This window comes from Siniperca chuatsi, linkage group LG2 (assembly GCF_020085105.1).
Source record: "Siniperca chuatsi isolate FFG_IHB_CAS linkage group LG2, ASM2008510v1, whole genome shotgun sequence".
Classification (NCBI taxonomy): domain Eukaryota; kingdom Metazoa; phylum Chordata; class Actinopteri; order Centrarchiformes; family Sinipercidae; genus Siniperca; species Siniperca chuatsi.
Genome location: NC_058043.1, coordinates 19036357 through 19319666, shown reverse-complemented (window position 1 = coordinate 19319666; position 283310 = coordinate 19036357). Strand labels below are relative to the sequence as shown.

Here is a 283310-nt window from a genome sequence, read left to right as displayed (position 1 = left end):
TTCACAAGCTTCTTACTCTCTGGCGAAAGAGAAAGCTAATCCATGAGTGTCTCTCACAAGTGGACTCAAAATAGGGGAACTTTTTCCTCACAAAATGCCTAAGTTGCAGATAATGAAAAAAAATAAGAGTGAGGTAGATTGTACTTTAAGCTTAATTGACCAAAAGACACAAACTTGTTTTCTAAATAAAAGTCCTTTATACACATACCTGGCCAGGGTGTCATTGTAAATGAGAATTGGGTCTTAATTGACTTATCTGGTTAAATAAAAAGGTTAAATTAAAAGGGACAGTTCACCCCAAAATCAAAAATACATATTTTTCCTTCTTACATGTAGTGCTATTTATCCATCTAGATTGTTTTGGTGTGAGTGGAGATATCGGGACAGTTTCATGTAGGAACTATTTTTTTCTACAGATAGTTCCTACATGAAACTACTCACAAGGTCTATGGATTATCTTAAATAACCAGGTCATGATTTATGGAAAGACATTGCTGTTGAAGTTTTCAAATGTATTTTTTGGCGCTTTGAACACCACAAGCCGAGTGCCATATAGTCCTGTTATATTCAAAAAAGGCAGACATCTCTACTACAATTTTTCAGGTTTTCTCCCCAACTCTTCGCATAAATGAGACGGTGTAGTCCCTCATTCGTCCAGGAGTGTTCTATCGTAGAAAAGGTTTCAGTCGTAGTCATCTGGACACTGTTTTCAGAATCAAGACGTTTCGGCTCCCATCCGGAAGTCATTCTCAATTGTGAAAAAATTGGAGAGCCAAAAAACAGGACAAAAGTGTAACTGAACCAAGAAGGAACGGTGTCTCCATTCCTTATGTATCTGGACTGTCTGAAAAACTACAAAGGATCTTTAGACAGCACGATGTTCCTGTCTTCTTTAAACCAGGCAACACTTTAAGACAGAAACTCGTTCACCCTAAGGACAAGTTACCCACACAAAAACAGAGCAATGTAGTCTACTCCATTCAGTGCAGTGAGGAAAACTGCAAAGAACGGGACATAGGCGAAACCAAACAGCCACTTCACAAAAGACTTTATCAGCACAGACGACACGCTAACTCAGGATTACAGAGCGCCGTGCATTTGCATTTAAAAGCTACAAACCACACATTTGAAGACAGCGAGGTGAAGATTCTTAGTAGAGAGAAGAGTTGGTTTGAACGGGGTGTCAAGGAAGCCATTTTTGTGAAGAAAGAGAACCCCTCTTTGAACAGAAATGGTGGTCTGAGATTTAATCTGCCCAAAGTCTATCAGAGTGTATTATCACCTTGGTCACATGCTAATCAGGCACTTAACAGTGATGAAGTAGATGCAGCCAGAGAACAATAGGCCTGATTACTGATCACTGGGCCATCTTGAAACTATTAGGTCAGTTTCAGGTGAAACTAGCTATTAACAGATACTCAGGCAGATTCCCTCCCGAGGGCAGGGCTTATGTAACTCAGAGTAGCTTAAATTTCCAGTTCCCGTCCAATTTTTTCACAATTGAGAATGACTTCCGGATGGGAGCCGAAACGTCTTGATTCTGAAAACAGTGTCCAGATGACTACGACTGAAACCTTTTCTACGATCTTCGCATAAATGTGACTAATTACAAAGTCATTTGCACAACGCAGACACTGACTGTATGAACACATTTATTCAAAAATTGTTGTTAAATCAACACATTAAAAAAGCATTTAAACACTTAAAAAATAGCGAGATATTTAAAATCATTCACACTATAGTAACATTGGTTTAAAATTGGAAGCATTGGTTTAAAAAAAAAAGAAGAAAAAAAAAAAAAAGAAATACAGTACTTTAATCTTGCCAAAGCAAGGATAAAACTTAAAGTTAAAATCACATCCTCCAGCTTGTGTGCTGAACAACAACACTTAGATACTGCATAGATTGTTTACATCCTCTTTTTAGAAGAGCTTTGGCTTATCAACCCACCTACTGCAGGTGGACTGGTAAGCCATAGACCACAGGGGCAGCTCCTATGAGGTGTTTCAGGTGTGTGGCCTGGCGTGATGGGCCCATATAATCCAGGAGGGGAGCTCCAGACCCAGCAGATAACCAGGACTCCAACAAGGCTTTAGTGAAGCGATCAATATCCCGATCTGTCACATCCCACAGGTTTCCCAAAACAAAGGGGCTAAGGAGGAAAAAAAAAACAATAGTTATGACACAGACACCACAGGAGAGTGACTAAATGACGTATGGAGTGTTCAATTAAAATTATGACTATTTCATATAACAATCCATTAATATTCTTTGTACGGTTATAATGGTTTCCACAGAAAGAAAGATTGGTAGCAGCAGTCTTATTTTCCACAAACCGGTCAAATATATTGATTTGTATGATCTGTCACAAAACTGAGAAGACAATATCCTTAGATGTGGCTCCTTTTCAGAGTACTTGACATGATCTACTATATAATGTTTAGTGGTGTTGTTGAGATGAGATTCATCAAGTTGCTGAAACCTGGCCAAAGTACATCTTCACTGGAACAAAATAAATAATTCAGCTTTGTGGCTCTGCCACATAAAGATATGTATTGACATGACAATATTAACTGATCCTTACTGCAAGTAAAGACAGATATCTCACCATCCTGCAATGAGGTAGTTGAGGATGATGCCTTGTCCTTCCTGATCCCCGCGCACTGCCAGAGCGGCACTACTGCAACCAAAGAGCAGAGAGGCTGCTCTCATCTGTCGTTTCAGCACCGCCTGGCTGTCTAGGAACCGTGCGCCTGCACCGTGACCCACGTAACTAAAGCACCCCAGGGTGAGACAGACATGGACAGAGAGGATTTAAAGTAAAACAGGTTATCAAAACAAAGAGCTTAATATAGAACAAACCTTGTATTAAACAATAAAAATATGAAATAATTGAATTAAAAAAACAACAACACACACACAAAAATAGTGTTTGTTAAATGTTATCCCCCTTCAGAATACTTTACAATATGTATTTGAAGACTGTTTCTGTGTGACTTGTGTGTCAGAGGTTGGACAGACAAGGATCTGTTATAGAGCTGCAGCTAACGATTAATTTCATTAGATTAATCTACTAACTATTTTCTCAATTAAACATTTAAATCGTTCAGTCTATAAAATGTCAGGAAATAGTGAAAAATGTTCATCACAAGTTTCTGGAGTCTTCAAGTTGTTTGTTTAAACAGTAGAACCCATAGACATTCAATTTACTATCATAGAAGACTACAAAAAAAAGAAGAAAATATTCCCATTTTAACCAATGAACCAATACATTTTTGGCATTTCTGCTTAAAATAAATAAAAAATATCAGTTATCAAAATTGTTGCTTTAATAATTCACTGATTGTTTCAGCTCTAATCTGCAAAATATTTTTCTCTCTCTATAGTACTGGCTTTTGAATGAACTTATTTTGACTTCTTATTTTCAACATGTAGCATTGATGTGAATTGTAACTATTTTCTCTATCGGGATACTTAAGATCATCACAAACTCACATGTATAGATCCTTGGTGGCAACAGCTTCTTCCAGCTGACCAGAGTCAGGAGCAACTCCACACACGCCCTCCCAATCCAGTTTACTTTAATGAAAATGGTAATGTAGTAAATGGGAAGAAAGACAAATCAAATGGTTCACTTTTAATGGTCATGAGTCAGGTCTCACCTGCTAAACCATTCCTTGAATCTGTCTTGAGAGTTTCCTAAATTGGCATCAGGGTCCAGCACATAAAACACCTGCCTTGTATCCACACCTTGCTTCAGGACGGACTGAGACTCAGTCTAAAAGGGGAGATTTAAATAACAATATCCATAACCACCACTGAACTTAACTGCCAGGAAGTAAATTACATCTGCACCACAGGGCATACTGGAACAGTGATTGGAGCTTGATCTCACCTCTTTCTGAATGCTCAGTCCAATTAGTGAGTGCAGAGAAGGCATCCGGCTGACAGAGCGAGATCTTAAGATGGAGATGCTTTCCCACGGCAACTTCTGAAGGTACTGCAAAGGAAAACAGGACAGAAGTCAATACTTCTCCAAAGCACTGTTGCAATATGCCCTTTGTGTGGTAGGATAATGCTAAAATGTAAGTCTTTCCTCTCTCAAAAAGCCCCTTTATGTACAAATCAGACTATAGGAAAATTCAGTATTTAATAGAGATGATGAAACCAACCTTGTCCAGGATGAGAACCACGTGACGGTGGGGCTCGTCTCTGTCAGCGAGCCGGGACACAGCTCTATGGAGAAGCTGGTCACACTCCACATCCCACTGTGGCGAAACTCCCAGAGCAAATCTTTTAAGGTCTTCTTGGGAGAGCACAGGAGAGGCAGACAGCACAGCCTGAAATACAAGTCAGAAGTGTTGGTCTCAAAAGCAGCTGGAAAAGGAACAGCAAAGCAACAACCACCAAGACAGAACGCAAGGTCAGATGCTAAAGGAGCGAAAAATCAACAGCAACACACACCTTCAACATCTCCTCACTGACTGTCACTCCCCGTGCAGACAAGGACTTGCAAAGGTGCTGGGCCTGTTTGGTGAGCTCGGGATCCGATGTAAGGGGAAGAAGAAAGCTCCTCCAGCATCCCAGCAAGCCCTCCATCTCTGTCAACAGTCGCTGAAAGAAAGATGGGAGGTTTTAAGAACTTATAAGTGACATTTCGTAGACAAAACTTGACTAAGAAGGTTGTTTCTGTGTCCTGTTTTCTTGGTCTACATGTCTGAGTGGAAGTGTGTAACATTGAGTGAAACCAAGTGAATAATACATGCATTGTGAAGCCCTCTGACTCCCCAGCAGTACCCTCGTTCTACACCACCTACCTCAACTCGAGAGTCGAGCGCCCTGCGGCCTTCCCACCACTTGGCTTTCTCAGACACACAGCTCACGACCTTCTGTTCCACCTGAATACTATCTATCTCCTGCACCAGCCAACTAATGGGGTGCTGCATAACACAGAGACAAAGACAGAATTATAATCTGGGATGTTAATGATAAAACCTGAACCACACGGAAATTACAAAAATCAAACTTCTGTGACTATGGCTTAAAATATTTCTTCCACATTTTTCTCTCCCACTGTCGAATTTACAGAGTGTGACATAATTACTCATTGACGCAAAGAAAGCTGTTGCTGTATAGCATTTTGGATGGATGTGGGGTAGGACTATCCTATAATTTAAACCCCTTATTTCGATAAATGTCTTTAACTGAATTCAATTCAACTACAGCTGCAGTGGATATTTTCTCTGTCAGCTAGGCTACTTGATAATGCTGGTAAAAGATGGGAGTGTGAGTCACTAGTGTCTCCATATTGCTAAAGCCATACGCATTTACACTATAACTGTCTGGTTTCAGATTGTGGACACCATTTTATATAATTCACCGTCTTCACCTGCTGTTTAGAGGTGGGGATGTGAACGGTGACAGGGGCAGATCCCTTCTCAAGACGTGACAGTATGATGCTGTCACCCATCTTACCAGGTTTCACTCCAAGCACAGACATCACACACACTGTCACCCCTGTAAAGGAACAGGAAGAGGGATGCACAGACAGAAAGGATATATTACATAAGATTATCAGGCACAAAAGCATCAAGTTATCTGAATGAAATCAGGATATGGACAAGACAAAAAACTTCACACTCACTGATTTAGGCCCCATTAAGTATAGTTGCAGTAGCAAAAGGAATGGCAAAACTGAACTACCAGTTTAAAAAAAAACTTTGCTATTACCTCTCATGATGCATTACTTGCGTGCAAACCACATTTCGATGGAATCAAACATGAAAATGTACACATTTTGCTACTGAGATCGAGACAGTATTGAACATTTTACCCGGGGGAAGGTGTTGAATTTGTTGGATAAACTCTTGACAGTGGCTCTTGGGGAAAGTACAGGAGTCAGCAGTTGGGAAGGAGAAGATGTTCTCCAACTGCGACAACCTCTGTTCGGTACAGTTCTTGGACTCATCTAGACTCAGAGCATCCATCTTGTCTGCTAGCTCACTGGACGCCTTTCTCAGCTTTCTGTTAGAATGGCACATCAAAGCAACGGGAATGTTCAACAATGTTTGAACACAATTTATAAAAGATGTTGAGCTATCAGATGTCAAAAGATTCAAATGTATTTTAATTGAGTTTGAGATATTTTGTTTTTAAGATATCTTGATATATAGAGGGAAATCATGATTTGACACTATACGTATAACAAATATGCTTACTTGAGACAACTGGCTAAATGCCTGATCGTGCGATGACGACTTGTGAGGCCCAAGGACTGGGCATGCAGCATTGCTGTGGTTATAGGGTCCTGCTGTCCCATGGTCAAGGCCAGAAGAGCACAGAGGGTGGTGTAGATGGTGGGGGAGGGGAAGTGCTGAAGGGCCAACCAGGATGAGCGGAGCAATGACTGAACATCCTCCAGAGAAAGATTATCTGGGGAAAAAAAGAAGAGAAATTACAGATGCTAAATGACTGAAGTTAAAGAGCTGCTGTTTAAGACTTTAAGGGTGTTTACGTCTATATTTGGTTAACAGTTTAGGTATCATAGCCCTTATTATACATTATAAAAAGGAACATCCCTACTTCACAATGCTGTTTATGATCGATTCCAGCTTTAAAAAATTAGGTGGCATGTTTATCTTCTTCAGTATTGTAGATCTTGCAGACTATTTCAGAAATGCCTCTTTTGTATTACCATTGTTGTTATCACTACATATTATTGGATTGTGAGTTACACTCCTATGAAAGAACACATTATACCATATAGATACGGTATCATTGCAGACCAGCTGTGAGCACAGCAGTGTAAAGCCTTACCTGGCCTGGTGTCTGAATGAGAGAGGTGGGTTTGTGGAGCGTCTCTCAGATGACCTCTGCTCCTCAGTTCAGACAAGTCGTCTCTCTCCAAATCACGACACATATCCCTCCGCAACACCTCAAAATCTTTGTCTAGAGAGAGTAAAGAAAGAGATTAGAGCTCTGGCTTTTATCCAATTTTTGTTAGATACTGTGATGACTACTATCGCAATTATTTTTCTTGCTCTTTCCTGGCATTCTGCACATCTTACATACTTTTGTTTTAGTGCCGAATAGCACACTGCACGCCAAATTTTCTTCAAGCTCATTGTTGATATTCTGAAACTTAACTATGAACTGTGTAGAGTTTCAAAACAAAAACATTGAGCTGGGAAAAAATTTGGGGTTTCAGGGGCACCATCACTTAATGAAATGTTTCAATATGTAATAAAAAGGTGTGATTGATGGTATAAATTAAACTTAGAATTGTATTTTGGTACATGTCAATTTTGTGCAAATGCCAAGTACGTACAAGGTTATATTTCCTAATTAAAGGGAAGTTTCACCATGGGTACAGAATACACACCAATACCTTGGCTTGAAGCAGGATTCTCTTCATTCTCAGTGTCTGATGTCCTAAGCTGCTCAATGCTTATGTCCAGAACTTCAGGATTTTCCTCCTCAATGGTCCTCATTTTGTCTGGCTCCCCCACTGAATCTGCCTCTGCCCTGGACAGCTCCCTTCTGGTTCTTCCTCTTCTTGTTGAGGCAGGCTGACAGACCGAAGTCTCGTCATCCTCAGAGGAGGTGGAACGAAGCACTGCAGTGCTCTTCTTACCCTTGGCCTGCCTCTTGGGTGCGACCTTCTCCGCAGGTGGATCTGGGGCTGTTTTACTGTGGGCAGCTCTTCTTGTGGTGGTTCGCTTTTTAGGGACATCTGCTTTTTCTTTGGGTTCTGTCTGGCTATTGGCTTCTGTGTCACTCTCATCGCTAAACTCCACCTGTATTGGCATATTAAAAAGGAAGATATTTTTCATAAAAACACATAAAAAAACATAAAAAAGCAGTATATTTTTTGTAACAATAAAACCTCTACTCTGATTAGATGCCTACCTTGAAACGTGATTTCTTTGTGCGTCTGGGAGCAGCAGGCACAGGTTGGGCTTTGCCTTGAACTGGAGACACTTCTTCATACACATGGAACTGTATCTTAGGGGCTGGGGTTTTCATCTTTTGAACAGGAGTAAAGGCCAAAGTAGGTACCACTGTGTTAAAGTCAAAAGAGCCAAGCTCCCTAACAGAGGCCTTCGACTTAACCATCACTGGTGTCATGGGAACCAGGTCCTTTCCTTTGGTTGAGGAGCTTGTCACTTGAATCGTGGGCTTGACAACCTTGACCTTCTTTGCCTCCTTTGTTTTGTTGGGCATATCTGGGTTTTTAATGGACTCTTTAGGTTTCTTAAGCAAGGATGAGGGAGGCACTGTTTTCTGTTCTGATTTCAGCTCTTTATCCACTTTTGGTGCATTCCAAGTCCAAACATTTGAGAAGAGCTCCTCTGGGGTACAGCCCTTTTTGGCAGCCAAGGTAACCAATGACACTATGGCTTTGGTTGCCATTAGGCCTGCTCTCACAGGTCTTAACACAGGAGAGGGTGTGGAATCAACAAATGCTAAGCCAGCCTCCAGTACTTTCCATATGCCACAGACCTTGTTGAGCCCTGGTTCCAGTACAGACAGGGCCATGCGAAGGTACACACGACCCACCACGTCATGCATCAGGGAGGGTTTGAAAAAGCCTTTGGCAGGGCCACAGGGAGGGAAGAGTTTAGTCAATTTTACCCCAAGTTTGGCAGAGACACTCTTACAGCGGGCTATTGTTGCCCATTGAAGTTTCAAACTGACTCTGGCTTCACTGGGATCCAGCTGGAGAACTAGATCAGCCTGTGTAGCTGCCCAGCGAGCAGTGGCACGGCCCAGACAGGGCTCAGAGCAGCAGGGGCACTGGCACTCAGACTCATGGGCCAGAGAGGAGAGCCAGCGGCGAGGCTGGGCTTTGAGAGGTGGGGAGCTGGCCAGATCCCTCACTACAGGTTCTTTGGCAGTCCACCTAGTGCTCAGGATGCCCTTAAAATCATCCTCTATGGTAGGAAGGGGAGACTGAGATTTCTGAGCTGGACGACCTTTCCTGGGTTTGATTTTCACTTCTGCCTTCTTCACCTGATCAGAAAAATCTGAGGAAAAAAGTAAATTTAGTAGATCAAAGAAACTGACACACTGTTTAATGTAATGTATTACATTAGAGTATCCATAGAGCATTTAAGTACAATGTCATTGTTTTTAATTGAATTATCATCATCATCACCATTTTTAAATACAATAACACAATGTGAACAAATCCTCACAATGCATTACTAAAAGTCAAACAATAATATTGAATCAATGTCTGGCTCTATTTGAACTGGTGGTGCTGTGCATTTAACAGACCTGTGCAAAGCTCCAGAAGGTTTCTGACTTTGTCTAAATCAATTCCACTTTCCTCTCTCTCCCCCTGCATCAGCTCCAACTCAGCTTTCATCACCAGCAGCTCAGCACATCTAAAACAAAAAACAAACGAGTAAAGAGTTAATTCATCAAAAAAGCGTGTAATGTGACCACATTAGCTCTGACTATACAGTACGTTGATCTTATATATTGTGGTGCATATCTATATTGTGCTGTGTTCCAGGCCTATTATACGTACGGTATATAGAACAAATTAATACGGTAATCATACCAGTTTTAATTAGGTACACATGTACAATCTAACACTGAAATTAACAGATTTAGGGTAAAATATTAAAAACATCTTTAAATATAAAGCAGTCCAGCAACACCACCACAAACTACAGCCTTGGAAGTTAGAGTTGAATTAGCACCTCTATGACACAGTCTATTATAAAATGTATAATAAGCTTCATATAATTAGAATTTATTGGATGTTGTATTAGATTGCGGTAGACTGTACAGGTTAGGTATAGTATGAACTATAACTCTGTTTCACTGGTTCAAAGTGGCCCAAGTAAAATCTTCTGGTCCAATAAATATGCTTCAACACTATATCAAGCTTAACAGCACACAAAACATAAAAAAGGACCGGCTGTGACCTGCCGGCAAGTTTAGCATTGTGCACTGCAGAAAACAGTATTTAAAAATGACCAGTATAAAGGTGATAATATCAGTGCACAAGCACATGTACATACTGGCTAAGTGCTTGCAGCTTGTTGGCCAGTTTGAGAGCTTCTAGGCATTGAAGCCGGGCGTCATTTATGGCCCCACAGCTGCTCCTCACAGCCACCATCTTCATAGAACAGTTTAATAGCTCTGAGAGCAGCTGCCACTTCAGCATCAGGTTATCTCCTGTTCATAGACCAAGGGAGACAGGGAGAGAATCAACATGGCAGACAGCACTAAAAACAAACATCAATGAGGTATTAACAGCCTTTCCATGTATGGTCAAGTCCATGTGTAGGACAAACGTACCTTGGTCGACGAAGCGCACTTCTGAGCTGCTGCAGTTAGTCCCATATAAGCCCTTCCCTACTAAAGTGACCAGCAGGCTGCAGAGAAGCTTCAGACTTTCATACAGGGCAGTGTCTGGGCTATTTATACCTGAGACAGAAAAACAATCCTAAGCTCCACATTCTCACAATGCAAAATTAAAACAGAAAACCATTTGGTTATATTTAGTGTAGCAAATGCTTTAGCTAACCATGCTGTGTGATATGGCCCCGCTGGGCTTGTGGCAGTGCAGCTGTGTCCAAACTCAGATAGGAGCTGCAGGTCTGGAGCGTCCGAGCACGCAGCAGGTACCAGCTCTTTGACTGTCTCTGCTCATTCACTTCTTTAAGCACCTCACACAGATAAGGCACACCAAGATCCACCTGACATATGGTCAAACAGGAAAGGGGCAACTTGATAAAAATCACCCATTGCAGCGAAAAAACAATAACAATGCAATAATATGAGAAATACTGGTAGCAGACATGTTACCTACCTGTCCTGTGCTGTAACAGTACTGAGCTTTCAACAGAATGGCCAGCATAGAGAGCGAAGAAGGTCCATCAGCTGTGGAATCTGAGGTCAGAAACCTTTCTGCTTGCTCGAGCTGGGCCTAAAAAAGTAACATAAAATAAACAAAGTGAGATATAGTACATGACGTGAGATGCAGAATGTTTGCTATGAATAATTATTGCAAAACTGCATTACCAAAACCAGTTCAGGGGTGCCCATATCCAGAAGGATACTGGCTGATTGACAGAGGGAGCTGGCACATCCATGGGCATCAGCAAGTTGACGTGAAAGTCCAATCGCAAGTTGGTATGCTTCCAAAGCCTTTAGAGGCTACATAAGAGAATGAGGAGATTTGATAAATACACAGATACTGGTATTACCAATCATGTTGATAACACTAGTTATTCTAACAACCTCACCCCAGGATACACCATAAAATACCCCTTACACACCAAGTCTTTCTTACAGTACAACCAACAAGTATTTGCTTTTTAAAGTTCTTAAACCAATTTCATATTAAACATTGTTTTTTTAAATTGTTGTACCCACATCTAGGAAAAACTCAGGAGAATTTGGTCAATTTAACTTTAAAAATCTCTTTACAAACTCAGACAAACTTACAATGCACATCTCTAATTCATATAATACTTGAATGTGAATTGTGTGAGATGTGTTTCTTATTTGATAGAAGCTCAGAATCCATTTGGCGCTGAAGAGAGAAACTAAAAACAACCTAAAGAGACCCTGCAGAATGATTTTGACCACATACTGTGCTGTTACCTTTCCCATGAGTTTGAAGAGAGCTGCAGTCACAGCAATGGAGCTGCAGGTCTGTTTGGGGTTTCTGACAGAAGGCAGGACTTTACTCTGCAGAAGAGCGGACCACTCATCCAGTGCTCTTTCCAAAGGCTTGCACAACTCTTAAAAGGAAACAAAAAAATATTGTCAATGAATCTCTCACAGAGACAGCAAGTGATGAACAATTACCTATTTGTGATTAGAACCACCACTAGTACTTGGCGGAGGTGCGTTCTGAAGCAGGACAACAGATTATGGTATAATATATAGCTATCATATCACACCATACAGATGTCTACAGTAGACTGATGATATGATTAAAAAGGGGTTCCTACTGTTCTCTGCAGCCAGGTTGAAATGCAGGCCTTCATAGACCAGGATGCTGTCTTGTGTCTTCTGCTTATCTTCATAATCAAAATCATTGGTTCCTATGGGATTGGCCACACACCTTGTCTGCTCACGCAACTCTCGCTGTTTATTGTCACTTTCAATGGCCTGGCCAAAACACACACGCATCATTTAGTAAATCACAAGACACTTGGTAATCAACTATCTGGAAGTAAGTCTTGGTTTAATACACTGACCAATCATACAGTCTAATATCAATTCTTACCGTAGTTCTATGTAAGAATAATCCTGAAACCATGAATACTACAATGCTGTTACTTATTTCAGTTTCACTCACTCATTTTGTGACAGAAAATGAAATTCTAATCACTGACACTTTCATTAAAATAATCTTAATTAAACAAAATAAACGAAAATATGCACATGATATCCTGATGGATCTAATAGAGCTCACCTCCTGAAGATTCTTCTCAAGCGTGCAGATATAGAGCCACAGTAAAGCATGGGCCTTGTCATCCTTGAGTCTGTCGGCATTCTCTGGAATCTCTGGTTCTTCTTCAAGTAACCGTAAAGCTTCATGGGTAAAATCAACTGCTGTGCTGTGTAGTTACAAATGAACATAATGAACATTGAGACGGTAGTCTGCTGCCCATGTTGGCCCAACGGGGCTCCAGACTAACAACTTTTTCAAGCACACAATTTGGTGGCACACAAAACTGTTTATTTGCATCTATCAAGGAACTCTGCTTATTAGAAATGATGTAAATAAAAGCTCCTACCAGTCAGTCTGTTCACTGAAATCCTGGTAACACACAACTTGGGCCATTTCACAAAGGTAGACGGCACGTAGATGGGTGTGGGAGCTCTCCTCATGGCAGATGTCCAACAGATCACAGAGAGTGTTGTAACGCTCCTGGGCCGTGTCCCCTGCCACCTCCTTATAGGCATGCAGCTCTTCCTCCAAAAGGCAAAGCATTACTCGTTCATCAGGGACGTCAGGACCAAAACCATCATGCAATGTCCTGTTCCAGGATGGAAGCCAACAGTTGTAAGTTTCTTTTCCATTGATAATCCATGAATTACATTCTCTGATAACTTAAAGGTTGTCACAAACAACAATAGAAAAGTCCCTTCATTAGAAGTTGTCTGTACCTGAGACGGATGTCCTCCTCAGAGTTACGGGCTGCGTCAGTCTTTGTTTTCACCCATAGAGAGACCGGTTCGGCCATATGAGTAGTGATTTTGTCGCCCAGAGCCTTCAGCCACAGGATCACCCAGTCCAGCGCTCGTTCCAGATGTCCAGCCCGCCGAGACGTCTGCACAGCCAGCATGAAGGGTCGGCTCAACTAGGTAGTCAAAAGATGTGATAATAATACAGATCACTGCAAAAAACGAATATATATTTACAAAATTCCCCCAGGATCATTTAGGTTTGCTCCTAACACAACCTATTTAAAATCAGGAGGTAATCTTATGAATGCTGACCCCCAAGCCCATTCTAGACAAAGACAAGATATATAATGTGTATTTATTAAGACTGAGCCAATGTGATGCAGGATCAAACAAAACACACTTAAAAAGGAGCTTACCCTATCGACAGAGAGCGAGACAGGACAGTTCTTGCATAGATCCCTGCAGAGGATCTCAACTAGCGTGAAGGCCTGGTCATAGAGACGCCGGTTGTACAATCCACAAGCTAAGTTGCTCACAGCAATCACTGCGAGGCACATTGTAATCACAAAATGTAACAATAATAATAATAAAATTGTCTATATATTGCTATTTAAGTTAGCATTCAAGTGACCTGACAACATCAATAACCTCCACTGTAATCACCTGCTTTGATGAGAAGGTTTTCACTAGACAGTTTACGCAGTTCAGTCATCATCAGTCCAGCTGTGGCTTGACAGTACAGCAGCACTCTGTCCAGTGTGTCACTGTTCTCCAGCTAAGAACAACAAATCACAATCAGTACTAAAACCTATATCAGAGTACATTTAGAACTGTGGCAACATGTTGTAACTGCGTGATTCTTCTGTTTTATTTTCAGTTTTGTCATTTCTATCATGATCATGAAATTGGACGTTACAGAGGCAGCCTCACCTGTGATGCGAGCATGCTCTCATAAGCAAATACAAAGCCTTGGTAAATACTGAAGCAAAGGGCCTGTTGCAGTCTGCTGCCCTCAGCCTGGCATGTTGAACTCTGTAAACCAAGCAAACCACAGGTCAGCAATCTGTATAAACTCTTCTCAAGAAAATTAATTTAACCTTTAAATGCCTTTTTGATGGTAAATGAGAAAAATCCAACAGTACTTTTAATTTTCCAGAATGATTTTCCTGCTCTTTTTTCTAGTACACACAAACAAACAGATAACTCTTTTTCCTGGGCAGTAACTGCACTCACCTTCTTCAGCATCTTTAATATCTGTTCTTGGTGCTCCTCAAGAAAAGAAAACCAAGCCAGGAGCACAGGTCCGCTTAATCCCTTGCTGTGGCCACTTTCAACAGCCCACACCACTAATCCGCAACCTTCCAGAACAGCATGTGCTTCTTGGCCCCCCAAGTCAGCTGAAATAGACCTCAAGGCCCTGGCACACTCCGTCAAAGCCTGGCCACTCTCCCCACCAGCCGTCATTGTAGAATGAATTTTTACTGCCCATTTGCCGAGCACCACAGCTGTACACTGACAGTCAGCACCGTCTCTGATCTTGCTCTCAATTTCATTCATGAAGGTGGAGGCCAGATCATAGTGGCCGGCCTTACAAAGCACCTTCACTATAATCAGCCCCATTTCGGAAAGCACATATAAACTTGATGTCTCGGTAGACTGCTTGGACCAGTCCCCCTCACAGTCTCGACCACCAGTCCGGCATCTGTTGAAAAGTGTGTGCATTTCCTGGAGAAGAAAAGAAGCATCGTCCTTGGTTATCGCTCCACAGCTACTCTCAAAATCAGTGATGGCATCCTCTGTGTATATGGGAGCTTTGGAGATAGAGAGAGTTGCACTTTCTGTGTCCAACAACAGGAGGAAGCTCAGAGCTTGCATCTGGCAGTGGAGTTTGTCGCAGGGATTGAGGATTTTCCTGTCTTTGGTGGCAGATAATCCGCTCCAGAGCACTGAGAAGCAGCTGCGCACAAGAACACAGTAGTCCTCAGCCTATGGACCACACAACAGAGTAATTATGTTAATGCTGACACTGAAAAAGCAATCATGCAGTATAGATGTGGGATATACCACACATGTATGAAAAAACAAAACAAAACAAGTGATACATACCTGTTGGGCTGGGGTAAGCCTGCTGTAAAGCAACCCAGCTACATGGCTGCATAGACTATGAGCTCCTAGGGAGCTTAGCTTCTTGACAATATGGAAAATGATCTTTTCCATGTACAGTGGACTGCTCTGAGCAACAAGTGCTGCAGAAATATCATAGCCATGAAGGGAAAGCTCCACCAGCTGTACCAACTGACTGACATGGTCAAACTCAGGCGATCCGACTCCAAGTTGATGGTTACAGGCTCGGATGACCCTGTCACACAGTGTGCGACCCTGAAGGCCTGGTTGACTCTTCACATAACTCTGCAATGTAAAAACAAAATAGTGGAATTTATAGTTAACTGTAATGGGTTCTGTTATTTATACGCAAAACATGTCTATTTCTAATACAGCAAATGGAAATGAGCTAATTTGGAGGCAGTTAATCATAGGTTAATGTTATTATTAAGTCAGTACTGTAATCAGATTCTCTTAAAGTAGGTTATCGAGTAAGATAATATCAACTTGTAACGTTACTACGAATATGGAGTGGTTCTTCAGCTCAAACTCGTGTGTTTACGCTAACCTCTAGTTCTTTAAGTAAAAGCTCCGTCTCTTTCACAGAAGCAGTCCGCTTGATGTATTCGTCCACCTTCAAACACTTCATGTCGACAGCTGTAAAAAAAAAAAACACACGTTAGTTGAGAGAAAGTCATGTTAATTTTAAACTTTGACAAAGTGAGGAGCTTAACGTTAGCTAGCGTTAACAACAACGTTGACGCTGTTCAACTAACGTTAACGTTTACTAACTTAACCACGACAGTGGACTGTGACTTACTTCAAGCGGGAGACCTTTGTAGCAGCACTTTTATTCACAGCAGATAAAAAGCAGACTTGCTGTGGATAATAACATAATTAAGCAGCGGCACGATTGCTGCTAAACTTGTGTAAGTTAAAAGATTCAAATTCAAACCCTCAACAATCATGGAAACTGCACCCCGCGACCTGTTTTTGAAAGGTTTTTGCTAACCAATCCGAGAGCACATCCGCTTTTACCCGGAAATTAAAGCACTTATGGGTATTGTAGTTTTATTATCATGCCCAAACCACTGACGTGCAGATAAAAACCATAGGTTTAAAATAGATGAAAACCAGAAGAAGCGTAACATTCACTAAACCATTAAATAAATAAATACATGTATAAATAAATAAATGGCATTAATGTGCATTTGTATTTGATCAAACGTGGCTACACAAAATATCTCCCAGAAACAAGTGACATTACTTCCCATACCATAAAAAGTAAACCAATTCAAATTAAATAGTTACCTGTCCATCCAGATCCAGGTGAGGTAGACATTAAATGTTTTTGGTGTTTTTGAGATGGACCAAAATGGCTTGGACAGTATTATTTCAGTGGTAGTAAATAGTAATTCTAGTTTCCACTCTACTCTCCCTGCCATACTTAATCATTATAATCATACCAAAGCACACCTACCATTGACAATTACCACTTACACACTGGTACTTCAAACCACACTAAAATCAGCTTGATTCTCTGATCGCATAATGAGTCAGCCAGATCTGAGCACTATATGTTATAGTTACACCAGATATTTAAAATTGTATGTTTAATAACAATTTAGGTATAGGCCAAGAGTCAGCACAATAAGTTGGGAAAGGGTTCTTTTTTCCAGCAAGGCATCAGTCCCAAATGTGAAGCCAAAACAACAATGTTAATGTCCTGATGTTGATGGGTCAAAGTGCAGACATCAATGTAAATCAAACATTTGTGGCAGGATTTGAAAATTGCTGTTCGACTCATAGTCCCCATGAAATGTGACAGAGCTTGCACGGTTTTGCAAAGAGGAATTGGGGAAATTGTGTCCAAAGGTGTCAAGATGCGCACAGCACAGCAGAATCAAGGTTCTAATTACTGCTCTGTACCAGTAATTAGAGCCTTGATTCCATGTCGTGCATGTGATCATTAGTTTGTGTTTTATAATAGCATATTTGTAAAGATTTGTTCTCCCATTTAGATTTTTTGTTGATCAGTAAAAAACAGTTACATCCACTCTGATTATAAAACAATAAAACATGAAAAGGTCTATGGGGCGAATGCTTTTAATGGTCACTGTAAATCCCAAATAGCCTGATCCCATTGCTGGCATGGGTTTGTATATTATTATATTGGGTTGTTAGATAAAGATAAAGAAGATAAAAACATCTCCACTAGAGGGCACAGGTTCACACTTCCTCACTTGGCCCACTGCAGATCACCTGTGCTTAAACAATCAAATTGAAACTTCCCATCCTAAAGTGGAAGGGGCGGCAGGTTCAAAGAATCTTGTTATTATCAATAGCCACATAACAGGCTTTTACAGATTTCCACTTTGGTGAAATCCTCACTGGCAATCTCAAGGGTTGATACTTTACTCTAAAAACTCAAGAGGACTTCAAGGGGCTGATGAAGTGAGTAACACAAACTGTACGAAGTGTGAACAAACAATAATTAATAATTAATAGACTTAATATAATCTATCTGTAATATTTTGTTCATTACTTTTTTTAGTACTTTTAATCAGTAGCATTTACTAGGCCTGTGGATGATAAAAGTACAGGGAGCAGTTCAACAAAAAGAAAGAGGAGCGGGCAAAGGGAGATAGACAAAACCGAAAAGAGCTGTGCCATGTGCTTTAATCAGTGAGTCAATGAAGAGTTAATGAAATTAAGCAAAAAAAATGTTGTTTTGTAAAAAAAATCCCCAGCAATCAAATCATTCTAATTCACTTATTCGCATATAAAGAATAGGGTCCAGGTTTATATCTGTTTGCAATGATTACTAATGCCAGTGCCTAAGAGGATGTAAATTTGGACCCAGGCCGATTTCCTTGCAATGCAATTCTGATAATATGATCTACAATCCAACATATAGGCACTTTGGGACACACTGCTTGATGAGAACCCTGATGTCTCTTTAAAAGTGTTATAGTTGACAGGAAATGGAAACGGAAAAAAGCTGGGATTGGAAATGACTGAATAAGAATTTAGATTTTAGAAAAAAAATAGAGGGACAGAAAGTAGAGTTGGGGTGCACAAGATAGACCAAAACCAAAAATTTTAAGTGGTGTACAACAGCTGCAGTGGAAAAAAAGCTGCTTGTGAATGGAGCAGCTCTAAAATAGACTACATCACAGAAATACCTTCAGTTTTTACCTCATAGCAGAGCGTAAATGTTTTCTGTAAAAACAATCACCTGTGTTAATTGTGAGTTAATTGTGAGCTGTGTGTTTTGGTGATATAATTATCATCTTTATTTGTATTGCACTTGCAACAAGTGCTTTAAACAGAAGACAGTCAGGTTATGTCAGGTCCAAGAATAATCACACAGAAAGGCTACTGAGGAACTAAGCCTCTCTTCTTGATGACATGTTCCATTGAAGCCTTTTCAGTGGTGTCCAGATTGATCTTGTACTTGGCCAGGATTTTCAGGATGGGCCTCAGCTTTAGCCACCACTGTGTCTTTGGAAGACGGTGTCTGTGTAGGACAACATTTGTCAGTGCAAAGAGGAAAGTGAAAACAACAAGAACAAAATTCTCAAAGCCTAGGTAGTCAAATAGTTTATGTAAGATATTTTAATTAAAGCTGGTTTAAGTCATTTCCAACCACTAGGGGGCAAAGTAAACTCACAACAAGGGGCTTTAAGCTTTATAGATAACATGTTAGCAAACAACTGCCTATGTACACATGTGGTACAACCACAGCAACATCAGCATATTACTGGACTCCTGCTCCTCACTAGCTGTCAACTCTAAGTACAATATTTACTGATATTTTAACCCTGTTTTGACCCACTAACTCTGTCTGTGCAATGTGAGTGAATACAAAACAATGCAGAAGAGAATAAGTGACAAGAAAATAGATTGACAAGATAGAAATGAAGTCTTACTCAAAGTCGGTGTCTTCTTTAAGTTCTGCCAGAGGCTGGAAGACCAAAGATCTCTTCCTCATGCCAAGCACACAGGCTGAATCTGGAGAGTTGGCAAAGATACGACCTGGGGGTTTTGAGGCACACACATTAGCACAGGTAGCACAGGAGGTTATCGCACCATAATTGTATGCAGCATGTCCTCACCATGTCTGTAGCATTCCTTCAGCTTGTCAGTCAACCATAACACAGACTTCATCCCCATCTTGGTGCCAAAATTCCTGTCGAAGGGACTTGGTGTTCCACCCTGATAACAAAGGATAGGTTTTCTTATGTTTATGAAATTGAATCGGGTGGCAAATATAATGAGTCTGTGCACAACAAAGAGAAGATCTGCATCTAGTGGCCCACCTGCTGCATGTGTCCAAGTACATTCTTCCTGCAGTCAAACACACCCTTGCCCTCCTCTGTGTACAGGTTGAAGATAAAGTCTGTGGTGTAGTTGGCATTGCTTTTCTCATTTCTGAAACAAAAGTAGAATATTGGGTGAGATATGAAGCCACAGTGAGCTGCAAAGTGTGAAGTTGATTCTACTCAACGAATTGAATCGCTAATTTCCACAAACCTCAGAATCAGTCCTCTCTTCACTGTGGTCTTCATCTTCTCCACCAGATGTTCCACATTTACCTACAAGCAAATCAACTATAAGACCACTGAGTTCTAAAAATATCCATCCATCCTTCACTGATACATGTCATCACTTAGCTTTCTCTCTTTTGTACATTCATACAGACAGACCTCTAGGTCATGAATGTTGAAAGGCTCCTCATAAATGTAAGCTGCGTCAGCTCCAGATGCCAAGCCAGCCATGGTTGCCAGGTAGCCGCAGTATCCTCCCATAGTCTCAACAATGAACACTCTTCTCTTGGTGCCAGCAGCAGATTGTTTGATCCTGTCGCATGTCTGAAAAGGTGAAAAAGAAAGAGAGAGAGAAAGAATATAGTGAGTATGATATAGTTTTTGGATTGTCTGGTGTTTGTTTTGTGTTCTATAAGAATTTTACCATGGTTATAGTGTTAAGTGCAGTATCAGTGCCAACACTGAAGTCAGATCCAGGAACATTGTTGGAGACAGTAGCAGGAACAACAACAAGGGGAATACAAAGTTCCTCATACTTCTCTCTAGCCTGCACCATCTCCAGACCCCCAACAAATGCCTAGTGAAGACAGGAAGGAAGGAGGAAATCAGTAAAATGAGTGACTTTCACTATCATTTACATGCTGGATTTTAGTGTAAGGGCTGTGCTCAGGTACGCTCACCTCAAAGCCTCCAATAATGACTATAGCATGAATATTGAACTTAGTGATGCTCAGACTGATCTCCTCCATGAACTCATGTGGCAGGGATCTTTATAAAAGGGGAAAACACAGAATCATAGTAGACTACACCGCCTCAATGTTAAGTTAAAAGGATAAAATGTACACTTAAAAACACTGAAGCATGCATTGTTGCTGTACCAATCGACAGAGTGGTTTGTTGAAATATCTCACCTCTTTGTGCCCAGCAAGGAGCCCCCCTTTCCAGTCCATCCTGCCACTCCAGACCAACCAATAGGCTCAATCTGTGCAGGGACAGAGTGCGTGCTCCATCATGCTCCTTCATATGTGTAGGCTATTCATTAACATGGTAAAGCTGATTAACTGGCATGACAGTAAAAGGCTTCTTGTTTGTTTATGCGTGTGTAACTAGAATTTACCATTCCATGAGCCAAGCCATCAAAGCCATCGTGCACTGCCAGCATCTGGTGGCCCTGGAGGAGCCCGATCCTGACAGCTGAACGAACTGCAGCGTTCATTCCAGCACACGGAGCTCCAACATTCAATATGGCAATGTTGATGTTACTCTGGCACAGGCACATTCACAGAGACGTTTGTCAGAATAAATGTATTTATTGACTGTAAGACAGTTAATGTACATTAAGACTGTAGTTCCCAACCTTTGTATCTGGGGGGTGCACATGAGCCAGCATTTTGTAAGTGTTCCAGTTGTTCTCAAAGCTCCTATTGTGAAAAAAAATTAGCAGAAATGTACAGACATTTGAAACTCAACACAATACTTGGGAATTTCAAATGGGTAACACAAAAGTGCATGCCTCACTTTCCCCTGAGCTTCACCGCATCTTCAAACCTCCCTTCAGCCATGGCTGTGGTGACATCTTTGGTCTGATGTGACAGAAGATGAAAAGACAAAAAGGAAACTTGACAGATGAATCAGAATATTATGCAAAATATCAAACATATAGCTTGTTGGCGCTCATCTAGGTCATTAGGAGAGCTAAAAAAACCTCTCGCTGCTGAAGTCATGGTCATTCTTTTGTTCATTCGATTTGTTTTGCAGTTGGAAGAAATTTGACTCACCACTTGCACACACTCCATGAGAGGCAGCCTGACAGCCATGTTTCCAGACAAGCTGACCACACATGCAGGAGTGTCTGGTGTGGCCTCCAGCAGAGCCATCACAGCTTCCACACCCATCCTGCTGGCCTGAATCATGACAATCAAAAAGCAGACCCTAAGAGGAGCAGTTACACTTGTGTTTATTAACATTGATTAAGATTAATTGGTGAATATTTAAAAAGGTTTATATATGGGGCAGTGGTCATATTACCAGGATTCTGTCAAAGGCAGAAGGAGTTCCTCCTCTCTGTACATGGCCCAAGATGGTGGTGCGAGTATCAAAGCCTAGCTTTTTTGATATCAGCTGGACAGAGAGATTATGATTTCATGAGCAGCCTGTCTTAGATGAAAAGCCGATATGTACTGGTACTGGAGTTCTGCCATTACAGACCTGTTTGACGAGGTCACATGTAATAGGTTTACTGTTGCGGTCCATCGCTCCCTCTGCAACAATTATAATGTTCAAACGAGAGCCACGGCATCTTTGCTGAAAGTGACAGAGAAAACCATTAAGATAAACAAGCAGATTCAAATTATTCATTGAAGACGTTGCAGGACAAGGCATTTACATCTGTCAGTCTTCTGTAGAGATGCTCCTCCCATCCTTCGTCTGGGGGCATCTCTGGGATGAACACCCAGTCAGCACCACAGGCCAGAGCTGTCACCAAAGCCAGGTAACTGTAGGTATACAGTCATAAGCAAGGGTTCAAGTGTCTTTTGCAAAACTGTGTTGATAAGTGATAACTTTTTAAAGTAAGTATGTTGATGCTTCATATCATAAAATTGACTTTTGTCATAAAATGAATTCTCAGTACGATGGAAAAGCCTCTGAAAAGACATTTAGACAACAAGACAATAACATAGTAAATATTTCATCAAACAAACTGCATCATATCATGATTTGCATCATATTAGAGGTGGATATCACCTTGCCAAAACAGAAGGCCAGTTAATCCAATAAGCTGCCAAACCCACTGTTGCACCCCTCAGCATAAACTGTAAAAACTTTGGTCCCTTCACGTTTCCTCTTTGGTTGATGATACCAAAACTAAAACCTCCAAAACTAATTACATTTTCATCAGCCTCAGGGGTACTTTGTGGTAAGTGCCAATTAGCCAATGTTAGCATGCTAACATGCCAAACTAAGATGGTGAACATGGTAATCATTATACCTATCAGCATGATAGCGTTGTCATTGTGAGCATGTTAGCATTCTGATATTAGCATTTAGCTCATAAGGCCTTACAGCCTTTTACTTGAGATTTCAGTGTAGTACAACCGCCCAGTTACAGTACCATATTTTGTGTCTCCACATAGATAAATGGACCCCCATACCACTCTTGCTCACAACACACACACACACACACACACACACACACACACACACACACAGGCTGTACTCACCCACAGTGCCTGCCCATTACCTCCAGGATGAAGGTCCTCTGGTGACTGCAGAACGACACATTTCATGTCAAGCATCTTTAAATGACATGGCAGGTCTGTCCATCAAATAAATGTATGAATGGTTACATGCATACCTCTGTGCTGTGGTGGTGATAGCATCCACTATCTCTATGATACGATGCAGTGCAGAGTCCGTGCCGATGGTCATGTCAGTGCCACAGAAGTCATTGTCAATGGAGCCCACCATGCCAACAATATTGAGATGGGAGGAACCCTTGGCCTCATTTGATGTGATCTTACCTGAGCACAGATTAAAATTAAAAAAACACACTCAGATACTGTTAATTTATATAAGGTTTATATTAGAAACAGGCCTTTATTTCTAAGTTCCCCAGTTAAAGCAAACTCAAAACCTCCGGCATGTTTACCTTTTCTTTTGACACATTCAGTATAATGTCCATTTCCACAGCCCTAATTCCATCAGTACAGCAAGAGAAACTCAGAGCAGCAGAGTGGTGAGTATGACCCAACTGATGGAATTAGTGTTGTGGAAATGTACACTATACAAAATTTTACTAAATATTTAACTACCAATCAGCCTTTATTTGTTTGTGCTGGCCTCAGCTATTATCTGAGACTTTGAATCCTTGCTTTTATATGAGAATTTACAGTACATCATGTCACAGTAAATTACCAACATGCCTAAACCAACAGCAACTTGTACCATAGAAGGTATAGAAGGGCAGATGTGTGATAGAGACATTTCATTTGATGTTGTGTTGCTTAGAACAGTGCATTTTGGGCTCATGCCTCTCACCAGCTTTGACTAGGTCTGCCAGGAGCTCGCTCCACTCTGTTCTGAACTGGTTGGCACCCGTCAGACTGCCATCACCTCCAATCACACACAGGTTGGTGATGCCCAGCTTGACTAAGTTGCAGGCGGCCTTGGTCCGTCCCTCCTTGGTACGGAAGTCTTGACAGCGGGCACTACCAATCACAGTCCCACCCTGATGTCAGGCAAGGAGGAAGGGTTTCAGTACCAAAGAGAAATCACAAGGAGACAGATAAGGAGAAGGGGGAGGATTTCCTGAAACCTAAGCGCTCATGTCTAAGGTCCATTAAGGCTTGCTATTTAATGAACCTTGGCATTTAAATGACCATTTGACCTACAGAACTGCACTGTAGAGGCTAAAGCGTTGCTAGAGTTACACAGATCATCCATCCCACTTACTGTGATGATCACAAGTTAAAAACAGAGTGGAAATAATAAACGTGCAATTAAATATGCTTTTGCATCCTCGTGCTTGTTCTCACCAGCTGTAGCATCATTGACACACTCTCCCAAGTTGCAGGGCGGATATGATCTCCTCCATCCACCAGACCCTGGTAACCCTGTCAACAAACAGAAACACAGCACATTGTTACCTTCAGGAGGAGTCATTGCAGGGAAGAAGCTTCAGACTTAATGATAGAGGCATTTTTTAACTTTTAAATAGCATGGGCAGCTATTTTAGTCCAACAAGTGTTTTGTTTATTATATTGAGATTTGATGATTATTTATAGGTAAGGTTGGTCTTGTGTGTTAGGCCATGGAATAGTGCTGAAAAAATTAGTTGATCAAAAGCAAATCTTGTAATCGCTCATTTCTCAAGCAAAAATGGCAACCATTCGCTGGTTCCAGCTTCTTAGTTGTGAGTGTTTGTTGCTTTTCTGTTTATATTATTGTTAATTGAATTACCTTTGCAAATTGAAGATAGCTTGAGCTCTGGGGACTTAATGGTGGGCATTGTTCCCAAACGGTTTATATTTATTTTGACATTGTACAGATTAAACAATTAATTGATTAATCAAAAGAAAACATGAAAAAGCAGTATTTACCTCATGGACAAAATACACCTTGGCTCCAGTGTAAAGTCCCACTCGCACTGTGGCCCTCACAGCTGCATTCATACCTGTAGGCACAGTGTGTGTGTGCATTAGCCAGTTAATATTGTTACTGTGTTTTAGTAGTTTGTGTTCATATTTCTTCAATTGTATATATATTTATAAATGTGTGTAAAGATAATATATAAAATTATTATAAAAGTTTTAAATGAGCAACTTTTACTTGGGTGGATTTTGGGAAACAAGTTAGCATGGAATATTTTGATAGTCCTTCCAAACCTCCAATTTGCTTGATGCTATGGTGCATGGATGTTGCACAACTCATACTTTGAATAATATTAGCATTTCTTTTTTCAGTCTTTACAGTAACCTGCTGCTGCAGCAGCTGAACACCACACAGGTGCAACAACAACACAAGCTTAAGATAAAGACATGTGATAAAACAATACTATAATACCATAATACTATAATACCAGTTTATTTAACAGTTATTTCATTGTTGATAACTGTGAAATTGTCAGTGATCGTGGCAAGCTTGTACTGCAGGAAAGGCAACTGGGCCTCTGCCTGCACGCTCAACACTCAGCAGGTTGCTTAAAGGACAAGATGTGGATAGATTAGCTTTAAGAGTGCCAAGAGCATCTCCACTTACAGTGTAAAGGAGGAGGGGAGAGAAAGGGAGAGAAGGACGGCCCTTTCACTCCACCTCACCGCTTTACAAACACATGACAGAAAGGTCATGCCTCTAAAATTAGCCCTCATAACAGATACAGTGTTTTAGAGAGAGAGAAGGAAGGAACAGAGGAAGAAACTGGGACATATCTATCTTGGATGTCAGGATGACTAAAAAGGTAAGGTTGTAATGAGGATTATGTATTTCAGAGAGTGAAAAAGAAGAAGAGTGAGAGTTAGCAAGCTGTGCAGTTTTGCATTTACACACTTGTCCTAAAGTTCAGAGAGGCAGAAAAACAGACAGATGGATAGCTCACTGTCTCACACGCTCACACCACGTGGTTGTGTGGGGTCACTGACACACATCCCAAAGGTCACAGTGGAGATAATCCTCATCAAGTTAAAGGTCAGGGGAGTGTCTGCCTCACTCTGTGGTCCTAGCAGCTTTACGAGAAGGAATTGATGCTGCCCTTTTTACATAAGTTAGCTCTATGAGATAGATAGCTATGATGGCTCTGTTGCAATAGAGAAGTCATTAAAGTTATTATCAGTAATAAAAAAGATTATGAGTAGTTAAATTTGATATAAAAGGGAGCTGCAATCATGATTGAATATGACAGTAAAGAAGGGGTTACACTTCTTTGTTTTTCAAAAAGCAGTGTTGTTTCTAGTGCTATTGCTACCTAATACTTAAAACAGGGTTTAAACTGTTAATAACGTCAAAAAGCAAACGATACACCTATACTATGGAGATCTATGTAGTCTACAGTAATTGTCTAAGACAACCAATGACTATTCAAGACGCATCAAAATTTGGATAGATTTATAGGTTTCTGACTCACTTTACGTCTCAAATACTTCTTTATTTGTCATTAATTCCTGCTGTTGCATTACTAAGTAGTGACTTCCCACACATCGGATCAACCACCTGCTGAGGCAAACAAACAACAGACATGCCCTGTCTTGGCACTCCACACTCTCATACCATCCTGGAAACCCTCCACTTACCCTGGGCATCGCCTCCCGAGGTCAGCACGGCGATTGCCCGACCCTTTCCCATCTTGGTGGGGTCAGTGAGAGCCGGTTGGGCCATGGTCCTGGAGCTGAAGCTGGCTGAGGGAAAGAAGCCTTGAGTGTGAAAATCCCGGCCACCCTGCTGTACTGTGTGGAGTACAAGGAGTCTCTCACCTCTAATTTAGCCTGCCTGTTATGGAAAGTAATAGCAGTTGCAAAAGTGCACGGCTTAACTATCCTCTTGGCAGACATTGAGGCCCACATAGTTGTACAAACGCATTTAGATGCACACACACACATACACACACACACATACACAGTGCCTATTAAAAGTATTCAACCCCCCTCATCTTCCACCGCTTTTGTAATTTTTCATATTTTACTGTTTTACAATATTGAATCACAGCAGATATAATTAGGCTTTTTTCACACTTATCTTCTTTAATATCAATGTGATTCCTCACAAACAAAATATGTGGAATTGATCTAAATTAAATTAAAATATGATACACTAAATAATAGATTGTATCAGCTTTGCTCATGTGGATCGTTTCTTCCCATTTCAAGATGCATGGGACTGTGAGTGAACAGCAGTTTTCAAGTCCTGTCACAGATTCTGGATTGGATTTAAATGTGGACACTGAACATATTGTTTTTCAATTAAATTTTTTAAAGATTTTACAATGATAGATATTAAGTGCCATTGAAATGTTGTATATTTCCTCTGACTGACCTTTTTGGTAACCTTATCTCAGGTTTGTTTGAAATGTTTCTTTGTCTTCATTATGCAGTCTTTGCCAGAAATAAGTAGCTGTTAGCCGTTGAACCTTTTAGATGCAGTTGTTAAAACACTTGTCATCACACTTGATTGCACACAGGTGACCTCCATTCAGGGACACCAAATGGTGGTGGTGTGTGTGTGTGTGTGTACTGTACGTGTGTGTATGTGTCGGGACCCTTGTCTCCATTCTATGTTTTAAAAACAACAGATCACACCAGTTTTTTTTACGTGTCATAGTGAAGGGGGCGAATGCTTATGCAATTCATTGTATGTGTTATACCTGCACTTAATTTAGTTTTATTTTTAACATGAAAGTATGTTTTTTGTTCGGCAAAAAATTCTATTAACATCCACTGTGATTCAGTGTTGCAGCATCATCATATCCATATTTACTGTATATTACTATATCTGCAGGGACAAATCAAGTCTGTACAGCAGCAAATATAAATGGGCTTTTTGGCACCATTATTAATTACATTATGATAAGGGTAGGTAACGATGGTATGGTGATCTCTCAAACTGAGTTTTAGGTCTTCATTTAGTCTTTAATTGCAGTCTAGCTTACCGGCATCCCCTGCTGGATCACAGCTCGAGTACGTCTTGCTTTCACATTCAGATGATGAGAGGTCATCGCCACCTGAGGAGGAAGAACCATAACACATTACCCAGAATGTGAACCAGCCTCAACTTTACTGTGTTTATGACTGCACTGTACAGTTGATTCATCAGTACACGGCATGTTAGTTTACTCCCACTGGCCTTATCATGTCTTTCACTATGAGCTGCAGCTGGGAGGAGGAATGCATACTGGAGAAACAGCACATATATATATTTTGCTTCCTTTATTAAAAAAACCCAAAACAAATAGTCTCCTGTGCATTCAGCATATCAGATTTGTCCAGTTCAATAAAGATTGATGTAATTCTCGCAAGCAGATGAAATTGGTTGCACATAAACAAGACCTCTGGGTATTACAAATGGCTCCCACTTACAAAGCCAATAATTAACACAACAATTTGTACTTGTTTGTAATTTCTTTGTGTGAATAATTTCTGTATGGAGGAAAAATCTACAGCCAAAGCCCCCATGACACAACTGTCAGTTACATTCCCATTTCAATTGACTCCTCTTCCACAAGCAGACACATTATATCTTGTTAGTCTGCTATTCATGTCTAGAATTATGAATCAGATGAGTAATTGGATACAGCACAGTTCTACCTCTTCCTAGATGTGGGTACGGGCTTGTGTGTATGTCTGGAGGGTTTTGTGACTATTAAGCTATTTGTTCACTCACTGCCAATGAAGCTGATTTCATTTAAATACCAACAATCCAGAAATAATGACTTTCATTTCTCTTTCTATATAATGTAATGTTAAAATGAACCAAGTATATCACCATATATTAAATGAGAAATACAACAAAAGGCATGTGAACCATAAAGCACAATGTGGAAGATTATCAGTTATTGATAGCAATGCCTGTATAAGCTGATAAAAGATGAAAAACAAAAGAATCAATGTGACAACAGTGAGAATGGGAGGCTCGTCTTTTGCAAGCAGCTTGCTGGAGTCGTCTTTAAATAGATACAGAATGTCTGTAGGCAGACACAGTACTGCTATCTATAAAACACACAGGAACCACTCCCCCTTTTTGCTGCCATTACTGTGAAACTGCACAGTCATTCCTATAACTGAACATGTCAAAACATGTCATGCTTGTGTATTTATGACCTGGTAAATATATATAACAATTTACCAAATAAAATGTCAAAAGTTTCCACAAGTGACGCTCAGGCAAAGGCAATTTCTGGACTAGGCCTCTATTACAGTAACACTCAAATACAATATGTGCACAGACTGAAATGACAGAAAAGGCCCGTCGCAAACACACAAAGACACAGATATCCACAGACCGTATGCATACCTTGACCTTTCTTTCTGAGCCAGAACAGCAGACAGGCCAGCAGTGTGACAAAGAGGAGCCACTGGGCTGAGAGGACGCCTGGGTACCACATCCTCGCAGGACCTCCTCTAGGGAAACCATTATGCATCTGATCTGTATTAATAGCTTTGATATCACTACTTCATTGTGGAGTAATGACCTTCATCGCTAAAGCTTGGCGGGTAATCAGATACAATCCACCACTGTTGGTAATAATCAGGCAGTACTGCTGGTGGATGTTCAAACATCTACTAGTTGTGCATGAATCAACACAATACACTTTGGTGTAATATTACAGTATAACAAGGGGCGTGCTGACAAAAGAACAGGAACATCTTTAAATATAGAAGATTTTGGTTTAATGTGGCACATTTTACAAAAACAAACCTGCACCTTGTCCTCAATTATATATCACCAGTATTATTATTACTATGGGAGTAGTAGAATCAGAAGTAGTTACATATCTAACACTATTTTATTTTACATTATTTTACTTACATCACTATATAACAATAATATATTACTGCTATATTGCTATTATTGTGTTATATTATATCATAGTTAAATATTGTTACTGTTTAGTGTGTGTGCACTATACATATACTGCACATACATTGTATACAACATTACATATTTTGTACAGTGTATACTATGTATGTAGTTCACACATCATGCTGGAGTTGCACTACTGGACTATTGTCTAAGACATTGTAATGTATATAGCTTCTTTTTTTTAAATCACCTCTCTAATTTCTTTATTCTCTTCTCATATGTCCTATTTATTAGTTGTTTATCTGTTTTCTCACCTCTCAGCATGGCTCTCTGTTGGTGTAACAAGTGAATTTCCCCTTGGGGATGAATAAAGTCTTATCTTATTATAACTACCTACTCTAAAAATCCCAAACAGTTGAATCAAAACTTAAAAACTTATTATTAGCTAGCATAATGGTTGTATTTGTGTAAGGACAAGTTGTGTTACATTTAATAAGTGTTGCTTTTAGTTTGTCCTCAATACAAATATAGAAATATAGATATATTGCAGATTATTATTCCCATATACACAACAGTGTGTTATATTAAGACGTCCTGTGAAAATTAATTAATTTATGATGTCCTTTATTACAGGTATGCCTCGCAGGACTTTATGGAGACAGCAAAGTTATATTAAATTTTTCATCAAAACACATTTTGTTGAAAACTTTGGTGAACTCAATTACTGTATGTCTCCAGGTACACTATACGTGACAGTAGAGCTGTGGTGTGAGATAATATGGGTCAGTGTTTTTAAAATCACTTCTGATTGATGTTGCAATAATATGCGAGTGGTTTTCTCACTCACCAGATCTAAAATTCAAATTAGATCTAAAATTCAAATTAGAAGTACAAGAGCACACACACACACACACACACACACACACAAACACACACACATACACACACACTCACACAAACAAGCACACACATCATGATTAGATAGTTAAAAAGGCTTTAAATGAAATGATTTGCTATTGATGTGACTCATCAGCTCATGTCATCTGTGATGGTCATGACGCCACAGCTCCCTCCTTTAACACAACACTTTCCCACCAGCAAAATGACCTCCACAGCAGATACATCACCGTGGACAAAAGGCAGCCTGTCGTAAACACACGTCTCAGGTGGTGTTTGTTTTGCTGACTCTTTGTGCAGCATCTCTCCAACACTGTGCACCCCTGGTGGGTTGAGCGATGTGTAGCCCTCTCCTGAGGCAAACCCCAAATCAATAGCACCATTTCCAGGTAATCCCCGCCTCCTGTCGTCCTGGACAGTATCAACACTCGCACAGCTTGTAATAAACCATATGGATCAATACAACACCAGTTCAGCACAAAACACTTCCACCTCAGCTAATGCAGTGAAATGTGTACTGGATATACAGTCTGAGCCCTCACCGTTTTCAATTATGTGAAATATACAGTATGTAATTAGATCATGCTGTGTAACAGAGAATGGGATTGTTAGATAATGACATGTACGTTAACACAGTTCTCAATGACTGCAAATTGTTTCCAAACTGGTACATGTGATTAAAATTTACATGAACTGCTCTGACATTTAGAAATATGAAGCTGCATATTTAACATTACATTACAAAACCTTATTCTAATGCCTTCTACACATCTTTCTGTCTTTCCCACACTCTCTTTTCTCTTTCAACCTATGTAACTATCTGTTGCAACTGTTATCTATGAATAAAGTTAATTAAGTGTTGCTTAATTCACCATTTAGGTTTTATTCCACACTGCAACTTGCAAGTATCTTGGTCACTTTAACAAGCAGTAAGACAGAATGTTCATACTGAGGCTTCTTTGTGTTAGAGCTGAATTAGTAGATTAATCAATTAGTCAGCAAAAAATGAAAAGGTCATAATTTAGATTATTAATTAATCGTCACAACAAACAAAAAATGGCTAGTTATGAATATTTACTGGATTTATTGACAGTAAAGTAAAGTAAAGTGAATAATTTCAAAAAGTTTGAATATGTCAGCTTGGTCTTTAGAGACCAAACGATTAATCCATTATTCGGGAGAATAATTGGCAGAGTAATCGATAATGAAAATAACAGTTAGTTGTTAGTTCTATCTATGGTGAACTACACAACAAAGAAAGAATGTAAGAAAAATAATTTTCAAACAATTACTAATATTAACACTGTAAACTCGATAAAATTGTACCACCGGGGGGAAAAAAGGACAAAAATTGAAATATTGTTTGAAAACAGGTCTGTACTAACTTGGCATTGCTTGCATTGGATTTAAACTAATGTGTTAAAAAGTAATCAGAATAAAAAACAGAAAGTGCAACAAAGAGTCAATACTTTGCTCTATTTCAGTCTAGATTCTGTTGAAAAACCTCACTGAACTCCCTCCAGCTCACAGTCAGCCAACAGGTGGCAGCAGCATCTGATCTTTCCCCTCTCTGTGTTTGTCGGGGTTGGAAAAGCACTTGCAAGCCTGGGCCTAATAAATCATGCACTGAAAGTGTCAGTGCAAATTTTGTTAGATTTTATTGCAGTTTAATCATCTCAATGAATGTTTTAATAGGCTGATATTTCAGAGAGAGAATGGCAATGCAGTGATAAATTGTGTGGGGTGAACCAGCCCCACACCTTAACTTTCCCCATCTCTCGCCTTTTCGCTACAGAGAATCACTAATGTAGACCTGCACGGCTATTTGTCCACTTATTGGTGCAGGGGAGTCTTGTGTTATATACATTATCCATATTCATTTTAGAACAAACAGACTAATCTGTAATTGGCCCGCAAGGCAATAAGTGCTGCTGGTGGGGCTTTTTCTCACTGATAATGCTCAAACTTATTAAACCCTTATTTTTTTCTTTCCTCCTGTTTCTTCTAAAGGCCTTTTATGAATTCATCAGGTTGGACCACCGGGCTCCACCTTTCTCTCAGGCCTCCCACACCATTTAACATGTCTTTACCCCTCCTCCTCTCTCTGAGGATTGCTCCATTTCTCCATTTGTCATCCCCTATCCCCCTTTCCCATTATGTACATATCTTAATCGGTCCATTTTCCCCCTCTCCTCCATTTCGTCCATTCCCTGTTTTATTTTTTTTCTGGTTCTTTCCTTTGACCTTCAGTTGCCTGGCTTCATTACTCTCCCCAATTTCTGTATTTCTTCCCTGTTTTCCTCAACATAAGGTGGTAATGGAATGCAAAATCAACATGGCCGTGACATTTTGGGCACCAGACCTCCCCCTCAGGCTCTGTCTCATATATACTGTTGTCCTCTGTCAGCATGGATGTATGATGTGTGGTATGACTCTTCTAATAAGGACATGGATGAGCGAATGGAGGAGGCTGGGGGCTGCAATTAAAGACCGAAGGGTCTCTGTGAATAAGTAGGGAGGGAGGGGAGGTAAAGCGGTGGCTATCTGCTGCTGGAACAATAAATCAACCTGCTCCTTTAGCCGCCCTCAACACGATATCACCATACAGCATTCAGCCCCCCTCTTTGCAAAAGCAATTCCGTCATGTCTTGTTAGCTCATTCGTCTTCATCAGCACCAGTGGGCGGTTCAGACCCCCCCTTACCTCCCACCTCACCTACAACCCCCCCGCACACACACACACACACACACACACACTCCCACCCCCCCATGCCAGGCACCCTTGATCAAAGCAGAACCAGCCTGTGTATCAGCATGGGCATGGGTGTCATATCATTCTCAGACACACTTAACACATACGCACACACATCGGATAACCCACACACATACACACGCACACACAGTGCCATGCAACAGCTGAAATGGCAACAGCAGTTAAACTAATCTTAGCTGGGACATGCAGATCCGGGTCGCACAGTAATGTTATTAATGAACGCATGGTTAACACACACACAGTGCGCTGATGGCATTCAGGGCCAATTAAGGGATGACTAATTAAGAGACATTTCCTATAAGGCTTATTGATATGTTAATTTGCATTCATATAAATCACAGTCTTAATTGTACTGCCTTCAGATAATAAGATTTTCATTACATATAATGATGAATTGTTATGCCAGCTGAACCAAGAAATATTGTTTTATGAACAGTATGTTTCTGCTGCTGGGTTTTGGTGTTTTGGTTCAAGTGCACCTCCACAGTAGCTGTCAAGAGATGGGAGGGCACCATTTTTCCATTACATGTTTGCGTCTTTAACCTCAACAGCTGCCCTAAAGCTACAGGTTTGATATGAGGATTGCGTGGACAATAGCTTGAGGGTGACAGCCGTGTGTCAGTAATGCATGCATCAAAAATGCATACTCCTGATACAAACAACATTGCATCTTAGATCATCCTTACACCCTTACAAGATTTAATTAATTAGAAAACAATTTCTACATTGTTTCACTGTTCTCTGCTATGTGGCATTACTATAACAACTGATAAAGTCAGATTTAATATAGTTTGCTATATAAGTAGCTTAGAGCTCATTGAAACATAAGAATTTAGGTCTTTAGATCTTTCTGCAAAGTTCTTTTAGATAAATAATTTAGGATAAAGGCATGAAAAGGGCATTTACCAGTGGTGGGATGTAACTAAGCACATTTCCATTTTATGATACTTTATATTTCTACTTCACTACAGTTCAGAGGGAAATATTGTACTTTTTACTCCATAACATTAATTTCACAGTTATCGGTATAAATTACTTTTCAGATCAAGATTTTACATGGAAAGCATATAATCAGTTTAGAAAAGTGTGCATATATAAAAGCTATAATATATATATATATATATAATTAGCTTAATCTTGACAACTCTAAAATTCTGCTTACATGTTAATGAATCAGTAATAATATTCTAAAAATATATTTATGATAAATATAACACTCTGAAAGGGGCCATTTTGCATTACTTTTACTTTTGATACTTTGAGCACATTTTGCTCATAATACTTGTTATGGGGTATTTTAACAAGGTGGTATTGATTTTTAAAATATTTTTTAAGTAAATGGTCTCAATACCGCTGCATTTTCCCTTAGGTCAATGGTATCTTTTACACTGGTGTAATTGAAACATATTGTTCATGTTGAGTGTAGTTTTAACGAGAAAGTTAAATACAAGCTACATTTTTTAAAGCTGTGATACTCTAGTGAGGAAATATTGTAATAAGGTTGTTCACAGGGTCACACAGTTCAGCCATTATGTCGTCCACACAGTTGCAGAATATTGCTTGAGTTCCAACCTGGTTGCCATAAATAGAGGGGTTTGATCTGAATGCCATGTCATTAGTGGTTTGGTGGCGATGGAGAATAATAATACAGATAAACAATGGATGTGTTTGCTCCCACACAACAAAGAGAGCCAAGCTTAAAATCCTCACTGCTTTGTTCTTTTGCCACCGGCTACAAAACATTCAAGCGTCAGGAAATGTTTTTCTTACTCAATAACACAACACAGAAGGCATGCTTAAATGAACGGCGCTACTGATCTGAATCTCACCTGACTGTCTTTAATGACTGTTCAGTAATTAGGATGTAATTCAGCTGAGTAGATCTTTTACATGAGATTAATATGTAAGCAATGGAAAAAATGAAAAATTCGTATTTTTACAGAGGCTTTTTAAAGAGGCTGAAACCCTACAAGCCCCAATAATGAGCCCTAGTATTATTGCTTTTATCAACTACAAATTTCAGTTTGAATGGCTCTGATATTAAAGAATGCTAAGCATATTGTTGACGAGTGTAAACACACACACACACACACAAACATAGCAACTGTCTATCAATGCTTCCCCCTGTCACAATGCAGTCCAGACACTTGATTGACAGCTGTCAATTCAGCTGATGAGAGCTGACTGAGGGCGTCAGTCATGGTACTAGGCGGCCGCCTGTGTTGTCACAGAGGAACGGGGTGAGAGGAGGATGGAAATAGACGAGGTCTGCCGTGGTCCACTGGGCTCTCCTCTGCCACCACCCTAGAGGGACAGGCTAGTCAGTGGGCGAGAGAGATAGAGAAACACACAGAGAGAGAGAGAGAGAGAGAGAGAGAGAGAGAGAGAGAAGCCCCCTGGGTTACTACATGTAAGCTGTTTGACAAGAGACCACCTTGTTTTACTCAGTGACAGCAGACAGTCACAGCTACAGAGACGCATGAATGTAGACACAGGCTATATGCACTTGACTCAGGAGCAAGGCATAAGAAAATTCAGACTTAAATGCCTCTAAAATATCTGTCTGTCCATTAGTCTGATGGACAGAAGATGGGGACAGGGGAAGAAGATGATAGGAAGAGACAAATACATTAAGTAATAAGTTAGGACGAGAATGCACCTCACGTCCATGCTCTTGCCTGCTGGATACAAATGAGTAAAAGAAAGGGAGAGGAATGAAAGGAGACATGAGACGAAAGAAAAGCTAAATGGCTGGAGGGAAGCATACAAGAGTGCTTTTTTAAAATAAGACTGTATAGTTTGGTCACCGTCTCTGCGGAGGTGAGAGGGAAGAGAGACAAGAGAGGAGAGAGGGTTTATAAAGCAGCGGGAGAAAGTGTCAAAAACAGACAGCTACATAGACAAAAGCAGGATGCTGGAAGTATTCACCTTTTAAAGGTAAGGGGTGGGGGTGGGGGTAGGGGATAGACAGTCAGAGAAAAGACAGCTGGTGTTGACAGAGGCTATTAACAGTCGGATGATACACTGAAAGACTAAAATGAGAAATGGAAGATCAGGTTGTTTTCACAATGAAGATGGAGAGCGACAAAGAGGAGCTGGAGTGCAAAGAGAAATTGTAATAGAGGAGAGGTAGCCAAGCTGTCAGTGGTCTTTACTCCTTTGGTCCATGCTAACCAAACCTTCCAACATGGCTGCTGGCCACACACACACACGCACACACACATGCACACACAAATTCATTCCTCTTGCAGACTGTCTGATCCTCTCTCCTCAGGGAGGTGTTAGTCTGGAGAAATCTAAGGGGCTTCGTTTGGACACCAAAGTGAGGGGAGTAATAATTCCGTCTCTCTCTCTCTCTCTCTCTCTCTCTCCCAGCCCAGCACCCAACACACACACCAAGCCACCCACAGGCAGAGGTGACTGTTACATTCAATACAGCACAGGTGAGTGTGTAACAATGAGTGTTGTTATCACGGTGGTCAGCTATCATATGAGATCCAGCCCAAATCCCTCTGCTCTTCACAGTAACCCAGAGTTAACAAACAACACTGCCATGAGGAGGAAGGCTGCTAAAAAAGGACACAATTAGAGGTCAGTTACAAATTGCAAAAAAAGGCACTTAAGTATTGATTTTAAAGGAAAGGTTGGTACATGACAGATAGTAGACAAGAGTAAGACTAATAGTCTACAGCCATGCTAGCAGCACTGTGAGGCTGTACTTAAGCACAGCTGTGGTTTGAGCTATAGGCTAACTTCAGCATGCTAACAGTCACAATGACAATGCTAAAGTCAAAGAATTATCATGGGTTTGCATTCTTGAATCCAGGTTTTTCAAAAGCTGAAAAAAAGTAGAAGAGGCTCTTAAGATACAAAACGAATGTGAAAAGGTGACACAATGTCAAAAAATATGACAAAAAAAATGTCACAACAAAACAAATATTGAATGTTTCAGTCAGAACCGTTGTCAGCACAACTTACAGACCATGTCATTCTAGAGGCACAAATAGGCCGTCAGACTAACAGCAATGACCAATCAGGTGAAGGGAGGTAATAAGGCAACAGGTGATTTACGTGAACTCATCAACTAGGGGGCGGTCACACGACATATAAGGAACCCAGAATGAATACAAGCCTAGGGAGGGGGGGTGATTTTCACATTAGTGATAGTGATTTCTGAAGAGAATATGTGGGTAATTTTTCACCCCCACCCCAGTAATAATTACAACCACTATTAGCTACTGTTTTTTGGCAAAGTCTTTGGTTCCCTTGTAATTTAAATCTCCTAAAGTGGATCTCTGAGGCCACACTAATATGTTTTCATTTTAAAATGATCTCCGTAAACACGAGTGTTTTAGCACCGTTTCCGAAATAATATCCTTCCATACTAACACACCTAAAAATGCATATCACATGACCATTCACGAACGCTGGGCATGCGCGTGCCGGTGTAAACTGGAAGCAGACTGTCTACTCTGTGTTTGTTTGCTCATTTGCAGAAAATACTACTAACGAAGAACAGCAATGACGAAAAGTCAGACCAGAGATTGCTTTGCTTGGACAGACGACAAGGTGGAACTGTTACTGAAAGTAACACATGAGTATAAGTCTCATGTGTATAAGATGGAGTTTCTGAATGGCCGAAGAAGAACAAAATGAAGACTTTGGATTGGCCTAGTGGAGATAAGTTGAGAAAACTGAATGCGAATGTTGTATGTAGCCGAACCTTATATGGATTCAGATGTGAATTTGATACAGCATTCTAGTGAGGCTGACAGACTTTGGAGTGGCCTAGTCAAAGTCCTGACCTGAATCCTATTGAGATGCTGTGGCATGACCTTAAAAAGGCAGTTCATGCTCGAAAACCCTCCAATGTGGCTGAATTACAACAATTCTGCAAAGATGAGTGGGTCAAAATTCCTCCACAGCGCTGTAAAAGACTCATTGCAAGTTATCGCAAACGCTTGATTGCAGTTGTTGCTGCTAAGGGTGGCCCAACCAGTTATTAGGTTTAGAGGGCAATCAGTTTTTCACACAGGGCCATGTAGGTTTGGATTTTGTTTTCCCTCAATAGCAACAACCTTCATTTAAAAACTGCATTTTGTGTTTACTTGTGTTATTTGTGACTAATATTTAAATTTGTTTGATGATCTGAAACATTTAAGTGTGACAAACATGCAAAAAAATAAGAAATCAGGAAAGGGGCAAACACTTTTGCGCACCACTGTACATGTACAGTATGCATATGCATATATCCATGCATCCCCATAGACACAGTGACAATGCTAACATGCTGATGTTCAGCAGGTATAATGTTTATCCTGTCTATCCATTATCCTTTGTTTAGCGTGTTAGCACGCTAAAATTTGACAAGAAACACAAAGTAGGCTACAACTGTGGCTGATGGATGTCTTTAGTTTTGCAGCCTCATGGTGGCACTAGAGGAAAGGTCAGGGGATCATCAAAGTCAGTAGGGTTCATGCTAAGGGGCCATAAATTTCTGTACAAAATAGTTTTTGAGACTCATGCTACTAGCAAATCTAAAAAATAAATCAAGTAATAAAACTAAGTAGCAACATACAGAGATGAGAGACCCAGTCAACAATGAAATTAAATGAAAAGAAAACCTCCTTCCTAGCTATGATTGAAATCTATACAGCCACTCTGTCAGTCTTTATATATGTCCAAAAAAGGTCCCATGAGGAAATCCCATCTTCTAAACTACCTTTTGATCAACTGAACATAGACTCATAGGATGCTTTCTCTACAGCTGCATACACTAAAACTTTCAAATCTGGATCTTTAGCTATTTTCCATTGCCTCAAACTAATGCAGGAGGTTGGAATCACACCCACCATACTAACTGAAAAGGACATTTTGATATACATACAAAATATACACAATTCAGGAGTCAAAGGGACTGCCACCCAGGACTTCCACTAAAACGGGTAAAAGTTCAAGAATATTTGCAACATATTGTTCTTTAAAAAAGGACCTTTTTGAAAAGTAAGTCAATAAAAACGTAAATCAGACCACAGTTGACATGGACAGATAAAAAAGCTACAAGGTTGAAGGAGATACTGACAAAAGTGCATGTGTGTGGCCAGATCAATATCAAACAGTGCTGTGATACCATATTCAGCCCGGAGGCCTATTAGAGATAATGTCAACATTTCTCTGGTGAGATGACCCCACCAACCATCTCTACCACACACACACACACACACACACACACACACACAAATTGCATCACCTTTTTCCCAATTCATTATTAACAAGCTCGCCGGGCCTCATTAGCAGCAGGCCACACAATGATGCTTCCACAAACAAAACAAAACGCTCCACAACAGTAATTGCCTTCTTCCTCCATATCTCCGCCTCCAAGCCTCCTCCTTCAGCTGACACCTGCTCTGGAGAAGTTTAACAGGAAACAATTCGACACACACATACACTGACTAGAGATGCCTCTCCAGAACCACTATTTCTTTCTTTCTTTACAATGTTGTCCTTTTGTTCTTAAGTTAGTCTGATTGTAACTTTAAAACAATAAAAACCAAATCAATAATGGTCATAGATAATAGTTTTTCAATATTTTTTAGAGGAGAGGGGGTGGTAAACACACCCACTCTATACTTTCATTCTCCTGGAATCTACCACATCCGTCACCACTTGTTCTTATAAGGAAACTTGTAGACTACATCTTCATTTCCACCTCCTCCCATTTGCTTCTCTACCTATCTCTATATACTTTACATTGACTGAAGGTCTTCCTCTGTTTAAAGAGATATAATAAAACATAAAATAAGAAAAACATAAAGGAGAAAACAGGAAAAGAGGGATGAGCGAGAGACAGCAGGAGGAACAACAAAAATAGGTAAAATAGACAGAAGGGATGCTCCACTGCTTGGCTGACACACATGGGGTCTCTGCAGACTGAGAGGATGCTAGGAGAGGAAGGGAAAGAGAGAAAGAGAGCTGTGTGGTGTGGTGAGCAGCATCCAACCCCCTCCTCCCTCACTTCAAGCCTCCACCTCCCTCCACCCCCACAGTGGAAATGTATGCTTGGCTTCTCCTGGTTTCTTTAGCATTCCTACCCATCCACTTCCAAAGCCTGGGAGAGGACGGAAGCAGACAGCAGGGCTTGTCATAGTCACAGGCCTACGTCCAAGTAGTGTATTTGTGTGTGTGTAGTAGGTGCATATGAATCCTTACTGTATGTGAATGTGTTTGGACATTTGTATGTGTACTTAATTTGTACGAGCATGTGTAAAGTGCTAATTTGTTAAGGCAGATCTCACTGGCATTCCATAATTATTTGTATGGATAGGAATGTCAAATATTTCGGGTGGACACAAGCAGTGTTTTTGTTTCATAATTGACCAAACTAACTGACCAAAGCCTCACTGTACCTTAACCAATATAATTCACCTTAACCTAAACCAATCCTTACCAAACTTACCAAAAACAAACAAGATATAGAGCTACAACTTAATCAAACAGATGTCACTGCAATTTATTATTTGACAAATATACAGGTATACAATCACCTGTATGTTTACATTCGATATGACATGAAACGTTAAACAATGTACGAATATGTAAGTGTGTGTGTGACTAATTATAGATGAATGTGTATGTATGAAACAACCCTGTCTCCTAGAAATTTCGTTCATATAATACTAATATGCAACAGCCAATACATTTAGAGATAGATATCATGCCATTATCAACATAACGAGGAAATGTTTTTGATGAACCTATCTGGCAAGTCGCAAAATGTTCATACAGAAGGTATCTGCTGCATGTTCACTCATTTGTATTTTCCTGTAATATTCACTCCTGCAATACAACATCCACCTGTAGCAACTAAAGCATGATTAATGTTTTATGGTAAAGCACTTGGTTAAAAGACGGGAAAGATCGAGCTCTTGGTTAAAGATTGAAAAAGTCTTAAAGTGACTTAAAGCACAAAACAGGTAGTGCTTGCTTTGGTAATATGTAACATAAACCACAATCCACAAAAAGTAGCACTTTCTTCATTGAAAACATAATTCAGGCAGCAATTACGTTTTCTTCTCTCTCAAAAGTAAGTAAGTAAGTTTATTTATATAGCACCTTTCAAGAGCAGACGTCACAAAGTGCTTCACAATAAAAGACAGAGCAACAGACATGAAATGCAGACATCAAGCTAAAACATACAAAGAATAAGGTTAAATAAGACACTAAAAACTAAACCAAAAAAAAGTCTAAACCAATGGGTCTTGAGCTGCTTTTATAAGTGTCCATAGTGTCCACAGAGTGTCCTTAAGTGATCCAAAAGGTATTTAGAAAAACTAATTAATAGTATATAAATGTAATTTCTATAGGAAACAGGTTTGGTATAAAAATGTAAATGAGTGTATGTGCTTGTGTGTTCATTCCATGTGTACATATACATGTATGTTTATGCCTCAGTGTGTGTGCTATTATGTATACACTATGTGTGTGTGTGTGTGTTCATTCACACTGACAGGAGATTTTAGCTGGCGGACAGTATTTGCAGAAAGACCCCCGTGACTTGTGGAAGCTTAAAAACTCACACCAGGGACTTTGGCTGGACGCACACATCCTCTGCCAAGTATCTCCTCTCCTATATCTATAAATTATTCACCAAGCCTCGACCAATGGGACAGAGATCCTAATGAGAAAAATGTTGCAGGAAGAAGCTCAGCCATGTCAGTGCGTGCATGTGAGTGTGTGTAAAGTGTAAATAGGTGCCATGTCATTACATATGTAGAGGGCATGTCCATGTACTCCTTCGAATGTACGCATCAGTGTGCGTGGGGTGTGTACAGAGAAACTAATTAGTATCAGTGCCGCTGGACATGAGGAATGATTAAGTCTCTCTGTGTAATTAAGTCATGGTGGAATAGGAGAAATTGACTCAAATCTTTAACACAGGGTAGATCACACTAATGCATAAGAGTAGGCAAACACACTTTCTCTTTCTTTTGTTTTTATATATGCAAATTTTGACTAATGTTTTCACACAAACACTTTCCAAGAATGAGATGAGAAGTTTGATATTAATCTCATGTCTGTGCACTAAGTGCGGAGCTGGAGTCAGGACGTGTTTAGCCTAGCAAGCATAAAGCTAGACTGAAAGCAGGGGGAAACAGCTAGCATGGCTCTCTCCAAAGTTCAAAAATACACCTTCCAGCAACTGCAAAGCTCAGTAATTTACACGTTGAATCTTGTTTGCTTAACCAGTGCAAAAATGTGTGGTTTAAGTGGTGAAACTATTTTTTGGCTAACGACAGCTGGGCATTGAGACTGTGCATACTGAAGTCTTGTTGTCACAGAGAGGTTGCGAGGTTTGGTATCATTAAGCCTGTACAGAGACCTATTCCAAAATCTGTGCTCACCAAATGGTTCTCCTAACTTCAACCTGCGCTATAACAGGAGATGCTACAATGAGGTACTGGCCTAAACACGTGCAGCTAGAGAGAGGCGGAATTGTCAATCAAGCACATTTTGTGCACGCCACCCTCTGTCCTAAAAAAAAGGTCACCTGTGCAGGAGGACCATGGTGTGTGTAGGAACTTTAATTTACAGATAAAAGTTGTTGTTTAGCATACTTTTTAATTTTTTAGCTGCCTCCAGTTTTTATGCTAAGCTAGGCTACACACATCCGGACTCCAGCTGCATACTTAAAAGATAGGTTTGGATTTTTCCAGTCTGTCTTTAGAATGGGTCTTTTCACTGTAATCCTTCCTCCTGTCCATACTAGCCTTAAAGTAATCTTCCTCTAATGTGAGTACACTGTGAGTATTGTATTAAGTCAGCCTTTAAAAAAAGTCCAAATCTATGTGTTTCATCTCACTCTCAGAGAGAAAGCAAATAAGCGTGTTTTCTAAAACTTTTTTAACACAACCTCTTGGCTGGACACGGCAAAGCAAACAGACAGAAGAGCAGATGACACAAATTCGTTGAAGTTTCTATCTCCCCTACCTGTCGACTTTCTCCTTCTCCTCTCCCAACAACCCTGCACACCTCTCGCTGTCTCTCTCTCTGTTACCTTGGAGCCTGGCCGTCATGCTCCTGTGGCTCCACTCTAAAGGTTACGCTGTGTACCCACCGTCACTGCCTGTCACCCCCCACACACACACACACACACCCACACACACACATGCTCCATCAGTCCCAGGCCCTGTCAACGATATACTGTCCATAGAATCACCAACCTACCTACCGTTTGCCTTTGCAAAGAGGACGTTGTGGTGAATAGAGTTAGAAAGCCTGGACAGGTTACAGGTTAACAGCTCTGGTGATGGAGTAGGTGGAGTGTTTGTTAGTGTATTAAGAGTGTAAGATAGACACACTGTACAGAGAGACGGAAGGGATGTGCATATAAAAACACGAGAGTGTGCTTGTCTGTTCATGTCCATCTGCAGTCTGCTGGCCTTGGCATATGGAATTGAAATGCCGCTCACTTGACAGAAATCAACTGGGTCCACAGAGGCCTCATCTCCTTCCTGCCTCCCTCATCCGACATTACTCCCGCCTTTCTTTCTCAAAGATGAATCCTCTGCAAAATGAGCAGAAGGGGTAAGAGAAGAGGAGGAACATCATATTAAAACAGTCAGATGGAATAAAATTTACTGCAATTTGTTACACGCTTGTTTCAAATGTAAGACTGATGAAAAGACACATTTTAACAGTATGTTGAGATGCCATTACAGTATTGTAAATGAAGAAATTGTTAACATTGTTTGAGGCACTCTTGATCATGCCCCATTGGCTTGTATCCTGAAGATTCTTCCACAGCTCATCCTCAGTTCCTGTGAGCTTCACCTTTTTATTCACTGCTAGGCATTATATGGTTGACTGCTGCATTCACGCAATGTGGGCAGAATGGTAAGGACAAGAAAACCTTCCATTATATGTTCACAGATTATTTCAAGATGGTTACTTCCACTGCTAGCTGTGTAGTGACAACATTTATATACCAGATACAAACAGTTGGCTAATTTAACTCATTTTAAATTAGCCAAACAAACTTCATTAGTGTTTATATTGGATTTTATTTAGATGAAACTGCCATTGATGGTAGCTTTGCAGCCATTTGCCAACGGTTTGTTAACACTTTATAGTTATTTTTGCGTGGGAGATTTTACCGCTGTCAGAAATTCCTATATATGTCTCAGACTTGGTCCACCGCTGTGGTTCAGACTGAAATATCTCTACACCTAGTAGATGGATTGCCATGAAATTTTGTACAGACTGTCTTGGTCCCCAGAGGATGAACCTGACTAGTGATGCTCTGACTTTCCCTTCGTTAGGTCAAAATTAGATTTTGTCAAATACTGGTTTATTTTTATAAGAGTTTCCCTACGGGGATCAATAAAGTATTTCTGATTCTGATTATGACTACCCGCAAAAATAATGAAATTCCCACCAGCCTCAACTGTACTTTTATTAGTTTATTGCTATTTAGCAAATGTTAGCATGTTAACATGCTAAACTAAGATAGTGAACATGGTTAACATTACACCTGCTTAACATCATTATAGCATTGTCATTGTGAGCATGTTAACATGCTGATGTTAGCATTTAGTTCAAAACATTGCAGTGCCAAAGTACAGCCTCACAAAGCCACTAGCATGGCTGTAGACTTAGTCTTGTTACAAAATATGGGAGCATCTCGTCACAATCCCGCCTTCACTGGTTCATTTCAACTAGGGAATATTAAATATTCAGAAACTGAGGGAGAAATCAGAATGAATCAGAATACAGATTCCTATCTGCACACATATTGCACAAATACACACACTGACACACACAGTTTATATATCCTATGTATAATTTAAAAAAAAATGTTTTGTAATGAACAAGTGAATGACATTTTGAACTGGGTGTAATGACATTAATCTGACCTCAGTCCTTACACACACACACACACACACACACACACACACACACACACACACACACACACACACACAACCTCTTAGATAAATGCCTCACTGTCATCAAAAATTGTAAAACCCAAATCACATATATAGTATCACAGCTGCTCCCACTGATATTTCTGTGAAGTTCTCTGCTGTTTAAACAATAAACATTGTTTATTCATTTATCTGTCTCTCCTCTTTCCTCTCATCCCTCTACCCCCTTCTGTCTCTCTTTCATTCCTCCTCTCTGTGGGCCATCCGTGGAGCGTTCAAGCACTCTGACGACATGCACCGCTGAGTTCTCAACATCTTGTCTCGTCACGGCAATTACACACACACTCATACACACACACACACATACACACATTTAACATTTGATATACTCAGTACACTCAAAACGTGTTCCAAAGTGTCTTTTAGATTGAAAAAAAACCCAGTATACCCTTTGAAGTCATATCACTTATACAAAAATGACCTTTTTCTTGGTGATTCAGAATGGGAAAACTCCTTGTATCTCTTGGATCAACCTTTCCTATCCAAGAAAACACAAACAATCACACACTGCCTCACACTCCAGCAAGACAGATAGTTGAATTGAGGAGTGAGAGACTAAGGGAGTGAGCAGGTGGTCTGAGAGGTCAGGGCAGCGACCAGTCACTGACCCCCTCCATATTACGGTGAAAGGATAAGGGTTAATTAACATCAGACTTTAATCGCCTCTGATGAATGATTCATAGCTTCCTGGTCTATACCCAGTATTTAAAACACATGGATGGAGCCAGAGTGGGCATGAATTATTCAGGTCCTATGGTACCCAGCGCCACATTTCACTCACACTGAGCGAAGACAGAGCTGAATTTCAGCCTGTGAGCATCTTGCCAGCCTGTTGATAAAGAGGAAACAATTAATGTTTTGCAATGCTGCAATGGATAGCAAAATCTGACAAATGCAATGAGAAGGGTTAAAGAGATAATTACTATGGCAATTTCCTGAAATGAAGCAATCGTGATGCACAGTCATTATTTGGAAAAAGAGAAGAAGACAAAGAGAGACATGAGAGGCAAAGAAAAATGTTGGAAGACTGCCTCTGAAAAAGATAGATGAACAGAAAAAGAGAGAGGGAGTAAGTTTAGTCAGCTGAGATTTACTGTCTTGGCTGTGAATGCTGCAAATAATAAGTCACCAGCTAAGCAGCTTCGATATATTCTTAAAATCCTTGGCCGTCTTGTCTCTGCTTTTTCAAAACATCATTCAACCCCCTGTTCACTCCTTAGATAAACTGCGCTTCAGCCCACAAAAAGGCATGATAAGGCACAACAGTGACCAAGAAATCAGGGGGTGGGGAATTAAAAATACATATAGTACAATGATGCAGAATAAAGAGTCACTTAATTTAACAGACAATACCGCAGACCCAACAAACAGCCTTTTACCACACAGTACATAAAAAAGAGGAAGTAACGTCAGCTGTTAACAATAAAATAGCAATAACGAGCCTGTCTATAGTTATAGTACAGATTTCTGATCAGAATACATTGGAGAAAGTAAGTTGTGGGATATTTCTTTTAACTGCTGCACCACTTCACTATTTTTAGGGGTAATGATGTACCTTTTCTCTCTGAAAGTTGAGCTCCCAGCATGATATCCCCATCAGGAAGTCCCTGGACTGACCACTCTTTTTAAGTAATGTAGAGGCAAACAGCAATGAGTAGTAAAAAAAATTAAAAACTCAAAAAATTAAAAAATCTTAGTTCAGAGAGATACAGGTTCGCAGATAAGAGGAAACTGACAGGGGAATGTCTGGAAAGCTGAGGCAAAATAGCAAAGTAGAGTAGATAATCTGGAAGAAAGCTAATGCTGCCTCGGTACTACAGGTACATGTATATATGCAAGAGCTAATGACTTATAGGGGGCAGAAGTACAAGCAGGTTACTGTTCAGGTGATGGGCCGGTGCAGAAAACTCAAGGAAGGTGATTAGTGGAGAAATGAGGGAGTCCGATGCTTAAGAGGGAAGATAGAGATAATACAGGCACCACGACCAACGCCTTTCTTGGACATTGTACGTTGGATTTAGAGTTAAGGTTGGACTAGAAGAGTCCTGTCCAGACATGCCATGATAATGGTGACCGGCCTGCTGTGGTTCATCTCTTGTTTTCCTGTACCCCCACATCCTGATTTTCCAGGACGGCAGAGTCTTCAGGTGGGTTTCCTTTCTCATAGGCCCAGTGGGAATTTAAGGATGAAGAACTGACATCTGTTTGACGAGCTTTGTGTGCATCAATCAGTCCATTGAACAAGGCTCAGCAAAGAATTATTCACAGTAAATTGCACCATTAGATAGTTAATAAAAATGTCTGATGAACAGTTGGCGTTATCCACTGATCATCTGAAAAGATCAATAACCAGTCATGAACTCGCAAGAGCCATTCATCCCTAAAGTTCCAACATGAAGAAGCACAATTAAACTGAGAGTATAGAAAAGAACAATTCCTCTTTGCAAGAAAATCTGAATAACTAAAGCTCCAGCTATGATCATTTCCTGCACAATTGTGGCCCAGGTTTACCAACCCACCCAAGCACAGGCTAAATGAAACGTTGTTAACCACAAGACAAAAACAAATGAGGCCACTGCACTTGTGGTTTGTGGAGAGAGCAAGGGCAAGAGAGTGAGAGCTGGAGGTAAAGATTGAAAAGAGGGAGAATGGGTGAGACTGTGTGGGAGGAAAATAGAAATAGCACGGGGATTTGTTACTGTAATTGTGTCTAGAGCAGTTGTCTACCCAGCAGCGAAGACAGAAGACAGGTAGAGGCTTCAGGTTAAGGACACAGATGGATAGATCAGTGTGAGAGAGACAGATAGCTTTTCACAGTTAGATTGCACATTTAAGCCAAATGGGTGAAGACGGATGGCTAGTTTGCCTCAGTATATAATGTGGATTCTTATCTGTAGACAAAAAACACACATTGCGCTTGAGAGTGTGTCTACAGAGTGTGTCTGATTTTTGGTCCCTTTCTGACTTTTCAATGTTTCCAGCTGACTCGCAGGCAAAAAGTCTGCGTCTTGACCAATTGGTAGTTCATATAGAAATAAAGAAACAGCATTGTTCTTGTATTGCAGGGCAGAGCTGTAGTCCTTGTATTATAGTACTATATGTCATGTATATATGCGCATGTATATATATGCCCAGCAGCATGCCTGCAGGTGTATTTGTTGAAGTGTAAGTGTTGAAAATGTAGAGGCTGATTAAAGCAAGATAAGTCAATGTGTGTATCATAGTTTAGGGAATCTCAATGCCATATGTTGCACCATACATGAACCTGTTCTAACGAGGCAAGTCAAATTAGGAATACATGAAAATCTGATGTTTTACTGTAGATATAATCACACAAAGGAAAATTATGTGTGAGTGAATGTGTGTGTGGTTGTATTAGAGAGCATTGTCCAGTATATCAGACTGCCCCTGTCATGTTCATGTCGCAGCAGCAGGGTATAGGAGGTGTTCTTGTCTCTGAGTGATGCGATGGCATGAACAGCATGGTTTAAGAGCTAAAAGAAGGTCATCGATGTCTCGCTTCACTATCTCTCCCTCCTTTTCTCTCCTCTCTCTGTTGCCCCTGTCATCCCTACTGGATGATCCCTCGCTCTCTCTTCCACCCCGGCTGTCTTTCTGTCCTTCGTCACGGGTTGCTGTGTTCCATTTCTTTTTCTTTTTTTTTCTCCTGCATCCTGCTCCGTGTTGAACTCCACTCCTCTGGACTGATTTTATTTGTGCTAGATTAACGGTCCACGGAAAGAAGTATTTGTAAACTGTAAAAGACAGAACTGTGAGATATCTACAGTACAGAGAAAGACAAGGGTCCCAGACCAGCCCAGGTTTGTCACTCAGTCCCAGGGAATAAGACATGCTTGGAGCCACCGGACAGAGTTGTCAGATCCATCTCCTGTCATCATTTATAGAGGCTGTGACCTCTGAGCAGCGAGAGGATCACCACTGCTAAATTATTCAAAACTTTTTTTTGTGGGAATGAGAGGGTGTGGGTAGGTTTCCGGGCAATTTGGTGAGTTTAAATGAACTGTTTTCACAGCAGCTATCTTTGATGACAGAAGGCTGCATCTCCTGGCAGGCCATCGCAAATGAATATCAGATTAAATTCCACCATATCATCTCAGGACATCGTATTATAAATATCTACATCTACCATAGCTGGGTGTGATGCAGTGCAAGGTTGGGTGTGCATTTGGCTTATCTGAAATGACGTAGCGAGTCAATGTTCTGTACCCTGTAAATGTTTGTTGCTGAGTCTTCAGCCAAGCTAGCGACACTGTGAGGCTAAACTCAGGCACATTGGTGCTTTGAGCTAAATGCTAATGCTAGCATGGAAACATGCTCATAATGACAATGCTAACATGCTGATGTTTAGCAGATGTTATGTTTACCATGTTCTCAATCTTATTTTAACATGTTAGCATGCATAACACTTGCTAATTAGCACTAAACACAAAGTACAGCTGAGGCTTTCATTAGGATTCATCTTCTTAGCACCATGAATGTCTGTAACAAACTTCATGGCAATCTGCCCAATAGTTGTTGATGTTTCATTCTGGACCAAAGCGGTGGACCAACTGACAGACCAACAATGCCATCCATATTTGCAGTAAAAGTGCTTGTCTCATTGTTTCCTTTTCTCAGTCTTTTTTTTTTTAAGTTTCCGCAAGATCCATTTAATTTTAATTTTGGTACCTACTGTCGGGTTGGTTTTGCACATCATCAGTTGAAATGACAACCAGTACTTGGGTGTAATTTTTCAGCGATCTCCATCTTCACTTGCTGATGAAGCTTAAGTGTCTGTTGGTATTAGCAATGCAAAAAACTAAATCCTTACTCAAATATAAATATGAACACTTAATGCACTCGCATCATACATTATGTGTCTTGCCATCGGGCTGTAATGTTTTCAGCTATTTGCGATCAGAAAACCCTTTGACTAAATTTGCACTACAGCCCTTTACAACTCATAGTCTCCCAACAGTGCCTAAACAGCCTGTTGAAGCATACATTGCACACACGTATCAAACACACCTCCAGTAACACTCTCTTTCTAATTTAATCCGCCTAATCAACAGCATTAGTACTTTTCTGAGTAACAATTACTGTCACAACTTGTTGTGCAATTATGCTTACAATACAACAATGATTTTCACAATTATTCAAGCAGGTATTATTTAATCATCTTATCTTTTTTTTAAACTAATTTAGGCACTATCTCAAAGACAGAAATGTACAAATAATACTTATAATCAAAGAGACTCAATGTCTGGATCAAACATTTTCATGGCATTTATTTATGCATCTCTTGCATAAATACATTTTTATTTTTATGATTTTTCAGAAATTGTAGAGAATTGAGATCATCAGATCTACATCAAGGTTTTAACTGACGTAACTGCATGTTTGAATGTAATGCTCTTCAGCAGCAACTCAGAAGTCCTGGATGTTTTCTTAACAGAAAATTAAAACTCTAATCTCCTTCCTGTGGACCGGAGGACTTACCAAACATGACTGGGTTATTTAAGTTGTCATCAGAAAGCACAAAACATTTGTTTGTATAAAAAATGTCACAGTATCACTTTCAATACATGACGTTTACAATATTGCTTCACATCTGTTCCAGACTTGTGTGTGTGACTCGTTCACCCGGTGCGGTCTCGCTCAGCGTTTCCCATGTTGGAGAAATTCAGAACACAGATTTCCTGTCAGGAGCAGCAGGTTGTTGGGACAGACAAGAGCTTTAATTAATGTTCAGTGTGGGGTGGAGGATTTCTCACACAGTTGCTCAGTAGGGATTCAGTTGCTACTTTTGATCCACGAGTAATGAACTGTACATGTTACTCTTATTCTGCCTCTCTTTCTGTCCACACAGAATTTAATTCAACATCCTAACATGTCACTGTAACTGTACTGCAACTGCTAGTTTTCACACACTGTTAGTCATGCTTTCAAATCTAGTACCATCAAAACTGCAAACTTTTGACAGCTTATACAGTCACAAACATAACTGAGGCATCTGAAGAAGAGGGAGAGGAGGGAAGTGAAGAGGTGACTTTTGAATAAGCTGTTCAGTATTTTTTAATTTTGTCAAACAGCCACATGTCTACGGCAAAATATCTAATTACAGAGTACCAATAGGGATATGAATTGGAGTGATAAATCATTATTTACCGATGTGAGAGGGCTTACTTAACCTTGGAGTGCTGGCAGAATTAAAATGTGGATTTCAGGGGGAAAACCCACTCAGTATGCTTGACCATGCCGTGGAAGAAGAGCAAGACACAAGTGCAAGGAGGGATGGGGGTGGGGGTGCAAGAGTTGAAGATGGAGATGCAAGTAAAAACGTCAGGAAAGGGAACAGGTGCAAAGCACAGACCAACACAGAAAGACAGCAAATTGAGAGACGAGTGTTGTTCGGAGAATCTATGGAGAAGTAAGTCAGGAGGAGCTGGGAGGAAAGGGACAGGTAGAGGAAGGATAGTGTGGTTTGGAGGGGAGGGGGGGGAGGGTGGGTTTGGAGAGCACAAGACAGATGACAAATTGTGATTAATAGATGGGGTCCGGGGCATCAGTGTGGAGCGCAACTCATTAATAGAGAGAATTAGAGAGGCTGCGCAACTCAATCTGCACACTGTCACTCGCAATCAAGGACTATAATCAGATCTGCACACAGACAGAGAGTAGATGTACGAGAGGAGGGGTATTCATGCACATACACACTTTGTTCCCCAATACTTGTCCACAGCAGCATTCAATCCCTGGCCTTAAACTAACCTGAACCCTTAACCCTGACAAAAAACCCAACCACAATTCTGGTCTTAAACTTAAACTGAACTCCTAACACTAAACTGGCACTTTGAACATCTACAATAAAAAATTTATTTTGGCCCGAGAGTGATTTATAAACTAGCAGCAGCACTTTAAAATCTATTCAATAAGTAACTGAAAGCCAGTGTAAAGATGTAAGTAAATCAGAGTGTCGTCCACGTAGCTGTGTTAAGCAACGTTATTGTCATGTATGATTTGACCTAGCGGGAGCATGTATAGATTGAATAATAGCGGCCCAAGAATCGAACCCTGGGGGACTCCAAATGTCATGGTGCTCTACTCAGTTTTCACATATCTGGACCATATCTGGTCCAGATATGTGTAATCCCACCCACTTTTCTGCCTGCTACAATGAAAAAGTGATTCAGTGGTGGGTCAGGAAGTTTAGTGTTCACCTGCTGTGGATAAAGTTCATTATTGTTCCCTCTTTCATATGTCCCTTGCCTCCAAGATTACAGATACAAACAAAAACAAACTGATGCTTGGGACAAAGTCACATAAATTGTTGGAGAATGCCATAGTTAACTTATTTACACTGATTTGCTGATTAACAAGCAGCAGTGGGTCTTCACCAGAAGAGGTTTTGCAGTGTTATAACAATGTCACTTTACTTCTGCTTTTTTCCTGACACATAGGAGTTATAATTTGCACAGTTTCGCCACCCCATGCAGAAAAAATAAATTACACTTTCAATGTACACAAACACTAAACAATATTATGTTACAGTATACAATGCCAAGGTGACGCTATGACCCCTTCATTTCCATTACCCTCGGTGGCACTGCCTCTCCGTTCTCCTCTTCTTCTCGCTCACTCTCTGACCTGTGAGATTGCAGGTCAGGTTAAGCCCTTTCCACAGCCACTTACTTGGCTTGTATTTGTGACTCGCTGTGCTGATAGCACCTCCACCTTGAATGAGCTGGTTAATACCATGGTAACCTCTCTGATCACATGCTGACTCTCCGCTCATGCCCTGATTGGTTTTACTGATTGTTTTAAACAGAGAAAGTGACTGTCCTGCTGGTAAATCACCTCTGTCCAGCTTTATCTATCTTGTCGTGCTGCTGTCTGGAAAACCAGAGTGTATCAGCTGGAATGACTCATTCCAACACATAGAACCTGTTTTTAATGACCATAAATCCAGTGTAACACAGTAGCCTACTGGCCTGCAGAGACCTGAGTTCAAACTGTCATGTTGGGAAGCTCCAGGTGTGTTGCTATGTCAAGACAGTTTCACCTAAGAGGATGTAAAGGGCATAATTTTTAGGATTAATATTTAGTTGATTTTTACCTGAAGCACAAACAAGCAGATGAAAGAAAATAATATATAATTATGCATTATTATTTTTACAATAATGGGTAACTGTGATAATTAACCATCATTTAATGATCACAATCATACACCCATTTACTCACAAAAAACATCCTCCATTACAAGCTGCTATTGTGTGCTCCAGCATTTGCCTCCAGTTTTTCTCTTGCTCTGGCTAATTGACAGGGTTGGGTCAGCGGACCTTTGTGTAAAGAACAACAGCTATGTCCTACCTGAGACTTAACCCTGTATCCCTCTGGTCTTCAGATCTTCCAGTCTGTTGTTGCTGTAAAGCCTTTATATCAATCATATCTCCACAGCTCAGAGACCTGAAGGTCAGAGAAGAGAAGGACGGATATCAGAGTCATGGACAAGAGAGATGCAAGTAACCAATTATGAAGTCATATTTTGTCAGATAAAATTCAGTAATGTACAAAGCAAACAAAAAGATCAAACCGTTTCTTCCTGTAAACCTTAGATTTAATTAAAAACAGGAGAAAATGATATTGTACAGAACAAGAACATAATATCATATATCATGAGGAAACAGAGTCAGAGACAGATATTATTGCTTCACAGCTTATTAATTCATCGGCTTAGTTAATATTTTATAAGGCTTTAAAAACCTCATTCTCTCTAAATTGGCAATAATAATTTAAATGCAGGGAACCTCTGAGTGTGTCACCAGTGTGTCAGAGCCCACATGTAAATTATATGTGTATGTGTGCACATATGTATGCATGTAGGCACTCACACTCATGCCATAAAGGCAAATAAAGAAACACGGCCAGGCATGCACACGTAGAAGAAGTGGATATAAGCAGAGAGTATACTGTAAAAGCACATTTATTCACAAATGCAGACAATTCTTTAGCCTCTATATTTTTGATTTGACAATTTTGTAAAAATGTAGAGACCACACAGTTTCCCACTTCCTGACAAGCAGTAGTTATTTTCTATCTCCAAATGCAAATGTGACTAGAGGCATGGTATCTGCCTGAGGGCTCAGTCGGCTGACAGTGTGCATTCTGGGGAGTGATCTATTGATCCATATTCAATATCTGCTACACTCTCCTGCTCAGTAAAGTTGGGAGATGAATAAATAAGGAGCAGAACTGACAGTGCACACAAGTATACTTGTGCCTTGGAGGACTGGGGGCTGCCGAAATGGTTTCTTGTGTAAATACCCGCAGACCAACATTTCTTGATAACATGTAAGCAAATTTAATAATGATAGACATGCTGCATTTCAGGACAGATGTGTTTCTAATGTCAGGTGTGTGTTTCTGATGCAACTTGAGTGTGATGTGACAGAAAGAAACAAAAAAAAACCCTGCTCAGTAACAGGCATTAGCACTCCTATAAATAATGACATAAAAACTGAGAATTAATTAATTTATGAATGCTATAAATGTAAAGTCAGGGAGGGAGAAATGAAAAGAAAGAGACCAGGAGGAGATGGGTGGGGGTGGGGGTGGGGGGGTGTCAGCATCGATACATCTTTCATCTCTAACGAGGTCTGAAAGCTACAGAAACACAGACATTGACAACAACCCTGAGAACACCACTCTCCTCCTTTCACCTTATCCTTTTCACTTCGCCATCCTGCTTGATGTGTGTCAGTCTCACATCTGTAGCCCACACTTTGCACTCACACTTCAGTCTCTTCACACCTGCTGTTCTCCCAAACACAGCTCCACAAGTAGTTACTCATACTTGAAAATCTTTATTTGGCCAAGCAAGGCTACAATACAGTTCTACATACTGTATGATCTGCTGTCTGGAGCAAGGCCCTCATGAAGAATTTCTAAGGCATTCCCAGCATATACAATTTACAAGAAAACTATAAAACATATCACAGGAAAAAAAGATAAGTAAGTAATTGACACGTGTAATGTCAAATAAGGATGCTGTAAATCCACCAACGAGCCCACAGTCCCACTATAAATATTATCATATCATTTTTTTGGTTGTATGTCTAATTGTGGTGCAAGTAAATCTTCAATATTTGAACTCGAAAGGACAACCTTTGATTAAACTATTAAACAGATGTATTCATTTGATTTGTGAAAAGGTCACATGCAGGATAGAACGGTGAATCTCAGTGTGTGTGTGTGTGTGTGTGTGTGTGTGTGTGTGTGTGTGTGTGTTACGGAGGGAGGGCGGGGGAGCAGTAGTAGGCAGATGCTGAGGAGAAAGAAGCAGGACGGAAAATACAACAAGTGAGTGAACTGTTGCTCTGCAAATAAAGTCGCTGCAGCGGGATTTCTGCATGGCGAAAGTCTGTAAAAGTAACTCGTCAGAATATGTAATTTTATTTTAAGGGGCGCAACGCGACTTTGAATTACATTACTATTTCTTTTTTTTATTCCCTCCGTGTCTGCTCGGACCGCCTGTGAGCGCTGCCTTGAGCATTTTGGACGGTGCGGTCCGGCCACCATGCAGGAGTCCTGGATGAGATGCTGCAAGTTTAAATATTAGTGTGAATTTGAGTTTGCACCGCATGCGACAGTGAAAACGCTTAGTCTCAGTCTTGTGAAGGATTTCACTCTGGTCCTGGATCAGTTTTCCTGCGTCGTTTCCATCTGAACCCGCAGCATGAAAGAACACTGAGAAGCAAAAGCAAGAAAAGAAAAAAACAGGTAAGATGATCTGTTTTTATTTAATTTATTTTTCTGCGGAGTTTCTCAAAAGTTTGCTCGTGAAATCATTATTTCCTCTTGCTCTGATGAAATGAGTATTTAACATTTAAGTGACCATTTTAATTAAAAGGGAATTAGTAGCCTGTTAGTATTAGAATGAGAGTATTTTTGCTGTTTAAAGAAACTGGCCGAGTTTGTAGACGATAATGAATGTAGGCCTGTAATAATATCAACATGTAGCTGTGAACCCAGTTCGTTTGGTTAATAAATTACTGAGGTTTCCCATGTCTTCACTTTTATGTAAAGATGTTTACATAGGCTGTAGTAAGGCAGAATAATCTATCTGTAGCCTATCACAGGTTTTCATTATTTTAAATTGCTGAATACAAATTTAGATATTTATTAATTGGAAAATGAAATGCTTTATTTGATAAATCTCTTCTACATTTTAAGCTAAAAGGTAATATGTGTTATAGCAAAATGATTTGGTTTTGTTAGTCCATGACTGCTTATTTAATTATATGTGTGTGTGTGTGTGTGTGTGTCTTCTTTTCCTTTTAGATTGCAAGAGATTCAGTGATTTGCTGTGATGCTGTGATAAAATGTTCATCCAAGCTGCCTTTAAAACAAGAGTTTCCACATTCAATGCAATTTGGCCCGCCCTTTCCTCAGAATTAGCCTTCTTATGACCTGTAACAAATCTGCACTTTGAATCCAGGCTCCTAAACAACATATATATCGAGAGAGGTGTGAGCCCATCAACAAAAACACAAGCAGGAAGGAAGGAAGAAAAGAGCAGAGATTTAGCAGTTCTCTCATTCTTCTATTCTCTTTCCTGGACAGACAAGTAAAGCGCCCTTCCTCGTATGTGGTGGGTGAGATGAACTCCAGTGGGAATACTGTAGACCCCACCTGACAGCTCTCTGCCTGAGCAACTGAACGCTTTTCACTGGAGCCTCCACAACCATAGAGCTGGATAAAAAAAAAAAAGCAGTTGCCCAAAATCCAACATCTCAATGGTGATACAAATTTTTGACAAAGACGTATAAAATAAATGGTTAAATAGGTTGACGAGGAAACTAAAAAATAAAAGGATACAAAACAAATGTACTAAACACCAAGAAATGGAAAAACCTATTTGTCATTCTCCCCCAAACTTCTGTTTTTTTTCTATCTGAGACTTGTCGGTCCCGCTCCTAGAAGCCCCCCTATTTCTTTTCTCTACCCCACAAAATAACATATTTTCCTCCTCCACCTTCTCGATCCAGTAGTTACTTTCTACCTAGAGTTCAGCCTGGCCGGCACAACCATTCCAGCTAAGGGGGAGGAGGACTTCCTCACACTGGCCGCCTCCCGGCTCAGTCGCAAGAAACGTGTCATCGGGGCTGGAGTCGGCGTGGCCATGGTCCTGGTCCTGCTGGTGGCCATTCCCCTATTGGTCCACACCACCAAGGGGGGAGGATCCGGAGGAGGGGGCACACATTACGAGATGCTTGGGAGCTGCAAGATGGTGTGTGACACTTTCACCCCCCCACAGGGAGAGCTGACAGCCGTCTCCCCTCAGCCCCCAGACTTCCCAAACCGCAGGGGCAAACAGGGGTTCAGAGGGACCCCTGGACTTCCTGGTCCTCCAGGTCCTAAAGGGCCCCCCGGAGAGCCCGGCAAGCCCGGTCCACCTGGTCCACCGGGTCCAGGCCCCGGTGGATATGGCCCATCCTTCTACAGTCCCAAAATTGCCTTCTACGCAGGCCTCCGGAAGCAACATGAAGGGAGTGAAATACTGAAGTTTGATGACGTGGTGACCAACGTAGGGAACTACTACGAGCCGAGTACCGGCAAGTTCACCTGCCCTCTACCTGGCATCTACTACTTTACCTACCATGTCCTGATGAGAGGAGGTGATGGGACAAGCATGTGGGCTGACCTGAAGAAGAACGGACAGGTGAGTGTGTCTGTGGAGGTGTTAGGTGGGTGTGAATATCCCTCTGATATTGTGATCTGAAAGTTCTGCCTTTTGAATCAAATTTTCAGTCTGCAAATACTAACCAGTGTGGTGAAAATCTTTTGTACAGTCATGTACAGAATTTGATTCGGTATCACTCTTTGCCACCAACAGCAGTGGACACGATAACAGGAACACTCTTATAATGCAAACAAGTGAAAAATAAATTAACAAGTCAAATTAAACGACAAAAATAACAGTTTGTAACTGCCCTCCAGAATGACATAAAAATGTTTTCTAAACTGAAAATCCAAAATGCTTAATAGACACAAAAATTGAAAAAATAAAATAATTTTTTAATCTGACACCACAATAAATAAGATTTGGTTAGGTTTAGGCACACAAATGACTGGAGAAGGATCCTAATTTGGGTTAAAAAAAACTGTTCGTTGTCATGGTTACAAGGTCATGTAACCAAGTTAACGTCATGGTTAGAAACCAACTTTACGTTGTCGATAGGTAACGCGAAGCAAACAGCAGTCTCCCATGTCAAAGTCCTGTGTTGACCCATCCATCCACCTCGACCTCCTCCCTCTGCAGACTTTGTGTCTCTAAAACATCGTCACACAACTCCCCCCTTTTCTCCCGTCAGACAAGATAACTCCTACAGACACTAGAGGGCTTTGTCACTTGAACATAAACGTATGTCGCTTTTGGGCATTTGCTGGAATGAGTGATGCTGGTAAGACAAAATTAATGGACATCCTAAATTCATAAGTAACACCTCTCTGACAAAGGGTCAACAAAAATTAAATAGTAATAATTAAAAGCATTATTGCAGGGATACTGCATTGTATTGCACAGGTGTTTCTGGTATTGTGTATGTCTTTTGTTTCTTAACAATAGAGCATTGAGAGCATCATGATGAAGTTTTTGACAAAGAAAAGTCTAAAGCAAAGGTTCCACAAAAGAGGAGAGGAACTATCAATCCTCTGTTTAATAATACATTTTAATCAGAAAATGTTCAAATGTGTTCAAAAAGTTATTGATTTACTTTGGAGGACACAGAGGAAGAAATGAAGGCAGGATAAAAGTAGAAACAGAAGTGAGATTAAAACTCTAATTAATTGTACAACTTGCAAAAATGCAAACAAAGGGAGAGAGCGAGAGCGAGAGAGTGACAGCCAAGCGATCAGGAGGATAACAATCCTCCGTGTCTCGGTGGAACAAAGCCAAAACGCAACAGCTGGCTACTGTCCTCTGAGGAACTCTGGCTTTAACTTTAATAAATAAACAAGTGAAAATGCCTGGAAAAAGCCTTGAATGCTTCCATCTGGAGATCCGTGACAAGCTTGAAGTACTAAGCCCTCACTCTGTTGAGGAGCCCTGATTCTGACATGTGTGCTGCAGAACAGAGGAATGACGTCCTGGGGATTACAAGAGAAGCAGAAAAAACATTCATTTGCATTGTTACGAGTGTTTTATGGTACAACAGTGGTTTCTCTACACATAATTTACACGGTACATGAACTGACAGCAATATGCTACTGAGCAGACCATCAACCTGCTGGGCTGCTGTTCACTGATATACTTTACTGAATCTACATCTTAAAAGACTTAAAATACAGTAAGTGGGCCAATAAGAATTCAACAGGGTACAGCTCAATAGTTTCCACTGAAACCTTCTCCACTAATCCTATGCAAAAAATGCCTCATTACGAGAACATGCATTGGCATTTTTGATTTTATTTGATAGTTGACAGAGTAGAGATAGACAGGAAACCTATGACATGCAACAAAAGACTGCAGCTTGAATCGAACACTGGACATTGCGGTTAGGTGGTATAAGTCTTCAACTATCAGGCTACCAGAAAGCCCTGGTCCCTTTTTTGTGTGGAATCTTTTTAGGTTTTCTTCAATTTTTTGATGCCTATTTTCCTGCAGTCCTTATCACTTGCTCCTGCCATCTCTGTTGTTGCTGTATGGAAAGCTGCAGCCGGACACATGGTGTTGCCTGCCTGTGATGAACTTTACAGGGAGATTCATGCTACACCCCGGAGCCGCTAGTGCAGCAACAATGACATGCAGCTGGTCTTGTTGACTTTCCCACCATTTGTCGCAATTCGCTACCTGTGACGTCACCAGCAACAACATCACTGGAGCTTTACCCCTGCACCACCCATGCACCTCTGGTTCCATTTGTTTGTTAGTTAGCAGGATATATTTAAAAAAAACTTATTAACAGATTTCAGTGAAATTTGGTCAAAATGAGGGCATGGGCCAAGAAATAACCTGTTAACTTTTGGTGTCAAACCCAGGAACATTTATTAATATTGTAAGATTGCAGGGGCATGTTTTTATTTATTTATTTATTACATTTTGCCTACTTGTATGAACCATAACTGGCACATGTGTCTCATGATTGTCTATCACAGTGGGTATTTTGTGAAAATTTGGATCCAGATGGAGATGATGCATTTATCGCTGCTAACAGTTATTTTCCTTTTTGATTAATCTTTGAGTCTGTCAGATATTTAAAAAAAGAAAAATGGCCATCACAATCTCCCACAGCCTAAGGTGACATCTTCTAATTGCTTGTTTTGCCTGACCAACAGTCCAAACCCCAAAGATGTTAAATTCACAACGATACAATTTAGAGCAAAATAGCAAATCCTTATATTTGAGAAGCTGGAAACAGAGAATATTTGGCATGTTGGCCTGAAAAATTAAAGCACACCTCTACCAAGGCTGCACAATCCACCAAATTATTGATAAAAATATTTAATCTGCATCTGGATTTGCATCAAATTACATACGATGTGCCAGATTTTTAAATTGAAATGAGTGCAATAGTTCATGAGAAAACTGTTCACAATTCAATGTTATAAATTTCTTTTTAAGTTCCTGTATCTGCACCAAAAACTAATAGCTTGTTCCTTAACTCATGGTCTCACTTACAACAAATTTAACTGGAATAGTTTTGAGATATTCTGCAAACTACCATATGAGCTAACTATGGTTAAATTAAATTAATTTCATACTGGTTTGGTTTTATAGACTTCCCAAATACACACACCATTAGATCTTGTGACTGATCAAGTCCATAAAAATAGTTATTCCCTATTTCATTGATTTGACAGGATGTGCACAAAGTAGAGAGTAAAGAGGACAGACAGTTAAATGCCAGATATACTGTAATTGGGGGACTTGGTTTGTTGCGCGCCTTCACAGACATTGTCATTCCTGTCTTCTCCTGCTGTTAAATCTTTCATAGCCTTTAGATGAGATCTTCTCCCCTCCACCTGTGCCCCTCCTTTACACACACACACACACTTTTATCATCCACATTGGCTATTGACTCCTTTCCCATTAATTATCTTTTCCATCAACTAAATTATTTAACCCAATTCAGTGCTGATCTTACCCTCACAGTTTCATTGCATCCCGCTGTTTTTTTTCTTTTAACAGACAAGTGCTCTTGCAGCAGAGTGAACCAGCTAGGTCATTGAGAAAAACCTTGAGGATAACACTCTAAAAGTTTGTCAATTTAGGGACTCGTAAAGACATTCAGTAGCGCATTACTTTATTATTATTACTGCAGCAATCTTTCTGAATAGGTATTTTGTTCATGCAGGTTTGATATTCCATTATGAGACGACAATCTCCCACTGTGAGAATTAGATAATGAGTGAGAACATGCACTGAAGGAATAGTTTGACATTTTGGAAAATACACTTTTTTGCCAAAAGTTAGATGAGAAGATTGATACCACTCTTATGTGTGTACAATGAAATATGTAGCAGGAGCCGGTAAGCATAGCTTAGCATAGGCACATTTCGCGCCCGTTTTTTGGTGTTGGCTAACCGCCTCCTGCACCAAGCTAACACGTTCTGCCGCAGTCTCCCCACAGTGCAAAGAGACAAACTGTCTTGTTCACTGTTCAGACAGAGCAGAGCCCCCAAAATGCCTAAGTTAGTTACTGGGTTAAGCAACTCTAATATAATTACTGAATTTCTACTTACACTATTTGTTACTGAAAAAATGTTATTCCATGACTGTAACACGCTTTTTGTGTTACTGCCCAACACTGCTCATTAACATGTTATATCTTGTTTGTTTAATTCTTACAAAAACCAAAGTGTAAAGATGACAATTGGTAGGCTTTTTTTTAATATGCTAAGCTAACAAGGTGCTGGGGCGTGAGAGCGGCATTGAAAGCGAATACGCATATTTCCCAAAATGTCGAACTATTCCTTTAAAGTCTGTTATGCCTGACTATAGTGTGTTTGGCAGCATGGGTGGATGTGTGTGTGTGTGTGTGTGTGTGTGTGTGTGTGTGTGTGTGTGTTTACAACAATTGTCAGACTGATATGCATGGTGTTGATCAATGTCTTGTCAAAAGGGAGCCGAGAATAAGACACATCCTGAGGAGGGATCACTGCAGAGACAGGCAGGACACAGACAAGTGGGCTGACAGAGAGAGAGAGATGGATGGATATTCACAGGAGAATGGACAGAGGAGGATAAGAGAAAAGGCAACATGAGAGCATCCTCTGTCCTCTGGTGAAAGTAGGTGTTGAGGAGAGGGGATGAAGCTATGTAACCACACAGATGACTGAAATATATGAAACAAATAAGACTCATATTGCCAGCTGATGGTCTTAACTGTTGGCAAATGAAATGTGTAGCTCATGTGCAAGTTTACACCAAGTTTGAAGAGCTGGCTCAATGCGAGGGATCCTCTTCACTCCTTGTGTCCCATAACTCATCAAAAGATTGGTGTTGAGGTAGATGACCTTTTCAATGGATATATAATTCACCACCAATATGTACTTTGCCCTTTACAGTGATGAGCATGGAGTGGGAGTATGAATATTTATAGCTGGTACCCCAATATGGGTTGGTCAGTTGGTGGGTCTGTGCCCACACACACACTCACAACTATAGTTTTGATGACATCACTGTGGTGGTAGCGTTTCAGCAGCTCATCTGCTGTTGACACATGGTAACCTCATTATGTGGCAGCGGCAGTAGGTTGGATCTGACCTACTGGAGCTTGAGACTGATGGAAAAACCTGTGCCTTATTAAAGCCCAACAAAATGCTCTGACTTGTCGCTCAGGTTTTACAATGTAAGGTGTAAAGGTTGGAAGTTCTGATAAAAGTGCCCATGTTGGTTTTTATTATAGTGAAGGGGTTAATGTCTTATTAAAGGTGTGAGGTTATGAATAAGGGTTTGGATCAAGCAGACAAGTGGCATCTTTTAGGATGACTCTAATTAATTGCTATAATTTTCATTGTGATCCCCATAAACACGCCACATATAACTATTTTTTTATGTACCTTTAAGTAAAACCCAAGATTTATGCATGCACATGAAAAACTAATAAGTAATAAGTAATAAGATCTATGACCTTATTAGATAATTACCACTTAAAAGTTGTGGTGATGAGGTTTAGACTCAGTTAGAAGAAAGAAACAGCTCGCCTCCAGTAGGTAGATGTGATGTAGCTACCGTGAGAAGTGGAAGCTGTTAATTGCAGTATGTCAGACAAGGTGTCAATATAGGCCTCATGCGGTACTTCATTAGACAGTTTCAAATTTCTCTTATTTTGGCACTTGGGAGCCGTGTTTTCCCCCCAGCAGTTGTGTGTGTTGGTAGAATAATTCTTAATCAAGACTCATTTTCTGTGTGGTGCATTGCTTTAGTGTCAGACACAATGGCCTAACATTATAATAGGGAACATTTTGTGATAAAGGATAAAAGTCCACCCTTTCAGACAGCATTTTTTGTAGAGCAACAGAAAGAATGCAGCTTGCCCTTGTTTTCTCTTCTTGTCTTTTTCTCTGAGAACACACACATTTATGCGCATGTTCATGCACACAGCCATTATTTGACTGTATGTTTCTGTTATAATGGCTGAGGCCATTATATGCTACGACTCAGCTGGTTGTTACTGTGTTTTGTTATGCCTTTGTTGTGCTTTGCTTTTACCTCCCCATTATATCATTATTTCTCCTTATCAAGGAAGCAGGATTTTGTCTCTCTCATAAACAGCAGTGTTTCACAGTGTTTGATAGTGGCAGAGCTAGCACGAATGATGGTAAAATGTACATTGGCTTATAAGAATTTATAAAAGAGTAGGTATATTAGAATTAGAGGGATGTTAACACCAGGTTTTATATGAGGAATGAATATTGCTGTTTGTGTCCCTGCATGCTGTGTGTCTTCACTCTATATGTGAGTACAGGTGTGCACATACGTTTGTAAAACACACACAGAGTTAATATGAGACAGTAAACAATATGTCTTAAAGGAATAGTATAATTTAACGTCAGAGCTGAGGCTTTGCTCTAGCTGATGCTCTTCAGGTAGACTGTCCACAGAACCCATTTATATCCAATTAGGGCATCTCCTCTACCCTCAAAGGTTTCAGTCTAGAGCCAATTAGAGACTTTCTAATCAACATCTTGACACCTTGGGTCTTGAGTGTCATGGCAAAATATTAACATTTTAGTCTGCCAATTAGTGTGTGAGTCTGAAGAGCAGGAAAAGGGTTACATGTCGACCTGCATAATAGAAACAGGATACCTCAGGCTGGTACACATGGGTGGAGGCAGAGAGAACACAGCAGCTTTTACAAAAAGTACCATTTCAATTGCCCTTCTTCTCTCTCCCTGTTCACCCTTAGAGGTCCCTCAGGTAAGTTTAAGAGACCCCGTCTCAATCGCCTCGCTCCGCTCTGAGAGGTCTGTACATCACAGTGAATGAATCCTGTCAGTTTTATTACCAGAGGATCAAGGCACCACTGCGAAACAAAACAAAACTGAATAAAAACACACTACACAGGCAGCCCACCTTCCCAACCTCATTTATACCCCCAGCCCCTCCTGCCTCTGTTGCAGGCATGCTTGATCAGTTTGTTATCCAACAGGCTCCCTCCCCATCACTCAAAGCCGCTCTCAACTTTGGCTTCCTTTACCCAAATCCTGTGCTTAGACTGTTAAAAGTGGATGCAGCTGCTCACCCGTCTGTGTGTCCTAATCAAAATTTCTGCTTTCTCACCCTCTTTTTCACAACGTAGCCTTCTTTTCTCCTAACCCCACGCCCTCCTGCCATCATTTTTGTCTGAACACACACTTTGATATTGGGTCGATATACATAAAAATGATGAAGATCTTTGGCTAAATAAATTTGAATTGAAGTATGTCAGCGCTTAAATATGTCACACAAATCAGTGGCACACAGCTGAAAATGTAGATTTTATTGAGCATTTAGCACTGTCAGTGAATTATTTCTATGCTGTCAATTTCCTCTCTCTCTCGCTCTCCCTCTCCCACCATCCTCTGTCTCTCTCTCCCCATTTAATGTTGCCCCTCTAATATAACGTGGAGGCAGTGTAATCTTCTCTGTTGTCCCACGGGTCTCTCTTCTCCCCAACAGCAGCAGATCAAGTCAGAACAGCGTTGGGCCAACAGACAGAAATTCACTCCCCTGTCGCTATCAATCTCTGTTGACAATAATCCTGATTTGCCTTACCCTCTTGTTTTCACTCCCAAAGCCCCAGCGCCTCCTGCCCACTTTAAGGAAACAAGGTTTCACTGTGATTGTTACTGACAGCTGAACCTCCAAATTCATCTGTGCTGGTTTCAGTGTCACAAAGCTCTGCAATGTCACCAGCTCCAAGAAATTATAATATATTCCACAGTAGTGGAGGAAGTATTCAGATCCTTAAATGAAGGAAAAGTACCAATACAACAAAAAGAATGATCAGTTACAAGTAAACGTCCTTCACTCTAAATTATACTTAAGTAAAAGCACAGATGTGTTATCAGCACACTTAGAAAGAACAAGTATGAACTTAGAAAATTGAGTAAATGCAGTTATATTTTGAGTAAACTTAAAAAGTGGGTATGTATAAATTAAGATAATAGTTAAATTTACTTCTTAATCTTAATTTGAAAAAGCTGTCAGATAAATGTAGTGGAGTAAAAAGTACAATATTTCCCTTTGACATGTAGTGGAGTATAAAGTATAGCATAAAGTAGCCTAAAATCAAAATACTCAAGCACAGTATGTACCTCAAAATTTTACTTAAGCACAGTACTTGAGTAAACTGACTTTCTTCCACTGATCATCCATTTTACAACACTCAGACAATATACTCTGCACACATATTTAAATGTTTCATCTGAAGTCAAGACAGTTAAAAATATTAAATATAAACAAATGGTTTAACCTAGAGATCTTTCTCTGTTCATGTTTGTTTTTCTGAATACATCTAAGATGACTATTAATTCATGATAAACTCATATTCCACTGTGGCAATAATATTGAGGATGACTGTGATAATATTCTAAATGCCACACAAAATATATGCATATGTATATAAAATAGCTAACTTGTCCACTGGGTTACTGTATATACAGGAGGAGAATGCAACCATGAATTAATCATTAACATAAAACATTAAATGTCAGCATCTCCACTGTCTGAGTCGAGGCTAAGTAAGTAAACCTACGTGTCTCATAAGGAAGTCAACCATAAAAAGCCATAAATAACATTATGTCCTTTTGACTGGCAAATATAATTAGCTAATGTTCATTTTTAAAAGGCCAATTCAATGAGGTGGTGTGAATATCACTGCTGCAGCTTTTGTTATGACCCTTAAATGTAGCTGATACAGGTATGCAGAAGCCTTTTTTAAAAATGCTGCATGCAGTTAATCACGTTTTAATAGGAGGGATTGTAATAAGTTGTCCATGCACATGTAGAGAACTAAACCAGTTTTAATTGTAATCTTATACTGTATCCGTAGCAAGTTACAGCAGCCTGTCAGCCTCTAACTCAGCTGAAAATACTATCAGGGGAATCCTGCCGTTCAACCATGTAGACAGATGTTGGATGCACAAGATGTCAGAATCTCTTTACTGTTATATATTTCCTAAAACCTATCAGGTCTCCTCAGGGAAGCTGTTCAGTCCCTTTAGAGCAAAGCAGTCTAACAGTATAAAATAACAAAATGTCTCATATGCTGCGTGGTTTTTCTCAGGTGTTCACTTGAGATTCATAAAAAACAAAAAGGGAAAAAGAGCTGCTCTTATCGAGAGCAGGATGGAGAGCGTGTGTGTGTGTGTGGGATCTCATCCTGACCTCCTGCTAGTATTTCATGGGCCCATTTGACCACTGTAGCCTATCCTGTGCCCCCATTTATTGTGATTGTATAGAGTTATTGAGGAGTTGGACCTATTAGGCGGGGAGCTGCCATGGCTGTCCGACTACCAATTACCGTAGCCTGCAGCCGTGTATAGCCTGCCCTGACGCAACTGGAGGTAGGGAGGGGTGAGGGATGCTGCGAGGGGGGGCAGAGGGGTTGTGTGTGTGTGGTGGGGTCCTCAGGAGACCTGCCACAACAGCACACCGTTAATCAATCCGATTTAGACTGGACAGGGACACACTTAGTTGCTGCTCCCGCCAACACCACCATGGCGGGGGAGAGAAAATGTGTGCGTGACCTGCATCTCATTGGAATGTAAGAACACAAAAAGATGGATAGATGGGTCCAGAATGAAGAGATAGTGATGGGGTAACGAATGGGAGAGGGATGATGGAAGGGGCGTGAGGTGTGGAGGGAGAGACAACAATTAATGGAGTGATGTGAGTTGAATTAAAACAAAGGAAATGTATCGATTCATTTCTGTCTTAAGGAGGGGAATAAAAATGTTCACCTTCTCTACATGGAAGAAATTCTTGCATGGAGAAATATATTGAGTTGAATTGATGAAATGGGTGAAAAAGAAAACCCATTATTGGATGGAGGATGAGGAGAAATGGGTAGTTTAGCCTTATTTGATTTGTCTTAGCGATCACAAGAGAGTCAGGGAAGCTTGATGACTGGTGGAGATGATGGACCACATCCTTAGTCAGACCCAGACCCAGAGCCGGAGACAAGGATGGAGTGAGGGTATTATATTTACATTCATTAATATGTATGCACTTGTGTACTTTATTTCCCACTATTAAATGGATGGTCTGCTTGAATAGTTGGTTACTTACCCAATGATAGTGCAATTTATTATAAGCAGATTCGCTTACTAGGTACAAAAACAACTTACTTGGACTTGGACAAAATAACAGAAAGACCTACATAATGAATAAGGCTGCCCTATTCACCATCAAAACAGCTCTTTACCCACCTTGAAATGTTGTTGGTTGAATCCTGACCTGTGCCAAGTGGGACATTGGATTGTTCTTCTCCAGAAGAAAAGCCAATTCTTTGAGGAAGGAAAGAACATGACATTATATTTAGCAACTGTGTGGGCTACCGCAGGTGTTTGACCTCATCCAGGTCATAATGAAACCTCTCCTTAATAGCAACATTAAAAACACATTAGATCTGTGTTCAGTGGTATTATATTTGTGTTAACTGTTATGTAAACGTGTAAGTAATCGTCAGATGTAACAACTTCCTCTTACATGGCTGGTCATAACATTACAAAGCCAGGAACATGTTTAATCAGAGAGGATGACATCCTCTGGGTTTCTCCTCACATAAACCTGTCCAGATGTAGATTAAAGAGTGAAGAATGACTTATCAGACCATATTGATTTTTAAAATTGTGTCAGGCTCCATGTTCTGTGGTCTTCACACCAGATACTTTCAAATTGCGTGCAGTCAATACACCGAAGTCCAATTTTGCATGCAGGTGATACACCAATCCTTCCCATTAACTTCTGTGGAGAGCAGATGTGTCCAAATACCATGCATCACCTTGAACGGTCATGACGTCACCAGCGAGGTTCAGTTTGGTTAGGTTTAGGCACCAAAATAACTTGGTGAGGTTTAGGAAAAGGATCGCGTTAAATACATTACGTAACTTACATAATGTGTAACGTGAGTTAAAATAAGTCAGAAGACTTTGCGTTTCACATGGGGCACAAACAAAGGTCTGCTGGGTGAAAGTCCTTTGTTTGTTTGACCCATCCGTCCATCCTGTCTGCAAAATTGGACTTTGGTGCTTTGTTTGTTCATTTTGGGGCTATGGTGTTGTTTACATGTCCTTGCCTATGCATGTTGTCCATGTTTAGCATTTAATATATTAGGATATTTTCACACCATTTAAAAAAATATCTCAGTTTGCTTGATTGATACTCCTGCAGTTTCTGAAAACTCAAATATAAAGGTATAAAGGTTGTCAAACCTGTTTTAAAGTGCTACTCAGAATTCAGCTTAACATGAGATGCTGACTCACTCACTGTAAATGTTATTTAGTTTCTTCAAATTTAAAGCTGCTATAATAAATATTTTATAATAACTGATCAAATTACTCTATGTAATGTGAAAGGGGTCGCTAGTAGTGATGAACCCACAGAGAATCATCACCCGGCTGCAGTTCCCCTCATCAGCAAAGCATTTTAGTATCTTTCAGCTTATTGTTTTGGTTTTAGTATACAACTTTTTGTTTTTGTTCACTCTCTCCACTCTCATCAGCATTGTTTTCAGCTGCAGCAGGCAGAGAAAAAGCTGGTGAATATAGTGGAGCGTTTAGCAGCTAAAAAGCCGGATATTTTTCTTAGGTGTTGGTGGAGAGTAAAACAGAGCTAAAAGGAGAGGGAATATTGGACTTACATTTGTCAGGTGGGCACAAACATGAACACGTATCTGCTGGATGTGTAAATAGGCAACTGTTTGCTAACAAGTTTGCTATATCACCTTAAAAGGTGAAAATATGCCAGACTTGTGTTCACAACTTTTCTTGTGATTTAACTAACAGTCTTTATCCCTTGTATGCATATATATATGCGAGTGTAACACGGACCACTTATGCAGCTTTGCAAAGCTGAATACCTGTGAAATAATAACCAAAAATTGCCAGAAACTGTTAGTAGCTAATGGTATTGATGAACAATTGTTGTAGTTTAGCTGCAACAAACAAATGTTCATATATCATTACGTGTATGTCTGCACGTTCATTGTGTTTGCTGTAATTGCTTCACAAATGAACTGTTGTCCTCCCTGATGCCATCCTTGCAATCCCTATCAGACTCGTCTCTGCAAGTGGATCAGGTGTGAGCGTAACAATCCTCTGGAAAAATTGATGGTGGCTAAGAAAGGTTGAGCACTCAGATGGAGGTTTGAGGCCAAAGATCACTGCACATCTAATCTATCTACCCAGTGGACAGGAAGGAATCTGTACTGATGACATTACACCAAGATCACAGAATGAAACAGGAAATAAAATGGCACAGCTTACATCCAGATAAAGTGAAAAGACTGGTTGTGGGTTGGATGCTGTGATAAGATGAAATAGATAAACCTATTAAAATCGTGAGCGTCTAATAATAAAACACTGGATTTGAAAGAACTGATCAGAAATATACTTATTTATCATTCTGGTAATATTTGCGATTCTCCCACTTATGTGTTGCATTAGATCACGGGATTTCATAATACTTGCTTTCTTCATGTTGAACACACAGAAATCCATATTTCTGCCGTGTCTGTTTCCTCAACCCGGTAATTAACATTTAGATGGCTATGGTGAACACGCCTCCATTGCAGGTGATGATTAGTGTTTTGGGACTTCAAGAGAGGACCAGCGAAGAGCAGAGAGGATTCTGGGAGCAAAGGCTTGTAGAGACACATGGATGAGACTAATAAATCAGTTTCCTCTAATGAAATATTGGAAGCATCCATGATCACAGATAAATGAAAGCAATAATAATTTTAAAAAAAATATATTGTATTTATGTATTTAATTGTAGTTTTTTTTTCAATTAAGTGATCATTATTGACATAGAAGTTCTAAAACAATGCCAAAGTAAAGTAGTAGTAGAATCTACATAAAATATCAATATGTCTTATAGAGTGTAGATATTAGCAGGAGTTTTGGCTGCAACAGTATTTAAATAGATAGGCTGTGTTATCCTGCCTCAAAGAGTCATTCTAAACAAAAACACCTCTTTTTAGTTGAGTTGAGTGAAATGGTTCAGTGTCATTTAGTAATGAAGTTAATAAAATGCTGGTCATACTATCAACGCCTGGAACACAAATGTGCCATATTTATGTCAGTAATCTGCAATGAGAGTGGCAGGTGTTCAGTTTGAGTTGCAGCCATGTTTGTGGATGTTTCCTAAAGTACATTGTTTGATAAAATCATGTCACCAACCTCCTTCTCTGTCTCATATTTTTGTAAAATATGCAGAGGTTCCAACTGGATGCAAAATTGCTCTTCAAAAAGCTGCTAAGCCTAAAACAATTACATAATGACAATGGAGAGTTTTCCAATCAGGCTCTGCACTGCTGAAAAAGTCTTTCACCCCATCAAGACTAGAAGCATCAAGTCCTTGTCATATATGGTATGAAAATAGTCATATTTAATATCAGCACAAAATATCTCTCTCTCCTTCATCGCTTCACTGTCTGTAATAAAGGCTTAAAATGCCCAAGAAAAAATATAGCAAAACATACTGACAATCAGCAGCATCAACACAGACCACAAAACTCTGTAAAATAACCTCATGACATCAATTATCTACTTTTTCAGTGGTATTTCCTTGTTTCTTTCCATCTTTTCAGCCCCTCAACATCCTTCTTTGTCTGTATCTCAGGTGAGGGCAAGTGCAATCGCTCAAGATGCAGATCAGAACTACGACTACGCCTCCAACAGTGTCATCCTGCACCTGGATGTGGGGGACGAAGTGTGTGTGCAGCTGGATGGGGGCAAAGTTCACGGCGGAAACACCAACAAATACAGCACCTTCTCTGGCTTCCTCATCTACCCTGACTGACAGTATACTCACATTTATATACTCTCGCTCTGTAATCAAGCAAAAAAAGTTTCCTCTCCTTTCTGCATCTAACACACCATGTTTCCATAATGTAATTTTCTCATTTCAATGCTGTCCAGTACACAAAACATGTAATAACATGATCACAGTTAACAAATAGTTTGAAGAGAATCTGTGTAAAAATGAATATACTATTGTATATATTACCGGTTAACATTCACTTCTGATAAACACACTTGTGTAATCATTATTCTGTGCCATGTACAGTATGTGAAAGCATCGCTAAAACACATGATCTGTTTCACATGCACTCATTCGCTTGTACACGTACACAAACACACAGGCGTGCACAAATGAATTGAACTTCTCCTATCAGTTGTTACACTGAGACAAGATGACCATTTCAGCCACCGGTCTGAAATCGACTGAAATGATCTCTGAATGTAGACTTTAAATCGAAGTGTGCGCCTTCACTGTGAGATGGATTTCCAAACGAGAAAAGTCATGAATATATTGATCGCAGCTGATAATACAGCCAACACCATGAACATAATCCAGTGTGTTGTATGTCTGTGTGCAAGCATATGTGAGTGTTTACCCTTCAGTTTGTGTTGAGGCGTAAGCATCACGTTAGTTTGACTTGCACTGCCACCGAGTCCTGTTAAGGGAGGGGGTGTCAAGTTGTCAGTAACAGCCCCTTAACACACACAGTACATCGATACTGAGATTTAGCTTTGAGATTTTCCCTGAGACAGAGCTTATGACAGAGCCTCATCATGTCCTGCTAATGAGCTGAGGCATCCTCATCCTCATCTGTGCAGTCGCACTCTGGCATCCATTAGTTTGCTGTATGACTTTACTGAAATAGTTCTGACATTTTGGGAAATACGCTTATTGCTTACTTGCTGAGAGTTAGATGAAAAGGTTGATATCACTCTCATATTTGTTCGTTCATTATAACGCTACGGCAAGCAGCCGGTTAGCTTAGCGTAGCATAAGGGCTGGGTTATACTAGAAAAGAAACGGTTCGTACGAAGTGTTGTCCGAACACACTGGAAATCAAAAGTATTTATTTCAGTTCAGAACAGCCACACTGTTAGGTGCAGTGAAAAGCCAGCTGTCATAGAGAGAGGGCGAGTACACAATATCATTTAAAAACAGGGATAACAGCACACATTTTCAGACAGTCTCTCCTGGAAGACTTTCACAGTGTTGCACTCGCTTGTTCACATGAAAAGTGACAGAAATTGTTGTGTAACAAGTGAAAAAAGACAGCTAGAGAGAGAAGTTCAAATCCAGCACAGGTGGCCAATCAGGGCGATTGTGGGTATCAATGTCGGATTGGAAAGTTACACAAATAGTTGGACACAGCCCCCCATAATGTGATGTCAGAAAGGTGTTGGCGGAGGGGTTTACAAAGCTGTTCGACCGTCCAACAAGCACTTTTGAAGACGCATAATGCTAACACAGCATTGGAAAAAGGCGAGAACAGCTAGCCTGGCTCTGTCAAAAGCAAATAAAATCCACCTACCAGAACATAAAGCTCACTAAATAACATGTTATATCTCATTTGTTTAATCCGTACAAAAACCTAAGTGTAAATTTGTGGTTTTCCTGGCATATTGTGGACAGAACCAGGCTAGCTGTTTCCCCCTGTTTTCAGTCTTTGTGCCAAGCTAAGCTAACTGACTGCTGGCTGTAGCTTCATATTTACCGTACAGATATACGAGTGCTATCAATCTTCTCATCTAACTTTCTGCAAGAAAGAAAAAAAGCGTATTTCATAAAGTGTCAAACTATTCCTTCAATTTTACTGTGAATATACCCTTTGAAGATTTTTTTGAAATGCAGGTGACTGTTGTTGATGTTTTATTACCATATGCCATACCTATAGGTTTTCTGTGCCTTACACTATCTTTTTCATTTTTATTTTTCATGCATGATACAGTTTCCCATGTTGAGGCTATATGAACAAGCTGATCCGTGAGCTACAAACAGCTATCTGACGAGAATTTCTGATGAAAACCTCTCAAACACTGGTAGTCCATGCAAATATTGTTACCCACTTTATATGAAATGCAGATGCCAACTGAGGACATTGACTGTGAAAGTTTGTATGTAACTAGATGTAACTCACTGCTGTAAATAAAAGCCCCCAAAATGGAGACCGAGGTTCATTCTGTACAGTGGGAAACATCTGTGGGAACGCACAACAGAAGCACGTCACTGTGTAATTCATAAAATTATAAATATGTTTGTGTAACCAAATTATTATATCTAACAATTCTATTTTTTTCATGATATAATGCTTAGACAGATTCAATATAATACTCCGTGGAGCACATAGTTTTAGTGCCATGGAAGAAGAGAGCTTCATATTGGCCCGATAACACACTTGTTAAAATATGTGGAAGAGACTTTATTGTCCCAACAAGTGACACAGATCCAGCTTTGAAGCCTGATAGCATGACTGTACCCTGAAGAGATTTGGATGTGAACGTTTCTGATCAACATGTCATTCTTGTGCTGTGATTGAAAAACCACCCTGACTATATTGTACACAGACTGCACACCTACTGTGTGTGTTTTCTGGCACTGTTACCTTTGTTCACGAGCAGTGTGGCTTCATTGTCACTGTACTTTGCAAGCTGAGTTGTGTGTATTTGTTATGTATGAAATCAGCATAGATTTTTCTCTGCCCTTGAAGACCATGAAACACAATAAAAAAAAATACAGGGTTATTTTCTGAGTCAGAGTTAAATCAGTGCTTTCTTTCTTTTATTCTTCATTACATTTTGTTCTTTATTCTCTCCTTGTATATGACAGGAACTCAGCAGGAGTTTACATCTGTTGTCCCTTCTCAATCCTCTAGGAGATATACATGCCATGTTGAGAGATTAGTTTGACAGATAGGAAACATATCCACATCTTTAACACATAGTCAAGATAGACTGAACATTTAATCCAGCATTTCATGGCCATCCTGGAAAAACGATAGATTTTTTGTCGCTTTTTGTGTTTTTATGTCAAATTGAGAACTAAGATTAAATAAGATCGTAAAATAGTAAATTAAAACCCTAAAAACCATGAAAGCCTGCCAAATGGATTCACATTTGACGCCCTGGTCTTTCCCCAAACATTTGATTTGTTCAACCATTGAGTTATTGATCATGTCTGAGAGCCGCATCTCCACAGATGATGCCTCTTAGGGATGTAAAAGAATATGAATACAGTATTCAGATTACAGATAATGCGCTCTGAACAGATTTGAAGAGCATCCAAATTATTGCAGTAATGTTCAATGTTTTTACCTCATGATCCAGTATTGAAGCTGCCGTTTTGTGAGTGACAAGTTGAAGTTAGGGACCATCTCAAAAGTGCATGAAAAATAACCAAGAGAACTTTTCAGATTTTGGTCAAAAGACACTTCAAACCAATTTAATTTTCATCTGGACCTCTTCCCATTGCATGCATAACCTTCTTTTTTTAAATTATGCAATATGGGGCAATGAGCTATTATGGCCCATATTTTGTCTAGTTATCTATTGTTTTTTTATTATAAGACCTTAAAGCATTACATATACAACCTCCAGTTTTTACATGGCCAGATGCAATTCTGACTTGTACTTTCCCAGTGTTAAAACGTCCTGTTGTATTTCCTTTATTAATTTCCAACTGGAACATTACAGCTTTTATTTAAACTTACTTTTGTTTATTTTTTAAGATGTGGTTCAGATAGCTACAAATCATGCTTTATTATACAATCAATTTAGGTACATGGTTAAAATATTATGATATAAATGTTATTTTGTAAACATATACATATATGAATGTGGAGTATAAATGCCAGTAAAAAAACAATTGCACACAAAAAAATTAAGCAGAACAGACGGTGTCGAACGACTTCTGGTATAAACCCCAAAAATACAAATATAGACACAGATAGTAGCTTTGTGTTGTTTCTTTACTTTTCACATTGTTAAGAGACTTTTTTTTTTTTGCAGTAATGAGAAATGTAATAGAATAATTAACAAAGATCTGGTGAGTGGTGGATGAGAGAGTCTGTAAAGGGAGTAAGGTCGCAGACATTATATCACATCTTTTACCAAAGGTTCAGCACTCTGGGCCATAACACATAGGTATGGGAGAGAGTGACTTCATCCTTTTGGCACTTCTCACATATTGATGAGTGTTTCGGATAGATCTGATGTAGCCAGCGTTAGAGACCCCATGTATAATTATAAAACTTGTGACTTTGTGGACATTGGCATCATCTCTTGGCATCAAGTCCATAATTAAAGGTTTGGTTCTCTGAGTTATAGCTTCGGGAGAGAGTTGAACAAAAATATTAATTGGACAGATACTTATTGAAATGTCTGAGATCAGGCAGATTTACAACTACAGCAACCTGTTTGAAGGTAGCTTTCCCATTATAGAAGCAGCACCTGATGCTGCTTCTACGCTCTGCAAAGCCACCCTGTGGAAATGAAACACTGGCTGAGGGGAGTTCTCACCTCACCAGTATAAAACAAGGAGATGGATTTTTAATTAAAGGCGAAAGGTAATACTATTCTGGATGAGGAGTTTCTTGCCAAATGTGGTGCATACGAGAGGTTTGGGAGATGTTGGACTTGTGGGTGTTGGTGGGGTTGTATCTCAGCACCCCCCGAGTCCCAGTGCTCCCTTCTTGCAGATTCCAGCGTTAAGTTAATTGGACAGGGAGAGACCGGCTGAGGAGGGTAGCGTTCAGCCCCATTAGCAATCCCCCTGTGGAAGGCTGAGCCGAGAGGATCACAGACTCACAAATAGGAGGATTAAAATAATCAATAGGCTTCACTCTCTCTCCTTCAGCACAGACGGGTGCACCACACACACACACTCACACACACACACTCATGAGCAAATACAAACACACAGGCAGTCTGAGGAATACTAGTTCAAGGAGCACTACTCTCTTCAATGTTGTCTCTGGACTTTCACAAATTAGCCTGGGTCATGTAACACACACACACACACACACACACACACACACACACACACACACACACACACACACACACACACACACACACACACACACACACACACACGCACACGCACCTATTCTCTGTTAATGAAGGTTAATTTGAGCCTCCAGTAAAAAGGTCAGAGACATGAAGACAGTCTGATGGTTTTTATTTTCCTCAGTTATTTCTGTTCTCTCATGTCTGCTGAATTACCTGTTTTTATGACTTTTATACCAAAGTCTGTGTTTATTTAAAGTCTTTTTCTGGATCAACTCATTATGGGAGTATGGATGACAAATGCTTGCTGTAGTCCTATGATATTATATTGAATATAATTTATGGAATATAATTCCTACAGGCTAGTGACTGCATTTGGGTATTTTCTTTCTTTTTATAGATTTTTCTTTGACATATATTTGACATATATTTACTCCATGGGAGCTTTGATTTTTGCAGTGATATTTCTATAATAATGCTACACATTGTAGGATTATAATTCTTTGTTTGGGCATATTCATATATTTTTAAGTCTGTGACAGAGCATGCATTAGTGTCTTAGCTGTGTCATTTCCTTAATCTGTTGCAGTAATTGTAAAATAAATGAAAGTACTATCACCTCTACCCTTCTTTGTCAAACAACAAAAACCCTTTGAACGTGGCCAGTAAAAACTTGTTTGCCTCACACATATTGCCTGTATTTATCACCGGGGTGAAGAAAGAAAATTTGTTTAATTTGGCCAGAAATACATAGCAAATAACACGTATGACCAGAGGTTAAACTGGGATTAGTACGGCCATCATTCCTCTCACTGACCTCCCGCTGTCACACAAAGACTCTCCTGAATTAAATAATAAGCAGGACATAGTGGACATTTCTGAACAATACCATGAAAATTGTGAAATCAACTTTACATGTTTTAAAAAGAGCACCTTCATTGTTCAGGTCTTATGCAATCAAAATAATCAATTGATAGTAGACTGATAATAGACAGAGTACGTACCTGATTCACATGAATGATTATCAAATAGATTATTAAAACCAGTTTTTAGTAAATACAATATGTGCAGTCACTGCCACTGAATCAGAACCTGGTCCTTTAAACTACATTTTGATGATATGGCTCTTACTTCATTCACTTCTTTTTCACATGTCTCATTGGTACAGTTATTTAGATTCTGCTGAAGGAGGCCATTTAATTACTAGGGAGGTCATTGAAAGTGACAGACTGAAATGCACTGAGATGGCTGCGTCATACCTAATTTCCAAACAGACGAGCTTCTTTCAGTTGCCACTTACAGTATGCACTGGCAGCGCATTCATAATGAGAAAGAATGTGAATGCCAAAGGTGGAAAGTAAGTACATTTTCTCTAGTTCTGTACAGTTTTGAGGTATTTGCACTTTACTTGAATATTTCCATTTTAGGCTACTTTCTCCTCCACTACATTTATCTGACATCTATAGTTACTAGTTGCCTTTTGAATTAAAGATTGAAGATATAAAACACATAATAACTTTTATCCAATAGGATGTATTGCTATATATTATACTGCCTAGCAGTACATAAAGCAGTTAAAATTAGCTCCACCTTGACCAACCACAACATTCAAGTATTGCAATAATGATGATCAACTAATATAATAATATGACACTGACAGGAGCCATTCTGCATGATGAGTACTTTTACTCCTAATATTTTAAGTACATTTTGTTGTTTTCTTGAAATTTTTGAATGCAGGACCTTTACTAATTGTAATTAAGTATTTTTACAATGAGGCTTTGAGTAAATCATCTGAATACTTCTTCCACCATTTCAAATCGCTCACATTATGAAGACGCGTTTTAAAACTCATTCTCTAGACAACTGCGCCACCTGCTGCACATTGATTGTTACCACAGCCCCGGAGTTGTCCAGCAGTTGTAGTACCAGACTGCGGCCGCTGGGCGGCAGCCGACGTCGACTAGTTGTCTGCAGGCAAAGATGGCGGTGCGGAAGAAAGACGGCGGCCCGAATGTAAAATATTTCGAGGCGTCTGATACCGTTTCTCAGTTTGATAATGTCCGCGTCTGGCTGGGAAAGAATTACAAAAAGGTACCGACCGCATGTTTTGTAACCATACACACTAAGCTTACATTTTTCACCCTGAAATCTGGGCACTTACCTATTGGGCAGAGGCAGTGACAAAGAGAGGAGGGAGGGTGCTGCTGAACGTCCAGCTGTTTGATTCCCGCGAGCGGGGATACAAAAGGATGCTGAGCCAACAGCTGCACCAGATACGGCCACGAACGGCGGTATCCCTATACGTTATTGTAGCTAAATCGATCCGAAAACAGCACACAATCAGACCTGCGAGGATAGATTTTTGCAAAAGGGTTGACTTTAGCCGGGCAGCCAGCTAGCTAGCTAGTTAGCTAATCGGCTAACGGTAATGCAGCTCAGATCCAGATGTTGGCTCTGTGGCGCGCCGCGCTGACTGAAGCCATGGCCCGCCTGGAATAACACTGAGCGCTGTGCTGGCATTTAGACACATTGATTTAAGGATATAAATACATTATTTCTGGAAAAATACGCCAATAATAATAATAAAATTAACGATATTTTATCCCCATGCCCGATGTTACAAAGCATAATGGTTCACATACTCTGAATAATTAAGCAGATAGCAATGCACCCTCCTTTTTGACACAAGTGACCACACATAGCACCCATCAGCACACTGTAGTTTATTTGTATGTGTCCATTCTGTGGCTCAGCTCTGACTGCCTCTCTGTGTTGTTGTCCTCTCAGTACATCCAGGCCGAGCCCCCCACCAACAAGTCTCTGTCCAGCCTGGTGGTCCAGCTGCTTCAGTTCCAGGAGGAGGTGTTTGGTCGGCATGTCAGCAACCCTCCGCTCACCAAGCTGCCAGTATGTCTCCTTTATTGCTGTCATTCGCACACATACACTTGACTTTACCCCACTGAGGCATTCTGAAACAATTTGTTTTGTGTCTGCAGATGAAATGTTTTCTGGACTTCAAGTCAGGAGGGGCTCTCTGCCACATCCTGGCTGCTGCCTACAAGTTTAAGAGTGACCAAGGATGGTAAGACTTTCTTTCTGGCTGGTTTAAATAAATAACAAATAGACAAACAGAAAAGAAATTGTGTTATATACATTCACCATGCTCAGTTGGATTTTGGCTATGTTGCTGTTTCGTGTGTAACTCCAGTCTAATTTCCTGGTAGGCGCAGGTTTGACTTCCAGAATCCGTCGAGGATGGACCGAAATGTGGAGATGTTCATGACAATTGAGAAGTCCTTAGTGCAGGTGAGTTTGCCTCAGAGCTTTTCTTTATATATGTTTGTTACACACATTACCTGGACAGCCAAAATACAATTGTAAATGTTTTAAGTTCTAATTTTGTGAGGTGTAATAGCAGTGTTTATTTTAGTATTTTTTGTATAAAAGAATGCTTCTTTCACTCCACACTTCACAACATTCCCGCACAGTTGTTGTTTTTAAGAGATCTCTGAGAACTCTGAGCTCCAGCAGGAGTCAGTTGATGAATTTCCATTGGGGTTTTTTTTCCTGCTGCCGGCACCAGAGCTAAATGATTGCAAAGAAAATACTCAGTTTCCTTTGATCACATCATATTTTTGATGTGTCTGAGAATCAGGATTCCCGAGCTTTACAGACAGAAATAATGAAGGGCACCCAGTCATGTGACTTGACCAGTAATCCTGTTTAATCAGTCCTGCAGTTACACTACAAGATCATCCAGCTGTCCTAATCTGAAGAGCTCAACAGTGCTGAGTTCTGACAGAGTTCTTATTTTAATGGAGATTATATGATATAGAATATATATATATATTTGTATATATTTCCCTGCCTATTTGAACTTATGCTTGTGATTGTCTCAGTTTCACTCATTCACACATCTGCTGCATTTCTTAATTTCAGAACAACTGCCTAACAAGACCTGTCATCTTCCTGAGCCCTGACATAGAGCCAAAACTGCTCGGGAAACTGAAAGACATCATCAAAAGGCATCAGGTGTGTTTTTGTTTCGTTAAAAGTTTCATTATTACAGACAGAAAGGTTGCTCAATACTTGTCTGCATGAGGGCCCTTAGTCAGATTAAAAAAGTATTTTTATGTTGTAAGCTTAGCCCATATGTCCTTGTGTTGTCCAAGCTGAATGTTAATTGTGTGGACTTTATCTGTTGCAGGGCTCAGTAACTGAGGACAAGGCCTCCAGCTCCCATGTTGTTGTTCCTATTCCCACCAGCCTGGAGGAAGGTGAGGCTTCAAATGTTGTGTTAAAGCACAGTTTGTTGTTTTTATTTTGAATTCTGCTGCACTGACTCGCTTTTCTCTTTTTGCTCCAGAGGAGTGGGTACGTCCGGTGATGAAGAGAGATAAGCAAGTGCTGCTCCACTGGGGATATTTTCCTGACAGGTTGGTGCTGAGTTTACAGAGATATGAACACCATTTAACATTTTACACTTAACTGAAAACTGTTGCCTCATCTTATTGTGGAAGTACAACACAGTTCCTGCACTGTAGAGTGGTTCTGCTATTCTTGATTTCTTTCTTACTGCCCTGAACTCTACGAGCTGAAGTTACACAATAGTCTATCTGGGATGTTTTAACAAGCCCAAATTCATTATCTTTCCCCTGCCTTGACCTTTGACCTTCGCTCCTCTCACCATTTAGTTATGATACCTGGATCCCAGCCAGTGAGATTGAGGCTGCTGTGGAAGATCCTCCCAGCCCAGAAAAACCCAGGAAGGTATTTCATTTCTTGCTTTGTTGATAAAGCTGTGGCTTGTTGTGTCTTCTTCTTCTGCTTCTTGTCTCTCTTTTTTTCTATCGTCCACTCCCAATTTTTAAAACCTGTGTCCTTTATTCTCTCTTAATTTTAACAATGCAAAATATGTATAAATATTTTTAAAATATACTCTGCTTACATACCCCCTTAGTTTAATTTAACATATTTCACGCTGTTATGTGCTGTATTTGCTTGTTCCAGCCCTTTTATTGAGCCTAAGTGACGCTTGGAATGAGTGACATATTCAAATCAAATATGCTGTTTTTTGAAAAACATCCAAGAATGAAGTACTGTGGCAAAATGGCACTTGGAGCAACAGAGCTTACTCAGTGTCAGAAGCTCGTATTGTGTATTCAGAGCATGATTCGCTCAAGGCGGTCATTGCTCACTAAGACATGATAGTAAGAGCAGTGAAGCGTTCAAATATTTAGAGCTGTATTTACACAATAATCAGCACACTAGTTTTCTATCAAGAATCCTGTCATTCTGTTTACTCACAGTGGAAATGTCTCCCTTAGACCACAGCTTCAAAGTGAAATAATTAAATGTTAACTGCATTTGTCTTCATTCAGTTCCTTTAGTGTGCTTGTTCCAAACACAAATTCTCTTATCAATGACATATCTGTTCAGCATCTGACATATGCAGTACATGCAGCTCACATACTGTATTTAAGTCTCTGTAGAATTGTTATTACATAAACATGAATCATTAAAAACCTCCACTGAACACTAATACATTTATTTTCTTTTCAATTCAGCCATTACTGCCTAATTACAACAGTTTTTAAGTCACAAAACCGACATAGGACCCAGAAAACTCCCCCACTAATGTTCATAGCAACATTATTTCTGCTGAGGGCCTATTTACAGAGTTAGTGCTTTCAATTAATAGTTAGTCTAGTCTGGAATCCATGTGTACAAGGTTAAATTGTGCCATGTTAAAATGTAACCTTGAGACTGTTGGTGATTTATCAAAGATGTAGCTATTCTAGTTTGTCTCTGAAAACAGGTACAACACTGCCTGGTTAAACTGTGGAATAAGTTCATTCAGGTGGTTGACATGCTCACTAAAAATATTTCAGTATTGGTCATACATTGTATGATCTTTGTTCACAGGTTCATGCCAAGTGGATTTTAGACCTGGACCAGTATAACGAATGGATGAATGAGGAGGACTATGAAGTGGGCGAGGGCTGCCCCAAGAGGAAGAGGATCTCAGCCAAGACCCTTACAGATGAGGTGACCACGCCTGACGAGCGGCGGGACAAGAAGCCTGGCAGCGCCAAGAAGAGGAAGCGCTCGCCGTCGCCCTCCCCCACGCCTCCACCTCAGGAGAGCAAGAAGAAGAACACCAAAAAAGGGTCTGTGACCAGACATGTTAAAGAATGACATGTTGCTTTAGGTGTTTGTTGTAGATTCAGCAACACCAGTTGTGTCAGAGATATTGTGCAATATTGTAAAATAATGTCCTGTGTGTGTGTGTGTGTGTGTGTGTGTGTGTGTGTGTGTGTGTGTGTGTGTGTGTGTGTGGGACAGGCCGACTACCCCGTACACCAAGTCTAAACGGGGCCAGAGGGAGGAGGAACAGGAGGATCTTAGTAAGGACTTGGATGAAGCGTCACCTGTTCCAGCATCTGAAGAGGGAAACCCAGCTAAGACAAGTACACAAGTCCACATATGTTCAAAATATAAATAAAAACAACCATGTTGTTACTGGCTGACATTATACTTTCTTTTTGAAGATAACACCAAGAAGGACTCTGATTCAACCCCAGTAAAGGGAGGAACAGATATGGGTGAGCAGAGAGTGTTTGTTTCTCCTCCAACATGGCCACCTGTAACTTCTTTGAAAAGAAAATGCATGTAAAGCAGTGGAAAAGTAACAGTGTTCCCACGCTTCTTGTTTATAAAGTCATGTTATAAGACATCAATTTATTACTTTATCATGGCCCAGGTTTTTTTCACACAAGAGCGCATTGCACATTGTTTTTCACATGACTGTTGTCTCTCCCAACATGAAGGAAAAGTACAAATTCCAAACTGTAAACAAGTCCTTGGTACATTTTGAGTGTTGACATTTCATTTTGTACTGAGTGTATTCTCTCACCCCAAATAAATTCTCTGACCTTATCGCCATTCTGCCTCTCTGCTCTTCTGTTTTTATATTCACTTACCATTCTTTTGTGTGTTTGAACAGACGAGCAAGAGGATGAGTCCATGGAAACAACAGGCAAGGTAAGGTAGTTGTAAAAGTGCAAGGAGACATTACAGTGAAGACAGCAAACCCGTATATCATCTTGAGTGTGTGTTTGTGTTGAAACAGGAGGAGGAGGAAGGCTCTCCGAGTGTGAAGGGTGAACCAGTGAAAGGCTCGGACCTTCACGAGGACAATGTGACTGAGCAAACCCACCACATTATTATACCGAGCTACGCTGCCTGGTTTGACTACAACAGGTAAGAAAAGAAATGTTACAAAAGATGTTTTTGTTATTTCTCCACTTTTGGCAGTAATTAGATTTCAGAGATGTCAGTGACGTATTTATAAAATTCAGACATGTGAAAAGTAAGAAAAAACCCTGTGGGTGAAATCAGCTGGTGCCACTTTTGGTTGAAATGAAAATCAGTACAGTCTCAGCACTGGAGAGCATATGACAGGAGGCGTGACTCAAAAAGTCAAAAGTGAGTCATTCAGATGTGTTTCAGCTGTGAGTCCTCATAATGTCATAATTGTTTTCTCCCAGTGTTCATGCCATTGAGCGCAGAGCCCTGCCAGAGTTCTTCAATGGGAAGAACAAATCCAAAACCCCTGAGATGTAAGTATTTGATCAGATTCTTACAGGTATTTATCTGAAATATTTATCTGACACACATTTAAAAAACAGTTAGTCTTAGCTGAAATATCTCAGTTTTCTATGCACCGCCTTCTTTCAGTTACTTGGCGTACAGGAACTTCATGATTGACACCTACCGACTCAACCCTCAGGAGTACCTGACCTCCACTGCCTGCCGCAGGAACCTGGCAGGAGACGTGTGTGCAATCATGAGGTAGGTGGAGGCTGAATGCAAATATTTCTAGTCAATCCAGAGTTTTAACTGTCTGCTGTCAGTGAGGTATATACTCTGCGCTCCTTCTGCTGCAGAGTCCACGCCTTCCTGGAGCAGTGGGGTCTGATCAACTATCAGGTGGACTCAGAGAGTCGGCCCACACCCATGGGTCCCCCACCCACCTCCCACTTCCATGTCCTGGCAGACACTCCATCCAGTCTGGTGCCCCTGCAGCCCAAGACGTCCCAGGTCCGCATGCGTCCGCATACACACAAACACACACAGACAAATAGACATTTGCACACATATTTTACATTTGTCCCTGTCATTGTGTACCTGTAGACCCCTGCTACCCAGCAGATGATATCCTTCCCAGATAAAGTGAAGGAGAAACCAGCAGATCTGCAAAACTTCGGGCTGCGGACCGACATGTACAGCAAGAAGAGTGGCTCTGTAAAGGTACATGCCTAAGAGGATGACAGAATGATTCTTTTGCTGTGATTCACAATGACCTACCATATTAAGAAAGTGGTGATGTTTGTGCACAGAGCAAGAGTACAGCAAGCTCTATGAGGGAGTGGACAGAACAAGAAACACTACTACTACTTGAGGTACAAATTATCCTTAAAATCAATTGTGTGATGATGCTTATAATTCCTTTTGTAAACATGAAAATAAAATAATAGAAATGCGGAGCTAAGTGTAGCCCTCACTTCCCTCAGGGCTTGGAGATGTACAAGGACGACTGGAACAAGGTTTCAGAACACGTGGGCAGCCGTACGCAGGATGAGTGCATCCTGCATTTCCTGCGGCTGCCCATCGAAGACCCTTACTTGGAGGACAACTCCTCGTCCATGGGACCACTGGCCTACCAGCCGATACCTTTCAGCCAAGCAGGAAACCCCGTCATGAGCACAGTGGCTTTCCTCGCCTCTGTCGTCGACCCGCGTGTGGCCTCAGCTGCAGCCAAGTCTGCTCTGGGTGAGAAGCAGCTTATTTTGACACCGAAGACGACCTCAGCATTATTTACCGCTACACACAAACTACAGTATGGGCATGAGCTAATAGCTAGTGCCTTGAGGAAGATTGAAGTATGATTGAATTTCACAATGAATGCTTAAATACTTGAGTAATTATTAAAAACTTAAGAAAATACAATAAAACGTGTTTTTCCTTGATGAGCGCTCAATTAGAGAGCAATTGTCACGGGCAAGTTTTTGCAGCACAACTCAAATCACGTCATAAATTATACAACCTAAATAAAGCTGACTGAATTGCTGCTCATGCTCGCATTCCACCTGTTATTATTCAACACATTGCCAAGATTAAGCATAATAATTCTGTGCAGGTTACTGGAGAATGTGAATTAGATAAGGCTAAAAATGCAGGGCACAACAATCAGCCACATAAAATGGCTGACCTGATCCTGGTCCTTATTTGCATTAATTTCTTTACACTGATTACGTCGATCCGTCTCTCTCCCTCTCAGAGGAGTTTTCTCGTATGAAGGAGGAGGTTCCTGCAGCGCTTGTTGAGGCTCATGTGCGGCGGGTGGAGGAGGCAGCGAGGGTCAGTGGCCGACAGGACCCGCTGTATGGCCTGGAAGGTAGTGGCATCGCAGGCACCGGCCTGGAGGAGGGAGACAGACCTGGTAGGATTGGACACAAACACTACCACATACATACAGCATGCAAAAATGCAAGAGAGAAATACATTTGGAGGGAAAAAGACAAAGACAAAAGATGATGACAGAAAAAGCAAATCAAAGGTTCTGACTTGTCTTCTCTAGATGAAAGCAGTGATGAAAGTAAGAGTGACAGCCAATCAGGTGAAGAGAAGAGGGAGGCCAAGGTATGGTGCATGTTCGCTAATGTAACGTTTCTCATTTGTGAGTTCTGCTGAGGAACTGCTGCAAAGCTCATTGTGCTGTGTTTACTTTCCCACTCAGGAGAGCAAAGATGGAGCGGTGGAGGAAGAGGAGAAGCAGGCGGAGAATGGGAAGAAGGAAGAAGAAAGAGGAAGAGAACAAGAAGGAGAGAGGGAGGCGGACAAAACAGAGTCAGAGATGGGTACGAAAATGCATCTCAGCCAGATACAGGAAATACAGTGTTCTTGTCAAAGGTGGAATAAAATGAAACTTTTTTTTTTCCTCTTAGGCGATGGGGAGAAAGAGAAGGATGGGAAAGAGGGCACAGAGGAGGGACAAAGAGAGGCAGAGAGTGAAGGAGAAAAGAAAGCTAAGGTGGAGCGTGATGTGGGAGAGGGGAATCTGGCCACTGCTGCTGCGTCTGCACTCGCTGCTGCTGCTGTCAAAGCCAAGGTAAAGTTAATTATCACCAGGCCCCAACGTGCTGTATCCTGCGTCACCTTTTTTCTTTTTCCTCATTTTCTCTAATCTAAAGTTTCTCCTTCACTTTCTTCGTAGCACTTGGCTGCAGTGGAAGAGAGGAAGATCAAATCTCTTGTGGCTCTGCTGGTGGAGACCCAAATGAAGAAGCTGGAGATTAAACTGCGACACTTTGAGGAACTGGAAACCATCATGGACAGAGAGAGGGAGGCTGTGAGTGAGGGATTCTGGGATATGTAGTATCACAAGAGAGTACAGTACAAAACCTTTAACATGTTTTTTTGTGTCTATGTGTGCAGTTGGAGTACCAGCGTCAGCAGCTGCTGGCTGACCGTCAGTCCTTCCACATGGAGCAGTTGAAATACGCTGAGATGAGGGCCCGCCAGCAGCACTTCCAGCAGATTCAGCACCAGCAGCACAGCCAGGCTGGGGGCCCTCATTCCAACCAGGCCGCCTCAGGCCCGCCACCCCAGGGCCCGACCGCAACTCAGCAAACTCCCAGCACACCAGCGCCGCAGCCGGCCCCCAGCCCCGTGCCTCCAGCCTCTTCTGCCCCGGCTCCTGAGTCCCAACCACCTCAGGGTGCTCACGCCTCACCCCCCTGCCCCCCAGGCCAAGCCCCAGCTGCCCACTCCAGCTCCAGCTCCAGCACTACTCCTGTACTCCATGGTGAGTTTAAGGTTAAAGCACAATGTAGCAGCTTTAATAGGTGTTAATGTTATGATAAAGACAGAATTTTGCTTTAATTTCCCCCTATGTTATAGTTTGTATTATTACGTTTATTTATTATTATTTATAGTTAACATGATTGAGACTTTTCAGAAATACTTTATCAGAAATACTTTATTGATTTCTCTTTAGTCAACCATATAAGCAAATAGGCAGTGTGCTTCTTATTGCAGATATGTTATTATCAGGCTTCCCGACTGCTCTGTGAATTTTTTGACAGCCAATGTAAAACAGCACAACGCACTAGCTAATCAAATAGCAAAATGAAACTTGAATGTGTCATATGTGTATTCCAAGCTTTCATTGATAGTTGTAGTGAAATGTACACAGTATTATTGTAACGTCATGTATATAAACTAAGGAAAAGAGAAATCAAATACATGCAGAATGCAATCAAATGTCCCAACTAATGTTGCTAGAAAGCAGAAATGTGTTTTATTTTCATTATAAATTAATCTGTCAATTATGTTTGTGATTAATCGATTAATTGTTTCATTGTTTTCAGGATTGTGTCAGAAAGTGTCAGAAAATAGTGAAAAATCCCAAGGTGACGTCTTCAAAATGCTTGTTTTGTCCGACTAATAATCCAAAACCCAAATATCTTCAAGGTACAATGATGTAAAAATAGGGAAAAGCAGCAAACCCTTAAATTTGAGAAGCTGGAATGAGGAAATGTTGCATGCATTTTTGCTTTACAAATGACTTAATTAAGTGATTATCAAAATGGTTGATTCATTTTTTTGTCAGTCAACTCATAGATTAGTTAATCAATTGTCAGCACTATTTCAATCAAACTTTTTTTAATACGTCATACATTAATTATTTTAGTATATTTGTCTGCTATTTTGTTCCTGTTTTTCAGCTCTCAGATCTGTATAGCTATTATCAAATATTTAAATAAATTTAAATTAGATTGGTGTGAAGGTAACTAACAATAATTTAGCGAGTGTATTGAACAGACCTTTCTTTTCTGCACACTATGCATTACTGCAGCTGAAGTTTAATGAGTCCCATGTTAGATAATATACTAAATTCTTGACACATACACTGTTATCAGCTTTATTTGAATTCTTTGTTCTGTTAACAGTTGTTCTACCTGAGATTCGAAACAAGGAGAAATGTTATATTCTAAAACCAGACAGCTTCAAAGTTGTTCAAATTCTTAACATTTTTCTTCTCTTCCCTTGTTTGACCCACAGATCCCACCGCCCCTCTTCCCGGGGAAACACTCCACCCCTCAGCTCCAGTCCCGCCTCCACAGTGAGAGAAAAATAAATTGCCAGAGAATCCGAATGACTCTGACCACTTTGAATCCTGCCTGTATCATCTGAAATGAAGAAGTCATAAACCGAAGGAAGAGAACATATTTTACATTTCCAGATTTTTGTTTTGTTTTTCTTTTCAACAACAGGACAATTGATGTGGCCAAGAAAAAAATTATAACGTCTAAATCAAACCACCTCTACTTTGACTATCTGTTGAAAAAGAAGTCCCTTTCAAATTGAATCTGCATATGAAGAAAATGTACTTTCAAACAGAAGCCGTTCCTCCTGTGTGGTCGATTGGACAGCGACATCTCACTTTGTAATTTTAGGCTTAACACCGGGGATCTGGTAAACTGAGAGGGTCTTACCAACATGCTGGCACTCAAAGAAAAGACGAGAAAAGACTCATCTTGTGTTTTCAGTGTTTAGGAAATTGTTGCATTTATTTTCTGCAACAGTTTACTTGTGAGGTCTCATCCTTCATAATCCCCCCTCGTACTGTAGGTACTAATTAAAATATATGTAAGAAAAAATGCACTTTTAACATGTTTCCCTAGGTCTCATTGAAAGACTTGAAGCATCCATGAAATTGAACTTTAGCACTTATATCATCCTTTTGTTGTCTTACTATAATACTTTTTCATACTGAAGGTTTTGAAAACTTGATTGGAAATGTTACTTTTTCCTTTATGTATTACTTGTATTACATGGAAAAATGGTCGCACTACAGGGTCTGGCCTGAAGGTCACATGTCTAAAACCAACGTCTCCCTCCAGGGAAAATGTCTGTAATGAATGAAAATGTTCAAATCAAAAGCCAGTTGGAAATTACAATAAGCTGGTTTGGATGCAGTTTGATAAAATGTACTGTAAACTGGATTTTCTGTTACAAACACACATTTGTTGTCCTGTAATGATAATATTTGAAAGTACTGACAGCATGAGATTATCATCCTGAAAATACTTCTCTTTAAATATATCTTAATAATGTCCCTCCTTTCTACAGCACTTAAGAGTAAAACATGTCAGTGAGGAGCTTCATGTTTTGCAAATCTGTATGAACTCAGTTCAGAAGGAATGACTGAAAAAGAAGGTCTGGGAATAATAATTCTGCCAGCGACCACATATGTGTTATATTCATAGTTTGACTTTGTGTTAATTGCTAAACCAAAATGTTTTTCATAATCATGTTTATCTAACGTGCATTTCAAGTTACACGTGGAAGAAATGTTAAAGCTGTCAAAAACAAGGGAGCTCGCACCTTAAACAGCTGACAATGGAGAATTGTGTCCTTAATATCTGCAACAATATCCTCACTTTTTATCCTATCAATTTTTATATTTTTTACTGTCTGTTTTTTTCCATCTACTTTCTTTGATACGTCAACATTGTAACTGTATATTATTACCTTTGTAGCCTATATTTACCCTCTCCACTGTTGTGAATGATTCGGGCAGGTCTGTCAGATCTGTGATGTGACTGTGAGCATGTGTGTATGGGAACGCATGCCATTAAGAAAATCATGTTACCGTTCAGTTTTATTTTCAGTGCCATTTGCTGTGTGTCACAAAGTTTGAAGAATTAAAAAAAAAACATGCTTTGTTCTGCACACGGCACGTCACGTCAGTGTCATGAAATATAATCCAGTCAGATGGTGAAACTTTACAGTTGATGTCCGTCAAGCCAGTATTGCAGACCTCACCACAGTTGTGAGCATAAATGGACTTCTTTTATCTGTGTTATTACTACATTGTGTGGATTTTGTGATATGGATTAAGTGTCTGTTCAGTTTCTGTATGTTTTTCACTATGCTGAAGGTAGCAGCAATTGCATTGATTATTATTATACAGTAGAAATCAATTTTTCCTCAGTAAATCATCACATTAGTGCTTACTCTGGCAGTTTGTATTAAAAAAAAGGCAAAAGGTTCAGGTTTCAATTACAAAATGTTGGGGGAAAAATAAAGATGTGAAGAGGAGTCATTGTGTGGTTTTGTTTTTTTGTCAGGCACTTCACAGCTTGGGAACACAAATAAGAACCAAGATGGTAAATCTACAAATTATTAGTTTACTGGTTTGTCAGGATGCTGAAGAACAGAGCTTTAAAGATTTATCACACTACTAATGTACTCTACCTGCAGTTGTTGCAGATTTAACATTTAAAATGTTTCTTTTTTAATTGACCTTGACAGTTTATTCATGACTTTGGAAAAAGCAGTTGACAAAACAATCCGCACTCAAGGTCCTATAGGTGCTCAGAATCGAGCACCTATAAGTCTGAACATCAACAACTCAATCATCAACATCAACTCAGTGGCAACTGAGCAATTTCCAGCTGCTGATGAGAACCATGTGATATGGTCGAAAGCTCCAGAATGAGCGAGTAAGTGGACCTTGAGTTCAGATTGTTTTGTCAGTTGTTTTACTTCAGTCATCCCAATGATCTTACTAGCTGTTAATCTGCTATTTATCACAGATTTAATTGTCATTGTATTTAAAGAATGCCTTTACACTTCATTTGCTGGGTATGACGTCACTTTTACCAATTGTGTTCTTTATATAATTTATCATTTCAATTTTTGTTGAATGTGTTAAGTCTGCTGTTTTATTTTCTCATATTGACACAATTTTCCTTTGATATAAAGCACATTGAATTTCACATGTTCATGATTATTACAATTAAAATGTGATTGATATTTACACATTGCAATCAACATTTTTCAGATATTTTACTGATACAGATATGTTTTACTAATATTTTCCAGACATTTAAAAAAAAATGTCACTGATGATATTTTTCTGACAGGTTACTAATATTTTTCCAATATTCTACTTACATTACTTATGTATTTATATAATTGTAATATTTTCCTAATATTTTTCAGATATACTATTGATATAATAATATCTATAACCTATAAAGAGATATCTGATTTAAGCAGAAGACTGACAGGCTGAAAGACACTTTGGAAACCATTTTTATTCAATACTGTTATTTGTAACATGTAACATTATCATATCCATCCAAACAAAGAAAAAAAACAAAAACGTTAACAACAAGACTGACAAAGATGGAACAGGGGAATGTCAATGCCAATTGTTCCTGCGAGGCTGAATGAAGTTTGGAAATGAGATGAAAGGATTTCTTCACATTAGACAGAAAAGGCACTTTTAAAATAAAATAAAGATGTCTAAAAAAAAGAAAAAAGAAAAGATAACACAGACTTGTTGGAGGTAGGATGGCATGGATGGAAGGGCAAGATGAGAAAACAATACAAAAATATTTAGGAATAAAATTAAAGCTGAAAGTGTTTTTTCTGAAATCCTCAACCGCTCATCACCATCCGGACGAGTTCTGTCATGAGAGAGAAGGGGAAACACAACATCAGTCAGATAAAAGCAGGAACGAACTGAACATGCAACATGCAACATCTGTCAGTGGAGATACAAGCTCTCTCCTCGCCGGCTGAGACAGCAAAGAGGACCAAAAACCTGGAATGGGTTAGGATTATCAGCAGTACTCAACATTTGGCCTGACTATTAAAAAATGAAAAGCAACTAAGAACAAAAGAGGGGAAGAACTGGAGGTCACATGGGTGCAGCTGGCAGCAGTGTCCCTGGTAGGGCAATTGAAGGAGGACATTTAAGACATCATCAGTTTTTAAATATTACAAAAAGCAGAAGAAAACATGGTTAAGATCTAAAAATAAATAATTTGTTTGCTGCATTTTAGTTCATTGTATTTTCACTGTTTCACTTTTCTGGAAGGATCACGGGAGCCGCCCAGAAACATGCGATGATGCTACATGCAGGCTACAGCCAGATGAGAGAAAGGTTAAAGGGTCGACAGTGAGAAAATTAAAGATCAGAGAACTCCACCAATGCTCAGAGGCCACAGAATAAGCTAGAATTGCAAAGCCTTTATTTAAAAAAAAAAAAAGTATTTTCTTTTACTCGTTAAGGTGTCACTTTTTACATGACACAGTGAGTGGCTCTAGCTGACTCTCACAGCTGTTGATGGCACTAAACCTTCTTTTGACTATAAGAAAATTAGCGTAACTGCTACGCTGCACTGCCACTGCGTGTTAAGACGTGTACAAACCATCTCCCTTCTTCGCTCACTGTCTAGATGAAAGTGAGGCCCCTGTGCAGTGGTGAGTTTCTGAGCTGTTGAGTCAGGAGATCAGCAGTGAGGAGGGCTCATAACCTACACGATGTGGTGGACAAAGGCTGTGGGACGGGAACTCAGAGTCAGTGAGCGTGTGACACAAAGTCACACTGCGTTTCATTAGTAGTTCTACTTACCCTCATTCACTTACCCTCAGCCCTTGGCATTACGTAACAGCATACGTCGCATGGAGGCCACTTGGAGAGCAGAGGGAAAGTGGGCGGGAGAGGAGCAGGGGATTTAAACGCACGCATGGGACGCACCTACCCTTGTACACTTTCAGCCCAAACATCACAGATTGACCGCCAGTTGTAGGCTCAGCGCTATACTGCTTTTTACAAATAATCAAAAATACCTGCAGACTAATTTCAATGAGGCAAAGGTTCTTTGTGTAATTGCAATATGTAGGCACTTTCTACTTCGCTGCATCAGCTTCTGATTTAGACATTTCTGTTTGTGATCTGTATCATGATCATAATAACTACTATTGCTACGGGTTTATGATATCTTCCAAAACAGGCATTTTCTATCAGACAAATGGAACGACACTTATGACGGTGGCGGGGATTCCCCGAGGGCAAGTTACCGAGGGCATGTTGAACAACTAATGAAACGCAGCCAGTGACTCTTGTTGTTTTGTACATCCACAACAGTAGTGTGACATAATTTCATTTGGCACGTTGCACAGTACAGCGCTTGATACAGTCTGGTTTTGTTGTTTAGCTTTTAGGCAACTGAGTACATCTTTCCACATACTGTGCAGTTTTACCTTCATAGTTAATGCAGCCATTGGCGTCTTCATGTCCTGCTAAAAGAGTCTCCACCTCCTCCTCTGTCATTTTTTCACCTGGAACACAAAAACGAGTTACTACGTATTATGTATGAATTACGCAATAAAGAAAAAAAGGACTGACAGAGAAGACAGCATGCTTGTTTACACTGTTCTTGGTACAGACAACTTACTGAAGATAAGCATGACGAGAAGACACGGGTCAGCTGTGATTACTAGATAAGGATTAATGACGAATCGTCTTTGTGTTTTGCAGGTGTGTGAGGACTCACCTAGTGTAGTGAGAACATGACGTAGCTCTGCTCCCATCACTGTACCGTTTCCCTCCTTGTCAAAGACACGCAGACCCTCTACAATGTCCTCAAAGGAGCCCTGGTCCTTGTTCTTAGCGATGGCCTGAAGCATGGGCAGGAACTGTTCAAAATCCAGCATCTTGTGGTTCATCTCTGCAGGCGAATTAATAACAAATGGAAACATAAAAGTGAAGTTGTATTTTTATTGTAAACACCTCCAGAACAGTAATGAAATGGGGCAGATTTGTATGGACGTCAGGAAGCTTGCACAGGATTTACAGTGGCTCTCTTCATTCCCAGCATAAGCAAAACATGGAAGTACAAAAGCAATATCAGAGCTTTAGGCTGAATGCCAATTTATCAATGATATATATCACATCATAGTCCATTAGCTGAGCGTTAATAGTCGTCTTCAAGAACAGTTTGGAAGTTAATGAGGAGTTAAAAACAGGGTCATCATTACTAAAAGAAATGCTCTGTATGCTCATATGTGTACCCCCTGATATAACAAGCCAAAAACCAGCAGAGGGGTTATGATTGTAGACACAACACCCAACCTAACTGTTAGCTAAGGCAATGATAACATCGTAGGTTGAATTGGTCTATTTTAGTTGTGACTGGTGAATCAGAGGCTTGCCTTCTAACTTGGGGTTTCCCAGGACCTTGAGCACCTCAGCATTGACAGGGTTCTGTCCAAGGGCCCGCATAACATCACCACACTGGCTGTAGGTGATCTTCCCCTCACCCGTCCGGTCAAACAAAAGGAAGGCCTCCTTGAACTCTATTATGCAGACAGAGAGGTAGAACTCAGATTCAGCTGTGCAGCACATTAGATTAATAAACGTTACTCACAAGCACATGTGCACAAGCAAAACACATGTGCATAATCCCCAAAGGGCTTACAGATACTACATGTGTAATTTTATTGAACAAAGTTGTTTGTGCAGAAGAAGAGCTGACACCACTGCATACGCTGTTTTGACAGTAGACACATGCAGTTAAGTCTCAGCATGGCAGGAATCCTATCAGCTGATACTGCTGTGACAATAATGCAAACCTAGCTTTGTGCAATTGCATTTCATCATGAGAGCCACTGACTGCACCTGCATGATTATGTACAGGCCCATCATATACAGCACAATGAAAGGAAAAAATGTTCTTCCAACAGAAGCAGATCTTGGGATGACCTCCACCTTGCCCAGGAAGTAGGGGTGGGCAGATAAATAGTCTTGTATTGATACTGTAATCAATACCAAAAATGGATCCGTCTCATATTTTGTCACGTTCTGGGAACATGATCCAACATCAACACAGTACTTATTCAAGGTACTGCAGCCTATTGATGATGCACTCTCCTCATAAATGATGACTCATAATGGCTCTTCCCTACCTCATAGTACATTGGCAGCTTCTAATAATAAAAAAGTTAAAAAGTCTTTTTGTCCATGGTATGACTTGGTATCAGATCAGAAACACTTTAAAGGAAAAACTGAAATATACTGTGTTTTCGTTACTTCTATCAAGTTAAATAATGGCACAAAGTAGCTGGTGTCCTGCATCAATGTATACTACCTTTTCTAACAATCTGCAGCTGTTTTAGTGAATGCCACAAAAAGTAGTTTCAGTGTCCTCTGCCACACCTTTAAGTACACCAGAGAAGTGAAGTCTGGGCCAACACCCTGATCCATACACTGCTCTGCTAAACACAGCCTGTCTTTATTATGACTGCTGACATGTCACACATTTTAAAGTGTATATTTTGGCATCAGCATGCAAAAACACCAACATGTTTTACTAAATTACATTTTTTGCAGGTTAGTACAGCATTCTGTGGCACTTGTGATGAATTCAGATTTGTCCAGTGAAAGTCGTGACCAGCATTGAACACAGTAACACTGAACCTCACACAGTTAGAAAATGTTTAGTTTAGCTCAGTCTGTCATCACCGTGTTGAGTCACCAGAAGGGATCCAGTGCTTTGCAGAGAAAACAGCCGAACTACAGGGTCAGAGCAACGAATTCATAAAGCTATTTCAAACAGGTATATTATGGCAATGATTTGGTTATGCCTTAATCATTAAAACGAGGGAAATCCTTTTTGCTAATCAGATGTTAACTCACCCATGATCTGGTCCTCTGTGAAGTCAGACTGGTTTGAGGCAGGGTTAAAAAGGCACAGGGGGAAAACAGTTAGATGCGGCAGACAGATAACAGCCTGGCATTAGTGTGATTTTCAAATGCTTCAAGTTAATCCTCCATTAACGCTAACGTACAGTTACGAAAAGGATTGTGGCTAAAGGCTTAACGTTAAAGCTAGAATTAGTGAAACAGGCCAGGGGAGATCCGCAGCTAGCTTAACGTTAACTGCGCTGGATGTTTGATAAATCTTCCAATGAAGAACAAGACATTGCTATTTATTACAAATCTACCAAAAGTAGCTATTTCGATAGATTAAACGATATCTTTACTTACCATGTCTGTGTTTGGTTGTCGGATGACAGACGGGCGAGGTGTCTGGTATCTTCACTACGCTGAGGACGCCACCACCGGCTAGCTCTGGCTTCAGCGCATCACTGATGATGTCACCGCAGCTTGTGTAGCAACAGCCAATCACATGCCTCGATTTCACAATCGCATCGCTCGCATTTTTTGCAGGCGTGCAGCTACAGTTTAAGGGCCCCTTAAAATAACATGCCACACCCCCTCTATTTTTGTGATAAAATAATTGTAGTAATATTAATAATAAAAAAGCTTCTACTAACTGATAACTGAATAATCACGTCAATTAAATCTTCAACAGGTATACCACAGAATCAATGTCATGGCTTCAGACTACAATTCCGTTGATTGAAAATCAATATCTACTGCTGAGCACAGCTCTTGTGGAATCTACATAAATGTACTGTTTCAACAAAGTGTGTTCAAACTCTGAGGTAACAGCAAACCAGTGTTAGGCATTTGCTTAGTAAGTTTAAAAAAGGTACCAAACAAGCCGCGCCCCTTCACTCATCACAAAAGCACTGATTACATGCACTTCTGCAGTCCTTGGACCTATAACACCCCTTTAAAACCCATTGCATTAACTCTAAAAATACAATCAGTATCAGCTTTATTGGCCAGTTACGTGTACATTTACAAGGAATTTGACTCCGGTTTTTCGTTGCTCTCTATGTACGTACACAGAAGTAGACATAAATATGGCTAAAAACAAGGACAACAAACTCAACAAGGTAAGCAAACATTAAGCTATTATGTGCAAAAATAAATATATAAATATATAAAGTACAAAAAACAACAGTAGCATTTGTAAACAGGAAAACAATTAGTGCAATGGTGCAGTGTGAACAGTGTGTGTGTAGATTTACTGCACAGGGATTGTTCCTGACACTATGTGACTGGTGTTACCTGTTCATCAGAGTGATGGCCTGTGGGTAGAAACTGTTTATGTCTGGTTGTTTTGGTGTACAGTGCTCTGTAGCGCCCACCAGAGGGGAGAAGTTGGAACAGATGGTGACCAGGGTGTGATGGATCTGCAGTGATGTTTCCTGCCCATTTTCTGACTCTGGACACGTATAAGTCCTGAATGGAGGGCACATCGGCACTGATGATCTTTTCTGCAGTCCTGCCTGTCCGTTGTAGTCTGTTTCTGTCCTGTTTGGTGGCCGATCTAAACCAGACAGTGATGGATGTGCAGAGAACAGACTGTATTGTTGCAGAGGAGAACTGGATCAGCAGCTTCCACAGCAGGCTGAACTTCCTGGATGAGGACGATGATGGTTGTGTCGTCTGCGAACTTCAGGAGTTTGACAGACAGGTCTCTTGAGGTGCAGTTGTTGGTGTAGAGGAAGAAGAGCAGTGGGGAGAGCACCCATCCCTGGGGGGAACCAGTGCTGATTGTCTTGGTGCTGGATGCGATGTTCCCCAGCCTCACCTGCTGCCTCCAGTGGGGTCTGGGAGAGTGAGCTCGGTGAGTTTGATGTGAAGGATGTCCGGGATGATGGTGATTTCCATCAGGCCTCTCCACACTGACGCAGGGTCGTTGGATGAAAACTTGTTTTCCAACTTCTTAGTGTGGCTTCTCTTGGCTACCCTGATCTCCTTGTGTTTCTGGTCTGGTTATACAGGATTCTATCCCGACTTCTGTAGGCCTCCTCCTTGGCCTGACACAGCTGCCTGAGTTTTGCTATAAACCAGGGTTTATTGTTGTAGTATGTGCAGAAGGTTTCAGTCGGCAAACATGTCCTCACAAAAACTGATGTAAAATGTCACAGAGAGTTCATCCAGGTCTGTGGCTGCAGCCTCAAACACTCCAATCAGTGCAGTCAAAGCAGGCCTGTAATTCCAGCTTTGCCTCGTTGGTCCATCTCCGCACAGTCCCGACCACAGGTGTAGCAGATTTTAGTTTCTGCCTGTATGTTGGAAGATGAGCCAGACAGTGATCAGAGAATCCCAAAGCTGCACGGGTGACAAAGCGATAGGCATCCTTTAATACAGTATAAAACAAGGTGTTTAAGCCAGTAATGTGTTTGGATAGCTCCCTTAAAAGCCCATCATGTTTTCATCTTATCTCATTTTGTAGTGGGAAGGTTCATGTCTGTTTTGCTCAAAGTCTTTTTTTCCCTTGAATTATGCTCTATTTCTTGGGAGAAAGCAGATCAGGTAGGAAGAATTCAAGCCTCATGTAGACATGAACATTTTCTTCCGTTCAACTTCATATGTATATACATGTGAGCATGAAAGGAAGTAAGAAAACATGAAAAAAGATGAAAATTGTTACAGTATATTGGCCCATCCAGTGGGCTACCTGATTAAGAGCATATTCATCTGGACAAATCAATATTTCAAAAATAATTACAGTATGACATACTGATCGAACAACAAATGCATCTGTTCAAAATACATTCTAATAATTCAAAATACTGAATAGCATATACAGAATAATATGGACTAAGATTTCCAGAAAAAAATGTTTTTATTTATTGGTGGATTGGTAATTTCATCAGGCACCACTGCTGGTAGGCCTACATATTCTGCTTTTAAATTCATGATGACACTGTGTGACTGTCTGAATGTTTTCAGGAATAAATGGGTTGTTGCATTTCATCTTCATATGAAATAAAGACACAGGACAAATCTTTTTAGATAAGTTATCTCCCTCCCTTCATTTTGCTTCTTCACTGGCTGCCTCGCCACACTGAAATCGGACAAAGTCCAGCACTTTGGCCTGTTGACCCCTGAGGAACTGTGCCACAGTCCTACTGGGGTCTCCCAGGAAGGTCTGAGGCAGCAGGCGTGTCTCACTTTCACCGCAGGGCAGGTCATCCATGTTGCCCAGGGACACAGGGGCCTCTCCCACTATATGCTGTCCCAGCTTACGTCCTAGAACTTTATGTTCTCCCTCCTTTCCACCCTGAAATACGACCAGGGCACCGTACTGACCCATGGCCACCTCGGTCTGGCCGCTCACACCGCCGTGTACATACGAGCCGATGTGCCACTCAGCAGGGACGCCCACCGTCACCGCCCGCCTCACTGACATGTTCTCACCGAGGCGACCTGAGAAGAAAGAGGGAAACGTGTTTTATCAATGAATGGTGCAATAAACTGAGGAGAGAAAATCTCAAAATGCTGGAAGAAGGAGCACAGGAGAGGCATGTGTTTCAAACCAAAACAGCAGTGTTTTAGAGATAAACTGATTAGTGTCACTTCAGGAATAAATTTTAATTTTCTTACTGACCAATTGTGAGAGCCACCCGGTCAGCAAGTGAAGCTCCTTCACCCACACAGAGTTCGCTTAACTCATCACCTGCCAGGACACTCTGAAAACAAATGTAGTATGTTAGCAGAATCAAAGGGGAGCAAAGGAAACAGGGCTGATGCGTTCTGACATCCTGAGTTAACAGTGTTGCAAACAGTTGTACGCAGTCGTATATTCTTTCCTTTCAGCATCAACCTCCAGAAGCATTTCCGAGATGTCACATAGTAAACGTCTGACCTCCTACTTAAACAACTGTGGAAAAGCCATTTAAGTCAAAATAGCCAGTGACTTAGGTTTTGTAAAACGCATCATGCCGTTATTCAATGACACATCAACATGGTGTCGTACACGGTAAATGATGTGCAGTTCTACTTTGTAATATTTTCATAATCCTCCACAGAATCATACAGTCAAGTTTAATTTTCAGCTTCACATGCTCTCCATCAGCACCTTTGTGCTACAAGGTTAACCATATACAGTAGATGTGAAATAACTTTAATCCCCCCATTTAGCATTCATTAGTATATAAACATGAAACAAAGTGTTTATAACACGCTAAAATGTAGTTGTGAGCAGATATAAAGACATTTAAGTGTTTATTAATGTACAGTATTTGTCAACAATTACAACTTTTCCTATGAAGACATATTTTCTAGCAAGGCTCTGAAGATTCAAAAAATTTTCAGCTTCCAATACGGGCACATGACAGAAAAGGTTTGGGAACCACTGGCATAGATCATTACTCCCACACAACCTGAAGGATATTTCACAAAGGAGTGATAAAAGCCAGAAGATGATTGATAAAAGTCTAGCTTCATTAAGAGTGAATGTACAGTTCTGTTTAGACCAGTTTCACTAAATTAACTTCAACCTCACCATCTCAGATTAATGTGAGTTTGTGCACATCTCATGATTTAAAAGTAGGCTGAATAGAAAGATGAAACAAAACTAGTTCACTGCATGCATGTATATTAATTATTTAAAAAATAATTGAGATTGAGCTTGGCAGTTGAATGTCCACTACAGTGTGGAGGTTACACCTGCAAATGTGTAATTGATCAACAGGCAATTTTCACAGCAGACATTTTTACTTGTCGTAGGAGGAAAAGCACAGGTGTTACTTTACTGCCATTAACGATGACGCCATTATATTCTAAGCCATGTCAAGTGTCACAGTGATGTAGAAAGCACAACACCAGGACCATGAAACTGAAGCAGCTAAATGGAATTTAGCCATCATTAATTTTATTATTTGTACCTGCGATTTTCCTACTGTGACGTGTCGAAATGTCTTTCGTTAAAAAGGCCTATATTATTGCGTTGGCTGTACTGGAAATGAAAACTGTTGTCAAGACAAGAGAATCTCCACTATAGCCGGCCACTTTATGCATCTATTTACATATTTAGATGACATGAAATGAAATTATGGCAATTTCCAACTTCCAGCTCTGCAGTGAACAGAGAAGTTGCCGTCAGTATGTGGCTTTACCTTCACATATCCTGCCTGGCTTTGGGTTTTATTCTGGTGGTGAGCCAAGGTGGCAAACGCCACATCCTTAACCAGCTGTTGGAACTTCTCATTGCGGGCAACAAAGTCTGTCTCACAGTTCACCTGCATCAAACAGACAAGAAGAAAGACTTCAGATACTGCTGAATGCCAACAAACTGGAAAGGGATCAAATGAAATAACGATGCTGGTAATCAATCCCTGAACCACTGGCCTTACCTCCACCATAACTGCAGCTTTATCTCCTATAAACAGGCCGATCAGACCCTCTTTGGCTTTGCGACCCTCCAACTTGTTTGCTTTGCTCCAGCCCTCCTTCTGGGCCTGCTCATGTAGCCAGGTCTCTGCCTGAAAGTTTGGTTTCAATAACACAGTCACACAGCTAGTTGTCACCAAAGCTATGGATATACACACCTGAACTGTGAGTGCAGACAGAGACTGGGAGAGGGGGCTTACCTGTGCTATGTCATTATCAAACTTCTCCAGTGCTTTCTTGCAGTTCATGAACGTGTAGCCGGTGTTTTTCCGCAGTTTCATCAGGAGGGCTTTCTCAGCTGCCAGAAGCTGACAACCTGTGTGTAACGACTGTACATGATGGCAAATGCTGACCTGAGGATGACAGAAGGGAGAAGCTGTAACATACAGTGTTATATAGTACAACTTCAAAACCCCAGTGACCCAGGCTTACTCTGTCTTTAGTACACAGTCGCACGTACCACAACTTTGTCACCACAAATGCCATTTTTAAGTAAAGTATTCCACAGAGATATCTAGCCGTAATGATATCTAATCAACGTATAACATATGAATGAATTAGCAAGGTAACTCATTGAAACTGGCCCAGTAACGTTGGCTGGTAAATCAGAAAGTAAGGAAGCTAACTAACAAACCGAGTAATGACAGCTCAAGCTTCGGGTAACATGTTAAAAACATGACTAAGTGTAAGGCTTAACCTGCTCACCTTTGCGACGTCTCTTGTAATTGTTCTGAATAAAAAGGATAACGACATCTTTAGAGCCGCTAGAAGTGAGCTGTCTTATGAAAGCTCAGAATGTCATTGAAGTCCACGCTGTGTAAGGAAGCCGCGTAGGGCCAAAAGAGTCCACGAAAAGTTACTTCTTACTGCTCAGCGCCCTCTACAGTACGGGAATACAGTTGCATTGCGAAGATTGGAGCAACATGTTGATATTCTGTCAAGAGATTCACGATTCTCACCTCAGAAAAATCAGTAGCCTATTTCCAAAAGCAAAAGTCAAAATGAAAACTTTAGACTTGGTTATAAAAATGTCTGGTAGTTACTTGATCCCTCTTCTATACTATAAGTACACCCACTTATTTCTTTATCTGTTACAATTGCTCAAATCAGAATTAATGGAGATCACTGCTAGCACTAAAATGTTTTGAAAGTTAAATTGTTACTGGTATTATGGAATCCTTTATAAATGAACTTTATCTTATCACAGTGATATATCAAAGGTAAATCCTGAAAAAATATTCAACAATACATGGAGTGTCCCACTTTCTCCATCTTTTCTAACTCACTAATGGAATTATTTTTAGGGAACAATAGTGATTTAAACTGCATTGACAGAAAGGCAGCAATTCCCAAGAGAAATGGCCTATATGGGCAGAAATGGAGACATGAAACAAAAACTGATCATTTAAAGGTCAGGTGTGTAACATTTAGGAGGAGCTATTGGCAGAAATGGAATATCATATTTATAAGTATGTTTTCATTAGTTAATAATCGCCTGAAAATAAGAATCGTTGTGTTACCTTAGAATAAGCCATTTTTATCTACAGAGGGAGCGGGTCCCCTTCCACGGAGGCCGCCATGTTGCACTGCCATGTTTCTACAGTAGCCCAGAAAGGACAAACCAATCACTGGCTCTTGATAGGGCCTTTCGTGTTTTTCGCGAGTTTTGCAGCCGCCATAGTTTCTCCTATATGCTCGGAAGTGAGACGAACGGAATTCAAATGGTTGCAAACTGCAATTTCACTGCTAGATGCCACTAAATCCTACATACTGTACACTATTACTCTCTTAAATATTATGAATTAAAAGTATAAAGTAGCAGTACCTCAAAATTGTACTTAAATGCAATACTTGAGTAAATGTACTCAGTTACTTTCCACCACTGCTGAGAATATAAATCTCATTGTATACTCTATGCATAACTTAAAGGATTTGCTGTGTGGTATTTGCAGTGGGAACACGTGACCTCAACATGACCAGGGACACTGAGGCAGGTGAGCTATTCTGAGTATGAGTTATCTCACACAAACCCTGTGAAATACAGCATCTGGTCAAGCTGGCAGGAGAAATAAGAAATGGTCCTCCTGTGTAAATGTTTTTATAAATTTAATTTTGTATGGGACAATATAGCCTTAAAATGCAGCAGGCTAAAAGAGACAACCAGGTTCACAGCTTTAATTCAATAGAAATGATGTCCATTGTCAAAAAAGAGTATAACATTTAAGATGACAGTCGTTATCACAGCTCACACCTTGATACAGTCTTATTCTGATACATTAAAGCTCCGACTGTGTGCTAAGCAGGTGTGCAGTTTCACAGAGAAGAGATAGAGACAATGTTTATTTACACTTTTTTGAGGTCCTGTTCTACAACATGTCAGTCATTAATCCTTTACAAATGTTCATTATCGTTATGAACAAAAACGTACAATTAAGGAGTTAAAATGTCACATCTGACAACACATTGTATGAAAGAGACATGATCACGATGAAGTAAATTACATCCTTGACTTATGGGCTGGGTTAATGTGAACGTTGCGTTTGGATTGGTCGGGTGAAACTTGCTATAAAAGGGAGACCATGATAACAGTCAGTTCACCTTGTTTTCAGGTTGCAGCTGAGCCAAGATGAAGGTCATTGCTGTCCTTGCACTTTGGGTGACCCTGTTCTACCAGGGATACAGCAGTAAGAGATTTTTTCTGCACTATTATCACCATAATCTATTATTACAGGTCTAACCATGTAGTATAATCACAAATAGGATTTCATGTAGGCTATTGCGGTGTCAAAAGAAACCAATCTGTCCTGTTGATTCAGACTCCCTGGACTCATGTCAGGGTCGGTGTGGTTATGGAACAGACAATAGTTTCTCCTGTCAGTGTAACTCATCCTGTGAGCGCTTCAGAGACTGTTGTTCCGACTACACTGACATATGTAAAAGTGAGTGACAAAAGCAGACTCTTGTTTTATAACTAATCATGAACACATTGTAGACATCTGTAGAAACGTTTTAATTGACCAATATTTACCTTGCCTCTTATCACAAGTGTGCTTTTTTTCCTTCTAGCTGCAGCCACATCTTGTAAAGGCAGATGTGATGAGAAATACAACTCTCAGAACAAGTGCCACTGCAACTCCAAGTGCGCCCAATACAAAAACTGCTGCAGCGACTACACAGACCTCTGTGACAGTAAGACTAAACACACGTCGCCTGTAGCTGACCCCGTCTCACGAGCCACACAGTATATCACCACTGTTAGTCAGCTAGTTTCTATCTGTTTGTGTTGCTCTACTACTTTTGACACCCAGTCACTTTCACATGGTGGATACTGAATCTAAGCAGTCAGCAGTCAAACAATGATCTGCACAGACAAAGATCAGTTTCTCAATCAGATGTCTGTTAGCAGTTCCACCAAAAAGAGATTTCTCCGGCGGTTTCATTTAAATATTTGTGGCTCTAAGAGGGTCAAAGAGTCCAAAAAATTAATACAAATCTGTGTAGTAGATCTTTGTTTTTTCTTCTTTTGTACCACATTAATCATCCCACGACCCCTCAGATTTATCTTGTGATCCTTTGGAAGGGCCTGAACCCCAGGTTGGGGACCACTGGACTAAACTACTGAACTATATATGAAGTAGTTAAAATTAGCTCCATCTTGACCAGCTACAACAGTAAAATGCTACTTACGCATTGATGCACCAGTATTAATAATGTAATTTTTTTAGAATATATAGTATATTTTGTGTAATATATCAATCTAGTCATTTTACTTTTGATACTTTAAAGACATTACTTCTTTGCTTTTACTTAAGTCAGATTTTAAATGTAAGACTTTTACTTGTAATGAAGTATTTTTACATTGTGATATCGGTACTTTTACTTAAGTAAAGGATCTGAATACTTCTTCCATCAGTGTTGGCTCGTGTGGTCAGCCTCTCAATCTTTTTCAGTATATGACCAGTGGGTGTCACTGTTGTGCTATACAACATATTGAAAGTAAAAAAGGGTTCAGTTTATTCTTCCCTCAATTTAACTTGTACTTCTACAGTAATATCCAGTACTGGAAGAAGTACTCAGATCCTTTACTTAAGCAAAAGTAGTGATACTGCAATATAAATATACTCCATTTCAAGAAAAAGTCTTGCTTTCATAATTTTACTTAAGTAAAAATACAGAGGTACTATCAACAAAATGTAATTGATATGAAAAGTAAAAGTACTCATAATGAAGAATGGTGTTTTATATTATTATTTAATTATTATTACTTATGTAAACAGCATTTTGATTTTGTAGCTGGTTAAGGTAGACCTCAGTTGAACTAGTTTATATACTGTAGTGATGTTTAATAATACATATATAAGAATCCCATATATCTTGTAATAGTATTTTACCTCATATTTATATACTGATTATACAGTCTGTTTGTAACTTATGTAAAATCTTAATCTGAAAAGTAATTTATAACTGTAAAACAAATGTAGCAGAGTACAAAGTACATTATTTTCCTCTGAAATGTTGTGGAGTAGCAGCATAAAATGAAAGCAATCAAGAATTTCAAATCTGTACTTAAGTACTTGAGTAAATGTACTTACTTTCCACTACTAGTAATACCACATGTGCTACAGAAATGCATATCTCAATATTATAGGTTAACAACAATAATATGATAAAGACATTATCTGTGTGTGTTTGTGATGTTCTACAGGTGACGGAGGAGGTGGAGGTAGTGTGATCACTGATGCTGAGATCAAGGCTCTCTCTGAGACGCTCTATGCTCTGGATTCAAACAAGGCTTCAGCCTCAGAGTTGATCATTGACCCTCAGGCTCTGGTGCCTGACTCTCAGACCAGCTCCCAGTCAGATCTCTCCTCTGGACTGTGAGGACACAATCTTATTATTAGCGCAGCTATCTCCCATTGGCTCCTCTTCTTCTTGATCTTGATGTTTTTACCCCCTTTTTCTGTCATTTGGTGTTTGTTTTTGTGCTTCCAGCTTGTTCCGATACCTGGATGAGCAGGCTCTGTTCTCCAGACCAACCTACGCTGCTCTCCTGGCTGTGCTGGACAACTACCACAGGATGACTGGACAGACAGAGGACTTCAGTCCTCAGCAGCTGGCTGAGCAGGAAACCTTCGTCAAGGAGACCATGTCGAACACGGACCTGGGCAGAGAGCTGTTTGCTTTCCTCTCCACCAAGGGTAACTATAGGTCCACGTGTAATAGCACATCCTGACACACACATAGAGGTCTGGTAATGCTAGTGCTCTAGTGTTTAAAGTGTATGTTATTCTGTATTTTAAGGTGTCTATGCATCAGAGGAAGAGTTCATCCAGGACCTGAAGATGATGTGGTTTGGTCTGTACTCCCGCAACAACAAGAAGATGGACTCCAGCGGCTTTGAACACATCTTTGCAGGTGCGGACAGAGCAGATTTGTTTCAAACACCACATATGTTTTGCAAATATGTTTTCTTTGTGATTATTAAGAAACACATTCTGTAATAGGAGAGGTCAAGGGAGGAAAGGTGTCTGGTTTCCACAACTGGATCCAGTTTTATCTTCTCGAGAAAAGCGGACAGCTGAACTACTACAGCCACAGCTTCAATGGGCCTGTAAGCATCCACAATACATACCTCTTGATTAATACTATGACGTGTGTAGCACTCCCTTCATTTTCTCTCTTTCTTTCTTTCACCTGCTCTCAGTGGACTACCTACCCTGATGTCATGGGGATGCAGTTCATGTGGGACGGTTACTTCAAGCAGGTCGGTTCTGCAGTCATTGGCTGCAGCCCTGAATTTGACTTTGCCTTATACAGCCTCTGCTACATCACTCGCCCTGGAAAACAGTGAGTATATCTACATGTCCTGTGATGTTGTCTTAGATGTGAATCTTTTCCGATGTAGATGTTTTATTGCCCCTCATCCGCAGGTGTCGTCTGAGCCTGGGAGGGCATGAGCTCATTATCCAAACTTATACCTGGGATAATTCTGTCTATGGTGATGGGAAGAAGTTCATCGGCTCTGCTTTTCCTGCAACTCCCAGGAACTGAAGCTGCCATCTGCTAGGAGTCTGCATGTCTTTCATTACACTCATAATATAAACGCTTTGAAAAATAATATTCCTTATTCAGTTTAAAAGTTAAAAGATATGATGTGATATAAATGTATCACAACAGCTTATTTTCATTCAGTCATGTTTTAATAAAGCAGTCCAGAATAATCAGAAAAAATAATATATCTTCTCACTTTTAAAACAGTAAACCAGACAGTGGATTAATCTGCAGTGTAACCTTTCCAAGCAGTCTTACAGAGCAAGAGAATGTGGTGCTCTCCCAGGGGCACGATCAAACTGTGCCTAATGGGGCAAAAAATGGGTGTTTACACACCCTGAACGGGCACAATACTGTTACCAACCCCTCAGTAGTAAGAGCATGTGTGCATCTGACACAATTGCTTATTGTCTTATAAAACAGCACAACAAAAAACAAAATGCAGTCTTTTGTAGTATAAACTATAGAAACAAAACGGCATTAACAGATCCTGTTCTGCTTGACCTGCTTCAAACAGTAGCTACCAGCTAAACCTGTTCTTATCAGCTGTCCGTAAAACCGTGTGTCTAACTCCCCAGTGTGGGGTTAAGTGTGTGTGTGTGTGTATGTGTGTGTGTGTGTGTGTGTGTGTGTGTGTGTGTGTGTGTGTGTGTGTGTGTCCAGCTGGGATGGGGGTTGATTTTACTCTTTCACTCATCTAGGGTGACTAACAGGATAAATTCTGGTCTGCAGACAGAACAGGGGGACACACTTGCAGCCCTGTTTGAAGAAAGTATTACAGGAGATGGATCTGCGACTGATCCCATTGTCCACCAGTCTGTGTGCATTCATGCAAAACAGCAGCACAAGACCAGTTAGTTCACAGGCCTTCAGCGATTCATCTGATTTGGGCCTCCCGTGCAGTCAAAGTGTTGCAGCAACATGACAATAAAGTGGCCCAGGGAAGAATTTCTCTTCACTATTTTGGTAGACCATATTACATTTTCTGAGCTGGTGACTCTAGAAATTAGAAGAGTAAATCTTCTCTCTTTTCACACTGCCCTCTTTTTAAAGCCCCAGTGGAATCAAATTAACTCACAGTGGGGCAAATAAAAGAAAAAAAGATTCAATTGTTTCTTTTGTCACTCACACAACTTCATAATCGAATTATAGCTGGCCACCCGCCAGCGTGTCCTCGCATCTCCCCCAAATGGGCTCCTCCTGGCAGATCCCGTGAGCCACCTGACTTTTGTTTTGTAATTATATTATCCCGCTCTCCCTTTAGCGTGTTGTGGCTAATGGCTACAACACTGGCTAGCCCAGCTGCACATGCAGAAACAAAGCTGCTTATGGGGCCAGACAATGGACCAGTGGAAAAGGGACGCCTGAAGGCGGTCAGCCAATGAGCACGCACAACAGGGGGCCAACACAGGGTTTAGGGAAGGGTTAAGGGGGTTTAGGGGTTCAGGCAGAGGGGGGTGTCTATTTTACCCAGTAGTGGGGTCCATCAATGAGATAGTTAGTAGGAGGACACATGGTCAGCATCACCCCTGTCTCCCCAGGGTCGATGCTGGGCTAGAGGGAGGTTCAAGTTTGGCTTAGATGTTGGCCATTTCTAAAGTTGATGGGGGACCATGAAATAAAGAGCAACGTTCATTCTCTGGAGTTTTTTGTATGGTTTCCGAACAATATGATGACCATATTGTCATTGCTGTTACCGTCGGTATACATTTTGAAGTGGATACAGACATATGCAGAGTGAGAGATACAATCTTGGTCTGTTGAAGTAACCTTTTAGTATCACTGCAGTAAAAGTATATCAAAGGCTGCTGATAACTGTAGGAAGAAAAAAGATTTTGATTGCTGCACATGCAATCTACCCTCTTCCCTAAACATAAACACACACAAACAAACACACACACACTAACATGCACAGACGCCTCATACTGTGGCGTTGGCAACTCTCTGAGGACTTCCAGTATGACAGATGGATAAAACCCACTTTCCCCCACTGTCACACACAGAAACTCTGGGGATTCAGAGGAAGGTCATGTTTGTGTGTGTACTCGAGTGAAGTTTTATCTGTCCTTCATATTTTTTATTATAATAAACTAAATCCCCATCTCACAAAGATACTTAGAAAAGGTGAGGGAGGCAGCGTCCTCTGAGCAATGTGAACATGCTGAGTGAGCTGAGCAGCCAGTGGAGGATAGATGAGCATCTGAGCCACGGACTGTTAAAATAAGAGATATATTTAAGAGAAGACCATCTGCAGCAGGACTTCATCATGTGCGGTCAGCACTGAGGGACCTGGGGACATTATGGCATACATACAGTATTACACTTGAGCACCACTTGTGGAACATGAAGACTGGGTGTTAAAGAGTAAGTGGGTCAAAGTGAAAATATAAATGATAAAGGAGCAAAAAAAGAGCAGTGTTGTCATGACCGACGTATTTAGCAAGTTGGCATGCAACTAATACCCCTATAGCAAAATAAAAAGCAAATTCGAATTTATTTGCGTATCATAAACAGTGTTATGAGGGTACGCAATGGGGACCTCAGCTATCATATTCCCCTGCTAGTTCCACTCTGGGGATGGCCCGGCTCTGCTATTCCCATTTCAGGCTGCAGGTGTGGAATAGGAAAGGCAAAGACCCCGTGGGGGGTCGTCTTGGGAATGAGCGGGGGAATGAGGAGCACACAGTTTGGGTGTGCAGATTACCTTGTAACCTACCTCTCTGTTAGAGCATGTGGTGCTCTGTTTCTAAAGCACGCATATTCTCTGCCTCTCTGTTCCCCGATCAGTGATCACGAGTGTCAGCAAGATATCCTGTTCACTTCTTTGTCACAGAGCATCAGTGTGGTTCAGGGACAGATTATGACCATTTATTTGCGGTAATCTCACCTGGAAAAAAACAAGGTTTCATTCTTACAAACTGACCAAACATTTTGTTTAATCAATGAGGTAGTGCAATATAATCTTTTTTAATTTACTATTTAATTTATCCTCACAAATTTAAATTAGTGTGTTTATGCCAAATCTACAACTTGAATTAAGTTTATTATTTTATCTATTAGGCAAATGTAATGAATCACAGTTGAACTGTCCCACCACGGTCACAAGCCTTTTGGTTTTGAGTTAACAGGTAAACTAAGAAGGATGTGAAATTATCTTACTAAAAAGCATAAATGTGTCCTGTTCAGACACAAATATATTTAGTTCCTTATACAGAATATCCTTTTTAGTTACTTCATAAGTGTAGTTTTCTCAAATGAGAGCAATAGTATAGCAATGAGCCATCCTCACAGTGTTGTCATTGTTAAACAGCTCTGAAACATGAGAATCTACATATTTTTAAATCACTGATGTATAGGCACAAGGTTACAGTTAAGAGCCAAAACTCCACAAACTCATGTTTTTCTTTATTGGTCAGTGAAAAGCCTCAGATAAAATTTGTGAGTGTGTAATTTGTTTGTATGTGTTGCAGTTGATGATTTGAACAACAAGTTTGAAGTTTGATTTGATAATCAAGTTGCCTGAAAAATCTTTAAAGTCTTTGACAGGTCAACTTTCAGTACCCTGCAAAATATAAAGATGATTTGACCACCTTTTAACATATTTCTTAATTTTCAGAACAAACTTACAGGATACTAAAAGGAAATCAAAAAACATAAACCATAAATCATTACATCCAGCAAAGGAAACTTTTATGATGATACAGCTATTGGCCTACTGCAATGTTGAGGCACTTGTACTTCAAGGGGAGCTTCACCAATTTTATACATCAAAAGTCTGTTTGCAGGTGTTGGGGAGTACTATTGTTTATGTGAGAAAAAGTTGTCTTTTGTGTCTCCAGAGGGAGCTGTCTGATAAATGTCCTCAAGTGATGTCACTTGAGTCAGTGTCGGTTGGGGCTGAAGACTACAAATCTGAAAATCACAAAAATCTAAGGGTGCGGAAAGAAGTGAGCTTACCAGACCTCTGTAGCCCGCTCCTCATCTCTGCTGCAGGCTAGCGACTCAAGGCTAAGTTAGCTGCTACTAGCATAACACACCCGAATCTCCGACCAAACTGTCGGCGGTCGAGTTGCATTGTGGGTAATGTAAGTGCAAAGTGCATCGATTTTGATAATAATAAAAAACCTGTTCATTATGAGTCTGACGATGTTATAGGAGTGCAATGCTGAATCAGTGGAGTACGCTTTTAACTCAAGTATTTACATTTTATGCTACTTTATACTTCTGCTCCACTACATTTCAGAGGGACATATTGTAGGCTATTTTTTACTCCACTATATTTGACAGCTATAGAAAAAAAGCAATTCTAAAAGGTTCTTTGTGGAACCAAAAATGGTTCTTCTGTGACATCACTCTGAAGAACCATTTTTGGTTCCAGCTAGCACCTTTATTTTTCTATGTGTATGGTTACTTTGCAGATTTAGATTTGACATACACATCTTAAAGATCAGTATTTATGAAATATGATGCAACAATATATACAGCTGCAAAAATGAGCTCCACCTCGACCTGCTGCAACTTTAAAATGCTGCTTACATGTTAATGCATCAATAATATCAATCCTTAATAATATAACAGTATGAAATCGGTCATTAGCATAATGAGTTTTGATATTTTATTTTGCTGATAGTGTTTTTACTTTGGTAAAATTTTGAATGCAGAACTTGCACTTGTAATGGTATATATTTTACATACATTTTACTTAACTAAAGGATTTGATATGGGTTATGGTGATTTAAGCTGCTGTAAATCCAGAGGGCATGGACCTACATACTGCAGAATGAGGAGGCCATGAAATGAGTCCCAAAGATGATACTGATGCTGTAACTGCACACCTCATGCGACCAAACTTACCCCGTCTGGTCAGAGCTGCCTCTTGGGTGAAATGAACTTGTTCAACAGCAGTGCGGAGGGATGGATGGCTGGAAAGAGGGGATGGAGCAAACACCTGCTCACATGCAACTTCAAGCTGTCACATACAGTTAGGCTCAGCCGACTGAGCGCGTCTCTCCTCCGTTCAATGCAAACGTGCTGCGGATTTGGCGGCCGCCCTCGCGAAGCAACAAAGGCCTGGCCTCTCCTGTTTGTCTGGAGTATTTCAGTGAGCTTATGCACATCTCCCAGACCCTCCACACACACACACACACACACACACACACACACACACACACAGGCGGCGAGTGGAGCAGCAGGGGGCTCAAGCCACGGGCCGGCCACGCGCGAGCTCAAGCTCGTAGACAGGAATTGGATGGGGGGAGGAGGAGGAGGAAGAGGAGGAGGAGCTTTAAAAGTGGAGGTTAAAACCCAGAGCCCCCGCAGAGTGACCCAAGCTGACACTCTGTGGGACAGCTCTGCACAGGGAGACTGTTGGACAGTGGACAGAGAGAGCAAAACTGTGATCGGCGGAGAAAATAAACATCATCTGTCAAACTTTCTGAGCAGGTCCCGGGACACACCAGCACGGGTATGTTTCAAAAAGGTTTTTTTAAAGTAATTTATGTAGCCTGGAGGACTATATAGGGCCGATTTGTGTGTGTATATGTGCTAATCAGGCAAACAGCTCATATTTTGTTTAAATTAGATCAATCGCTATATATTTTTTCAGTTTTTGACAAACGTGGTGAAGCTGCGTTTGGCACATTACTTTGGTCTCCGACTAAAACAGCTAAAGTCAACAGGCAATGAATATATCTAATGGGAAAATCTGTATAAAAGGCTTATTTTTATACGCTTCAGTCGACATTTAGCAAATAGCTGCCCAAGCACGCGATTTGTGGCGAGGCATTATTATTTCTGCGTTTGGAAATGTCTGATTTCAATTCAATCTGAGTCGTCTGTCACTGATCTGGGGATGTCGATCTTTCTTTTAATCCCTTGGTCGCCGCTTCATCCACGGAGCAAATCCTGCGATGCCCCAGATTGAAGTCCTGTCGCTGACTTTATCTCGTCGGGGCATTACCAGTTCACAAACTGACCGGGATTACCCAGAGTAAGGGAAGAGAGGGGGGAGAGAAGGCATAAAAATAGATAATGCATATATGAAAATGCAAATAGTCATCACTTACCACAGAGGTATCGTCTAGGTAAAGCTATCTTCCCCGCGTGTTATTGTTTCGGTCATTCAGGCACAACACCTGTGGCTGAGGAGCGCGCGACAGGAGGGAACTGTCCGGTGCTGAACCCGTTTGAGGACTGCTGGCAGTCACAATTTACAAAATACTAATTATTATCATTATTATATTATTGGTGAAAGAAAACTTACACTCACTGGCTCCAGGTTACATCCTTTACAGGGGATTTTAGAAATACCAAGGACATGAACCCCTTAACCTCCTCAGAAAAATGTGAACAGATACCAAAAAGGACTCAAATTTTTCTTATTACTTTGATATTAAATGTTAATTACTAAATCAAATTATACATCATATTTTCTGTCAATTTTAATTGCGTACATGAAGGCCTAAGTGCTGTCTTCTTCACACTGTGAGGAATTAACTGGAGAAATATGAATCCTTTGTGTAATCATGTAATCATCAATTTAAACACATTCAGTCTCAAAATACTGAAATCTATTAACTATAAAATACCCATTATGTGTAGAGCAGTCATAGACGACTGTAAGTTCTGGTGAGCCAAGAGTCTTTTTGAGTCTAAACAAATGCTATCCGGTGTGAAGTACTCAGATGCTTTATTTAAGTAAAAGTAGCAATACCACCATGTAACAAGTCCTGCATTCAAGTTTTAGAAACAACCTAAAGTATCAAAAGTAAAAGTACTCATTATGCAGAATACCCCCTTTTTACTGAGTGTTACATTATAATATCATTATCTTGTTGTAGCTGGTTGAGTTGGTGTTCATAGTTTAAAGTACTTTATAACACATACATCATTTTTTATAAACTCATCATTTTGTATGTAAAATATAAATATGCAAAGTAACTAGTAGGGGAGTAAAAAGCACAATATTTTCCTTTGATAAGTAGTGGAGTAGCATAAAATAGAAATACTAAAGTTAAGTACAAATACTTGAGTATTTGAATTGTAAATAGTTACTTTTCACCACTGCCATTATTCTGCAGTGGTTGTAAGCATACTGATTCATTTAGTGTATAATAATGCAATAAAGAATTTGCCCCTCACCAAGACTGGGCTATGGAGGTCCCCCAACACTGTGAAACCAAGTTGACCTCTAGTGAGGTATATGATATTATTCATAATGTCCCCAGCAATAACAAAATGCACAGAATATACAAGACAGTAAAGACAGAATAGGAATTTAAAGGATTTTCTCTATTGATAAAAGCACTGAATGCACATCATGTCCATAGTTTTTCTGAAATGTGAGACAGTTACTACAGTATTAGGACTGTAAACCTGTCAGCACCACAGCACGTGTGTTTGACAAAGATTTTTTCTTGTTTCTAGAGTACTATGATGATTAAGCCGTATGTGAGACAAGGCGAGGGAGAGGAAGTTGTCAGCCCTCTGCAGTGGATGGACGGAGACATGAGCTCACCTGATGGAGATGCGTTAGTCTCATCACACCGCTATAGAGCAGGTGGAGTGAGCCAACAGGACAGGGAGATGGGGAGTGAAGATGTGGAGGAAGATGAGGAGGAGGAGGAGGAGGAGGAGGGGCAGGAGGACGAAAACGAGTCCAAACGACGAGGGCCCAAGAAAAAGCGGATGACCAAGGCCCGGCAGGAGCGATTCCGTGCGAGGCGTGTAAAGGCTAACGCCAGGGAGCGCTCACGTATGCACGGTCTAAATGATGCACTGGAGAACCTGCGCAGCATTATGCCCTGTCACTCCAAAACACAGAAACTGTCCAAGATCGAAACGTTACGGCTGGCCCGCAACTACATCTGCGCTCTGTCCGAGGCCCTGGAGGGGGGCCTTTCCACAGAGAGCAGGGCTTTCATGGAGACGCTGTGTAAGGGCCTCTCACAGCCCACCACCAACCTGGTGGCGGGCTGCTTGCAGCTTGGATCTTCTCCTGGAGGTGCGATGAGGCCTGAGGACAGACACAGAGTTCGGGCAGCACCTACTCCTCTCGGTGGCGTGGTGAGCTACTCCTCTCCAGGCCTGCCAAGTCCGCCGTATGGCACTTTTGACTCTGCTCACCTGCTTCACCTGAGGGCGATGAAAGGAGGGGTGTACGAGAATCACTCACCTATTGAGTATAGCGCTGGCGGAGTGGGGACCCCTCCGTATGACGGCCCCCCTACACCACCTCTGAGCATCAGCAGCAACCTGGTGCCCAAACAGGAGCCTTCACCCCACTACCTACCCCCACACCACCACTCCCCCTCCCCTGTGGACCAGGGCCTGTATCAGACTCAGACCGTCTATGACGTCCACTTAGAGGGGCCATATAACTCCTACCATCCACCGCACATCCACCGACAGATAACCTCCGTCTACAGAGACTAAGAAGGATCAGGAGGGTCGATTCTGCTTCAGCCATCAATACAACCTGACTGACCATCTTCGCTCCTTAATCCTTCATGAACTCTGCCTGACACTGATGTCTCGTGGACCTTAAGACTAAAGGATGAGTCTGCTAGTAGAGGAACTGTAGAATAAAAATGGTTTGTTTACATGTGTGGTGCACTTAGACTAGCACTGCTGAACATTGTTAAAATTAGAAAATACTTGACTTAAACCAATACATTTTCTTAAAAAACTGATTACCAAATGATTTAAGGAGCTTGAGGGAAATGTTGCTTTGGCCATTTTGACCAGATGTCCTGTTACTGTAATATAAGCACTTCTAATTTAGCTTTGGTAACATCAGATATTTTACATAAATTAAAAGTATTTTTATTTATTCTCTAATTTAATATCGTGTATATGAACTGATGTGCAGGTGTGTGGTTTTCCTTTTGTATATATTTGTGGTCAAGGCCTCTCTTTGTTTGCTACTTAGACTGATAGTTTATCTCTTATATTTCTTTTCTGCCCACTTTTCTTCATTGTTTATTACAGTATTTCATGTTTTGCACTCTAAACATATTCAGAGGTAGATTTCCCAGCACAGTGTAGATGTTTTTATTTTAAAACTGGAAGAAAATAAATGGGGAGTGATGGAGTGAGAGATCGAGCTGAAGAAACAAAAATGCCATTCTCAGGTTAACATTGTGAAAATGAATATCTAATTTCCAACAAATTTTGCATTGGATACCATGTAATTTTTTAGTCTTTGTCATATTTGTTTCTCTTGGAAAATTTGATGTTAATAAAATATTAAAAATTCAATCAGTCCATGGATTCTGTGTTTACTTTTTGTTAAAGTGACAGACAGACAGACAAATAGATAGATAAATAGGACATATGACAGCATTCAGCATTGCCATGAGCAGCGAGGGATCCTGTTCATTCGCTACTTTGTTTCTCATTTTTCTCCCCAGATCTCGGTGGTTTAGCTGCACTAATCCTTTGGCTGTCATTTAATAAAAGGGGCGGAAGTGTGAGGCAGGATTTTAAGATAAAGATTTATGATTAACATGGCTGCCCGGCCATGAAGACTTTCTTCTTCACTGACAATCGGACGACATAATCCCGTTCTGACATTCACTCAGACCACAACTTAACACTCAAACATGTCTGCACATTTATACCTTTGACCTTTCATATGTACTTAGACTTATTTTAGCTTTTATACTTATATCCACTTTTTAATTGATCTTAGCTGTATTATAGTGTATTATATTTTGATTTGCTTAGAACTTCTATTCCTGTGTGCACTGACGTGATAGTGAGCAGCTGTAACAAAAGAGTTTCCCCTCGGGGATCAATAAAGTATTTCTGATTCTAATTCTGATATACATACACAGACATTCAGGAACACACACACACTCAAAATACCTAAGAGAAATTTATAATAAATAGAGCAACTGACTGAGTAGAAAAATATTGTCCGGAAAATGTACTGTCAAAGTAAGAAGACAATGACGACAAATAACAAAGATCTAAGAGCAGCCACTTCTGTTGATTCATGGTCCAGGCTGGTCAGTGTGAAGGCCACCCACTGTGAGGTCAGTTAGAGGGGGTCACAAGGTCACACTGGGTCATGGCTCACTGGTGGGAATGGTCTGAAAGAGTCAGTTGCATCATCTTTTTGCTGGTCAACTTATCTTCCTGTGTATTTCTGCACAATGTTGACCGCATCATTCCATTTAGAACAGTGAGTGTTTGGTAAGCATGATGTTAGAGGTCATAATATGGATGAAATGCTCGTAATCCTGATAAACATGCTGATGAACATCCCTCGCTTGACCTGCGCTGGGAGAAATATATCACTTTGTTTTCGCAAGGATTAGTATAAGCCTCTGTGTGTGTGTGTGTGTGTGTGTGTGTGTTTGTAGTGCATTTGCACTGCTAACCAGGGGAACCAGGGACTAACTTTGAAGGATGAATAACAAAAACAGGGCATCTCTCTGCTCTTTGAAGGCACAGACTATACTCAGACAGGACATCTGACACTGGATATGTGGGATATTCCTTATTTATCCACGTGATAGATGATAGACAGTTGATAGATCAAAGTCTTAGGGGCACAAAAGATTTTCCATTTGAAAAGGGCACTTTTGTACTCAAGACAAACGAAGGTCTTACAAAAATGTGAAATGTATCTACAGTCATGCATAGAATTCAAGATATATGGAGAATAAAGTTAAGTAATAAGAAAGTTAAGATAATAATGAATGAATCTTTACTTGGATTTAAATGGAGCAGTTCTTTTAATTTTTTTCAAATGTTCAAATCCATGTTTTACCTACGATTTTTAGTTAAATGTCTAGGAAAGTGTTAGGAAATGATTAAGAAATTATGAACTGGAAAAATAAAACTTAACCAAGTTTTTCTTTCATATTTTTGTCAGTATTAAATTATAGTATAGAGAGCAGCTTCCTCCTGCCTGATATCTGCAAGCCAACTATATAATATATAATAAAGTGTATGTGTTGGATTTAATAGGTGTCTGTGGAAGTGCACAAATCGTGCGTGCATGGTTATGTTACTTAGGATAAAATAGTATTAAGCAGCTGATCGGCGCTCAGTGTCTGAATGGTTGCATTAACTCACTAATCCTGAGGGGAGAGGGGCAGTTGGGGCAGCAGCTAACATCTCCTCTGCTGCACGACAGCATGCAGCTAAGTGCACTTAGTCAACAACAAAGTGTCTGATGGTGTTGAAACACTCAGGCACCAATGAAAGTGTCTTTATTCAAATGAAGTTCAGGAAAAAGTAGCATCCTGCACTGTATATTCCCATGAGGAGTGCTATGTCTATCATGGGATGCATTTGTCAGTACTGAATCTATAAATGATGAGAGTAGAATTGTGCTGCCACCAAGTGGTGAAAGTTATATGCTGAAATAAAATCATCGGTTGGATGAGAGATGAGCATTTGGCCACTAGGTGTCGCCATCAGACAACCTGCTGTAACTGAAGTCTGACAGGCCTTCTGGAAATACTCGGCTTTTCTGCACTTGATGAGAGGTTGGAATCCAGTCATCTGTTAAACACAATCTGCTGGAAAAACCTATTTGACGGTAATGTTGCACAAGGTAGAGACTGAATAAAACAGGAAACATTTGGTGAGATCTCATTTTTTAAACACAGCGTGCTGGCAGAGTGAGTGAGTGGGAATACAATTAACCTATTTACATGTGAACTGGTTGGTTGAGTGTGTTTGGATCAGAATAATCAGGCTAATGAAGGTACCTGGGGACTGAGCTCTATCAGAAATCTGCATGCCGTCCTCTCTATCCAGCTAGATCGTTTTAAACTCTGGAATTATTTACCGTGAAAGGACATGAAAAAGGATTAATCAAGGAAATCTGACTTCTTAAATCTTCAAAGGCGGCACTGAAGAGCAAGGGCTAATAGGGAAGAGGGATGTGGTCGGTGCTTTTATCCTTGAGGTGGAAAAAACGAAGAACATAAACAGACAGTGCTCTCCAGGACTGCTGCCACACACTGCTGGCAAAAGTAGCCAAAAACAGTGTAGAAAAACAACACAACTGGCACCATTTCAAGCAAAACTCTTATTTGGGTTGAATGCTATTGTTTGATCAATTTTGCTTTGATTTTGTGTGATAATGCCTTTATTGATAGTGAGACAAATTATGTGTTTAATGGTTCTGATGTACCTTGACTGGCTGCAACATCAAAATGGTGTTTACAGATTACATCAGTAATAATAATCTAATAATACCTTATGTAATACTCTGATAGGCTAAAGTACTTTAAGTACATTTTGCTGATAATACTTCTGTACTTTTACTTACTAGATTTTGAATGGAGGACTTCTACTTTTAATGGTGTGTTTTTACATTGACATATTCCTATTTAAGTAAAGGATATGAACATTTCTTATACCAATACAAACTGAGTGATTTTTGTCTTAAGAAAAGAGGTTCAAGTAAGGGAGGGAGATCAGACAACAAGTTGCATAATGAAAACCAAAAATCTGAGATCCATTGCTTTTTCCCCCAAAACGTGTACAATAATTAAAATTAAAAAAATGAGGAAAATATCACTTTTTCTTGATATATCTGTATTCTCATACAGAAAAATGGTTGGTTCATATTCTTAATGAATGTCAGTAATTTTGAAGACAGTGGCGTGTCATATTGAACCAGTCAATGATCTTCTAAAACAAGTGTCTAGCAGTTGGCCATGTTTGACCTCCCTCTAAGGACAGAAATTCCCTGCCTCAATGTATAAGGTGTCCTATTACTTATTAATTGCCTGAGACAAAAGCCAACCTAGGCAAAAAAGTTATCTGAACAGAGAACCATAAATATGTAACTGCATCATTGTGGCCAACAGTAGCTTAATCTGCTAGTTGGATGAGTTGTTATGTCAGTCCAAACAGCTCCACATGTCAAGGGGAATGGAGACGTATGTAAACATTGATGAGCAACATTTAGATCAGAGAAAGAGAAGAATGCAAAGTCCTGCATTACTCTGTCGGATGCAATGGCGAACATTCTTGTAAAAATTTAATTGCAGGTACGCAGAGAGAGAGAGAGAGAGAGAGAGAGAGAGAGAGAGAGAGAGACGACCCTGAGGGGGAGAGGGGGAGGAATCAGTGTGTGTGTGTGTGTGTGTGTGTGTGTGTGTGTGTGTGTGTGTAACTGTATCCCCGTGGTGAAATGTGCTTACTGCTCCGGTTTGCTGTCCTTCCCCACTGTCCCTTAACCTAACCCACATGGCATGTTGCCAGAAGGTGTTGGTGTGTGTGTGTGTGTGTGTGTGTGTGTGTCTCTCCACATTATGCAAATGAAATAAAAGTGAAGGTGTGTCTAAAATTAAACTAGTATATGAGTTTACATCTCTTCCTCAGAAGTGTCATGGTGGGACTCTGCCAAGCCTTACGGGATGGTGCCATTACTGCTTTTACTGCTATTAAACACTTGGTTTTCCTATCTCATTTACACAAGAGCACTTCACACACTGAATGTCATTAGACTGTTCATATAGCTTTGATAGACTGTACTTAACCCCACGTTTATTCACTATATTCTGCAGGTGAGTTGTAACGCACAAGGCAGAGTAGAGCTGACTTCGTCTTCACAGGCCTTTTAGCATATCAGAATTAGACTGACATTTACTCGACATTGCGCCATGCGTCAGTCTCACCTCAGGCCTCGCCTCCTGCTCCCCCACCTAATACTCTCTTACCTCTCTGAAACGACACTTGCAAGCACATTTATGACATCCGATCTGAATTTACACTTTAACTGGCAGCAGCGTGGAATCGACATGCTAGCGCACAGGAGTCCAGCTGTATCATGTTTGTAAATTTTGTGTGACTGTGTTCATCTACCAGCCACCCACATTTAATTTCATCATCCCAGCTATTCCACCACTTCGCTTTGGGTGTTTCACTGGATGACGAATTGAACTGTGACTGAGAGGCTGAGGGTGTTTTGGGCATGCAGTGGGTCAGTATTTTAAAGAAGGCCACCTACGGTAAAGTTGCCTCCTGATGTTTTGCACTGTGGGATGTGACTGAAATAAAGCAACAGATCCAGGAGGCCGTCATCCTCAGACAGCTGCTCAAGTGGATAGAAAAAAAGAGTTGGGAATATATGACTGAGACCATCAGTGCATTTTTATTCACACTAAACTCCAATCACTGTAACCAGATTAAAGAGTTTCCTAAATATAAACCTTAGTGTAAAAATCTGTTTGATCACCTTAAATATACTCAGGTGAAACTGATCAGGGCAGGGCAAACAATCAGAAGCAGGAAAACCACAAGACACATAAAGGAAAGGAGAATATTACAAAATAAAACAGGAAATAACATACATGAACCCTCAAACCATGACACAATATGTATAATATCCTCCATCATGGTATATGTAATTTAAAGTTGCACTAGTTGATATTCTTAGATTTACCACGGATCAAATGACTGTAATGTGTAATGTGAGAGGGATCACTCGTAGTGACAAACCAACAGAAGCCATTTTGCTGTAACCTAAAAATATATCTTTTTTCCCCTCACATTTTTGTATAAAAGCACCACTTTTAATTCACTTCACTTTGTGAATTTTCTGACATATTTGCAGAAGTATGCAGATATTGCATAAAAAGAAAGACAAAGATCAAAGTGTACACATGACGCAGCAGAAAGATTGCCAAGTATTTGCAGTTTTAGGACAATTTCATCTGGCTATTAACTCACAAATGGGCATGAATCAAAAAGGTGCAGGTGACTTTTTTGCTCAGATATACAGTGAGCCATGGTTTGGATAGTTGTGTAACTAAGGCACATTTTGTCTATTTATAAGAGCCACAGACTGTTTAACATATCTGAGAAGGAAACCTGTTGGCAGAGCCATTTGTACAGGAACCCATTTCCAAATCAAACAAAAAAAAAGACACAACATATCTGCCTGTAAGCCATCTGTTTAATCCGCCAATCACATTTCCCTTTGCTTCACCATGTCAACATTTTCGTCCTCTCCTTCACATTTCTCAAGTTTCAACGACTTGCCACCCTCCTCCTCTTCAATAACATACACTCCAATCCTTTTTTCATTGATCTGCCATCCGTCGCTGGGCCCCACTCCTCTCTGTCCTGCCCCTCCTTTTCCTCACACACTCTCTCTCTGCCTGTATCTCCCTCCTTCCACAGTTGTCCTCACATATTAGGTTCCCCCGTCCTAAGAAGCAGAATTAGCCTCTGGAATCTCATGCACTTGTTTCCTTCGCTTCCAGGAAAGAGGTGATGACATGAAGGGAAAACACAGAGAAAATACAAAGATGCACAGAGAGGCATTTTTAAAAGGAATCTAAAAAAAGAGCAAGATAAAGCGAGAGAAAGCGACTGTGAGGAAGATGAAGAAGCTAAACATCAAGCCGCCTGCTGTTTGATGCAGCTACACCGTGGGCATGTGGCTGCCTGTGCAGAGCACTTCCCTCTCCACTCTCCAGCTGACTGGTGCGAGGTCTGCGTTCATGTCGCTCAGTGCTACTTTATTAATCTCTTCGCAGTAATGCGAGCATACTTTTATTTATTCCACTCGAAGAGGATCTCTGTCAGTATTACTTTATGCTGGCTGACACACTGACCTTTGGACTCTATTCTGGACGAAGAATCCCGATCACTTCTAGCCTCGTGAAGAACAGAGGCGACCAATGTGGGGCTCAGGTAAGATCATCACTGACCACTGAGCAATGCGAAACCACCCACAACTCTGGGCATGCCTCCTTTGATCACCTTAAAATGATCTGAGGGGTGGATAACCCAGGATCCCCTCATTATTGCAATATTCTGAGCAAAAATAAAGAGCGAGTGACAGTTTTCACATGCTTTGAAGGTTTCTTTCTTTGATGAAAGTTAGGGCAGCCTCTAAAAACGTCAGCACTCAGTGTCAGACAAGACTTTGCACTTAGATCTGGTCTGACCCCCCCCGACCTTTCACATACATCATCGGTATGATGCAGGGAAGGAATGATTGAAGAAGGGAGGGGGAACGAGAGAAAGAGAGTGAGCTTAGGCTTAAATAAAGAGGGCACTGTCTGTACACTTCATGACATTCCTGATCAAATTGTTCTTCATCAGCACCACAGCAGGATAAAAGAGTTTGGCAGATGCAGGAGAAATAATGAACAATGTGTGATAAGGTGAAAGGAAGTTTTCTGTTTTGTAAGCAGGGGAGTCAAATGATTGTTGGAGTAGTCGTATGCACATCCACAAAACCTCAATAAAAACTTTGCCTCAGGAAGACCTATAGTTGGTTGTGACATCTCTAATAACATTAAAGGCATTAAAAGGAGCTGTGATTCCAGTGTGTGGGTACTCCTTGTATTGCAAGATTCAAATGATTGTCCAGTGTTGGCTTAAACTGTCATAACAGAAAAAGGACACAATTTTGTGTTTTTTGCATGTTGATTAGTTTCAGGTTCTTTGACTAAAGCACACTGAACCTTCATCAGGTCATATGCATATGTCGAAATGTGTCTGGACACAAGAAAGCAAAGGAATCACATTGGTTTCTGAAAATTGAAAGGGAATTCATCAGATGTCAGGATTAAGTCATGAAACATTAATATTGTTAAATTGCTCCCTGTAAACATGACATATGTGGAACTATTTTCCGTATGTTTGACAAAACAAAGGAAAAAAATCTTAATTCAAGATCCACTTACTAGCTTTTCCTGGAGCTTTAAAACGCTCTCATGGTCTTCTTCAGTAGATAGAGTTGACTCAGTTGTTATGTATGGAGCTCCGGTGATTAGAGGTGATCGTATGGGGGGGAATTGTAACGGCTAGTAAGTTGACCTCGAGTGAAGATTTTTTCTGTCAAACTAGTTTCCAATGTCAATTTTCAAAACTGCAGTTTTCATTCAAGTTGAATTGTTTTATGACTTATGTATTTTTGAGGATTTTCTGCTTTGTGTACACATACACTGTACTAAAGTATCTATATAAATATAACAGAGATAGGATTACCAGCAAGAAAAGTGTGTGTTGTTAGTTGATACGTGGCTTAACTCATACAGTTTGTATTTGGCCAAAGTGTATTTTGTCATTACAAATTGACAACAGTGGATATTTACAAATTTGCAGGAACATAAAATTAGTTTTAGTTTTTATTCAAATTAGCAGCGTACTAAACCATGACCAGTCGAGCCCATTCCCCAACAAAGCACGCTGTTATGTACAGTATATATACCAGTGAACTACTCACCTCTTCCTTGTGCAGAGACATTTGTGTATTTATGTATGGTTCAAGATGGTCATTCCCAGTCTCCATTCTAGCAACACCTCTTTTAACCTCTGAGGTGCAGTAAACAGCCGCTCTGCTCTGAGCCTCCACTGCCTTCACTCTGCCACCAGAGGAGAAACACACTCATTTTACATCAAATAGATTTACAACCAAACACAGCTGGCTGCTTTTTAGTTAGTTTTAGAGTTTGGACCTCAGCTTCAGTCCGCAACTGGTCTCTCTGACCACAAAGCACAAACAGCAGAACCACTAAAACCAATAAAAACATTTAATTATAATATTGTTATCAGTCACCAGGGTTTCTCTATTGTGTAAAATATAATTGTGCATGCAGTAAGGTATGTGAAAAATAGTTGAATGTTTCGTAAGTTGCTTTCAACTCTTCATCTTTGTCTGTTTGGCCACTTTAACCTAAGTGGCTGATTTAACACATGCTTAAGCCCATTTCATCGGTGTAACACATCAAATGAAGACTTCATTAAACTCCTCAGGACTCACGGCTAAAATTAAAGCTCACCAAGCCTGTCGACACAGTTATGGCCTCTTGGGGCGATATGAGAGAACGATAGGATGGTTGAGGTCACATGCACGTAGTCACGCACACACACACACACACACACACACACACACACAGGCCTACTGACTGCACTGCACACTACTTACAACCGTGATACAAACTTGAATGATTAGATCTATACATTTTGGGGATATTTTTTCATGCAAAAGAACAGTATATTTTTGTATGACAAGAGGAATGTAACTCCACCTCTACCTCTACTGTATATGCTCTGTATTTACTGTGCTAAACATGGTTATAATGTTCATCAGAGAACATACTACAGCATTAACATACATTAAATTGCTTTCCAAAAAAGTCCTGCTAACAACAAGTCCATATTTCAAAAGTTCTCTCTGCAAAATTCTACTTTAATTAAATTTTTATTTAAAACATAAAGGCCTGTGTCTTCACTGCACCTGTACAGTAAAACTACTGCATGTTGGCTGTCCATTGAACAATGCTGAGAAAAACTTCCCCACAGATTAACCTAATTACAGACTTTTTATTATAACTCTGCACTACATGCATAAAGGCATGAAGTTTGCTTTTGCATATATTTGAATGGTAAAAGCTTATTTCAGCTCATTCTTTCAAGGCCATAATTATGTGTACTGTATTCTATCAACCTGGCAGTAACATCTTTCCGTTTATTTTCTCTCTGAGAACCAGCAAAGTGTTTTAATAAGTGAGGAACCTTACCATATGGGATGCAAGAAACACACACACACACACACACACACACACACACACACACACACACACACGCATGGTGTGTCACCCGAGTCCAGTGGTTCGGTTTCAGTTTCCTATGGTGACATCCATTAAAGTCATGCTGTGTCTGACCCTCCACCCTCAGACAGCCACATTAGCACCTGGCCCATTGGCCACAACAATACACCTACCTGCATTATTCAGCCTGACTCAACTAATGAGGAAACCTTATCTCACACACACACACACACACACACACACACACACACACACACACACACACACACACACACAGCCTATCCTAGGTTCACACAAGCTTAAACACACACACACACACATAGGCTGACACACAGCATTACCTGATTTACTGTGTTTTTTGTTGTGATGACTGTTCAATTATGTAGAATGGGATCACTTCATATTGCCTAAAGCCGGAGGAGACAGTGCTGCCTGATCTTGTGGGAAAGAGTTTGATGAAGTCTTGAATATACATTAGCACATCGTTCCACTTTTAAATACATAATTCTGGTAAACGTTGGTACCGACGTGTGTGCAGCTTAGTTTTTGAGCTCATTCAGCACTCTCTGCCTGTCATACCACTGTCAGCATCCTCCTTTATCCTTCTGTTCCAACACATCTTCCACATTTCCTCACCTTACACTTTCATCCCCAGTCAGTCTGCATTAACCTCAATCTCTCCTCCCCTTCCTCCAATGCTTCATCGACTCTCTCAAGCTGTCAGTCTCCATCGCACCTCTGTGCTTGCTTTTCTTTTTGTTCTGTTCACACAGTTGTCTGGAACGGCAACTACAGCGTGAACTTGGTCAGCATTTTCAAAATGTACCACTACTCTTTGTGTGAACGCCCAACACTCCAACAGACAGGTAGAAAGGGAGACCAGAGCAGTTATCTAGCCTCATATCGGGGGAGGATGTTGTGAGGGCAGACATTAAAGTACTCAGGACATGTTTCAGATGCCACCGGTGTGAAGCACGAGGCAGAGTATGGAGTGAGACAAGGAGAGGAAAAAAACTGTCAATAGTAAACAGCAGAAAAAGGGTGACAAAGGCAAAGGGAGAGCAGAATCGACAGCAGCATTATCACTCTGCCTCCTGATTCAAACAACCCAAGAAAACGCTCAGCACCGACTGCTCTCATTGGCCGAGCCTCCAGCCAATTGCGGCTCAGGAATGCAAGGTGCCTTTAGGTTATACCCAACCCCAAAATATGAGAGAGAGCGGTTGAGGGAGGGAGAGACACGCATGCTGTGGTGCAGAGGTTCCTCCAGTGAGGCAGAGCTCCATCTCAGCTGTATTCTCTGGTGTTCCTCCTGCTGGAGTGAATATATAACAGTGAATAAATTACAGGCTTCCTTTGCAGTAGATTGAGTGCATGTTGTGCTATGGTCAAGGCTGCTGCTGCGCTCCTCCTCGGGCAACAGCTGGCTGAACAAGAGACGTGTGTCGAGATCTGAAGGAGAAGCATCTCATGTGGACAAGGGGAACGGAAGAGACGCAGCGTAGGGATGCAAAGTGAAGGTTGTGATGTCGGACGTCTTTTCCACATTGAGTTCTGAGAGCCAGAGAGGTGGACTTAAGGTTTGAGTCACGTCAGTAGCTGCTCAAGGGAGAGAAGAGCCGAGTGAGAAGAAAACGTGGGAAAGAGAAGTTGACAGTGGAAGGATACAGGATGATCTTGGGTAAGACAGTATCAGAAAGCTTTTCTCTCTTTGCTCCTATTGATCCAATTGATTGTTTTTTACACTTACATTCCTCTTCTGTCAAGGTGATCACTCATCTCTGGCACAAACTTTTGGCTGCATGTGCCGCTGTCTCCAGATGTGTCTTAGATGATCTGTTTACTTTGTCATGTATGATGATTAGAAAAAGACCAGACAATTCTAGACGAATATGTAGAAAATGTCATATTTCCTTTTAAGTACTCTAACCCGACCCTAAGTCAACGCACTTATTGATTATGGTCTAACTTTGGTGCATTATATGATCAGTCATCTCAGTTTCTCACTGCCTAAAGTGTCAGTGCACTCACCACTGACAGGATACAAGGCTCCATGTCATTCATCAATACAGTCCCCTGCCTCATCAACAAGCTTCATTATGAAGCAGAATCAGGAAATCGGACACCTCTCAGTCTCAATTTGTTCGTTTAGTCCAACGTCTACAACAGGCTTTACTAGCAAGTCTTTACTAACCTGTCTACTTCCTGCAGTCTGTCCTTCACTCAAACATACTGTATCTACTCAGACAATAGAGACACACTCACATGTATATGCGCATGACTGTCTGTAAATTTTGTGTGCTATTTGCACATAGACAAAATAGCATTAAAACAAATACAAAAAAGACAGAATGGGTCAAAAAGCCATATGCTTATACAGTGAACCTTCCCTAAAAAGCTTCAATAGGTTCAAAATCTCTGTACCAAACATGTTAGTTAAAATGTAATAGAATAAATGAAATTTACTTTGACTTGAGAGTACACAGATATTATGTATGTATGTCTATGCAAATTAAGATTGAATTATATTTTGTAAAAAGAATTTAGTGTATTCAGTTTAATTATGTTGATGTTTATCACTGCAGAATATTACAGAAGTAGCTGTTCAGTGTGTTCAGTTTTATTAAATTAAATACACAAGGGGACATTGTTGCAGAATTAGCCCTAATAAGATGCACATCCTGTCCTGAATTTTTATTAAAAGACTAAAATGGAGATTTCTATCAATGTGACGCAGTCGTATACAGTACAGTAGACTCACCATTCTATTTTCCCATTTTCAATTTCAACATTGTATCTTGTCATTTTATCTCTACTAATGCTTGCTTCTAGTCTTAAATTTGATTAAGTACAGTGATCTTGTTCCATGTACGCTACGTGTGTGTTGACTAAATATTTGACTACTTTATTTTTGTTTGCTTCCTCTTACCGCTGCACGAGTGTGTGTTTGAGCTTGTGGTAATCCCTCCCCGGAGCTGAAGCTTTAACTCTTTGTGCATTAGACACTAAACACACTGACACCAGATCACAACAACATGGGGTGATGGGGTTTTATATACTGTATTAGTTTCCTTTTACTGAGATAGAGACGTGAGTCCATAGATCGAAATCGTGTCCATGAAAGGCGATGACGGTGTTGACAAGAAAATATAGAGGGACAAATGCAAAAAAGTGTCCTCTCTGTCTGTTCATTGCCAAAAAAAATCACTTTTTAGTGCCTCTCTATCCACCGCCACCACCATCTAAATACTGTATTTCTTCAATTGAAAGGCAATATTTGAACACGTCAACACAATCAGCAGCGGAGTATGAAAGAACCGTACTAAAGCTGGCTCATCTCCCTCGGTGCAGAGCAGTGTGGAACGCAGTTTAGTAACTCTTGTGTGATTTTTATGATAAATATTTCAGACCCAGGGGTTTGAGGTCTTTATTTATTTAAAAATGGGCCAAGGCTTCTTCTAGTCTGACGCAAAGACCTCACTCAGCACTATGAAAAGAAAGTTTGTGCCTTGCATCACTGTTCACTCAGCCAGTATGAAGTAATCCATAAATGTGTGTGTGTGTCTTTGTGTGCATACAGCTAGAACACACACACACACACACAAAATCTCCCTACTCATCAATGTCCTCCAAAAGAATCACAGGTGCAAGTTGTCCTTATGAACAACATGACCTTTGAATCGAGGCAATGCAGTGATGGATGAAAAGTATTGACATTTAAAACAGAAAAAAAGCCCGTCACTCTGCATGTTTGACAAACTGACACATATTTCATATGTCTGTGAAGCCTGAAACTACTGCTCAGAAAATAACCAGCACTAGTAAGCAAAGATTAAGGAGACGGTCAAATAACTCTGAAGGTCTTTAGTTACCTCACATACACCATGTATAGCATGTCTTCACAAGGACCTCAAACGACCATGTTAATTAAGACGGTCATGTGTAAAAAGTAAATGAAAAAGTTGCGTGACTTTTATTAGCAACCCAAAACCTCTTATGGAGGAGCTTGAGGTTTTCCTCAAAACCACAAAAGTCAACCTCATGGTGGCACTAGAGCAAAAATCAGGGGTTCATGACCAAAGTCATGGAACCATGAATGTCTTTACAGCATTTTGTGGCAGTCCATCCAGAGATATTTCAAAGGATAAGTGAAAAGTGGTGCTAGCAGAAAAGTCATTAGGGTTTATCCTCTGGGCGACCTGGAGATCTGTACTGTTTTCCATGGCGATCCATCCAATAGCTGTTGAGGTATTTCACTTAAAACAAAAAATCTCAACCTGCTGATCTCGCTAGATAAAGAGTGGATAACCAATAAATCCATTAGGATTTATTCTCTGGGGACCATGAATGTCTGTACAAAATATCATGAAAATCCATCCAATAGTTGTTGAGATATTTCAGTCTGAACCAAAGTGGAGAACTGACGGATTGACACTGAGTCAAGCTGCTAGCATGGCTTAAAATACTGCGTATTCTGATCCCAGCATTAACCGACCAGACATTGTGCCTGAACCTAATCAAACCTTAACCATAGCTGAGACAGATCAGCAAACAATCATATTAATAATTTTTGTAACAGTCCTACAGTAGTGTGTGTAATGGGTTTGAAGGACAAACTACAGTACGTTGTCCTGCTGATATGGGTGTCAGATCAGAAAATGTCCATATATGTTGCTTTGGAAGGCAATGACAAAGACGTATATGTCGTTTAGTTTGGAGGACCTGTTGACCATAATTGTAAAAGTAGAAGGCCTTGAAACCTGCAGCACAAAACATCTGTAATTTACGGGTTCCAAGGATCAAGTGGCAAAAGGGCACACAGGCTGATCATAAAGTCTCTTTGTTGTTTGTTTGTTACTGTGCTGAAGTTATGCGGACCACAGCCGAGCCCCACTCTTACCCTGCGTAACCCTTGCGTGTTGCTTCAAGACCAAGCTATAGCATAAACCACACTCTGCCCTTCAAACTCCAATCAGCTCCCAAAATATAGCCTATAATTTCTGCTTCTGTGGAAAAAAACAATATGCTATATGTAGTTCTGCTGCATCCAACCTCATTTTGTTTTATATATATTTTTCTGTTTATTGAAGACCAAAGTATTCATTGCCTTTGTGTGTTCTGTATTATATAAAATCATAAGGAGATGCACCTGGCTTCCATATGTCTGATGCCATTGTTGCGTACGTGTGTTTACCCTTTTGCACATGTGCCTTTGCGTGCTTGCTTGTGTACTTTTTGCTCAGGTTTCTCTCGGCCTGTATCTGCAGTAGTGTGCTCTTCCAGCTCCCAGCAGGTGTGTAAATGATTTGACAAACAGAATAATAATGTGAGGCAGGGGTGCAGGTCATGTTGACATGGTAGATCTCTTAATGGGCCTTGCTTTGCTCTGTGTAGTTTCATGCGGCAGTGCTCTCTGTTTGCCTTAAACTGTGCTACACCATGGCCGCAGTGTAATGAAAGAAAAAGTTGGCAGTCAGGTTCAGGATGTTCCAACACCACAAGAGCTGAAGCCTGAGAGGTCAGATACAGATAGGCAGACGTACACAAGCCTCTTTATGAAACAAAGCTCTCCAGGATCCAGCGTGTTAACATTCACACAACTGCCCAGAACTCAAAGGCACAGATAGATTATATCTGTATAACTATGTTTCATAAATATTCTGCTAAAATGAAATCTTTACCGTCCACCATCCTTTCTGTGGCTTAAGGGGAAATTCCAGTATTTGTCAACTTAGGTGTTAACCTTTTTATTTTTGTCTATTGGTCATGATTCCATTTTACTCATCAACTTTGCTCTAGACATTTGAAAACACAGACTCCAGTAAGAGCAATGATGATTGGGTAAACCTAGCCTCCTATGGCGACAAATTTCACCAGAAACGCGTGTCTTTCAGGGTTTAGACAGAACGCAAAGCAAAATTTTCAATCCAAATGCGAACTTTGTCGCTCTAGAACAACGTAACCTGCCTTCCTCCTTTGCTCCCGTCATAATTAATATCGCCTCTAGAGGGCTCTGTCACTTGAACGAAAACAGATGGTTTTGGGGCATTTGCTGAAACAACTGATGCTGTCAGTCTTCTTGGGAGGACAGTCTTAAAATGTTTCAACTTGAGTAAAACATTTGTCAACTTCATAAATGTACAGAGACGAGAGGAAAAAGGAGAGACACTTGAAGAAAATAACAGAAAGAAATGGAGTTCCTGGTGTGTTCAGAGACCAGTCAGAGTCTGAACACAAACATGCACACACACACGCACACACGGTCGGTGTGTATCTTGTTAGCTAGCTACAACTAACGTCTGCACAGGTGTCACATTGGCTGTTTGGTGCGAATAAACACAGACGGCAGTCAAATTCACTTGAAAAACACAAGGCAAAGATTTCCTTAACTCAACTTCAGCTTGTCTCATATGATGCAAATTCAGAGGAGTGCATGTAGTGAAAATGCTGCACTCTCACTCACAACCAAACAAACTGACAGCAACACACAAAAAATATGGACCATACACAACCCATTTTACCAACTCTGTGTCTCAGGATTTGTGTAGATGCTTAAAACAAGATATGACATGTAGACAACCTACGGGGAGGGCAACAAAATAACCCAAAATTGTTCACGCGTGTATGACATTTTGCATGTGACAGCCAAAGGTTAACCCTTTCTAGCAGCTGCATGACTGGACTGCTTTCACTTTCAATGTTACCATGAGATTTTTAACACATGTATAGTACAGTATGTCATATGCTGTGTGGAGTATAGCTGCTTTCTTCAGTTAACAGATGGCATGTCTTCTCTACAATAACCTGCAGGTTAACGTGGCTCTTTACCTCCCCTGGTCACCTTGGACTCACCTCAAAACATGCGGCTCCCTCCCCCTCCTAGGTGCTTTCCTTTTCTTTCCAGCTCATCTCCCCACCTCGTCAAGACCTGTTTTCCTCGCTCAATCGACTCCATCCACTCAGCCCTGCTGCCATTATTTCCTACCATGCTCCTCTTTGCTCGTCATCTCCAGTTCCTTGCCAATCAGGGAGTTCTTACCTCGTTATGATGTTTCATAATCTGACAAGAATTTTTCATGAAAAATTGTTAGCAGGGAAAAGTCCAAGAAAGCAATGTACTACCGTTATCATTACATAATGATTTTAATTTTAATGAGAGGGGTGCAAAATCTGTGGGGGGAAAAGTCTTCACTAATTACAAATACTGCATGAAATCACAGAGTGGAGCTGCAGAAGGACTAGTCGATCTCAAAAGCACTGCATAAAAACAGACACACACACACACACATATTTCCAATGAAAGAGGACTTCTGAGAGTTCTCTGGGAGGTGGCATTTAAGCCTGGCCACTGGGGCGCAGAGCATCTATCATTAAAACAAAGTGGAGACTGAAATCAACTGTGTTCTCCTTCAACAGCACTCAGCTCTCCTCTTCAGCGTGTCCTTTTCTCACTGTCCATATCTCACACAGACAAACACAACATTAATCAGCGTTGAGCCTATAAGTTACTCCTTTTAGAGAATTGTTCATTCAGACTACAAAGGTTTGTGTGTGAATGTGTGTGCATTGTCGTCTGCCCCCCCTCACTTAGGTTGAAATAGCTGCCTTTGACTTGAGGGTAAGCTGAGCTGCAGTAAATTGGATTTCATGCTCAGTCCTTCACAGTAGCAGTATGCGACACTAAGACAGAGCCATCTTCCCCCTGCAATCACGACAAAGTTAGCACTTTGTTTCTTCAAAGGTTAGACCTTCTAACAGTTGCATTGCATTTACACCACATGGGAGAGAGCTGATATAACAAATCAGTTAAAGCATTTGTTTTGCAGAGAACTGGTTATAATGTCTCCTAATGCCAAAATGTGGCACCTCAGCATTCCTGCCACGAAACAATAAATAGGAGTCATAAATCATTTGAACAGATTACGATCATCAATGTATTAACAGCATCTGCCACCAAATGTTGGATCAACTCTTTTTCACGTTGCCTTGTACACAAAACCTGGGAGGAAAACAAATAAGAACACAGTGGATCCAGTGGTTTTCGGGTTAACAGACCCACTGCCACCACAGAGTTGTCCCTCTCTGCTGCAGTGACAGTGAGGGGGTTTTTGTCAGGGGAGGCTGGCTAATCTGCCACAGAAGCTCATTTCAGAGTCTTGTCTGCACAGCAGCCCATTTAGATGCAGATGTGAGGCGGCTGGCATCTTGTGCAAGGCCAGTCCTCTTGAGTGTGGAGCTGAGGGGCATGGAACTAAAGGTGGCTTCATTTCTTTTCTTTTTTTTGTTGGGACCCTGCAGTGCTTCTGCCATGTCATCCAGTCTCCTGTCCCCTTCCCTCCTGGTCCCTTCATGGAGGCACAAAGATGGAGGCAGGCGGGGAATACAGAGAGGCTCCAGCGACGTCATTGACATTGACATTACCTCTGTGATTATTAAACCTAAATTGGCTAAATGAATTGCCAATTTGAGAGGCTTTAGTCACAGCATATTGGTGTGTGCATGCCTGTGTGTGCACACGCTGGGGTTTGTGAAATCTACTGTGACGATAAGATTCTGTCTCTGGTTGTCTGTTTTTCTTTTTTTCTCCCCCTCTGCGTCTCTTCATTTCTGTCCAACTACCTCTCTCTCACAATCTGCACAAAAATTCAATAAGCTATTACACATGCATTGATCTTTTTCTCACCCAAACATTTGCATTAGAAAACAAAAAGGCAGCAAGATGAGGGGCTGGGTGAAATGGCGCTGTCTGTTCATTTTAGTGGAGAGAAGGAGCGATAGACAGTGAGGCCTGGATTTATAGAGTTTGGCAGCACTTTAACAATTTAACGCTCCTCAGAATGTATCCAATCAATGCGCTCACTCCCTGCGTGGTCGCTGTTGAAGAGTCGTGGCGTTCACTTATCTGATGTCATTGTAAATCACTCAAGAGGAGTGTAGGTCAGGGGATGCTGCTGCTACATTCACATCGAGCTGCTGTGGGATGGTGCAGAATATGACCCTGAAAACAATGTGTACCAATGTTAAATGCATCACCCTATTGTGGGTGCCTGCACAATAAATGCAGATTTATTTGTAACAGAAGACATGCATTGACCTTTAAATTGTAATGTGGCGTAAAATGAGCTGTGGATTTACCAGAAGAGTGTTAGCAATACGCTTCACTAACCAAAGAGGAAACACAATGATGATACCTCTGAGACAATCCATAAAGCTGAAAGATTATTGTCTCTCTATAAATTTTGTTAACCACATGTTTAATTACCTCTAAGACATTTTCCACTCTGTTTTTGTTTTGTTTTTGACACAATAACTAGATGGAAAGAAGAATCTACAGAATGTTACAGGTATCCTTGAATTTAAAGGATAAGTCTGGTTATCTTTTGTATTTTTCTTCAACAAATCCCACAGGAAGACCAAAACCATCAATGAATTAATCCTACTAACAAGCATCTGTATAGCTAAAGCCTGACATATCTTATTCCTCTGTGCCATAGAGCTCTATTCGTTGTCCAAAAACTATTAAAAAGACATCAGTGAGCCACACCATTGCACTGAGTGGCATGTTCCTTTACCACCATGAACATGGGCACTTTATTTTGAGCCAACACCATTTTGTATACACTCACTAGTTCACCAAATGTGTATTAATCCGCGGCTTAAAATAGTCCCGAACAAATGCACTATTTACTCCTGTTTGATAATGTCTTCTACAAACTAGCATATTTTAAAAATGAAAGTATATATCTGTGACCCGTTTTTAAAGATTTGCATCTTCAGTAGGAACAAATGGGCTTGGGGCTGAGATCCACAGACTGGTTGGGGGAGCCATAAAGTATTAACAGCTGGACTAACATGTTGTAAGCATGGGTCTTTTCATGGGATTTTGTCTTCAAATCCCATGAAACAACAAAAATATCATCATCCTTATCATTTAATATTTAAATTTTTAAACATATATAATAAAATAAAAATACATCAAACTTTCTATGATCATATAAGAATAGTCCCAGATTGCTTTTTTTGAACCAAAATGTATCTTTATCTTGCTATTGCTTACACTCATTCCGTCATGATATCCGGTGTTGAGCGTTCACTTATTCCTACATGTTTGCATGTTGGTGTGAAATAAGATGTGTTATTATCGCCGTTTTTTCACTCTGCACAAATCTTGCTGTGGTTGGTTTGGAGAGGTGATAACGGCTGTCATGTGAGCTGTGGGATTCATGGCGTGTCTGAAGGACATTTAAACTGTGACCTCCAGTTTTATATCTTATTTCCCTTCCTTCTCATGCAGCATATGTGAAAGCAGCCACACACAAATGACAATAGCTACAGCTGAGCTTCAGCTGCCACAGCCTCCCAAGGACTGCAAAGGTCTAAAGAGCAATGCCAGAAGGAGAGACTTTCCTCTCCATCTATTTCTGATCCTGACAGCACATTCTTTACGTCTCCCCTGCTGTCAGTGAAAGGAGCCTCCTCTGCTGTTACCAAAATAGCCTTTTCTTCCCCTCATTTTGACAAGTGACCAGTTTTTCTTTTCAAGTGTAACAAAATCGTTAAGTAGTCATCACAAAGCGGTGGCAATAAAGGATGATGATTATACAAATTCTCTCTGCATGGCCAGATTGGGCCTGAAGTACCCTGCTGGTTTTACACTAAAGAGAAGAATAACTACGGGAAGCACAAGTGGAAAGGAGAGAGCAAAACAGAAAGAGGATGAGGAGAAGGAGGAACAAAACAGCTAGAAGGACTGGTGCTGGAGTGAGGAAAAGTACAGATGAGGGACACAGAGGCAGGCAGACAGAATAAGGGATAGAAAACTGTGCTTGGTGAGAGAGAGACAGAGGAAGAAATGGAGAAAAGGCGGATATCTGCAGCACCCCAGCTGCGAGGCTTAAGGAGCTTAGCCCTCCTGCCCATCACAGAACACTCCTCAAGTGCAGGCATTCACCGCTGCTGAGCTACTACTGAGAGAAAAGTGAGCAAGAGAAGCAGAGAGAGGAGACGTGTGGGTGGTGGGGCTCAATATGGGAAAATGACGCAGAAGGTGAGGGTTTAGATTTAGACAATGTGGAGTATTAGATTTATTTAACCAGAGAAGGAAAAAAAAATTAAGATATGAATAAGATATGATACTTAGCTTTAAAGAAATAGGGTGACATTTTGGGAAATTATTTGCTTTCTTGCCGAGAGTAAGATTAGAAGATTGATACCACTCTCACGTCGGTAATTATGAAGCTATAGTCAGCAGCCGGGTAGCTTAGCTTAACGCAAAGACTCGAATCGGGGGAAACAGCTAGCCTGGCTAAGGTCCAAAGGTAACAAAATCCACCTACCGTCACCTGTAAAACTCACTAATTAACATGTTATTTCTCATTTGTTTAATCTGTTCAAAAACCAAAGTGCAAAAATAACACGTGGTTTTAAGGGGGGTAATGTGCTGGACTGCGCTGTTACGGCTCCCGGCCAAGAAATAGTCCTGCACAAAACCCCCTGTAAAACGACAACCTGACGTTTTTACACTTCGGTTTTTGTATGGATTAAACACGCGAGATATAATGTGTTAATTAGTGACCTAATTTATAACTGCTGGTAGGCGGATTTTGGACAGGTCCAGATTAGCTGTTTCCAGTTTTTGTGTTAGCTAAGCTAACCAGCTGCGTGCAGAAGCTTCATATTTACACGAGAGCTGTATCACTCTTCTCATCTAACTCTCAGCACAAAGGCTTGTAAGTGTATTTCCCAAAATGTCTGACTATTCCTTCAAGAAAATATTTAATCAAATGTCGTAGTTGTCTTCACCTTATCATTAACAAACCTTGTGCAATGATTTCAATATGTGATTCTCTACATTATCCTTTATGCTTTTTAAATTGTTTTAATCTCTGATTTCCCTGCTTGTGCATCTACCACAGGAAGTGTAAACCGACCGGGGCCGGTCCCTGCCTTCCTCAGGAGCCCACCTGTCATCCAAGCCCCACTGGACATGAAGCCCTTATTCCAGTTCCCCCTGGAGTCGCCTCACCCAGCCAATATCGGCCTCTTCCACAACTTTAATACAGTGAGTGCTCACAGGCATACCTGCACACAGGCATGAATACACATGCATGCACACACAGTGCCTGGGACTCCTTATCATCTTGTTTCACTTAACAGAAGCTGGTGTTCAGTTGTGGTTTTGGAGCGTTGCCTCCAGAGTGAAGATAAGTGATAAAGTGCTGAGGATTTATCCTGTATAATCTAAAATGATAAGGTGACAGCTGTTTACTTTTTATTCAGCAGAGTGAGTTTCAGCATAATTGAGAAAATTCCCAGGCGAGTGTTTTACTGCAATAAAATGAGTTACAGCTAATCAATTGTATAAGAGGCACAGGCTGGGTTTTCTACAGTCAGCATTTTCTGTGGCTCCTTCTCATTTCCAGATTGGGTTTCATGTGAAGGTCAGCGTGGCGACAAACAGTACAATGCACGTGCACCACACACACACACACACACACACACACACACAAAATCGTCAAGCTCATCTTCATGCACTCAGGCAAAATGACCCTTCCGCAGGTTAATGATTCATCCTGCTTCAGCGAGTACATTGAGTGTGGACACTCATGCCAGAGCACCTTAATCCAAATCACTCTCTGTCCGCACAGTAAAATCTAAACAAGTGTACAACACTGCTGTCATCCAGTGATAGAAGGCTGCAGCTCAGTACGAGCCTTTATTCAGAGCCTGATCAGCCCGCTCGTCTTTAGAGGCAGCAGGGACTGAAAGGACACAAAGAAGGGCAAACTGACAAAAACACTCTATTGTGTTTATTGTTTCAAGCACAGTCATGTTCCAGTTTGGGTAGAAACCTTTTTTGTGAGTGTGGAGCTCTGTGAGTTATCTAGAGAGCTCGTATCAGGTCTGACTCACCAGGATTACAGGTCATTTCCAGACACTTAAGATTCTCATGAGTACACTGTAGATCTCACCTGCATTGAGACATAAGCTGCACAATGAGGCATGGTGTGCGCAGAGGGAGAGAATGAGCCTCTGTCACTCTTGATTTGTAACACTCCAGAGGAAAATAACTTTTCTGTAAGGCTAAAGTTTAATGTACATGTTATTAGCCTACATTAGTTTAATGTACATGTTATTTAGTGGAAGTCAGAATTCTTAAGATTGTCATTATAAAAAGCCCATTTTGAAACTATTTATCGTCATTTTTCTCCAGTAATACCCATTCAATATATCTGTATTCTGTATGTGCTCTATAAAGCAGTTCATTGTTACTATCCATCTTTCAAACAGCATACCCATTGGCTCTGTTGTTTCTCTACCTGGGCAAACAGCCGTCAAAGAGCACAACACCAGATTTAGAGATCTGGAACCAGGCTAACTGTCATCTTTAGCCTTATTTATTAAACAACTTGAAGCGATGGACCCTCTCAGCCTACAGTTTAAGTGCAGATAAATGAGTTGCTCTTCCTGTGTTGCATCTCTGACAGAATAGTTTCTCAAGATGTGTTTGCTGCCCCCAGTGGCCAATAAGGTGCCATTTCAAAGAGAACGATGGGACCCGTAGCACTAAAACTCATTTGTTGTTACCACCTTTAACCGCGGGTATCGTCAAATCATCCAAGACTGAAATTGTAAGGATTAAAACTTCCAAAATGTGAAATAAAGGCAAAAATGTGGGATGATCTTGGACCAAGCAGACCTTACAGTGTATTAGAGATTGGCTATTTAAGAATGGAGCTGCAAATAAACTATACATTCAGATGTACTTATAACACACAGTGTAAATTTCTGGTGCAGCAAAAGCTCCACTGTTTGAGGGAGGAGAGAGTGAAAGAGGAGACAGAAAGTGGACTAATAGGTTAATGAGGTTATAACAGTACGGACAGATGTATAGTAAGAGATACTCATGAGAACAGGTGGTAAAAGACAAACAGTGATGGGAGATCAACATGGTGAACAACAGCCACCAATAAGAGAGACAGGACAGTGGTCCAACAAGGTTTTTATCTACCTTGTTGGACACACACATTGACAGACATTAATGCATTCAGATACATACACACATTCACAACACACAAGCTGTCATGCAATCACCCACACACACAATGTTGGCACAAAGACAAATGTACAGATGTAAACAAACAAGTCTAGAGGTGTTACAGGTCTCCACATGAAAAACACAAACAAGAGAGAGGTGAATCGGAGACATGAGATTAGAGACAGGAGCAAAAAAAAAAGCAAACAAAAAAACTGGCTAAAGTCTATAAATATTTCTAGTTTTCAGACCAATTATACTATTTCCCCTGGTGCCTGGAGCTTGAGAGTGTAAACAGTCTCTCATTTGGCAGCAAACGTTCACAGTCTGAGCAGGAGATGAGAGGCTGAGTAAAACCACAGCGTACTTTTGGCTGCTTAATGAGGGCAACACCCAGTGCTGTGGTTGTTGAACCCTGCCAGTGTGTCAGAGAGCTCACACAAGTCCATTCGAGTCGTCTAAAAACGAGGCAGTAAACAATTCATAAGAGAATGACGTGGCATATATCTGTACTTGATCTGAGAATGACAAGCTTGGTTGGTATTTCTAGGCCAATTTTTTCGATTTGGCATTTAATTTAAGATATTCAAGATATGTCCATGACCTTGACATTGACACACTCTGGTTTTCCCATAATATTTTATATATATACATACCATATACATATACAGTATATATATACAGACGAGTGACAACTTAAAGGAAAAACCTGAATAAATGTGCACGGATGGCAGGAGCTTCAGTCACAAAGACTGCTCCACTGGCTAGAGTTTCAATAGGAACAGTGACGAAAGTGACATCTGCATTTAGATCTATGGGAAAACTGTGGTCGGCGGCACACATGTGATGACCGTGATGCTCGTGCATTAGTGCGATATGTAAGGAACAGAAGAGCAACTCTTCCTCAAGTGACTAATAATGTCAATGCAGAATGTGATCAGACTGTCAGCAGGAACAGTCCGTTGACAATTACATCGAGAGGGATATTATAGTAGGGTTGCAGTGCGTAAACCATTCATTACAAAGATGAATGCACATTTCAGAGTTCAGTGGTGCAAAAACCATTAGACATTGGTCTACAGAGATGTGAAAAAAGTGATATGGTCAGATGAGCCATTCTTCACCATATTCTCAACAAGGTGAGTGCATGCAGGTGAGTGAGGCGAGTGCATGTGTGACGTACACCAAGATAACAGCACAGGCCTGAATGCTTGAGGGGATCCGGTGGCTCTGCTGTGGGGGGCATTTTGCTGCCATGGTTTGGGTCCACTTGTTCCCTTTGGAGGGAATGGTCACTGCAAATCAATACAAAGTTGTTCTGAGTGATCAGCTTTATCCTATAATGAAACATTTCTATCCTGATGGGAGTGGTCTCTTCCAGGATGACAATGCCCCCATCCATAGGGCACGAGGGCTCACTGAATGGTTTGATTAGTATGAAAATGATGTGAGTCATATGCTATGGCCTTCGCAGACACCAGATCTCAACCCAACTGAACATCTATGGGATATTTTGGACCGACGTGTTAGATAGCGTTCTCCACCATCATCATCAAAACACCAAATGAGGGAATATCTTTTGGAAGAAGGTGTTTCATCCCTCCAGTGGAGTTCAGAGACTTGTAGCATCAATGCCAAGGCGCATTGAAGCTGTTCTGGCGGTACATGGTGGTCCAACACCTTACTAAGACACTTCATGTTGGTTTTTCCTTTAATCTGTCACCTGTCTGTATATTTTATTGTTTTACTGTTGCTTTTTTAATCGTACTAATCGTTCTGATTTTACTTCTTAATTGTTTTAATTAATTGTTTTAATCCTATTATGTGATTCACCTAATAGGATAAACGTTGAGCTGCATATTTCTAATGACAAAATTATACCTCTATTAAATACATATGTTTACCCACTGTTTATTGTATATGTATTCAAACTTAAGTCAATCCATAAATGTTAGAAATCCAATCCTCAGTTATTGTTTTAATTACCAACAGCATATTTTTATATAAACCAAAGCTTGTCTATATTTCATTTGGTTAATTTCATTGTTTTACCATTTTAATATACTTCTGTATTTTTAGTACTCAGTGTACTGATTGCTTTTCACCCTACAAGCACTTAATGTCCATACAGCAAAAGTAAGGCTGAATCTTATCAAAAAGCAGAGGTTTTGTAACACAAAAACAAAGTACACATTTTGGGAGATGGGGAGTCTGTAATTAGGCGCTTCTAACCCCAGCACAAATTAAAGCGTTTGAACGGCACCCAAGAACTCAGGCACAGACAGCGGCACCAGCTGCTGCTGAGAAAACACACACCCTCCTGTCCACATCAATCACTGCTCCCTCTTCAATTCACTCTTCTTCGCTCTTTTTTATCTCCCAGCTTTCTCCCCTGTCATTCACCTACACTTTCTTTAACACCTTTCTCTCTCATCCACATTCACTGGAGAAACACTGAAACGCTGCCCTCTGAGTTCCTCCTGTGTTGCTGAATCTTCGATGTGACCTATGGGTTGTCTCTCCTCAGATGGACCCTGTTCAGAAGGCTGTGATGACACACACCTTCGGGCCACCTATGGTGAAGACAAAGCGTCCAATCATCTCCTGCAATGTCTGTCAAATACGCTTCAACTCAGAGGTATGAAACCTTAAATAGTACAAATAAAGGGTTTGCTTCTATAGACAATATCATACAAATTCACTGTTAGCTAAGCCCTTAACCCAAACACCGATTGTCCAATCATAGCTTGGCAGCTGTAACTAGGCACAGCAGGCCTGTCAAGCTTTGATTTCTAAAAATGCCGAAGTGGTGTGCACATTTTAAGCCTGTTCCAAAACCAAAAATACAAAAGCAAAAGTGTAAGAAATGGATTACAGTGTGTCAAATATTAGTATGCCCAGCTAATTAGCTTACTACTGACAGTAGTACTGTCAGTAGTAAGCTAGCACATCATTAACTAACAATTAACTTTGTGGGGATACAGGTTACATTGAAAAAAGGTAGTTCACATCCCAGGCTTCCTCACGCTTCTGTGTTTTTCAGCCCATAGAGCATGTGTCCTTCTCTTGTTGGTTCAGTTGAGAGCTTGTGCGTGCGAGTCTTCCTGTTGGTCAAGCCGGTTGACTTCCTGTTGGCTTCCCGCAAACATGAATGGGATAAAATTATTTAATCATAAGCCTCTTCTAGAATTGGCAAATATTATTGGACTGAATCAATGATTTCACAGTTTTACAGTTGCTCCTTTTTCAATAAACAGTCAAACTCTCCCAGAGCCCTGCACCTGTACTTTAGACACATTAAATCATGACCTAAAAAGTTAGTTGGCTGGACCCAAAGTTAGTAGGTGATTAACTGTACAGCTGGAGCAGGTGAGAACTTGGTTCACAGTTTCTCAGCTCCAATTTTAGCCTGTCTAGGATGGAGAGTGGGCTGGGGGGTGGATGGGGGACAGAGAAAAACCCTGCTTGCTTAATCTATTTTATGACTGTCCAGTATAATTTTTGGTGTTGCTGCTCTACATGAAAAGTGCCCTGAAATAACCTCTGTTATGATTTGGTGCTATATAAATAAAATAGAAAAAAAATTGCACTCTAGTAACAAAGTCTTAAAAGAATGTTGTGTCAGAAAAGCAAATATAAAGACAGCAAGAAAGTTTCAGAACATTTGCAGAACCTTTCTTTTTAGTTTGTGTGTAGAGATTTTGTTGAGTATAACGAGGGGTGTTTGAGTCCACTCTGATGAGGTTTTAATGGTGGAGACGTGTGAGGGTGAACCACAGCCACTGGCTTGTCCTCAAAGCTACCTTAAAGCTGATCAAGCATATTTTCTGCATTTCACTCTTGACAGTGGGCACTATGCCAACATGAGGCAGATGGACTGCAATAAAAGAGGCCAGAAGTGATGAAACTTTAGAGGTATGATTTGAGTGTCCCCATTAAAAGAGGCAGTGGTGTTAATTGAAAGTTGAAAAGCAAATAACTCATAATGTGTACATCCAAAACCAAGCTACTGGATGGCATAATTGATGTGTTAAAAGTCTAGTACTGGGCCTTTTACAGCGTGTATATGTTTGTAAGTACATGTGTACAGTGGAAATATTTTGATATTTTCTTTTCTTTGCATGGACAATTAAGAAATTAGACAGCACATTTCCTGGTGGGCCACAACATTTCTGAGCATGCTGCCTCTGTACATTTATCTACAGAAAACTACGTGTGACCTCTCTCTAGGTCCTTTAACTATTAGCAGTAAAAAAAAAGACACATTTCCTGAGATGAATTTGGTACACAGTGCAACTAAACATCTTGAATTTGAGTGATGTGTATTCAACAATATTGAAAGGGCTTTTATGGATGGAAAAATCCCAGTGTTTATGACCCACACTGTAACCTCTAACATAAACATGAGTAAAACTCAAACAAAAGCCGACATACAAGCCTATCTAAAAATATAAATGCATTCCGGTGATGAAGTGCTAAATACTTGTACTCTAAATGCAGTGGTGTGTAAAGGACACAGGCAGGGAGGGAGTCATCTGAAACTTGTGTAACACTGCCCTGTTCTCTCTGTGAGGGGCCACTTAATTATATCTCCCCTGCTCAGACCTCGTGTTCTCACATGGTCTACATGAGCGTGGGATACAGAGAATGAGTGGGGGGCGCTTTTATTTACTACAGCATGTTCATATTTACATACTCTATGTATGTAAATATGAATGCGCATGTATGAAAATGGATGTGCGTGTTTCTGTAACTGTTGTTACACATGTGTTACGCAGTGAGAACTCTAATACTGAGCCACCTGTTTGTTCTGCCTGCTGTTGTGCGCGTGAGCCACGGTGTGCATCTGCTCTGCTGCAGCTCTACAGCATTTTCCACAGTAACCTGAGAGACTCAGAGCTTATAGCACGGTGGACATTCTTTAATAATGAAGGAATACTCTGCTTACAGCACAGTACTTGGCTTACTCATGCTGTCTGGGCTGAGCTGCAGCTCAAAGGCAGACAAACTCTCATTATTTTTCAATCAAGTCTTCTTCGGGTCATAAGGCACCAAAGTACATTAATAATACCGACAGTTTCTTTCATGTTTATGTCATGAGGGAGACTAGTGTTAAATGCGAGTTTGAGTACTTACACAAAATGAAAGAGGCAGATTGATTGATAGTGGCCACTCAGAAGTAGGTGCTTCTCACTGCTACTACACCGTTGCCACACATGTTGTAATTATAACATTGCAATTCATTTCAGGCCACAGAGGACAGATTAGCCTGCCAGTGTTTAGCTCAGCTCTGCTGCAAGGCTGACGTCACACCATGCTGCATTAGCCATCGTCACTACTGCAGTGCCATACTGGACACCCCTCTCTCTGTCTTTATCTCTCTTCTTGTTCTTCTCAGGCCCACACCAAACCTTGTTTCATTCATATCTCCTGTCTGCTCGGCAAGTTAGATGCTCACCATTTTCCTCATCAGTTTTCATGTTTCTGCTTCTTCCTGTATCATCTGTCCCCTCTCCACCTCTCCAGCTTCTTCCTACCCCCTCTTCCTGTTGCCAGTACCCCGTACAGTAGATTTGGCTGCTCTCTCTGCTTTCTCTGCCTTTGTCGCTTTATAGATAAAACATCAAAGCACATCCTGCTTAGAGAGAAAAAGGATTTCAGGGACATTCACTTGCTCTCATTTTCTCCCTCTTAAATCCCATCACTGCTTCCTCATTCATCTTAATCCCCCTTTCTATAGGCTCTTTCGTAGCTTCTCTCAGTCCATTTCACCTACTATGCCGAACATCATTTATATTTTATCATTATTTACTTTTCCTCTTAACTCCAAAGATCAGATGCCTTAATCTCTTTTACGTCCTATTGTCTCTGTTGCATCCTACCCCCACCTACGAGGCAGTCAAGCTTTTTACACTTGAATTGATGGCACACCTTCATTGATTGCTTAAGACCTGACACTGAAGGTCACAGGGAGAGTCAAAGTATCAAAGCCCAAGCAGAAAGAAAACAAATGGGAGTTGCAGAAAGGGAGAGGAAAATAAAAAGGACAGCAGCACAAAGTGCGAACTGCAAAGAGAAGAAGCAGCATTAAGTATTTCTACCTTTCGAGCGTTCTGCTGTCATTTGTTGGGGAACTTATAGGACTTCATCTCCTTGTCTGATTGCAGGGCTTTGGCAGCAGCAGTCAGAGGAGTTGGGTTACACAGGCAGAGCTATATCTGCCTTTCTGTCATCACCAATCAGGATGAGGGCTATATGGGTAACTATCATTTGTAGTTAATACCTCAGGCTTACAGAGGCATTCCGGACACGTCCCAGTGGTCTATTTGCCTCAGTGAAGCGTCCCACCCCGCAGAGCCCCCGACATGTACCTGGCACGGGCCTTATGCGTTATTGACATAAAGAAACCTATCTAATCCCAGCAGGCCTCACATACAGTCACACACACAATCTTGTATTACTGTATTAGCGAGGAACTTACAGGAACTATATTTGTGCTCTAACACCTCACTCTTTCCTTTGATTTCATTTGATGCTGACATGCACATGTATATCTGGTCTTGCAGGGTAGCACTGATTTCCAAGCCCATTAGCTCTAGGAATTATTTCCATATTGGATGTTTCTGCACCTCACGATTTACGTCCAATGTCATTGTTAAGTGCCAGTGCAGGAGACAGTGAGTCCTTTGTGTAGTAAGGCGGAAAGTAAGGGCGTGAAGGTTGGGATGGTATATAGGGTGTAGCATGACAGACTTGCAGAACAACGAAGTTAGCGCCAGGCACACACATAACCATAACCACAATATTTCCCAAACAGTAACTCTGTCTTTTAGTTGCCTAATCCTAACCATGTCTTAACCATAGCTTATTTGCCATAACAAAGACCTCTCCCTAACCATAATCATGTTGTAGTTGCTATGTGCAGATATTGCAGAAAGCTTCTATTTTTGTGGATGCATTTTTTTGCTTAACGATCACTCTCAGTGCTAAACTCTAACAAATACATTGCGTTTCCTGTGACTGGTTCACAATAAAAGCCACCCTGTGTTTCACCAGTTGAATGCTTTTTAATGTGAAGCTGTGGGAAATGTTCAGTTTGTCTTAGAGGCACCTTAATACAGTGCTGACATGGCTGTAGGAAAATCAACAGTAAACAGTGAGGCTGTTATCAACGAGATAAAATGAAAAATAATAACACTGGATTACATTTGCATTGTTTCATTTAAATCCCTTGTGCAAATTGAAACCAACGTGGGAACGGCAGACTCCGGCACTAACAGTGATGTAATTATAGAATGGATATACATTGAATGGATATTGCTGAAAAAATGCCAACCATCAGTGTCCAACGTAACATATTTTCCCCACTGGCCCCACTTGGTCAGTATATCAGAGTTTTACTGGCCCCTTGTATATTTTCACTGGCCCGGCAGCCAAAAAATGAAAATAACTCTTTTTTTTCTCCATCACTTAATAATTTTAGGGGCCCTATATTGCAACACTTACCATAAAAGGACATTTCAATCATTCCCTTACATAATAAGACATTAGGTAAATATTTACATTTTAATCCAGTCAAAAAGTACAGTACAGTACAGTACATTGTAGGGATGACAGTATTATTATTGTTGTTATTGTTGTTGTTGTTATCTGTCCTTGCCTAATGCAAAGGACATCTTGAATAGTGAGGCTGTCCACAAATTTGGCAAGGATGGGAACAATAAATCAAATGCACCCTTCCAGGCTCTCTTTGTGTGTTTAGGAAGTAGCTAACAACACCATCATCTGATGCCAGTCACAGCCTATGGAAGTCAAATTGCTTGTTTAGACTGCTGTCCATGTTGTTTGAATACAACTGACAACTATGAAAATCGTGACTTATTTTGTCTCCACTTGGGAGATTTGCCTGCCAAAAACCCACAGCACTCGACATTATCACTGAAACCAGGCGCTATCCAGGTGGAGTTCATGGACCAAACTATAATACTCTCCCAGTTGTTTCCTCGCTTCGTTTATTTTGTGTACCCAGCTTCAAAGTCTGTGTCTGGCTTGCAGTCTATGCTGAAAAATAGTGATACGAAGAAGCTTCCTTTGGTTTGTGTTTCTGTTGTTTGAGAGTGAGAGAGAGGGAGCACCAGTAAGAAAGCCAGTGAATCAGAGAAATAAAACGTTGCTGTAGCTGTTTAGCTCAACGCAGCTGGCTATATGGCTAGCTAGCCACAAGTATCTCAGCAAAGGGACAGTTCACCCCAAAATCCAAAATACGTATTTTCCCTCTTACCTGTAGTGCTATTTATCCATCTAGATTGTTTTGGTGTGAGTTGCCGAAGTTTGGAGATATCAGCCGTAGAGATGACTGCATTTTTTGAATACAATGGAACTATATGGAACTCAAAAGTAATGTCTCTTTTCAGAAATCATGACCCGGTTACTCAAGATAATCCATATATTTGTTGCGAACAGTTTCATGCAGGAACTATCAAGAAAATAGTTTTCTTTGAGCACCGCAAGCCGAGTCCTTTTAAAGAAGGACGACCATCTTTTCATAAGGCTTGGACGGACCAGTGATTTGTCAATCAACTTGCCCGGCATAAACTTTTACTGGCCCCGGGCCATTGTTTATGTCATACCCTGATCGTAAATAGTATCAAAAATGGGGTTTGATTTCATGATAATCTAAAGGATTATAACCTTACCATATAAGTAGTCTCACATTACCTTAACCTTAACTCTGATAAACTATAACACAAAATTTTACACCCGCACTAAAGGACTTTCTGAAATGCCCACTCTTCTTCATATTTCCCATTTCCTGAGTTTAAACTGATCCTCTTAAGTGCAATCACACAAGGACAAGCAGGCAAACACACACTCATGAACACAAACTCTTCTTGATTTGCTCCATTTTTTTCTCTCAGTAGCTGACTGTCAACTGTCACTGGACGCCCACAGCCCTGCAGCCCATTTTAGATAATCCCATCACTCGATAATCATCATCAGCTCAACAGGCCAGTTCAGTGATTACACCAGTAGTGAAGGAAGACGAGAATATTCTAGAGGCTAATCTTCCCCCGCTAGCCTCATCAGCACATCATATTCGTAAACCATCAGCTCAACAGCCATTTACTATAACGCATAAAAAATGCAGGGTGCATTCAGAATTTGTGAGTAATTATTGTATTATCCTTGGGGTCATAAAATATGGGGATTTGTTTACTTTAACATTTATTAACCAACGGAAGTCCACGGAGAACCCTTGGTTATAAACAGTCACTCAGTCGTTTAGTTCCTGCTACGTTATGACACATCCAGACCTGGAAGCCGCCCATCACAATCAGTCTTCAATTGATGGACACTAACTCTTGGGAGTTTGTTCACAGACATCTCATCAGTAGTTGTTGTGGGAAAGGAAAGAATTACTCTTTCATTCTCCAGTCCAAACCCTTATTTTCACAATGACTGGTCCAGGAATTTGAGACAGCACCTTTCTGGTCCCAACCACCAATCAAATCTCTGCACTACTCTTAACAGCAAAGCAGAGGTAATACCATGTGAAGACATTTAGATTTTGAAGGTAGAAGATTCAAATGGGTGTGACTTGTTTTTGAAATGTATTGAGATATCAAAGGTTTAACTGGTGTTACATTTGAATGTGTTCAGTGTAAGCTTTTTTGCTTTTGCTGGGTAATGAACATCTGACAAGCCCACCTATAGCTACCTAAATGCTTACGACTGTATAAGTAACCAGAAAAAACAAGTAATGAGTCACATTTCTAATGCTAGTGCTACCAGCAGCACACAGCTCATTGGGGAGTCCAGTGGAATCTGTTCAAATAAATCCACTCCACATGGCAGTGTGGGTTCACTTCATCGACCTCACTGGCTCTCTGACTGAAGCTCATGGAGGGTCACCAAGAAAAAAGGGAATAATGATAACCAACATGGTGAACAACATGAAATGTTCTGTTTAAAATGGAAATAAGAATCCAGTCGTGCCCATTTAAATTCATGACTTCATATTTCTCTGTCATGTCTTGTTCTTCTGCCAGAGCCAGGCAGAGGCCCACTATAAGGGGAATCGCCATGCTCGGAGGGTGAAGGGGATCGAGACATCCAAGATAGCTCGTCTCCAAGATGGCGACAAGCAGCACCCTCCCCCTACTGCTTCGCCCACTCCACCAGGCCCCTCGCCATCCAGCCCTGAACCTGATCCTAATAAGCAGGGTGAGCATCACCTGTGACATATCGAGTTACACACACACACACACACACACACACACACACACACACACAGAAATCTGTCACAAAATGGCACAGATGCACATCACAACACAGCTGTTGTGTGAAGTGATAGGATAGAGACTAACCAGAGAGGAGTTTAGGAGCCCTGGTGTTTACTAAGAAATGGAAGTACAGTAGTTAGTCACAAAATCTCGTCTAGCTAAGATGTCACTACACAAGGGTGGCCAGACGTGCTGGCAGGTCCAGATGGGCCGGCACAGCTGTGTGTTCGACCTCAAAGAGGAAGAGTTTCAAGCACAACACTATTGCTGGAAAAGCAGCATTGTTATTTTCACACTTTCATCATCATGATCATCAGGGTTGAAAGGCTTATTGTGTGGTTGACTTTCCACAAATTATTCACTAACCTGAAAACTTTTTGCTGTTTACAGATGACACCCAATCCTGTCACAACTCTAACAAGTCACCTTTGACCCCTAGCCACCTTCCAACACCCACACTGAGCTCAGCAGACGCAGAGTGTTCCCTCTTGCCTTCTGTCAACACACCTTTGCCATGTTCTCCCTCCCCGGCCCTCAGTACCCCCCCTGTGGATCCAGCAGCGGCTGGTCTTCCTGAAACCCCCTCCCCAGCACCCAGCCCCTCTTCAGGAGAGTCAGAGGAAGAGAAAGCCAAGAAGCTTCTCTACTGCTCCCTGTGCAAAGTAGCTGTTAATTCCCTCTCACAACTGGAGGCACACAACAAAGGTAACTCCAACACAGCTGTGTCAGAGTGCACATATTTATAAGTACGTCCCGCCACAGAGTATGCACAATCTTGAGAGAAATAAACCTCTACAAACAGCAGCATTATGCAGTATGCACTCTTCGAAGCTACTTCACACACCCCGAGCCATGGCTCTTTAGATGCAATTCTGCACTTATTCTGCATTTTAAGTTTGAAAACTAAAGCAGGTGCATTAGTGCCACTTAGTGGTAAGAATGGCAGGTTAAAAACTGCTTGGTTTGACTGGGTGTAGATGGGTGGTGATAAAAACATCACTGCCTACCACCTATACTAAATATTGTCTCACTCAATTAATGCAATTACAGGAATACTCTCCCATCTCAAGCTGATATATTTTATAACATCTAGCTTTAGATTTTGTTCTCTGCACTTTTTAAAAAACCATGCACTAGTTGAGCAAACAATCTCACCACGAGGTCCATTTAGTAGCTGGTCTGGTGATTTCTGTCATATCACATGATCCTCATGGAGTTTGCCCAGTTGTCATGGAATTGCAGATGTTCAAATTTTTAGCACTTTAAGGACTCCTCATCCATGTTGGCTTAAAAGCTAAGGTCAAAGTTAATTCTTGATCTTGGAAACAGCAGTTAAGACCACCACATAGTCAATTATTATTTAGTCTTTAGTATTTAGTATATGCACTACACTGTAACATGGCCTCGATTACCACCTCAGATTATACCTTTCTTTTTATTGTTTTCAGGTACCAAACACAAAACCATTCTGGAGGCTCGGAGTGGACTGGGACCCATTAAAGCATACCCACGTCTGGGTCCTAAACCCAGCCCAGAGCAAGGAGGGGAGCTGTCCTCTGACCCCAACACTCAGGAACGCACCTTCCACTGTGAGATCTGCAACGTCAGAGTCAACTCAGAGCTGCAGCTAAAACAGGTGAGAAACTCACACAAAGATCCGAAGACCTTAAGTGAAGAAGTTTCAAAGCAATCTCAATATTCAGTATCTGTCCTTTCTCATTTTATGTTTCAGCATATATCTAGCCGTAGGCATCGGGATGGAGTTGCAGGGAAACCTAATCCTCTTCTCAGTCGGCACAAGAAGCGCACAGACTTTATGGTAGAGACTCAGTTTGTCTTTCTCACAGTCATATTCCATATTTCTCAATTCCCCCCATGAAAACATTATCATTTAGGTTTTAGGAAAACTCTTGCATGCACCAGTACTTAAAGTTGTGTCACATTTACATTTCTATTTTTTCTTGACTTTTGCAAAGGAGCTTCCAAAAACTCTGGGGGCCGGACTTTTACCAAGTCCTCTGGCTGTTGCTGCGGCGATGGCAGCAGCAGCCTCCTCTAATCAACTGGCACTACGTCCTCCTGGCCCGACCTCCCACCATCATCCCCATCACCACCTCCTACAGGGAACACACCTCAGCCTGCTGAGGCCCGCCCCAGGTCCCATTCGCACCACGCATGGGCCGATCCTCTTCACCCCTTACTGATGGAGAGAGAATGAGGACGAATCAGGAAGAAGCACACTGTGAAGTGGAGGCCTGCAACCATGTGCCATCAAGAGCCAAATCAGCTGGCATAGCTCCAGCTGGTGTTTCATCATAATTAAAAACAGTGAACATAAATGTGACTCTTTATGGTGCATACTGTGGTTGCAGACCACTACTGTTACGTTAACAGGGAGAACCAGAGATTTCAAAGACACCATATGTTTCCATCCTCCCCGGTTTCCCTTCATCACTCAGCTATCTGCTAATCATCAAGTAGATTCTGCAGATAATTTGAAGAGGAACTTATAAATAAGTTTTTATCAAGCATGGACTTCCTTGAGCATCCTCCAATCTGCAGCTGACTAATTATCTTCATCTTACATATGATCCACTGTATCTGACTCAAAACCCTACCTCTCTTATGTTTTTAATGTTCACCTCTGCAAGGATTGATTACATATCCAAAGCATTAATGGCATCAAAAACATGTCCGGTGGGTTAGATATAGTATTTGCCTCTGATGTTAGCTGGTATCATTCTGTAGCTGTTACAGTATAGTGGATTGTGCCACTGTAAAGTTCTGTTTTTGTGGCCTATAAAGAGAAAAAGGCAACAACAATTTCTGTACAGTTTCTGCAGTTACTGGCAAACATTTCTCTGTACTGTATGTCTACATTTTCACTAGGGCTGACCCGAGTACCTCGAAGCTTTGAAGCTTCTACCGTTGCCATGGTAATCGTCCAAATCGGTATTCAAATGTTGTGGTGTTTTTTTTATTATAGCCTATATGCATTACCCCAAAAATCCCAAAATAGACCATGAAATAAGAAATAGCAAATCCAACATTATTAACATTAAATGGCATCTTAAAGCGCAAAAGGATGACAGCAACGCAGTGTTTCCCCTAGGTTGACTGCTTTGGGGGCGGATGGGCCGTGGGGAGGTCTCTGAGAAGAGATAGGTGAAGTGAAGGTTACTTGAGTTGACGACAACTCGTTACGTTACATAATGCAAAAATTCAACCGGGGTGTTCTGTTGTGAGTTGTGGTGACTTGCGGTGAGTAAGAAAAAGTATAAATAATATGTAATTTGTTAAGCTATGAGCAGAGGAAAAGTGCAAACCTCTAGGCTAATTTATGCAGTGTAAAATGAAAAAAAAAAACAACAACACTTGTCTATGAACCTTGACATTTATACCCCCACCCCACCCCTGTCGAAGCTTCAAATATTCGTGGATAATTCTCACTAAAGCTTCGAAACTCCAAAAATGGTATTCGGGACAGCCCATTTACCTCTGTGGGACAGAAACAGGAAGTCAAAGAGGAACAGCAAAAGGGCAGAAATTGAAACTTGAAACTGTACTGATGTGTACATCAACCACATTTATGGTTTGGCAAAGGTGGAAATGTTGTGAAGAAGTAATTGCTACTGGTGCTTTATGCAGCTATCAGTGTTTATTTTCTTCGGTCTGTGTAAAATATAGAAAATAAGAACAGAATGAGAGGCAAAACCCATACAAAGTTAGTTTCTTAGTTCCCCTAATAATTCCCCAGATTCTCCCTGAATGGCCATTGACAACAACCACATGCATAAAGCCCCAAAAAGCACATAAGTAAAAGTCTGTGGTGAAAAATCTACATGTAAATGGCTTAAATACATTTAAAATAACAATCTATCATTTTCTCATCTGCACCTCACTGCGCAAAACAGAAAGGTTTCAGTGTCTTAACAGAATAGTTTCACAGCTGGACAATGGTTGATTTGTGACTTTAGTAGCAGGTATTTGCATTATGTGCACATTCAATACAGACCACATTTTCACCACAATCCCATACAAGGAGTGTCGAAGACATTGGGATGAAAGACACCAGCATTATGTTACAGAAGGAAGAGAAAAGGACCACATACACAGATGAGTAGTTGTATGCAAAAAACAACACACCATTTTTGGTAGTATTATAGGCCTATAGTGGCATAAAACTGTTTAGTTTGTCAGCTCTGCCTTGTGTGCTCCAACCCTACATGACCCTGAACTATCCCAGTGCAACAGTCATGATGGCTTATGAAAAATTAGAGGGAAGCTTTAGGAAACGGAAACTGTAGCAATACTTTAAGCACTCCTGCTAACTTTTCTTGTTAACTGCAATAAAAAGAAAATGTCTACAAATGTATGAATTGTTATTTAGGAGATGTGTATTGAAACATTACTGTAAATGTAGATTATTAACAAATGAGAAAAGGTACATGTTGGGGCTTCCTAATTGTTAAATTAAAACAAAATTATATATAAAATCATTACACTGAATTCATGGTTGTAAGCAATGTTGATTGGTGATTTTTTCATTTTTTCAAATGTAATGAGATATGACAATAATAAATCACAAATGCAATTGGTTGTACGAGTAGTTTAGTAAAGTAATAATGCAAGTACACAGTGTGCGCAATGTGAGTAATGTTTAAAATATTCTGACATACAGTACAGTACTATAGTAATAAGTGACTAACAGACATAAAAGATATAGTAAAACATATCTACATTTTGGCTTTCAAACTATTCGTAATCAAAAGCTGATTAAGTTGCAGTCCAGTCTGCAAACAAATACTAAGAGGAAATATAAAAAGGAAAAATACATTGTCTGTAGAGCAAACTTAAAAAAAGAGGATGCACATAAAACAACATGCTAACAGGAAGACTGACAATCAGAGGACAAGATCACTGCAGAGAATGACATATGCACATGAACATATAAAAAGACTGGCGGAGGTCATCAACTCTAAGGTGAGAAATTGAAGGCCGCACATTTTTGTTTAAGCAATTAAAAACGAAAGGTATGGTTAAATGCTGAGTTTGCCATTGTTTGGGTTTTGAATAGTTTGTCAGCCAAAACAAGCAATTTAAAGTTGTCAACCTGGCCTCTAAGGTCTTGTGATGGGCTTTTTTCCCAATTTTTGACATTTCAGACTAAACGATTAATCCCTTTATTTAAGAAAAGATAAATTAAGTGACCAGTTGATGATGATGATGACGAAGTTGATGTTGCTCCAAGACCGTTTCCCTTCATTGATATGTTTGTTCAATCACAAAGAGGTGTATAATTTAGGGAACTCGAATACCAGTAAAATAAGCGGTTTTGTTTCCTTCAGTGTAGTTTCTGTGGTTGCCATAGCCTAGCCCATTCTCATTCCCAGGGTGTCAAATACAGACGTTTTGTCTTGCCCTTTGGCGTCATATAAACACACACAAGGTAATCTTTAGCGTCTGTATTAGACGCACAGGGCTGCCAGAAAGCCTTTATAAAATCAGGTGACATAATGTAAAGAGCAACAAAATCTGCTTAAGTGGGGAGGTCGAATGGGTCAAACCCAGGACTTTCACCCAGGAGACGGAGGAGTTCATGTCCCGTGCATAGATCCCAGGGGAAACCAAAAGTTAAAGTTGACTTTAAAGTTACGGTACATGTCACGTGACATGTACTGTTACGTGATTTTCTACTGCCTAACCAAGTGTTTTTTTCCCTAAACCTAACTTTTAAGTGGCGTTACATTGTTTCTGAAGGCATCTCCTACTAACGCAAAAGGGTACCTTGCGCGAGTTTATACAACGCGGAAGGATGTAACAAAACATTAGTATTTGATGCCCTGGGAATGAGAACGCGTTTGACAGCCAGCTGCCCTGCCACCTTGTCACTGCACTACTGACGACTTCAGCAGCATGACTGACATTGAAAACCTTTAAGGTGGCAGCAGGCAACCGTCTCAAAGCACTTTTATAAATGTGTTAACCTATATTCTGATTCCTGTTAGTCGTTCATGTTGCTCAACATAGCTGACAAACATAACCGCGTCCCACAGCTCCTGCACATGTTCTGTGCAAACCTCACCTGGCTCAACAGCTGTATCAACCCTGTGGTCTATGCTGTCATGAACCAGCAGTTTCGACCGGCCTAGCATGTACTGCTCACCAGGGCTGTGGCACCATTTATCTGGCTCTGACCCAGTGGTCAACTCCTGGAATTTAAAGTGGTGTTTGTATTCATATTGGCCCCATATGATATTCTGATTAAATAATGCAGTGCATCTTGCATTCAGCCACTATCAAGTCTTCAGTTGTTTGTCTGGGTGATAAATTTAAAGGGTAGAGATTAGGAAGGATGGAGAAAAAGGGAAAGGAACTTGACAGGGTGTGCCTTTAAAATGTTCACCACATACAAAAATGGCATCTAGATTAATATGAAGATGTATGTCTTTTGGATTTGTGGAAGTACGACATGTGTGTTACAACCTATGTGTTACTGGACAAACTTCATGGTCGTACTGTCACACATATAGAGGTAGTTGAGGGAAGTATTCACATCAAATACCAGTTTGGTACTAATGATAAGTAAAAGTCAAGATGCAAGAATTGTAGTCCACACCTCTGATCTCCTCACAATCACATGCTATTTCAGACAACCTGTACAATGATGCATTTGCAGTTTGAGAAACTAAAGCAGGTGCATTACTGCCACTCAGTGGTGAGAATGGAAGGTGTGGAACTGACACGTGATGTGGGGGAGGCTTTGTCATCAGCTGTCTTAGGTCATGGGCAAGTGTGGCTGGCACAGACTTCTTTGCCAGATGCCACAAGGAATGAACTGATGATTTTGCCAGTAATGCCTGGTCAAGTCTTTCATCCAGGATGTGCTGTATAGGGCTGAGCGCTCTATTACAATGAGGGAAACTGTCCAACGAACGAACGCAAGCCAGCCCTGACCTTTAAACAGAGGTTTAGAGTACTACAAGTAAAAGTTCTGCAAGTACTCATTGCAGAGTAAAATGGTCCCCGTTAGTGTTTTACTATTATATATGATGTTTCTGGATTAATATTACTGTTGCATTAATGTGTATGTTGCATTTTACTGCTGTAGATGTTTATGGTTGAGCTTGCTTTATATACTATTGGGTAGTTTAATCTTCAGCAATGCATCATATTCTACAAGATAATCATATGTTTGCACTATCTGAGAATTTACGGTATGTTATTTTAGAGAAAATGTGTATATCGAGACATAGGCCTATATTGTATATTGCAGCATAGCCTAAAAATATCGAGATATTATTTATAAGCGATATTGCCCAGCCCTAGTTCCAAAGAAAGATGGTGGTCATCGGCCTGTTCTCAACCTCAGGTTCCTCAACGATATCTGAAGGTACTCTGATTCAAAATGATTCATACAAAAATAGTAATGCAGTCCATCAGCGCAGGAGAGTGATTTTACATCCCTCAATTTCAAAGATGCATATTGCCACGTCCTGATTTGTCCAGAACACAGACCCTTTCTCCGCTTTGCTTTCCAAGTTCAAGTTTTACAGTTTCATGTCACTGGCACAAAGGATCTTTACTCGGGTGGTCTTTTAGTCCTTCGGTTTCAGGGTCTCAAAATCCTGCCATATCTGGACGACTGGTTAATTTGTGCCCCTTCTCTAGATCAAGTAATCCAGGACACAGAGATGGTGTTGTCTCATGTTCAGTCCCTGGGGTTCACAGTGAACTGGAAGAAGAGCAATCTGTGGCCTTGGTAAACTTTCATGGTCTCCACTTCAATTCTGTGACAATGTCTCACTCCCCATTTGGTTGACAGTTTGGAGAAAGCATTAAGACACTTTGAACTAGGGAAGCTTGTGACTGCTCACAGGGTTCAGAAACTGCTGGGATTGATGACAGCAGCATCGGTGGTGATTCCCTTGGGCCTGCTGAGGGTGCGTCCCATACAGCAACGGTTCAACTCCTTTCATCATCCAAAAAAGAAAAAACATTATTTAATAACTTTTGAACTGCTATTACTGGACTACACGCTATTGTGCAAAAATTCCTACACTAGATGTATATCTGATAGTGCTGAAGCTAAATTTAAGGAAGTGATTTCATCTGCATTTAATTCAATGTCATGTCTCAATATAACAGAGGACTCCTATGCTAATTTCAGTCTTGAAAGGAAATGGCATTCCACCAATTATTTGAGACAAAATTAATCACGTCCTGCCCTCAACCGGCAATGACAGGAACCTTAGAAACAGCTGAAAAACCTGATATATATTTAGACTGCTTTTCTCCCATTGACCTTCTCCAACTAACTTCAATGATTTCTTCATCTAAGCCATCAACCTGTCTCTTAGACCCCATCCCAACTAGGCTGCTCTCTTTCTCGTAGCCTGTGCTTGCTCTTGGTGGGAATTGTTGGGTCTCTGTAAATAATATTATAAAGAGTACGGTCTAGACCTGCTCTATAGGAAAAGTCCAATGAGATAACTTCTGTTATAAATTGGCGCTATATATATATATATAAAATTGAATTGACAGGAGGATGAATCTGCTCGTGGCACAGTCCTGCATGCAGCCCTGTTCCCATGGAGGAACCCCACTGGGGAACGTTCCTCACAAAAGATCAATAAACAGATGCATCGCTGATGGGCTGGGAGCCGAATGGGAGGGCAGGACAGTGAGGGGCATGTGGGACCCTTGGTCATCAGAACACATGTGCTCGAACTGAGGGCCATTTATCTATCTCACGTCAGAAGCATGTGCTGGTGAGAACAGACAACACCTCTGCAGTGTACCATATAAATCACCAGGGTAGAACAAAGTCACTACGAGGTTACTCTAGATAATCCACAGATTTGTTGTGAGCAGTTTTATGTAGGAACTATCGGTAGAAAGAAAATAGTTCCTACATGAAACTGCTCACAACAAATCTGTGGATTATCTTCAGTAACCAGGTCATGATTTCTGGAAAGAGACATTGCTGTTGAGTTTTTCAAATTAATTTTTTTGCCGCTTTGAGCACCACAAGCCAAGTGCCATATAGTCCCATTATATTCAAAAAATGCAGACATCTCTACAGCTGATATCTCCAAAACTCAAGAGGGAAAATATGTACTTTTGATTTGGGGGTGAACTGTCCCTTTAAACATAGTAATGATCAAAATATTTCATCAACTGGGGTCAAGTCCTGTTTTGTTTGGAAGTCCCTTGTGACATGCAGTATGCAGACATACCAAAACACATTTCAGTAAAAGAATACATTTTTTCCACATTTGGTTATTTCATTTGAAATATAAAAAAAAAAATCTATGCAAGATCTCTCTTCCTGAATTTGGACATGAAATGGAAAAGCCCTATTTCATACCATTTCATCATGTAGAGTGAACTAACGCAACAGGGAGGATGTAAATATAAGACCAGCAGGAAGTCAGATATTTACCACACCAGATCACTGCAGAGAAAGACACAGCTACACATCAACAATTAGAAAGACCAGCAAAAATCTTCAGCTTTAAGGTGAGAAATTCTTTGTGTTTTGTTTTAAAATAGGGGCTTTCATTTGCCTTAAAAATTATATTAAATCTGTTAAATTCTAGCTTTATTGTACACAATGTTTCACTAATTTAGACTAATTGAGAATCTATATGCAGGATTCACCTCAGTGATGTGAGCATATTATAAAGAGTTCAAATGAATATCAAATAATTTCAGAATTTTTTAGATTATTATTAATATTATTATTGTTGTTGTTACAGAGAGGGCATTTTTTTTATATCATACTGTACACAAAACCTGTTCCTATTTTGTTCGTTCATTATTTATAATGGCTAATGTTGAGGAATTATTTATGCTTGCCAGACAATGTATGTCAGGTTACTAGAGCTACAGCAGTTGTCCACAACAGTTGTAAATGAAATTACATTAGATCAATTAACATTAAATTAAAAATATAATAACAATGAGTAACACGGTGTAGTCCCTCATTCGTCCAGGAGTGTTCTATCGTAGAAAAGGTTTCAGTCGTAGTCATCTGGACACTGTTTTCAGAATCAAGACATTTCGGCTCCCATCCAATTGTGAATGACTTCCGGATGGGAGCCGAAACGTCTTGATTCTGAAAACAGTGTCCAGATGACTACGACTGAAACCTTTTCTACAACAATGAGTAACACTGGGGACTACAAACAAAGGATGCTGTCAGAGAGAGGTCTTTATTTAAAAAGGTGGTAAATTATCTAGACCACTTGTTACTTCCCTTTTCACTTGTGGCACTGCTGAAACTAGAGAGGTGGGGAGGACTGCGTTTTTGTTTGACTTTAACTTTCCGTGAGCACATGACAAATGTGTTAACCTATATTCTGATTCCTGTTAGTCGACAGAATGCTGATGAACCACACAAACCAAACAGAAGATGACCTCTTCTCCTGCCACAGTCCTTCAGTTGTAGGCTACCGGTACTTTGCTGTGCTGTGGGGATGTGCAGTGACCATCATTGGCACGGTGGGAAACCTGATGACCATTCTAGCCTTCGCCTTAGACCCACGTCTGAGGAGTCGCTTCAATGTGCTCATTGTCAACCTGGCTGTAGCTGATCTCCTGTACTGCACTATACTGCAGCCCATCTCAGTTGACTCCTACCTACACCTCAGATGGCGCAGTGGTCAGCTCTGGTGCACCATCTTTGGCCTGCTCCTCTTCCTCTCCAACTCTGTCTCCATTATCACCCTCTGCCTGATAGCAGTGAGCAGGTATCTCCTGGTCACAAAAAGGGCTGTGTTTGACCGTGTCTTCGCAGACTGTGGTCTTGTTTTACTCCTGATCTCAGCATGGGCATTAGGCCTGGCCAGCTTTGGCCCACTATGGCATGTTTACGTGTTCGTGCCACAGGTGTGCACATGCAGCTTCCATCGGACCAGGGGTCGCCCCTACACCACCATCCTGCTCTTTTTCTACTTTTTTGTTGGTCTAGCCTGTGTTGGCACATTCTACCTCCTCATTTACAAACGTGTCCAGATTGCCTCACAGGCTCTGCTCCGCTACAGGATCAGCCGCCGGTCCTCCAGGAAGAAACCAACTTCTTCAGCACAAGGGACCGATGACAGTGGTGTAGGGAGTGGTATGACCAACACATGTAGCTGTGAGATGAGCAGCCAGGTGGAGCTAGCCCAAAATAAGGATGAGATCCCCTGTGAAAAGAGCTCTGCCAAGGCCTCAAATTCATCAGCAGCCAACAAGCCTCGCCCTGATATCGCCCCTATATCACCTTTATCCACACCTGCTCCCACAAATGCAGCATCCTCCTCACACTCAGCAACTTCAGGAGATGATGGTGAATTTAAGCGTGTGACACGCATGTGCTTCACAGTTTTTCTGTGTTTTGTGTTCTGCTTTGTCCCCTTCCTGTTGCTCAACATAGCTGACAAACATAACCGCGCCCCACAGGTACTGCACATGTTCTGTGCAAACCTCACCTGGCTTAACAGCTGTATCAACCCTGTGCTCTATGCTGTCATGAACAGACAGTTTCGACAGGCCTACCACATGCTGCTCACCAGGGTTGCTGCACCTTTCACCTGCCTGTGGACCCGGTGGCAGGCTCTGAGAACCTGATTTCCTGAAACTTAAACTTGTCTGATGTTTCTCCTGATATAAGCCCAGTAGGATATTATTCTCATGAAATACTTGACATACGTAGTGCAGCTTTTTTATTATGTATGTACTTATGTATTATGTGTTTATGTTATATATGTAATAGAGTCTATTTTGTAATACACAATCCACAGTTACGTCAAGAACTTTGAGCAAAAATAGCCTATACGTCATTACTTGGAGTTTTTCAGGTGTCTGTTACATAATATGAGAAACCAATAATGTTACAAAATCAGCACAGGATACTCCTGTCTAACACAACCGGCTTTATTTCAGTAAATCAGGAACTTGTGACTCTGACCTGTGTCTCAACTCTGTATTGCCTCTTAGCATGACTAATGATAAAAAGGGTTCATGTGATCTGGTCTTTAGTTTGACATGTGGGTTGAGTGTGCATGTTTGAGTTGTGTCAAGGCATTCATTAAGTGAGTGAATGACAAAGGCAAATAATATTCATATTCATGTCCACACTTTACCAACTGTTACCAGGTGTGATTTATCTTACAAGAAGACTAACACAGTTCTATTCTTCGGTACCCTGTACACATGCCATTGTTGTCAAAGAATAAAAATGTGACCTTCATGTGGCACTTTCAAGTCAAGGGATCACCAAAGTTATTAGTATTCATCCTACCTTCTGTACCAAATTTCATGAGAATTAATCCAAACTGTATTGCAATATTGCACTATGGACCAAAGTGTTGGACTGACAGACAGGTAACGTTAGTTTTTACCATCCCTAGAGCCACACTGCCAGCTCAACTAAAAAATGAAATCTAAGTCAAGGGAAAGTAGTGACATGTACACATTAAAATAAATTACTTTATACTGCTTTTTCTGATCGCATTTTGGCCACTAGGGGTAAAAACCTTTATTTAAAATGACAGATATAGCTAACTAGCTACATGTAATTTACTACCACACCAATGGCTAACAACCACAACGGTTAACTGACACGTTAGCAAAAAATTGCCTATTTAACGCGACAGAACAACATTTGGAGTTGTGTTTCTGGCCATCTGGCGAAAATAAATAATTTACAAGTATTGACAGACCTTTTAGCTCTTGTTCAGTCTCCACTAATTCCGGAGGAAAATATCTGGTTGTTTAGTTTGCTAGCTGTCCACATTTGATTGTCAGCTACTTGATGCTGCCTGCTGCTGGCTGGAGAGCAGGGTGAGTAAAGATCAACCATCATGTGCAGTAGCAGCAATAAAAGTTATTGGAGACCCTAAAATCTCCGTAGAGCCGCAGTATTTGATTTTATTTAAATCATTGTATTCGGTTTCAACATACGATTTTGAGAAAAGGTTTGGCGCTGCAGTCTGTAATCATTGCAAATCTGTCATAAATAAGCTACTGTGAACATAGACTCATGATATAAAAACAACTTCTCATATTTGTTCATTTACAACATTCAGTTATTAATGGACGGAACATGAAATCATTGTCATTTCCCTTTTATTGGTGATAACATTACATTTTAATTTAAATGAGCAGGTTAATATAAAAGCACAACTTAAAAGGGAGGAAGTGCCATGTTTCAGTAGTTTATCTCAAGTTGTAGGTGGCAAAATTGTAACAACCACAAAGGGACTCAGAACAAACATTAAAACAATAAATTATGTGCAGTTTGCGCAATGTACTCTACAAATAAAAAAACAGCTTAAATTGTCAGTTTCATAGCATTCCTTAGATGTATTATCTTAAAATAACAGGGTCTCAAAATTCAAAGTATGATGCATGATAGTTGAGGGGTCCAGTACAGGTGCCTAAGACAGTAATGGAGTGGATGTAGGTCCAACTAATTAAATTCTCTCTCTTTTGTGTCTTAAAATAGTCTCACTGGAACATTTTTACAACAACACGATAAAAGGGAATTATAAAAAGTTATACACTAATGATTTCAAAGTGCACACAAGCACTCAAACGCTGACTGTCAGGATTAGCAGAGTGGCTGTCAGGTATTTCAGATTAAAACAGTATTCAAAGCAAACGATTATGTTAACACTAGATTTGCTACGTATGCTACAAATTTGTGACATGGATGTTGTAATGTAAGTAGCTAAAAGTAAAGCTGACGATGAATGATACCGTGATTTGGTTGAATATACACAACAGAGACTTATTGGAAAATGCTTCCACAGGATTGTGGGGGCAGGCAGTTAAATCCTGGAAGATTTAAATCAGGCAGTACCGAGATGTCAGAGTCAACAAAGAGGCTGGGGTTGTTGAGATACATCAGTAAATCGTCATCCATGGCTGCAACAGACCCAGACAGCATGGGATCAGGGTCATAAGTTTCCACAGGTGAATTCAGAGGATGAGGATTCCCGTTTTGTTCTGAGAGCAGAGAAAGAGACAAGAGAAAGATACTGTTTCTGCTGTCATGGCTGTGTTTATTTCTGGTACTGCTTCTGATGAGGAAATGAGAGTGACAAAAATGTGATGTGGTAAGCAACCCAAAGAAACCCCCCGAAAAGTACAGATTTATGCTGAAGGAACATGCAGACGAGTAGGATTTGATTTTGTGCATGCAGTGTTGGTTGTTTTCCTTCAGCTCATCAAATTATTAAAGTTTTCAAACACTATTCAATTGTACCTGATTACTCTTAACTAAATACGCTCAGTTTATGTTTATTGTTTGTATATTTAATAGCTCAATTAAAAGTACTTACTATACTATAAGCTTAAGTACAGCACTCATACCTTTCTTTTTTTTCTTAAAAGGAATAGTGCACCATTTTGGGAAACTGTACACTGTACACATATTCACTTTCTGGCAGAGAGTTAAATGAGAAAATCGATACCACTCTCATATCTGTCCATTAAATATCAGGCTACAGCAAGCAGCCGGTTAGCTTAGCTTAAAGACTGGAAACAGGGGGAAACAAATAGCCTGGCTCAGTCAAATGATAACAAAATCGGGCCAACCAGTACCTCTAAAGCTCACAAATTAGAATCAGAATCAGAAATACATGTAATTGACTATTTCTTGGTTCTGAGCAGTTGCCAGGTGACCAGAGGAGACTCCAAGAAGTAAGTGGCACATATCAATCAAAAAGCTAAAGCTAAGTTAATAAATTTATTAGGACCAGTTTTGCAAGCAATCACCTCCACACCTGAAAGATTTTATGTTCAGTAGAGCAGACTACAGACCATGTGCATGCAGTAGAAGCGGCAACAGCCCAGCTGGATATAAGTTAGCAATTCAGCAATCTCATAGCTGTCGCCTGACATCTATCTAGACATCAACTTCCCCACCACATTGATTTCCTACACCAGAAGGCCAAAATAGAGAGGACAACACAAAGCTCTGTGACGAAGGGAGAGCGATTTGTTTGATAATTGTTTTTCAGCTGGATGGGACAGCAGGGAGAGCCATGACTCACCAGCTGCCTCTCCACACAGGCCATTCATTGGCTCCAGGCCTTCACCCTGTGCCATGTCAGAGGACATGGGTGACCTAGCCTCCATTGTGTTCCTACATGACCAATGACAAACAGTCATTACAACCAGTTAGTCGCTCATGACATAACAAAGGGCGTGGGTACACTACTTCTTAGATGAAGTAAGTGCATTTTTAGTTTGTTGTTTAAGTTGCTGTTTCTGTATAAATAGCACATTTAGAATATAAGGCATGATTTTGTCTTAATTCAAACCAGCAAGATACTTTGGACCAGCCTGGAGAAAATTAATAATATACTTACTCCTTTGAAACAAACACCAGCTTGGTTTTGATGTACTTTATGTAAGAACTGTCATCTGAAAGACAATGAGTTTAGATGTGATTTAATGTGTCATACTCATCCCCAACACTATCAACATAGTGTAATTTTACCCATGACTACTGCAAGGCAAAACACCATTCAAATAACATTAACCAAAAAAGCAAATGTGAGATTTGTTTTTTGGCAGTTTTCTTTTCCAAAAATATTTAAGTTGCAAGCAAAAAGTATCTTATGATGCCCTTACTTCTACTCTTCTCAGAATAGTATTTTCCGAAAGCCTCGTCTTTAGGGATGTTGGGATATAGGTAAAGTAGAGGATTTTCTGGGATATTTTCAGCTTCTAAGATCTGGAAATTCCTGATGATTTCTTGGAAGGGAATCTGGGAAAGGTCAACTTTGGTGAAAGGCTGGACTGTTTTCACATCAGGCTCACCTAAAATAGACAAAGGATGACCATTCATAGAAAATAAAAAGTGAGTTTATTGCAAGTAGCTTGTTTGTATTTCTGTCTACCATGCAACAATTTAAAAATATTTTTCAGAATCATTATGAAATAAAAAAATATCTCACCATTTATGGTGGTTTCCACCCAAGAGAAGGTGATTCCTCCAATGACACTTTCACTGAAGCGCAACAAGAACGTGCCTCTCTGTTTTTTCTTCAGGAGGGACTTCTCTTTGCCTTTGCTCACAAAACCCATGATGTGGCTACAGTACAGATAAAAAGTCTTACATAAAACAAGAAATTTCTCCCATTTCCCAGGAATTAAAAGCATGAGCTAAACTGCTATGTTTTGAACCCAGATTAGACTATGTTGAGAAAACATACCCATCCCTCCACAGGTCTTCAAGGTATGTTTTCACCATCACCAAAATGCCATCAAACCACACCCAGAAAGTGTCAGGAGTATTTTCCTGTAACAAAATGGGTGAGAAAGGTCATCAATACACACCTACAGATTATATTCATAAACTATAAACAAGACTAAGAATCCTCAGTCATGCTAGCGGCTTTGTGCGGCTGCAATGCTCATTGTAAAGAAAACCAAATAGTAAGATGGATAAAAGTTGTTCACAGTTTGTTTTTTATCCTAATCAGTGAATTAAAGGTAAAAAAAAAATTTGTTTTGCAGGTTTTTGGTCATAGACCAAAATATTGAACAAACAGACATTTTGACCTGATGATAGCGCTAGAGGAAAAATCAGGGGATCACTAAAGTAATGTCAATTCGAAGGGTGACAGGAATGTCTGTACCAAAAGTAATGGCAATCCATCCAATAGTTGTTGAGACATTTCACTCAAAACTAAAACTGTCCACTTCATGGTGACGCCAGAGGAAAAAGCCAGGGGATCGAGATTGAAGTCGAGATATTTCGAGATGAGTGGCTAGGGTTAAAGTTAATACCTCAAGCCACGCTGAAAAATATTTTCTAGGATTCAGTATTCTTACCTTGCAAAATTTTGGCCAAGCTACTTTGCAGGTGTCATAGTTCTGCTTCTTTCCTGGTGGGATAGAAAATAAATGATGCATTATGCAACTCTCACTCACTTACATAATCTATAATAAAACATGCTTACAAGCCATGAAGGACGCTGAATTAAAGTGTGCAATCCATATCATAATCTGACAAATCAATGTGAACAAGTCCTCCTGCGTGTCTCCATAATTCCAATCCAATACCATTCTTTTCCACAGGACACAAGCAACAATAATGGACATAAATTAAACAGCTGTCGTAACCATGTTGAAGTTGTGAGAGGTTACGGTGCAGTCACACTTTGTAGCTTTTTAGCTTGACACTAATGTGTCTTACTTATCTAGTGTTTGCTCTGAATTATGTAAGAAAAACTAAATTAAGAAATATTATAAATATAGTTTAGGGCGTCCTTTGTTTGATCAGGGGACAACTGCAGTACAGTTCAAAGTTTTCTCATCATGTTTCCAGTGATTAGAAATGCTGCTGTGGCTTAAGTTATTTTTTTTTTTAAATCTTTAAATATAAAGCCGGTCAGTCTTGTGGTTTTGACACAAGTTACTAAAATGCATCTTGCATTTTAGTAACTTGTGTCAAAATCAGACCAAGGTGTTTCCTGATATTATGTTTGACTCACAGATGAATTAATTCAGCCCAATTTATAGACAAAACAAGCACAAAAATAAGCAAAGACAAGCAACTAAAGCAGAACATAGAAGCAGGATTTACCAAAGAGTCTGTGTGCAATCATTTCCAACTGAGCATCATTAAGTCCACGTTTAGTGGCAGAGAGAAACTGCCAGCTCAACATCTCTCCAAACTGCGGCCAAGAGGCTGCAGGAGAGTTGGCAAAGAACATGACATCCTGGAGAAACAGAAACATTATCAAATACATACAAAATTCATTTCTAATGCCTTCTAATAGCACAACTAAACTGCAAAATGCTACATGACGTGTGTTAGTCATGGGGATCTCTCACCTTGGTGTCCTGACTGAGCATGTTGAACCAGAGGACAGACGCCCAGGCGCTCTGCTGTTGGCTGGAGTTGGAGATGATGACCACCGGGAGGGAGGAGGCCTAGGTTGTGTGCCAGGGAAAAACAACTTTTATTTGGCATATTTATAAACAATAAACACAATGATATAATACTTATGTTTTATACAGAACACATGTAGGTTAATGATATTTTTATAAAGCCAGCCATATAACAAGAAAAGAAGCAGAAGAAACTCTACCTGCAACTCAACCAACAAGCCTTTCAGCTCAAATACAGTGTCGAAGTAGATGATGTGCAGCTCCTCTGTAACGCTGAGAGAAATCTGTCAACATCAAAACACGCACACACACACACACACACACACACACACACACACACACACACAGAGATCATTATTTGGTTGTTCACATCTTGAATTATGAATTACTGAGTTAAACTGTAAGCACAGATGGTATCTTCAGGGTTGCCAAAGTCAACTCACATCACTGATTCCTTTGCCGCCACCTCCAGACTTCTGCTCCTTCAGAGTCTACATACAAATAATAGTACACCAAAATAGTCAAACAACAATATTACCACATTTATTTGATTTTTTTTTCTTCTTTGTTTCTTTCTTTGTTTTTTTGTTGTTTTTTTTTTAAATCACTTCAGTTTAGCTGCTGGAGACTGCTTTATGTGTGTACTTAAAAACATTGACAGAAAGTATGTGACAGGATTTATCCTTTGAATAATTCAGATTTTGGAATTGTATGAAAGGCTTTCTTTCTAATTGTTGTTATGAGGTTCCTCAGTTGTCATTTAAGAACTTTTCTCTTTTCAAATCATTATCACTCACCAGATGTCTGAAGTCTGCCACCATGCCTCCACTCTGGCTCTCTGCCATGTTCAAGGCCTTGGTTTTGGTTCCCAGAACATTAAAACGGCGATATCTACAAAGATACCAGGTTTAGTAAAAACAAATTCACATCAAATGTGAAAGTTCTTCTGGAAATACCACTTGAAATGGAAGCTGAAGTTTAAAAAAATACTCACCCTTTGATCTGAGGAGCCTCCCTAATTTCAAGGGTGAGAAAAACGGAGCAGTGACCACATGGGGTGAACAAAACATGGTCCTTTATTGTTTGAAGACAAGAACTAAAGGCTGCAGATTTGCTTTGTGTGTAATGAAAGTATCTAAAAATAAAGGAGGACTCTCACCTGTCCATGGACACATTCACTTTCATGGAGTGGTTCAGCTCGGGAAACTTAACAAGAAGTCTGAAAATTTTAAGTCAGGTGTAAGACTTTAGAACTTTGGAAATATTAATATACTAAACAGTAAAATGTGGAAAACAGGAACACTGCCAAGGTTACAGTATGAAACAAAATAAGTTTGATAGATCAAAGTCACATTTGGGAAAAGGATAACAGAAGGACTTGTAGAAGAGCATTAAATTATCATTGTTCTCCTTATTATCCTCATATTATTTCAGAACTGCTGTAATGTTTATGTGGTGAACTACAATCCACTACAGCCCAAGTAAACTGAGTTGAGGTGGGTTTAGCTTCACTACAACTCTGTGTATTGGTCCGTTTGTGTAGCTAAAGGTGCGTTGCACTCTTTCAAATGTCTTGGTTGCTTCCTGTCAGTGGTCCAACATGCACTATCATATTAATTGCTGCATATTTAGTTATGAAAACCGATACTGATCACCACATAATGAATGCACTGGTCAATGAATGTACCTAAAAAATTCTATACAAATAGATTATGCTACAAACATGTAGTAAAAGTACATTCAAATAAATACACAGCATCGTAGTGATTGCCTGGAGTGGCACACTTACCTGGTCTTGACAGAGAACTGGACATTTGTGCGGAGCACCAGGGGTCCTTTCCCCTGAGGCATGGATGGCTGAGTCTCAACTACAAAGGAACTTTAAGAAACAGTAAAACAATAATGTCAGGAAATTTCAGAAGGACACAATAAGAGAGCAAGAAGGGTGTAAGAAAGTATGTCCTGAAAAAGAGACCTCTTGAGTAAGTCTTTTAGAAGAGAAGCTACTCTGCGCTGCAGTATGGGTTTTTGGGCCTTCACCGGGTCATTGTCATAGGACACTTTTCCAACCAGCTCATCGAGTTTACCAAGAAACTCCCGCACCTGGAACAGACACACTGCCACACAGGTGAACCTACAAAACAAGAAGAGCAAAAGTGATGATATTCACACAGGTCATGGAAAATGAAAAAAAAAAAACTTAGTGGTTTTATCAAATTAAAATAATGACAGCAGGTTTTTCGCCAGCCTAGAACTTAATTTACAGAAGGATTATTGATAAAACTATTACAGTAAACACCAAAGATTAAAACTGATGTGGAGCAGGTGAAGATGAACATACCACTTCTCTAGCTGATCCAAACAAATATTGTCTGGAGCACCGATGCAGGCTTTCTGCTGCCTCCTCTGCCACTCCACCAGCTCCTTCTTCACCAATATGTCAATCAGGTCCTCAGTCCTGTCCAGGAGTTTATTTAGGTCTGACAATGTGCTCTAAGAAGGTGATTGTATGAGACAGTAAAAAAAAAAAAAATTATAAAAAGATAAAAATAAGACAAGAATTGGACTGAAGAGGTGATAGTGTTATTTAAGAATATGAATATTGCCATACCTTTCTACATTCATTCAGTCTGTTGACAAGTAACTGAAGAAATTGAATTTTTTCTTTCTTCACAGCCTCATCTACCACAGCTGCATAACAGTTTCCACAGTGGGATCAGTTTCCATATAAGAGAGACCAAAACAAAAGAGAACATGTAGCTGTGATTCATGTCACTTTATTACTCATCCTCTGACAACATTACCAGAACATACAAATATAACCAGAACTTTTTAATCTGCTTACCTTCCATCTTGTGAGTTTGGTATTTAAAATCAAACTCGTCTTGCTGCTCCTCCAGACATAATATTGTATGTTCCATGCACTATATCCCAAGAATACAGAGAAAAAAAATATAATAGATGAACTGTAATGTCTGTCATCTACAAAGCACAACATAATGACATAAAGCAACATAATCTGCACCTGCACTTCATTCCTGAGGCCAGCCATTTTACGTTCAAGGTCCTGTTGGCTGCTTGTCTCCATGGCTTCCTGCTCTACACACAAAAACTGGACCTGAAACAAAGCAAAGAAGTAGGGGGAGCAGGTACAGAGATAAAGAGTCTTTCAAATGTGATACTGGGTAAAATTGTTGCAGGGCAAAGAATAAGTGGGAGTGAAAGTGGCAGTTAAAACAGAATCCCTGCTTGGTGGAAAATCTTTGCTTTTCAGCCCACACAATCCTGCATTTTGTGTTCAGTACATATGACCCTTTCTAAATAACTGAATACATTTTTCAGAACTGAAAACAGACAAAAATGTATAATGGAAATTCACACAGGACACCTTGAACATATCCTTTGTAAACTTGGTTATAAATATTCAAAAGTTATGAATTAAGTTACAGTACTGCAGAGACAAAAAATAGCCAAAACATGGCAATGTATGAAGTGACCATGTGATAAAATATTTGTCTGTAAAAATACCAAGATGCTAAATGCCCACTGCCATTTTCTATAACAATATGTGTGTAGTTGTTTTAATTTGCATGCTGTTTTCATTAAAATGTTGTATGAGCAGCAGGGTGTGTCCCATCTTTATACGTGACGTGTCAATTAGTTAATGAAATCTTGCCCCAACCTGTTCAGCCAGATCAGCACTCTGCAAGATTTCCTTCTCTTTTTCCAAAAACCACAGGATTGTGCTTGCCAAGGCACATGGGTCATCCAGGTACCTCTGACAGGGGAGAGAGATAAGATGGATATCAGAGTCAACGTTAATTACTTAAAATTATCAGCACAGGCAGTATATTGGGAGCAAAAACACCTAGAATGATAATAAAAAGCTCTCTAAAGACACTGAATTCCTACCTGGGCTTACTTTACAAAGCTGACCATACTTTTGTTGCTTTTGTTTTCCACAAATCAAATCCACACAAACCTGAAAGTTCTGTTTATAGCGTCTAATGTTGTGCTGCAGTAAGAATGACTCCTCTTGGACAAAGCGGCTGTGTTGGATATCCAGATTTTCCAACATGACCTGGAACAGCACCACAGCCAAATCATGGTCCCGTGCTGCTCGTCGCCTGAAGAACAAAAAACAAGATATAAGCAGAGTATTTTACGTTAACCCTTGAATGACATAATTTGTTGGTTGGATTATATAAGAGACAGTGCTGCCTTACCACTCCTGCTTCTCTATCCAGGTTGACAGGTAGTGCCTTACATCCATAGGCAAAGCATCCCTGTCATAGAGCTCATGTAACTGCTGTCTGTACACAGCAGGCAGCTGCCTCAGTCTGTCCCACTGAGCCATCCTAAGGTTGATCAGGGAAAGGCCAACATGCACACAAACCACATTTAATGCATGTGTATACAGTATGAGTACGTGTGCTAACCTATCCTAAAAGAATAACGTTATCACTGCACTAAAAGACAGTGCCATTAAATTCAAATGTTCGGGTTTATACAAGTCTGTAATCGACAGTTGAGGACGCAAAGTGCAAACTCTTAGAGAAGAGCTACTTAACCGTATTGTATTACATGTAATGACTGCAAATTCTATTACGTTTTTAACAAGCTATTGGTAGTTGAGACCGAGTGTACTTTATTTGTATATTAGCTACCTCTTGGAAAAACAGAAAACTGTTAGTCAACAGCGCAGACGAGGCTCGACGCATCAGTAATCACACATTTACTCACCTTGCGTTAGTTATGCTGTCAGCCCAAGTCCACTTAGAAATGTCTTAGTAGCTAACTGGCCATTTAAGAAAGGCGCATACCTGACTAGCTTTTGTTTCTCGCGTTACTAGATAGCTGTAGCTGCTGTGAGACGTCGGTAAAACAAAACAACTTCCAACAATAAACAGGCGTGTGAACGTTATTTCCTGTGTCTTCTTGCCTTTGTTCGCTGTTTCATTGGATATCTACTTATCCCTCCCAAGTAGTTCTTCACGAGCTAACTATGGGCACCATTTTGGCTCTGACACGACTGCCGTTAAAGCAGTAAAGAGCCGAAATGTCCGAGTCAAGTCGCACAGTTTCCTCGTGAGCTCAGAGCTAACAGTTCATTGGTCGATCCGGACACAGAACACCACGCGCTGTTGGTACACATGCACGTCAGTTTGTAGTGAGGGGCGTGGTGAGCAAAATAGAAACTTATGGCCCTAACTGAACATTTCCCGAGAAATGATGTTGTGAAAGCTAAGAAGCGAGCATGTGACGCAATTATATGAATACTCCCAAATCAATAAACAACGAAACAGGCTGTGTTTCTCTGATAGTCTAGTCTAAGTCAGAATAACAAACACTACATCTACTTGAATGGCTGGCAGATAATTAAGTCGAAAGTACAGTAGGCTATTATATAATGGTAATACCATAGAGGGTAATACAGTGCAATTACCAAAAATTCTACTTCGGTAAATATACTTAGTTATTTGCATCCCTGCTAGTAGCTAAATAGCATTTTTTTTGTAGATTTGTGTACAAATATCTATACACATGTCTTTAAAATGGATATCAGGTAACACTTTTTTTTCAAATCAAGACTTTGTTCTGTCTCCTGAGAGAGCATGGACTGGCTTTAAAATAATAACCCAGGTAGTGTTGTATTTTCCACCCAGCTGGTACAACCGGTCCTTAGTGGACATTACTAATGTAACAATAACGGTAGCATTTTATTTATTCATCCCTTCAGTTCCCACTCTCACCAGTAGATGTCATACTTGACATACCATTACAGATGTGAGTTTGGATTTTGATTCATTGAAAATGAATTAAAATTTGCCATGCAGAAACTCATCATCAGGAGGCTGCAGAGAGGGTTGTAGAAATTCCGAGGTATTGATTTTAAATTCACTAAGCACAACCTAACACCCCCCATAACATTTTTGGATGAGCCATGAATTATGTACAGTTTTCAAATGATTTTAATTCACATTCCCTTTATTCACTTAGCTATGCAATAATAAGTAAAGTAAGTAAATTTGATCTTCATTTGTGTTGACCTGCTTAAGCACACAGGTGCCAATGGAAGATTTTTACTTCAACCAACCGCCTTCAATGATCTGGGAGCATTCATTTGTAATTAATCAATTTCCTGTTTTGCTGTTTCCTGCCTACAGCTCAGCACACCTGCTCAGCTTCCCAGAGGTCAGAAAAAACTGTGTCCCGACCTGCCTCTGATAACATCAAAAACAAACATTGTTTTATCTGTGGATAGATGGGAAAACTCCAGAAAGAGATTATTTTCCTTCTAGACAAACAGACATGTTATCGAACATTATTAAATAGATCGTAAACTAGTGTAGCTCTTCTAATGAAATCATATCCCTTTTTCCATTACCAGGAAGCATGCTGTGTGTTCTGTACTGGGCTTATCTGATTAAATAACACCCAGCTTGATCCTTATCTCTTTCCACTACATTTAGAGAGCTAATGTGATGTGTTATACATTCTATGGATTCATCGAGCTGACCTTTTTAGTGAGAAATTAAGAATTGTGGACTTTGATTGAGAAGTGCAGATTTATTTGTTTGGTAAATATGTGTAAAGAGAGCAAAGTTCACAAGACAGCGCTCAGAATCAGAAAAGAGATCATGTATTGCCCATCTGCTGTCATTAATTAGTCAGTACTCTGTTTATGATGATCACCTGGGCTTTTGATCAATAAGCAGCTAACATGTTTTGTTTTGATGAACATAATAAAATTCATCTATCCATTTGAGATGATCTTGATCTTGTTCAGGGTACTGGGGCAGGCAACACTCTCGAAAGGGCACCAGTCTGTCACAAGGCCAACACACACACAACAAGCACATTCAGTTCACTTAACTTGCATGTCTTTGGACTGTAGGAGGAACACTGCATAGAAACAGAGAGACACATTCAACAGAGAGGTCTCAGCCAGATGGGTTCAAATGGGCATCAAATAGGCAAATAGACCATTTTCACAGACATACTGACTAAATAGTAAATAGTGAAAACATTAACAATGGCTCTGTTCTATTCAAGTGTTGCAGTAAACCATGACAATGAGCCAGCATGCATAATACCAGGACCCTGAAACTGAAGCAGCTAAATGGAACTCTGGATAATAATGACAATAATGTCAAAATGTCTTCTGTGAAAAGGCCTATTCAGTGTAACCCACACTTATCACTGTGATTCACTTTAAGTGGTTTGCCCTTTGTACTGTGAATTTAAAACTTATATATAAGGTACCTGAAAAATCTGCACACGATGGCTTGGCCAATATAGAAAATATACGTAGTTTAGCGCACATTAAATAATATTTTCTTGTGGTGTGCATACATTTCTCACTGTTTCATTTACTATAAAACAGTCTTGTTTACAGTACAACCGACATGAGTGTGTGCTAAACTACTACACTGACAGTCACCGTATGCACACGGATTTAATATACAATTTATTGACATTTAAAGAAAAAAAACATTTAAAACAACAACATGTAGTTATCTGTCTGTTGTCCCTGCAATTACACCAGAGGTGAGAATGTGACTCTGACCTGACAAAAAGTTTTGTTGGGAGGGAAGAAAACAACAAGATGAAGGACAGTGAGCAGAAGAAAAGACACTGGGTGGAGGGTAAAATCAAAGTCATGAGGGATTGAAGGTTTAATTTCCTGAGACCAGTTCTTCAAAAGCTGCTGCTTAATATGATAAAAGGTTCAACTATTTTATCCATTATACACAAAAAGAGCTATTTTTCAAAAAGCAAAAAGGCTTACTTTATGACCGTACTTATCTTTATATTTTATTGAGATGGTTTACACTGAATGTGTAATGTAATTAATTTTCACTCTAACTGAATATTCATTAAATTTTAGGTTAGACTGTCTCTCTCAAAAATATACTAATTAACTTAAATTTACAGACTAATTGAAAATCACTGACATCATCTTCAATAAAGAATAATTATTGTGTCAAACTGCGTAAAATGAGTGTGCGCAGTCACACAAACAAAAAAAGCATTTTTCCACTTTCAACTTGTAATACAATAATGTGTAATCTTGTTTTCCAAATAATCTAGATTAAATAAAGTCTGGTAAACCAATTTGTTACTCTTCAGCCATGTCAGTTAACAAACATTGATCCTGTGTCATTGTTTTGAAAAAATTTATAAACTAATAATAACAATGTTTATTGCTAAAGCTTCACAGGCTGATTTATTGATCCTTCAGTCTACTGGATGGTGATGACGCCCTCCTCCCAGCTGAACTGGTTCACCAGCATGTCGTCTTCCTGCTTCATGGAGTTGAGCAGATACCTGACACCAGCTTTCACACCGGTCTTCATACCTGCTCCCAGGGCGTATCCTGCCACCCCGACAGTCCCCCCTGTGGCGACCATGAGAGCATCCGTGCCGAGGTCAACAGCACTGAGGATGGCTCTCTCCTTGGCTGTTTCAGAGCAGTTGACTGAGGCGTAATACACAGCTGTGCCGAGGTTGTAGAGGGTGCTGACCGCAGGGATCCACTCCACCACATTGTACACACGCTCCTCGCTTTTGTTGATACAGCTCCTCTGGGTGCTTCGCTTCATCCGACGACCTGAAGCAGCGGGGATCGCAACGTTCTCCCCTGCGCTGCACTGAAAGATCCAACATTCAGACTCTGTGGATTCAGAGGGCAGGATGCGACTACCTTTCTTAAACACTGCCTGGTACTTCCCAGGTCCACTGCTGGTCACACCAGCACACAGGACTCCCAGTCTCTCGCAGGTGCTCACAGTCTCCTGTAGATCACCTGTGGCTCCTTCCACAGCTGTTCCTACCAGCATGGTTCCATTTACCCTGGTCCAACCCTCACAATGCCCTTCCTGCTTAGAGGTACCTTCTCCCACCACGGCCAGCTGCTGGATGTTAAACATCACAGCATCTATGTGGCACCCTGCTTGATCTCTCTCTGGTGCAGGCGTAGATGCAGACTTGCTCAGCCTCCTCTCTATCAGACCCTCCACCTCCATCAGGAGCTCCTCCGTATCCGCCATTCCTAGCAGGTCGTACAGTTTGAGGACCAGGGTCTGTGCCTCCTGTGGGCAGTCTGCCACCACCAACACGGGCACTAAAGAGAGACCCAGCAACTCCTGGGGCAACATGGAGGATGATGGGTCATCCACGGTGCTGGCAGACAGCAGCTCCTCGCAGCTGCCGTTCCCCTGAATGTGGAGATGAGCTTGAATCTGCCCCCGAAGCTTCGCCCTGAGGACTGATATTATATGTTTGGCAGATAGGACTCTCTCCTCTTTTTGTGCAACCACTGATACAGGACCAGGTTTTTCTGCAGATGGGAGACCAAGCTGGAGTAGGGATCCCAGGAGAGACTGATGATCCTGTTCGGCTTTCTCCTCTACCTCTTCACGGTAGTCAGTTCCTGGAAGCGGCGGGTTCCTCATTGCCAGAGGAGGTGGGACCCTGCACAGAGCCTGTTCATTCAGCAGGAGCTGGATTACAATCAGCCACTTCATCTTGAAGGACATCTTTCCACTCTTGTTAGAGCTTTCCCCCCCCAAAGCCACTGTATTAAACACAGAAGTATAAAGAAAAACAAGCCAACATAACAAATTAATTCTCATTGTATCTACTAAATAAACAATTTCTTTTGCTTAGTTAATCCTGCAGTTGAGGATGTTTATCTTTTACTCTCGTGCAGAGAATGATTGGCAAGTATCAAACCGGTTTTTAATCCAGTCTGCCTGCAAAACAAAGCCCAATGTGGAGTAAAATAAGATCATTACATGAGTGGATATTTTTAAATCTAGAACATTGATGAAAAACAGAGTTTGTCCCTCTATGACTTGAGTTGAGTAAAAAACTATTGCAGTGTCAAAGTTTTCACATTAGGGGAGAGCAGCGGTGAAATATAGTAGGAAAAACATTGGCCCACACTACAAACAACAAGAAAATCTATATTTAAAAATGTTTTTAACATTTTTTAGCAATGCAAGAACGAGCAATGCATCCCAACACGGAGCCTCCACACTGAGCTGAAACATTTATGCATGTCCTCTTTTTCCTGCACTGACTACAACTAAAAATAGAAATGTTGTTCCACCCACAACTTTATAATTTCATTGCATCTTCTGATTCTGTGGAAGCACCTACCTTAATAATATTCAGATCTGGAGTCCAGAGTGTAGCAGTGCGACCAAGATGGCTTCAGCATGTAGGTGTTTTTTGTTTTCCTTTTTTTCTCAAAACATGCATAGCAATCTTCTTTCTCTTTGCCTCCAATGAGAATCTCCTTCTTTACACATGACATCCCACAGCCCTCCCTCTGTCTCATCTGTCTTTCAGCTCCCTCTTCTCTTTGTCCTCATTGCTCAACAGGGAAATCAGGGCTTGAATATTGATTCACGTGGGGAAAGTCCATGTGTTCTAAAGCAGTTTTGTTTGTCTGCTCTGCTATCCTCTCATCCCCCCCGTCCCTCTGCCCCCTCTCTCTCAGTCGGTGGGTTTTGTTTTTGACCCAAATACTTGAAAGGAATCTACCCTCATGCTGTGAGCAAATGTATCTCTTATACAGCCAAGACAAGTGAGGAAAACAGGGGGCTATCTGAGGTGAAGGCTGAACTCATTCACAAAAATAGGATTTGAAATATATACAAGACTCCTCATAATGTATTTTTGTTACAGCAGACCTGATAACTGTCCATGTATTTTTACATGTTAACACATCACTTCCCTGTACTAACTCTATTCAGGAAAGGACTTCTTTTGTTCTCTGAAGCTCCATTCACTCACACTATTGTTGACCATCTCTTTGGCAATCAGAGCACCCAGAATAGCTTGACTTTGCTCTGGAGCATACCGTTGCTGTCCTATGAAAACCATGTATCTCGAAAAAGTAAACTTTTCATGAGCTGAGAAAAACAGTCCTGTTTTCAGATTTGTGACTGTGCATTTTTCAGATAATCCATTGGGTTTATTAATGGGTTATTTATCTCAAAAAGTAGGACAATTATAAACATTGGAACACTTAATCTTTCAGTTTAACTCAAAAAATCTAAATCACCAAAATTGAGGATACGTGGTGATAGCACTGTTGACCTGATATTCACTATGATGATGGATAAGTCTGTGTTAAAATGTAGATCTAGACCTAATCGTCTAATATGTAACACTGAGGAGAATGCAGATTGTGCTTTTCAAGACTAATTCAGGCTTAATTTGAAGATGAAGTGACAATTTTGGTACCCAATAAAAAATAAACACTGTCAGGGTGCAACAGTGTGTTTTTCCACAGAGCCAATTTGTCATAAAAAAAAAAAACGGATGGTCAAATTGTAGTTGTTGCTCTATAAACAATATTCAGTACAAAAGACCACTCTCATTTTATTTAGACCTTCTTCCACTTCCTTTCTACTCTCTCTTTACACACACACACACACACACACACACACTCCCCTCACACAAAAAAAATATAACATGTCACATTTGGTAATTGTGCATAGCTATTCTCATCATCTTTTTGTGATTCTTTTTTTAAGACTATTTTTGGGGCTTTTGCCTTTATTTGGGACAGCTGAAGAGAGTAAGGAAATGTGGAAGAGAGGGTTGGATTTGAACCCAGGACACTGCGGTAAGGACTCAGCCTCATGCATGGGACACACGCTTTTTAATTACTGCTCATGTAACAAATTCCCAGTGTTCTTGAAGACTTTTTGAAGATCCTGTGCAAAAACTGTAAGCAGAAGAGAGAATACCAAGTTTATTTTACATGGTATGCTTTATATGTCCTTGTTGACTCAGTTACCACATTTGTTGCTTAGCTTTCAGTTCTGCTATTTTACAGTCAGATACAGCAAACCAATTTCCTAAATCTGTTCACTTCTGTCTCCTCTTATTCACTTCCCTCTTTTCCTCTTCTCTGTTCCTCCAAAATGAGAAAGGAAGGAAAGGAAAAGAGGAGGAGGAATCTATCGCTCTGAGTGACTCGTCTTTCTCTAGTGGTTTTGAGGAGGGGGAGATGCTGCTCCTCCACTGTCCCCTGCTGGAGACGGAGGAAGTGATCTAACGGGAAAAGGAGGCCTGATCAGCAGCTGGCCTCAGCTGGTTCTCACCTGTTTCATTCAGGGAGCCTGGATATAGGACAGCAGCCCACTGGGTTTCAACAAGTTAACAATCTAAAAAATCAGACATCTTGCAGGTGTGTGATTCATAAAGTATGGTCGTTAACTGGAGCACTGTTTACACAGTAATTTCTGTAGGGAACTGAGTAGAATTGACACTGGCTGATAGGAATAACTGCGACTTTCATGCAAAACTATCTTTTAAATTGACAAACAACATATGTGTTCATGGCACAATTCAAATGGGATAAAAAAATGATTTGTCTCTCGTCACTGACTACCATACATATTTTTTTCTGAAATGAGGTCCCATGGGGGACACTGAATGGGAGGGACTTCGCCTCTCTATTATTTTGATTTATTGAGGTTTTTAACCTATCATTGTATCCTCTATGAAAAGGTAGGATAGCGATCACTTACCACTCGAAGGTTCTTTTTTTATTTACAAAGCCAAATAATCCTAAATAAGCTACCAATTTATTTATCATCACTTTTATACCGTACTCGTTCACAAGAATGCATTACCCTGGATATCCCATTTGTGAATATCGAACTGGGAAAAACTGCATTCAACTTTTATGCTCCTTATAGATGGAGTAAGCTTCAGGACTCCCTTAAGTTAGACAAACTTTTAACCTTAGAACAGTTTAAGTGTTTGTTCAACAATGTTTTATATAATGAATGCTCCTGTTTTTCTTAATGTCCCGGCTATGTCCCGGTGTAATGTACTTGTTTTACTGTCTTTCTCTTGTGTTTTTATTTTTGTAAGTCATTTGTCTTGTGTTTGTGTTGAATTTATCCTTTGTATAAAAATGTTGATCCTAGAGAGCTTTGCTCTCAATTAGCGTTCCCCTGATTAAAGGTCCAGTATGTAACATTTAGCAGGAGCTATTGGCAGAAATATAATGTTTAGATATATAGAATACATAGAATATAATATTTATAAGTATGTTTTCATGAGTGTATAATCGCCTGAAAATAAGGATCGTTGTGTTCTCATTACCTTAGAATAAGCCGTTTTTAGCTACATCGGGAGCGGGTCCCCTTCCACGGAGGTCGCCATGTTGCACCGCCATGTTTCTACAGTAGCCCAGAACAGACAAACCAAACATTAGCTCTAGTTAGGGCCGTTCCAGTTTTGCAGCCACCGTAGTTTCTGTGTAGTTTTGCAAACAAAAAGTCAGGCTGAGCAAACAGGAGAAAAAAAGTAAAAGACCAATAATATATACACAAATACACAAATAATTTGTTTTATTATGAGTTTTACTTTTGAGATGACATTTTTTGCTTAGTTTTATTCTTTCAAATTCTTATTTTTGTTTGATATTTAAGAAGTTTTGTTTGATTATATTGACACAAATCTGAAATCACGACACAAGAAGTCTGTCAGCAAGGGAAACGCAGTGATCCAAAGAACTTCTGAGGTATTCATTAAGTGTAACTGATTCAGTCTCCTGGGGTTTAGTTCTTGATTTTAATTGTGATTAACCAATCAGCATTTGTTTCAGGTGCTTGACCATAGACATGCAGAATCCAATTTAGCTGGGGTTTCGGAGGTATTGGCACCTCTGTGTGCCTCTGTTTGCAACAGTTACACAGAAAGGCCAATCTGTTTCCCTGCATTTATTCTTGTAAAGGGAAGTTTCTGTCTGCGGTACTTTAAAGATTAAAGCATTTGTACAAAGTGGGAACTAAACTTAAATTTCTACTACTTCTCGAGTGGCTGAGGTGAAAACATAACAAAAGCCCAAAGTGCATTTCTTTGGCTGCTTTCAGAACATGAGTGACATTTACATGAAGCCAGGGTAAATTTAGTCCATCCATCCATCCATCTTCTTCCGCTTATCCGGGGCCGGGTCGCGGGGGCAGCAGTCTAAGCAGGGACTCCCAGACTTCCTTCGCCCCAGACACTTCCTCCAGCTCCTCCGGGGGGATCCCGAGGCGTTCCCAGGCCAGCCGAGAGACATAGTCCCTCCAGCGTGTCCTGGGTCTTCCCCGGGGCCGCCTCCCGGTGGGACATGCCCAGAACACCTCCCGAGGGAGGCGTCCAGGAGGCATCCGGATCAGATGCCCTAGCCACCTCAGCTGGCTCCTCTCGACGTGGAGGAGCAGCGGCTCTACTCCGAGCTCCCCCCGTGTGACTGAGCTCCTCACCCTATCTCTAAGGGAGCGCCCAGCCACTCAGCGGAGGAAGCCCATTTCGGCCGCTTGTATCCGCGATCTTGTCCTTTCGGTCACTACCCAAAGCTCATGACCATAGGTGAGGGCAGGAGCGTGGATTGACCGGTAAATCGAGAGCTTTGTCTTTCGACTCAGCTCCTTCTTTACCACAACGGTCCGATACAGCGCCCGCATCACTGCAGACGCTGCACCGATCCGCCTGTCAATCTCACGCTCCATCCGTCCCTCACTCGTGAACAAGACCCCGAGATACTTAAACTCCTCCACTTGGGGCAAGGACTCCCACCCACGCCAAGAGAGCAAACCACCTTTTTCCGGTCAAGAACCATGGCCTCAGATTTGGAAGAGCTGATTCTCATCCCAGCTGCTTCACACTCGGCTGCAAACCGTCCCAGTGCATGCTGCAGGTCCTGGTTTGAAGAAGCCATCAGAACGACATCATCTGCAAACAGCAGAGATGAGATCCTGTGGTTCCCAAACCGGACACCCTCCGGCCCCTGACTGCGCCTAGAAATTCTGTCCATATAAATTATGAACAGAACCGGTGACAAAGGGCAGCCCTGGCGGAGTCCAACATGCACCGGGAACAGGTCTGACTTACTGCCGGCAATGCGAACACAGCTCCTGCTCCGGTTATACAGGGACCGGACAGCCCTTAGCAAAGGGCCCCGGACCCCATACTCCCAGAGCACTCCCCACAAAGCGCCCGGGGCACACGGTCGAATGCCTTCTCCAGATCCACAAAGCACATGTGGACTGGTTGGGCAAACTCCATGAACCCTCGAGCACCCGATGGAGAGTATAGAGCTGGTCCAGTGTTCCACGACCGGGACGAAAACCACTCTGCTCCTCCTGAATCCGAGGTTCGACTATCGGATCGAATTCTCCTCTCCAGTACCCTGGAATAGACCTTACCGGGAGGCTGAGAAGTGTGATCCTCTGTGATTGGAACACACCCTCCGGTCCCCTTCTTATACAGAGGGACCACCACCCCGGTCTGCCAGTCCAGAGGCACTGTCCCAGACCGCCACGCGATGTTGCAGAGACGTGTCAGCCAAGACAGTCCCACAACATCCAGAGACTTAAGATACTCAGGACGGATCTCATCCACCCCGAAGCCTTGCCACCAAGGAGCTTGCCAACAACCTCAGTGACTTCGGCCAGGGTGATGGATGAGTCCGCCTCCGGTCCCCAGCCTCCGCTTCCTCTTCGGAAGACGTGACAGCGGGATTGAGGAGATCCTCAAAGTATTCCTTCCACCGTCCGACAACATCCCCAGTCGAGGTCAACAGCTCTCCACCCGCACCGCACAAGGTGTTGGTGAAGCACTGCTTCCCCCTCCTGAGCCGTCGGACGGTTTGCCAGAATTTCTTTGAGGCCGACCGATAGTCCTCCTCCATGGCCTCTCGAACCTCTCCCAGTCCTGAGTTTTTGCCTCTGTGACCGCACGGGCTGCAGCACGCTTAGCCTGCCGGTACCTGTCAGCTGCCTCGGGAGTCCCACGAGCCAACAAGGCCCGATAGGACTCCTTCTTCAGCCTGACGGCATCCCTTACTTCCGGCATCCACCACCGTGTTCGGGATTGCCGCGCGACAGGCACCAGAAACCTTGCAACCACAGCTACGAGCCGCCGCATCGACAATGGAGGTGGAAAACATGGTCCACTCGGACTCAATGTCCCCAACCTCCCCGGGATCTGGGAGAAGCTCTCCCGGAGGTGTGAGTTGTAGACCCTGCTGACAGAGGGCTCCGCCAGGCGCGTTCCAGCAGACCCTCACGATACGCTTGGGCCTGCCAAGTCTGTCCGGCTTCCTCCCCGCCAGCGGATCCAACTCACCACCAGGTGGTGATCGGTTGACAGCTCCGCCCCTCTCTTCACCCGAGTGTCCAAGACACGCGGCCGGAGGTCAGATGATACGACAACAAAGTCGATCATCGACCTCCGGCCTAGGGTGTCCTGGTGCCACGTGCACTGATGGACACCCTTGTGCTTGAACATGGTGTTAGTTATGGACAAACTGTAACTAGCACAGAAGTCCAACAACTGAACACCGCTCGGGTTCAGATCAGGGGGGCCGTTCCTTCCGATTACCCCTCTCCAGGTGTCACTGTCGTTGCCCACGTGGGCGTTGAAGTCCCCCAGTAGAACAACGGAGTCCCCGGGTGGTGCACTGTCTAGTACCCCTCCCAGGGACTCCAAGAAGGCCTGGTACTCTGCACTGCTGTTCGGCCCGTAGGCCGCCACAACAGTGAGAGACCTGTCCCCCACCCGGAGGCGGAGGGACGCGACCCTCTCGTTCACTGGGGTAAACTCCAACACGTGACGGCTGAGCTGTGGGGCTATGAGCAGGCCCACACCAGCCCGCCGCCTCCCCCGCCGGGGCAACGCCAGAGAAATGGAGCGTCCAGCCCCTCTCGAGGAGACGGGTTCCAGAGCCCAGGCTGTGCGTGGAGGCGAGGCCGACTATATCTAGCCGGTAACGCTCAACCTCCCGCACAAGCTCAGGCTCCTTCCCTCCCAGCGAAGTGACATTCCATGTCCCTAGAGCCAGTTTCTGTGTCCGGAGATCTGGTCGCCGGCCCCCGCCTTCGACTGCCGCCCAGATCTCTCTGCACCGGCCCCTACGGATCCTCCTGCGGGTGGTGGGTCCACGGGAGGACGGCCCCACGTCGCTCCTTCGGGCTGTGCCCGGCCGGGCCCCGTGGGGAAAGGCCCGGCCACCAGGCGCTCGCCGTCGGGCACCCACCCCAGGCCTGGCTCCAGGGTGGGGCCCCGGTAGCGCCAATCCGGGCGACGTAACTGGCCTTGATTTTAAATAATCCATAAGGGTCTTCTGAACCGCTCTTGGTCTGACCCGTCACCCGGTAAATTTAGTGAAAGTAGATATTCCACCTTCGCCACTTTTCCCCACCAAAATGTAAAAACAATAAGTTGTAGTTTTTATGAAGGTTTATGTGCTGGACTATTTCTTGGCCGGGACCAGTTGCCAGGCAACCAGAGGAGAAGTCACTGTGCCTGGCCAATGAATAGTCCGACACAACCCCCTGTAAAACATCAAATTGTTATTTTTACACTTTGATTTTTGAACGGATTAAATGATCCAGATATAACATGTTAATTATTGATTATTTAGAGGTGCTGGTAGGCAGAATTTGTAACCTTTGGACAGAGACTAGCTGTTTCCTTTTGTTTCCAGTCTTTGTGCTAAACTAAGCTAACTCGCTGCTGGCTGTAGCTTCATATTTAACGGACAAATGAGAATGAGAATGTATAGGGTATCGATCTTCTCAACTAACTCACCGCCAGAAAACTAATAAGTTTATTTCCCCGAATGTCAAACCAATCCTTTAATGTTGTAGCTACCAACTGGTGAGTTTAAATGTAACAAAGCATAAAAAGTTATGAGCTCATTACATGTTTTTCACTTAACACATAACTTGTAACAGCAGCTGTAAGATAAATCTAGTACAAAGTGAAATATTTCTCTCTAAAACACAGTGAAGTAAAAAGAATGGAAATACTCAAGTTGAAGTACTTCCAAAGTAGTACTGTATGTAGGAATTCATGCAGACTACGCAGACTGCAAAAATGCACTACACAATAAGTCGATAAACCCTAGACTGTATGCAATAAACCAGGATAAGCTGCTCTGGTGCAGTGCCATAAAAAAGTTAATATCATCTCTGACTCTGATTCACAGAACCTCTAACTTGGCCAAGTCGAGTTTTCCAGGCTACTCCTACACAACACTTGTAGTTGACATGTAGTTTCCTAATAAAACTCAAATCTTTAAGCCAATCAGGCAATCTGAAATTAACTGTCTCATTATCCTTTAAAAGCAATGTGTGCACAGTAAGTACACACATTGTACTCTTCCCAGTACGTTCGCGTGTATGTGCCAAAAACTCACTGACACATTCTAATGACAATTAGAGAGAGGGTTTATATGATAAATGAGGAAGAACAGATTTAAGGGTTAAAAACAAAAACAGTTTCACTTAATGAGCCACAAAAAAAAGAGTTTGGTTCAAAAATGACATGTCTATTTAAAAAAAATTCCATCTCTGCCATGCTAGTTGCTGTCATGAACACAGAATGGGTTTGTACTGTAGGTAGGAGTTGTTGTTACAAGGATTTCAAATAGGACCTTATAAAATCCAGGTGGGTGTAATCAGACTTTTTGTCTGTGGAAGGAAAGGGTCAGTCAGAAGGCTTCCGCTTGTCATTTCAGTGGTCTCTGATTCAGAGAGCGTGGGAGTTATTTGGTTCTCTGCTCTTACACAACAGTCAATGACAGTGTAGACAGAACAGCAATATCCGCTTGCAGGGCGTGCGCAGTTTCCAAGTCCAGTCCATTCACACAGGCACATTATATTTCTCCTGGGACACACACACACCCTATAGTTCAAGTTCTTTTTTATTGTTTGCAGTTATAATTAGCAAAAATATATATAATGTATGTGATTACTAGGCCCATATTAGAACCTTTAATGCTTCCATCCTATATAAATACATTATAACTGGTTGCCATGTTGTGTGAAACTGTGATGTTTTGCCTCTTGTGGCATAAACAAGTGTCAAGAAGTTAATTAATTCTTAAATCCATACACCAAATGTCAAATGATTTATATCTTTCCATTTAGAATTATTCTAGGAGTTTTGCTTGAGGAAAAGATCCTGCAGGGTTAGTCAAAATAATGCTGTAAGTGCTGTAAAGGACACAGACATGCACACACACACAAACACTACTGAGAGTAGTGAACTGTTGGTGAACTGGACTGGCAACTTTGTAAAGAGCGAGATGGTTTCCACTCATTGGGTCAACCGGTACAGTCTTCCCTGTCAGTAAGAATGGGCCTTTTGAAATAATTAATAATGAATTAGTCACATACGTACTGCATAGAATATTTTTTTTATTCTAATGTTTATTTAATTAAATAACCACCAGTGGAACAATGCATTACTTGTTTTATTTTCCTATATTAGCCTATTATAATTGCATTCAAAAATCTAATGTTATTGCTTTCAGTTATTCAATAAGACTAATGAGAAAGATGCTACAAACTGTGTGTGTGTGTGTGTGTGTGTGTGTGTGTGTAGGGGTGGGATGGGGGTTTGGGTGGTGGGTGGAGCTCTAATTGGATTACAAATGAGCTCAAGGACTATAATAATTGAGACAGAGAGGCTGCTGAGTGGAAAGACGTATTTGGAGTTGGCATAGAGCTCCTTTAAAACCAAGCAAACCTTTGAACAGATCACCGCTTTATGCTGTAGGATCAGATCAAGATCTTTTCATCTAAACTGTTAACAGGTAATACTTTTATTGTTTTTATTGTTATTGTTATTTTCATTACTTCGCAATATATTATTGTGATAATAGCCTAATGACATTCAGAGAAGAAGTAAAGATACTGTACCAGACTATTTTCTTTTTGTCATATAATACTTGCATGGTTTATTGGATGAATGAATGAATTGGTTGATTGACTGGGCTGGTTTTCAATCTTCACTACAAAACACCACTGAGCTGCCTTGCAGAGCGTTGAAGCTTCATATTCATAATACCTATAAATCCATTACTGCCTGCATCAATATTAACCAGTGACAATTTTCTTTATAATATACTGTTTGAGATTTCAGTGTCTGTGGCCATGACAGTATGAGAATGTTGTGATTTATGTTGGACCATTTTATTGTTTATTGTTATTATTTTACAGGTCCACTAGTTGTAATTTCCTTAAAATTTTTTGGAAATATCTTGTCGCTAGAGAACTATGTAATTTGGTACTTAAATCCTGAGACTCTTTAGTTAAGTTTTAGTTAGGCAGTTGATTTCCAGAGGAACTGCTCAATGTAAACCCAAATAACTATGTATTAATCATTCACCTGTTTTTACAAACTTAATTGTCCATATATTTTGAATTTTATGCATGCCTGCAGACAAATTGCACATTTTGCATGTTCAGCTAACCTGCTGTGAATTGGCTAAAAGACTATCTTTTTTAGTTTAGTCATTTGATTGGAATTAATTAATTGGAAGGTGACAAATTCAACAGTTTTTCTATTTTACTTATTGCCTAATTAGTGTCAAATATTTTTTTTCCAAGAAACTTCCTAGGAATTTATTACAAAATTGGTAACACAGTCTATAGGATTACTTAACACCTGGAGTCAAATCGAGGCAACTCTGTTGTCTCTGCTGTCATCTGAAGTATGACTGTTGGACATCAGGCTACAACCAATAGTTAAAAACATGTTAAGTTTTAACTTAATTTGTGGGGAAACTTCAGCATCCCACAAATTACACACTAAAAAGAGTCTAAAAATGTTATAGACGCAGTGCTCCACAGTCAACAACACGTTTTCTGCATTAGCCACTGTGATGCGTAGGTTATCACTCTCTCGACAGTCAGACTGATTTAATTACAACCAGAGGAACTTTTGTAAAGAATAGGCTGTCATGCTGATTGAATGGATAACATTAATCACATGAAAACTGATAGTACTTAATGTACTGATTCAGTTATAGATGCAATAGGAGTGAATGGAGGCTTTAAAACACTTAATATGTTATTCATCATAATCGCTTATGTATGGCCCAACAGTCTGCAGAGCATTCTCAGATATGAGTCAGTTTGTACTGTATACAATGGCTGCGATTTAAAAACAATGGATGTCTATTAGATTGTTTTTAAAACTGAACAACTAAATACTGTACACTCATAGCTGAGTTAAACATGTCTTTTCTCATAGCAGAGTTGGTAGGAGGAGCAACTTTCAAACAAATGAGCGTAGCTGAAAAAGTTAAAACTCTGATCAATATTTTTTCCCCACAAGTGGCAGAATGCTTTACTGAAGACCTTGATATGTAATATATACTGTATATGTGTGTGTGTAAAATGTACAGAAAATATACTTTAAAAAGTCAGAGTTTCTCTGTGTTTAACTGTACATTCCAGGTCTCACTTACATAGAAGTAAACTGAAGGATTGAGAGGCACTCCCTTTCCTTTGAAGTTCATAGTTCAAATGTTTTAAAACCTGTCACTTAGATAATTACATTGCGTCAAGCTGGAGACATCTGTGAGCTGAAGTAGTTTTTTTTTTACCTGAAGAGCTGGAAAGACGAAGCAAAGCACAACTATTATAAACATTATAAAAGGTATGAAAAAAGCATGAAACTTGAAATTGCTCAAAACAACAAATGTACAGGTGTCACACCAAAATATCTGAACACTCAGATTATGTGACACTTGAGCGTTAACTATGGGAAGATGCACTCCTGGCCACTAGTTTCTGCTATCACAGCCATCAAAATGTGCCCCTATCTAACAATTTTTGCAACAATATATGTAAAGTATGTGACTATAGTTAAAACTTTTGCTGTGTCAATGTTTAGTTGAAATTGGTCACAGTTTGTACATGTTGAGGAAAAAGATGGTGTAGGACACTAGGAAATAAAATGCACATCAAAAAACACCTTTACCGCAGGAAGACATGGAAGCTTGGACAAAAAACTCTCCACCTAAAACCCCAGAGATGGGAGTTATGTGCAGGTTTTGTCTGCTTTAAATCTGACGCACTGATTTACGTTTCAGAGTGATGGAGAGAACTCCAAACTGTTGCACTCTTGCTTCACTGGCCGCTTTAGTCATCCTTGTCTTACTTCCTGTGAGGTGTTGGTGTAAGGAAGACGCCTACAAATCGCTGACACAGGTAAGACTACCTACATTTATATGATATTTACAAAGTCAAGTGAGTTTTGGCCTGACTCTCAGATTTTCAAAACATTTTTATAGTGGGAGTCTGAAATGCACAATCCTTTCCAACAGGCTAACAAGCCAGAGTGCTGTGTTAGTAGAGATGCAGAGTTGAAGAGATTTGATGACATCGACTATGACAGCTTTGTGAGTCTAATGGGAAGGAGAAGTGCTGCTCAACCAAACAGTGAGTTTTTTTTTTTTTTTGCAGGAAACACCTCATCCTGCAGTACTTTCACTGACACTGGAACTCATCTAACTTTTTTTGCAGGTCACAGAAACACCGCAATGTCAAGAAAAAGTAAGAATTTGAAGTTGAATTCAATGACAAACCTATCACCTATAGCTTTATGGCATCGTAATACATTTTCTGTTCATCTCATGCAGGAGACATGGATCCCATCCTTGCTGCTCTGATGTTGCGGAGAACAAGTGAGTGACTTTGGCAGTACTAAAAGCAATTCGTTCAGAAAGTCATACAATATCCTATTGATTCATTTTACACTATTTCACAGTGTGTTGTGTGGCTATGTGTAGGACAAATATATGGATATTACTTTCTTTTTTTTTTTAAATCAATACCAGAAATAAAAACTCCCAGTATTACAAACCTGATCACCCACTTGAAGCTTGTGAGTTTCCCTTCAGGTTACCTTCATATATTTAGGCAATATGTGCAGATTTGTGAGTCACAACATTACAGCCCGACCAGTACTTGACCATTTAAAGCCAATACCGATAATGACATTTGAGTGTTAGAAATAAATGGATAACAATATTGGCTGATATTTGTGTTTTTACATAAACATCCATTTTTTTTAATAAATATCTCCTAAATGTAGTTATTACTCAATTGTAACCAAAATATGTACTAAGCAGGACATTTTAGAGTTCCAATCCAGGATGTAGGCGGAAGTAGACAGGCTGCCATTACTGGGGTGGAGCCTGTCTTGTAAACCCGCATATAGCACCATAATTTATGTAATTTCTTAACTGATCGCTTGCTTGGTTCGTTTCCTGGACAAAATTCCACTTATTTCACAGTATGATGTGTTTCCGATTTTTATTAAATAATGCATTTATTCTGATTATAAGGCAAGGACAACGGAGTTTGAGTTAAATCTGAAGCTAGCAAGTAATTCCTGCTGGGTGCTTAGTTAACAGACTACCAATGGCAGTGCCCTCTGGGTACCATAGGGCTTATGCTGTAGTGATGATGCCTAGGTGTGATTGCCTAGAGTGCAGGTTAAGTTAAAACCGGCTTCATCTTTGTATGCAACAGGAATGGCTTGTCCGTGTGCCAAGGAGTATTCACAGACAAGGAGAGGCTGAGTCATCAATCATGGGAGGCAGAGGCAAGAAACGTTGACCTAAAGTTAGAAAGGAAAAAAAACAACCTTTGTCGCTTAAGCTTTTCCAAACCTTGTTCTCTCTATTCAGGTTTCAACGCTTTCTGTAATGGAGATGTCACACCTCCACAACCTCAACACAGTAATACCTTCAGTCTCTCACAGCGCTGATAAATCCTCACAGCTACTGTATCCACAGAGGAAAATGTATCAAAGTTATTTAACCAGAGAGGTGAAAATGCCATATTAACCACGCATGAATGCTTTTATACTCTCACTGGAAAATGTTCTGATGTAACAATGTATTATCATATTTAAAAAAATAAGTAAAACAAATGTACAATAAAATATGCATTTATTTATAGTGATTAAAGTACCATTCACTGAAAACGATCCTGCACACTGATCACGTGTGCTCACACAAACTCATTTACACACCAAAGCATATCGACTCCATTTAGATGGCAATACCAACATAAATACTTTTAAAATATAAATACAATACTGTACACCTTTCCCTTTGAATCAAATTAAATGTTGGGAGTAGATTGTCGAGGACTTGACGTGTTGTATCTCGCATCAGAAACCAAATGTGGCGGTTATCAATAAAGTGTTTGGGCCTTCAGGACTTTGATCCACTGCTTGTAAGAATCTGCACGGCAGCCCTTTGCTAGACTGTTAATTCACTTGACAACAAGCGAGTGAATTTATTTAAAATTAAACCATTATGTAAAACATGCTGATTTGGTTTCAATTGGACTCCATTTTTAATACAAAAAACAAAAACAAAAAACAAAATATGCTATGTGCTCATGTACAGAAGGAAACACTTGAGTGTAAACATTTACAAAAAGGCATTTTATACACTTTAGTTACCTCATACAGTTTTAACCTTGATGGAGAATAAAAGGTTTAAGTGGTTAAAACGAAAATCACTTGTAACACTCAAAAGTGCATGCAATTTTCACATAAATGAGAAATGTGTTTTGTTTGAATCATCACTGAATGCCGCCTGATTCCTGAAGCTGTTTTCTGTATTTGGTAATTACTGTATCTTCCACAAAATTGATTACTTGTTTGGTTACAAAGTAATAAAGTAACTGTTATGAATACTTTAAATATACACAATGTATTAACTACAAAATAAAAGGCCTGGCCCACCCAGAATTTAGTAATTACACAACATTGTAGAAACTGAAAAATTCTTGCTTATTCAAAAAAAACAGTCATGAACAAGTCATCTGCTGGCTTGCCCAAAGGCTATACTCATTACATTGGAAGGATTCAATAAAATTATACTCCATCTGAAAGCATCACTCTTATCATGGTAATGTCACAGTGAAAAGTCATGTGTGCAGCTGATGGCTCATACAATCTCAATTTACAAGGCACAAGCTAATGGGTCCACTGGGGAAAGATGAGGGGAACTATGAAATGTGTGTGTGCATCCAGTGCCGGTTTCAGGAAGAACAGGTAGGTAAGCTTTTGTTAAGGATGGTTAGTAGACCCTGTTTCACTCAAGAAAGAAAGATGTTTGGTTGTTAAACACACCTTCAGCCCGCCGGGTAAGTCAAACACAGACTCCAGATCAAATGAACCGATAAGCTTCCTGAACGTTTGCTGTTAACTGAACATACACCAATTACAGAAACTAATGAGAACCTCCAAGATTCACTGCATTATCACCAAGACTACAAGTACACAAATAATGACTAGTCTGTCTTCAGTATGGTATCATCCCTCGTGGAAACTTAAAAAAATACTATTTGAGACAAATACAGTGGGGCAAAAAAGTATTTAGTCAGCCACCAATTGTGCAAGTTCTCCCACTTAAAAAGATGAGAGAGGCCTGTAATTTTCATCATAGGTACACTTCAACTATGAGAGTCAGAATGGGGGGAAAAGAATCCAGGAAATCACATTGTAGGATTTTTAATGAATTAATGAATTGGTAAATTCCTCTGTAAAATAAGTATTTGGTCACCTACAAACAAGCAAGATTTCTGGCTCTCACAGACCTGTAACTTCTTCTTTAAGAAGCTCCTCTGTCCTCCACTGGTCACCTGTATTAATGGCACCTGTTTGAACTCGTTATCAGTATAAAAGACACCTGTCCACAACATCACACTCTAAACTCCACTATGGCCAAGACCAAAGAGCTGGACACCAGAAACAAGATGGTAGACCTGCACCAGGCTGGGAAGACTGAATCTGCAATAGGTAAGCAGCTTGGTGTGAAGAAATCAACTGTGGGAGCAAGTATTAGAAAATGGAAGATATACAAGACCACTGATAATCTCCCTCAATCTGGATCTCTACGCAAGATCTCACCCTGTGGGGTCAAAATGATCACAAGAACGGTGAGCAAAAATCCCAGAACCACACGGGGGACCTAGTGAATGACCTGCAGATAGCTGGAACCAAAGTAACAAAGGCTACCATCAGTAACACACTACGCCGCCAGGGACTCAAATCCTGCAGTGCCAGACGTGTCCCCCTGCTTAAGCCAGTACATGTCCAAGCCCGTCTGAAGTTTGCTAGAGGGCATTTGGATGATCCGGAAGAGGATTGGGAGAATGTCAGATGAAACAAATAGAACTTTTTGGTAAAAACACAACTTGTCGTGTTTGGAGGAGAACGCATGCTGAGTTGCATCCAAAGAACACCATACCTACTGTGAAGCATGGGGGGTGGAAACATCATGCTTTGGGGCTGTTTTTCTGCAAAGGGACCAGGGCGACTGATCCGTGTAAAGGAAAGAATGAATGGGGCCATGTATCGTGAGATTTTGAGTGAAAACCTCCTTCCATCAGCAAGGGCATTGAAGATGAAACATGGCTGGGTCTTTCAGCATGACAATGATCCCAAACACACCACCCAGGCAACGAAGGAGTGGCTTCATAAGAAGCATTTCAAGGTCCTGGAATGGCCTAGCCAGTCTCCAGATCTCAACCCCATAGAAAATCTTTGGAGGGAGTTGAAAGTCTGTGCTGCCCAGCAACAGCCCCAAAACATCACTGCTCTAAAGGAGATCTGCATGGAGGAATGGGCCAAAATACCAGCAACAGTGTGTGAAAACCTTGTGAAGACTTACAGAAAAAGTCATTGCCAACAAAGGGTATATAACAAAGTATTGAAATTAACTTTTGTTATTGACAATACTTATTTTCCACCATGATTTGCAAATAAATTCTTTAAACAATGATTTTTCTGGATTTCCCCCCCCATTCTGACTCTCATAGTTGAAATGTACTTATGATGAAAATTACAGGACTCCTCTTTAAGTGGGGGAACTTGCACAACTGCTGGCTGACTAAATACTTTTTTTGCCCCACTGTAGAAGAATTTCTTCATATGAAATTAATCTTCTTGGAGCGAGCACAGCATTCAAAGTTTAAAAAGTAACAAACATGGACGAAACAATTGCCTGTATCATGAAAATGCATTTGATTGCAGCCCGGGGGCAAACTGACACAGAAACTTTAACTATAAACAGGGAGTGACCCATAATTAACAATGGGTTTAATTCAAGTCAAACAACTCCAGCAAGCCAAGAACTACTTCCCCGTAGAGAATGGATCTGGTTTGACATTTCAAATCAAAGTGGACTGTTTTTCTACTTTTGTAGAAATGAGCAAAGATCAGAATGAATAAACAAACAGTCAACATTCTTCCTACCTAGTAATCAATTCCCTTCACACACCCACACAGTCCTACTGTTACTTGGCCGCTGAAGCAGCAGGAGGGTCTTTACCAGCTGCAGGAGGGGGATCTGCATCCTGTTTCTTGTCAGTTCTGGACAGATCATCCCCCACTCCTCGCCCTGTCTCCTGAGAAGCCAGCTCTTTTTTTCCTTCTGCAGCATCCTGGGAGTTTGACTGTCCAATATTGTAGCCTAGTGGAGCAGGGGGCTGGTAACGGTATCTGTAGCCAAAGGCACGCAGGTGATATGTGTAGTACTCCAATAAATACATGTGTGAAGCATCTACATAGTGGAAAGACACCGACACGTCCGAGCAGCAGTTTGGCCCCTGAGGAAAAAACAGTATCACAAGCGTCACATTTTCTATGTGCACAAAACAAACTTCATTTGCATGCCTACCAGGAAATGCTTTTCACTAAATGTAAAAATGTATCAAATCAATCTGAAAAAAGTCACTACTGTTTAGCATTTGACGTTACTGTGGCTCTGCCAGTTTAACAACAAAAAAATGACGAGGAAAAAACAACTCAACTTAGCTAAACTTAACAGGCATTTCGTTGTCAAGCTTAAGTCAACAAAACAGGACACATCACCTGTTCAAAGATTAACCACTTTGAGGCTGCTTCATATCAGTGTAATATTATGTCAAATGTAAATAGCTTCCACAACATTTGCTGGACTTGCCTCTGAGATGGGGTAGTAGCAGTAGCTCCAATACCAGAAGCTCTTGGGGAACTTGGCAGTGAGGTGCTGCTCAGGGACAAATGGGTGAAATGTCTCCCTGTGCACAGTGTCTCTGGAGTCGCCTGCCAGCACCCCAACTTTCTCCATGCACTGCCCCATTGCCAGGTCCTCTACAGAGGTAGTGTGAGTGCACAGTTTGTTTTTAAATCCTTCTACAAATCGCCGCAGAGCCTCTTTGCTCAACACATAGCCTGCACCCCCGCTCATGTAGCCCTGCTTGGTGTAGGGCTTGAATCTTCGGCCAAAGTAAATCGGCTCGTCCGGCGCGTGGTTTGCAAGAACCCACCGCAGGTTGTCTACAATTACGTAGGTGTCGTCATCTGCCTTGAGAAACCAATCGACCTCATGGACATGATGCTCGTAGGCATATTGGAAGGCCCGGATCGTTTTCCAGTACAGCTGGTCCCGACCCTCCTTTGTACCTAAGCCCACCGTGGGGAAGTCGGGGTCCTCCACGGAGCTCATGAAGACCACAACATTGCAGTGGCGACTCCAAGTGGACTTCACATGCCGAGCCTTCTTCTCCAGGTTGTTGGGTCCAGTCATCACCCAGCAAAGAATACGCACCTTATTGTATAGTTCATCAGCCATGCGGCTATCCTCACCTGGTGAGGATATATAAACATGAACATCACATTTTACACTGTAATCTCTCCATAATAAACAGTGCTTATATCTATTTTAAACTGAAGAAAAACCTGGTTACCCGTACATATGGTAGAGAAATCGTCGTTCTCCAGGAGAAAACTCTAATCCCCTACGCCGAATACAGAAACCAGGTCTCGCGTTCACACGACATTTAAGAAATCAGCTTATTGTAGAAAGCCCACTGTAAACCATTTACTTAAGTGCATGTACAAACATTTGATATTTAAATGGGATTTGCTGCACCTGGCCATGATCCAAAAACATCAAAATGAAAGCACATAGCTGAAATACAACAGGTTTCGCACTCCCCATGACAGCAAATTAGGTAAGGCCTATTGTGTACTGCAGTTGGTCACCTAATTTGTGGGGGTGCTTGGGTCTTAATACTTGAAATAAAAAGTGAGAGAATCTAGACTTTATTAAATTCTGTCAGTCAAAATTCATACTTGCAAACTTGAATCATGTGAAATCTGAGTGAAACAGAAATTTTAACTAAATCTAAAGCAAATCAGCTTTGAATTGGAGTCTATCGGATAGTTACAAATTAAACGGCATTGCATTTGTTATCACAGTGCAGGTTAGAGTTTTTGTAGAGGTTTAGATATTACAAATATAGATTAGAAATAATCTACTGGGTAAAAAGAACAACTTTACTGTGAGATTTCACAAGAAAGTTGTTCTTTACACTACAAGTATTGAGTTTGTATTAGTATCAGACCATAAATCCAGACGCAGTGTCTGAGAGGGACAGATACACTGCTGTACTGTGTACACAGAATTACAAGGAAGCTGAAACTTGATATAATCTGGTTAAGAACTTGTTTGCGCTTAATAATACAAAAACCTGCTTATGGACGTGATATTGAAGAATGTCTCTCTAAATGGGTTTACATGAACATCTTTTGGACACATAGCTTCCATATGGCATACCTGTATGATGAGGGTGCTTCAGGTTGAAAAGAGCAGACCTCTCCTTCTTCCATATCTTTCTGTCTTCATCAAGCTGTTCCTGGTAGTCTTGTTTGTCACGGCTGGTTGCCTGGTGTGCTGACAAAGTCCTCTCAAACCACACTTGCCGCAGAAACACGTACAGTGTGAAGGTTCCTACCACGAAACCGGCATAGAAGTAGAATCTGGATCCGAGGGCCTTCATGCTGGACCAGGTGTCACTGTCACTGTTGTTCAACGTGGCAGGTGCTGAATAAGAGACGGAGACAGACAGATTGGACACAAGTTTCACTACAAGGGCCCCAGTCTGGAGCTGATTACTTTAAGTCCCCTCGTTGTGTGCCTAGTGAAATGACAGTGTGTCACTCCCCGTTTAAGGTGTGGTTTACTCACCAGCGCAGTTGCAGACACCATAGCAGCTTTATGCTGCCACAGCTACTTCAGCATAACGGGAAACGCAAACTTTGAAAAGCGAAAGCTGAGACAGTTGTGACCACGGCGAAGCGTTTTTTTGTTCTGCAAACGATAACTTAGCTCAGCTAGCCACACTAAAATGTTGCGAACAGTTAACGTGGCAAAATAGAGAGAGCGAGAAAACCCGAAACGCCACCTAAATACTCTCCGGGATAGAAAAATTATTATCTTTAATCACTGGCTCCTGGCCTGGCTAACTGGCGTTAGCTAACAGGCTAGTCCGTTATTTGATCGACGATAACGTTAACTTCAGTCCTTCCTGTCGGGTAAACACAGCTAACGGAAACGTTACAGTTAGCTGACCGGCCGCGCGAACTGAAATGACTGTTGACTGGGATAAACCCAGTTATTAAATGAAAATCACGCACAGACTAAAACACCAGTATAAAATTGTTCCACAACGCTGCATAAACTACATCTAACTTATCTGACTGCTGTCTCTTTCCAGAGAAGCAGTGATTTCCGGTCAAGTATTTCAAAAGAAAAGCGCAGTGTTTGCTGAGCACAGACACGTGTCCTCCTGCAAAGAAACAGTTATACACATACATATTGTGTTGCAACAGACTCTGTGACCCGATTAGCATAGCTGTAACCCAAAATGTGGCCTATAACACCCAGACTGGGGCACACATTTTGATAGCAGAAACTGTAGTGTATAGGTTTGTCTGTGGCCACATACATCGACACTCTTTCATACAGCTCATCCTCTAGTTTCACAGAACAGGCACAGTTTTAGTAACAACTCTCAAAATACAATATGTGAAAAAAGTATGATATGAAAAATATTTGCAGTGCCAATTATATTACATAAATGAAAAATGAAAGTATCCTGCTGGTTGACTGCCAAAAAAAAAATCACCCTTTATCTATACCACAGCAGGTGTTTATGAAAGGCCGCTGAAATATCAAACACAGTCTTAGCTGCCTGTGTGCCAGTACCTGAATAAACCTGTATGAATAGTACAGTCACACCCGGTTGTAATAATATTGCAGCCGACTAAATTGAAGGGCTTCCCTTTGAAGGCCTGAGGGTATGCAGTATGTGTATCTAGCGCAGGAGACAACACAAATAAATGGCTGGATGATGTCCAAAGGACATGGTATTTTTTATTTCAAAACAAATTAAGAGTGCTCAAAGGACTTATATTTACAAAGAAGCACAGATGCACCTTTGTCAGACTAATGCAATAATATAGCCTCATTCAAATATACAGTAATGAACGTATCTTGTATTTTCTGCCTCTACTGTAAGTTGTCATGGTTTACAAATAATGTGTGAAGCTTACGTGTGAGGATCAAAACGACTACTGCAGAGAAACATGAGTGTTAGGGCACACCTATGATTGTTAGGGAGAGGTTGAACCCACCCGGCTTCACTGAGCCTATCATTGATGATCATGATTAAGCCTAAAGACAGCTGGTTAACTCACTAATGTCACTTTGTGATACAGGCCCCAGATCAGATAAGACCACTAAAGGTGGGACCATCTGAATTCTTTGACAAGACAAATTAATTTCAGTTGGCCAACTAAAGAAACACACCCACAGTGCCTGAAGCTATTTTTCTCTTCCGCCTGTTTGATCTTGAGCCACTGGACACGGGTTTCTTTGGGAACAAATGCCTCAGTCCTGTGTCTGAAAAAGTTTGTATATGACTTAGTCCCACAGTGAAATTAAGTTTCATATACCAGAGTCCTTAACACATTTACTCAGATAACTCAAGCCCCACTTAACTTGTACTAATATACAACAAATAAACTCAAAAACATATTTATGCAATAATTACGTACATCTTGAGTTCCAAGTAGCCACAATTATTCACAAACTGTACAAATTCAGCCCTTTTAAGCACACCTCTAAAGGAGGTTTGTGTGGATTCATTATTCTGGTACACTGAATCTGATTGACTTTGTATCTTTCTTTGTTTTCCATTGCTAAATTAAGATAACTTAAATAAACAGGAGTTCTTGTCAGAAACAAAACAAAGCACACACTTAAAAGATTTATCTTCCTACACTCCCTTTAAGTGTTTTTCCTTTTGAATCCTTTTAACAGTACATGACAACCCAAGGGAAACCAAAAATGTTTGTGAAACAATGTTAAAATTCTAAGTTTACATAACCTTTTTTTTTAAAATATAAAGTGCCACAGCATGTGTACAAACACTTCTGTAATCTACAGTTGTGTTTACTGATTAATCTAATCACCAAACGCAGCTTGTCAGAAAGTTCTAAAGACAAGTGGGAACTGAACCCTTGAGTATTTGTCCTGTTTTTCATATCCAGACACAATTATACTTTTCAGTAAATAGTAAGTTGAACAACCTGTACACATGTACAAACACTCATCCAGTTTGTTGAGGCATGCATAACCCCCCCAACCCCCCACACACAAACTTCAGGACTAGATGCAGATATTCAGCAAAATTAAATGAAATATATATATATAAAAAAAAAGGTACATATTGTACATCACTTGGCTTTTCTAGCCATCTATCAAAACTGAATCCCATCAAAAAGGGGAAAATGCATAACTTCATTCACCTGCACGAGTACAGCTGAGATGTTGCGGTTTCATCGTGCAACATATAACTGGTGCCTATTCAAGACACACGGACACATTTTCTGAATGTGCAAATGGGTGAGTTGATATTATCTGCCAGGTTTAATAGCAGTAATTGAATCATGTGTGCTCTTTTTCAAATTTGCAGCTGCACTTCAGAGTCCCCCTCTCTGCTGGTCTCCACAGGAGGTCACCGTCACAAAAGGTGCACTGAAAGTACAGAATGAGCTCATATGTCCACATCGTCTGAGTCAGAGGTGCTGGATGACTGGGACTCCTCCTGGGACTCTCCCCACACAAACCTATAGTTGTTCTCCAACTCCTGGTGCCTCTTTTGCTCTTTGTAAACCTCTTCTGTGCCTCCAGTCTGTAAGATTGGGGGGAGGATGCGTTAAAAAAAACAACCACAACCTTTCTGATTGAATGTTTATTTGATTTTTTAATATTTTTTTTTAAAAGTCAAAATTTCACAGACTGGTATTCCAAAGCACAGCAGTTGTTACTTGTGAATTGTTCTTGATGAGAAGTTTCATTAAAAGAAGCTCAGTGTAAAAAAGAAAAAGGTGACCTTTCCCACGTAATGTGTAATCTAATATCACGCACTTTTTTTTGCTATTATACTAAAACAAACCTTTTTTTATTAAGTGATAAATGTTAAAATACATTTATTTTTGTAATTTTTTTTAACCTTGAACTTACCAGAAACGAAAGGATTTGCTCCTTAAAGCAATGGTTCGACATTTTGGGAAATACAATTAGATGGATTTCCCAAAATATATTTCTCCTCAGTTACATGGGGTTACATGAAGATTGATACCACTCTCTTATCTGTTGTTAAATATGAAGTGTGTGTATGAATGTTAAATAAAGGGCTGCAGCTTTATATTTAACAGACGTTAGAGCTGTGTCAATGTTCTCTTCTAACTCTCCGCCACAAAGCGACTAAACGTTATTTCCCAAAATGTCAAACTATTGCTTTAAGTTTATAAGTGGTCCAGACAAAACATACATTTTGTTCTTTCCTTTGTTCTTTATTGTGTTCAAATAATGATGAATGAACTGAATAAAAGGTTGCCATCACTTATTACCAGGAGATTTATGAGGAGCTCCCTGAAGGACTTTGTATCTTCTTCAGTCAGCCACTGATCACCTGCCTCCTCTGCATTTTTTCGCGTCAAGATCTTCACTTCAATTTTACCTAAAAAGAAAAACAGGGGAAACGGCGGGCTTGCCAATTAAACACGTGTACTTCAAGTGGCTTAGAGTAAGAAAACTGTACCACATGTCAAAACAACAAATAATTATAATGGAGAATGATACAAAACACAACAGTGGATGAAAAAGAAAGGACACAGATGGATTACACACCTTTCATTTCCCTTTGTCTTTAAGACAAGTTTCAGCTAACTGCTGTCAAGAGATAATTTTTTTTTGCTTCCATGATCTTTAATTTTGCAATTGTGTTAATGAAAATTTAAATAATCTAGAACTATTAAATCTAATTGAATGGGTCCCTGGTCTGATGTCCAGCTACTAATTTTGGTCTTCGGTAAAAGCATGTGTTTAATTGCTGGATTTCATGATATTAAGTGTCTTTTGAACAGCAAAACTTTGGAAAAACCAAAATCTGACAGTTGTATGCTTTTTTGACAAAGATGGGAAGAGAAGTACAGAACTACTACTACTGTACGTGCTCAAGATAACAGATGGAAGAGAGAAAAGGCCGTGAGTGTTTCGGGCACTCCCCCCTCATACCTTCTGCCTTCAGTCCTGCTTTCTCTAGCTGTTCTTTAACCACGTCCTTTATGTGCTGCCACTGGGGGTCTCCTTCGCCCATCTCCTGAACTTTGACCTCCCCATCAGGGCTGCTGCCCGTCTTATACTTAGTAATTTTGATCTTAACATGGTCGTCAGCCGCTTGGTCTGGGGTGACGAGACAAAAGAGGGACAAACAGCACAGTTCACCTCAAAACCCATCAGCAGGGCCACAGGATGGAGGAGGTAAGAGCCAAGAATGTGTAATCCAAAACACTGTCTTATAAGCATTACATTTGTGCACTGTCGTAGACTTCAATTACCGTGACTGATTTCAGTTATTTCAATTTTGATTTAATTACTGAAAATCACCCACATATACATCAATGGTAGCAGAGGAAAGGCCACTAACTAACCAAAAGAATTCAAAATATCAATCTGATAACACAAATCCTCTGTGGATTTTGGCCATGTGTGCGTCTTATTCTGGGATGAAAGATGTTGCAAGAAACATCGACTGTACATATGGATGGAATATGAGGATGATGGAGGCGGACACAGAGTATACAGATATGAACACGACCACAGAGGGGGGCAGGCTGCCTGTTTACCTGGCTGCTTTGGAGCCAGGCTGGGACTGCCTCTTGTTGGGTCGCTGGCTCTTTGAACTCCCGCTGTTTGCTGCTGTGGGTCCTGGACATCTTTCTCCTCCAAATGATCAAGTAGCTTATCCAGTGTCGTCTCCAGTGTCTGTGTTGCTTGAGTGCGATCAAACTCCCCTTTCAGACCTTCTGTCTCTAATTCCTGCTGGGCCTACAACACAGAGAGAAGCCAGTCATGCAAAGCAACACATTACTTTACGTCCGATTGTTTCATTGTGTCAGATCTGCCTAATAACATTTTAACATATATGATCTCTATACATCAATCTTTATGTTAAAATGACATATTGTCTCTAGCATGAGACCTCATTTATGATGTTGTCAAACTCCTTCTGCATTTCCTCCTTTATCTCTCCAATCTTATCCGAAGGCACTGAGAGGTCGGACATCTCATCCTCAAACTCCTGTAGCAGGCCTTCATCTTCATCTTTCTCTTCCTCTCTGAGCTTCTCCGTTACCCTGTCACTTGTTGGTTTCTCTCCTAGACTTTTGGCTTGGTTTTGTGCTTTCTAAAAACAAAAAAAATCTGCATTGAATTGGAATACCCATACACTGCAAAGAAAAAATAAATATTTTCCAAGAGGTGTACAAAAAAGTATCATAGTAATCTTGGCAAGTACTGACCTTCCTGTTACTCTCTTTGAGATGTTGGACAAATTTCATCAGGTCTGCTGGGTCAGTGATGATTTTAAAGTTGAATTTTTCAACTAAAACAAAATAATTGAAGAGAGAAATTGCTACACGTCCAACACTGAACAACAACACACAAAAGAAATGTAGAACAAATTAGCATAAAGCACTCAATTTGGACTAACAGCAGTTCAGTTTGCAAATCAGACAACATAACTACAAAGAAATAAAACACTCTATTATTCTATTAATCTTGTTTGAGGCTCTCTAAAGCAGCAGGACATTAAATCAGCTGTGCCGCAAAACAGAGATGATCATAAATGTTATTGGTCTTCCGTAGGTGTGTGTGTGTGTGTGTGAGAGATAGGAAAGGTGAGATGAGTAAATTGCAATACCTTCATCACCATCATCTATGACTTCATTGTCTGAAAGTGAGTTATAGCCATCATCTGCTGCCTGTGCGTGAAAAAACAAACCATCAGGTTAGAGTTGTGAAGTGAGGAGGGAAAGTGTCTACCTACAACCTCAAGTAGTCGGGAATCACTACTACATTTAAAAAATATATTAACAGTTAGTGAAACCACACTTTTGGTGAATATATAAAACAATGAACTATGAAAAAAACAATCAACAATGTGTCTGGTTAAGAGAGATGAAAGCTAGGGTAGGTAAGGTATTTCAGAAGCATTTTTTTGTTATATTTGTTGAAATTCTCTTTACATCCCGAAAGCAATCAATAAATCAAATGCTCTTGGCTGGCCTACCTGCCTGTCTACCTACCTGCGTGCACTCAGCAGTAGCCTCGGAGCCCCAGAGTGGGGCTACATATCAAGGCCACGTTTTACTACATAGAGCGCTCAAAATGCTATTGTGTGAGCATGAAATACATTTAGTTCCCACGTTTTGATTAATTCGTGGGCATGAGATACAGTGAATGAGTTGTGTGCATCTTTACACATGGTGTGTATACTTGGATTAAGACGTACTGTAGTTGTGTGTTGTTAGTCTACCTATGCGTTCAACATAGGCTTTATTACGGTGAAGAAATTGATGCCAAGTTAAGGCTGATTTATAGTTTAGTCCTTAATTGTCAGTGTACAGTTGGTGCACTTGGTAACTCACTGCATCCGCGTTTAAGAATATGTGGGTGCGCAAAACATACCTCGCATAATTAGGCCTGCGATTTTAAAGAATGTACCGTGATGTAACCCCATAAAGCCAATTAGCTGTTAATAAGGCTCTACTACAGCGAACACATGATGATTGGTATCCAAATCTAGTAAACTACCCACTCAGCAATGGATGTCATTTCAACATCGCCTCTATGCTTTAGCTCTGATATAGACCAGGATGTTTTTGGCTACGTATAGCCTGGTTTTAGACCATATTTTAAAAACATCATTACATATTTTAAAAATGCATTAAAAACCTGTAAATGTTTAGCACTGCACACCCCTGCGTTTACACTATAAATGTTTATTTTTTTGTCATATACACAGATTCTGTTTATAAACATATAATACATTTATATTAAATGTCTTTTCAACGTCATATTGCTCAGTGAGTAACCAGTGGTTTACTAGAAGCAGGTGCACTGCACTTCACGATGTACACTTATCTGGTGTGCACCAATTAACCAAAAAGGTGGAAATGAATTGCATCTTGTGTCCATAAATTAATCAAAATGTGGAAACGAACTGTATCTTGTGCGCATGCAATAGCATTTCAAGCGCTCTATGTAGTAAAACGTGGCCTCGATATGTTTTTTTTTTTCTATCTGTGGCCACTCCGGGGCTCCGTATCTTTCAGTTTGGAACATGAACATTGCGCTCTAAAGATCGTTTGGGTGAAACAACTCAAAAAATGGGAAATCAGCCTTTAATTACCAACAATCGATAGGCTCCAGAGAAGCATCATTCATTGAAAGTTATTTCTATACCTGATTCTCCTGTTGAGAAGCAGTTGTTTTTGAACTCCCTGGCTTTGTAACTCCCTCCCAGAAGTCAGAATCTTCTGCCTCCTCAGACCCGACATCCTCAGATACATCAGCAGCATCTATCAAAAAATAGTGGATATATTTATTTAGTGCATTGACAAATTACTACAATACTTTGAAGGTCATTTACCTCTCGTGTAAAAAATGCACCTTTTCTGTCTGACTGGTTGGGGTCATCACTGGGTTTAGGTGATGTCTCTTCTGCTGTCACTTCCACTGCTCCATTTGCCCCTTCATTACCAGCCAACATCTCATCAAGACTCCTCAGCTCCTCGGAGATCTGCTCTACTTTACGCTTTGTGTCAGCTGGGAACAGACAGAGGAAAGGAGGAGGAGGGAACAAAAGAAAGATCATGTCACACATTTCTATTGTTTTAAAATTAGACACTGTAAGATTTCATATATCACACCTATTCAACAATTCTGCCTTTATCTGATATCACCATCACACTTTTAAATACTCCTTTCCCACATTATGTCGTGCTCGAGTATCCTGTTTCAACAGGGAATTACATTAAAGTAATGAAACAAGATTCTCTCCAAATGCTGCGTCACAGTGACCTTCATTTTTGTTAACTCACAGACTTGAGTCTTGACGTAATCCATGTACTGTTGGGCACTTAGTGCTGGCTGGCACACGATAGCCTGCGGCTTGGCAGTTGATGGTGGCCGGAGGAATGGATGCTGGCAGGTGCGACTGGTGTGAACTGTCAGCACATAGCGGCACGACTGAGGCTCATCCACTCGGGCGATGTAGTCACCCGAGCCTTCTTCACACACAAACTGGAAATAATAGAGTAAAATTGGTGTGTTTGGGAGAATAATTGGCGACAACATTCATATCTCTATTTGGAATAGCAAAACAGACACCAAAACTTAAAACAAGAAAAACAGCAGGTGGAATACAAATATATTCCAAATGCTAATGTCTCACCCGAACTTCAGTCTCCCTAGGATTTCCATTTAGGTCACACTTAGAGCCATTTACATAGGTCTGACTGTGGTAGCGCTTCAGTCTGTGCTGTTTGGAGGCCTGTGAAATAAACAGAAAAGAGTTTTTAACAAAACAGATTTGTAATATTATAGAACAATGAGGCTCTTCTAATGATTCACAGATATTCATCATTACTGAAAGCTAGTAGATCACTAGGGCTGCTCGATATGGTGAAAAAAAAAATCTAATTACGATTATTTTGACAGATGTTACGATTGCGATATGATTCATAATTAGTGGGAATTATGTTTTTGCATCACAATTTGTTGGGGTCTGTACCAAACAAACATGTTTTCTTACATCTGGAGAACAAGATTTGTAGGCCAGGGCATCTCTGTCAGTCATTACCTTTATCAAAAAATTGCAGCTGCAATTTGGATATTGACCATATTGAGATTTCGATTATATTTCGATTACTTTTACAGCCCTACAAATCATCAAACACACTCTCAGAAACCAGACGTTTGTAAAACTATGAAATCAACTATGTTAACTGCAGCATCACGAGCTGTAACATTACTTTCTAAAAACTGTTTTATGAAGCCAAACAATATATTAAACTTAACTGAAAATACTTTGTAAATGTAGTTATGACTTTATATACAGTATATATATATACAGTATATATATATATATATATATATATATAGTATATATATATATATATATATATATATATATATATATATATATATATATATATATATATATATATATATACACACACAGATGTTTGTTTTTCAGAATTAGTGGTATTTACATAGTTTAGAGTGAGAGAGAGACATCCGATTACAACACCAAACCAACCTTATTTGGTAATTTAGTCGAACCTTTTTTTTTTTTGTGATTTGAAGTACATTGTGTTATTTTTATGAAATGTCATTAATATTTTCCCAGATTACATCATTATTAAACAGCATTTCAGTCAAGTGTGAGGTCAGATAAACAGATTCCATTTTACTTCTTACAATCTTCACTCTAAATGTATATTAGCAAGTTAGTTTTATCAGTTGGTTCAGTTAGCTCCATTCAGTTAACATTGATATTATAACGTGGCCATGTTTGAACTTACGATCAGCTGGTGCAACCGGCTCCAGAGTTTTATGAAGCAGTCTTGTTGTTTTTAATAATGTCAACAAATTATATACAAGCCATGTAAACTTCTATGCAATCTGTTTAAAATAACAAATCATCCTGGGTGAGACTATAATGCTTTTCTTTTTTGTCTGTAGTTCAAGGACTGGTTCTTGTTTGCTGTGACAAATAAAATAAGAAGAGCTCAGCAAAATATGTGGGCTATTGGCAATGACAACGTATTTTGCTAGAAAGCGTAATTTACTCACATTGGAAAACAGAGAGAATATTCACATAATTTCTGCGCTGCATATAAAATACGGGATTTATCCATCAACTAATGTGAAAATGTGAAATGCACACCCGAGGCATTCCACTGTAAAGTACCCACTGCCACATACAACTACAAGGGTTCAGCTCATGTTATACAATCATGCAGTTCCCATTTTTCTCTTTCTTTAATGTGTAACAGCAATCTAAGACCATCGGGAATGATGAAAAAACCAACTACTACCACAAAGTTGAGGCAACTCTACCTTTGCTGTTTCATTGCTCCAATCAAATTCAGATTCATAATAACCAAGGAAAAGAATGTCCCCTTTGATCTCTGTGTCTGAAGAGAGAAGAACAACATGCGTCAAATTCAGCTCATCTGTCAAAGTGATTGATAGATTAAAAACACAAAGGTAAGCTCTTACCTTCAAGATGGTACTGTCTGATATGCTGACCATGGCAGAACTCATATGTCCACCAGTCCTTCGTCTGCAGGAAACACAAACAGCAAATGTTTAAATATACGGTAATTGACTGACACATTTTCCGTTTCATTTAGGCTACTTGCTTAACGTCATCAACGATAATCATAGATCATCCTATTAGAATGTGTTCACACATTATGTTTTTGAACAAGTTAACCCCAGTAAGACACCTTAGAACAGACTTTCCAACTCGTTGTCTTGTTAGCTAAGTCCACTTATTTGATTGATGATTGATGACTGGGATGATTAAAAATTGATATGTCAGGAAGCAGGAATGACTAGGAGTATTGGACTCGTATGTGTGTGTCAAAAGGGAAAAATTAAGATGCACGTTAAGAAAGCGTACAAAATACTAACAAAAGGCTCAAAACATGCTTGCAATATCAATTTTTTTTATTTCATCTGGAAGATACTAGAAAACTATTTTTTAACCAATGATTGTACCTGATCCTGATTGTTAAACACCAACTTGTTAAACAAGTACAGGCTGCATTTAGTACCTATTATAATGATACCATACGGTTTCCTTTAGGAAATGAAGCAGAGTTGATCTTGATGCATCTCTTCTCATTATCATTTTAGTTAGAAGATGACGCCCTGAACAATAGCCACACTTGTTAAACATATGTGGCATTTTGCTGTGTGAAACAGCACCTCCGCTCTTTTTCCATGAAGGTAAATGTTTTATTTCTTAAAAGTGTCTAATTTTTTATGATTGTAGTGGAGGTGGTCTTTGTTTCAGGCAAGTTAGCCCACCTCGAGATACTGTTTTTTAACTCTCTTTGTGGACCTTCATTTCATTATTGTTTACAGAACTAAAAACAAAGAGGAATTCTTTTAGTATTCCTCACAGCAACAATCTCCTGGTGTGGCAACAAAATCGCCTTGTTTTTAAATCAACCACACCCAAGTATCTTATGAGGAGGTAAGGAGGAGACACAAGTATGTCATTGGGCACTAGGTCAAGGAACACATTTATATCATGTCAGAAAACTGCTCTCATTACCTTCTTTTGACTGCACTATAATATGAGAAAGACGCAGAAAAGGTTCAGAGGAAATATGTGCATATTTTCAAGGAGCCTTGGAACAAAGGCTATCAGGCACTTTCCCTACAGTCACAGGTTTGTGAACAGATACAGACAGTTGTTTAAATTCCAGTGCTAAAATGCCGATGGGGAAAGGAATCAGTGACGCTCTTTCCAAGAATTGAGTTATATTGCGCAATCGTTTTTTTTTTTTTTTTAAACAAACAAGACTTCTGTTGTAGGAACTCTGAGCTGAACCAGTGAAAACATAAAACAGCAACACAGACATGTGTGTTTTCCATCATTTTATACTGGCAGGAGCAGTTTGCATTGGTACTCCACTTTTTGTGTAGCTGAAAATGAATCATTTATGTTGTATATTTTGAATATATCATCATCTTTGTGTGGAAAAGTAACCATTTCCTGCCTTAACATCCTCTCAAGGTGCTGCCCAGTGAAGCTACTGAGTGGCTACAGGACTGTGACTATACTGGAAAGACCACATGTATGAATGTTAAAAAGTTTCAGGAGGCCCTGTTCAGACTTTGTCTCTTGTATCCAGATATATCAGGATTGAGTCTACTGTAGATCCAGTTGTGAAAGATTGCTGCCCATACATCAAAACACATCTCAAATGCACTATAGACCGCTCGTGATCTGATTTCACTTTCAAACTAATATTTGATTATATCTCTGAGGAAACTCCAAGTACTGAACAGAAAAAAATACACATTTATGTTCTGCCATATATCTGGATAATAGGACTGTGTTTGCTTATTGGTGTCTTGCCCTGTCTGAATTGTAAGGCATGTGCAAATCATCTGTCTCTCTGTATTTCTTGTGCTTTTTATGCGCACTGCAAAGTTGACTGAAGTTGTAGAAATGTGTATTAAAGTTTATCCGGTGTTGGCGGCCTATTTTAGTACAGTTACATGTTTTTTGTACTTATTATATTGTTTTGGTGTGTTTTTTCATATGACTCCTATTTGCTGGTGGAGCGGTTCGGTCTGTATACATAGCCTGTTTTCACCTGGAAGGTCAAAATGTTGCCTCAATAAATGTTTGTGAATTTGCAATATTCACTGTGCAGACTACATCTCCTTTTTATTTCATATGCTACATTTTTCCTGCACCTGTACCCAGTAAGGGAGGGATGTGCATACTATCCACCTTCTTTGCATTGCAAAGTTAACTAATGCAGACAAACTAGCTTTCTTACTACAGTGAATATTAAGTCACATACAACATTCGCATCATCAAATATGGCCAGATTCCCACTGTCATTTTCATTACTTTTATCTCTCCACCTTTTAATTGGATCTATTAGGTTTAATTTTTAATGCCATACGGTAAAGCACTTAGAGCTGCATTTCATGTATGAAAGGTGCTATAAATATAAAGTTATTATTTTTATTATTATTATTATTATTAAACAACCTAAGCATTTGACTATTGGATCACACAGATAAGTAGTTGAGAACTAACCTTTACTAGACACTGGGCATTGTGCATTGGACTGAGTAGGTCTGGGATGTCTGGCCCAGTGTACCCTTGTGAGTCAGGCTCAGAGGCAGGATCCTGATGAAACCGGACAGCCTGGGCTGGAAGTCGACACTCATACAGCTGTTTGTACTTACTGGACACCATCATAACCTCCTCTGTCTTGGTCTAAAGGAGAAACACTGTCATGAAAACTGCAGTATCTTTAAGTGTGACAATGCCATAGATTAGCACAGTACTAAAGTGTTTAAAGCATATTTACAACCTGGTTTTGCGACTGTCTCGTGGTTAGTCATTTACAATTTAAAGAAGTTGCAACTAGTTACCTAGTTGGAAGTGAGGAAGTTGATGTTGTGTTGTGACAACTATCAACGATGGTTGCTGCGTAGGTCACTTAGAAATAACTTCAGCATTAACGCTTCTTCATGTAACTTGCAAGGAAATTGTAACTTTTAAATTAGGTTTCTCACCTAGCTAACAGACACCTTATTCTTTACTCGCGTTAGTAATATTAAGGGAAGATATTTCACGCTAGCTAGTTAACAGTAGCTTACTTTCTAGCTAGCAAGCTAACCGTTAGCTTCCCCAAACACCCTCACTCACCTGCCCCAAGATGACGGGATCGGGAAGAATTTGAATCCCATATTTCATCTCATTCAGCTCCTCTAAATTCAAGAAGGCTGGGACACAGAGGGGACATATCAACAAGAAAACGTACAACCTTTTTAGACACCGTACCAAGAAAGCAGCCATGATTGACTCTGTCCTCATACCCACATTTGTCTGACAGCAACAAAACACAGAACGCCTGACATGGTAGCAGCGGATTGGTCGATGGGAGAAGCCCTGCTCTGTCATTGGCTCATTCTTGTGTCTGTCAACGGGTTTCCAGTTCTGGGATCTGTTAGTTTACGAGACCGGCACAGAGTGAATGGACATCCATTGGCCTGATGGATGAGGAGCGTCACAAGCCAATTTGGCCAAATTACAATGCGAATTATTTTCTTATTTAGAAACACCGGACCAAGATTTCTAAGGTCCACATTTTACAAGTATAACTATAAACTTCTTAAGCTGGTACCCAGTATGCGCACATTGCTGGAGTGTGAGCTCCAGTTGTGTGGTGTTATGTCAAAATGGATTATTTGCATTGCCAGTATGGAAATAGAGGCAGACTGTCAAAAAAAACAAAAAAACATCCTCCCTTTAAACACGCACTCCAACATTCCCACACACGATACCAGACATAGGCTAAGACACACACACACATTAATGTTCACTTATGTTTGTGAGTAGGTCTAGTTGTTGCATAACAACAATGCATGCATTTTCAGATATCGTGATATAGTTCATATACAGTTCATGGGGTGTGTTATATGTTGCTGCTGCTCCGCTGAGTGTTGTGTTGAGTTGCGGTGCGCTCTCCGGCGTGCTGCTGCTGCTGCAGGGTGAGCGTCCGTCCACAGCCTGCAGTGCTGCGATGTGCGGCCGCTTTATTTGTCTCTTGGCTGCTCCGTTGTTCCACATCTGATCCCATTTGCAAGACCACTGAGGAACAAATTCACTAAGAGGGGCGACCTCCGTGCAGGCGGGAGGTGAAACAACCGTGCGTCTTTGAAACTGAGGTGAGCTCCCAGTTCATATGATTTGACATGTAATAATAAAGGCCTATCTCTGTGTCTGTCTTCAGCACGTTATTTTTGTCGGTATGTCCAGCTCTGGGCGAAAGTCTGACGGTTTCTCTACCGGACAAAACATGAAAGGCGTGACCAGTTTTGGAGCCAAGTAATTGTCGATAAATGCCTCAAAAGCATTTCTTTGGAGGATATTTACGCATTTAAGGAATGCCATCGAAAGACACATCATGCTTTGTGTGCATGCTTTTTTTTTCTCCTTCAGTCTTATTCACGACAAGGTAGGCTAATAGGCCTGTCTGAGAGATCGCATAGGCTACATTTGCGGCCAGGGATTGATGCTCTGGACAGATGATGATGATGTTTAAGGATGCTGTGGCCAGTGAGGATGAGTAGCTGATGCAGAATAAAACTGAGGTGATTTAATATCTAGAATCTGGATGAGGCAACAAATCTGTCACGCGCACCTTGGGAGGGACCCACGGAGCTATAAGCCTGTAATGTCCACAGCTCTCCTTACCTCCTCATTGGCTCGTTTTTAGGTTAATTAAAAACAGCATCGCAATATATATTTTAATAGCGCATTTCGTCTGTTTATGTATATGTTTTTATTTCACACTTGCTTTGGCAATGTTAACGTCTGTTTCCTATGTCAATAAAGCCCCATTGAATTGAACTAATACAGCACGCAGTTTAATTCTGATTGGCCTATGGACCTAATGACTTCAGAGATCATCTCTCGCCTCTCTTGAACGGCTTATGTTTACAACATCACAGCTAATTATCATTCAAAATGCACAATTTAAACCTATGTGCAGGGCTATGGGACTGGGTAATGCCACTATAAAGACTGTACAGTTGAATTAGCACACAGATCACGCTCAATGTTAAAAAAAATGGATTGTTATATTTTTCATAATTATTTGAATTAAAATGATACTCCTTTACTTCGTATTCTTCCTGTCGGTCATCTTCTACAGCTTTGGTTTGTATTATGTTAATCTATGGCCTGAGCAATAAGTCAGTATTATCTTATATATTTTAACCACTAAATTGTAGTTAAAATCTGCAAATTGGAAGATTTTTTTATGCATAATAGTGCATTTGTTTGGTTTTGCCTAGTTTTACTATTTTGTTATTTCATGCTATTTGTCTGTTTAATGTTGCCTGTGTTTGTTACAGCTACGATAATTAGAGATTACTGTGGCATATAGTTTATCTAGATAAGAGAAAGAATCCTGAACCTAAAGGTCTGATTGTAAAGTAAATACACTACAAACCTCTGTTCTTGGATTAACTTTACAGTTGCAAGACCTAATTTGTTATGGCAAACAGATTATTCAAAATTTATTCTCAAGATGTGGTTTTGGAGAGAAATCTAAAACGTACATATCTAATGCACGGACGGTGTAGTCCCTCATTCGTCCAGGAGTGTTCTGTCGTAGAAAAGGTTTCAGTCGTGGTCATCTGGACACTGTTTTCAGTATCAAGACGTTCTCGTTAGAGAGAGGAGTTGGTTTGAACGGGGAGTCAAGGAAGCCATTTTTGTGAAGAAAGAGAACCCCTCTTTGAACAGAAATGGTGGTCTGAGATTTAATCTGCCCAAAGTCTATCAGAGTGTATTATCACCTTGGTCACATGCTAATCAGGCACTTAACAGTGATGAAGTAGATGCAGCCAGAGAACAATAGGCCTGATTACTGATTACTGGTCCATCTTGAAACTATTAGGTCAGTTTCAGGTGAAACTAGCTATTTACAGATACTCAGGCAGATTCCTTCCTGAGGGCAGGGCTTATGTAACTCAGAGTAGCTTAAATTTCCAGTTCCCGTCCAATTTTTTTTTCACAATTGAGAATGACTTGGGTCATGGGAGCCGAAACATCTTGATTCTGAAAACAGTGTCCAGATGACTACGACTGAAACCTTTTCTATCTAATGCACACTCAGTGTATCCTACATAATAGAACAGGGAGACCATTTATATGGGAGATGCTTAAGTGCACATGTCCAAAACATCTGATTGGCTGCTCAGCGCTGATCCTATCCATCTTCCCCTATATTGATTTTTTCCAGCCTACCACAATAAGACTAAATTGGTCACCCCCAAACCCTACAGGATATCCCCTGGGGGCTGTGAGACCAGGCAAGCAGCTGATGAAGCACCATATGGATGCTCCACTGTGTTTTTATGTGACGATGCAATTGCTTTGTGCAGTTCTGTATGCAATTTATACTTCTTTGGGAACTAGTCTGTGATGTTATAATGTTTTTTACCCTGTATTTTATTATTCATTTAGCTTATTTCTTTTAGTTTCCAGATGGGGAAGGCACTCACTCATTCCTGTGACTATCTACATGGTTTCTGGAGATGCAGGTTCCTACAGAGATTGCCCTTTCACTGACTGGATAGAGACAATTGGGTATATTTTCTTACTTTTTAAACACATGTGCAGGGGCTGGAAATTAAGAAAAGAGAAATTAAGGAATTTGCTAATTGGGTATAAGAGATTTTAATGCCACAAACTATATACAAATTCAATTTGAACATTTATTTGAGGTGTTTGCAGTAACTTGTAGCCGCAAACAGCAATTCCAGAGGGAGAGATCCCAGAGGGAGAGCCCCTGTACCTGTGCATACCTGCACAGGTACAGGGGCACGTGTGCACAAAGCAATTTTGGCCATGAATCGAGAAAGAAGCATCATGCAGAATCCTCCTAAATAGCCATTATGTCACATAATGTATCTGTTGATAGGTCATGATAAAGACATTCCTTTAACATCTTTTTGTAGCCAGAAAACAGAAAATTGGCTGAAATGTTGAACTCTTCTAAAGTTACAGGCCAAAACATGAAACATTTTGGACAGATGGTGGTGTGAAAGCAACTGAAAGACAGAACGAATGAAAGAATCAATAGACATTCGGTGCTTGGTTTGATGAGATCACTGCTGTAGCTTCAGCAAGACCACCAGCTTCTCTCTCATAATATGTGTGACTGGGGAGAAAATCCACAGTGCTTGCTCTGTGCAAAAATAATCATTCAGCCACAGCTACTACGGGGCTTTAACAGTCTAAAGTTAGTCAAATTAAGTGGACATCTTCTGAGGTTTCAGGCTTTTTAAGTACAAAATTCCCTCTTTTTGTTTTCCCGGACAGTGTTTATGTGCTGAGCTGCGGTGGAGAGATAGTAACACAAAACATGTCATACTTACAAGACTGTAGTTGGGAAGATATCCACTTAATTTGGTTAACTGAGCCTGTTTAAGCCCCATATTAGCTTTAAAATGAACATGTACACAGAACAAAGACTGTGGATTTTGTCACCCCATCACTTATATTGGAGTTGTGTTAGGAAGGGATCTCTTAATGGCAAGTGTGGACAGGAGGAATAATTACAGCAATAAAACAAGAAAGTGCTGGGTTGTTTCTGTAAACAGCTGGTTGGATTACTTTAATCCAGTTGATGGTTGATTCATTTTCCAGTTCGTTCATGTTGAACTTTCTGGATCCATCTTTTGCAGTCAGAGGTTAGCACAACACAGTGGGCAGGATTTTATGGTAGCTATATTTTTTAATAAGTTGTGGTAACACCATATGATCTAAAGCTTATTTCACTCTAAAAATACAATCTGGGATCGTGGGGGCGGGGTTCCTGTCTATGGTAACCCTGGATTTGCAAAAACTCTAGGGAGAGAGGGGGTGGTTTATTCTAAGACATTTATTAACTAGCTAGCAATCTTTTACTAAATGTTAGCTAGCTAACTTTAACAATCGCTATAACGTTAGCTGATAACCACGCTATGTCTGCCGCCTTTTAGAATTTTGCAATTTAATGTGTGGCGGTCTCCTGGCTTTACTGTCCCACTGGTTGAAGAAGAGTAATTATATGCACATCACATAGGTGCTAGGCTATCAGAAAACAGCATCAATAAAAAAAAGGTAACGCCTGCACATTTACTCCATGCCACAAAAGTTAATAATGACAACGTTTTGATCCTACTTGGATCTTCGTCAGGTCAGAATGTTTGGAAAATGGAAAACACATCCATATTTATACAACATGCACACCAATAGGCTGACAAGCTCAATGATGGCAGGTGTGGTTAACCATCCAAACCTATTTTCCATCCTGTTTTTGTCTATGTACCTTTTTCTATGTATGTTATTGAATGATTAATTGTTTTTGGATGTGTATCACCCTGGGCTGTCTGGATGGTTAACCACACCTGCCATCATAGAGGTTGTCAGCCTATTGGTGTGCATGTTGTATGTATGTTTTTGTAATGATTGTGATGTTAATATGCTGTCAAATGTAATGGGCTGTAAAAAACTGTCAGACTATAGTCTAAAATGTAATTAAATGCACATTTACAGTGGCCTCTTTTTATATATCAATCAATCAATCAATCAATCAATCAAACTTATATAGCACAAGTCAAACATGAAATGCAAGTGCTGAACATAAAGAGTTTTCTTTTAAAAAAGAGCATAATTTTAAAAAAATTAATTAAATTTTAATTAATAAAATAAATATAAAATAATAAAACTAATAGTATGATAAGAAATAACAAAATATACCCACACTAGATAAAAGCCAGGCTAAAAAGGTGTGTTTTATGTTGTCTTTTAAAGATATCCACACGCTCTGCTCCCCTCAGGTCCTCTGGCAGCCTGTTCCACAGTCTGGGGCCATAGTGGCTAAAAGCGGCCTCGCCGTGTATCTTCGACCCTAGGAACAACCAAGAGACAATTATCAGAGGACCTGAGGGCTCTAGTGGGGACATATCTTAAAACCAGACAGACACGTAGTTGGGAGCGAGAACATTGAGTGATTTGTAAACCAATCAAAGAATCCTAAAATCAATTTTAATACTAACAGGTATCCAGTGCAGCGATTTTAAAACAGGCATAATGTGTATAGTGTGTTTGTATGTAATTGGGAATTTATTATAAATTACACAACAATAATAATTATATAATATACCTTTCTTCTTCTTCTTCTTCTTCTTCTTCTTCTTCTTCTTAGTATTATTATTATTATTATTATTATTATTATTATTATTTTATATAAAAGTAGGCAATGGCAAGGCAATGAGACCAGTGTTTGGGTAATAATTAAACCAGCAAAGTTAATTTCACTCACCAAGTTGGGTCAAATGAACAACCCAGCATTCTGGGTTAAATGGTAAAAGTGCGTGTTCTGTCCCGTAGTTACGCAGCGGTGTACTTAAAGTTGGGTTATTTTTTAAACCAGCAGTTTTTTTGAGTGAACCAGTAAGTCTTTCAACATACATATGTCTGTGTCAGGTTTTAGGATGCGCTCCCTGAGAAAGACGGTGTTGCTCGCCATCCTGGTGTCTGTGGTGCTGGTACTGGCCCTCCTCCATTCGTGGCCCACTCGGGTCTACACCACAGTGGATGTGTGGCAGCGACCGGCAACAATAGTAGAGAGGCATCTGGAGGAGAGGCTCCCAGAACCAGACCACCGATTAGGCAGCATCCCCTTTCACGTGAGGGAGAATGTGGCAAGGTAAGTGTTAACAAAGGGCGTTTTTTAACCACTTAATTTACTCCATCTCAACAGAGCTCAGCTAAAACCTGATCTCCTCACAAACATGTGTCTCTGATGATCTGTCCAGCTTGTTGGCACGTAATGGATGCGTATGTGAGGGTGAGAGTGGAGGAGTAAACCTGCCCTTCGCCCAACTCTTATTCCCGCGGGTGTCAGCTCACCCGTTGCACACTGCTTTTGAGGCGTCTGAGCTGGAGGAAATGAAGAGGAGACGGGCCAAAGAGTACAAGAGTTTCCAGAAGAGGTAAGCAGCACCGTAAAACGGAGATGTCAAATATAACGAATGAATAATTAATGAAGCATAAGCTGAATTTCAGCAAAATAACTACTAGAAAAGCACTCCCTGAATATCATTTTAATTTGGCTTTATTTACGTGTAAGTTTTATTTATCAGGTTCAGTCATCTCTGGAGATCAGGACCTTTCTGTGTCTCTCTCTCTGACATGAAGAAAGTCATCAATGCCCTCATATGACCTGTCACAAATACTGTACCTCTTCACCTTTTGGTTTGGTACTCAAAATGTATTATTCCATCTTTAACTGACCTAGAACACAACAACAATTAACCATTAATCATTAGTCAAAAAGGAAAAATCATCTTATTCACGTTCTTTCCTTGCCATACTGGCTTCCTTGACACCTTTAACATTGAATAGTTTTTCTACGAGATGTTTTTTCCCCAGCCAAGAACAAAATCATAAGGTGACAAGATGTTTTATTAATAGCTGCTATTGAATTCTCTCTATTGGGTCGTGTTAGTCAGTTTTTGTTTTCAAAGAGCAAAACACACTCACTGGATTTTAAGCGGATTTGTCCACTTAGTCTCTTCCTGTCTATGCTTGTGAATGTACTGTATGTTGTATGTAGGTTACAGTATGCATCTTCCTGATGTGAACTCTTCCCCTCAGGTCACAGACGCCTGCAGATGTTCTGATCATTGCAGAGGCTAACAATCCCTTACAGTATCCAACACAGGGGGTGGAGGTACGACCCCTGAAAACAATCATCATCCCAGGTAAGACGGCACCCACATTTAAACAAGACTTATTTGTTAAATTAGACTGCTGTCCAACAGTTAAAGCTGGATGATGTGGTTAGCACAGTGTTGCTGTATAAGATTAGATTATTTAATTAAAGCACTAGCCACTACTACAGCTAATAAATCATCAAGCTATTTCTTGAAAAGCTACTTTATCAAACGCCAACCTAGAGCTGGTTCATATGTGACCTCTATAGTACAGTCTGGTGTACAAAAAGCACACTGGATTTCATTTATCTGCATGACCTATGGAGCATTTTTAATATGTGTTTAGCACAACACACAGCAAATACAATCCAAAATGTCACTCAGAAAAGTACACAAGCTCACTTCTTAGAAAGCACATATTTATTTTCATTTCTGCTGACAGGAAGTGGATTAAATATGTCCCAATTGCTGTAGCAACTAAGTCTGTAAGTTGTTATCATATGCTTTCAGGCTTGGCCTTACACGACCTTCCCAGAGACCACTACTCGGTAAGTATGTCTGCCTTTACTTTGACATACTTTCGATATCTGCTGGCCTTTTATCTCACCTACTTTTCTTTCCATCGCGCTGCAGATAAACATCACTGTCACGCTGGGAACGCTGAATGTGGCGGCAGAGGTAGACGGGGTGAAAATCAAAGGTGACGGCGAGATGCACATGACTCTGTCAGGCAGTCTCCTGCTGAACCTGAACCGACAGCTGCAGTTTGTCACCTACACAAACACATTGTTCCACCCGAGCACAGTAGACACAGGTGAAGCCTTAAACCAAAATCACCTTTTTTTGGTCTCATCTGCTCTCTGGACTTTCTTATTCTTGCTTTTTAAACGTTATGGGGAAAAACTTAGAAGAGTAGATCGTTACCACTCTCATGTCTGTACAGTAAGTATGAAGCTACAGTCTTTTCACTTAATCTGAAAAGCAAATAAGCATATTTCCCAAAATGTCGAACTATTGCTTTAAAGATTTAACTTCAATTTCCTATTTTTTTAAAACAGATAATTTGTTGTCTTGGTCTTCTTTTCTTCCTTTTAATGGCTTCATACCTGCTGTTGGTCACCACATAGAAATAATAATTCAGGCAGGAGAAAAGGCATAGACGCTATGTCTTTGTGTAAAAGCTGGGCAGCTTATCAGGAGGCAGTCTAATATTACAGCCTGTTTGTTTTTTGCTTCAATACAGAATTAACAATGGTCAACAGGGACAAAGCCTGAGGAGGCAATAACCAAAGACCAAATTTACCTCTCTGAATTGTCTGTCAAGCTTTTACCCTCTTATGGCAGGTGTTAATCAGCATTAATCTTTTATGGATAGTATAAAAATATGACATTCAGCATATTAACAACTGTGGAACCAGACAGTAGTCGATCAGCCACAGTTAGATCTTATTACACTAATCACATTGATTAAAAGTAGTTTTTCTTGTGTCTTTTAGTGCAGTTCGAGACAGAGGGGCATCAAGCCAACTTCAGCATCAAGATTCGTCACGGTGTAACACCCAAACTGTATAACACAGGATCCAAAGGAGGTAAAACACAACACTGGCACGTCAATAGTGTAACCAAAGTCAAAAATCATGCCATTATTTAACCACTGGACAATATGCCTGCTATTTTTAAAATGTCATTATTTGCTAAAAGAAAAAGAAAAAGAAAAAACGCTAACTTTCCTCTAACAGTTGTTTGATCTTCCTTCTCTGCAGAATACAATGTCACTGCCCTCGTTACCATAGCTACAAAGACTTTCCTGCGTTATGACAAGCTTCAAGATCTTATTGATAGCGTGAGAAGATACTATCCTACTGTCACCATAGTAATTGCTGATGACAGTGAAAATCCCAAAACCATCTCCGGGCCTTACATCGAACATTACATCATGCCTTTTGGAAAGGTAGGGAAGAGCAAGGCACACACTAAACTCTTTTAATTTCACATCTCTGCCGTCATTATTGATGCTCTCTGGTATTCAAGCTCTGCGTCGTGTATCATAGGGTTGGTTTGCCGGACGAAACCTGGCCGTCTCTCAGGTGACCACCAAGTACGTGCTGTGGGTGGATGATGACTTCATCTTTACAGCAAACACCAAGCTGGAGAAACTCGTGGATGTTTTAGAGAAAACCACTCTGGATCTGGTGAGGGACAGAGGAATAAACTGTTTGTTTTCAGTGACTGTGGCAGTCTAGTGGGGTTTGTCAGTGACGTCGGTGTTTGTTTGTGTGTGCGTGTGTGTCCAGGTGGGTGGTGCAGTGCGGGAGGCCACAGGTTATACTGCCACCTACAGACAGACCATCTCAATTGAGCCAGGGGAGGAGAATGGTGACTGTTTACACATGAGGAGAGGATTTCATCACGTCATCCAAGGCTTCCCCAACTGCGTTGTGACTGACGGGGTCATTAACTTCTTCCTGGCTCGCACCGACAAAGTCCAACAGGTCGGCTTTGACCCGCGTCTTGCCAGGGTAGCTCATCTGGGTGAGTATGCCTCAGACAGAATTATTTTCATATCAAACATACAGTAAAGATGGGACCAGTGATATGACTTATATACAGTGATTCATTATGCAAACTGACATCTTTGCTTATATACAATTTTGTCGCTTATTCAATGTGTACCTACTGCATACTCAGAACCCAGTTACAATTAGTTACATACAGTGTGGTGGCACATTTGTTTACTTGGCACATACAAGAGAAAAAAATAACTTCTTCCATCAAAAGGATGCTCTGCAGTATGCTAAACTTCGTATCTGAAAAAGGTACTGATGAAAAACCATTAGACAAGACAGCCGACTTAAAAACACAACTGCATAATCTTCAATACACACTATAATAATAATGTGTTTTAATATTTTATGTTTTAAAGATTCATATCTCATTTGACTTATTGAGATATCATTTACCAAGATAATTTTTGCAAAGTACTGTGAAATTTTCTAATCAGCACATGCAAAAATCCCAGAATCAGTGCTCTGCTATAATTCAACTAAATGCCTGCATTAAATTGAATTAAATTGAATTTATTCAATTTATTCTCTTAACATCCAGTTTCCCACTTCTCCCTTCTCACTGTTCAGGTTGTTAAAATCCTTTTATTTCATCCTGTTTTCGTGATTTTATGGCTGCACCATTCAATCAAATGGAAATATTCTAGATGTCTTGTACATCTTTATTTTCTATTTTATTTTCTTATATATGACATATCTGGTATCTTCGGAAATTTCCATAAGAATTTAAAATAAAGTTTGGAGGGTTTAAGAAGTTAATTAAATTCGAATTAAAATGAGTTAAAGTTTTGAATGTATTTGGCTCGATTACTTTGTGTTTGTTTTGCAGAGTTTTTCATCGATGGCCTGGGATCTCTCCACGTGGGCTCTTGTGATGATGTCATTGTCAATCATGCAACCAAAATCAAACTTCCCTGGGTCAGCCAATCAGAGAGCGACAAGACTTACGCAAAGTTTCGTTACCCGCCGGCCTCCTCTGACGCGACACACACGAAAAACGGCCTCTTGTTCTTCAAGAACCGATTTCAGTGTTTGACTCATAATTAGTTCCTCTCCCCTTTGTCCTGAGGGTTCCTTTGCTCTTCCTGAGTTGCCAAAGAAGTTCTCCTCCACCGCGTCCCGTCAGATAAGATTTGAGACAAACACTTTGGTTTGCCTTTTCTTGTGGTTCCAGGCTTCACTGTAGAGAAAATGTGCCATTAGGGCAGTTTTTAGCATGTTTATTCAGTCAGTGCTGAGCTTTGCGGTGAGCTAAAAAGTCCTTATATGCAGTAAATATCCAGAAGCCAGATATGAAAGTTCAGGCTCTCTTCTGAAGTGGAAACAGTAGTATCAGCTGTAGTAACAAACATACCGTCTTGTTTACACTGAGCCAGTTAAATCACAGCATAATCTTGATTAATTCAAGGCTTTGTGTTTGTCAAATCTTATCTGGCTATACATCCTCGAGTTGTTCTAACACAGAGACCGAGCTTTGGGAAAATCCAACAGGTAGCATCTACACAGTCTGAGTCACATTGTTATTCTATGCTGATGTGAGTAGAGGTACTTGGTCATGGTCAGGTCATGTCCTCCTTCAATTTGCACTATCCAAAAAGACTGAGCTTGGAAAGGCAATAGTGACATCAGAGAGCCTAAGAACGAGGACTCAATGTTAGCAAGGACAAAGGAACACTTCCCAGAAAGTGACAATCCTGACACAGAGCATAGGTATCCTTTTTACCAATGCCACATGAAGAACGCATTCATCTTTTTTACCTGTGGTACCTACACTCTGTGACTGACTGGTCGTGCCAAAGGTTTGGCTGCTGGCTAAGAGGTGTTTTTATCTGTTTGTGTTATGGTTTTGCTACCCCCTTTACCCAGAATCCTGTGTGTCATTTGTAAGTGATTAAGCATGTCTGAGGAGGAGACACTTTTTTGAGGGGTTACACCTGTGTGTTACCTGATCTGGGAGCAGCCTTGTTTTAGTCTTCTGCTGCTTCTTCAACAAACGTCTAAAGAAGAGGAGCGTTTCTGTCCAGTGCACGCTGATGAATAACAATGAAAGTGAGTGCGTCTTTACATGCTGCCTAACAGAAAAGTTGAATGAACCAAAGTGCATGTTTATTTCCCTCATTATAAGAGAAGAAAAGAGAAGAAAAAACAGGCACATTGAAAGAGAAGTAATGAGAGTTTGATGATGAATTGAAACACAGTGTGAGTAGTCAGAGCATGAGAGGACAGTGGAGTCAGAGACAGTCAAAGACTGTGATGCACTCATGCCTGAAGTGATGATGCTGTTCTTTTATACCATGGCATTTAGATGGCGCCCTTGTATCACTATTGTTTCCTAATGAGTCGATTTAGTTTTTAACAGCCATTTGTTATTAGGAAAGAGGTGCCAGTGATTTATCTACTGATTTTTTTTTTATCTCGAGAGAAATATTTTAAAACTATTTTGTGTGATGTTTTTGTCTGTTATGCAACGTTAGCTCTGCGGACAGGAGTCAGAATCAAACTTCATCAGTGACACTATTATAAAAGGCTTTTGTGTAGTTGTGTGTTCAAAAATTTGTTTCATGTTAGGATCTATAGCTGAGCTGAAAACCTTTTTTTTAAAGAGTGATATTTATTGTGTTAACACAGAGATTTAATTAGCCTGCTTCACCCAAAAACCTGTCTGATCACGGTATTATGAGCATTTTTATTATGAGCAAATGTTGACATATTAAAATGTCTGTGGAAACACCTGTCTTTCATTTCCCAAAAAAATTTGCTATATGTTGGGGGCAGGGTTGCAGGGTAGCAAGGTTCAATCTACTTTAAAGTCAAGGTATCCCTATGCAGCTCCAAAGGTGTAAGACACTTATTATAAAACAAAAATGTAGGTCATAGTTGTTTTGCAGTTTTTAATCAATGCTCTTCTAAATGTTGGACTGTGACATCTTCACCCACAGGTCATATTCTACATTTACTATCTGATATAAGTAGAATTTAGTGTCTGTTTTTTTTTGTCAAATGCAATAGTTGTCACCTGGACCATAAAGTATTGGGCTCATATTGGTTCACTTCATTAGTCATTATTTTGTGACTAATTGCTCAATACATTCCAAGAATAAATCTATTTGGAGGCACGAGGAAGACAAAGAGGCAAATTAAAGAAGCTAAAGTCTCAAACGATTTACTGTCAGATGTCAAATGGTAAAAAAAAAAAAAGGCTTAGCAACATTGTACATAACAATGTCAGTGTCTTTGGGGCCCTTCTGAATGATAAAAGAGGCATCAGCAAACTAATAATCTTCTAGTAAGTCTTTCACCTGGAGTGTTGAAGTGCTGCAGGCCTTTTAGAAAACTATGTGGGACCACAGCACCATCAACCATACTGAGGATACAAACAGGAAATTTCTGTTTGTTGTAATGTAGAACAGCAGCCGGGTGTAGGGAACGGCGTCTTGTTCGAGCAGGGCATGTGTTTGCTTTCCCCTAGTTTGAAAATGTTATTTAAAAAAAGAAAAACACCTGTCACCTGTTACTTCATCAAATCTGTCTATAAATAATCATGATTTTGATATAAATAAATTAAGTCAAATGGACAATGTGATTCACCAATATAAAGACACAAGCATGACCGTCTTCAATCTCTCCACTAGAGGGCGCTGGATAACAACAGGTTCTCTGTTCTGAAATCAATCTGATTTAATGTGATTCTTTTCTGAAATAATCTCCACTCAGACTTGTTTTCTGCAAATAAATACACACATTTCAAAGTAGAAAATCTACTGTTTAAAGGCACTTGAGACAAGAAAGGAGGATGACATGAGGATACCCTGTATATTATAATAAGGTATGGTGGGTGCTAACAGGGCCTCTGACACATAGTGTCAGAAAATGGACTCATTGGACAGACATTAAATTACAGAAAAAAGATCTGCAGGTTTATATCTTCTCACTGAAGCATCATAGGGGGTTTATAGAGAATCTAGTTGTTTAAAATGTTTTACTGCAGTTGATATTTTCATTGTTTTCTGCAGAGACTTGTGAAATTGTTTCATGCTAAAAATGATCCTGCAAAGGTACATGTTTTCGGAGTCTGGGGGCCCCTTGGTCAGATCCTCTGTTTCAAGTGATGCAAAACAACCACAAAGAGACACAAAAGAACTACAAAGAGACGCAAAATGTTGCACGACTATGAAAAGATGCCAAAGTACCAAGGGAGGCAAAATTACTATAAAGCAGCGCACAATGACCACAATGAGAAGCAGAATAAAAGCAAAGACACACAAAATTACTTCAAAGAGACACAACATATGTAAAATGAATACAAACGAATCAGCTGCGTCTCCTTCAGTCTGGGTGTCTTTCTCCTATGTACGAGGGTTGGGGGGCCTTTTACATGTCCTTGCCCAGGGGCCCGTTGTCTCATCCATCTACAACTAGCAAACAGGTGAGGAAGTTTTTTAGGAAAATTATGAAAAATATCTAAACAGCATTTCTCTTGTCATGTCAGAGAGTTTTATTGATATGATCCCACATGAGATTATTTACATTCAATAGGACAGAGACAGATGAGCACTTCTGTTTTATCGTTGTTCCCTTTTTTCTCTTTCTGCTTGATTAGGATGCATGCTTTGTGTAAGTTTGCAAATGTGTTTATTTCAGATACCACTCTAACAATGGCAGGGTTAAAATAGCCCACAAAAGGGAAAACACAGCTATTTGCTAACATGCAGGGAATACACAGACATAGACAGAGTATGACTGTGTAAAGGGATTTGAGATCCCAGTTCCTAGGGGGAATAAAGTGGAATTGGTCCCTTATGAAAATATTATGCATTACAAAAATATCCATCAAGGAATTTTCACTGGAAAAAGTAAGAAATGTATACATATACAATCTTAAGTACAGTCTCTGTGGTGCTTCAAAACCATATTTTTAAACATTTCATCTTATTTGTTATCACCATCTGTAGACGTGTGTATATGCAGAGTATACACACACATGAACACAATCAAACCAACATGATTATACAAGATCAAATCCAGATTAGCCTAAACCATAGCGGTATTTGAAGGGAATTTAGGTCAATATGTGACGACGGAAAGACTGAGACCTCGATTACTTCTGTACAGGAGTGAAACAAACAATGCTACAATGCTGACAGAGCAGTCTGACTTAGTCGAGGCGCTCCTACTCCAGAAGGGTAAAGTGAGTTAATTTGTCCTCGCAGGTTCATTACTGCTCACTCTCCGTGAGCTGATCCAGGTTGTATGGTCGATGTGCCGAATAACTCCCACCATCATTTAATGTGGTCATCTGGAAACTGGCAGTCACACTCTGAGAGGAAAAAAAGCAACCAATTAAATGTTTTGTGTACTTGTGTTGTTTAAATGTGCAACTTCAAATAGTAGAAAGGACATTCCTGCTTTATATTACCAGTGTCACAAAAAGATTAAACTTGTTTGAACAGTTACAGTTGGAGATTTTGTTAATGACACACAACACCTCATGATTTTTAAAGATTGCTCATTGCTGAGAACACTGATCAGAAAAATAATCGTTCTGTTTGGGTGGCCTAAATGCAAATAAAATGTTACTTTGTGAATTAACTAAATAAATTTGAAATATAATAGCCGAACTGTCAGATATAATTTCCAAACCACCAGAAGACAAACTAATGAGATGAAATTGAAAAAGGATTCACAGAGTTTATCACGTCAACCTGATATAAACATTAACAATCTTGACTACACACTTTAAATAATGGATTTGATACAAACCTAGTCTGTTAAAACGTTTTTAAATCTGCATTAACTGATTTTTGTTTGGCCACTTGGGGGAAGCAGAACAAGTTGTCAACACAACATTGACATATTATCACAAAGTTATTACAGCTAACATGTTAGCAAACATTTGCAGCAATTACGGAGTAACATTAGCATTCATTTGGAGTCGTGTTTCTGGCCACCTGACAAATGTCCAAGTCCAATATTCACTCTCTTTTAGCTCTGTTTTTGGTCTCTACCGGCTCCTGAGGGAAATATCTGGCTCTTTAGCTGCTAAATGCTCCACTATGATCACCAGCTAGTCACTAACTGTGTCTGTCTGCCATTTGGTGCTGAGCAGGTACAGGTCACTATGAGTGACCCCTATCATCAGTATCTTTATCATTACACCTAGCCATATGATCAATTGTTAACGTAAAAATATTGACTAGTGCAGCTTTAAAGAGGATGTATAAGTTACAAAAATGTCTATTTTTGTGATTCTCAAATGCTGACATACACCACATGAAAAACTACAACCTAATGTTTATGCTTAGACCTAACTGGCCCTGAATTTTACTTTTACAGAAAAAAGATTATGGAGCTGGTACATTAAAATGCCATGTTGTTCAGAAACAGATGTTAACCATGTAAAAGTCTGACAAAGGCTTCTCTCTGAGCAATAAGCACCATAGACAAAAAGATTTTAGGAACATCTGAAACCTGTCTGAACTCCTGTACCTAAAGCAGTATGGAAACACTGCTGATGCAAAAACACAAAGAGGGAGGACAAGAGGACGAGGGCGACATTGTGGAATCTGGCCAGATAAGGACGTCTAATAAGAGCAGTCAGATCAAACCATTTCCTCCTCTACATGGAAGTCTGAGTGAGTAAGATAAAACCGAAGGTCAGTGGGTTTTTCCACAAACTGGAAGACTGAACGACACTGGCTACAGATTAGGTCAACCAGGTTTGTAAATCCATGCAAAAACAACAACAGGATATTTGACAAAGGCAACCAGAGAGTCATTTCCCCTCATCATCAGTGATCATGACAACAAACGGCCTCAGGCTGCTAACAAAGAGGTAACAGCTCCACCAATCTGATCCACCCAATTTAAAAAAATCAGTGAATTAATTTGTACTGTGCACGATAAACACTTAACAGGGTAGTTATAAGGTGCGTAACGCTCCTAACCTAACCTGATAAATCTCACAGCTGCACCAGTTAATTAGTTGTACAGTGGTGGAAAGTGCCGTTCTGTTTCCAGGTTCACAGTTTAACTCAGTATTCCCAGTTTGTGAGACTTTTACTCCGATATATTGCAAATATCTTCAAAGACTGTACTTTTCATAATTTATACGTTATGGTTGTAGTTACTTACTAGTTACTGTGCAGATTTCTTTTTTACATACAAAACATGTACAGAAATAAGCTTAAAATTATGTATTGTTATCATTAACCTTATAGAGCCCTCTGAGGCAAATATGTGGCTATACTGTAGATTCACTTGAATTGACTACAGCATGAAGCAGTTAGATCCCCCAACAACATAAAAATGAACACATCATCCTTTGTGTTGAATCTATGACTTTCACTTTTAATAGAGCATGTTTTAAGAGTAACTTATTGTGATGCCAGGCTGAAAAGCAGCATTTCACTACCCTTTCTGGTGGGAAGTTTTAAGTGCGTGTGGGCAGAAGTGTGCTGTGTTGCACCTGTAACCACACCAAACAGTGATGTCACTGCAGCAAGGTGAGAAGTTTAACCATTCAGCAAAAACAAGATTCTCAGCTGCTGTAAAATTTAAACAATTTTTCTGTTCACCCACATAAAAAAACATATAGTCAAACTTACCCCTATTGGTATGGACCTTGTTTGTGGTGCTCACAGTATTTAAGAGTATTTAAGAGTTATAAAAAGTACTTTGAATTTCACTGCTGTGTAAAGTAAGACTGATGTACCTGCATGCTGTGCTGGCTGCAGGGTGGCAGGCCATTGGACGTCCCACTGGCGTGTCTCACCTCTGTGCACAAACTGAGCTGATGGTGGGAGGAAAGTGGAGGGTGAGCTGCTCCGGGCGTCGCAGCACAAGGATTAGAAACCTTGAGTGAGAAAGAGAAATCAAAGAAAGAGGATGTCAGAGAAATATATGAATGTACACATATGTGGAAGGGAGCGTTCACTCACCGCTTTCAAGGCCGAGCAGTGTTGTGGCGGATGCAGAGAGGGCAGGGAATTGTTGTAAGACAGCAGGCAGGGCTGCTGTCGTCGGTCCATGGATGCTGAGGAGTGAGGTCGCAGGCCAGATGCTGACGCAGTTGGAGACTTCATGTTCCTGCCCAGGCTGTTTGACTTGCTTTCCCTGCGTTGGTACTCTATTGGAGACTGAAGGGCTACAGCGGACAGGAAGAGATGTCATAATACTCAAACGCACCAAATTCTTAAATCTGTGGTTTCATTGAAGAAACACTGAGCTCTGGTACCATTAAGGAAGTTCCTCTGAGTCTCTAAGATCTGCTCCACGTCGTTGAGCCAAGCTTGCTGTATTTCCGGAGATGACGCCTGCATAATGAAGCGCGTCACGCTGCCGTCAGTTCCGCGGGAGGTCAGGACCAGACAGCATGGATCTTCCTCAAAGTGCTCCTCCACGCCCAAACAGCTGACCTGAAGCACACAGGAGACTTGTTAAACACTAAACCAAAAAGATGTTTTTGATATGTTTTGAAATACAGTGTTACTCGCACCTTGATGCTGTTTTTAAAAGTGTACCCTGGCAAAGAAAAGCCTTTTTTCTTATCAATTGGCTCACTGAAGATGACCAGCTGTTCAAACAGGAAGACCCTCCTCTCCTTGGCTCTGGATAGGAGGCCGCTTTCCTGCTCGCTGACAGAGAAGGTATCCTGCTGGAGCAGCTTCCCCTGTGCTGTGATTTTCCCCTGAAACAGTATGTTTGTCAAAAACATTGCCATAGACTGTAAGTCACTCTGGATTTGTGTTTCATCTGTGATTACAGACAGAAAAAAAATCTCTATCTCACCTCAAAACCTTGGAGCCTGCCCACATTCATCATATCATTACAACGTTTTGGCACAAAACACATCACCTCCACCGCCCTCTGATGGAAGAAATTGAATTGAGGAGAATCAGTAAGTGACAACAAAATGTTATGATATACAGACTCAGAATACTACTTACACACTCAGTTGCAAGTTTAGCCAGTGGACCTAGCTAAAACTAATGCAGTCTAATACAACAGTCCTGCAATAAATCCGCCCTTCATGAAGGTTATAATACACAGCACAGTTTTTGTTGAAATTATTTAGAGGGCTGTTGATTCAACTGTATGATTATTTTGGAGGATGTAGTTTGTGGGACTGTTGAACTGTATTGTGTTATACAGAGAGGTGTTTCTGTTATTTAGCCTGCCCTCATTGATTTAAATGGGGTGGACAAAATATTAGAAACACCAGTGTCCAATAAACGGCCAACTGAGTGTATATGTATTCACACTCATTAACAAGCTCGTACCTGCAGCTCCTCAACATCCCTTCCTGCTTTCTTGTAGTACTTCAGGAAGTCCTGGGGTTGCCAGTCAGAGAGAGGTTAATTTAGAGTTTTAATGATTAATTAAAATAATTTGATCATATTTTTTAATGTTGTAATTCAAATTATGTAAAATGAATAATAACATGTTAACAGTGCCATGCATACAGATACACAGTCATGTTGAACAGCAAACCTTCAGCAGTAGCTGATACTTCATGATCCTCTGAACAGGTTTGATGAGCAGATCGTTGAGCTGCAGCCTGTGACCCAACTGCTGCCTGAGATCCTGTCAGGTGACAAAAAAAGAGAGAAAGTGTTCTAGGTAAAAAGGCAATTGTCTTTAAAGAGCTCCAGTAAAATTGACTGTAGTATAAAAGCGTACTCACCTCAAAGTAGGTCTCAATGTACTCAGAGACAATGTGCTCTGATTTGGGTTTGTTCTGGCAGTAAACCACATACATGTGAAGACGCCGTTCCTGGAAATTTAAGAATTTAAGAGAGAGAGAGCTCATGTCACAATTATTCCAAATACAATCTGTGTGTGAGGGGCAGCGTTGAAGAACGGACAGAGAAAGAATTAAGCTTCTGAGCTGCTCCGACTCTCAGTTTTATTGTGTTCCCATTCCCCTCAAGAGTTTTCTTTTGGGGGGAATTTTGTTAAATCAGTGCAGGACCTTTGCCTCATTAAATAGTTCCAGTGGCTGAGAAAGAATGGTTTAATTTGCCATGGCTTAAATAGGCATGCTACACTACACTGAGTGAAGTGGATAGAGAAGCAGAGCTGCACCAAATCAAAATATTTTCCCAATTTTTCTCCAGTAGTTTATTTTTCTGCTGAGACAAGACTAGATACCGATACTGATATGTACAGAGCCAATGAAAAGTATTCATCCCCCTTGGAGTTTTTTCATATTTCACTGTTACACAACATTGAATCTGTGTGATCAGTGTCTTTCAATTCAGCAGTTAAAGTTCAGTGTAAAACTACATATGAAAAACTTCAAGGTGGGGGTGAACACTTTTTATAGAGCTTAGAGATCTGTAATTCCAGCTCATTTTCACACACAGTGTGGTTTCTGCGGAGCATCTTTAATGCTAATTTTAGTCAAAACTGATTACAAGAGCGTTTATTCTGCAGCTGCACCTGCAGACAACTGATCTGCAAGATGAAGACACATCAGGACAGCAGGGGGCCAAGGCTTCACACGCAGTCAGAGCTCTGATCTGTGAGACGGCTGCAATCTGCAGCCAAACTGAAAACACGCAGAGAGACGAAAAAAGAAACCTCTCATCCACACTTGTTGCTCACTGATCTGTAGACTCACATGTCTGATGAAGAGCTGGGCTAGGCTGTCTGGATCATCCACACATTTCTCCAGCTCTCCCAGGAAATAACTGTGTGACACGAAGCGGAGAAGGTCAGGCAGGAACAGTCATTCAGCCAAACACACGCGCACACACACACACACACACACACACACACACACACACACACACACACAGAGGCAGGAAACAAACAGCCACAGGGGACATGACACAAGCTGAACCACCATGAAACATGAGGAGCTCAGAAAAAATATGTGTACACTGTAAAAGATTGTTCAAATTCAGAGGAACTGAGAGGGGGGAAAAGATGTCTCTGACTCACTCCTTATGCCAGTCGTAGATCTGGTAGATGTTTCCAAACACAATCCTGTCCTTCCCTTTCATGTCCTCTGGAATTCCCTGATTGGCCATGGTGGCCATGTAGCCCTACGCGCACACACACAGACACACAGACACACACACACACACACACACACACACACACACACGTCATTAATCACATCAGAGGTTTCAGCTGGAAAATAAAAATGTCTCTTTCAGTTTAAGACATGAATGTTGCAGAAAGCTGCTCAATTTAGGAATCTCAGCTATGTCTTGTATGAATGTCATAAACAGATTATTTAAAGGCTGGAGGAGAAACACACCTGCACTATGAGTCCAAGATCTTCCACATACAACCTTTCTGTCTCTATCAGCTCTGTCAGCACATATCTGAGAGAGAGAGAGAGAGAGAGAGAGAGAGAGAGATTTTGAAACAGCAAATAAAGCACATTCAGAAATAGAAATAATCTTTTACACTTTAGCAAAATAAAATCAGAAATGTTAAAGGAAGTTCAACATTTTGGGAAATATGCTTATTCTCTTTCTTAGAGTGAGATGAGAAGGTTGATACCACTCTCATGTCTGCCAGCCAGGAGACAGTTAGCTTAGCTTAGCATAAAGACTGGAAACAGGGGGGAACTGCTGGCTCTGTGCAAAGGTAACAAAATCAGCCTTCTAGCACCTCCAAAGCTCACTAATGAATACATTATATCTTGTTTGTTTAATCGGTACAAAAACCAAAGGGTAACAAGGACAATTTGCCGGGTGCAGTGACTTCCTGGAGTCTCTGCTGGTTGCATGGCAACGTCACAGTGACAACAAGACAGCAGGATGTCACTTTTCCCAGTCACATAACCCCTCGTAAAACCATAACTTTGTTGTTTTTACACCTTTTTGTACAGATTAGCAAATGAGATATAACATGTTCATTAGTGATCTTTAGAGGTGCTGGTAGCCAGATTTTGTTACTTTTGGACAGCCTAGCTTTTCCCACTGTTTCCAGTCTTTATACTAAACTAAGATAACCGTCCGCTGGCTGTAGCTTTATATCTATTGTACAGACATGAAAGTGTTATCAATCTTCTCATCTGTAAGAAAGCGAATAAGCGTATTTCCCAAAATGTCACTCTACTCCTCGACACTCGACACCTACATGCTCTTCTCTAAGGCAATGTTTCTCCCCTCTTCGCTGTCCACTGTAGCGGACCACTGGCTGGCTGAGTCATCAGTCACAGTGCAGCCGTCTTCTCCTTGGAGAGTGTTGATGCTGGATTTTTGACTCTAAAACACACAAACAAGACAGTAAAGCCTTTGGTAACATCACTGTAACATATTATGTGAAATTCAGTGGAAATTAAATTTACTTTATATCATTTTGAGGTACTTTACTTGAGTATTTCCATTTACTCCACTACATTTATTTGATCGCTACAGTTACTACTCAGATTAAGATTTTACATTAAAACATATGATAAGCTTATAAAAACACAGTTTATTACTAAAGATTAAACCAGTGGTTCCTACATTTTTTGACCCCTGTGACCCCTTACAAAAAGCAGTCTAGTTGGGGCCCATTACTACAATTTGGATGTCTATGAGTTTGTAGCAGTTCTACCAAAGAGAGATTTGCCCTCTAAACGACCAGTTACAACACTAAAATGCTACTTACACATTGATACATCAGTATTAACAATTTAATAATGTCTTTTTATTAATAATGTCTTTTCTTCTGCCATTTTTCTGCATAATGTGTACTTTTACTTTAAGTACATTTAGCTGATAATACTTCTGCACTTGTACTTAGAAACTAAGAAAGAGAACACTATATCCTTCATAATAAGACTTTTTTCCATTTTTCTTATGGAAAGCGAATGTTCTGACATGTTGAATTTGTGGAACTGTATGTTGTGATTGGTCATGTGGCCATCCTGGTTGTTGTTGTTGTCCAGTGTCTTGTATACCCATACAGGCTGGGCACCATAAGGTGCAGGACACTCAAATAAACAAATCATTGTTAAATCATTGTATTGTTACTTTTACTTTAGTAAAGGATCTGAGTACTTCTTCCAAACGCTGTGGTGCAGAGTGATGTCTGACTGCTGAGCATCAACCACAGACACTTAAATCATTAAGCTTCATCTACAGCAACCCCCTGACCCAGCCAGCACACATCTGTAGAAAAATAAGAAGAGAAGGTCTTAATCCTGGGGAACACATCAGTGGACCAATTCTACTGCCCCCTTTTGGAAAGTCATGCCACCCCCAAATCCCAAGTAACCTGAGAGTAATAATCACTTTTCTCTCCTTGCTGCTGAGGAAAATGTTGGGCAGAGAAATTTGGAAAAGCAGAATCAGACCTGACAGATGAAGGTGAATAATGTGCAACATTTGTGCAATTCAAGCCAGATAATAGAGGTCGGGGTAACTTACCACAGCATGGAGAGTTGTTTATATAACAAATATCACTCCTCACCTAAAAGCAGTATAATCCAATATGAATTTTACTGTAATCCTCTTGACATACTGTGGTCTCACCACATTTTGTTCTCTGCCTCGCTGCACTAGATGATAATCCTTCTGTTGAGTCAGTTTGTAGGTAAAATGTGCACTTTCTGTTTATTTTCTCTTTTTTTCTTTCTCACTCTCTGTCAACTGTTCATGTCCTCACCCAGCAGACATCCTACTTATGAAAAACATTCAAACTCCGTCTCCACTCTGGTTCTGATGCACTAGTCAGAAGCAGCCATTAAAACTGCTGAACTTAGCTTACAGTAATTTCTCATCAGCTAGAAGTCCATTACCTCCTCTGAAAACCATGAGGTGTCCCATGCTTTTTCACTTTTATGCCGAGAGTTAGATTAGAAAATTGACAAAACTCTAATGTCTTGTTGGGCTGATATGTAGCTGGAGCCAGCATCCAGTGAGCTTAGCTTAGTAAAAATCCTGGAAACAGAGGGAAACAGCTAGCCAGGCTCTGTTTAAACATAACAGCTACTCAGAAGCCCACTTATTATATCTTGTTTGTTTAATACAAAAATGTAAAAATGCCAATTTTCATTTTACAGAGGGTTAAGTGTGGGTCCATGTGCCAGAGACTCCAATAAGTTACTGCTCCCAGCCAAGAAATAGTCTGTCACATAATTTCTTGTTAAACAGTGAATTGTCATTTTTACACTTAGGTTTTTGTACGGATTAAACAAACGAGGTATAACATGTTAATTTGTGAGCTTCTGAGGTGCTGGTAGACAGCTGCTTCCCCCTGTTTCCAGTCTTTATGCTAACTAAGCTAACCAGCCAATATGTGTAGCATTATATTTACCGTACAGACATGAGAGTGGTATCAATCTTCTCGTCTAACTCTCGGCAAGAAAGCGAATTTCCCAAAATGTCAAACTATTCCTTTAAAGAGATGATAAGGCCTTCTGTTCACCCTGACCTGGCAAGACAAGAATAAAGGGTTGAGGAGCCAAAGCAAACATAAAGCTGCAGGTGTCTATGGAATAATATTGTCCCAGTCATTCATCAAGCAGAACAATGTACTTTATGGGTGAAGATTATTTCAACCCTTTAAAAATTCTTCTTATCTCTTATGTGAAGCTTGTGTAACTTGACTCTGTCATCTATGAATAGAGTAGCCTACTGTCCAACATCCACAGGCCTGTTTCTCACATTGCCTGTAGGCCTCTTTTTCTTCTAATGTTGGCGTACTGTGGGGACACCCTTTTCATTTTTACAGTTGTAGCTATTGGCTGTTGGATTTGGTAGGTGGGCTGATTCGGGTGTATAAGCGCCACTACAAAGAGAGAGAGTGGTGAGCAGTTGGAAGTGATTGCACATGTAATAGGAGCTACTACAGAGTTTTTTCCGCATCCTCTATGTCTAAAAGGAACTGCTAACCAAGGACTGCCAGAGAGTAAGTTTGAACTTACACTCTACACTACGCATGGGCTTTCACTTCCAAGCCTGGCAACATTAACTTGGTAGATTTTTGAATGGTGTTTCGTTTTGCCCTTCAGTCCTTACATTGGAGGATGGGCTAGTTGCTAGCAGTAGATAACTTGGCCGCTCCCTATCAACTAGCATTAAGATTGGTCAGTCACATTAACGGTGGCGCGAACACACGGCATCCGTACAGCCAATCATAATGTGTTGTGTCATCTGTAAATGCAGGACCCGAGCAGATCTGCCAGGCCGACCATTTCTGGTACCTACACCGTGAGCCTGTTCCTTTACCAGTCCAACAACCTGCCAGTATTTATGTTCACGCAAGGCCGCTGGCCCTGGAGTTCCCCTCAACTAATTAGATCTTTATTGCTCGGACCGCTTGGGTGTCGTGAGAGTAAACTCCTCACCCCCAACCCTGACCCTGTTTCAGCCTGTTATAGACTTTTTGGCTAGTTGATTACTTCCAGATGCTCTCTAGAAAAGCCCACAGGATTGATTCCACTCCACAGGGCCTTTCAAAGAGTACTCAGTGCAGTGTAGGGTTACCAGAAAGTAGTAGTATGTGTTTGTGTGTGTGTGTTTGTGTGTGTGAGCACGCACACAAAATATTCAGCAAAATGTGAAAATATGTACAATTAATTTGGCACAATTGGTGGAAGCCAAATGATGTGTGCAAATAAGAAGCCTTTCACATGCTAATACAACAGGATGAACAGGATGTAGAGGGATGTGTGCATGTTTATAATTCATAGTTGCAGTGTGTGTGTGTGTCTTGACTTTTTTGTGTTCAATAATTTATACATCATGAGAACTGCACTACCTGAGGGTTTGATGATGAGAGAGGCTCCACTGAAAGATTTAAAATAACTGTGAGGGGAGTGAAGAATTTAGTGGTGAGAGCACTTTTGACTTGTATAAGTATACTTGTATAACTTGTATACTACTTTTCCTGGTCAACTACTGTAATTATATTTTCTCATCAGAAAAAGTATTATTTCATACAATGTGTCATTTCATATCATCGCAGTAATAACTTGTGTGTACTATGTGTGTATCATGTCTACTTTCTGAAAATAATTAATTGATTGGCAATAAACTCTCCATTTATTTTTGCTTATTACTAATATTAACGCGCTAGTTGCAACAGTAATAGGAACACATCTTGCATAGATTGAGTAGAGGGCGATACGATACGAAAAAATCACTCTGAAATCAGTATCCAAGTATTTATCGCACAAATAGTCTACAAAGTGGAATTATAATTCTGCCTTTTTGTTGAATTATGTGGTTTCTTCGCGGTTAGGAGTCACTGTTGTATAGAATATGTGGTAACATATAACATGATTATTGAAAATAGAGTAGAGTAGAATATAATCAACCCGTATAGAATAGAATAGAATTGAACACAACAGAATACAATGAACAGAATAGAATAGAACAAGATATCATAAAATAGATTATAGTAGAATGACATAGAATAATAGAATAACATAGTATAGGCTAGAATAAAGTAGAATATAACAGAACAGACTAAACTAGATGAGAATAGAATAATAGAATAACATAGTACAGAAAAGACTAGACTAAAATAGAATAGAGACATTACTAGACTCCGAGTGTCTCTGCCTTGCAGGAGGTCAGATAAGTAGCCCTGACAGGACGGCTGTGTAGGTGAAGGAGCTGCTGGACTCAACAGACCGTCTTTCCACACCTGTACAACACAAACACAACAACCATTAGAAACAAGAATATAAAATGCGTTTATAAATGTAGATGGTATAAATGAAGCCTATGTGTCTGTCTCTAAGTCTCACCGTGTCTCCAGAGGGGAAGATGGTGTAGTTGTCGTGCGGTTCTAGAGGCTTCGGCTGAGTTTGACTGTGGGAAAGAAGCGATGGCGGCTGCCTTCCGTCTGACCTGTACATCTGCTTCTCGACTTTTCCCGCTCCTCCTCTGGCATCAGAGCTCAGCTTGCGGACGGGATTGGTGAGCCATTTCTTGAGGGCGCTGACAGGGTGCCGTGATCCTCCAGACGAGGAGTGTGAGCAGGGGCTGGAGCTGCCTGAGGCCTGGTGGGGCACAGAGACCATTGAATGGGGGATACTGCAGTCACTGGCCGCCACAGAGTAAGACTCTGCTGCAAAGAGAAAGAGAAAGAGAGAAAAGGATTGGATTAACCTATAGTAGCTAATTGTGGGGTACATCCTCTCAGATCACATGCTGCAGACAGATTTCTGCACAAAAATGTTGTTCAATTTCCTGTGTTAAGCCCCTAACTGTAACTTTAGTAGCTGCAGCTACTGTACCTACTGCTCCTAAATCATTATAAACACAAAAACAGATCTGTTCTCACGAGGAAGGACTCCCCATGAGAACAGATGTAAGTGGAAATTACATACTGCAGCTTGACTGTATGCATTTGTTGTACATTGTCTAAAAAGGAAAATGGATTTAAACCAAAAATGTGGTGACACCAACCAAAGGTCACACCAGTTACATCACTATCCTGTTCAAAGTATTTGCAGCACTTTTACTAAGCTGTGTAAGAAACAATGCTGCAGTATAGAGGCAGTTAAAATAAAGCATAACTGAACATGGAAAGTCTTCTTTTTGATGCATTGACACAAACATTATTTGCATTTGCAGAGGTGTTGTGTAGATCAGCTGAGCACAGCAGAGCTCTGGACAGAAATACAACATACATGACATTAGCAATGCCCTGAATCTAATTATGAGATGGAGACTGACCCACCAACATCTTAAGAATAAGACAAATACTGGAAATCAAAAGGACCCAATTTAAATTCTGTTATTTAAAAGAAGAGCCAATAGGAAAGATTTAAAGTTCAACAATAATTGCACAGTGGATATATTTTACAGTTATGTAGGAAGTATTAAGATTCTTGACTTAAGTAAAAGTAGCAATACAGCAATATAAAAATACCCCAAACAAGTACAAGACCTGCATTTAAAGTTTTACTAAAGTATTATCAGTAAAATGTATTTCAAGTATCAAAAGTGTGCAGCAGAATGGCCCTGTTCAGTTATCTATATTTCTATTGTTTCTCGGCTAGAGCTATTTTAATAGTTAATAACTGAATATAATTTGACTACAAAAATACTACTGTACAGTAGTTTCATGTACTGTAAATTAGCATATTGTATCGTATTATATGATTTTAAAGTCTTAATCTGCAAAGTAAGTAGTAACGATAGCTGTCAAATACATGTAGTGCAATATTTCCCTCTGAAATGTAGTATAAACTCTAAAGAAGCATCAAATGGAAATACGTGAAACTACCTCATAATAGTACTTAAGAAAATGTAAACTGGTTATTTTGTTACTTTTTCCATTGAATCATGAATATGAGTACCTGATTAAAACCTGTACTGGAACATAATGACACATGGTTAAGACACTTTATATTAGGCTATTAAATTCTGTCATTTTTATATCTACTGTGGTGAACGCAAACCCTCATTTATCTCAGCTACAACTGGGACTCTTGTGTTACCTAAGCACTGACTTTTAAAATATAATTTAAATACTTAATGAAGCATTTAAAGCATACCAACTGAAATTATTTTTTCCTGTCCTCAGTGGATTATGTGACCAAAAGTCGGTCACAACTGAATCCATCATGTCTGCACTGAACTGCCCTCATTCTTTCTACAACTCAGACTGGACCAACTCTGGAGCTGACACCCTTTTACGCCACAGCTGGATTTTGTTTCCAGCTTTAAGTCTCTTGACTATGGAAACTGGTACCTAATCCTCAACCACACTGTTTTAATCAAGCACCCTAACATTAACATTTCACTCTGTTCTGCTGATCGTAGCAAAGTGGAATCTTTCAGGAGCCCCATTTTGTCGTTTTGGACTCCTCCCAGAAGCCACTATTCCCTGTCAGCACATTTATGTAAGCTGTAATCATAATAACAAGCTTTCAAGAATCCAGTGAAAATCTGGGTCAGCCATTTGCCAAAAAGGCCTGATACTGCCATTAAACAAGACACCATATTGACAGTAAAATATTAAATAATGCGTTTTTCTTCCTGCTCTATTTCAGCTCTCCTTTTATTTCACAGTGACATGAAATAAAATCATCCCTAAATGAAAAAAAACACAAATATTAAGTTCACTGTTCACGACCTTGGTGATGATCATTTGTGATGATTTTATGTACGGAATGTAAAAGAATGTACTGTATATTTATCATGTTAATATGCTGCTACCTTGAACTGATTGTTAGACAAAAGTTCAGTCTCCTATAAAACAATCTAGACATGTAAAGTAGGCTGGATTCAAATAAGACTGTAATTAAACTATTTCTGCGCCTGGTACTTCACTCATGCAGTGAACAACACAAACTCATTTCTATAATGGGATGATTAAGAGGGAAGAGAGGAGGGTCAGGGAGTGTGTATGTGTGTGTGTGTGTGTGTGTGTGTGTGTGTGTGTGTGTGTGTGTGTGTGTGTGTGTATGTAAGCGTGAGACAAAAAGAGTGTTTGTGTGTTATGTTGTTATGTAGGTTTGAACCAGTGGACTGAGGTTTGAACCGGTTTGCTTATCTTCAAAGTGAATCTTATCAAAGGCCATGCTGACCAACAATAATCAGTTTAGGAAGGTTGAAGAAAGAAATATAATCGAGAAAATTGTGGAATTTAAAATTATATAAGAAATCAAATAAATGGTGGAGAGAAGGGGAAGGAGAAAAAGAAGTAGCACAACGGCTAGACATTGTTCATTGGGAAACAAGATTTTACAGCCATGCTAGCGGCTAAAAGCTAAACATTAGCATGTTAACATGCAGATGTTAAGCAGGTATAATATTTACCATGTTCACCATCTTAGTTTAGCGTGTTAGCATGCTAATATTTGGTAATTAGCACTAAACACAAAGTACAGCTGAGGCTGATGAGTCATTAGTTTTGCAGATATTTGGTCATAAACCAAAATGTTGGACAAATTGAAATTTTGATCTGATGATGGTGCTAGATGAAAAGTCAGAGGATCACCAAAGGTTTATCTCACACTCCATTTTACCCTCACTTGTGAACAAGACTCCAAGATACTTGAACTACTTTACTCACACGGAAACTGTATTGCTCCTCCTGAATCTGAGGTTTGACAGTCAGTCAGAGCCTCCTTTCCAGCACCGAGCCATAAGCTTTCCCAGGGAGGCTGAGCAGTGTGATAACCCGATAACTGGATCACACCCTCTGGTCCCCCTTTTTAAAAATGGGAAACACCACCCCGGTCTGCCATTTTGCAGGTAATGACCTCCCTGCAACATTTAAAAGGCGTGTCAGCCAGGACAGCCCAACAACATCCCTACAATTAACCATAAAATGTCAGAATAGCTTTACCAAAAATTACTTTCTGACCATATCCTCAACTATGTGACCCTACAGATGCGCACATACACACACATACTGTTATCACCCTGAGCAGAGACAGCCATCTGGTCTCCTTGTTTTTTATCTATCTATCTATCAAGGTCAGGTCATACAGCACCACTAACAACCACCTTACCATCTGTTGAAATTATATAACAAGTGCACCTTACTGCAGGTTTTTCTACAAACACATCAGCATTTTCTATGAAGTGCCCTTAATGGTGCGTAATGGTCATTGTGACGTCCAAACCACTGCTGAGGTGAGCGACTCAGCTTGCAAGGTTTGTTTGAGACGCTTATGTAATGTGTCATTTTCCCACAAAGCAACAGCTGAACCACCATCCGGATTGCAGGGAGTGTCAACAGTGGCTCCAAGCATGCATGCTGTGAATGCATCCTTGCATGCAGTCTTTATGGACATCCAAATTACATTAAACATTTTCTTCTTGTGTAAACCTTCTGTCCATGAAAATAGTCAATAGTGAAGTCTAGCTTCAGTTTTAAGAAACACATTTTCTTTGACCATTTTCACACATAACTGGGGCAGATTTGGGTAACTTGTTAGTCATGGAGGTGGTTTTATGTGCAACAAAAATTCTCTACTGCATGCAGATTAATCGATGGATTTAGGTTGGGTGGGGTTTGATTCTCTCAGACAACACACTTACCCAGATGGAAAGAGATGGCAGTAAACAGCACCAGCAAATTGCACTACTCTGTGGCGAAACAACAGTTTGATATGCAAGAGTGGAAACTAACTTGTTACTGAAATTGAGTAGATTGTTTGTGTAGTCTTTGGAGTATGTGGACTTTTACTGAAGCTTTTACTTCACTACAGTTGAAATCACATCCATTGATGATAACAAAGCTACACAGCATAGTCAACTAGACAACTGTGGAGCCATTCACACGTCACTTGAAATAAGTATGCTTCCTCACACTTTCTTTCTTTATACAGTTAATGTACTGACCAATAAAAAGGCTGTGAATGATGACACACCTTTGATGTACCTGTCCCAGACATGCAGGTGTGGAGAGATGTATTTTTTCAACTGTTTCTGTTAAAACAATCCAGTTTAGGCCCTGTCCTCTCAGCTTTTTGAAGGTGTCAAAACCATGTCCAGCAATGTCCTTCTTTCTAAAAAGTGTAGTATGCTCTGTCTCTCTGAGTATTCATTCATTTTAATTTTCAACATAGTATAATTCATAATTTCAGGTTCTTTATCAGTAAAGTGGCAGTTCAACGGACAATATGATGTGATGTGATGTGATGTAATGGGTGATTAGTACCATCTCTGAATCACTATCATTCTTATAGACATGGTATGTTAATAATTAACTCATATTACATGAGAAGAAGAGTATGTACTGTATTTGTGCTTATGTGGCTATGATGGGAGAGAGAGAGTGCTGCTTCCATGATCTACTTTACATCATGGAAGTCTCTTTCTCTTAAAGCAGATGGTTGGGAGACAGTTAACTACATCTTCCCCCACTAAACCCCATAAATGGTCATGGTCAGCAACAGCAGGAATTATTGAGATGCTGTTGGAGCGCCGCTTCAAACAGTATGATGACACTTCACCGAGCATAAGCATGACTAAAGCTTTACACATGGCCTTTATTTTTCTGTATATGGGAGCTTCTTATTCTGTGCGTGCTGATGGATGAAATCATCATTATTGCAATCAAATCCAGTCATTATGGGCTAAAACGGCCTGCTTCACTTCATGTTGGAAAACCGCCAAGGCAAATAGTCCACAACGCTGTCATCACAAAAACTACAAATCAGCCACTTTCACGTCATCTGCATCCACTCCCTCCTGAACAGGGTTGATGCACAGTTTATCAATCCGGGAGAGTGACAGATTAATTAAATTAAAAACGCACACATGCACACACACACACGTAAATGTGCCATCGTCTTTGCTCCACATTAAACTAATGAGTAGTTTCATTCCTAACCATGAGAGAGGACTTTTAACGTGTAGGTATGAAATGTTACATTACAGTTGTTGTCACTTAGTTTGATAAGCCACAGGAAAAAGGTTTGGCTACACATACAAATGCAGAACGGAGCTCAAGGTTAAACCAGGATCTGATCAGCTGATCTCCCTGTGCATCAACTACCCGCAGTCATTCACCTGCATTGCCTTGTAATGAAAATGCACCTCTAACCAGCCCAGTCTTCCATGTTATTTACTTTAAAATATTGCTGATTCCAACCAATTTTGCTGCTGCTAACTCCTACTGCTAAGGCTACCTGCTATCCACAGGCCAGCTGCCATGCTGCATCGCAAAATGGTTCATCTGTGTTGCCATATGTGTACAGATATCAATGTAAGTGTCGTGCCTGTGGTTTGTTCACTCTTTTTGCTCTTAGCGTCTGTGACTTGAGCTATTATTAGGACAATTGTATTTGCTAGCAAACTATGACAAGAATGATTGATTAATATCCCTTCAGATCACATGTGATAACATCCTGCATTCTGACAGCTGACCCAGTTACAGTTTTTACATTGTAGCAAGACATCTACTCTTCACGCTACCAGTTCCATTTTCCCACGGCGCAGCAGGGTGCTGATGTGGGCTCTCACTCGTACATTGTGGTCACCCCTCATAGTTTTTGTTTGCCACTCAAAAACCCTCTCAGTCTACTCCATCTCCCTTCACTGAAGGTCTGGTTAAGGTCAGAGTTTAGGTTTGAGTTTAATGAGTAAGACGAGAATGAGTGCGCGTATTGAAGAGTATGGAACTCAATACAACGGTTTTACATGTCTACTAATGTTTCCCAGAGTCCAAACTAAAGATGAAGCATGTTCTCCACTGCCTTTGACTGATGGTGTTAGTGAAAAAAGCTGTGAACACAACATTGACATACAGTATTATCACCGTATAAAGTTATGGCAAACATGTTAGCAAACAGCTGCCTTTTTACACATCCAACAGACAAAGAGCAACATAAGCATTCATACGATGTTTCTGGCCACCTGGCGAATGTAAGTCAAATATTCACTCATCTTGTAGCTCTGTTTTTGGTCTCTACCAACTCCTGAGAAAAATATCTGGCTCTTCAGCAACTAAATGCTCCACTATGTTCAGTAGGCGATTTGTTAATTTTTAACAGCAAACCGACTCATGAATGACTCTTTTGGTTCTGTATTTATTTTATTTGAATTGATTTTGGTCTACAAATAAACTTGCCTTGCCTGAGTTCTCACTGTCTGCTGGACCCTTCTCCTGTAGGGAGAATTGTCTAATTGTCTAATTATCTAATTGTGTGCTTTAATGTAAATCAAGTTCAAATTGTGACAATAGCAAAACACACAACCAAAGAAAGCAATAGTACAAAATGCCTGTTAGTCATCATGTTCACTTCTTCACATACTGGCAGTGATGACCTCACACAGTGGTGGGCTAATGGACTATTAGTCATGGCAGTTTAGGAGCCAGAGTGATGTATATTTCCTGAGACAGTGAGATTGTTGGCAGGACTTTTAAGTAGATTTCCAAGCAAGTTTCCCAAACATACTTTATCTGGAGGTGTTTCTCTGCCTTTATAAATAGCTGTTGGACATTGTGCCAAATGCAATGAAACACTCAATGAGAGAGAGAAGAATGACAGAGTTATAAGAAGGGAGTCTTCAGGGTAGGTAGAGGGAGATCAGAAAGCCCCAAACCACATAAGAAAAACACTTGAAAATTAAAGAAAAGGCTCTCCAGCTAAAACACAGCTTTCTTGCAACCACAGAATAGAAAAGGTATGAAAGAAGAGACAAACAGATTATATGACAGCAAAAGAGCCTGTGTTATCCTGAGTGCTGTGACTGTTAGGCTTTCTATAAACACAAAGCATACTCATCCACAGACACACAAACAGAGAAAATGGTATTTTTAGAGTCAGAAGAGAAGAAAACACCTTGTATAACAACAATACTGAAATCACATCATACAGGCGATGTGCATCCCAAAGAAAAGAACAACAGCGAACAAAGGTGAGAAAGCAAGGCATCTCAACACAAGGCTGTTTCAGTTTTTTACATTTCACACGTCTATTTGCAGGGTCTGTCAGACAGTGCAGCTCAGAGAAGAGCTGTTCTGTAATCACTCCCCAAGCAACTGGAACAACAGAGGATTTAAGGGTCGGGGCAATAATGGGACGTGTTTGTGTGTCTATGTATGTGCATGTTCAAATGTGTGTGTGGGTACAGCTGCTTTTGCTCTGAAGCAGGGTCACAGAATTGTAGGGGTACAGATTAAGAAAATCACTTTCTTTTTTTACATGCTGCCACACACATATATCTATACAGAACAGCAGTCAAAAATGCATCTGATATGAAAAAAGAAATAAACCTTCCACAGTAACAAAAAGGTAAAAGAGAAAAGTTTTTACTAATGTAAGCTAATGCTTTCAACTCATCGTGTCTAAAGTTTGTGTTACACAAATACACAAACTGTTTTTGCCCGCTGCCACATATGGAGCCCTGAAACTGACTAACTGTAGTTATCAGACCAGTCAAGAATATAAATGAATACATCACTAAATAATAGTGTAAAAATAGATATAAAACATAACATATGGCATACTTTTCCTTTAACCTCCAATCAGTTGGTAATAAAAGAAAAAAATAATCAGTGATTGATTACTCTTGTAACAGTAGCTAAAGCATTTTAGCAGCCAAGCTAATGCTAACAAAGTTAGCTAGCTAGCGCTACTTGAAAGTTCACAGGCACCACCGCTCTTGTCTTCATCAAGGACCACAATGAAAGTCCTGGACTTTATTGTGCTATTGATTTTTTGTAGATTTGTATGAATTAATGTCTCTTTTCCCATAATGTCAAACAAACGAAACAAAAAACTTAGCTAACTATGTTAGCGTTGGCTTCACAGCCCAAACTATTAAGAGTGATGCTACAGCAATAAGCAGCATTAATGATTAACATTATCAGAAGAAAAAAAACAGAAAAATTGTTACTGATGTAAGCTAATGCTTTAATCTCAGTATCTTATTATTGTCAGTGGTGCAGATAGAGATCATAATGAAGATTTTTCTATTCTGTATCTCATGAATCTTGTTTCTTTTTTTCCAGAGACAAGAAAAAAAGTTAATGATATCTAACTGTGTGTGTGTCTGTGTGTGTGTGTGATGGGGGTCTTTCAGCCTAGTGTTTTAGGGGAAGGAATGTCAGGACAGTGACTCACTGACTCTTGTGTTGCCATGATTCAGTGATCAGCAGCATATTCAGAAAAACTGCAGAGATCCAGATGTGACTCTATCACTGACTTTTAGTCTGTTTGCAACATGAATCACTGGCTGCTCTTGCTGTACCTGTATCACATATTTCTAAACACAGACTGCTGATTTACTATAGATGAATCCTGAAAAAAATATGACTGAAGCTGTCTCTGCCTTGTTTTCTGTAAAAATTGCACAAATCCACAAACAATACTGCCACTGTGTTTTCTTGGAGCAGACTTTCTAAAAGTCTCTCTTGGCATTTCACAGAGTCAGACAGAGTTCCTTTTTAAAGGAATACCCACTATTCAGCCCTTTATCTTCTTCTTTAATGGTAGAATCAATTATCAACACAAGGTACAGTGCAAAGTTTGCAGACACTGTTGCATCCCCAATCCAGGGGAAATTCTCACTTGACACCAACGCTGGAGTCGAGGGCTATAGCCCACATTAGTGAAGCCACTTGACAACAAGGAATTAGCATGAACATTGCGGCTAATATGTTGTCAGGCCTTTTTGTGCTTGACTGACAAATACACTATACAATATACACCACATTCACTCTCACAGATAAACCAAACCCAACAGTGACAAAAGAGTCATTGACTATCTACGGTGTGGTACACAATTTGGTGGCAACAATATGGCCTGTTGGTCAGTTAGTACCGTAGACTTGATATAAAGTAAATATGGCTGAAGTTGCTGCTAACAGTAGCTAGTTAGCAGAATTAATATGGGCTATTTTTAATTCTGGCTATCTAATGCTGCTGCCCTCTCAGTATTACAGGTACAGGCAAGAAGACTGGGACGTGAATGGATGACAAACATAATGAATGAATAATAATGTCGCAAAAAACATGTATAAAGAAAGGTTAATTGGATTTTGCTATGACTTAGAGAAACTTTGGCTTTGATATTAGATATATAAGAAAGTAACAACCAAGTGCATCTCCTAACATTACAAAACACTGCGTACAAGCAACAAAAATAACTGCAACAACTTTAGGAATTTAGAGAAACAACCAAATATAAATATATCATCAGTAAAAACGTTACTCCACAGAGAGTACAACAACGTCAGAGAACAACTACAGTAAAAGTCCTTCTGATGAGCAGAGCATCTACGTACCTCTAACTCGAACAAAGCAGCAGCCACATTTGCTGAGCAGTTTTCTGAACAGGTGCTGACACCCACACCCTCTCTGGTGGTGACCCCCTCTCATGATGATCCACTCCTGCTGCTAAACTCAAGACTATCAGAGGCAGGCATCATACCGGACAGACACACACATAAGCACATGCACACACACACTATTGCTGTGGTAAAACCCAGAGGAGATGGGAGGAAATTGTACAGAGAGCTCCACAGTCATAGTTCAAATCTGAGTAGAAACCCTTGGGATGAAAAAAAGCTGTTCCTATCCCATGATGTGAAGAACAGCAGCGTAAAACCAGAGAGACAGTGCTCCCCTCCACTCTCCAGCCTCTCTGTGTGGTCAGATAGTGGGCAAAGATTATGAGAGGGACCAAAAGTAAGCGAGGGAGCGACAGAGGGGCAGGGAATGGGAGTGGCTGTGATGAGGGAGGGGGTGGTAGCTAACATGCTGTACTGCTGCGCTAGCATCTGTTTCCCAGTCCCACCTCCTTTCATTTCTCTCCCCTCCCCTTCTGCTCCCTCTCCCCTCTCTCTCTCTTCACAACTCCCTCACCAGCTTCTCTTCTCAGTGTTCGCTCTGTGAACCTTTCGCACTGTCACTGCATGAGCATGACTTTTCCATGAAATAAGCACAAATTTCAACTGTACAGAGTAACTTCGCAGTCAGTGTTTTAGCCATGCTAGGGACATGTCTCTATGGATGGCAATGTCTGTCAGTTGGTGGGTGCACACGTTGGTCCAAACTGAAATATCTCAACTATTAGATGGATTAGCATACAATTCATGGTTCCCAGAGAATGAATTCTAATGACTTTTGTGAATCACTGACTTTTCCTTTAGCTCCACCATGATGTTGACATTTATGGTTTTGAGTGAAATGTCTTGACAACTATTGGATGGTAGGCATGCTAACACGCTGAACTAATATGGCGAACATACCTACTAAACATCAGCATGTTAGCATCGCCATTGTTATTGTTAGCATTCAGCCCAAAGCACCTCTGTGTCTGAGTATAGTCTTAAATGTGGACGCACTATACATGAAGAAAAGTCACAAGAAAAGACCCACTAACAAACAACTAGCTGCAGACATGCAAACACAGATCGAGCACCCAAATTTATGTATTTTAAGTCAGTGGTTCCCAGTGGTCGGGACTCCATCAAGGGGTCACAAGATAGATTTTTTCACTCTTTAGCTGAGCTAGCCACCATCCATTAACATATACAAACAGAAATGAGGGGTCACCAGTAGACTGAATCCAATCAGAACAACAAAGATGAACTATCATATATGTTTTTTAAAACTGGTAAAGAACCTCCTTCTCTAATCAAAAAGGCAGTTGCCTGCTTTCCTTTGTCACCACAGGTGTCAAAGCATTTCCTCTGCTGTGGAAAAACCAACATGTGGAAATATCCGACACACACCAAACTGAGCCGGCAGGATGTAGGCAGACCGATTTAATCTCAAAGCCAAGATTAAGCATTCATGACTAGATGATCTTCCGAGCACAGCTGTCCAGGCTCGTGGCAGCCAGTAGTGTGATTCAAGGAGATTTATGCATAAACTCATACGAACCCAAACATGGGCAAAGTCAGGGAAGAAGAAAAACAAACAGGAGGGGAAGAATTTGTCTCTTAATACAGCTGCTGTTTCTATGTGACACACACAGTATTACACAGTTACACACACACAGACAGATAAGCACACATTCACATCACAGGTTGACCAACACAACCCTGGAAACTCAATCCATCGAGGACAGATTACAGCTATAAAAATATCAAAATGCTCTTGCTGTCTTGGCCATCGAGTTAAGCTTTTAAAAACTCTGCTGACATGATGATCCCTGTGAGCTGAAAAGCACTGATCTCTCCACAATGTAGGATTATTGTACGTGCATGCATGTGTATGTGAGCGTGCACAAGCCTAATTAGCCAACATTTAATCATCAGGACAAGGTAATGTGTGCTTTTTCTATTTGGTGTTGCTTTTAGTATTTTAAAATCTTAAATTCAACAATGATGTTTTGTTTGTAAAGTGAAACTTTCAGTCAAATCTCTGATGGGATCGCTGCTCTTCCTTTCCGTTAGATACTGTAGCTCCCCACTACGGGTGACATAAGAGGTGCACACAGCAGTAAACCACTGTATTTCTCTAAATTCACTGAAGACATGAATACAGCAGATAAACCCATTGTGTTACCGTTGCATCCTGCAGCCACACTGGACTTCCTGGCCCACTTGAACTGCGTCCACATGTCCTGACTGTTTTCATGCGACAACAGTTTCTCCCGGGTGTTGCCTGAAAGCTTACACACAAGACAAACATGTGAGTGAGTGGGCGAAATTAAAAACAAAATAAGTTAAATTAAATTAAAAACACCTTGTCCTCTTTTGATAAAGAGGACAAGGTGTTTTTAATTTAATTTAACTTATTTTGTTTTTATTTGTAGCTGTATTTGTATTTTAATGTATATGTGTGACAGATTTAGGGGCCCCAACAGAACAGAAAAAGTGAAGGAGCTAATTACACTACTTTTCCACTCTATTTCACCTCTCTTTCTCTTTCCTATTTTTGCTTCAGCTTAAGTGGTTTATCTTATCTGAGGAATTTCTCTGAGAAGGGTGAACAGATCGGGAGAGTACAGGACAACATCAAATCCAGGCCAAAGAAGTCTGATGCTGTCTGAAGAATACGTTTCATCTTAAAGGTACTTCTAATCTATAAAACACTAAAAACCAGAATCAAAATTTACCACCTCGACGAAGGCAAGATAAGCATTCTGCAGCTTTTTCTAATTTTGATTAACTTTCAGAATCAGAATCAGAAATCAGAATCAGAAATACTTTATTGATCCCCGTAGGGAAACTCTTTGTTACAGTAGCTCGCCTTTACGTCAGTGCACACAGGACTTTGATGGAAAACTCACAGTGGTCTGCACATCATTGTTTGTGCATTCTCAAAATTAGAAAGTACTGTCACATAAACTGCACATGAGCTAAATCAATACAATGCAGGATATGTTTTTTTAATACATACTGATTTTAAGTTAAGATCAACTTAAAATCAACCCTATTTTTAAGTCTAATGAATATGATAATGCTCAGATTATAGGATGAGCAGCAGCAATGTTTTGGTGTGTTTAAATTCCAGGGAGCAGGTGGAGGAAAATCTAGAGAGATGGAGGTCTGCTCTGGAAAACAGAGGAATGAAGCTTAGCCGCAGTAAGACAGAATACATGTGTGTCAATGAGAGGGACCCAGGTGGAACGGTGAGGTTACAGGGAGCAGAGGTGAAGAAGGTGCAGGACTTTAAGTACTTAGGGTCAAAGGTTCAGAGCAATGGAGACTGTGGAAAAGAGGCGAAGAGGCGAGTGCAAGCAGGTTGGAACGGGTGGAGAAAAGTGTCAGGTGTGTTGTGTGATAAAAGAGTATCAGCAAGAATGAAAGGAAAGGTGTTCAAGACGGCGGTGAGACCAGCGATGTTGTACAGCTTAGAGACAGTGGCACTGAAGAAAAGACAAGAGGCAGAGCTGGAGGTAGCAGAGCTTAAGATGTTGAAGTTCTCTTTGGGAGTGACGAGGATGGACAGGATCAGGAATGAGTACATCAGAGGGACAGCTCATGTTAGATGTTTCGGAGATAAAGTCAGAGAGGCCAGATCGAGGTGGTTTGGACATGTTCAGAGGAGAGACTGTGAATATATTGGTAGAAGGATGCTGAGGTTGGAGCTGCCAGGGAGGAGGTCTAGAGGAAGACCAAAGAGGAGATTTATGGATGTAGTGAGAGAGGACATGAAGCTAACTGGTGCGAGTGAAGAGGACGCAGAGGACAGGGTTAGATGGAGGCACATGATTCGCTGTGGCAACCCCTGAAAGGGAACAGCCGAAAGGAAAAGAAGAAGAAGAAAGAACAAAATAATTTCTTCCAGTTTCACTTGGAGGAATCATGTTAATATTGTATAAAAAAAAGTCTCAGCACACATACAATGTTATTACTTTCAGATGTTCTTGTTTTGTGCTATTAGATGATGAAGATGTTTCACACAATTTCAGCATTTGCGTATGTGTATAATAATTAAGAGTAGCCCAAGTTGACATATGCACGTTGTTAGCATTGAAGTTTGTTATTTCTATCACCTCAACTGAACAATGTTGGCCTTGTGGACCAAAGACACTCACTTTATCAAGAAGTTGTTCAGTCCTCCATTGTCTTAAGTCTTAATTTTGCATCATTCACTCTTCCGTTCCCCTTGAGTTTGTCTTAATGCGGCGTCCTTTTTCTTCAATTTAATGTCCCTCATTTAAGCATCCACATCTGATCCTTCGATTTTTGATTTAATCAAAAAGACAGAAAACAAGCAGAAAAAGATCTTTGCTATCCTGCCTGATGTCCAGCAGACGGACAAATGCAGATGATCTTTGCTTTGCACCAGGTCTTTTTTCTCTTCTGGGCAGGTGAGGACAGCTGTTCAATTGCAGTGGAATCTGTCCTCAGGCCTTTCTGGACAAGAGAGAGGTCAATCTGTCCAGACAGGTCCAGTCACGTCCCACAGGTCCCACAGGTCCCATAGGTCCCATAGGCTAATTTCAGTCTGTGACCATTCCCAAAGCAGGAGCTTTAACTAGCCAAAAATATCTTTAGAAAAACTTAAAGCGCTTTCTTATTATCACTGAGTAGACCAGATCATACTGTCTATATGATTTTCTTTTTCATTTTTCCTGTTTCAACTTTCACTACAACTGCAAATCCTGCAGTGAAATCAAAAATATATTTAAATCCTCACTTCATCGATAGCAGATGCATTTCAGATTTAAATCATGTTAATGCAGTTTGTATATTCCTGACATTTAGGACACAGATATAACTGCTTATCATTTTCACTCTATTATGACCAAACTTTGTCTGAGTCTGAGATTAGAGCCTGTGAACTTTGTGAGAGATCCCCATCCTGTGGTACATCTGAGAAACCTCATGACTCAGATTCAGTTTCCACTGTTGTTCTGTGAAATGACAGCAGACATGAAATGTTTCTGTTTTGACTCTTGAGTCTGGAATCTGTCCCATCTGTTCAGAGCACGTTGGTCACCTCTGATTGGTTTTGACCGTCTGCTAGTCAGTCTTAACAATTAATTAGATTCCTCTGGCTTATGCAGCTTACAGTTAACATTTTATGCATTTACAATTGGATTAATTACTTATTTGTGGACGGAATACAAAATGCCGTATGCATTCTGTGTTTTAATAAGAGATTTTTGCATAACTGCATATTTATTTATATTTGACAGAAGACGAGGCATGGTTGTTGTTGATGTGTTATTGTTATTCTTCCTTCTGAGTTTTCTTTTCCACGTTCTTCTGTTTATGTTCTCGTTTATTTTTCATATAAAGTTTTTCATCCTGAGTTGTGCCATTTTATTGTGGGTCAAATGTAACCGTGACAGTTTATCAGAAAGTTCAAACATGGGGAATCTACTATACAGACGAAAAGAGGGGGGGGAAATGGCATGGAACTTCAAGAAACTCTTTAGTTTAGCCAATTAAAAAAAAACTGGTAGTAACAAGTAGCATGGACAACACCGATGTTATGCTGAAAGATAAAAATGGCCAGAGCAGTAAGTAATCCTCTTCATAAAGCTGTTGTAAGTGGGATGAGCTAAGCACAGGAGCTGAACACACAGTTTCTCTGCAAAGACTCTGCGAAGACTCCTCCTCTCAGTTTTATGTCATCATGACAATATGTGGGATGGAAATGGGTAAAGTACCTCTATTTACAGGCCCAGGAGGAAACTGTGACCTCTCTGCTCTGAAAACACAGTAGGAGTGTTGGAGGAAGTCAAAAGTCCGCCACAAGAAGTCGTAGAGGTATGGCACACACGGACTGACACATGGATACATCTACGTTTATGGCTGATTGATAACCCTTTGTGGTAAGTGTATATTCTTTATGTTCACATGACAGTCTCAGATAGTTTGATCAACGTGATAGAACATACATTCTGTAATGATGAAGGGTGGTAGATGCTGCTGTTCTGCTTCTGAATTTTCATTTATTTACTTTCTTTCATGAACCGTGGTTTCACATTTGTCTGTGACATAAAGACATGTCTGTGCTTTCTGATACAACACAGTCATAACAGGCCATGAATATATCTTGAAAACCACTGTCAGAGATCCTCTTTAGACATTTTGAATATCCCAAACTCACAGTTATGTTGCTTTGATTTCACAGTGTCAGGAACACTTGAGTATACGTGTGAACATTTGCATGTGATTACACACATACTACATTACAGATAGAGAAAAAAAGTCAGTAGTTATGTTGCCTTCAGAAAGCAGTAAGAGAGCCACAGCATGAGTTGACCAGGGCCACGTGTGACTGAGGTTATTCTGAGGTGGGTTGTTCCTCATTTAGCCCTCCTGTATGTTCAGCAGGGCTTTTAGATGCTGATCCAGTTACTCAACAGTAAAGAAATACTGAGCTCATAAAGTCACACCCACTCCATGGCGCACAGATAATACACACATAATCCCTGACTGACAGACTCATGTTACCCTTCTGACAATCTGACAATAAGCAAACCTTTGATCTTTCAATGTGGCCAATATGCCTGAAATATACAGCCTGTTGTGATTCACCAACAACTTTGTGTCTACAATGAGGAGATGATTTTAACTTGGCATTATGTGTAATTACGGAGAGCTTTCCAGGGAGGAAAGATTTATCCTTTCTGAGTTTCCATCTCTAGAGCACACCTGATTGCACCTTTGTTGCTATAGACAACATCCAATAGTTTCTGCCTGACTAGTTTCTATTTTTGATTTTCTTGTAGATGTAGCCAAAGGATACAGTACCATCTCACCTGTTCTGCTGTTGGAAGATGGCCACTGCAGCGGAGGACCCCCACCTGGGCTCAGGCCCTGATGAGGATGACGTGTCTCTGTCGGGGAGCGAGTCCGATTCAGACAGCATCCTCTCTGATGACTCTGTGCTTCCAGAGCACATGCCGGAGATAACTAAGGGGCGTGCGGCATCAACACTGTATCAAGCATGCGCTCGTAATGAACCCGTCTCTCTGCGGAAGGTTCTGGAGAGAGGCGTCACAAAAGAGGAGGTCATGGAGCTGGACAACAATAGCTGGGTGAGAGTCTCATTCATAATACTAATAATTCAGAAGCTGTAAATCATAGCTCCAGTCTGCTAAAATGTCTAGAACACTCCCATTGTCATTGATCCTTATCGTTGACTATTACCAACAGAATGGCTTGATGGTGGCTTGCTGCAAAGGTTTTGTGGACATTGTATATGGGCTTCACAACTGTCCCTTTATAGACATAAATCACCAGGACAATGAAGGCAACACTGCTCTGATGATTGCATCCCAAGCAGGTAAGTCGTACCCACACACAAAAAAAATAAAATGAAACAAAGGTCAAGTTCAGAAGATAAATGACTGAGCTGCCTCAATTATGATGTAATTAGTTAGTACCAAATATCATATATAGCATTATGTGACTTATATAGACTGAAAACTGTCAAGCTTTAATATTTAAATTTGATCTTGATGCAAACAATATCTTCCTCTGAGTCAAGTGAATTGAGACTTTTGTGAGCAGCAGAACCAGCTTTCAATTCAATTCAATACAGTTGGGCTTTATTGGTATGGGAAACAGACGTTAACATTGCCAAAGCATGTGTGAAATAAAAACATAAACATAAACAGAAGAAATGTGCTATTAAAATATATACAGATAAGTAAGATAAGATAATAATAATAATAATAATAATGAAAATAAAAATGTAGACTTGCAGTTAAAAATACAAATACAAAAAGTGAAAACTACATAAACACTGCAAGATTTTCCTTTTTTCACTGAATGTTTTACATTGTAGGAGGAAGTTTCAAATGTTGCACATTTTCTGACACACTGCTGATCTGATCTCTGAATTCTGTGTTTTTATCTCCAGGTCATGTCAACACAGTCATGTACCTCCTAAACTACTATCCTGGTGTAGACACTGAAATAAAGGATTGTCGAGGTTTCACAGCCCTCATCAAAGCTGCTATGACCGGCCGCAGTGATGTCGTGGCTGCCCTTGTTATGGCTGGTACGTAAGAGCAGGGGCACAGCTATGAACTTTATGGCACAAAATTCACTGATTCATTATGTTTACTTTTGACTTTTGACAATGTTGCACTCATAGAGGAGCTGCCGTACTATGATATTATTAGGCCTTTTTTGAAACCCTGACATTAGCTCATTAACTCTTACAGCTCTAAGTGAACAGTTACAGCACAGGTGGTGAGAATAGCTGACCCCACGGTTTATCTGTCCATATTTGAAGCCAGCTAACTCTGTTCGCATGTGAATGTGCCAGTGACGCCAGACCGGTTTAAGGGATCCTTCTGAGGACATTATCACATTTTAACACACCCTCCAGTAATCTCTGATTTACTAGACTTGCAGGCTGGTTGTAGATTAGCCACTTGCAGAGCTATTTGTAGACTGCACACGTTTCTTAATTTGCTGTTTAACATTGCAGTAGGGCTGCTGCTAATAACGATGACTTTCTTTATTCATTAATCTGCTGTTTATTTTCTCGATTATTAATGTTAAAAAATAAATTCACAATTTCTCGGAGCCCACAGTGATGTCTCAATAAGCTTGTTTATTATTTAACAATGCAAAACCTTAAGAAATTAAATTTACTGTCATACATGATAAAGGAAAACAGCAAATCATCACATTTCATAAGCTGGAGCCAGAGAATGGTTGGCATTTTTGCCTGAAAAATGACTGAAATGAATAACTGATTATCAAAATAGTTGCCGATAAATTCTTTCAATCCATTAATTGATTAATTGACTAATCTGTGCAGCTCTGCCTTGCAGCTAGGGCTGGATAATATGATATGTATCATAATAAATTGTGACATTTACCTAAATATCAATAAGGGTATTGAAAACTATTTTTATATGTTTGTTGCTGACATTATTACAGTAAGACCTGTTCATGGACTTCTGGTTTGGACTGTAGGCTTATTGGTTGGTTGAACTTCTGATTAGATGTCATTGGTTGTTGTAGCTCTTTCCAGTTTAGCTATATGGAATTTAGATATTTTATTGGAAATTGCAATATCAGTAAATTTAAGTTGGTATGACATATATAATGTTGGTAAGATTGTAAATTTGGTTTATTGTAAAGCCCTAATTGCTGCCATCTCACCAAACCTAAATAAACCTGTGCCAATAGGCCTTTTTCACATGAGACATTTTGACATGTTACCATGGGAAATGCACAGGTGTAATTAATCATTAATAATGCCAAGCAAATGAGGTGTTTCAGTTTCAAGGCACTGGGCTGTGCATGCTGGCTCACTGATATGCTGACAGACATTACAGATACATATACAGACATTTACCTGTAAACTGGAATAGAGTTCATGTGATTAACGACACCTGTGCTTTTCCTGCCGACAAGCCAAAATGTCAGCCATGAAAAAGGCCTATCGGCTCTCTGCTGATCTGAATGACACATACAAAAAAGAATGAATGCTTTATTCATTTTAAAATTAAAATGAACCCTTACTCTCCTAATTTCTTTGCTCTACTATGTTTATTTTCAGGGGCTGACATACATGCTGTAGACTCCACAAGAGGAAAATGCGCTCGGCAATGGGCACTGACTACAGGTCGTTATGAGACTCGGTATCGTCTCCGGCGCCTTAATATGCGGCCAAAAGCTGAGCAGTTCTGTGAGAGTTATGTTCCTGAGTGGCCTGAGCTCAAGGAGAGGGTAGCCAAGGCCACAGCTGAGAAAAGTGCCACGGAAAAAATTACCCAGCATATCAAAAACAGATTCGGATTCAGATTTCCTCGTGACCCCCAAGACAATGGGTGCTTGGACCACATGGTGCGCATGACCACCAGTGTCCACAGTCCCCTAATTTCAACTGGATGCCATCCACTCTGCCCTACGAGCCCTCCTGAGGTGGGGAAGAGGCGCCTGGCTGTGCCAGAGCTGGTGAAGAAACACCCAGAGAAGGTATTAGAAGATAGCTCAGTGTGCCACAGTAACGGCTCTGTATCACACATCATTCCCACAATCCACTCCACAGAGTCCATCGCTCCAATGTGCTGTGCCGACACGATGCGGCGAGGCAGCATCCTCTCATTGGCTTCCACCAAAGTTGCTGCTACATTTATTCCCCGGAGTATGGCAAGAAGGAACAGCGTGTTCCCCTCGGGCTGCATACCAAAGATCAACGTCAGCAGGCCTTCAGAGCCAACGCCGAAGAAAGAAAAGAAGAAGAAGAAAAAGGAAAAGGGCCTCCTGGAACCACCCAAGTGGAAATACAAGGAGATCAAGGATGAGAAAAAGAAGGAGAAGAAGAACTCTGAGAAAGAAAAGGAAGAGAAAGAGAAAAAGGAGAAAAGAAAACAAAAAGACAACAAGAAGGCCAAAAACTAAGAGTTTCAAAAAATGGCTATACGAAAAGTTCTGAATGAATCATCCCTTTTGGGAACATTATGCTCTTTAAGAATGTGTTCAACTCAGGGCTTGAAACTTTCCAACCAAATATCTTGGAAATATTCAGCAAATATTGAACCTAAAGAGAAAATAGGTAAGAGAGGAGATCTTTTTTTCTTCCTCAAACGAGCCCTGCAAAGAGGCAAAGCTTTTAGCCTCTAATGTCTAAAAGTTGAGACGCATATTACATATATTTTGAGTTAGGATAGAAAAAAAGTTTATTTTTCCATGAATATATTCATTTATTTGTAGTATCAAATAAGACTAAAATTACCTTATTAATGATTATGGTACAATGCATGAAACCCATGTTTACTGATTCAGTTTCACAGAAGCATTTATGGTATCTACCTCAACATTCACATGAAACACAGACAGGCAGGCACATACTGCACTTTTTGTATACCTGCATACCCATGCCCTATGCAAGATGTAAATACAGACACACATAGCTATAACATAGCCTATTTGTATTGTTATGTAATATTGTTTTATGTGTTGAATTTGCTGCAAGTTATTTTTGTAAATAGCTAGCCAAAAATCAGTTGTAAATACTGTACAGTATGTAGCAAACATGAATCACAATGGAGGATCTGTTTAATCCTCTAGTTCTAAGTTCTACGTTTTATTGCCATTATCTGATATTGCCAATAACATATTCATATGATATTTCCTGATTTTATTAACTCTGAGTGCATGGATTCAATGTGCTTGACATTACAAATAAATATAGGACAGAGAACGCTGCAATTCAATCACTTCATTCATTAAAGCTGCACTAGTCAATATTTTCATATTAACAATGGATCACATTTCATGTGAAATGTGAAAGGTGCTGCTCAGCACCAAACAGCTGACACAGTAAGCGACTAGCTGGTGAACACATTTAACAGCTAAAGAGCCAGATATTATTCTCAGGGGTTTGAGGAGACCAAGGTGAAAATACCTGTTGTGTCAATGTTGTATTTTCATCTTGTTCTGCTGCCCCCCAAGAAAAAACAAACAAAAATAAAACAATCAATGTAGCTTTAATGTCCAAAGGCTGAAGGCAGTTAGGACCAAACGCCATAACTGAAGACAACAATTCACACTGTCATAGAGCAGTTTATACAGCTGACAACATGTATGTGAAGCTGGAGGTAATTAGAGAGAAATGCACTGACAAAAGCATATTTGCAGAAGCAGCCTTTCTTCCATTCCGCTAATAAATTTGGGGATGATCTTACAGCAATGAGAGCCTAATGAACAGGAAATGTCTGCCATATCCATTATTACAGTATATCCTCATGATGTTGAACTTTAACCTAGATAAACTGATAGATAGATAGATAGATAGATAGATAGATAGATAGATAGATAGATAGATAGATAGATAGAGTGGTGTGCAAAAGTGGCCTAGTCAAAGTCCTGACCTGAATTCTATTGAGATGCTGTGGTATGACCTTAAAAAGGCAGTTCATGCTTGAAAACCCTCCAATGTGGCTGAATTACAACAATTCTGCAAAGATGAGTGGGCCAAAACTCCTCCACAGCGCTGTAAACAACTCATTGCAAGTTATTGCAAACGCTTGATTGCAGTTGTTGCTGCTAAGGGTGGCCCAACCAGTTATTAGGTTTAGGGGGCAATTCCTATTTCACACAAGGCCATGTAGGTTTGGGTTTTGTTTTCCCTTAATAATAACAACCTTCATTTAAAAACTGCATTTTGTGTTTACTTGTGTTATCTTTGACTAATATTTAAATTTGTTTGATCTGAAACATTTAAGTGTGACAAACATGCAAGAAAATAAGAAATCAGGAAGGAGACAAACACTTTTGCACACCGCTGTAGATAGGTCTCCTCTGTGTCTGTGCTGCTGCCTGCTGGTGGAGCATGTTAGTAAACTAGCCTGTGCCCTGACAGCCTGCTTAGCTGTCATCATCGCGCCTCGCCACATCTAACGTTAGCCAACTAAATGTGTTAATGCGATGAACCGGGAATTTATTGATCATGGCTAACCTACGGATTTCGTTAGCCGTCGTGGTTGTTCAGGCGGTCCTGTACAGAATCTGCGAGGGTGAGTAACTTATTGTTTGTTTTGTTCATAAGCTCAGCACCGCTGCCATCATCAAGGCGGACGAATGTGGAGTTAGCTGCTAGCTAACGTTAGCTAGCTTAGCTAGCTTAGCCGAACGACTGAATTGACCCATAGATAGGAAACCAGGACAGCTTTCATTTGTATAGACCTGGGTATTATTTGTGTTTTTAAATGGCTTTCATATAAATGTAACAAAACACGATACCTCACCGTCTTTCTGTCGCTGCCGAGCTAGTTAAGCTAATCTGAAACAGCAGTTAAAAGGTGTGTTTAGGTAGCATGGACTGTCAGCTCAGTGAATGATTTTGCTGTAAACACAGCTAGCATTGCTTAGCTTTGGAGCTAGACAGATCTTTGTATTAAGGGTTATTTAAGTTACCAAATAAAGAGATGCTTGTTACCGCTGTGTATTCATCCTACAACCTTTCCCTAATACTTAGTGAGCGTTGAATTACCTCTTGCATCACAGTAATGTTATCCAGAGACTCTGGACATGAAGCTAACTAGTTAGATAATGATGCCATGAGGACATTAATGTGTGTCAAGATTTCATAGTGCTCAAATGTTAATGTAATTAGAATGGATGTGCTCAATTTACTTGTATGCGGACATTAGTAATCTCATATCTACTGCAGATATAGAGATGGAGCTCTTTTTACAATGTTGCTATAAACACAGATAATACACAGATGTTAATATCGTGTATTGCAGCAAGTTTACCTGTATCTGATAGTATAGGTAAAGGATAATTTCACAGTTTATCATGATTTGGAGGCTGGTGAGTCTGGTGTGTTCACTCAGTGTCTTGAGTAGTTTCATCTGTATCATTTTTTTAGCATTAATCCACTTGTGTGTATAGGAGATTAGATTGACTTCAACAGCAGGTTAATGATATATGGGGCAGAGCAGGAATATAACAGGCGATATGTGTAACATAACAACCTTATTTATCATCCATATTTCCTGGAAATTCAATTGAAAACCGTTTATAGATAAAAGAAGCAGATGGGAATGTCTGTTTAAAAAAGAAGTTCATCACATTAATACAAAAATCCTGTAAATCCATTAATAATAAATACATAAATAAGTGTAGGGCTGCAACTAACAATTGTTTTCATTCGATTATCTTCGTAAGTTATTGATTCATGATGATTCAAATTAATAGTAAAAAATCTGTTCAACCAACAGTCTAAAAACCCAACAACATTCAGTTTTCAATGAAGCAGCAAATCCTCCCAATTGAGAAGTTGATACGAGAGAATATTTGGTGTTTTTGCTTGAAGAATCATTGAAAGGATTAGCTGATTAGCTGGAATAGTTACCACAGTATAAATGGACACATTTATGTCATTACAAGGTATAGGCTGTATCATCAAATCCCCCACCTCTTGAACAAAGTGATGTAGAGAAATGTGGAAACTGTTCCTTCTCCTTTCTTCTATCATTACACCCTGTGAAATAGTGCTAGGAACACATCTTAACTATACAGCACATTGCTTTGCACCCCCACACTGTGCATTGTATTGTGCACCTTGAGATATGTTAATTATATTCCCCTTATTGTTTTCAAAAGTATGGAACATAAAGTTGTTGCTTGGGGTGTAAGACATAAAACATGTTGTGTTCTGGTTGAAAACAGAAACATTTTAGCAAAGATGACCCAACTACTGTGTGCTTTTACAAGGAACATGTTGTGATTTATTTTAAACATTCAGAAAACATCTATACTAGCCTTTTTATCACAGGTTGAACTGGTCAGTATCTTGGCTGTATTTCTGCGTGGTTTGAGGATTTCCATCCCTAATACATAATTCTTTCTTCTCTGACTTCTTTGTGGTTTTAAAGCAATCAGCCAAATATGGATTAGAGTTGTGACATTTATAGCCATGGAAAGTCTGACATGTCAGTCTCATTTCATGTTTAGTCAGCTTTTATCTTCCTTATTTCTGGTTGCTTTGTTTCACGCATTTGACCACCAGCATCTGCCAAGTTGGTGTTTGCATTTTGTGAGTCAGTACCACAAAAGATGTCGTAAAGCATTAACTCTGAATTTCCCCTGTTCGACGTAGATGACACTGAAGTTCAGATACATGTGTGCTGGTTTTCTAACAAACACATCGAGCACACAGGCTCTAGCAAGGTCATTTCTATGGAGAATCCACTGGGGGCTTTTTCAGAATTACTGGAATGTCACATCATGTCTGTGTCTTAATGACATTACTGAATTTCACAGAGGAAGTCTCAGTCTGTTGTTAGTCAAATGACACTCAAACCTGATCATTTCATCTCTATTCCTACATGCCCTCACATAAACTTTCCACCCATCCCCCCAAAGCCCCTGCCACCCTAACACACCGCACCCCACCTCTAACACTTCCTCTACTTCCTGACCTCACCAATACCATCCCCCATCTCTCTGTCCTTACCTCTCTAGTTCATCTTTGCAAGATCACTAATCTGAAAATTTTCCCTTAATACAATAGAAGTTCACCACTGACAAAGTATTACTAGTTGTTGTCTTCCACGTTTTTGGGCTTCATGTGAGGATATATAGCATGTTGTTTGTAAGTCTAAAACTTATGATGTTATGCACGCTGTTACTGCTGGCTGATGCTGGCTGTTACTGCCCTCTACTGCACATGATGTGTACTGTAAGTTACTGTACAGCTGTGAAGAAAATAAAGTACTTTGCTCATACGTTTGACTGACTGTTGATGCTTTGTAACACTAAATTCACAGCCTGTCCACACAATATTCATTTGCAGTGCTCGCAGACCAAAGTTCAGTATTTTTAATTGCGCAAACTATTATATCTCACACTGTGTTGCTTCTTCTGCTCCCTCCGTCTCTGCAGCTCTGTGGTGTAACTGCACCACTGCCCAGTGTGAGAAGACTGGCTCCCAGTGTGAGACTGATGGAGCCTGCATGGCCTCCACTTCCTTCATTGATGGCCAAGAGCAGCACATCCGTATCTGCATCACACAGGACAAACTTGTGCCCCCTGGACAACCGTTCTACTGCCGCAGTGCAGAGGGCTTTCTCAACATCCACTGCTGCTACACTGACTACTGCAACAGCATTGACCTCCAAGTACCCTCAGGTGAGAACTGTGAAGTATCACACAGCATGTACAGTATGATCACTTACATTTACTGTTTTTTTTTTGTTTTTTTGCATGACAGATATAAACACAAACGTATATCAAGACGGTGTAGTCCCTCATTCGTCCAGGAGTGTTCCATCGTAGAAAAGGTTTCAGTCGTAGTCATCTGGACACTGTTTTCAGAATCAGGAATCAGTGTCCAGATGATTACGACTGAAACCTTTTCTACCACAAATGTATATCTGTTATACATCTTGGAGCAAATACATTATACAAAAAAAGTATGTCTTTACCTGAAGTACCATACAGCTAACACTTGCTCATGACATACAGTGAGGGAGAAAACTCCAGGCAAGAACATGCAATATATTGGCCTGTGTACACTGTTCAATTAGTAGGTCTGAGGATGGGCTTCTTAACTTAACCCCTTAAAATGAATGAGTGGCCTAGTTATAACATGCATTCATACATTGTCCTTGATGTTATCTAAAGCATCTCAGCACCTGTGAAGAGTTTTTTTACACACTTTTGTGACTCATGGTTCCTGAAAAGATGAGTGTTTCCTATGGTGTTTTTTTACAGTGTCCTAAAATAGTGTGGAGAGAAGAGTGTCAGTGTGGAACTATTGTGACAGGACATTGTGGACAGTATCCATCCCCAGCATGAACAAAAAAACACACAAGTTCATATGAAGCTTTTAACCAAAAAGCAGCACTTTAGAAGCCTGGTATAAACAAAGTGACTGATATTTTAACCCAAAGTTGCTCTGCACTCTCAACGCTGTATGAAAAATGGGTGTAAAAGACTATAAAGTTTTCCCTTCCACAGTATGCACGTTTGGTGATCTTGGAATGATTATGGTACCAGGATAGTTTATGCTAGAACCAGCTAGAGGGACTTTAACTTCAAGGACCCAGAAAATAATTCACTAAATCAAAGGTGTAGTTGAAGAGTCACTCAAAACTCTACACAAGCATCACAGAGACAAAGCACTGCTGCAAAATACAAGAGTGGTTAAGAGAGAGAATAAGCAGACCTTTTACTGTATTAGTATGTTGTTAATGTAATTTCAATACTCCTTGTACATTTTTTTTCAGAGTAAAGATTCTTTGTTAAATAACTGGGAATAATCATTAGAAGTTAATGCAAGGGTCACATTTTGACTCAGTTTTCTAATTGTCTGCTTAGCCAGAAGTTTTACACTGACATCCCCCGATGACACAATGCAGTTCTTATCAGGGAACAGAGACAATCCTATCTATGTGTGTACTGAGTGACAGATGTTGTATTTTAATTCTCTACTGTTCTCTTTTCAGTTACGACTCAGTCAGGACTGGGGGCAGGCTACGGCCCAGGTGGGGCATGGGGGCTGGTGGAACTAGTAGCTGTGATTGCAGGGCCGCTGTTCCTGCTGTGTCTGCTGCTGCTGCTGGTGGGTATGTTCCTGTATCAGTACCACCAGAGGGCCTACAGCCACAGGCAAAGGCTTGAGGTGGAGGACCCCTCCTGTGACCACCTCTACCTGGCCAAAGACAGGACCCTGCAGGACCTCATATACGATCTGTCCACATCTGGTTCAGGCTCTGGTCAGTGCACAACGTGATAACGTAGCTGCAGGCCAGCACTCATGTTGCAGTTTATACTGGTTTTGGCTTTTTTATATCAAATTATATCAGAAGACTGCTGATGTCCGTCTCCATCATCTTTTCTGAGCAGGTCTGCCTCTGTTTGTCCAGCGGACCGTGGCCAGAACAATTGTCCTCCAAGAGATCATTGGGAAAGGGCGCTTTGGGGAGGTGTGGCGAGGACGTTGGAGGGGCGGTGACGTGGCGGTGAAGATCTTCTCATCCAGAGAGGAGCGCTCCTGGTTCCGTGAGGCTGAAATCTATCAGACCATCATGCTCCGCCATGAAAACATCCTGGGCTTCATAGCTGCTGACAACAAAGGTACAAACCTGTGACATCACAGCATGTTCCCTTTTCTAGTCAAAGACTGGATGGATAATATGCATCTTATTTATAGGTTATTGATGTTTGTGTTTTATTTGTTGTGTAATAATTCACCATTCTCAAGTAAACTTATCATATCTCTGTTTCTGTCTCCCAGACAATGGCACATGGACCCAGCTGTGGTTGGTGTCAGACTACCATGAGCATGGCTCTCTGTTTGACTACCTGAACCGCTACTCTGTCACTACTGAAGGAATGATCAAACTGGCACTGTCAGCTGCCAGTGGCCTTGCACATCTGCACATGGAGATTCTTGGAACACAAGGTAGTGTTTGTATAAATGTGCATTTGTATTTAAGCATACTTTTTTTCCTGGCTTCCCCCTTTTAATGAGAATGATGGTGACGCCTCCCACCTGGAAGATAAACCAGCTAACACATATCGCATTCTGTGCTAATCAGTATGAGTTACAGAGGTTCTTTTCATTGTTCAGCCAGTCACAGAAATGACTCCTTGAATACCTCCCGGCCCGGGCAAGTCTGCTCCCCACGTTACTTTCTCATCTGTTTGTGCAGTAGCTACAATACTTTTTGTGATTTCCTTGAATTTTCATCTAAACTGAAATGCTACCATTGAATTGTTTCATCTGGCAGTTCCACTCTGACCACTTAGTGGTTAAAGGGAATACATAAAGTCTACCGTTTAAGCGGTAATACAAGGAAAAAAAGAGACCGAAAATACCAAAATACTGTTTCAGTTGAGAAGTACAATACTCGTGTTGACATCTTATCTTTGCCATCTAATGCAAGACTGATGCAAATGAATTGAGTCATTCAACAGAATATGTCACAACAGTATGGAGAATTTGATTACGTTACCCACAAAAAAACTTAAGTATGTAGTTATCAAAATAGGTTTGTAACATTCTCCGTAATGTTCTGTTAGTTTATAAAAAGAAAACCAAAATAAAAAGAGAGAAAAATAAATAAATTATGTTCTTGAAGACATTATTTTATCATTGAAGGTGTGTTTGAATGATTGGCATCTTATGCAATGAAAAAAGATAAGTGGTAAACCTGTTGAAAAATAAAGAACAATTAACATCCAGTTTGGTGAAATTGCACTGAATTTGTAAATTTAATGGTTTTCCAAACATATACTTTATACCTTTCGTATGGCCAAGGGAAATTGTTTTTGCTCTCATCTCTAAGTCATCTATTCTCATCATGTTTAACTGTTGTGATAGTCATGTACAGTACATGGCAGTCTAGCATCAGACAGTATTGCTAAAAATTAAAATTGGTAATAATTACCACCCAATGAAAACTTACACCAGCAGTTCCCTACTGAGTCCTCTGCTTGACTACCTGTCATGAAAATTTAAAGTGCAGAGTTGAGAACATTTTGTTGCACAAGTGGAGGAGTGTTTTCTATTTTTAGACTGTTGGCCAAAAAAGAAAAATGGCATAACTTGTTGTAGTTTCTAGTTTTTCATAAAAGAGAGTTCAGTGTTGTCGTTGACATGTTAAAAAATAAACAAATTTAGAGATAACAATTCACAGGTGTCTGTCATTTATGTTTTTGTAGGAAAGCCAGGCATCGCCCACAGAGACTTGAAGTCCAAGAACATCCTCGTGAAGAAGAACTGCACCTGTGCCATCGCTGACCTGGGCTTGGCTGTCCGTCATGACTCTGCCACAGACACCATCGATATCGCGCCCAATCAGAGGGTGGGCACCAAGAGGTCTGTGTCAACATGCACGCCTGCAGTCTCTGACCGTCCTTTCTCACAGATATCTTTGACACCTTTCCCGGAATATCCTTTAATTCTGTGCATCATTACAAACTGGGATTGTTTTTACATCTCGCAGGTACATGGCTCCAGAGGTTCTCGATGAGACTATCAACATGAGACACTTTGACTCATTCAAATGTGCTGATATCTATGCTTTGGGGCTGGTCTACTGGGAGATTGCACGCCGCTGTAATAGTGGAGGTCAGTCTCTTTTGTTTTTACTCTGGATACTCAACCTGTGTTGTTAGATTTTTTTTATTAATGTTAACAACTGAGATCACAGCACTGCTCTGACCTCAACATTGTCCTGTGTTATCAGGTATCCACGAAGAGTACCAGCTGCCCTACTATGACCTGGTACCTTCTGACCCGTCCATAGAGGAGATGAGAAAGTTGGTGTGTGACCAAAAGCTACGACCCAACATCCCAAATTGGTGGCAGAGCTACGAGGTATAAAAATTATTGATTAAAACAAAAATCTTGTTACTGTTTTTAAGATCTTCACTTAACACCTGAAGGGTAATTCCAGTTTATTACAACAAGGGTCTTATTTTTGAATTTTTGGTCATTGCACTCATCAAGTTAATTGCTGAGAAATAACGAAAAAGAAGTCCAGGAGGCTATCAGGTTAGTCCCCCAGGGTAAAATTATTATAGTATGGTTAAAATTATTACTCAAACTGGTAAATATACATATCTTGGTCACAATTCAAATTTAAGGAATCCTCATCAAAAATATGAATGTTTAAGTTATTTACTTATGTAAAGGATCTTTTTTTAAATGCTCAAATATCGATATTGGCTTCAAAATTGTGTCAGATCATGTGACTGTTTCTTGCCCAGTTGGATTCCCCAGATCTCAGCAATTACTTAACTGAGAAAATAAGTCCAAAGATGCAATAAACCAGGTTCTCCTTTAAAGCTCTTTTTTTGTTGTTGTTTTTTTTTAAATATTTTTATTTACATTTTCAAGAGTGGATTGACACGGACAACACAATACTTGTACAGGAACAGGTCTTAGATTACTATGCATAGACAACTTGAGCTACATTTGTATCATAACTGTGTCAAAATCATCACCATCATAATCATGTGTACTGTATTGTAAGCTCTTAATCCTTATTCCCCCCCCCACTGTTCCAGGCCTTGCGGGTTATGGGCAAAATCATGAGGGAGTGTTGGTATCCTAATGGGGCTGCCCGCTTGACAGCCCTGCGCATCAAAAAGACCCTGTCCCAGCTCAGCGTTCAAGAGGACATTAAAGTCTGAGCTAATTCAGCAGAGCACTGAGCAGGACCCGACTCCAGACTGTAGGACACTGAGGGGAAGGGGCCGGTCTTTCTACAAAGAACACACAAAGTAAGAGAATATAATGGAGAGTCGCACTTTGTAAAATATTACTCCATAGACACTCCTGCCAGTTTTGAAGCCACTTGATTTCTGACAAACCCTACCTCGCTTACCCAGCCAAACTACCAAGAACACCTTTCCTGTCTTGTCCTCAGCTACTGCTGCCCTACCTGAACCTTTTTGTTCCTCTCTACACTCCGCACTAACAAGGATCCTTGGATTTCCTGTGTACTTGTATGCAATCAATAACAGGATATGTAATTAACCAGTTAACATTTTGAAAATCAGTTGCTGATATTTCCACAAAGTCTCTTTGATCACAGTTGCTTAATAGTTAACAAACAGCATTCACTCTTTTTGTCTTTGAAAGGGGGCATACTGGGAGGTTTAGGAGGGTTTTTAACTTACTTTTCCTTATTCTGTTATGACCAGATCTTGTTATTTATAATATATATAAAATATGGGTGTTTGTGAGGTTATTGTGCAGGTTTCTCTGTGCCACCTACAGCCACACAGGCACATCACAAACTGCGTAGAAATCCCTCTAAGAGAATAATCCATCCGGTCCTGTTATAATTGTGTGGTTTAATTGTCTGCTGATTATCATGTTAGCATGTATAAAGCAGTTGAGACAGCTTGTGTAAATGCAGCCCATTTACTTTCCCATAAGCTGTTCTAAACCTCAGGTTTTCCTTATGCTTACCAATCAACACGTAATTGTTTTTTTGTCTGTTTAGAACCATCTTAAGCAAAATACACAATTAGGAATTAAGTAAAAATGCATTTCATTAGGATGGAGGGTTAAATGTAGAGTGCTGTAGAGCAACAGCTGCCAGTGACTTGATACTGAATGTTTTGTCCTTGATCTTCTTAGCTGATACTTCTTACAAAACACATGTAGCACCATGCTACATGTAGAATATTTGAATGGTGGTATTCCAATGTGAATTCAGCCGCTGTCTCATGATCAACTCACAGATCATAACCTGCCATGAGAGAGTGAACATTGCTCCAGTCCCTCAGATAAGCTGGTATACACAACATTCAGATAACCCTTTGCAGCAGCCAGTACCATTACACTGTACCTTCAATATGGGGCGAAAATGTATTATTTTTAATCCATTTTAAAAACACTAACTCCAGGAATCTGAATGATAGTTTGTTTGTATGTTATTTTTTTATATTTTCAAAGCATGTCCAATGTTGTTTTTCCCTCAGGCCCCTGGCCGAGTATAACTACTGCACATAAACTAGCTTTTTAAGGTGACACTATAAATTTGATTTTATGTTGCTTAGGTCATGTTTTAGATGGTTGAATCTTTTATACCAGCTTTTTGGTTGGTGGGAAGAAAATCTAAGATTTCTTCTGTCTTGCTGTTTGTAAACAGAATTATGTACCAATCTACTTTCTGACGTCTGAAGTAACATTACTGTATGTGTCAGACACACTGCTTATGCTGAATTTCTCCTGTAGCCCTCTATTACTGCAGAGCAGTGTTTTATTTTTAATCAATGTTTCCCCTCACTGCTCCTTTTGTTCACCATACAATACCTCCTCAATGTGCAAATTGTATGTGGATTGTTTCCTTCAACATAACACTGTCAAAAATCACTGTCTACATTTTGTTATGCTTTCAGGAAAAAGGTGCACTTTTGTCTTTAGCTGTATGCAAATTAAACAGGTACTGTTTGTTTATAGTATTTTCCCATGTTATTTATATTTGTATGCTGTGAGTCCCTATGAAAGCCTGAAAGGCCACATGTGCACTACTACTGACCTCACAGCATTAAAACCAAATTCTCAGAATCATTTCTGGTCATGGCCTCTAGTGTTTACTTCAGACATCACCACTGAAAATGAAAATGTTAATACAAATCATGCCAACCAGTTGCTGTACACACACAGAGAATCTGACTTTTCTTTGGGAGAAGAAATGTTGAAACTAAATACTACTGAAATGTCTCAATGCTGTCTCACAAATGTGTTTGACCAATACTTTGTATTTTAAAATCACTTGCTCACTGTATTGTTTAAGTTGTACAGGATGTTTGTAAGAACGAATAGACTGCTCTTGATGCTGTTGTTTTTGGTTGGAAAGACTGGGGAGCTCTGCTGTTTAATAGGTGGTTGGGTGTCAACCATATTTATACACTAAAGAGGTATGTTTGTCAAATTGTATCTGCCTTACAATGTATAAAATGCATAATGTATTTAAGGTTACCTTGCTCCAAGTATCCCTATGGAAGAATGGTGGGGTGTGAGTCAGAGAAATTAGGTATTATTCAACAGGTTGTGATAACTCCCAGGTCTCAGAGACAACTGCATCCATGTAAAAACCCCTTCAGGACTTCAATCATGTAACTTCTAATATAGAGTAATAAATCCAGTTGTTTTCCTGTGTGGTGTCTTTTACTTGCTTCTTTTCCAACGCTAACCTTGTATTTAAAATATATTAAAGCAGCTATAAAAAATATTTTAGATTGACAATGTTTCACATTACTACTTATAAGTGATCATTTGTAGTGATGAACTCATGGATAATTATCATGAGACTGCAGCTCCCCTCAGCTCTACAGAGCGTTTTAGCCTCTTTCAGCTCATTTTTGTTTTCTGGCCCTCAACTTTACTGTTTTGGTTCACTCAATGTTGTTTTTAGCCGCCCCCGGCAAGGTGAAAAAGCGCTAAAAACGCATTTAGAGCTACCTATCCAGCACCAAACAGCAAAGTTAGGAACTAGCTGGTGAACAAAGTGGAGCATTTAGCAGCTGAAAAGCCAGATGTTTCCCTCAGGAGTTGTTAGAGACCAAAAACAGAGCTAAAGAGAGAGTGAATTACATTCATCAGGATGGACACAAACACGACTCAAAATGAATCCTAATGTAGCTCCACGTCTGAGTTAAAGTTAATGTTGCATTGTAAATCACTTCCTCATCAATGCGACCCATTTACATCTTTAGACAAGTTATATGTGATATACAAGATGTATGCATTTAACAATAATGCCATTTAAAACAAACTCAAAGAACTTTTATTGCTCATCCTTTAAATTATGCTATCAATGCAGATTAGTACAAAAACTGTGCATTTACATACAGTTGTACACATTCAGTTTCATATATACCAGGAAGTGTGACATGTTCCTGGCCTATCTTAAGAAAATGGAAAGTAAATGCTGGTATTTAGTGATTTTGATAAAGTCCCCTAAACACAAGGAACAGAAAACAGTTGAATAAACCTAGACTTGATGTTCGACTTTAGCTGACATCAGCATAACTCACCAAAAAGATATAAATCAGAAAATTATCAAACCCACAGAAATGGTTAATTTGACCGTTTAAATTTCAAGTGAACTTTAAATTTTTTTTTATTTTGCAGCATTGAAGCAATAAGCAAATCCCTTTAATGCTGTTAATACCAAAACCCAAAACAAGCATTAAATATTTTGTTACATGGGACAACACAGACAAAATGGTAAAACATAAAACCCATAAATATCCAGAGCTTGTGCATTCAAACAGAATAAAGCACAATGAACGGTCGTCTCTAACAGCAGATTCATTTATGCTGTTCTAGACTTGGAAGCCTAAAGTGCTCTTCCAGGTTTGCTACTTCGCTGTCTGGCTACACAACAGATTAAAACCTGAGCCCTTGAATTCCTCACACACTGGTAACTGTGGTAACTTGATTTAATTGTCTTGAATCGAGAGCTATTTTTGGAGCAACAGGTCCTGAAGCTGAAATCTGCAAACCTAGCTGACTGAAAATGTAGTTAGACCATGACCAGACCTTTTCCATTTTATATGTGTGAAATTAATTTCAAATGTAGCTGACCAGGTCTAGTGTTTGTAAAAATGATTTAGCTTATTTTATCATTCAGTCTTCACACAAAGGTAGCATGTAGCTAGTTTTTGTATGTATATACTGCATGTACAGTTTATATGACACCTACATACAGATAAATACTTCAGTAACCATATAACTATCGATATGTATTGCAATTTGGAAGTGTAGTTGTTCAAGCTAAAAAATGATTTACAAATCAACGCTCCACCTGCATTTAAATAATCAAACTAGCTGAATGGTGAATAAGACCATTTAAGCCTGATAACTACTTAAATGTACAAAGAACAGGGCTCAGTCAAATGTCATAACGTGCCAGAACACACATCAAATGTTGATCTGACAAAGTTACACAGTGTTTAACGTTACCCTGACATAGGCTTTATGTGCATCTAAATTTCAGCCACATTATAGAAATTAAATGCTGCCAACAAAAGGTAATACAGGTAAATCAGTTTTCGTTTGGCTGGTAACTGATTACTTAATTTATATTATCGGGAATACATTTGTAATCAAAGTCATAATTACTGGTCCTCCTCTACGTACATCAGCACAAGAGCCACAGAGGTGGGAATGATGCCGGGTCATCCTGAGAGGCTGCAGCTCCTCTTCAGAGGTTTCTTGTGCTTTTACATCGATCTTGTGGCTTGGAATTTGGCTCAAATACAGGAGCTTCTCTATGTCCTGTGCTAATACAATTTTATACTGCTGGGTTGCTAAAATAGAGAAGAAGTCTTCATGTGTGAATATATATACTGTCTTAATTCCCCTCTCACGTGCCGGTTCTCTTTCTCTCTTTGCTCTGACATCCTCATAAAATTGTGTAGCCTTTCCTTCTTTGAGTTCTTCCTCAAGCTGTGCCTGTGGACAGAAAAATCGAATCATCAACATATTAAGGAAAATATGTGAACGACTCCACTGCTTTTAATACTACTGAAATACTTCAGTAGTATTACTTCATGTGTAAGCTCCAAAAGTCTTAGATAGCTACACAACTGTACTTACCCTCTTCTCCATCAGTAAGCACTAGTGCCTGGAGAATATCTGAAAGGGAGACGATTCCCTTCACAACATCCTGCTCGTCCACCACCACCAGCCTGTGCACCTGAGGGACACACAGGAGGACCATGAATGTTACTTTTACCTCTGCAAAACAGTATTTCTACCAGAAGAATGTGAAGAGAAATTGATACATGATAATGTAACTATACAAATACACACACACATAGCAGCATTGACTTTTTGACTTCATTAAGTTATCAATGAGTTTCTATTAAATGCAAAATTGGAGTTGGTTGTCAGGCAGTGTTTGATGTGTCCCTCTATTTAGACTTTGATTTTAAAAGAAGAATAAAGTGTGGAGAGACATTTTACACATTGTTTATCATGGGCAATAGTTCATTGCACTTTGGACAGTAATCCTCAAAAGCAACAGAGGTAAACCAGCCACAAGAGACAGCCACTTGGACACACATAACGTCATCTGACTTTCACCTCTGCCTCCACCAGTCTATTGATGATGGCCTCCAAGGTCTCGTGCCTGTGGCAGGTCAGCACTCCTTCAAAGTACTGAGAGCGGTGCTGCAAGGCTTTGGTCACTGTCAGATCAAGGTTGTTGTACGTCTTCTCTGCTGCCAGGTTCTGTATAAACACGGGCCTTCAGGTTAAAAATGTTACTTCATCGTAAATTGCACAAAAAATACTTTCAAAGAATTTTTGGTAAAACTTTAGCCATGACATTCATGTGCCAAATTCCCAGTATAAAATTATCTCTCAAGTAAGGGTGGGTAATATGGATAAATCCTCTAACACAATATACATACGTCACTCTCAATATTGATATAGTACATTTTCTGGCGATGTACATAAATTAAGCAGATTAAAAGAGATATGTAGATAAAATAATCACATGAGAATATCTGTTTGTAACTAATTCAGTGAATTAAATACCTAACAAACTGAGATAATCTATCACATTGAAGCAAAAATACTGAAAATTTAAATTTGCCATAAAGCAGCCCTGCTCATTGATATGCAACACTTCCCACAACGGCCTAATACATTCAAACTTTAAAGGGATAATTACCTAGCGAGAAACAGTATTACAAAATGAAAAATGTCTATTGTCTCACGTTATGTTGTCACATCGCCTAACCATACTAATATTAGAGTTGCAACAATTAGTCGATTAATTGATTAGTCCATCAACAGAAAATCAAATCAGCATCTATTTTGAAAATTGGTTCATGGTTTTCGTCATTTTTCAAGGAAAAATTCCAAACATTTGCTGGTTAAAGCTTCTCAGATGTGATGATTTGATGCTTTTCTTTGTCACATCTGATTGTAAACTTTATATTTTAGGACTGCTGGTCAAATAAAACAAGCAATTACATCATCTTGGGCTTTGGGAAATTATAGGGGGCAACTTTCAAATTTTACAGACAAAGCGATTAATCGAGAACATAATCAGCAGATTAATGGATAATAATAAAATAATCATTAATTGCAACCCTACTCCTATTTGCTCAAAATAACTAAAAAGGAACAAATCCAGTGAGACACTGACAAGATAACTTACAATAACGTCAAATTTTGAGTATATATCCACCACTCGACCTGCAAGAGAGAGGCAGCATGTCAGCACACAAAAACAAAATTCAAGAGGTCTCTGGCCATTAATGCAAAATCAACAAGGAAATCATTTCAGCCAGCCCACATACCTTTGTCGTCCACAACGGGGAGCGCTGACACTCGCTGCTCAACAAAAATACCCAGCGCCGTGTACAGCGGTGTGTCTGTGCGGACCACTGCTATGTTCTGGAATGTGCCGATGTTCAGTTCCTCTAAGGTTTGTCTCAAGAACGAGGGTTTTGGCATCTCTGAGATCTGAAAACAATAAGAGATTGCGCGCATGTGTTTTAGAATATACCGTTTCCTTAACTGTAGCTAGTAGTCTTTACTCTGTTCTAGACGTCTGTAGTGTCACTGTCAGACTGAAAATACAATGGCAGATAATCTAAGTATTTAATGTAGTAGTAGTGAGGATAGAAAAAAGGAACTCACAAAAAGCTTCAGGAACTTGAGAATCCTCTTGTGTGTGAGAATATACAGTGTGTTTCCTGTCAGGGGGTCGATTACAGGCAATCTGTGGATCTTGTTCTTCAGCAGAGATGAAACTGCATCATACAAACTGTGACAAGGAGAAGTTAAAAGACGACCAAATTAATCAAGTTCTTTTGGACATAGCATGTGAGATAAGATAAGATAAAAAAAAATTAAAAGGAAAAGTTACTGAGAGATAGTTACTAATGGCAATTAGTTTATAAGTTTGTCAGCTGCTGGTACCTTGGCAAGAAAAGTAGTAACTTCAAGTGTAAGTGTAGCATTAATAATGTGGGTACAAACTAAACTTTTAGACAACAAAAGGTTTGAACTGAACTATTGATAATTTCATTAAGTGATTAATAAGTTTCTACCAATCACAAAATTGTAGAAAAGCTGTATCCATAGCTAATTTTCAGGTTAGCGGTTTGATGTCTGCCTCTATTTACAGACTCTGGTCAAAAGAATAAAGCGTGGAGGAGCATTTCAGACAGCATTCCTGAAATATTAATACATATATGCATACCGTATTTGTACTTCCTCAGTGACATCTATTGGGAATAGACCAACTGCCACAGGCTAAACCATCAGATACCCCATAGTTGTATGTCCCAGCATGCAAGACCCGTGTATTCAGGAAAGCGAGATTTGACACCAACAACACAATGTAATGCCTGGAAGTACTACTACCAACCAAGCATTAATAAAAAAAAAAACTCACCTTGCATTGGGAGATATGCTAACCAAGGGCTTGAAAGAGTCTTGAAGATACAGCTCTATTATAAACAAGAAAAGACAACATAGTTCAAGACCATCAAAATTACCAGAGTAAATGACAAGAAATACTTAACATATTCTCACCTCTCCATGTTTCAATTTTGTGTTCTTCCAACTCATATATCTGAACCTGAATGATTACAAGGAGAGAAAGGGTTGACATCTTTAAGAAGAACTAAAAAAGGAACCAAGCTCTTGATACAAAGTGGAAAAAGAGCAAGGTCACATTGAGCAACATATTAGTTAAAACACTACCTATGACAAAATAAGCCTGCAGTTCAATTTTGAGATTGAATATGTTACATCTAATCTTACAGTTCAAGGACTATAACCATTTGGTGTCCACCATCTTACCAATGGAGATTTGTAGTAGCGATGAAGGATGTTAATAAAGTCTGTGATGGTTAGCATACCTGTGGAGATGCATGAGGAGCATCAAGTCAGTCCTTTATTTAATTTTGTCTTACACAGAGTGAAAATGTGGCAACTGAAAACTACCCTTACCAACAAAGCACTGCTTCTTGCTGTCCCACAGAGGCGCTGCTCTTACCCCATTAGAAACAAGAGCAAAAAAGGCCTTCTTGACCTGTAAAATTAATTACACCAAACATTTCAGTGTAAATTAGCTAATGATAGATAGACTCCATTTTTTAAGAATAAAAGCTTTTGTTTTACCTGAAGTGATGTATCAAACACAACCAATTTGGAGCTGGTAGGTACAAGGTCATAACACCGGTGGGACTTCATAAACCTGGTGTACACATTGTGCTCTGGGTCTGAAGGAATGAGAGAGAAACTATTGAGGACATGTGTTCGCTGTTTTTAAACTGCACTGTTTCTAGGTTTGGTCTCATGAGATGTATATAAGTCATTTCCTTTACCCTCTATGACTGGGTCCTTTTTGCCTTCAAGATCATCAATAGGTACTGGAATCTGAAATAAAAAGATCATGAAAAGGTCATTAAAATTCTGTTTGTCTAGGCGACCTCCAAAACAAGTGAATGTTTGTTTTACAAAAGCCTGCATAACATGGCCAAATAATGCCCAGGCTAGCTAATTTATTATCAGGGTTATGGACAGAAGCACCGACTGGCCCGCCAAGTGAGGCTATAGGCAGGCATAATGGTTTAAAATGTTTAGGATTAGCGGTTAGGCATAACCCTTGACATGGTAAAGTTTATGTATGATCTTGTAATGTCAACTGTTATATTTAGGTTAAGAATGTGTTATCTATGCATGGATGCTTAAGGCGGATTTAACGTTATATTCATCGAGTTGTTGCAAAAGTGTGTTCATCAAGGTGTCACTAACAACAGATGCACTTGCATTGTTACCAAGGATAAGCACAACTGTTTAACGTTAGAAAAATAGCTAACGCTATAACGCTAGTTGCATCCGCTGTTATAAAGGATTCATTTGACACTAACTTACTGCTATAACTTAACAATGCCTGGGTGGCAAACTGGCAGACAATGTCGCGTCGTCGCTGTTGAAGATATATGCAAACTGAATAACGCTACTTTGAACAAATCCATAATAATAACGTTGACGAAGCATTAGCATTAGCTAGCTAGCGTCACAGAGTGTTGACGTTAACGAGCCAGTCGAGGTGACTTTCCATTTCAGCTTTACGTCAGTTACCCTGGTGAGACATTGCGTGGCATGTCTTTTTAAAGTAATGATTGTACACTGATACTGGGGCTGAAACCAGTCACAATCGCCACTGGCAAAAATATGCCTTCATGACGGTTGACTAACGTTACTAAAAAGTGAGCTCGCCTATTCTACCACCCTGCCAAGAATTAGCTAGTTAGCTGCTACCGTTAGCATGCTTGGAAAGTCACGTTAATTAAACTTATGTGGAGGAGGTTTGTTAAAAAGCTAACGATCTATACAAACTTAGTTAGCTAGATAACTTACACACTCCATATTATTCCATTCGCCGTATCGCCTTCCAGTAACTGTTCACAACTGGCAGGATCTCCCAAAGCCACACAGGTCTTCCGCTACAACTTGCAATGAGCAACCTGAATGGCTGTTAGACCGTTACCGTAGTACATGTAGTGTTACCGCACCACAATCTCAGTTCTGAAGCAGACCGTAAATTAACCCACATACTATGATGCTGTGTATGCCAACATGCCTCTGTACAGTAATTTAACGTGCAAGTGAAGTTACAGTATAGCCCGATGACCAGTTTTTGTGGTTCATCAACCCTAACCGCCACTGAAGGCTGTGCAGCAAGGTACTGTATCGGCTACCTTGCTTTTTGCTACATAAATAATGCAGCCAAATTCAGCACAATGACACATCCCATGAGTAACAGATTTATTTATATACAAAACTGTTTACAGCAAGATTTCTGAATTAACATTGACCCACAAGGGGATATTGGTGTACAGGTGCACACCACCTGCACCTGGGTATCAAGTCAACAGAAGGAAGAAAAAAAAAAAACCTTTAAGAGCACCTTGAGTCATGAAGGGAAGCAGATGAGGGAGTTTGAACAACTTTAAGGCACAAGACACAGCATCACCAGCTTCTCTTCAACCATCATCAATCACCCATCAATCAACTACTTACTCAGCAAAGCACTTGATAGAATTGTACAATTATCCACTACAGGTACAACATGAGGATTATTGGAGGGGGGGTAAGGCTACAGGATCTAAGAAAAACAAGTCATCAAGGATCTCAAGCATCTGACGGTGATCATGCAAGTACACAATTATGAATTAAATGGACTGCTTGCCATCGGGGCTTGGTTTTATCAAGCCTACATGAACCATCAAATCAAAACCATGAGCTCAAAAATTACTAAACTAACTCAGTGGCCTTCAGCCAATTAAATAGTCTTACGCTGTGTTAAAATGCAATTAAAAAATTGCAACTCAACAATGTTCATAATTATAACCATATACTCTACTTAGGATATTGAAGGAAGAGCAAACCTGCACCACTCAAGATTAACAAATATTATTAAACCAATTTCTAAGATTCTATTTATATTGTATAAAAAAGGCCATAACTGGTAAATACCAAAGATCTATTCATACCTATACTAAATTTCTCTGAAGGTTGTCCATAAGATAACAGCTTTATTACAGTCAATAAGGAATTAAACTGTACAAACAATGGAAGAGGACTAATCCGCTTAGCAGAAGAGCTTAAAATGTGAGTTGTTACATATACAAATAGATTCCTCCATCGTGAACAGTTCAAGAGTTCCTGGTACCTGAAGAGGAGTTGATAAAAATTACAGTGAGAAGAACTGTGAAACCAGTGAAATTTCTTATGTGAAGTCTCATTCCAGGGTGTTCAAGGAAATCCACCATTTGTGAGAAATACTGACATTTTAACACCACATTTAAAGCAATGTGTACTGTGACTCTCCATCACTGTCAAAAAAGACCTGCTGAACTAATCCCAGTCCTTAAAAAGGTTATTAACAAGCCCTCACTGTACATTAACTCAACTACTCCAAGAGTTATGAGACAATAGCCAATGATGTCTCAAACATCAGACTTACAAGTAGTTATTATCATAATACGTTCATGACAAAATTTGATGCAATTCATTGGGACCAATATGTTTGGCAATATTATTTTGTTTTCTGAGCATTTAGTTGAACTCAAAGTCAATATTTTTCCCAGTAATAGATTAGATTTCAATATTTAAAGAAAGTGTTCACTGGTGGTGCTTCTTTGCCTAAAACAAAGATAAATCTTGCTCTTAGAAACTTCTCCCTGTGGTTACAATTAGTGGGATAGTTTATCAACTGTCTGAGCAGTTGCCTTGCTATGGAAATCAATCTGATATCACAATGGAGCAGAAAAGTTCCACTGCAGTGTCTTTGTGCCGGTGAGGTCACGATTGGCAAGCTGGTGAAGTTGTGCCTCCTGTCTTCAGCGAATGAGCTTACAGATATCCTGGCTGCACTTTTACATCACAGCGCACTTCTTCTCTTCCTGGGGTGCATTTCCATCAGCTTTCTCCATCTCCAAAATGATCCGCTTGAAAACCTCCACAGCAGTCTGCATTATAAGAATATGGTCATCAGAGTGTGAATCTGTGTCAGAAATAATGTGTGGACTGCACCGATGAGTATTCAAAGAGATAACATTACCTCATTCTCCTTGGCTGAGGACTCCATGAATGCAGCACCCCAGGAATCTGCAAGTTTTTTTCCTTCCTCTGGCTTGATAACCCTGGGAAAAATGAAATGGAAACTTCACTTAATGAAAACAGAAAACTCCTTTTGTATTGCACGCATACACTGACTTAGAGCACTCTTTTTAAGGAGTGTTTAAGTAGGTGGTGACGGAAAAGTTGAGAGAGAGAGACAAACATGTGGTATGTTTTTTTAAGGATAAGGCTGACAATATTCTATATTTTCTGTTATTGTCAACAAATTCCATGAAAAGAACAAAACCAGTTAGTTAGTCCATCTCTTAATACTTTCTGACTTCACCAGCATGTCTGTGGATCTCAGCCACAAACTCATACGTTCCTACTGACAATGTGAATCTTTAAAAACAGGTCACAAATACATAGTGTTTGTTTTGTTTGTTTTTTTAACATTTTTTTAAATGCTGAATAATTTCCTAAAACAGCTGGGCTAGTTTTTAGCAAATGAAGGAACATGTCATCTAATGCAACAGTGTGACTCAATTACTTGTTTTTAATAGTGTTTGGACAACAATAGAGGTCTAAATCACAGAGGAATAAGTTATATCAGGCTTTGGCTACACACACAATACTTGTTAACGGGATAAATTCATTGTTTGTTTCGCTCTTTTCATGAGATTTGTTGAAACTAAAGAAAAGTACAGAATATCACCGGACTTACCCTTTTACTGCCAAAACAACAGATGCTTGCCATTAAAAATGTCTTTAATGTTGAATTATATTGAGTGTTAACGGATATTTTAAGACCAAAATGTCTGACAGCATTATCAGTGTTATTTATACATTTATACAGTAACAACATATGCAGTTTATATTCTAAAGACTTTCAATAATCATGATTACCTTTCCATGTGGAGATCTTTTTTGTTCCCTACAAGAACAGTTGGAACCCTAAAAAGAAAATATCCAGGTTAAAAAAAAAGAAAAATCACTTGGAAAAACAAAAAAGACAATTTTGGAAGCATTGAATTTTAAAGATCCAACTAAACTTACTGAATCTTCCCAACCATGTCTAGCAGCTTGTCGTGTAGAACCTGCACAACTTCAAAACTGAACAGAGACAGACATCTAAGTACTTTTAGATACTGATCTGAGCGTAGTCAGTATGTACCTCTAACTTGTAAATTACTTACTACTAACTTACTATTATAATACATTGCCAGTCCAAAGAACCCTATACTTAAGCACATTTAGTTAAAGCAATCGGCAAACAGGCACCTAAAGGAGTTGAATACAACAAAAGCTACAGCCTTGACAATGACCATAGAGTTTATTCAACCCCTCTCGGATACAGTATCAAAAATAGAACATTATAAACCTACTTATATGGCATTAGATGACACTGTTGGTATACACAACAGTGGGTTCAACCCTTGTAAATCTTTGTGGTTTAGGAATAATGTATTATGAATAGTAAAGTCTGTATATGATAAAACACAATGCTAGCATACATTTTAAGACACAGTATTGTTTACCTAATGTAGTGTTTTAAGACTTTTAACAGTA

The 283310-nt window shown here is 40.2% G+C and overlaps 21 protein-coding genes across 44 annotated transcripts in view; 10 read left to right on the top strand and 11 right to left on the bottom strand.

The window, feature by feature from the left end:
• Nucleotides 1–1635: 1635 nt before the first annotated feature.
• Nucleotides 1636–16289, bottom strand: espl1 (extra spindle pole bodies like 1, separase). 2 transcript variants are annotated; one of them, XM_044177732.1, is made up of 32 exons: nucleotides 16088–16289; nucleotides 15836–15924; nucleotides 15271–15573; nucleotides 14398–15150; nucleotides 14095–14196; nucleotides 13828–13939; nucleotides 13581–13708; nucleotides 13144–13337; nucleotides 12771–13013; nucleotides 12446–12590; nucleotides 11979–12138; nucleotides 11626–11765; nucleotides 11041–11175; nucleotides 10829–10945; nucleotides 10544–10715; nucleotides 10315–10443; nucleotides 10035–10191; nucleotides 9280–9389; nucleotides 7909–9026; nucleotides 7382–7796; nucleotides 6817–6948; nucleotides 6219–6432; nucleotides 5834–6024; nucleotides 5390–5517; nucleotides 4818–4940; nucleotides 4465–4614; nucleotides 4173–4340; nucleotides 3896–4000; nucleotides 3663–3778; nucleotides 3496–3579; nucleotides 2609–2773; nucleotides 1636–2152 (listed from the first exon to the last, which is right to left on the bottom strand). In XM_044177732.1, exons 2-32 carry the CDS (start codon nucleotides 15914–15916, stop codon nucleotides 1951–1953), a joined length of 6492 nt encoding a protein of 2163 aa, XP_044033667.1. In that variant the 5' UTR covers nucleotides 15917–15924; nucleotides 16088–16289; the 3' UTR covers nucleotides 1636–1950. The 2 variants fall into 2 exon arrangements, with proteins under 2 accessions (XP_044033667.1, XP_044033677.1); XM_044177742.1 differs by having other exon boundaries at nucleotides 7388–7796; nucleotides 16088–16288.
• A 1640-nt stretch (nucleotides 16290–17929) lies between these two features.
• Nucleotides 17930–29421, bottom strand: pfkmb (phosphofructokinase, muscle b). Its single transcript, XM_044177756.1, has 24 exons — nucleotides 29316–29421; nucleotides 27955–28026; nucleotides 26603–26707; nucleotides 24917–24990; nucleotides 24353–24430; nucleotides 23856–24045; nucleotides 23173–23338; nucleotides 23039–23083; nucleotides 22204–22312; nucleotides 22026–22121; nucleotides 21846–21938; nucleotides 21596–21721; nucleotides 21336–21400; nucleotides 21175–21238; nucleotides 20935–21081; nucleotides 20729–20799; nucleotides 20498–20585; nucleotides 20242–20394; nucleotides 19977–20141; nucleotides 19804–19865; nucleotides 19590–19701; nucleotides 19386–19485; nucleotides 19200–19305; nucleotides 17930–18787 (listed from the first exon to the last, which is right to left on the bottom strand). Exons 1-24 carry the CDS (start codon nucleotides 29404–29406, stop codon nucleotides 18646–18648), a joined length of 2520 nt encoding a protein of 839 aa, XP_044033691.1. The 5' UTR covers nucleotides 29407–29421; the 3' UTR covers nucleotides 17930–18645.
• A 26390-nt stretch (nucleotides 29422–55811) lies between these two features.
• Nucleotides 55812–74731, top strand: c1ql4b (complement component 1, q subcomponent-like 4b). Of its 2 annotated transcripts, none has more exons than XM_044177716.1 (3): nucleotides 55812–56257; nucleotides 57526–58199; nucleotides 71811–74731. In XM_044177716.1, the coding sequence occupies exons 2-3, from the start codon at nucleotides 57660–57662 to the stop codon at nucleotides 71988–71990; spliced, it is 720 nt and encodes a 239-aa protein (XP_044033651.1). In that variant the 5' UTR covers nucleotides 55812–56257; nucleotides 57526–57659; the 3' UTR covers nucleotides 71991–74731. The 2 variants fall into 2 exon arrangements, with proteins under 2 accessions (XP_044033651.1, XP_044033643.1); XM_044177708.1 differs by having other exon boundaries at nucleotides 56819–58199.
• A 4221-nt stretch (nucleotides 74732–78952) lies between these two features.
• Nucleotides 78953–91168, top strand: smarcc2 (SWI/SNF related, matrix associated, actin dependent regulator of chromatin, subfamily c, member 2). Of its 3 annotated transcripts, none has more exons than XM_044177616.1 (27): nucleotides 78953–79087; nucleotides 79784–79903; nucleotides 79993–80078; nucleotides 80227–80302; nucleotides 80936–81028; nucleotides 81204–81273; nucleotides 81363–81432; nucleotides 81691–81766; nucleotides 82922–83166; nucleotides 83342–83466; nucleotides 83548–83601; nucleotides 84003–84040; nucleotides 84129–84259; nucleotides 84547–84618; nucleotides 84737–84850; nucleotides 84946–85099; nucleotides 85193–85309; nucleotides 85399–85461; nucleotides 85573–85831; nucleotides 86340–86501; nucleotides 86640–86701; nucleotides 86799–86919; nucleotides 87007–87170; nucleotides 87276–87410; nucleotides 87497–87866; nucleotides 88432–88473; nucleotides 89126–91168. In XM_044177616.1, the coding sequence occupies exons 1-27, from the start codon at nucleotides 78977–78979 to the stop codon at nucleotides 89188–89190; spliced, it is 3195 nt and encodes a 1064-aa protein (XP_044033551.1). In that variant the 5' UTR covers nucleotides 78953–78976; the 3' UTR covers nucleotides 89191–91168. The 3 variants fall into 3 exon arrangements, with proteins under 3 accessions (XP_044033551.1, XP_044033544.1, XP_044033561.1); XM_044177609.1 differs by having other exon boundaries at nucleotides 80221–80302; XM_044177626.1 differs by lacking the exon at nucleotides 88432–88473 and having other exon boundaries at nucleotides 80221–80302.
• A 981-nt stretch (nucleotides 91169–92149) lies between these two features.
• myl6 (myosin, light chain 6, alkali, smooth muscle and non-muscle) lies at nucleotides 92150–97044 on the bottom strand. 3 transcript variants are annotated; one of them, XM_044177676.1, is made up of 7 exons: nucleotides 96912–97044; nucleotides 96561–96588; nucleotides 95078–95221; nucleotides 94420–94593; nucleotides 94127–94204; nucleotides 93495–93554; nucleotides 92150–92544 (listed from the first exon to the last, which is right to left on the bottom strand). In XM_044177676.1, the coding sequence occupies exons 1-6, from the start codon at nucleotides 96912–96914 to the stop codon at nucleotides 93511–93513; spliced, it is 471 nt and encodes a 156-aa protein (XP_044033611.1). In that variant the 5' UTR covers nucleotides 96915–97044; the 3' UTR covers nucleotides 92150–92544; nucleotides 93495–93510. The 3 variants fall into 3 exon arrangements, with proteins under 3 accessions (XP_044033611.1, XP_044033620.1, XP_044033630.1); XM_044177685.1 differs by lacking the exon at nucleotides 93495–93554; XM_044177695.1 differs by lacking the exons at nucleotides 92150–92544; nucleotides 93495–93554 and adding an exon at nucleotides 93269–93419.
• Nucleotides 97045–97160: 116 nt separating this feature from the next.
• Nucleotides 97161–110032, top strand: endou (endonuclease, polyU-specific). Of its 2 annotated transcripts, XM_044177639.1 has the most exons (11): nucleotides 97161–97669; nucleotides 103913–103954; nucleotides 104570–104644; nucleotides 104777–104899; nucleotides 105027–105149; nucleotides 106666–106837; nucleotides 106953–107158; nucleotides 107262–107375; nucleotides 107465–107571; nucleotides 107665–107807; nucleotides 107891–110026. In XM_044177639.1, the coding sequence occupies exons 3-11, from the start codon at nucleotides 104587–104589 to the stop codon at nucleotides 108009–108011; spliced, it is 1167 nt and encodes a 388-aa protein (XP_044033574.1). In that variant the 5' UTR covers nucleotides 97161–97669; nucleotides 103913–103954; nucleotides 104570–104586; the 3' UTR covers nucleotides 108012–110026. The 2 variants fall into 2 exon arrangements, with proteins under 2 accessions (XP_044033574.1, XP_044033583.1); XM_044177648.1 differs by lacking the exon at nucleotides 104777–104899 and having other exon boundaries at nucleotides 107891–110032.
• Nucleotides 99393–102812, bottom strand: tsfm (Ts translation elongation factor, mitochondrial). The gene is made up of 6 exons (XM_044177663.1): nucleotides 102666–102812; nucleotides 102161–102313; nucleotides 101924–102052; nucleotides 101687–101809; nucleotides 100177–100258; nucleotides 99393–99995 (listed from the first exon to the last, which is right to left on the bottom strand). Exons 1-6 carry the CDS (start codon nucleotides 102711–102713, stop codon nucleotides 99601–99603), a joined length of 930 nt encoding a protein of 309 aa, XP_044033598.1. The 5' UTR covers nucleotides 102714–102812; the 3' UTR covers nucleotides 99393–99600.
• A 3212-nt stretch (nucleotides 110033–113244) lies between the features above and the next one.
• Nucleotides 113245–117269, top strand: LOC122867171 (neurogenic differentiation factor 4-like). The gene is made up of 2 exons (XM_044177594.1): nucleotides 113245–113475; nucleotides 115437–117269. Exons 1-2 carry the CDS (start codon nucleotides 113260–113262, stop codon nucleotides 116442–116444), a joined length of 1224 nt encoding a protein of 407 aa, XP_044033529.1. The 5' UTR covers nucleotides 113245–113259; the 3' UTR covers nucleotides 116445–117269.
• Nucleotides 117270–123172: 5903 nt separating this feature from the next.
• Nucleotides 123173–155465, top strand: LOC122867151 (zinc finger protein 385A-like). 4 transcript variants are annotated; one of them, XM_044177566.1, is made up of 9 exons: nucleotides 127764–128234; nucleotides 133364–133436; nucleotides 138469–138614; nucleotides 143116–143226; nucleotides 150638–150812; nucleotides 151262–151576; nucleotides 152320–152507; nucleotides 152604–152690; nucleotides 152848–155465. In XM_044177566.1, the coding sequence occupies exons 3-9, from the start codon at nucleotides 138540–138542 to the stop codon at nucleotides 153073–153075; spliced, it is 1179 nt and encodes a 392-aa protein (XP_044033501.1). In that variant the 5' UTR covers nucleotides 127764–128234; nucleotides 133364–133436; nucleotides 138469–138539; the 3' UTR covers nucleotides 153076–155465. The 4 variants fall into 4 exon arrangements, with proteins under 4 accessions (XP_044033475.1, XP_044033501.1, XP_044033484.1 ...); XM_044177540.1 differs by lacking the exons at nucleotides 127764–128234; nucleotides 133364–133436 and adding an exon at nucleotides 123173–123683; XM_044177549.1 differs by lacking the exon at nucleotides 133364–133436.
• Nucleotides 155466–160249: 4784 nt separating this feature from the next.
• On the top strand, nucleotides 160250–162826 carry gpr84 (G protein-coupled receptor 84). Its single transcript, XM_044177579.1, has 2 exons — nucleotides 160250–160393; nucleotides 161250–162826. Exon 2 carries the CDS (start codon nucleotides 161258–161260, stop codon nucleotides 162485–162487), a length of 1230 nt encoding a protein of 409 aa, XP_044033514.1. The 5' UTR covers nucleotides 160250–160393; nucleotides 161250–161257; the 3' UTR covers nucleotides 162488–162826.
• Nucleotides 162827–163970: 1144 nt separating this feature from the next.
• Nucleotides 163971–173798, bottom strand: stat2 (signal transducer and activator of transcription 2). 2 transcript variants are annotated; one of them, XM_044177499.1, is made up of 24 exons: nucleotides 173513–173794; nucleotides 172996–173127; nucleotides 172752–172896; nucleotides 172452–172547; nucleotides 171795–171887; nucleotides 171615–171693; nucleotides 171381–171460; nucleotides 171111–171262; nucleotides 170745–170903; nucleotides 170559–170648; nucleotides 169929–169988; nucleotides 169764–169784; nucleotides 169567–169660; nucleotides 169213–169260; nucleotides 168970–169053; nucleotides 168713–168811; nucleotides 168462–168597; nucleotides 167708–167760; nucleotides 167086–167171; nucleotides 166828–166964; nucleotides 166502–166690; nucleotides 166237–166291; nucleotides 165919–166010; nucleotides 163971–164869 (listed from the first exon to the last, which is right to left on the bottom strand). In XM_044177499.1, exons 2-24 carry the CDS (start codon nucleotides 173124–173126, stop codon nucleotides 164652–164654), a joined length of 2397 nt encoding a protein of 798 aa, XP_044033434.1. In that variant the 5' UTR covers nucleotide 173127; nucleotides 173513–173794; the 3' UTR covers nucleotides 163971–164651. The 2 variants fall into 2 exon arrangements, with proteins under 2 accessions (XP_044033434.1, XP_044033444.1); XM_044177509.1 differs by lacking the exon at nucleotides 165919–166010 and having other exon boundaries at nucleotides 173513–173798.
• A 2411-nt stretch (nucleotides 173799–176209) lies between these two features.
• On the bottom strand, nucleotides 176210–179546 carry apof (apolipoprotein F). The gene is made up of 2 exons (XM_044177525.1): nucleotides 178937–179546; nucleotides 176210–178349 (listed from the first exon to the last, which is right to left on the bottom strand). Exon 2 carries the CDS (start codon nucleotides 178309–178311, stop codon nucleotides 177016–177018), a length of 1296 nt encoding a protein of 431 aa, XP_044033460.1. The 5' UTR covers nucleotides 178312–178349; nucleotides 178937–179546; the 3' UTR covers nucleotides 176210–177015.
• Nucleotides 179547–188244: 8698 nt separating this feature from the next.
• Nucleotides 188245–193351, top strand: tac3b (tachykinin precursor 3b). Of its 2 annotated transcripts, XM_044177487.1 has the most exons (7): nucleotides 188245–188396; nucleotides 190683–190800; nucleotides 190917–191031; nucleotides 191116–191145; nucleotides 191232–191276; nucleotides 192127–192199; nucleotides 192285–193351. In XM_044177487.1, exons 2-6 carry the CDS (start codon nucleotides 190687–190689, stop codon nucleotides 192174–192176), a joined length of 354 nt encoding a protein of 117 aa, XP_044033422.1. In that variant the 5' UTR covers nucleotides 188245–188396; nucleotides 190683–190686; the 3' UTR covers nucleotides 192177–192199; nucleotides 192285–193351. The 2 variants fall into 2 exon arrangements, with proteins under 2 accessions (XP_044033422.1, XP_044033413.1); XM_044177478.1 differs by having other exon boundaries at nucleotides 192127–193351.
• c1galt1b (core 1 synthase, glycoprotein-N-acetylgalactosamine 3-beta-galactosyltransferase, 1b) lies at nucleotides 192532–199248 on the bottom strand. Its single transcript, XM_044177456.1, has 4 exons — nucleotides 198630–199248; nucleotides 198219–198485; nucleotides 196581–197245; nucleotides 192532–196224 (listed from the first exon to the last, which is right to left on the bottom strand). The coding sequence occupies exons 2-4, from the start codon at nucleotides 198439–198441 to the stop codon at nucleotides 195913–195915; spliced, it is 1200 nt and encodes a 399-aa protein (XP_044033391.1). The 5' UTR covers nucleotides 198442–198485; nucleotides 198630–199248; the 3' UTR covers nucleotides 192532–195912.
• A 544-nt stretch (nucleotides 199249–199792) lies between these two features.
• Nucleotides 199793–212482, bottom strand: os9 (OS9 endoplasmic reticulum lectin). 2 transcript variants are annotated; one of them, XM_044177323.1, is made up of 15 exons: nucleotides 212272–212482; nucleotides 211654–211836; nucleotides 209082–209145; nucleotides 208920–208996; nucleotides 207250–207348; nucleotides 206897–207098; nucleotides 206466–206621; nucleotides 206259–206374; nucleotides 204715–204775; nucleotides 204314–204396; nucleotides 203995–204198; nucleotides 203639–203840; nucleotides 203028–203195; nucleotides 202361–202470; nucleotides 199793–201639 (listed from the first exon to the last, which is right to left on the bottom strand). In XM_044177323.1, the coding sequence occupies exons 1-15, from the start codon at nucleotides 212437–212439 to the stop codon at nucleotides 201502–201504; spliced, it is 2031 nt and encodes a 676-aa protein (XP_044033258.1). In that variant the 5' UTR covers nucleotides 212440–212482; the 3' UTR covers nucleotides 199793–201501. The 2 variants fall into 2 exon arrangements, with proteins under 2 accessions (XP_044033258.1, XP_044033265.1); XM_044177330.1 differs by lacking the exon at nucleotides 203028–203195 and having other exon boundaries at nucleotides 212272–212473.
• A 143-nt stretch (nucleotides 212483–212625) lies between these two features.
• On the top strand, nucleotides 212626–225134 carry b4galnt1b (beta-1,4-N-acetyl-galactosaminyl transferase 1b). 4 transcript variants are annotated; one of them, XM_044177433.1, is made up of 12 exons: nucleotides 212626–213293; nucleotides 215616–215724; nucleotides 218611–218833; nucleotides 218943–219119; nucleotides 219784–219890; nucleotides 220353–220390; nucleotides 220476–220542; nucleotides 221339–221431; nucleotides 221606–221793; nucleotides 221894–222034; nucleotides 222137–222374; nucleotides 223236–225134. In XM_044177433.1, exons 3-12 carry the CDS (start codon nucleotides 218619–218621, stop codon nucleotides 223451–223453), a joined length of 1482 nt encoding a protein of 493 aa, XP_044033368.1. In that variant the 5' UTR covers nucleotides 212626–213293; nucleotides 215616–215724; nucleotides 218611–218618; the 3' UTR covers nucleotides 223454–225134. The 4 variants fall into 4 exon arrangements, with proteins under 4 accessions (XP_044033368.1, XP_044033357.1, XP_044033339.1 ...); XM_044177404.1 differs by having other exon boundaries at nucleotides 212639–213293; nucleotides 220476–220656; XM_044177414.1 differs by lacking the exon at nucleotides 212626–213293 and adding an exon at nucleotides 213565–213583 and having other exon boundaries at nucleotides 220476–220656.
• Nucleotides 225135–226877: 1743 nt separating this feature from the next.
• Nucleotides 226878–253506, bottom strand: arhgef25b (Rho guanine nucleotide exchange factor (GEF) 25b). 7 transcript variants are annotated; one of them, XM_044177375.1, is made up of 17 exons: nucleotides 253270–253506; nucleotides 251292–251397; nucleotides 239109–239428; nucleotides 238901–239005; nucleotides 234503–234630; nucleotides 233673–233739; nucleotides 233351–233454; nucleotides 233028–233097; nucleotides 232089–232178; nucleotides 231896–231988; nucleotides 231685–231735; nucleotides 231194–231271; nucleotides 230901–231092; nucleotides 230640–230820; nucleotides 230344–230549; nucleotides 230118–230258; nucleotides 226878–227723 (listed from the first exon to the last, which is right to left on the bottom strand). In XM_044177375.1, the coding sequence occupies exons 2-17, from the start codon at nucleotides 251344–251346 to the stop codon at nucleotides 227622–227624; spliced, it is 1983 nt and encodes a 660-aa protein (XP_044033310.1). In that variant the 5' UTR covers nucleotides 251347–251397; nucleotides 253270–253506; the 3' UTR covers nucleotides 226878–227621. The 7 variants fall into 7 exon arrangements, with proteins under 7 accessions (XP_044033310.1, XP_044033318.1, XP_044033293.1 ...); XM_044177383.1 differs by having other exon boundaries at nucleotides 251292–251390; XM_044177358.1 differs by having other exon boundaries at nucleotides 239109–239431; nucleotides 253270–253505.
• Nucleotides 251763–260371, top strand: ankrd33ab (ankyrin repeat domain 33Ab). The gene is made up of 6 exons (XM_044177445.1): nucleotides 251763–251799; nucleotides 254866–255018; nucleotides 255922–256230; nucleotides 256349–256478; nucleotides 257058–257198; nucleotides 258717–260371. The coding sequence occupies exons 3-6, from the start codon at nucleotides 255970–255972 to the stop codon at nucleotides 259559–259561; spliced, it is 1377 nt and encodes a 458-aa protein (XP_044033380.1). The 5' UTR covers nucleotides 251763–251799; nucleotides 254866–255018; nucleotides 255922–255969; the 3' UTR covers nucleotides 259562–260371.
• Nucleotides 260372–261437: 1066 nt separating this feature from the next.
• On the top strand, nucleotides 261438–272296 carry LOC122867069 (activin receptor type-1B-like). Its single transcript, XM_044177442.1, has 9 exons — nucleotides 261438–261678; nucleotides 264554–264799; nucleotides 266119–266388; nucleotides 266519–266749; nucleotides 266910–267077; nucleotides 268340–268496; nucleotides 268624–268748; nucleotides 268867–268997; nucleotides 269690–272296. Exons 1-9 carry the CDS (start codon nucleotides 261612–261614, stop codon nucleotides 269813–269815), a joined length of 1521 nt encoding a protein of 506 aa, XP_044033377.1. The 5' UTR covers nucleotides 261438–261611; the 3' UTR covers nucleotides 269816–272296.
• A 613-nt stretch (nucleotides 272297–272909) lies between these two features.
• Nucleotides 272910–279684, bottom strand: prkag1 (protein kinase, AMP-activated, gamma 1 non-catalytic subunit). Its single transcript, XM_044177472.1, has 13 exons — nucleotides 279537–279684; nucleotides 278498–278549; nucleotides 278292–278392; nucleotides 278121–278202; nucleotides 277971–278029; nucleotides 277701–277746; nucleotides 277561–277615; nucleotides 276801–276927; nucleotides 276458–276623; nucleotides 276316–276353; nucleotides 275232–275378; nucleotides 274743–274842; nucleotides 272910–274598 (listed from the first exon to the last, which is right to left on the bottom strand). The coding sequence occupies exons 1-13, from the start codon at nucleotides 279543–279545 to the stop codon at nucleotides 274588–274590; spliced, it is 993 nt and encodes a 330-aa protein (XP_044033407.1). The 5' UTR covers nucleotides 279546–279684; the 3' UTR covers nucleotides 272910–274587.
• Nucleotides 279685–279930: 246 nt separating this feature from the next.
• Nucleotides 279931–283310, bottom strand: part of rhebl1 (Ras homolog, mTORC1 binding like 1) — a 5554-nt gene continuing 2174 nt past the window's right edge. Inside the window, exons 5-8 of one of the 2 annotated variants that reach the window (XM_044177476.1) lie at nucleotides 282798–282872; nucleotides 282648–282695; nucleotides 281743–281824; nucleotides 279931–281650 (exon numbers count right to left, since the gene is read on the bottom strand). In XM_044177476.1, the coding sequence (XP_044033411.1) occupies nucleotides 281558–281650; nucleotides 281743–281824; nucleotides 282648–282695; nucleotides 282798–282872 (298 nt within the window). In that variant the 3' untranslated portion in view covers nucleotides 279931–281557. The remainder of the gene's footprint in view (nucleotides 281651–281742; nucleotides 281825–282647; nucleotides 282696–282797; nucleotides 282873–283310) is intronic. The other variant, XM_044177477.1, reaches the window with a different exon arrangement.

What these genes read in the sequence shown, in the direction of transcription:
- espl1 (XM_044177732.1), bottom strand. Translation starts at nt 15,916, where the DNA reads ATGAAGTGTTTGAAGGTGGACGAATACATCAAGCGGACTGCTTCTGTG. An exon ending in TTTTACTTAAAGAACTAGAG is followed by an intron (nt 15,574 to 15,835) that starts GTTAGCGTAAAC and finishes TTTACATTGCAG; the next exon opens with AGTTATGTGAAGAGTCAACC. An exon ending in CAACCTGGCTGCAGAGAACA is followed by an intron (nt 11,766 to 11,978) that starts GTAGGAACCCCT and finishes TTTCCTTTTAAG; the next exon opens with AGTTGTGCAAGCCTTTGGAA.
- pfkmb (XM_044177756.1), bottom strand. Translation starts at nt 29,406, where the DNA reads ATGTGGTACCCAGGCGTCCTCTCAGCCCAGTGGCTCCTCTTTGTCACA. An exon ending in TGTCAATGATGCTACAGCTG is followed by an intron (nt 24,046 to 24,352) that starts GTGAGAACAAGC and finishes GCCTGACATCAG; the next exon opens with GGTGGGACTGTGATTGGTAG. An exon ending in GAAGGAATGCTACAGACATG is followed by an intron (nt 19,306 to 19,385) that starts GTGAGGACATGC and finishes CAAAACCCCCAG; the next exon opens with GTCGTATCTTTGCCAACTCT.
- c1ql4b (XM_044177716.1), top strand. Translation starts at nt 57,660, where the DNA reads ATGGTCCTGGTCCTGCTGGTGGCCATTCCCCTATTGGTCCACACCACC. An exon ending in ACCTGAAGAAGAACGGACAG is followed by an intron (nt 58,200 to 71,810) that starts GTGAGTGTGTCT and finishes TCTGTATCTCAG; the next exon opens with GTGAGGGCAAGTGCAATCGC.
- smarcc2 (XM_044177609.1), top strand. Translation starts at nt 78,977, where the DNA reads ATGGCGGTGCGGAAGAAAGACGGCGGCCCGAATGTAAAATATTTCGAG. An exon ending in GCCCAGAAAAACCCAGGAAG is followed by an intron (nt 81,767 to 82,921) that starts GTATTTCATTTC and finishes CTTTGTTCACAG; the next exon opens with GTTCATGCCAAGTGGATTTT. An exon ending in AAACACTACTACTACTTGAG is followed by an intron (nt 85,462 to 85,572) that starts GTACAAATTATC and finishes CACTTCCCTCAG; the next exon opens with GGCTTGGAGATGTACAAGGA.
- myl6 (XM_044177676.1), bottom strand. An exon ending in GGGAAACCCCAAGTTAGAAG is followed by an intron (nt 94,594 to 95,077) that starts GCAAGCCTCTGA and finishes ATTCGCCTGCAG; the next exon opens with AGATGAACCACAAGATGCTG. An exon ending in TCATGTTCTCACTACACTAG is followed by an intron (nt 94,205 to 94,419) that starts GTGAGTCCTCAC and finishes TTTGTGTTCCAG; the next exon opens with GTGAAAAAATGACAGAGGAG.
- tsfm (XM_044177663.1), bottom strand. Translation starts at nt 102,713, where the DNA reads ATGTCGTTATCCTTTTTATTCAGAACAATTACAAGAGACGTCGCAAAG. An exon ending in AAGCTGCAGTTATGGTGGAG is followed by an intron (nt 101,810 to 101,923) that starts GTAAGGCCAGTG and finishes TGTTTGATGCAG; the next exon opens with GTGAACTGTGAGACAGACTT. An exon ending in CCGGGTGGCTCTCACAATTG is followed by an intron (nt 99,996 to 100,176) that starts GTCAGTAAGAAA and finishes CTTTCTTCTCAG; the next exon opens with GTCGCCTCGGTGAGAACATG.
- endou (XM_044177639.1), top strand. Translation starts at nt 104,587, where the DNA reads ATGAAGGTCATTGCTGTCCTTGCACTTTGGGTGACCCTGTTCTACCAG. An exon ending in GTTCTACCAGGGATACAGCA is followed by an intron (nt 104,645 to 104,776) that starts GTAAGAGATTTT and finishes CTGTTGATTCAG; the next exon opens with ACTCCCTGGACTCATGTCAG. An exon ending in TCAGATCTCTCCTCTGGACT is followed by an intron (nt 106,838 to 106,952) that starts GTGAGGACACAA and finishes TTGTGCTTCCAG; the next exon opens with CTTGTTCCGATACCTGGATG.
- LOC122867171 (XM_044177594.1), top strand. Translation starts at nt 113,260, where the DNA reads ATGGGGGGAGGAGGAGGAGGAAGAGGAGGAGGAGCTTTAAAAGTGGAG. An exon ending in CCCGGGACACACCAGCACGG is followed by an intron (nt 113,476 to 115,436) that starts GTATGTTTCAAA and finishes TCTTGTTTCTAG; the next exon opens with AGTACTATGATGATTAAGCC.
- LOC122867151 (XM_044177540.1), top strand. An exon ending in AAATACGCTTCAACTCAGAG is followed by an intron (nt 143,227 to 150,637) that starts GTATGAAACCTT and finishes TTCTTCTGCCAG; the next exon opens with AGCCAGGCAGAGGCCCACTA. An exon ending in CAGAGCTGCAGCTAAAACAG is followed by an intron (nt 152,508 to 152,603) that starts GTGAGAAACTCA and finishes TTTATGTTTCAG; the next exon opens with CATATATCTAGCCGTAGGCA.
- gpr84 (XM_044177579.1), top strand. Translation starts at nt 161,258, where the DNA reads ATGCTGATGAACCACACAAACCAAACAGAAGATGACCTCTTCTCCTGC.
- stat2 (XM_044177499.1), bottom strand. Translation starts at nt 173,126, where the DNA reads ATGGCTCAGTGGGACAGACTGAGGCAGCTGCCTGCTGTGTACAGACAG. An exon ending in GCTATAAACAGAACTTTCAG is followed by an intron (nt 172,548 to 172,751) that starts GTTTGTGTGGAT and finishes CTCCCCTGTCAG; the next exon opens with AGGTACCTGGATGACCCATG. An exon ending in CTTGGCCAAAATTTTGCAAG is followed by an intron (nt 167,172 to 167,707) that starts GTAAGAATACTG and finishes ATTTTGTTACAG; the next exon opens with GAAAATACTCCTGACACTTT.
- apof (XM_044177525.1), bottom strand. Translation starts at nt 178,311, where the DNA reads ATGTCCTTCAAGATGAAGTGGCTGATTGTAATCCAGCTCCTGCTGAAT.
- tac3b (XM_044177487.1), top strand. Translation starts at nt 190,687, where the DNA reads ATGGAGAGAACTCCAAACTGTTGCACTCTTGCTTCACTGGCCGCTTTA. An exon ending in CCTACAAATCGCTGACACAG is followed by an intron (nt 190,801 to 190,916) that starts GTAAGACTACCT and finishes CCTTTCCAACAG; the next exon opens with GCTAACAAGCCAGAGTGCTG. An exon ending in TCTGATGTTGCGGAGAACAA is followed by an intron (nt 191,277 to 192,126) that starts GTGAGTGACTTT and finishes TGTATGCAACAG; the next exon opens with GAATGGCTTGTCCGTGTGCC.
- c1galt1b (XM_044177456.1), bottom strand. Translation starts at nt 198,441, where the DNA reads ATGAAGGCCCTCGGATCCAGATTCTACTTCTATGCCGGTTTCGTGGTA. An exon ending in GAAGCACCCTCATCATACAG is followed by an intron (nt 197,246 to 198,218) that starts GTATGCCATATG and finishes TATCCTCACCAG; the next exon opens with GTGAGGATAGCCGCATGGCT. An exon ending in GCTACTACCCCATCTCAGAG is followed by an intron (nt 196,225 to 196,580) that starts GCAAGTCCAGCA and finishes TTTTTTCCTCAG; the next exon opens with GGGCCAAACTGCTGCTCGGA.
- os9 (XM_044177323.1), bottom strand. Translation starts at nt 212,439, where the DNA reads ATGAGGACAGAGTCAATCATGGCTGCTTTCTTGGTACGGTGTCTAAAA. An exon ending in CTAGGGAGACTGAAGTTCGG is followed by an intron (nt 207,099 to 207,249) that starts GTGAGACATTAG and finishes TATTATTTCCAG; the next exon opens with TTTGTGTGTGAAGAAGGCTC. An exon ending in TCAAAGAGAGTAACAGGAAG is followed by an intron (nt 204,199 to 204,313) that starts GTCAGTACTTGC and finishes TTTTGTTTTTAG; the next exon opens with AAAGCACAAAACCAAGCCAA.
- b4galnt1b (XM_044177422.1), top strand. Translation starts at nt 218,619, where the DNA reads ATGCGCTCCCTGAGAAAGACGGTGTTGCTCGCCATCCTGGTGTCTGTG. An exon ending in TACAAGAGTTTCCAGAAGAG is followed by an intron (nt 219,120 to 219,783) that starts GTAAGCAGCACC and finishes TCTTCCCCTCAG; the next exon opens with GTCACAGACGCCTGCAGATG. An exon ending in TTCCCAGAGACCACTACTCG is followed by an intron (nt 220,391 to 220,475) that starts GTAAGTATGTCT and finishes ATCGCGCTGCAG; the next exon opens with ATAAACATCACTGTCACGCT.
- arhgef25b (XM_044177339.1), bottom strand. Translation starts at nt 249,155, where the DNA reads ATGAGAGGGGGTCACCACCAGAGAGGGTGTGGGTGTCAGCACCTGTTC. An exon ending in GCAGAGACACTCGGAGTCTA is followed by an intron (nt 234,631 to 238,900) that starts GTAATGTCTCTA and finishes TGTGTGTTTTAG; the next exon opens with AGTCAAAAATCCAGCATCAA. An exon ending in ATCTACGACTGGCATAAGGA is followed by an intron (nt 233,098 to 233,350) that starts GTGAGTCAGAGA and finishes CGTGTCACACAG; the next exon opens with TTATTTCCTGGGAGAGCTGG.
- ankrd33ab (XM_044177445.1), top strand. Translation starts at nt 255,970, where the DNA reads ATGGCCACTGCAGCGGAGGACCCCCACCTGGGCTCAGGCCCTGATGAG. An exon ending in GATGATTGCATCCCAAGCAG is followed by an intron (nt 256,479 to 257,057) that starts GTAAGTCGTACC and finishes TTTTATCTCCAG; the next exon opens with GTCATGTCAACACAGTCATG. An exon ending in GGCTGCCCTTGTTATGGCTG is followed by an intron (nt 257,199 to 258,716) that starts GTACGTAAGAGC and finishes GTTTATTTTCAG; the next exon opens with GGGCTGACATACATGCTGTA.
- LOC122867069 (XM_044177442.1), top strand. Translation starts at nt 261,612, where the DNA reads ATGGCTAACCTACGGATTTCGTTAGCCGTCGTGGTTGTTCAGGCGGTC. An exon ending in TGACCTCCAAGTACCCTCAG is followed by an intron (nt 264,800 to 266,118) that starts GTGAGAACTGTG and finishes TTCTCTTTTCAG; the next exon opens with TTACGACTCAGTCAGGACTG. An exon ending in GGAGATTCTTGGAACACAAG is followed by an intron (nt 267,078 to 268,339) that starts GTAGTGTTTGTA and finishes ATGTTTTTGTAG; the next exon opens with GAAAGCCAGGCATCGCCCAC.
- prkag1 (XM_044177472.1), bottom strand. An exon ending in CAAAATTGAAACATGGAGAG is followed by an intron (nt 277,616 to 277,700) that starts GTGAGAATATGT and finishes TGTTTATAATAG; the next exon opens with AGCTGTATCTTCAAGACTCT. An exon ending in TCAAGTTCCTGAAGCTTTTT is followed by an intron (nt 276,624 to 276,800) that starts GTGAGTTCCTTT and finishes TATTGTTTTCAG; the next exon opens with ATCTCAGAGATGCCAAAACC.